General features: G+C 38.1%; 12 protein-coding genes and 1 non-coding gene across 21 annotated transcripts; 4 read left to right on the top strand and 9 right to left on the bottom strand.

Moving 5' to 3' along the window:
- Nucleotides 1-5,860: 5,860 nt before the first annotated feature.
- Nucleotides 5,861-46,877, bottom strand: LOC124397165 (Na(+)/H(+) exchange regulatory cofactor NHE-RF2). The gene is made up of 6 exons (XM_046866684.1): nucleotides 46,229-46,877; nucleotides 43,270-43,521; nucleotides 21,022-21,219; nucleotides 11,023-11,176; nucleotides 7,923-8,029; nucleotides 5,861-7,566 (listed from the first exon to the last, which is right to left on the bottom strand). Exons 1-6 carry the CDS (start codon nucleotides 46,433-46,435, stop codon nucleotides 7,399-7,401), a joined length of 1,086 nt encoding a protein of 361 aa, XP_046722640.1. The 5' UTR covers nucleotides 46,436-46,877; the 3' UTR covers nucleotides 5,861-7,398.
- Nucleotides 46,878-60,517: 13,640 nt separating this feature from the next.
- LOC124397008 (ras-related protein Rab-37-like) lies at nucleotides 60,518-81,729 on the bottom strand. 4 transcript variants are annotated; one of them, XM_046866444.1, is made up of 9 exons: nucleotides 81,591-81,729; nucleotides 80,185-80,295; nucleotides 69,337-69,378; nucleotides 66,685-66,751; nucleotides 66,431-66,483; nucleotides 66,206-66,271; nucleotides 64,371-64,427; nucleotides 61,079-61,155; nucleotides 60,518-60,793 (listed from the first exon to the last, which is right to left on the bottom strand). In XM_046866444.1, exons 2-9 carry the CDS (start codon nucleotides 80,290-80,292, stop codon nucleotides 60,685-60,687), a joined length of 579 nt encoding a protein of 192 aa, XP_046722400.1. In that variant the 5' UTR covers nucleotides 80,293-80,295; nucleotides 81,591-81,729; the 3' UTR covers nucleotides 60,518-60,684. The 4 variants fall into 4 exon arrangements, with proteins under 4 accessions (XP_046722400.1, XP_046722401.1, XP_046722399.1 ...); XM_046866445.1 differs by lacking the exon at nucleotides 81,591-81,729 and adding an exon at nucleotides 80,900-81,543 and having other exon boundaries at nucleotides 64,371-64,423; XM_046866443.1 differs by lacking the exon at nucleotides 81,591-81,729 and adding an exon at nucleotides 81,301-81,522.
- A 7,303-nt stretch (nucleotides 81,730-89,032) lies between these two features.
- On the bottom strand, nucleotides 89,033-115,731 carry xylt2 (xylosyltransferase II). 3 transcript variants are annotated; one of them, XM_046866309.1, is made up of 11 exons: nucleotides 115,597-115,731; nucleotides 108,218-108,726; nucleotides 107,844-108,019; nucleotides 106,184-106,386; nucleotides 103,959-104,039; nucleotides 100,107-100,323; nucleotides 99,380-99,556; nucleotides 97,533-97,780; nucleotides 95,373-95,568; nucleotides 94,059-94,392; nucleotides 89,033-91,806 (listed from the first exon to the last, which is right to left on the bottom strand). In XM_046866309.1, the coding sequence occupies exons 2-11, from the start codon at nucleotides 108,612-108,614 to the stop codon at nucleotides 91,484-91,486; spliced, it is 2,352 nt and encodes a 783-aa protein (XP_046722265.1). In that variant the 5' UTR covers nucleotides 108,615-108,726; nucleotides 115,597-115,731; the 3' UTR covers nucleotides 89,033-91,483. The 3 variants fall into 3 exon arrangements, with proteins under 3 accessions (XP_046722265.1, XP_046722264.1, XP_046722263.1); XM_046866308.1 differs by having other exon boundaries at nucleotides 108,221-108,731; nucleotides 115,597-115,729; XM_046866307.1 differs by having other exon boundaries at nucleotides 108,218-108,731; nucleotides 115,597-115,729.
- Nucleotides 115,732-119,667: 3,936 nt separating this feature from the next.
- si:ch73-364h19.1 lies at nucleotides 119,668-128,030 on the top strand. Its single transcript, XM_046865584.1, has 5 exons — nucleotides 119,668-120,271; nucleotides 121,513-121,622; nucleotides 125,116-125,217; nucleotides 125,317-125,490; nucleotides 127,138-128,030. Exons 1-5 carry the CDS (start codon nucleotides 120,175-120,177, stop codon nucleotides 127,342-127,344), a joined length of 690 nt encoding a protein of 229 aa, XP_046721540.1. The 5' UTR covers nucleotides 119,668-120,174; the 3' UTR covers nucleotides 127,345-128,030.
- Nucleotides 128,031-136,270: 8,240 nt separating this feature from the next.
- si:ch211-120g10.1 (E3 ubiquitin-protein ligase TRIM69) lies at nucleotides 136,271-144,318 on the top strand. The gene is made up of 10 exons (XM_046866861.1): nucleotides 136,271-136,424; nucleotides 139,541-139,625; nucleotides 140,595-140,693; nucleotides 140,825-140,926; nucleotides 141,902-142,036; nucleotides 142,596-142,733; nucleotides 142,825-142,876; nucleotides 143,182-143,208; nucleotides 143,313-143,339; nucleotides 143,434-144,318. Exons 2-10 carry the CDS (start codon nucleotides 139,566-139,568, stop codon nucleotides 143,979-143,981), a joined length of 1,188 nt encoding a protein of 395 aa, XP_046722817.1. The 5' UTR covers nucleotides 136,271-136,424; nucleotides 139,541-139,565; the 3' UTR covers nucleotides 143,982-144,318.
- trnak-cuu lies at nucleotides 141,165-141,237 on the top strand. Its single transcript has one exon. It is a non-coding gene; the product is annotated as a tRNA-Lys (tRNA).
- A 1,905-nt stretch (nucleotides 144,319-146,223) lies between the features above and the next one.
- Nucleotides 146,224-187,373, bottom strand: recql5 (RecQ helicase-like 5). Of its 2 annotated transcripts, XM_046865938.1 has the most exons (19): nucleotides 187,191-187,373; nucleotides 186,839-186,960; nucleotides 183,465-183,980; nucleotides 178,331-178,427; nucleotides 177,347-177,458; nucleotides 177,037-177,199; nucleotides 174,042-174,124; nucleotides 163,541-163,762; nucleotides 162,916-163,012; nucleotides 162,280-162,316; nucleotides 157,995-158,053; nucleotides 156,286-156,359; nucleotides 153,204-153,297; nucleotides 152,295-152,480; nucleotides 150,505-151,103; nucleotides 150,331-150,370; nucleotides 149,101-149,325; nucleotides 148,950-149,022; nucleotides 146,224-146,826 (listed from the first exon to the last, which is right to left on the bottom strand). In XM_046865938.1, the coding sequence occupies exons 1-19, from the start codon at nucleotides 187,282-187,284 to the stop codon at nucleotides 146,687-146,689; spliced, it is 3,033 nt and encodes a 1,010-aa protein (XP_046721894.1). In that variant the 5' UTR covers nucleotides 187,285-187,373; the 3' UTR covers nucleotides 146,224-146,686. The 2 variants fall into 2 exon arrangements, with proteins under 2 accessions (XP_046721894.1, XP_046721895.1); XM_046865939.1 differs by lacking the exons at nucleotides 146,224-146,826; nucleotides 148,950-149,022; nucleotides 149,101-149,325; ... (2 more) ...; nucleotides 152,295-152,480; nucleotides 153,204-153,297 and adding an exon at nucleotides 155,290-155,592.
- Nucleotides 187,374-195,679: 8,306 nt separating this feature from the next.
- Nucleotides 195,680-208,468, top strand: cdr2l (cerebellar degeneration-related protein 2-like). Of its 2 annotated transcripts, XM_046866832.1 has the most exons (6): nucleotides 195,680-195,850; nucleotides 196,029-196,242; nucleotides 203,823-203,935; nucleotides 204,940-205,088; nucleotides 206,458-206,622; nucleotides 207,141-208,468. In XM_046866832.1, the coding sequence occupies exons 2-6, from the start codon at nucleotides 196,164-196,166 to the stop codon at nucleotides 208,021-208,023; spliced, it is 1,389 nt and encodes a 462-aa protein (XP_046722788.1). In that variant the 5' UTR covers nucleotides 195,680-195,850; nucleotides 196,029-196,163; the 3' UTR covers nucleotides 208,024-208,468. The 2 variants fall into 2 exon arrangements, with proteins under 2 accessions (XP_046722788.1, XP_046722787.1); XM_046866831.1 differs by having other exon boundaries at nucleotides 195,680-196,242.
- A 562-nt stretch (nucleotides 208,469-209,030) lies between these two features.
- Nucleotides 209,031-228,069, bottom strand: arhgdia (Rho GDP dissociation inhibitor (GDI) alpha). Its single transcript, XM_046866834.1, has 6 exons — nucleotides 227,912-228,069; nucleotides 214,540-214,735; nucleotides 213,387-213,470; nucleotides 211,784-211,860; nucleotides 211,077-211,140; nucleotides 209,031-210,438 (listed from the first exon to the last, which is right to left on the bottom strand). The coding sequence occupies exons 2-6, from the start codon at nucleotides 214,724-214,726 to the stop codon at nucleotides 210,239-210,241; spliced, it is 612 nt and encodes a 203-aa protein (XP_046722790.1). The 5' UTR covers nucleotides 214,727-214,735; nucleotides 227,912-228,069; the 3' UTR covers nucleotides 209,031-210,238.
- An 891-nt stretch (nucleotides 228,070-228,960) lies between these two features.
- Nucleotides 228,961-232,303, bottom strand: alyref (Aly/REF export factor). Its single transcript, XM_046866833.1, has 6 exons — nucleotides 231,961-232,303; nucleotides 230,326-230,490; nucleotides 230,087-230,234; nucleotides 229,905-229,971; nucleotides 229,623-229,809; nucleotides 228,961-229,543 (listed from the first exon to the last, which is right to left on the bottom strand). The coding sequence occupies exons 1-6, from the start codon at nucleotides 232,213-232,215 to the stop codon at nucleotides 229,529-229,531; spliced, it is 837 nt and encodes a 278-aa protein (XP_046722789.1). The 5' UTR covers nucleotides 232,216-232,303; the 3' UTR covers nucleotides 228,961-229,528.
- Nucleotides 232,304-237,168: 4,865 nt separating this feature from the next.
- Nucleotides 237,169-243,857, bottom strand: mcrip1 (MAPK regulated corepressor interacting protein 1). Its single transcript, XM_046865476.1, has 5 exons — nucleotides 243,712-243,857; nucleotides 241,463-241,535; nucleotides 238,942-239,057; nucleotides 238,614-238,709; nucleotides 237,169-237,869 (listed from the first exon to the last, which is right to left on the bottom strand). Exons 2-5 carry the CDS (start codon nucleotides 241,468-241,470, stop codon nucleotides 237,805-237,807), a joined length of 285 nt encoding a protein of 94 aa, XP_046721432.1. The 5' UTR covers nucleotides 241,471-241,535; nucleotides 243,712-243,857; the 3' UTR covers nucleotides 237,169-237,804.
- Nucleotides 243,858-247,481: 3,624 nt separating this feature from the next.
- Nucleotides 247,482-249,624, bottom strand: ppp1r27a (protein phosphatase 1, regulatory subunit 27a). The gene is made up of 3 exons (XM_046866458.1): nucleotides 248,862-249,624; nucleotides 248,505-248,655; nucleotides 247,482-248,373 (listed from the first exon to the last, which is right to left on the bottom strand). Exons 1-3 carry the CDS (start codon nucleotides 249,277-249,279, stop codon nucleotides 248,253-248,255), a joined length of 690 nt encoding a protein of 229 aa, XP_046722414.1. The 5' UTR covers nucleotides 249,280-249,624; the 3' UTR covers nucleotides 247,482-248,252.
- Nucleotides 249,625-260,031: 10,407 nt separating this feature from the next.
- Nucleotides 260,032-277,265, bottom strand: pecam1a (platelet and endothelial cell adhesion molecule 1a). 2 transcript variants are annotated; one of them, XM_046866213.1, is made up of 15 exons: nucleotides 277,121-277,265; nucleotides 277,005-277,028; nucleotides 276,146-276,436; nucleotides 275,230-275,511; nucleotides 274,796-275,056; nucleotides 274,435-274,686; nucleotides 272,372-272,659; nucleotides 271,513-271,794; nucleotides 270,232-270,370; nucleotides 270,034-270,113; nucleotides 268,200-268,253; nucleotides 267,880-267,966; nucleotides 267,648-267,704; nucleotides 267,048-267,067; nucleotides 260,032-260,324 (listed from the first exon to the last, which is right to left on the bottom strand). In XM_046866213.1, exons 1-15 carry the CDS (start codon nucleotides 277,176-277,178, stop codon nucleotides 260,274-260,276), a joined length of 2,226 nt encoding a protein of 741 aa, XP_046722169.1. In that variant the 5' UTR covers nucleotides 277,179-277,265; the 3' UTR covers nucleotides 260,032-260,273. The 2 variants fall into 2 exon arrangements, 1 of the variants encoding a protein (XP_046722169.1); XR_006927848.1 differs by lacking the exons at nucleotides 260,032-260,324; nucleotides 267,048-267,067; nucleotides 267,648-267,704 and having other exon boundaries at nucleotides 267,883-267,966; nucleotides 270,034-270,109.
- Between the last annotated feature and the right edge of the window lie 11,093 nt (nucleotides 277,266-288,358).

The raw sequence follows: 288,358 nt of genomic DNA on the forward strand, positions 1-288,358 counted from the left end.
AGAATGCTTTGGTAGACAGTGAAGTACTTGGCCAACTCAATGACTGCAATTCCTATGGCTGCAAAACTAGCCCAAATAATCACCCCTTGAATACAGTGCTTGAGACTTAGTATGAGGTGATTGTGCTGATATGCTGTGTTTGGCAACCATTTTTAGTTTGGGTCTAATCAATCCAAAGACCATTGTGCCAGAAGTCTGGTTTGTTCAGATTCAACTTTGCAAATGATCTTTTTTTTTTTTTAGAAAGAAAAGGCTTTTTCATGGCAACCCTTCCAAACATACTATTTAGATGTTTAGATGTTGTCAGATTGTACTGTCATGAATGAACATGCCAACTGAGGCCTGAAGAGTCTGAGATGTAGCTTTGGTGTTTTTTTGTTCTATTTTGTTCTAATTTCTCAGAGGTTCTAATTACCTAATTCTAAGACCTGTTGAGTACAAGATGATTTTTTATTATGTCCTGTTTCAAATTCAAAGCAGGTATAATTTATTTTCACAACTGTATATATGTTATACTATACTATACAAACTAGCTATTTAAATACATAAAAAACTATTGAAGCTCTGCAAAACTATAAAACTATAAACATATGTGGCTTACTTTTTATTATTCTTATCGGATTAGAGCTTTCTTCTGAAAAATGTTTGGACTGTTGACTCAAACACAGAGTCAAAGTTCACACTGCATTAGGTCATTCATTGGTGTTCAGGTGTGTATGTGTGTATGTGTGCATGCATGTGCATGTATTTGCGCAGACCCAGGCTCTTGCGTAAGTACTTAGCCTTTTGGTGTTAGGTGACCTGGTCACAAGGCTGTGAGTAAATGTTACTGCATTACAGATGGTGAAGGTGATCTAAATGTCAAGTCAAGTCAAGTCAAGTTTATTTCTAAAGCGCTTTTCACAACAGACATTGTCTCAAAGCAGCTTTACAGAATTTAACAGTTAAGGTGAATGTTGTGCATTTATCCCTGATGAGCAGCCGTGGCGACTGTGGCAAGGAAAAACTCCCTTAGATGTTATGAGGAAGAAACCTTGAGAGGAACCAGACTCAAAAGGGGAACCCATCCTCATTTGGGTGACATCAAGAGTTTGATCATAAATCTTTCAACAATACAGAACACTGGAGAGAGAGAACTAACATGAGCACTGAAGTGTAAGATTATAAGTAATGTTCTTTCTACAGTCTTTTACAGTTATTTGTGGTTATAAAACTAGGAGCTACTGAGCAACTTATAAAATAGCTCAACATTTGTGATCATCACAGATCCAACACCAGCTTCTCCATGCCAGAGCCTTTAAACACTCCAGGAGGTCCAATGTCAAAACTCCACATAAAGTGGGATTCAGTTGGCACTGGTACGTCCCTAGATGGTACGGGATGTTTGCGAGGTCCACAATCTTCATGAGGTGGGACGTGACTGGAGCTGGAGCAACCTCAGGATGCCTCGGGATGGGGAGAGAAAGAGAAGCAGTGGAGAGAAAATAGCGTAGTTGCTGTTCATGATATTAACAGCACAAGTTGATAATGTGTATGTGATCAGATGTTCTGGAGCACAATGTTATGATATGTGACGTATGTTATGTGTAGACTTTGCTAAAAAGATCTGCACTTAAACTGAGAGAGTGTGTCTGAGCCCCAAACACTGTCAGAAAGACTATTCCAAAGTTTAGGAGCTAAATGTGAGAATGCTCTACCGCCTTTAGTGGACTATTAGAAGTACTAGGAACTACTAGAAGTCTGGAGTTTTGAGATCTCAGGGAGCGTGACGGATTGTAGCGTGTTAAAAGACTGGATAGATACATGGGAGCCAAACCATTTAGTGTTTAATAAGTAAGAAGTGGTAGGTTGTAGTCGATTCAAAATTTAACAGGTAGCCAGTGTAGGAACAAAATAAGATTGGGATAAGAAATCATATGCTATGGTTAAGCAGCATTCAGCAAGAGTGGGCAGCAGGGTACAACACAACTTTGCTGTGAAGTGAAGCATTAAAGATCGCTTTTTGGATACATTTGGGATTTTTGGACAAAAAAATTTGCTGGATCTAAAAAAATCAAATATGTCTGTTTATTACTATATATTGTATTTTAAGCTGTCCAGTTGCTTGACAGAAATTGATGTAGATTTAAATCCCTAATGAGCAAGCCAAAGACAGCAGGGGGAAAAATTATCTTTGAGACAAGCCAAAGGAAATTAATCTTTTTGAGAATTAATTTATAATGATAATGATGAATAGGAAAGACTCACAACAATTAGTGTGTAGAAAAGGTTTTGTATGAGGATATGGTGAATGAGAATTCTGGATATAAACCAAATAAAAGATTGTTTTGCCTATTTCTGTACGTTATTACGCTTTTCAAGCTCGTTTGTTGTATTGTTCTATTGGCAGAGATCATCTTGTTTCTTTCTAGAAATAAATCCATTACAACAAAACTATTTCTTGCTTAAAATGAATACAAATGGCTTGAAATAGAGTAGTATAAATAGAATATAATATTCTTTATTGTAATCTGATAATAGAGAATACTACATAAATGTGAGAGGTATTACATCTTAGTTTTATTGCAGGATGTATGTACTATTCCTTAATGTTTTTTTCCCATTCTAAGTCATAGATAGTTGCAAGAGCAAATTATATTTGATTGATAAATGACCAATAATTTAGACTGAAGTGTAATTTATTTTTGTCATGATGATGTTACATGTTGATCACAAATCACTCCACAGAAGTCCTATGCTGGTTTGACATGCACTTGGTTGCCGACACAGTTTGATGCTGGCATGTCCCCTAGAATCATCGCTGCTGACCTTCCTGCCCCACAGCTGACTTTTTGCTCCAGGCCTGTTCTCAGGGTTGCAAAATAAATAAATGAATCTTTTAAAAAACAGTAGGCAAAGTCACACTCTGACTCATCTGCTTTTGTGTTTAACACCAATATGTGAAGCCGCAGACTAAACTAACGTCTCGTTCATCTGTGTACATGAGTATGTCTTGCGACATGAGTGTGGGTGTGGTGCCATAAAACATGCTGCTAGACCTCTGCCTGACCCTGGGCTGAAAGTGAAAAGGTAGATGATAAGATCAGGGAGTTTAATACATGTTTGGGTGCCCTTTGCTCACAAATAGTGAAAGTGTGAGAAAAGGAGATGAAGTGAGAAAAGCTCTGACAGCTTGAACCACAATAACTGACGGATTATACTGTGGATCTCCTTTACGGTAAAAATATCATATTACAAGCGACTTGTGGAAGAATATTTGATAGCATGAGTTACAGCTGCTAACCCGCCCCATAGTGATTGCCAGTTATGGATCAATACATATTCAAATTCTAAACTAGACCATAGATAATTTGACCTACAACATTTTTATTTATGATATTAAGCAGATGTCCTTATCCAGAGCGAATTACAATTCACTCATTTATACAACTGAGCAGTCAGGGGGTTAAAGTGGCAGCTTGGCGTTTTTGGGTATTAAACTCACATTTATGAAGGGCTCCTGTGCTTCACTTTAGCCACAGATTCTTGATCTTGGCTGACATGAGTGGAACCAAACCTTGATCACCTCAAGGTTTAATGTGCTGGATATTATGTGAGGCTTTTTTGCACACTATGATTATAAAGCTTGAATATTTAAGTTACTGCTGCCTTTCTGTCAGGCTCAAACTACTCCCAAACCATTCTTCCTGAATTTCAGCAAAATGTTTTCACCCACTCAATAGATGTTTTTGTTTGTTTGCTTTTTGTTCCACAGAGAAACTCTATGTAAAATCCCCAAAAGAGATTATCAGTTTCTGATATCCTTAAGCCAGTCCGTCTGCCATCAACAACCATTCCAGTGTCAAAGTCACAGAGATCTCATTTTCCCCCATTTTGCGTTTTGATCAGACCCGAGGCTCTTGACCTGTACATGTATCATTTTTATTTATTGTGCTACTGCACAGGGGTTGACATGTTCCTATTAAATTGTGAGTGCATTTAATAATTTTAAATTTAATTTTAATCTATATTACCTGTACTATTTAAAAATCAGGAGGCACAAATGGGACAAAAAAGTAAAAAGGTAAAAGTTGGTCTTCTATAGATTAGCTATTAAAAAAAGCATAATATTTTGACATGCTACCAAAAGATTTTAGCAAAATGTAAATAAAGCAACAAAATAATCATGTTCACGCATACCTTCTTCTTTGCATAATAGAGATTTAACCAGCATTTGTGGACGACATGGCAAACTGTGTTCACAGTGATTTCTGGAGGTGTTAATGAACCCATGCAGTGATTTCAATTACAGAATCATGACTGTTTTTAATGCATTTGCGAAGATCACGGGCATCTAATATTGATTTTAGAGTCTGCCTCTCTAAGATACGCTACTTATACCCAATCATCTTACTGACCCGGTGTCAATGAACCTAATTAGTTGCAAAGTGTTTCTTAAACTGTTTAATTTTAATAACATTTACTTTTTCCAGACTTCTGTTGCCCTGTCCTAACTTTTTTGAGACGTGTTGCAGCCACCAAAATCAAAATGACCTTGTTTTCTTCCTTAAAAAATTTCCTCAGTTAAAACATTTGATGTTTTCTATGTTCTTTTGTGAATAAAGTGTCCCAGCTCTTTTGTGATTTTTTTTGTTGTACCAGATGACTTGTAGATTTCTTTCCATGTCAAATTTGTCAAGTCAAGTCAAGTTTATATCTATAGCGCTTTTCACAACAGACATTGTCACAAAGCAGCTTTACAGAATTTAACAGTTAAGGTGAACGATGTGTATTTATCCCTGATGAGCAGCCGTGGCGACTGTGGCAAGGAAAAACTCCCTTAGATGTTATGAGGAAGAAACCTTGAGAGGAACCAGACTCAAAAGGGGAACCCATCCTCATTTGGGTGACATCAAGAGTGTGATCATAAATCTTTCAACAATACAGAACACTGGAGAGAGAGAACTAACATGAGCACTGGAATGTAATTATAAGTCATGTTCTTTCTACAGTCTCTTACAGTCATTTGTGGTTATAAAACTAGGAGCTACTAAGCAACTCATAAAATAGCTCAACATTTGCGATCATCACAGATCCAACACCAGCTTCTCCATGCCAGAGCCTTTAAACACTCCAGGAGGTCCAATGTCAAAACTCCACATGAAGTGGGATCCAATTGGCACTGGTACGTCTCTCGATGGTACGGGATGTTTGCAAGTTCGGCATTTACTTCTTTAAAGGTCCACAATCTTTATGAGGTGGGACGTGACTGGAGCTGGAGCAACCTCAGGATGCCTCGGGATGGGGAGAGAAAGAGAAGCAGTGGAGAGGAATTAGCGTATCCGCTGTTCATGATATTAACAGCACAAGTTGATAATGTGCATTTGATCAGATGTTCTGGAGCACAAGGTTATGATGTGAGACGTATGTTATGTGTAGGCTTTGCTAAAAAGATACGTTTTTAATCTGCACTTAAACTGGGAGAGTGTGTCTGAACCCCAAACACTGTCAGGAAGACTAATCCAAAGTTTAGGAGCTAAATGTGAAAATACTCTAGCACCTTTAGTGGACTTTTCTATTCTAGGAACTACTAAGAAGTCTGGAGTTTTGAGATCTCAGCGAGCGTGGCGGATTGTTTGTGTCTAAAAAATGATAAGTTGTTATATTGCTAACAAATACTGAATTGGGTGACACTGTGACTCTCAAAGTAACAAACAGCTTTGTAGATCGTGGTTGGATTCTGAGCTTTGCCTTAGTCTGGCAATTGTTCTGGTTTATAATACAGCCAGTATTTCCAGTATAGTTTCTGGAGCCACTGCAACCATGACCAAGAAAACTTGTTACTGAAGATGATAATTCACTGTCTATTGCAATGTCAACATGTGCGAATATCACACTTTATTGAAAGAAAAAAAGAAACATTGCAACCTGACATATATTCCCATTGTGAATATACATAAGCATACAGAAATCTGAATGCATACAATGTCAGGAACAGGGAAAATGTACAGCAAACACAAATGACGCTAACAAACAAAAAGAAAGCCATACTAGATAAAAAAAAAAAAAAAAAAAGATTGTTAATGGAATACAGCAATGCTGCTAATATGCATGAGTGTCAAAGGTATAAGGTAAAATAATGACGTTATATATGCAGATTAAGAAGTTCATCAGCACATGATCTGAATCTGATCTTGCTTAACGTTCAAAGAGAACCCGATGCATAGCCTGCATTTTTGCACCATACCACAGGTCAAGCAGTTTCTGATTGTCAGAGACTCTCAGTGGTCCTCTGTCCGTTTCGACAAAAGCTGCATACTGTCTTTAAATTTCATTAGCTTATCGATCCAGCATTAGCTTCTCTTTTCATCACATCCTTCATCTGTTTGTGGATCAGATAATACACACTGCAGCCACAATGGTCAGTTCATCATCAGTTAAAAATATTAACTCCAATCACTGCTTTAGGTTACAATGAAATGTCTGCTTCTTCTTGTTGATTTTGATTTGAGTGGTGTTTCAACTCCATGATTGATTTGTGTGTGTGTGTGTGTGTGTGTGTGTGTTTGTGTGGGGTGGTGTTGAGCTTGTTATTGAAAAAAGAAAAATCCAATCACTTGTCGTACAAATGGTTCCCTCTAGTGGATACCACTTGTAAGTTCTTAATCTGTGCTTGAATAAAATTCTATTACAATGCTACCCTCTAGTGTCCATTAATAGAATCTTCACCAGATATCCACTTGTGCCTGCCTCACTTTACTTACAAAATACTTTTCATACAATATACAACACCTCACTTTATTTGCTTGATTTTACCTGAAGTGTAAACAAAGGCAGATTATTCTGAGTTGCATCCTGAAGAAGGTTTAAATCAGATCAATCTATTTATATGTAATACTGATTTATAAGGAACATATAGAAATTCGAATTAATTCTAAATTTATATCCTTTTCCCACCCTCAAGATTTTCTTCAGCTAGATCAGAGAGCAGCACCATCGAGACAACATGATGCAAAATGATAAGGCATGAATTTCCTGGTGTTTTTTTGCAGATTGATCAAATGTCTAATGGTCTTGTAAAGATTCGGTCTGAAGTGGTCGTAGAGAAGCAGTAAACTTAAGTAAAAGCAATAAAAAACAACAAGAGCTTTCTTCATGTTCTCGTTGGCCTTTTTTCCCCCATCAGAGATCTGAATCAGGAGTTTTTCTTTTCCAGTTAGAAATTAGTGAAAAAATAGACCGAAGCTTTTCCCCACTGCCTGCTCCAATCATCCTTTGCAAATATTTTTCCTCGTTTTCTTTTTCTACAAAAATAACAGCCTTCTCCATTAAAAGCAGTCAGTGACGACAGGGGCGAGAGTTAAAGGCGACATGTCAGGGAATTCCAGATTGAGGAGCGTGTGAAAATGTGTGTTGTGTTCAGAAATTGCTAAAAATCTCGTATTTCTTATTCCAGTCCATCTGTGGTGCTCGCTTCTTGCCACGCTTAGCATGCGCTTTCTCTTTCGCCTCTGCTGCAGTGGGGCTCAGCCTCAGACCGATCTCTGCGAAAGGGTCTAGTGAGTGGCTATCACCATCCTCAGAGTTCTACAGAGAGGCACACAAACAAACACACTTGATTATAATGTGATTGTTTATGCCACATACACTGTGTGATTCTTGTGTATTATTATTACTCTCTCTCTCTCTCTCTCTCTCTCTCTCTCACACACACACACACACACACACACACACACACACACACACACACACACAAAGTATTACCCAAAATAAGTTTTGTATACCAGTTAAAATTTAGTTTGAACCCCCTCCTGCCACACGCACACATGCAACATATATACCAGATACAGATACAGTATCAGTAAACAGTGTTTAATTGTAAATGGATATTGATTAGTAACACACACACACACACACACACACACACACACACACACACACACCTGTGTGCTATTGTCTTGGCTGCTTTGGTCAGAGTGTGCTGACTGGGTGGAGTGGCCATTGACTCGAGGATTTGGTGAGCCGTTAGTGATGGTCTTACCCTCGAAACCTAAGGAAGAAAAAAAAAAACAAGTTACATCACTCTTAAGTCATAGTTGACTGATAAGTTCAAAAGCACAGCTGATGAAAGCTGTTTTTATCTGAAGCTCTGGTTCTCTTTCTATGAAAACTTGGTCTACTTTTCTGCAAACTTTATTACTTCACATCACTTTCTATAAGGGTCATAATTTAACAGTGATTGCTTTTCTTCTTTCTTAACATTGAAGAAAGTATGTGTTATTTAATAAATAAAATATCACTATATGATTAAAAAGCATAATCATTGCCAAATCAGTTAGCAGATAGCAGAAAGAGGATAGAAACTGCACCTCCGAGTAGCTTCTGCAACTCGCCGCTACTAAACCAACAAATGTTTACATGTAAAGGACTTTTTTTTATATTATATGGACAATTTACTACACATTTAGTGTACGGGTCAGTGCTGTTTTGTGTAATTTTGTTTCATTCATGTTGATTTATGTAGTGCTTTGGTCCCAGAGGAACATTATCTTGTTTCCTGTGTACTGTATTCTCCTAAACCCATATTTTATTCACAATAGAACATAGAAAACATATCAAATGTTTAAACTGAAGAAATGAACCATTTTAAGGGAAATTTTGGTGGCTGCAACACATCTGAAAGTAGGGACAGGGCAACAACAGTCTGGAAAAAAGTGTTATTTCTTTTTGGAAAACCATGAACACAACGTTCTGTGGAATCTAATGGTAGGGGAGTGAGTAGTACAAGTGGAATGAGCAGCTTGCACATTTGGATAGAGGCTCCATCAATACTAAACGGTATATACACAGGTTTTAGAGCAACAAATGCTTACATCCAGAAAACGTCTTCTTCAGGAAAGGCGTTGGATATTTGAGCACGACAATGATAACTGCATAGGGCATCTATAATAGCATGACTTCATAGTAGTCATGGGTCCTGAACTGGCCTGCCTGCAGTCTAGACCTTTCACCTTTTTTAAACATTTGGCACATTATGAAACCAAAAATACAACAAAGAACACGCAGAACTGATGAGCAAATAGAATCCTGTATCAGACACATATGGAACAACAATTCTTTACCAATACTTCAAACTGGTCTCCTCAGTTCCCAGATGTGTACAGAGAGAAGACATGGTGCAGTGGTAAACATGGCCCTGTCTCAACTTATTTGAGACGTGTTACAGCTATCAAAATACAAAATAATCTATATTTTTTCCTTAAAATGGTAAATTTTCTCAGTTTAAACAATTGATTTTATTTTGTTTTATTGTGATTAAAATGTGGATTTATGCGATTTGCCAATCATTGCATTCTAGTTTTATTTACATTTTGTATAGTGTCCCAACTTGGGGGAATTGGGGTTGTACTTGATTAGACTATCACATGTTATGAACCATGCACACCTGCTTCTAGTTTCACCTAAATCAGCACCATGATCATTTCTTTATAATTATAACTGTATGTAATTGTAAATTCACAGCATGTACCAGATTATCTTCTAACAGAGCAAATGTTATACACAGTAAATATGCAGATTCTATTCAGATTTGGTCTTTGGTCTTAATGACAGCCTGCAAATGCTTGTGTAGGTCTCCACAAGATTTCTACAGGTCTGCTGTGGAATGTTTGCCTACTCTTCCTTTGCAAAAGTGTCCAGTTGTTGGAGATTGGAAGGCTTCCTAGCATTGACCCGGATCTTCAACACTCTCCACAAATTCTCAGTTGGGTTCAGGTCAGGGCTCTGACTTGGCCACTCCTGCTGGTAGGTACAATTCTCTGGCAGGTTGAGCTTGTGTGCTGAAGTCACCAGGTTTTCATCAAGAATCACGAGATAGTCCTCCATTTTCATGATACCATCTATCTTAACAAGGTTACTTGGACCACTGGCAGAGAAGCATCCCCATAGCATGATGTGGCCACTGCTGTGAGCATTGACCGTTGAAATGGTATTCTTAGGATTGAAGGCTTCTCCTTTTTAATGCCAAACATATGCAACGTCCATTTTTAAAGAGCTCCAGTTTAGTCTCATCTGACCAGAGGATGGATGACCAGAAGTTTGGATCTCTATCTAGGTGACCCCTCGCAAAGCTCAGGCGCACATCCCAGGTGTCTATGGGTAAGGAATGGTTTCTGGTTCGATGTCCATGGAGACCACCTCGATGCAGAATGCGATGAACGATGGATCTTGAAACCATCTCCCCTGCTTGGTTGAGGGTGTCTATTAGAGCTTTGGTAGTGATACAGGGTTTGTTGTTTGCCTCTTGGCAGATCTTTCTAGTAATTCTAGAGGATAATTTGCGCTTCCTGCCATGCACTAATATATATTGAATACACTGTTAGTAGTTTTTATAAATGAAACATTTTCAAAGCATTGATTTGTCCAAGGGGTGTGAAAAATCTTTAACACATCTGTATATATCACATATTTCTCTACATACGCTGTGCCTGCCACACATCTTTCAACAGCTTCTGCATATGTTTTCACTGACCACAGCATTTATATTTATTTCTTACATATATATTCACATTTTTTATGCAATTAAATTTCATTTGCACAAAGCCAATCGACCAATTGACCTCATACCTACCTACCTATCAATCAAGCTCCAGTTTTTTGTGTCTCTTTGGGAAGCTTTGTTTCAGGTCATGTTTGTTTGTTGCTTTTCCTACACTAGTCTTGTTAGCCCTGCCATGTTTAGCTATTTTATAAATACATACTGCCTTATATTTTTCTGCCGCCTTGTTATTTTGCAAAATGTTAAATAGAAGTGCTGACTAAGGTGAAACAAAAAACAGGTCTGCCTGGTTTGTGACATGTGACATGCAGGGGCTGCTGGGAAGTCTAGCTCCTGTCAATCACTGTTACACTGACTCTGTGAGAATATAATAAGAAAATACATATTAAATACATATTAATCAACACATTTTACTAAGCAGACATTAGTAGTTGCATTTAGAAATAATAATATCATAAATACAAATGATTAGGAAGGTGGAATACCTTTGACATGGCTGCTGCTGGGGGTGATGCCCAGCTTATTGAAATGCTCATCTGTTTCTGGATCCACTACCAGTAAATGGGTCTCGTTTCCTCCGCGCTTGATGAAGGCCACCACCTCGGTATGACGCATGCCCTCAATGTTCACCCCATTCACCTGCACAGACATGGAAATGAGTAATGATCAGATCAGCAACTCTGCTCTGAGCTTGTATAATCTTCTACTTAACAGTTATGATCACAATCCTTTAATATATAAAAAAGCAGTCTGTGAATGAGCATTGCTCTATATTTTGCACTTATAGAAAACGTTCTTACTATACAAGCAGAAGCGTGAAAAGATTTATACTGTAACATGATGGAAAAATGGTGAATCCTTGTGATGTGGAAACAACATTCCTCCTCATGGTTTAAGCCTTACATTAAACTTCCTGTTAATTTTTCCTTCAATTGGAGAAAATTAAGTGCTCAAAAGCTCTACTCAAAAAACAGCCCTATGCTTTTAATGTCTGTTTACTGGTTCCTTGGGATCTGCAATTTTTTCCATTTCAGAACCGATCTCATTATAGCAATGTAACTCAAATATGTGTAGAATTATTGTGAGAAGAATCAGCGTAACCTTTTTTGACCCTGAGTATTTTTTTTAAGGAGATAGTACAGAAAACTCTTGCTGTTTTTATATCTTGCTCACTTTCACACATTTTAATATTTCAGACATCTATTATTCAGTGAGACTAATTAATATATGTAGCTGTTACAGAACTGAATGATAGAGGTCTTCCTCTATCTCTCAGTTCTGTAACAGCTACATATATTAATTATATTCTGTAACAGCTATATATATATTAATTATATTCTGTAACAGCTATATATATATTAATTATATTCTGTAACAGCTATATATATATTAATTAAGGTTACGCTGAAACATGCACTTGTAAATTTAGAGATATTTACTACTATTACTGTATTATGTAATATTACTCTACATGTGTGTGTCTACATATGCGTATAAACATATGTGTGTATTTTTCTGCTCAATAGTCGTGCTGTGAAGGCCTATACCACTGAGATTTTGTGTTCCTTCAAAACAAAACAAACTTTCAGGTCAAATCACACATTAAGACATTGATGATGACGAACCTCATTCCTTTGGTGAAGATGAGGCTAAACTGTAAAACTGCAAAACTGAATAAAATTTATTTTAAACATTCTTTTTTGTGTTCTTTGGACAATTAAAGATGTTATATATTTAATTTGAATGTTATTTATCTCTACGTCCAAGCATTAAGGGTTCACTCATAGAAGCGATCCCTTGCACAGACTGTATTCATACTGCTGCCATGATTTGGCCACCAGGTGGCGGTGCACACTGTTCGTATTTTTCCACAAGGACCAAGAGTTGGGAAACAAAAAAAAATAGGTCAGTCATTTTCCACTTTAGCATTTTTTTAACAGTTATTTTTATTTTAAACAGCAAACGTGAATATAAAAATTATATAAAAAGTGGTCTCGCCCTGGCAAGTCAGGTAGAAATAAGAGCTTCAGCATTTGATTGCTTAAAATGTTTCTTTCTCTTCTTTGGCATCATTTAACATGAGTTTTCCCTTTTTCTTTTGGTCCCCCCTTCAGTTAGTCTCTTAGCAACTAGTTTGGCTGTGGGATCAGGTTCACCAAATGGAAAAGGAGAGACAGAGAGAGAGAGGGAGAGAGACAGAAAGAGAGAGAGAGAGAGAGAGAGAGAGAGAGAGAGAGAGAGAGAGAGAGAGGGAGGAACAGAATTAGGTCAGAGAACCTAATCTTGGAAAAAGAATTCTTCTTTAAAAAACAGTTTTTATTATATGATAGGCTTTTATGTATATTTAAAATATTTTCATCAGGTTTGGAAAGAAGCAAGGGCAGGTAGCGCAAGGCCATCAAATATTGATGCAAGAGGCCAGTGTTGTGGCAATACTGCAGGTTTCAGGTGACACAGCTGTGCGTATGTGTGCGTGTGTGTGTGTGTGTGTGTGTGTGTGCGTCTGTGCAAGTGTAGGCATAGGTGCAGAGCTCTCTTTAAAATTAAAAACCTGCATAAGAAAAAGTGCAACAGACGGCTGATAAGCAGGCAGGTCCCTTGTCTGATGATATTCTTTCTCAAAGGGAAAAACATTGTTTATTTGCAGAATGAGAAAATGCAACTTTTTATGGATAAGAGGTCTAGTCTAAAGCAAAAAAAACAAAAAACTAATGTAATTAATATACTAAAAAGGTGATGAATTCAAAAGTGTACAAATGCATTTGTGTCATATAAATTTAGAAACAGATGGCATGATGACATCAGCATGCTGAGTCGAGCATGCTTGTTCAATAACTACTGCCTACTGAGAGAGTGAGGTGAAAATACAATGTGCACAGAGACACAACGATTGTCAGATCCAGATGACCGTGACCTGTCGGCCATACAACACAGCTCTAATTTTCTCGGGTCAGAAGGTCACTTTGTTCTAATGATCAAGTCTATCTTTTGCCATCATTCTTTGCTTATATCCTCCAGGCCCCTTCTCAGCCAGCGGCTTGCCTTTTACCTTTCTTTCTCTTAGTGGAGATGTGGCTGCACTCTTAATCCAAACTCAATGAGTTGAATGACAGAAGGAAGGAGGGATTAGTAGAGAGAAAGGAGTTGCAAGCCTCCAAGTTCCCAGGAGATCAACAACAAATAACACACGCGCGCACACACACTCACACACACACACTTGCACACTCAAAGCAGACCTGCCTTAACTGTCCACACTTACACACAAACCCCTGTCCTAGAGAAGTACTTTAAAATCTTTCTGCTAGATCTTTAATGAACTTGCTTTACATTTTTACTCTAAATTTCCTTACAGTAGAAGACAATGGCTGTGCAAAGCAGATACACACACCAGACACTTTACTAGAAGAGGACGTATACCTGTATCATTCATGTTTTTATCCCAAATAATACATACTACTACATTATATCATTGAATTCACAATTTGGTGTTTCACACTAAACACTTTGTGAATTTTGCTTTACATGGTTACACATTTTACTGACAATTTCCACAGATATCTTTTTCTTTCTTCAGGAAAACATAAAACTGTGGTAACTGATCTGAAAAATAAAGCAGAAAAAACCTGGTGTATGCATTTAACCGCACACTCACACACACACACACACACACACACACACACACACACACACACACACACACACACACACACACACACACATTTACACACACCACACTGCCATGGAAAAAACAAAGATGAATAACCAGTTTTCATTCATTAAAAGCTGAAAAGATTATATATTGGAGAGAGAGAGAGAGAGAGAGAGAGAGAGAGAGAGAGAGAGAGAGAGAGAGAGAGAGCGAGAAAGAGCGAGCAAGAGAGACTGTGGTAACCCACAAAAGATTTTCCTCTGAGAATACACTAATACATAAAATAAATCTGTGAAATGAAGCGAACAAGTAGTGGCAAACTGACAAGTGAACTATGGTATAGCTGTGTAAATAGGCTTTATTTTTAATGAACTATAAACACATTTAGAACATGCAATGATGCATTTATAATTAATTCATACATATATATTGTCTTATAGATAGATCAAATATATTAACAGATACTATAACTAATTTAGCCTTTTATGCTAATTGAAATGTACAACTGTACTGTGCATTTCAATGTACTGTATATTATACATGCTATACTACAAAGGGGTTTGTGAAAACCTGACCATAATACTCATATGTGCTTGTTGATCATCCCATTCCAGCATACACTTCCCCTTCCCTATTATAATAGTCTCCACTCTTCTGTCAAGTCTTTCCACAAGATTTTAGAGCATGGCTGTTGGATTCAACTATTCTTCTACTAGAGCATTTGTGAGATATTTTGCGATACCTGGTTTGCAGTCAGTGTTCCAGTTCATCCCAAATATATTCATGAGGTTTGTGGTCAGAGATCTGTGTAGGACACCTGAAGATTTTCATTTCAATCTTGGCTAACCGTGTTCATAGAATGCACATTGCTTTGTGCACAGAAGAATTGTCATACAGGAACATGACACTCCAGCACTCCAGTTCAAATAAAGGGAAACTCAAATTACAGCATACAAAAATATTCTATACAATTGTATGCTTTCAAATTTCTGCCAATACTTTAGGGATGAACTGAACCAGGTGTGCTGATGCCAGCTTCCTAACTTTACTGGAATAGAAAGAAAGAATTCAATAAATAATTCACTGTGCTGTAATGTACATGGGACAAGTAAAAAGCACTGTTCTAATTAGTTTAGAATGAGATATTTCCGTAAATAGTAAGTCATCTGCACTGTGAATTTAAATGTATATATTTAGTTCCTTTCTTAATCAGGAGAGTTTTCAGTGAGTTTGCAAAATTATACACATACAAGTGCACATACAACTTTCACAGTCAGGTGTCCACAAACTTTTCCATATAGTGATACATGAACTTCTATTGGCAATGTATTGTGCAAAAACACCACTTGCCTAATTACCAACATTGAGTATTACGTATAGAGAATTAAAAGTTGATGCTGATTATTATTATTATTATTATTTTACAATTGCTATAAAGTGTAATTTTAATACTAATCTTTATAATGTGTTTTTTAAATACATTATAACACATTATACATTTATTTAAAAGTCATTATACACATTGCCTTCAAAGAGAATGCTACTGGAAGTGTTTAAAGATTTGATTCTCCACGATTTTCCAATTGACATAGACAGCAAATGGCCTCACTTTCAGTTTATTTCCATAACTACCATTTTCAACACTAACAAACAATGGAAAACTTCAACATCATCACTGGCCAGTATAACTCATCTCATTCAACGGCATTAAACACACAGCACACCTCAGTGGAAATCCAGGAAATCTGAAGGTCATTCACCAAGGATAAATAACATTATTCACCTTGGAAGCCCCGAAGAAGCCACAAATACACACAGGGTTTAAAGTGAGGACTGAGATCTGTGGAGACCACAGATGCAGAAAAGTAAGACTCGATCTTCTCTTCCCAAAATCAGTCATGTATCTCTAGCTATATAAACTACAATAATTACTCTCCCCTGAAAGAAAGAGGAAATTATGTAAGCAAATTAGGCATTCAGACTAGTTAACCCCAGTTACATTCCTTTTAGTTGAAATTTAAGGTTCTAATTAACAGGGGTTTAAGGATAAATAGCTGATGGATGACTAGCTGTGTTAGAGGTCAATGGTCAAAGTGCAAAACTAATATAAGGCTTTCCTCATGCTCTGTCTGAGACCTTGGCTACGTGTCAAACTTTAAGCATCTGAATTCAATTAAAGCCAAATAGGTGCGTATTTGTTTGCTTAAACGTATGCAATTCTTCTATAATAATAAATATGAACCCTAACCCTAACCCTGAATCAGAAATATAATTTTTTTTATATATATCTCGAAAACTGCACTCATCATAGATGTAATAAACTACCTAAAACATGATACTTAAAAGTGATGTAGCATAGTAGTGATCCTCAGCAATATCACTTTCACTCCATTTATTCTGTAACTCGATGACTCAGCTGCATTTGTATCTGTACTTGGATTTAAACGCGAAGTAGACATGACCAGATCTAATAGCCTTGTTTGACTTTTTAATTAAACATTGTACTAAACTTTGAAAACACTGGATGACTTCGGGGTACAATAAAATCTAGAAATGCCAGCACTGGTAGCATGGCCTGCTTTGCCTCATCACTTTAAACATGGCCTACAGATTTTTGTTTTTAATCACTGCTCATGCGGGTTATGATTTTTGTTTATACCTTCCTGTTAAAGTTTCAAACAATATTATCTGGTCCTTTTCTGAATAAAATAGTAGCCCGGCAGTTGCTAAGGTACTGGTGTGGCTTTTTTCAACCTCATACTCGCATAAAGGTTTGTGGATTTAGAGAAAGAGTACGACAGGGTTCCGAGAGAGGAGTTGTGGTATTGTACGAGGAAATCAGGTGTGTCAGAGAAGTATGTAAGGGTGGTGCAGGACATGTATGAGGACAGTGTGACAGCAGTGACGTGTGCAGGAGGAACGACAGACTGGTTTAAGGTGGATGTTGGATTGCATCAAGGATCGGCTCTAAGCCCTTTCCTGTTTGCAGTGGTGATGGACAGGTTGACGGACGAGGTCAGACAGGAGTCTCCATGGACTATGATGTTTGCGGTTGATATTGTGATTTGTGGTAAGAGTAGGAAACAGGTTGAAAAGAGCCTGGAGAGGTGGAGGTACATGTTGGAGAGAAGGGGAATGAAAGTCAGTAAGAGTAAGAGAGGGTACATGTGTGTAAATGAGACGGAGCCCAGTGGAGTGGTGCGGTTGCAGGCAGAAGAGTTGGTGAAGTTAGAGGAGTTCAGGTACCTGGGATCAACAGTGCAAAGTAATGGAGAGTGTGTTAAAGAAGTGAAGAAAAAGGGTGGAATGGATGGAGAAGAGTGGCAGGAGTGATTTGTGATAGAGGGGGTATCTGCGTGATATCTATCTCAGTGATATCTGGTATCTACCTGAGTGAAAGGGAAAGTTTATAGAACTGTGGTGAGACCTGTGATGTTGTATGGTTTAGAGACAGTGGCATTGAGTAAAAGACAGGAGGTGGAGCTGGAGGTAGCAGAGATGAAGATGCTGAGGTTTTCTTTGTAAGTGACGAGGATGGACAGGATTAGAAACGAGTTTATTAGAGGGACATCGCATGTAGGACGTTTTGGAGACAAGTTGAGGGAGGCTAGATTGAGATGGTTTGGACATGTGCAGAAGAGGGACATGGGGTATACAGTAAAACCCCGTTGTACGAGCAACCTATAGTACGAGCAAACGGAGATACGAGCAAATTTCGAAGGCACGAGCAAACCCACGCTGCCGGTTCCCTGTTTTTGGCGGAGGGTCGCATCAGTCGCTTAGTTGATGACGTATCACTCATTCGCTCTCGTTGTTCAGTGCAGCAAAAACGTGTGGCAGCGGGGGCGTGGCCGAGCGGCGGTTCGTGAATGGAGGGCGGGTCCGGGAGCAGATAGGCAGGGGATTGCTTTACCTGAAGTTAATGTGACCTAATGATTGTTCTCTCTTTTTAAGTTATCGGAGGGTGCATTTAAGGAGGAGAGCGTGTGTGTGTGCGTGTGCGTGCGTGCGTCAGAGACGTGCTGCGTGGGGCACTAAGCAGACCGACACAAAAAAAATAAAATAAAAGTGGCTCCCGTATTCATACGCTCTCCCACAGTAACTTTTTTTTGTTTTATATTTTTATTTCACTAGAAATCTTGAAAAATGTCTCCCAAGAAAATCAGTGATTGTGCTGTGAAAACGTCAGCAAATATAATTACCATGGAAACCGAGAAGGTTATGAGCGTGGTGCGCGTCTCACACTCGCAATCAACCACTATCACATGAGTAAGTGTTAAATTATGTTTATATTACGGTCATTTGCTGTGTATTTATTTTAAAAATAGGCTACAAATACTTTTTAAGTGCGGAAATAAGCGATCGAATGACTTCTCGGAACGGATTAAATCACTTTTACATTCATTCCTATGGGGAAAATTAGTTCGAACATACGAGCAAATGGACCTACGAGCAATTTTCAAGAATGAATTATGCTCGTACAACGGGGTTCCACTGTATTGGTAGGAGAATGCTGGGGATGGAGCCGCCAGGAGGGAGGACAAGAGGAAGGCCAAAGAGGAGGTTTATGGATGTGGTGAGGGAAGACAAGCAGGTGGTTGGGGTGAAAGAGGCAGATGGACAGGACAGGGGGGTATGAAGAAGGATGATCCGCTGTGGCGACCCCTAATGGATGAACCCGAAAGAAGCAGAAGATACTCGCATAAAAGTAAAAAAAAGTCAAATGTCAAATGTAGTCTCATCCAGATGCCCAACAGCCCTGTTGTCTGTACTGTCAGTACAGAATAATAAATTTGGACAAACCCGATTCCAAAAAAAGTTGGGACACTGTACAAATTGTAAATAAAAAAGGAATGCAATAATTTACAAATCTCATAAACTTACATTTTATTCACAATAGAATATAGATAACATATCAAATGTTGAAAGTGAGACATTTTGAAATGTCATGCCAAATATTGGCTCATTTTGGATTTCATGAGAGCTACACATTCCAAAAAAGTTGGGACAGGTAGCAATAAGAGGCCGGAAAAGTTAAATGTACATATAAGGAACAGCTGGAGGACCAATTTGCAACTTATTAGGTCAATTGGCAACATGATTGGGTATAAAAAGAGCCTCTCAGAGTGGCAGTGTCTCTCAGTAGTCAAGATGGGCAGAGAATCACCAATTCCCCCAATGCTGCGGTGAAAAATAGTGGAGCAATATCAGAAAGGAGTTTCACAGAGAAAAATTGCAAAGAGTTTGAAGTTATCATCATCTACAGTGCATAATATCATCCAAAGATTCAGAGAATCTGGAACAATCTCTGTGCGTAAGGGTCAAGGCCGGAAAACCATACTGGATGCTTACGATCTTCGGGCTCTTAGACGGCACTGCATCACATACAGGAATGCTACTGTAATGGAAATCACAACATGGGCTCAGGAATACTTCCAGAAAATATTGTCGGTAAACACAATCCACCATGCCATTCGCCGTTGCTAAAACTCTATAGCTGAAAAAAGAAGCGATATCTAAACATGATCCAGGAGCGCAGGCATATTTCCTGGGCCAAGGCTCATATAAAATGGATTGCAGCAAAGTGGAAAACTGTTCTGTGGTCAGATGAATCAAAATTTGAAGTTCTTTTTGGAAAACTGGGACGCCATGTCATCCGGACTAAAGAGGACCAGGACAACCCAAGTTGATATCAGCGCTCAGTTCAGAAGCCTGCATCTCTGATAGTATGGGGTTGCATGAGTGCGTGTGGCATGGGCAGCTTACACATCTGGAAAGGCACCATCAATGCTGAAAGGTATATATAAGTTCTACAACATATAGAACAACATATGCTCCCATCCAGATGTCGTCTCGTTCAGGGAAGACCTTGCATTTTCCAACATGACAATGCCAGACCACATACTGCATCAATTGAAATGGCCAGCCTGCAGTCCAGATCTCTCACCCATAGACAACTTTTGGCGCATCATAACGAGGAAGATGCGACAAAGAAGACCTAAGACAGTTGAGCAACTAGAAGCCTGTATTAGACAAGAATGGGACAATATTCCTATTCATAAACTTGAGCAACTTGTCTCCTCAGTCCCCAGACGTTTGCAGACTGTTATAAAAAGAAGAGGGGCTGCCACACAGTGGTAAACATGGCCTTGTCCCAACTTTTCTGAGATGTGTTAATGCCATGAAATTTAAAATCAACTTACTTTTCCCTTAAAATGATCAATTTCATTTAAGCATTTGATATGTCATCTATGTTGTATTCTGAATAAAATATTGAAATTTGAAACTTCCCCATCATTGCATTCTGTTTTTATTTACAATTTGTACAGTGTCCCAACTTTTTTGGAATCGGGTTTGTATATGGTAGACTACATACAAATACACTAATGCAGAAATATCAATTAGGTAATCAATTGTTCTGCATAACATTACAGTAATCATATAATATAAATTTCAAACAGGCACTGTAGTTAGCTGACTCTGCATTTCCTTTAGCATTAGTATAAGTTAATAGCAAGCTAAAGAAGCAGTTCTTCCAGGTATGGCATGTAACTCAAAATATGTTACAAAACTTGTAAAACAGGGTGGCCATCTTCTTATCGAGAAAAAAAGTGATAATCAAAAACGAATGTGAAACCTACAAATAAATATAAAAGGTGCTGCTTTAACTCTTCAACTGAGGCTACATTAATTAAAGAAACTGGAAGGAAAAAATAAAGTCTGATGAAGAATTAGAAGTATTATGTGTATGTACTGAATAAAGTTTTTTGTCTTTTTAAAAATAAATCTTGAGATAAAATTATCTACACATTAACCTTAATCCATTTTTTCTCACCTCAATGAGTCTGTCCTGTGGCCGAAGACCTGCGCGGTCAGCTGGAGATCCCGGGTCCAGAGAGCGGATGTACTGACCAGGTTTGGACTTCTCACTGTGAAGGTTAAAGCCATACCCTGTTTCTGCCCGGACCAGGTGACAAAACCTGGGGATGAGCTCGGACACATCTGCTGGAGCAGACGGCACCACTGGAGCCTCCTGAGACAGAGAGACACAAAGGGGTCCAGTTAAACTAAGATCCGAAGTGTGGTGGTTATTTAGTCAGTGCAAATATGTCAAAATCCTAAAGTGCATTATAAGCAGTAACAGAGAAAATTATTCGACTTGTTTATGATGATTCCATCCTCTGCATTCTCAGTTACTCCAGATGGCATGTTACAGATGTGTCATTTCCATAAATCTGGTGCACTTGGTTCCATAAAGGCAATAAAAAAATCAAATAATCGGAAGTGGATACCCAAAATGAAACTTAATGTTGATGTCTTTATCTTTACAATGTATACATGATTAGAAGATTACTGTAATGCTTGTTGGACTTCCAGTGTATTAGTTTGCTCTGTACCACGATCTGTAGGTATTTTTGTCGCTGCCACTTCCTACACACCCTTTAGTTTTTTTCCCCTGCGATCTGGAATGCTAAACTGTAAAGCCAAGAGCAAACAGCTCCCTTTGTCTCCCAGTATCTTGTACACAGTAGATTTATTTATAGCACATACGTACACTCATAGTACACATACACTCACAAACTGTGCAATCACTAAAATGAAAAATCCAGCATCACACCTTGCCAAGCGCACTAGACATGTTCAAGCTGCAAAGTCAGTGTGATAAGGAAATTTTGGACGGGTGTTAAAGACACACTCATCTTGAAAACATCTAATTTATCACAGGAAGCCTTACTAGACATGCACAACCTACTTAAGAATCATCATCATAAGGACAGGTCTGGGGTTACAACATCTTGGGTCATAAGCTTGAAATGCTCGCATACTGTGAGTGTCTTTACGGTTGTGTGTGTGCTAGAACTGTCTGTACTTCTGTTGTTATGATCACTGAGCATGTGAAACATTTCACTGAGTTTTTTTTCTATAAGCTTCTGCCACATGGGGTCTGACTCATATTTAGATGACGCATGACCAAACACAGCACTGAACAGCTTAAACCTTTCTAGGTGATAAATGACCTCCACTTTTATTACAAAATCATGATGTCACAGATTTATTTAGCAATAATACCAGTTGCCTATGCATTATTTTTTTTAAAGACAATAATGTGGCAAAAACATTTTCAGGTGTGCCACATTCCATAATGAAGTGCTTTTATTTCTTAAATTCTAACTTACTGCTACATCTACTGTTGGATTTAACCAAAAAATACTTATACATTTTCAATTAAATTCACCTATACACCTTTACAATTAATAAGACAAGGAGAGGCACAGGGGTTGGCTGTGTTGTCTTTGAACCCCCACTGCAGAACACAGAATAAGCTGAAGCCTTGGGGTGGAGGAGCTACAACAACAGAAGACCACATCAGGTTCCACTCCTTTCAGCCAAGAACAGGAATCTGAGGCTACAGTAGTTCACAGAATCACCAAAATGTAACAACTAAGGCTAATGTGGATGCTGAAAATGTTACAAACTGTACAGTTTCTGTACAATTGTGCCTACTGTAACCTCAGACTTTTCACCATTCTGATGGTTTTGGCCTGTATGTAAAAGATTTTTTGCACTGCGCTGATGCCAGATGACTGGCTGATTGTGTGTGGTGTATCTATGGTTGAGTACTTGTAAAACTTTGGATGGAAAAGGGTAAACAAACCTTTGCCAATGTGTGCAGAAATCACAAAAAGAAAAAAAGAATTATTTGCTGTGCTGCGGCACTGAGCAGACAAACACATCTGGCTTTTATTTAAATGGACTAAACATTGCATATGTAAAAAAAATAATAAAATACAATTCTGGATGAATCTGATGTTTTATGGGTTATTTTATATTAAACTCAAAGTATAAATCAGCAACTTCTAAGTCATGACCTAAACATGCAGCAGCCAGTTGCAAAGAAGCAGCTTGCATTGCACACATAGTTTACAAAAGTAGGTTATTAAAATTATATATATATATATATATATATATATATATATATATATATATATATATATATATATATATATATATATATAATGACAACTTTTATAAAGATTTCCTTTAACCAATGGCTTTTTCCCAAGTTGCATTTTCTTTCAATAAAGCAATCTAGAGCAGAGTGGACAAAAGACAAAGCATAAGACTGACAACAACCAAAGTTTTTCAAATCACTTGCATTTTCTTTCCTGGAGTTTGGCTAAAATGCTAGCACTGAGGTGTCCCAGACCACTAGGGATAGACAGTAAATAAAAAAACCCAGGATTTCCAGCATAGTGGCTCTACAAACCCCAACATGCATCAATGTCAATAGGAGAATCCTTCCCAGGAAACTAAGACAGATGGAAACAGGTTCATCAATCAAAGCATGTTAAATCCAATAATATGAGCAACTTATGAGCAAAAAAATCCATCTTAGATCCACATGCAGTAAAGCCTGTGGGGCCGCAGTAAGATAAACAAGAGAAAATCCACAGATGGTAGTCATTACGGCTCTGAGACGACAGAACTGGGTTCACCAGTGTGGTTGTTAACTTTACCCCACCATCCGTCTGTTTCCTCCTTAACATCTCCCAAAAGCGCCGTTTACACTCCCAGGTGTACTCATTTACAATTTATTTCTCAATGAAATACCTTTAAGGCACAGATATCCAGGGAAAGAGTAATAAAGGAGAAAAGTCCTCTTTTTTATTATTAGTCCATGACATGGCTCTAAAATGTTCAAATTAGACGAATAAAGCTAAAAGTTTTAAAACTAGTCCTAAAATTCAGGTTTCCTATTTCCTGAACTTGGGTTAGTGTCTATGTGAAGTCAGTGAGCATGTTCTTCCTGGCAGCTATGTAGTTTCCTTCAACTTCCCAAACAGAACATTTTTCCTAGTGAGACTATGCGCATGAGGACCTACTGTATGATGTACCTGAACTTCCATCCAGGGTGTTTACATCTTGTTTCTTGTTTTTCCAGAAAAGGCTCCAGATCAACCCTAATCCTAACCGAAGATAAAGCTTTTAAAATGTACTGAACATTAAAGCATGTGATCTCTTTTCTGTCAGATTTCTCAGGCACAGATTACTTTGCTATCGTTGGTATGTTAAGTATGACCTCTGCTGATGAATTATGACAAGTCAAGTAAGATAAGAACAGTGGTAACCTTTTCACCATATAACATGTTTTTGACATGATCAACCGCAGAACCACAGGGCCCTTTTTACCTTTACATTTATGCAATATCTTTGTATTGCTTAATCTTTGTGTGAGTGTGTGTGTGTGTCTGGAAGGAAGTACTGCTTAAAACTGAAACTCTACTCTTATGGAACAGAAAGGGATACTGTAACACTTAACAACATGTTAAAATAGTGACACGAAAACTGTGTAAGCCCTATGGTCAGATTGAATATACATAATGTAACTCACTTAATAAATAGGAAACTTCATTTAAAAGCTAAAGAAAATCATACACAACTCTATAAATACAGTGTCATGATATCTGCATAGATGCTATCTTACAAATATTAAACTTGATCTCACTGTACATAAGGGCCAGAGTAAATAAAAATACAAACCTGTCATTTCATAGGTAACGTCATGTAGCCCTATGAATACTGCCAGTGTCAGCCTTGTGATGTGTACATAACAATGTAAAGATATTAAGGTGCTTGGCACAACTGTTTCACTTACATACATACATACATACATACATACATACATACATACATGTAATTCATTCCCATGTTTTGGTTTGTGAGCTTTGACAGAAAATCTTATTTCAGACTGGGGTTAAAATCATTACTTTGGAGACAACGATCTGACCAAAGCCTTTTTTCCCTCTTACTCAGCAATAACTAAATAACTACAAACTGCTGAGAAACTGGAGATTTTGGAATCAAAATAATCTCCACACAGCCAGGAAAGGCAGGGGTGTACAATGTGTCAAAAACATTTTGGATTAAACATTAGCAACAAATCAGTGTTCCTAATGGGATAATACATTTAGAAAATGTTCCCCTTCCACACCCTCCGCCTGCTCTGTACCTCACCCATTCCCCCACTATGCTAGGGATGGGACATGAACACATTACAATAACTTCCTGCCACAATGAGCCATTGTGCAAGATGCTGTGAATTGGGAGTATTCAGTATATATTTTGTGGCATTGCTCTTTAGCTTATGAGTGCAAAACTGCTTATGGAATGTGTCTGAAATCTTTTCATTCCTTTCAATTTAACTCCTGGGATATGCAAAACAATAATGCTGTTCGAACACTTATGTGGATATTCTGTGATGAACAGTGTATAATGGAAGATAATTAAAATGAATAAAACACATTCGGTGACAGCTAACTCATGCTTATACCAAAGAGACTTTGTTACCAAATATAACATCAGCTAGACTCATGTTGCCTGTATTTAATGACAAAGTGTTACCACGTCAAGCAAGTTGTCATGTTTGTGAGACAAGCTATATTTTTGGCTTCTATAGCCTTAAGGGTGGAGAATCTTCTGCTGAATGGAAAAACAGGAGGTGTTGCAATAGATGCAGCTGTGACACTCAAGTGCTAGTTTTATCTGGCCCAGTTTAAACCGATCAGACAATCTGTCACACCTCCCAGACCAGCAGGTCTGCTTTTGTCTCTCAAAAGCATCCAAAGCAATGCAAAAGAATGCATAGAACTAGTTAACTGCTGATCATGACATGTAGACTGATCATGGCAGAAGTTAGCAGACAGAAGTCAGGGTGAGATTGAGTTGGTGGAGAAAATATGGCATTATATGTTATGTAATTATCATCATAAGAGTTTTTTATAATATCCTTCTATAAAGATATTAACTCTTTTATTCTTTAATTCATATATGTTAATAAAAATCCAAACATCAGGTATATAATTGGTATAAATTATGAGTGTCTTAAAATGAAAGCTTTTTAGGTTTTTCAGGCTTTTGTGCTCTCATTACCACAGAAAACATATTTTTATTACAAGCAATATATTTATATTCAGGTATAGCTCTAGCATTTATGTAATTCTTGAAATACATGCAACATAATTGAGCCAAGAATAAGAATTAAGCTGAATGCAACTGCCACATAGCACACTGACATTCAGGAGAGAGAGAGGCAGTAAGCACTTTATAAACCATCTTAAAATTATATCTAATTAATTGGCTATTGCTGAGTTTTTCGAAGATCTATTTATATACCTACAACATGGTTTAAAGTTGTATGTATTTCAAGCTGTTTCAATTTTACAATTAAAATGTATTGCTGTACTTTAGAATAAATATTGACACTGAGATCTGTCATTTGGGATTTGTAGTTTTTTAAACTCTCACCTCATACATCTTTATCAGTGGCTAAATGGCTGGTTGTTTCTTCTAGAAAAGAGAATCACAGTTGTTGAATTGTTGTAAGAAGCAAGAAATTAATTATTAAAAACTGATGACCAGCATAAACATTTCTTTAAAAATCTGCCAGAATAGTCTCTAACGTTTGATCAGTACTGCATTGTATATTAGACTACATATTTCTATGTAATTTTATCAAAACTATTAGAATGTGTTCTGCAGTTTGCACTGAACCACAATGATAATACAAGGAAGTGAATCTGGGAAACATCACCAAAAGCCAACCAAAAAATTCAATGCATCATAAATGGTCAAGTCCAGGAAAAACTTTAAAGTAGAACTTTAAAGATTCAGAAACCAAAGAAGAACAACAAACATAAAGGTTTGTACACACTGACCTTTTTTGCTATAGTGACAGACATATTTAGAGTTGGTGACTAAGGGCAATGCCACTAACTGAGAAACATATATGTATTCAGAACTGGGTTATGTAGCTGTGTAAGATGATTTATTTATTTTTGCTCCCCTTGCGCCCTGAACCAAATCACATGTAATGTAGTTTACACCTTCAAAGTTGTCAGAGGTTTTTTGAGTAGAGGTGTCAGAGATGGGGGTTTTCAATAGCATCTCTCTTACTGCCTTTAAACACAACCACTGAGAAGATGTGTAGAACAGGGACAGACAGAAAGTAAGAAAATAAAGAGCCAGATTGTAGATTGCAGAGTGTAAAACATTATACAAAACGACTTATAAAAAAAACGTATATTACCGATTTAAGATTGAAATATGCTCTCACATCCCACATCCCATTATTATGTTCTCTCCACTGGCATCTTGTAGATTTAGAACACTGATGGTTGCCTGCAAAGCCGCAAATGGATAAGTACCCATCTACCTCAGCGCACTTATCACATCCCAAACTACATCATGCTCATTTTCTAGCACTGCTTGACTGGTCCCACCATTTCTCAGGGTACAAGGAAGGCATGCATTATAATTTTTTTGGGGATTCTGGCACAGAGGTGGTGGGGACTCACTGGTTGTCCTAATACAATGTTTTAATACAAGACCAACCTCTTCCTGAAGTAAAATTACCTAAATTAGTGCGTTTCTAACTGTACCAAAAGCATTTTTAAACAAATGGTATTCTTACTCTGTGACCTACTATACCAGTTTCAGAATTTACCGTATTTACTGAAAGACTTCAAAGCAAATTTGTAAGTTGTACTTTACTGTACTTCAAGAATAAATGTAACTGATGCCTGCATTTTGTTGCAACAAATGACAATAGTAACACTGTAGATCTACATTGTGTGCTTGAACACTGTTGGTATGTCCCAAGGTCTAGATATGTAATCTGGTTTCATCAATGATACAATAAACGATGAATGAAAAGAATTGTTCATAGCTAATACCTGCAACTGGATAAAGAATTCAAGAAAGTTTTGTTAGTACGTAATGTGCTTGCTACAAAATTGCACTAATCCTGGCATACTGCCCCCGCTGACTAAGTATCGTTGTGTTCTGTACCCTGCAGTGCCATTGTCCTCAGTCGTGCCCTCTTTAGAATGTGCCCGGCCAATCAGAGGCCATCGTACATTATTTAAGGTCTGAATGATAGGCCTACAGTAGTTCAACCAAGCGTGTTATTGAGCGTGTGTATAAAAACACAATAGAGAGCAATCAGTTCAGACAAAAGAGAAAAGAAGCATGACCTGCAATTCATATCACCGCAACCAAGAACGACACGTCCAATTGTTTCGGAATGCACGACAATATAATATTGACACGGATTTACATGAATAATTAATTAATAAAGACCACACGTTAGGCATTACAGAATGACTATTCATTATGTTTTATGGTCAACAGGTTTCGCTTATATGGCATTATGAGCATCAAGCCATGTCTACTTATATCAACCTAATCCCAATAGCTGCAAAGAGAGCCAATGTATGAATCAAGTACAAGCACAAGGTTGAGCAAAAGAGCATATAAATACACTGGCACTGGGCACATGCTTGTAGGTTTTGGGAAAAATTTTCATTTTCCACAAGTATTCAGTTAATAAAACAAAATGAAATGTGGTTGCACTCAGAGGTCTGTGGTGTTTCATTTCCTGTTGTTCTGTTTGTGCCATGTGAACCGCATAAATGCTACATGGCCAAACAAGACCAACACAATCATTGAGCTGGAAGTGCATCTAAGCACCTCCTAAGCTTTTTCATATCAGCTTTCTGCCTAAAATCCCAGATGAGCCACAGAACACAAAGCTAAGCATACAGCACATACAACTCCATTTATGCTGACAGTATTGGCAACCTGGGCAGTATTCACCAATAACAACTTCACAGATGAGAAGAGGTGAGGAGAACCATAGAAAAAGTTTTTACAAAGAAACGAAGGAAAGGGAAATACAAGCAATACATCTACTATAACATCACAAAAAAACTTTCCATAAAATCTGCTAAAAGTCACAACTTTTCACAACTGGACAGGTTGCCTGTAACCAGAATTTATTCTTAACCTTTTTTAAAGCAACAATCAAAGAAGTCTTATTTATTGTTTTTGATAAACTACTAAAAATGAATTAATCTTAAACAAATGAATCTAAAAAGTGATGATCGACCTATCTATCTATCTATGTCTGTCTGTCTGTCTGTCTGTCTGTCTGTCTGTCTGTCTGTCTGTCTGTTGGTCGTCACAAGATAAAGTATTTTAAATGTTGCGATTAGATAAACTCTTTGCACTTTCCAAGCTAGTTTGTATGCCAGTCTCTGATGGAAACCAGATCCTTGAACACTTTATCATTTTGAAGCATGGTATATTCAGTGGTTTGAAGAAATGTCATCTTTTAAAGTTTTCAATCTCATATTTGCCAGTAGGATCTGGAAAGGTTTTGTGATTGGTTGTTTTCAGTGCTACTCAGACGACATTTTTCTGTGAATATCTTGGCCCTGGCCATGCTGGCTACTAGAGTACAACTGTGCAATATGATGAAAATTTCATTTCATGATAGAATTCATAGATATCATAAATAGACTTGTTAAGAGTAGTGTGTATCATGTAACAAAAGTGTATTATATACCATTTATTACAGTATCAATAGGATAGTGTAATATCACCCAGTCCTACACTAGAGATAAAAATTTATGACTTAAATTTATGACTTTGTAAAGTTTTCCGCAAACTATGACATCACTTTGAATATCTCACCACACTACTGAATTTGCCTACTGTTCTTTTCCCATTCATGAAGCCCTCTCACAGTCAGTGTACTCATCTTCATACCTAAAGTATCCTTTTAACATCAGTCCACAACCATCATGGTCTGTGTGGCTACACTAAATGGGATTCTTGTATATAATGCTTTAAACTTGTTTCTGCTATGTAACAAGATCCGAGATTCAAGATGGCGGCACGGCAGTAGCACGTAGCGGCTCTCCGGATCCAGAATGTTTCTTTTCGCATACTTTAATCCTTAGCACTGTGTTCTGTTATGTAGCTCTATGTTATATGATGTAGCGCTATGTTGTTTTATGTAGCACCAGGGTTCTGGTGAAACATTGTTTCATTTCACTGTGTACTGCGTCAGCTTTATATGGTTGAAATGACAATAAAAGCTTCTTGATTTGACATTAATTTTTTTTACTGTTCAACGCCTACTCTAAAGCCAGTTGCACTCCACTAACTCAGTGCTCAATAAACTCTGTTGATTAATCTAGGCCTGGGTATACACACCCACCAGGTGCATCCATCTGACACCAAACGGTCACAGAAACTGGAAGGAATGCAGCTACGGACCCTCTGATTTTTCACAGGATGTTTCTGAACATGTCTTTCTCAGTTAAAATATCCCATTTGTGCAGAAAGAATGCAGTAAAATATGCGTGAGAAAGGCTAACAGCTTTTAGAGTTCACAGAACAAATAATGAAACACACATTCACGTATGTGTTTAGTATGTAAGCCTTAGACAACTGATATATGGGTGCACATTCTTTCTGTAGGAGGTCGTGCTAAAGGACAATCCACATGTGCTAAGTTTAATGCACAAGGTAAATAAATAACATGCTCATCCCGGTTTCATTTGTCAGCTTAATTGGCAGGCAGACATCATGGGACATAACACATGCCATGCATCACACAGATAAGACGAGAACTTAAAAACATCGGTGTTTTTTTTCTGTTTCTGGCTTTGCTGTCTTATTTCTCAGCTGTTCAGTAGGTAAAGGTAAAGTATACAGTTCAAAATACAGTATTAGACTGAATTCAGCTGGAAATACCAGCTGGGTTCTATACATACTTTTTTTTTATAACTATCTTCTACTATAACTGATGTAACAGTACTTGTGCTTGTCTGTTTTGTTTGTTTTGTGTGTGTGTGTGTGTGTGTGTGTGTGTGTGTGTGTGTGTGTGTGTGTGTGTGTGTTAGGGACTGATGACACACAGGCAGATACACACCCCTGTTATCACTACAACGCACACATACACACGCGTGCCCCACGCTGCTTTACTGATCTCTAAGGTCAAAACCAGCCAATTTCACACACGTACTCACACGTATGCACCGGGGCCCCAGTTATGCCAACAGCACAGGTTTCATGTAACAGTCATGCAGAGTCTGACACAGGGCTTTCCGGAGCCCCCTGACCCTCACGCTAAAAACATAAAAAGGGGGAACAGGATGGACAGTGACAGAGTGAAAACACACACACACACACACACACGCACACACACACACACACACACACACACACACACACACACATTTACTATTGGATTATTAATAAGCTGTGTATATCCTGCTCTTTTCCTTGCTGATCTGATTTGAAGCATATGAATTACCATTTGGAGTTATCGTTCGAAGCTGTTTTAGAATTGGTTTGCTCTATAGCACATTAAGTGTAAATCAATTCATAGCAACTGACCACCTACTCACTTTTTTTTTTTTTTTTTCATTCTGTTTCACACTTCAGAAATCAGAACTGCCTTAAAAAAAAAATCCATCTGGAATCAACTACCATACAGTTTTAGAAGCCGCTGAGTCCATATTTTTTACCCATTCAAATATTTAATGTGAACAAAATGTGTAGCTCTTAAACTGTATCTGCATGATGTTGTGCTGCTACATGACTGACTGATAGGATACAAGTGTATTCCATTGACCTGAAATAGAGTCCCCTCTATGTCCCCTACTAAAACTTATGTATGTTTTAGTTGTATGTAGTGTTGCTGCTTTGCGATGGTTATATTAAAATCAAATCAGTTTACATAAATGCATGTACAAGGCTTGACAAAGTGTGCTGTTGTATTGCACCTTTCCGAAACCTTTCCAAAAACATTCCAAAACCAAATAAGTGTCTTGAAAAAGCATATTGCATCAATTGTCCAGAATTCACACACACACACACACACACACATACACAGTCCAACAAAACAGCTGGCTATTTGCTATTAGTACCAATATATTGTATATGCATTTGCATTGAGTCCAGCTACACTGAACTAAAAACCAAACTTACATAGTAGATTTGTAGAGCATGTTAAAAAACCTTTCCTTGAGGCTAGGCTGAAAATAGCAGACAGCTCGAGACTACAAGGTGGTGAATACAGCAAATAGAGTTTTTTTCTATGTGTGCTTACAGGTGGGCTGAATATCAAACACAACCATTGAGCATAATTTAAATAAAAGCAAAATGAGCAATATGGATGGTGGCAGAGAAGTAGATGTGAAGATTGTTATTGAGTACTGAATCTCAATGTGCATGATTGTGGTAAGTCATTTTGCTGCTCTCTCTCTCTCTCTCTCTCTCTCTCTCTCTCTCTCTCTCGCTCGCTCTCTCTCTCTGTCTCTCTCTCTCTCTCTCTCTCTCTCTCTCTCCCTCCCTCTCTCTGCTAGGCCCATGAGTGAGTGAGGGAGTGAGGGGGCAGTAAAGACTCCCTTGGTGTGAATAAAGCCTACGCTGCTTGACCTGTGTAGTTACATCACAGCCAATTTGGAGAAGCTGTACAAGTGTTTGCAATGGCTCATTCCCAGACAGGCAGGGAAGAAGTTAAAGATGACGATGAAATTTGATCAGCACTTGTGTTGAAACAGAGACTGAACTGGGAAAGAACCAGATGTTTTCTAACTTTTTTGAGGGGTAAAGCAAGACCAAGAAGAAATGGACGAATTGCTCAATAACAACAATACAGCTGAGAGAGAGTGTATGTATTACCCCAGCTGCAAATACAACACACTAAATTTTGGCACTGAAAAATGCAACCAGTGGGAAGCTCATATCCTATTTTCTCCCATGTGCTCAAGGCTCTGATTGGAGCCAGGCCTGGCTAATGTTAAGCAGAAGATGTATTGAGATGGTCAATCTGAGGGTTAATGAGGGGAAGACATGTCCAACACTGGCTGTCAACGAAGCGGTCAGAGATAACACAACCTGCCCCTTGAACTGTCTCCTTCCAACCCCCTGCTGTCCAACCTCCTATATACACAACAGGCACAAACAGATACCCTCCTCAGCCAATGCCCCACAAACGCCCCACAGAGCAGCACATCTGGACACAACACAGCTGCCTTTCAGTTCTAGGGCTGGAGAACAACAATAGGAAGCAAGTCTTTAACAGCATTTAAATGTAGTGTAGAGAGACTGCATAGAGTGGTTTGTGTCCTGTTTGCATTACATGAGAAACTCCAGTAAAGTTGACCAAACTATATAGCACCTCTTGTGGAACTGTTTCTAACAGGTCGGGCAGGGAACATTATAAAATATTCCACAAACATGATTAGTCTTTAGAAATCTGTAATAATATGATTTAACATTTACAAGGTCTTCATCTTACTGGCACATCTGTATTTGCAGGGTTCTCTTCATTATGCAATATGAAAATTTAAAGTAATATCATGACACTATGAAGTGCTGCAGTATACCTCCCAAACGTATTAGCAAAAGATATCTTTCTCTTATTAACATACAAATCCAGCTGCAAACCATAAAGCCAATGCAGTGCAGAGTGTACAACAATTAAAAACAAAAACAAAGCCTGATTAGCAGGCATCTTAATATTTCTCAAGCAGTGCTGAGATGGAAAACACATGGCAGGAAGAAAAATAATTCGAAGAAGTTGTGAACAACAACAACAACAGACATAGCCACATAAGTAGTGCGTGAGAAATGATTCAGGCTCAATGACTGTTTAGCATGATGCATTGTTCAAAGATATGAACTGGTTCATACTGTATTTACTGTCATGTTTATATGGCAGGGTTTCAGACACAGACACACACACACACGCATATATTTGTCAAAAATAAATAGAATCATAAATAACCTTTATAAAACGTTACCCTAAACCTTAAATCAGACCTTAGAAGCATTTTCTCTGCACACAATAAGTTCCATATTGGATTCTTATGGTGTCACAGTTATCTAACCTTGGTGAATAATAGGATGGTTACCACACTGTTGATGTTTGCATTAATATTTTTACTCCAGTGGTTCTCATTACTTCTGTGCTCCGCATTGACTCCCTAAAAATGTGGAAAACTGTTTAATCTGGAATCAAACTACAGCAACTTCTGTTTCACAGACTGCACTGAAAACCACTGGCTGTGGAAGTCACTACTGTTGTACACATGGTGCTGGCTCTCCTGACACTCTATGCATGTTCTTAACACTATCACATGATGGATGAGAAGCTGAATACGCTGAAGGACAATGTTAGGAACATTACTAAAATAAACAACTTATTTGACTGAGGGATTTTTTTTTCTTGCAGCCTCAATATGCCAGTTTTCCTTGTAGTCTCTCCTGCTTCAGAACAAGATGATATAATAAATGAAAAATACTGGAAATGTAAGAGATTTCTTTGTTTTTTGTTATATACTGAATATAGAAGGAAGAACATTTAGACTTAAATAAAAAAACACTTTTTTTTTCTAATTTCCATCAGAGACATATATTTTAAAGAATCGAATATTACAATGTAACAGATTTTTTTTTCACATTTATAGATATTTTTGATAAGTGTCAGAACATTACACCACTACATGAAACACATATTAGGGCTGTAACGGTAGATGTATTCATACCAAAAGTATACAATACAGAGCTTTCGGTTTGGTACACATGTACCATATGCAATCAGTATTACGTGCGGAACATTTCTGAGTTCCCTCATGGACGTATTAAGTAGCAGACCGCAAGTTTGTTTAGTCTCCACCTCGCACTTTGAGTGAATTTTTTTATTATTATTAAACTTGAAAATACACAGCAATGCCAGGGGTATAAAAAGAAACTAATTAGCGCCGTACCTGAAATAAGATTTGTTTTGCACATGCATGAAAACGCTAGATTCCATAGCCCTAGCGATAGCCGCTAGCCACTTCCTGGTTAGCGGCTAACGCTAGCACTATGGATTCATTAGCGTTTTATGTCCAACTAGGCAGAAGGCCTGGTCAGCAGCCACTTTACAAATGCTCTGCAAAAAACTAGACTAAACACTAATTTTGTTTATGACAAATCAGTTTAGACCAGCACAAAGCATGCTGACTGCATGTGCAAAACTAGATAGACCATGTTATTTGCAGCAAAAATAACAGCTTTTGTCTTTCTGCTAGTTTTGATAGTCAGCCAGTGATTAGCAAACAAACTAGCAATTGTAATAATAGTTCAAATTGATACAAATAAAAATAATTCAAGTAAAATGATCTTTTTAGGGGATGTTTTCTTCACCTCCTTGTCATGATTAATTTGGAGAACATTGGCCGCAGGACTGTGCCGTTACAGAGCATTTATTATTAGCTTATTAAACTGGGTTGTAAATGTGCTCTGTTACTTTTATCACCTACATCAAAGTTCTTTTAAAGCCATAACATCATGTAATAGAATGAAATTGTGCATGTGTGTTAGTGAATGGTAAGTGGTAACATGTCTAGAGGCTGCCCTGAGCATCAACAAGGTCATGTTAGTTCTAGACAATTTCAGATACAACACAGGTTCAATGACCTCACCTTTGTATATGAGGCATGTTTAGATCAGCACAAAGACACAACTTTGTTTACACAGATGTGTGGAGGTGAACTGTGAAGGATAAGGACTCTTTACAGTCTTAAGCTTTAAGAGAATTTAGCAAATCTAACAAAACAAGCTTCAGCAAAACTAGCAAATGTCTCCAGATCTTGAGAATATTCTTTAAAACTCTCAGCACAAAATTGTGTGTTAATGCATAAGTTCTCTTACCAGGCTTGCTCCCAACACCTCCTCAGTCCTATATAGCACAGACCAGATGTGTGCATGTGAGTGAGAGGGGTCAAGTGTGGGTGTAGGAGAGCATGCACAAAACCAATACTTTGAAGGCCTACAATTGGAAATGAAATGAGACAAGAAAGAAGAGGAATGTATATAATGTGTAGTACTCAGACTAAGATTAATACTAAAATTCAAATCCATTTTAAAGGAATCTTCCCCTTTTTTCCCCAATTTGGCCACCAGCTCCAACCAGCCAACCAGTTCTCTCCATAAAAATCCAGGGTGATGTCTAGCACATGCTTTCTCTGAGACACATGAAGCCACCTTTTTGAAATGCTACTCATGCTTTACACACTTGGATGTGTAATCAAGATGACCTCCCAGGGAAAGGGTCAATGTTATTTCTTTGCTGTGCCACTCAAAAACCCTATGTGAATTATTTTATTTGTTATAAAGAACATAGCAAAAGTTTATTTAAAATAACAATGCAAACAGGATAGCAGAATGAAGCTATATGAAGCTCACCATAGGATTATGTGCTTTTGAACATCCCATTCTAAATTTAGTACCTTTTTGCTTTTATAATAACCTCTACTAGATTTTGAAGTGTAGTTGTGGAGATTTATGCTCATTTAGCCACAAGGGCATTAGTGAACAGTGTTACATTTTAAACTTTGTTAGAATAAAGTAATTATATAATTGTATCCTTTCCCTAGTCATGTATTATTACATTATGAGAGCTACAATTTTTAGTCATTTATGTTTCCAGGAAAAAAAAACCCATATGACTGGACACACTGGAAATTTTACTCAAAATCATAAATCAGATCAAATCCATTTCTTAATGGTAAATTCATTGCAGATAGCAGAGCAAAGAGCAAACGTAATAAACTAGGTTGTATTTTGAAAGATGAGAAAATGACAAAAGTGCTGTCAATATGCTGTCCAGTCCCAAACAAAAAATATTTTTGCTGGGATTATTACTTACTACAAGCTGTCCTGTGGATGTAATTTAAAGCTGTTGATCAGATGTTCACAAAGAATAAGCGGGTCACATGCCATTTTTCCCGAATGACATCACTGTCATAAGTGCATGACGGGTTGTCAAACACAGGAATCTGTATCAGCCCAAATACTGCTTCATCACAACTCCTCAGGCAGACTCATTAAAACAACAATACATGCTATTTATTTGCTGGCATGCATAAACAAGGTTGTTTGCCTGCTGCTGTTCGTGAAAAACAAAATGTATTATCTACTGAATGCAGAGAACTACAACTGTATTTTTGGACTGTGAAGAGAGAATCATCAGGATGAGATGAAAACTGACTGTGAGTAAGCCTTTTTCTTTCTGATGTCTGATGCACATGACCAAAGCTTTCACTGCAATTATCTTTAGATAGTACAACCATCAAAACAGTCTCCAGGTACAACTAGAAACTTTTCTGTGGTGCAAATGCAATACTTCAGTGTTTTTCATCAGAGAACAAAAAGAAGAAAGATCAGAGTTAAAGCAACAAGGTAGTGCACAAAAATTGACAGCTGGACCAGCTGGGGGAAAAAAAATCAAACCTCAACAAAGTTGCCAGTGGAAAGACACGCCACCACAACAATCCAAACATCCAGTTCACATCATACAACCAAATGCAGCTAGGAATTTAAGAGACAAGACTAGTCCCTATCTTCTCTCTTTATTTTTTACCTCTGAGCTCTAACTGTCAGGTTTGTTTTTACTTAAACTTTCATCTAACTTTGGTTCACTTTGATCAATAACAATATATGATAGTAACTATTGTGTAGTAAACACACTGATTAAATAACTATCCATTCATACAAGCATAACAATTTTAAGGTCATGTTTGGAAAAAAAAGTCTAAGCTTATTGTCACTTATTATTAGGATATAAAAGGTACATATAGCGTTTATGACCCAAACTGTAATCAGACATACACTATATGGAAACAATTTGTGGACACCTGACCATATGACTCATACGTGGTTTTTGAACATCGTATTCCATATTTATACCCAGATGAGTTTGGGTTCCCTCTTGAGTCTGGTTCCTCTCAAGGTTTCTTCCTTATGCCATCTCAGGGAGTTTTTCCATGCCACAGTCGCCACTGGCTTTCTCATTAGGGACAAACTTACACTTATAAAGAACATCTTATTCGTTTTTATCACCACATTATCTGTGTATAGCTGCTTTGAGACAATGTTCATTGTTAAAATCACTATACAAATTAAAATGAATTGAATTGAATCCCCATTTCCTGTTATAATAACCTACACTCCTCTGGAAAGATGTTCTGCTAGATTTTGGAGAGTACTTGTGGGGATTTGTACTCATTTAGCCACAAGTGCGTTAGTAAAGCCAGGTAGTGATGTAGGGTGATGAGACCTGGGGTGCAGTCAGCATTCCGATTCATCCCAAATGTGTTCAATAAGAATGAGGTCAGAGCTCAACCACAGGATCACTTACGATCTTCCACTCCATGTAAACACTATGTAAACCATATCTTCATTAAACTCGCTTTGTGCAGAGGTACACTGTCATGCTGAAACAGGTTTGGGTCTCCTAGTTCAAGTGAAGGGAACATGTAATGGTAATACATCCAAAGATATACAATTATTGTTCACAAGTTTTAATCTCTGTGGGGACAGTTTAAGAAGAAGCACATATAGCTGGAAAAGACATATGGCTGAATTCTTTTATCCACATAGTATATAACTATATATGTACTTATTCATTGGTGAGGCATGCATACATGCTTTACATTATGCTCAGCTGACACTTGTATCTCAAGTAATTCCAGTTCAAATTCTCAAGAATCGGTTCTTCAAATAGCTCCAGAACACTAATTATGAAAACAGCCTAAAACAGCATTTTTACCCAGATGTTTACTCTTTTGGTGAACTGTTACCAGGTAGATTTGGTCATGGTTTATGCAACTTTAATGTTTTTTTTATTTGTTGCTGGTCAACTGGTAAAAAAAAAATCTTAAGCGTATTTGTATCTCTTTATGCTGGGATTGACTTAAATGTAATTTTTGGATAAGAAGTCTTCAGTGTTAAGGGATTATGTAATAGATCAGCCTTCCTCCACCTGCTGCTCCTTCAGACTAAAGAAGCCTCAATAATTAGAGATAATCTAATGTAGGGAAAGCACCTGCTGCCTGGAACAGGGTGAGTGTGTGGAGGTTTGACGTGTCATTTCACGTGTCATGTGACAGACGATAAGAATGGCTTGTGCTGTTCCGTATGGTGAGAAAGTGACACTCAACACTCAAACAGAGACTCAAGGGGCCAAAGCGGCACAGGGCTACGCTGCATGCAGCCAGTCAGAGGACAGAAGACTGAGAAACTGGCCAGGGTTCGAACAAAAAGATTGCTGTTGAGAAAACACCTCCTCAAGCACACATGGGGTCAAATTCAGTTTAGGGTTATGAAGAAGTCAGAAGATGTACCTAGTTTACCATTCACTTAAAAAAACAAATACATTTCACCTAATTTATTTTACTAAGCTCTAAGAACTAAGGACATCACACTCATTGTAACTCACTGTAGCCAGAACCCCATTCACACACACATTCTCACTACTCTTTCACACCTATGTGTAATTTGGACTAGCCAATTCACATATTTGTCTAATTTCTTGATAAGTGGGAAATAAAATTACTGCTCCAACCCAATAAATACAAATATTATGTACATGTTCATATTGCTTGGTCTCAAAAGTGGTGCAAAAAGAATTGTCAAAATGTAATTTCATATTTTTACACATTATATGGTTGTATTGTACATTTTCACCAAAATAGGACATTGGTTTTCTAAAACACAGAACACACTTTTTAGTTCAATAAACCCACTCACAAATCAGCAGGAGAATAAACAGTGAAAGAATGCGACAGAAAGGAAATAACCCACAGTGGAATGGTGGTGTCATATATCTATTCTCCCTTACTGACAGGCAAACTAGTCATGAGGCCACAGGGAGTGTGTGAGCACACACACACGCGCGCACACACACACACACACACACACACACAGACTTACAGATACATACACTCCAAATCAGCTCTGCCAATGTTGCTTTGTTAGCTTCCATTGGAGCCAATGTCATTCAATAACTAGTGTGCACTTTGAGGCCCCAAGCTCCAATCCCTCTCTAAGACAGGAAGTGCTGGAATGCTCGGTAACAGAATGAGTCCAGCAACCATGGCAACGATTAGCCAGCATACATTTTTTAACATTGTCTTAAGCATCATGAAGCTCTTAAAAATTATCCTGAAGTAATATTGAAATGGACCAATAAATCTCACCTGAGTAGGTCTGAACCCAACTGAGGATATCATTTTTAACTCTCTCTTTAAAATTACTAGTGGAACACAGCCAATGCTCACAGGATGAGACTGATGTTCTTCCAAGGGACACAGAGTCCCAAACTGAGGGGGCCTGGCACTACTTCCACAAGATCTTCCTAACAGCTTTGTTCAAAAAGACAAGCGTCCATCATCAGAGCGATTCACTGTGGCCTAGATTTCCTCCATGACTTCCTTTATACAAAAAAAAATTTATTCACAATAAAATCAGTGTACTGTAAAAGCTCTAATGATGCAGTGTGAGTTCAAAAGCACAGAATAGGAGTCTTTTTTGGTCAAGGATTTTGGTCATTAGTGGTAGTTTTATTGGGCTTGGACCGAGACCTGTGCTGTGCTTTACGACTGGTTTATAACCACCATTGCAAGTGGAACCAACTATGGCTCCAATGCTCACTGTAAAACAATGTGCATGTTGAATTTATATAGTCTTGCAGATGAAAATACTTTACCTTTAATCCCTCCCAATGGTCTCCTCTTCTCTGACTCAAGAGGCCCTGAACATTAGAGCTTTAAATGTTCTCCACACTAAAATGTATATATCTTCCTGTCGGTACAAGAACTTAAGTTATGTGCACTGGAAAACAACTTTTGCATTAAACTACCTGAATTGGCACAACAGTTCTGTATGTTAGGATTCAATGTAACTTTTCATTCTGATATTACTGGCAGATAATCTCTGAAAGCATAGTCACATCACAAATGAATTAGTGTAATAGTCCTGGTCCATATAAAAAGTCCTCCCTGCCTCTCACCAAAACCACGTGGAGCATACCAGTTGAAGTTGATTCGACTTGGCGGCCTTTGTCCTGCTAATCCATTCTCTCTGGCAAAACTATGGTTTGAGTTAAACTGTGTTGCACATGCACAACTATTTTGGCTGTGTTTAGAAGTGATCCTTCGTATCAGATAAAGAAGACAATTTTTTAGCTGTTTCCAGACATAAGGTTTTATATAATACTTCTTGAACTGACCATAAATGAATCTATAATAAGAAAGTGGTACTGTACTATATGCAGTCAAGAATCTGATGCTGTTTTATCTTATTAACTTCATAATTAAAAGAAAAGAGATATTGTGGGGAAAAATGAATGTTTATATCTGGGAAAAATCTGGGAACAGGAATTACTTTTGAACAGATGATTCACAACATAGCTAAAAATGTAAAAGGTTGTACAAACTTTACTAATGAAATAAATTAGCAATTAGCAATGTTTGTTGTAAAAGAGTAGTAAAAAACTCCAATGCATGCTATTTTAGTAAAATAATTAACTTCAAATTGGTACCACTCTTGTGTTGACCCTTTTAACAGCACAGTATGCTCCTTACATTTCAACACTACTTTATTCTTCTCTACTCACTGTGTTTGATGGCTTGACAACCATTGAGCAAAAATCCAGCTTTGCAGTGGATTCTTAACTCTTGTCCTAAATTGATTCCTTAGATATAAAGATAGATATGTACAGAGAGATAATGCACTGTCATATCTCCTGAGTAGCTTTTACAGAAATACTTCTCAAATGTAAAATTGGGGTGCAACAGTAAATAGAGAAAAATTACAAAGTTTGCTGATGGTTGGCCTGCAATACTATATATACTATATTCCTAAAAGTATTGGTTCACCTGATCATAAGTATGGTGTGTGATTTTTTAACATTGTATTCCACATTTAGTCCCAATTTGCTCATATAATTCCCTCTCCTCTTCTGGGAAGATGTTCCACTAGATTTTGGAGTGTGCTTATGGATATTTATGTTCACCAGCCACAAGGGTATTACGAAAGGCAGGTACTGATGTAATAATGATTTTTGTAAATACTTTTGGAAATATAGTGTATATATATCAGAAAAGTCCTGGTCTGTGATATGCAGCTTCTTAAACAAACAGTGCTAGCTGAGGATGGACAAAGGATGTTATCTATGAAGATTTAAAGCATCTGTTGCAATATTATTATTATATTTTTTACAGCATTTATACACAGGGGTTTTAAGGTTTTTCCTACTTAACATATTCATGTTGTCATGTACTGGAATGATGCTCTGTATCTTTAAGAAATGAAAGTGCAATGCATACTGGGAGCGGGATGTTGAATATGTGTAGTGTGCTGGAGAACACGAGTAAAGATGATGTTCAGAATCCCAATTGGTGTGTGTGACTAAGTTAATAAGATAAACGAGGTATATAAAACAGATACACAACACATGCCTTTGCAAAACAATACGTATTAATCAGAGCCCAGTGGTTAAAGATACAGTAAGTAGTTACGGTACAGGTGTATTAACAAACGGCAGAAGAAGAGATATTGTTGATTTGTGGCTTGTCACCATGGACAGAATGGTCAGATTCAGAAACAGGTATAGGATATATTTAGGACTGCAGAAAGACAACCTAATAAAAAGGTAAATATGTAATGAGACCAGTCCATATCGTAGCTTATCAGGAATACGATTATTTTACTCCACAATGGTAAAGGTCAAAGTGTTAGCATATGAGAATTCCTTAAACCTTCTCCGCAGCATCTAACCTCTGAACCCAGACAGGATGCAGCCATGTAGGTCAGTTGTCAGATTGTAGTCCAGGACTTGTTTGTAGTGATATGGTAATATATAAAATGTTTCAGAGAGCTGTCCCCATAGGTTAGGGACTGCTGTTATTTTAGAAGATGCAGACTCAATGGTATGCTCTTGTTTAAAGAGTAAGAATATCCATAGATATCCTTCTGTAATGCAGTCGTAAGAGTTAACTGTCATATCACAATGCAGCTCTGGCTACCTGGGAGAGGTGACCTATATTCAAATATCACCATGGCTCAGTCATGATTACTGAGTCATTTAAAATTTAAGAAGATCTTGCCATGCTGTATAAATATCATCAGTAACATGTGAAAGTTCAGCTCATAAATTCAGGCAGTAGATCTTTAATGCCTTACTAGCACAATGATTTACATAGCACAAGCTTTGAAGAAGAAAAAAAAAATTCCTAGACACTATGTTTTTTTTTAATTCTATACACTAGGCAACTCCCATTTTAAAAAGCAAAAAAAGGAAGGGGAAAAAGACAGTTTAGCACTTATGTACTCCACAATTCGCCCATCAATATATCAAGTTTTTTTGTATAGAGATAAAAGCTGTAACACTGTGTACCTTTTTGGTAGCCCGTGATGGGGACCTCCTGCTGGGTTTGGATATCTCACGACCCGTTGGCAATTTAGACACCGAGTTGTTTTCTCGCTTGCTGGGGATCGGGGGAGGGGAGGAGGAAGATGCTGATGGACTGACTCGCACAGCCATGTCTTCTGTGCAGGTGAGACGCAGACTGCGCAGGTACTCATCTGTCTCACGGTCCACTACCAGCAGCCTGGTTTCGTGCTCGATTGCCTTGATCCTCTGCACCACCTGAGAACCAAAATAAAGCATCACATAAACCACGGAAATGTAAAAACTGTTCGCTGTCCTATAAGAAGACTTAGATTTCTTCTTTCATTTTGTGAATAACTTCCAGGTCTATTATTCAGTTTCAGCAGAATGAAATATGGCGACTCATCATAATTTTTGAAACTTAATATTAATCTGTGATCGACTGTAGTCCTCTTCAGGGTGTGCACCAAGGTTTCCTGCTCCCTGGCCAGAAAAAGCAGTTACTAAAATGAATAAATTAATTAATTAATTTATCCATTATTATATTACATGTAAAGGCTAAAAAAAATATGCATCAAAACAATTTATATTCTTTTTTAGTACTAAAACCTGGCCCGCATATTACAACAATTGCAGTCATTACTGATTGGAGCTGCATTATTTCTAGAAGAGGCCTCTCGAAAATGGACCATCATCAAAGCATTAGTCCTCTAGCCTGCCTGTATATGGCATGCAAACCCTCAAACTGCATTGTCATATTGAGCCAGTGATGAAGAACAGACACACATGCAGCGCTTTCAAGTGCCAGCTAGAGACAGCCAGACATCCCGTACCATAGTACTTAAGCAGCAGTTAGCATGATTAACGATGTTGTTTTGAGCTGGACATCTTGTGCTTGGAACTGAACTTAAGTCATATTTCAGTAGGGTCACATTTGGGATGTGAATACCCCACCGATACACAAGGCCTTTTCTATGATATGCATTATGCATCACAATGCATACAATCTGATCTGCTTTAAAACTTTTAATAGAAATATTTCATAAATTATTATCAGAGAAGGAAAAGTAAAGTGGACTGTGACCCATATTAACCAGCCCTAAGCGCATACATAATGTCATTGCAGTTATCTAACAGTATTATACACCTATCATACCTATAATATTAAAGGCCAACAGATAAAGTGTATAACATTGATTATCTAGATTATCTTTGGCACATCTCATAATGTAGGATATACTTGGCAGCAAACACTTCATAGCATGTAAGGAAAAAGGAAAAATAATCAAGCATAAGAATCTGAGCAACAATGGCAGGGGTTACAAGACTAGGTCAGAGCACCTTCAAAACACTATGTGATGGGTCAGAGCATCTCCAAAAAATAATAAAAGAAAGGATAAAGGGTGAACCAGCAAAGCAGTGCACTGCTGAACCCATCCCAGGTGCCCACGGCTATTCATGTGGAGCATGGAGAGGTTACTTTGACATGTGGTACCCACCTTAACATTGTTGCCAATGCATTCCCTTATGGTAACCATATTCCCTTACATATGTGGCTTCATTTAGCAGGATAATACACCCTACAACACTACAGAAATGGTTTAGGAGACATAACGTAGAGCTCAAACTGACTCGGCTTCCATTTTCCCCAGATCTAAGCCGATCTGTGAGATGTGCCAGAGAAACAATTGCAGTCTATGGAGGTTCCACCTTGCTAGACTGCTGCAAGACTTTAAAAATCCTTCGCTAACGTTTTAGTTTTTGATTCCGCTAAACATCTTTGGAATCAGGTCTTGTAGAATCCGTGCCTCAATGATTCATCAATGATAAGACCATCAGCCTAATTTTGTGTGGGTCCCCCCTGCACCACGACAAAAAAACTCATCAAGGCATGGACTGCACAACTTATCCCAGCTCCAGGGTCTGAGCTTCGAACTTCACCTTAGATGACTGTCTGTGTGCCTGCACTCCACATGGCTGTGTCTCTATTTTCCTCCCACCACCAAAACATCAGAGTGGACAGATTGGCGTTTATAGTCGCACCTAGATATGAAGGTGTGCACAAAACCCTGAGAGGGACTGATATTCCATGCAAGGTGGATTCCAGCATTCCAGCCCAGTATTCCTGTATTCACCACAACCCTGACTAGGATAAAGCTCTTATTAAAGATGAATGAAATGAAGTTAAAGTTAGTTCATGAAAGAAATCATAACAATACAGTTTTCCGGTAAAGTTGTGCACATTTCAATAGCCTTTAAATATGTTTTTATTAGTTTTAAATAGTTATGGCAGCAAGCAACTATGATGGGATGTAAAATTTTAAACAAGGTCTTGCTTACAGAATACTGGAATTGAACACCAAAACAATGTAGGTAACGCTTACTGTTTTTAAAAAGGAATCACTACACAAGTCTTTATATTTTAGCATTTTTTTAAGCAGTGAAGTACAGCTAAACTCAAGCAATTGCATTTTGAGAAATGTTTCGATATACAGATCTCTCCAGAAACTTGTGTTGTTCTGGCACACCAGTTGAATTGTTTGTTTTTGTTTGGTTTTCGTTTTGTTGTTTTTTTTGGACATGCGCTTTGTTGACTACTCGTTCACAACGGCCAAGCCAAACCACAAACTGAAATGCGGGTATAGAAGTAGTTTTATGGTAACCAACAAGACCTGGGAAAAGTATACATGAACAGTTTTATGGATGCATACAGGATTTATTGGTAGAATACACATTTTAAAATGGAATGCATGAATTTGCATAGGTTTGTGCATTTAGAAGGATGAAATATACAATATGAAACAATGTACATCTCAGCTGTTTACATAACAGAACATGTGTTTATATGGAAGGAACGCTACATAAAACAGGGGTTATTCAGTTCTTATTAAAAATAAGATGGGATGCGTGCGTGCGTTCGTGCGGTGCGTGTGTGTGTGTGTGAAAGAGAGAACAGGCTGCTTACTTGCTGGTGGGTTTCTCGCTCAACATTGTCCCCGTTCACCTCCACCACTCGGTCCCCCGCGCGCAGTCCCGACTCCTCTGCAGGAGAATCAGGCTCCACTTTGCGGATGTACTGTCCAGTTTTTCCCTTCTCTCCGTGCAAATGAAAGCCGTAGCCATTCTCACTTTTGTTCATGCAGCAAAGCCGTGGTTTCAGATCGCTCGCCATGCTTTCTGCTTCAGCATCCAAAAAGTCCACGCGCCAATAACCGGAGACTATTCCCGAAAAAACAAGACATTAGCGCAGGAAAAAAAAAAAAGAAAAATGCCTCCACTTAGTACATGATTCTGGTACTAAGGATTTACATGTAAGACAAAAAAAATCTCCCTTTCATGAAGCTTCAGTGTCCGGTATCCGAACAGCACTTTATGGCGCGAGCCCTTGTGTGTTCGTGCGTGCAGCGTCCATTTCCTTTGCTTTGCGTTTTCCCACCAGAGCTGAAACAAATGCACGGTCTGCAATGCCAGAGTTTATCAGCTGCATGTCAGCTTTAGTGATAAGCAGCAGGAGGGTCCCTGTGTAACATCCTGACAGCACGAGCAACAGGCGATATCCCCTGTTCAGTCTTCCATCACTTGTGCGCGCTCGCGCGTGTGTGTGAGTGCGCGCGCGTGCGTGTGTTTGTGTGTACTGCCCACACTATGCACTTCTACTTGAGTGAAAGTGAAGAACCCCAGCGAAGGCACTGGTCTGGAGCTTTCTGGAAACCAGCACCGCCATGCAGAAGTTTTCTGGAAACATGCTTGCTCACTGTTTTTGTTTATATTTATTTTCTTTTTTTTTTTTTTAAAGCTGTTTATGTGTGTTGTTTGTATTGTTTAGAAAGCAACAGATGGAAAAGTCGTTGTCGCGGTCTCTTTTAAAAGTTCAAAGATTTGTTCCAGACTGAAGTGAAAATAAATACAAATGCAATTCTTTTGATAAAAATGTAACGAGCACTACAGGGTAAACACGAGACGATGCTGCCGCCTATTGGCTGACAAGAGAAAATATTTTGCGAAGTAGCAAAGAGTTTTGCATTTAAAGGCTGAATAAGCAGATTTGTTAGGAGCTGTGCAAAAAGAACTTAACAATCTTCTCATGTCAAAAAATATATAAATCAGCAGTGGTGGTAAGCATATTTGCTTCACACACATGAGGTTGGGGGTTTAAATCCCAGGTTTTCTCTGGTTACTGGTTACTTCTCCACAGATCCAAAGAATATATAGTATACAGTAGGTATTTTGTTGAATGTTTGATATAAAGGTCATTTTATATATACAATCTACAACATTATTTTACCTTCATTAAAGAGTTTCAGTTGTGCCCTGCACATAGTGTCATGTATTTAGTCACGGAATTATGTTGAACCATGGTACAAAGGAACATTTAAAATACTTTAAATAGAGCAGGCCAAAATAAATATGGCAATGAGTTAAATGTAAACACACACCAATTTGTGTGATGTGATGTGACAGTGTGGCAATAAAATTAAACCCTTCAAGCAGCTACACTACAGGAAAGATGAAATTTTAAAGCAGAAAATAAATTGGAGTATTGCTATTTGAAGCCAGCAGTTGCTTTAAAAGAGTCACTGGGCAACCTTAACGCAGCCAAAACAACAATTAAATAGAGAACAATAAGCAATAGACAGCAATCATCTTCATTTCTAAACCCCACGTAAAACTCCTCTGCATGTTTGAATGGTTTTTTTTGGTACAATATATTCTGGTCAGACCGAAAAAAAAGAACTCTAGAAACAATTCAGCTTGTTTGGTGAAATAAATGTGTCAGAATCACCATACCCACAGTGAAATACAAAGGTGGGAGCATCACGATTGGAACAATGTTCCTGCACGTTACTGACATTCAAGATGTTTAACTGATGTTCAAGATGCTAATTGAACCTTATAATCCAAAAAAACGAATCTAAGGAGAAGACAGATGTATCAACAAAACAACCTCTCCAAACATACAGCCGAAATGACTTATTAAGACTTGTATGGCCTGGCAAACTTAACAAAAATTGATATTATGTGATTTTATGTTGGCGACCATCATAAAATTAGTGAATTGCAGTCTATCTGCAAAGAGGAATAGGTCATTATTTAACCACAGTTCTGAAAAAAGCTTTTTATTGTAGATGTGGTGAAGCTGTAACTTCCAAATACTGTCTAAACATTTTTTTAATATATATTTCTAATGTTTATGAGTACATACATTCATGTCCATATTGATTAACACAAAGTCAAAAGACTTGTGCATTTGTGTAAATGTAACAAAAAAGCTAAATATAAATAACAGAAAAGTAAAGAATATTTTCCCCTCACACTTTAAAAGGTGTGCACAAAAATCCCTAACAGGTTTGACAGTCTTTTTCTTTTCTTAGATAGATTTATGCATGATGTTATGTAAAATAAAATTATTGTTATAAAGCTATTTAAGATAGCAAAATACCCAGGATCATATCTAGATAAATCAGCCAGAAAATATTTATTAAGAAGGAAGACTAATATGCTTATAAATCTCCACACCAATTCTTATTGAATTACTGTTACAAATTTTACTTAAGTCCATCAATTATTAACTATGAGGTGTGTTTGTGTGTGAATGAGATCATTAACACTATTTGTTACATTTAGTTTTAGGGAAATGCACTGAAGGTGTGTAGGCAACATATTCTACTTCTTATTATTATCATCATTATCATCATCATCATTATTATTATTATTATTATTATTATTATTATTATTATTATTATTATTACATTTATGTAAGATCTGTAAATGTGCACCTTACTGAGTCTGGGTGCTTGGGCCTTAAAAAGTCTGCAATCTGTTTATATTGCTATTGATAAAAATAATCAACAATAGCAATTCCATCGATAAAAATAGCAAGTACTACTATTTATTGCTATATCTTGAAAAATATACACACTCTTAGACAATTTCATATTGTCTTCAAACATTTTTCCATAGAAGCACTCCTAGTTTACTGTATATAAACATGTGTATCAGATTATAAAGGACCCCCACCCCCCATAACAGCAAGGTATAGGCTGTGCATCTACTGTAGCTTCTTATACTCTCTACACCCAGACAAAAAAGTTAACAAATGCTACTTAATAGCTCACTGTTTGAGTAATTATATTGGTTATTTGTTCTAATTATACACTGTAATACACTATAATTATTATTATTTGTAATAACACTATAATTATATTTATTTATTAACAAATACATAAATGTATTTATAAAAACATATCATTTTGACAGCCATATCATTATTCACCATATTCAAGCATTTTCAACAAGAACAAATGTCTCTTATTATCTTTGGGCATGGTTGGCTGAGATTCGTTTACTCTTTGTCTGCTTTAGTTCCTTGTTATGACGATATGTAAATTCTAGATTTGCACTTTAGTAAACTGCACAAATCTGAAGATAAAGAGCCTGCAAATACTTCATGTGATTAAAGCAAGCCTTTTCCTTTATTTCATCTGGTCAGGCTGATACACATACCTATCTTTTAATTGAGGGATTCATCCATGTTTCCATCTAAACCCACTGAACTCAGATCGTCTTTGTTTTTGCTGCCACCTATCTGCCATGCCTCAGATTAATACAATGCTATTAGAGTCTTAATATGCCATAATTTAGAGCCAGTTTACATTAAAGTTTGCACAAGAAATGTCAAGTTGCAGAACAGCCATGTGTACCACTTGAAAGGATTCATTTGGATTACTCTGTAAGAGAATTGAATGTTCAACACATTCAACAATGTCGAAGTTCTGCATTGTAATGTTAACCATGATAATGAATCATAAATCAATGGTGTTTACCTGAGGTACAATAAAAGTGTTTTGGGGTCAGAAAAAAATGCACATAAAATCATGTATTTTTTGTTATGCGTCTATACATTGTTAGTAGAATACTATAAATCTAACAAATGGATGAAATATTGTATATAGAATAATGTTTAAGAAAAAATCTGTACTAAAGGGCCCATGGAATTTCATTTACAGTTACAAGGCTCTCTGATTTGTAATCACTATTCCATATAAACCTGTGTACACATTTTCTATTCTTTCTCATTAGAGGGCAAGCATGCATGTTTATCAAGTCAGTTAAATGAATTATGCCTGAGATTCAATCCTAAAATAAATAATTCAAATTTTAACATGCACACACACACACACACACACACACACACACACACACACACACACACACACACAATACTGTGCAAAAGGTTTAGGCAGATGTGAAACAATGCTGTAAAGAAAACATCATCTACCTACTATTCAATTCAGTTCAATTCATTTTTATTTGTATAGCGCTTTTAACTATGAACATTGTCTCAAAGCAGCTTTACACAGATAATGTGGTGATAAAAATAAGATGTTCTTTATAAGTGTAAGTTTGTCCCTGATGAGAAAGCTGGTGGCGACTGTGGCAAGGAAAAACTCCCTAAGATGGCAAAGGAAGAAACCTTGAGAGGAACCAGACTCAAGAGGAAACCCATCCTCATCTGGGTTGCACTAAATGCAATTTATTAAAGATAAACGATGTTGAGGTGTGCAGTGATGGTGATCAGAAGCAAACTGTAGTCCTGAGTCAGTGTAGCAGACTGTTGACATTAACTACAGTCCAAATCCATCCTTAAAGCTCTCATTCTTATTCCGGAATTTCATGGAACCACCCAAGGCGTTGATGCTGCACAGCTGCAGAGAGTTGCCTCCATTTGAAGAGAACACTATCCAGAGGCAGGCCTGGATGAAGTGGGAAGATCTGAGGAAGGAAGAGGGGCAGGAACGGTGTTCACTGGAACCCCAGGAGCATGTTTAACTCAACAGAGAGAGAGAGAGAGAGAGAGAGAGAGAGAGAGAAGAGGGGTGACAGTAAGAGAAGGACTACATTACTACATTTCAGGTTGATGCCCCCTTGTTTCTTGGATAGTAGTCTACCTAACTGAAATACCTCAGTTTGTGCATTTACAACACTGTGTGTCAAAAAAGTGATCAGCAATACTGGGGCCCCACAGGGGACAGTGTTATCTCCCTTCCTCTTTACTGTCTATACCACTGACTTCAACTACCAGATAGAGTCTTGCGATCTTCAGAAAATGTTCAGATAACCCTGCAGTAGTGTACTGTATTGGTGATAGTGATGAGAAGGAGTACAGGACAGTAGTGGAGAATTTTGTCACATGGTGTGAGGACAACTTTCTACAACTTATTTTGGCCAATACAAAGTAGCTGGTTGTGAACCTAAGAAAGAGAAAAGCACCTGTGACTCATTCGTCGTGTTGGTGTGGAGATGGTGGAGGATTACAAATACCTGGGGGTTTATATAAACAATAAACTAGAATGGACTAAGAACACTGAAGTACTCTACAGGAGGGGCCAGAGCCACCTCTATTTTGTGAGAAGGCGGAGGCCCATCAAACATCTGCAGGACAATGCTGAGGATGTTTCTTAAGACTGTTGTGGCAAGTGCTCTCCTGTATGCTGTGGTATGCTGGGGAAGCAGGCTGAGAGTGGCAGACTCTCACATACTCAACAAAACTGATCCGGAAGGCCAACGATGGAAAACTTAGAAAACTTCCCCCATCCACTACATAAAACACTGGTCAGTCTAAGGAGTACATACAGTGACAGCCTCATACAACCACGATGCACCATAGCGCGACACAGGAGATCATTTCTGCCTGCGGCCATGAAACTATAACTTCTTCCACTGAGGGTTAAACAGCCACGATATAGATGCAATATGTTATAGATAATATTGATATAGTTATATTTATATGTTATATTCATATATTTTATACCATACAATATATATATTGTTGATACCTTGTGCAATTATGTGCAATAATCTCAGTAAAATAATAATAATTTGTTACATTAACAATAACTTTTATAATTATTAATGTAGTCTGAATTTTTCTGCCATCTGTTTTTCACTGCTGCTACAAATTCCATTCATGCTGCTACACATTAATTTCTCTTAATATATACCTTAATATGAATCTTCTTATTTTTGGGGGTTCTCCTATTAGGGGTCGCCACAGCAGATCATCCGTCTCCATGCCCCCCTGTCCTCTACACCTGCCTCTTTCAAACCAACTTCCTGCATGTCTGCCCTCACCACATCCATTAACCTTCTCCTTGGCCTTCCTCTTTTCCTCCTTCCTGGCAGCTCCATCCTCAGCATTCTCTTACCGATATACCCCATGTCCCTCCCCTGCACAAGTCCAAACCATCTTAATCACGCCTTATCCTTTCTCTTTAAAACATTCTACATGCGCTGTCCCTCTAATAAACTTGTTTCTAAGTCTGTCCATAATCGTCACTCCCAACAAAAACCTCAACATCTTCAGCTCTGCTACCTCCAGCTCTGCTCTGCTCAATGCCACTGTCTCTAAACCATACAACATAGCAGGTCTCACCACAGTCCTATAAACTTTTCACTCTCGCAATCACAAATCACTCCTGCCACTCTTTTCCACCCACTCCATCCTGCCTGCACACCTTTCTTCAATTTTCTAACACACTCTACATTACTTTGCACTGTTGACCCCAGGTACCTGAACTCCTCCACCTTCTCCACCTCTTCTCCCTGCAACGCACCACTCCACTGCCCTCCCTCTCATTCACACACATGTACACATGTGCTAAATGCCGCAAATGTAAATGTATGTAAATGTAAATGTACTCTTTCTTACTCCTACTGACTTTCATTCCCCTTCTCTCCAGCTCCAGGCTCTTCTCAACCTGCTTCCTACTCTCACCACAAATCACAATATCATCCGTAAATATCATAGTCCACGGAGACTCCTGTCTGACCTCGTCCGTCAACTTGTCAATAACCACTGCAAACAGGAAAGGGCTTAGAGCCGAACCTTGATGCAGTTCAACCTTTACCTTGAACCAGTCTGTCGTTCCTACAGCACACTTCACTACTGTCACACTGTCCTCATACATGCCCTGCACCACTCTCACATACTTCTCTGACACAACAGACTTCCACATACAATACCATAACTCCTCTCTCGACACCCTGACATACGCTTTCTCTAAATCCACAAACACAGAATGCAACTCCTTTCGACCTTTTCTATACTTTTCTAAGCAAATATTGTGTCAGTAGTGCTCTTTCCCGAAATAAAACCATACCGTTGCTCACAGATGGTCACCTCTTCTCTCAGCCTGCTTCCACTACTCTATCCCATAACTTCATGGTGTGACTAATAAACTTTATTTCCCTGTAGTTACTGCAGGTCTGCACATCTCTCTTATTCTTAAAAATTGGTACCAGCACACTCTAATTCATTCCTCAGGCACCTTCCAAAATCTTGTTAAACAATCTGTTTAAAAACTCCACTGCATCTCTCCTAAACATTTCTACGCTTCTACTGGTATGTCATCTGGTCCTACTGACTTCCACTTTAGTCAAACAGTTCAAATTTCAGAGGGCTTGCTGCCATTTTTCTGTACACACTGTTCCTATGTTTTCATGCATAGTTGCATCGCTTAGCTTTGTTTATACATCATAGTATTCTTAGACAAAATTCTTCCATTCCATGTGACATGGAACTGTCTTCCAAAACCTCACCTTAGTAGCAGAGTTTATCTGTTTCTTACCCTGTTTCTCACAGCTGTTTCTCTTTCATTTAATGACTGTGTTTCAATCTACATATGAAAGTGATAATTATTAACATCTACTTGGTGTAACTGGTTAATCATACACCTGACTCTGTGTTATTCAACTTATGTCTGGTTGAAGTTGAAGTTGAAGTTGTGTATGTATATATATATATATATATATATATATATATATATATATATATATATATATATACAGTACAGACCAAAAGTTTGGACACACCTTCTCATTCAAAGAGTTTTCTTTATTTTCATGACTATGAAAATTGTAGATTCACACTGAAGGCATCAAAACTATGAATTAACACATGTGGAATTATATATGGAATTATATACATAACAAAAAAGTGTGAAACAACTGAAAAATGTCATATTCTAGGTTCTTCAAAGTAGCCACCTTTTGCTTTGATTACTGCTTTGCACACTTTTGGCATTCTCTTGATGAGCTTCAAGAGGTAGTCACCTGAAATGGTCTTCCAACAGTCTTGAAGGAGTTCCCCGAGAGCACTTGTTGGCCCTTTTGCCTTCACTCTGCGGTCCAGCTCACCCCTAACCCATCTCGATTGGGTTCAGGTCCGGTGACTGTGGAGGCCAGGTCATCTGGCGCAGCACCCCATCACTCTCCTTCTTGGTCAAATAGCCCTTGATGCCTTCAGTGTGACTCTACAATTTTCAAAGTCATGAAAATAAAGAAAACTCTCTGAATGAGAAGGTGTGTCCAAACATTCTGTCTGTACTGTATATATATATATATATATATATATATATATATATATATATATATATATATATATATATATATATACTTAGAAATCATGGAGGGTCTGAAATTGTCATCGTAGGTGCATGTCCACTGTGAGAGACACAATCCAGAAATCACAATATATGATTTTTAAACAATTTATTTTTATGATACAGCTGCAAATAAGTATTTGAACACCTGTCTATCAGCTAGAATTCTGACCCTCAAAGACCTGTTAGTCTGCCTTTAAAATGTCCACCTCCACTACATTTATTATCCTAAATTAGATGCACCTGTTTGAGGTTATTAGCTGCATAAAGACACCTGTCCACCCCATACAATCAGTAAGAATCCAACTAATAACATGGCCAAGACCAAAGAGCTGTCCAAAGACACTAGAGACAAAATTGTACACCTCCACAAGGCTGGAAAGGGCTACAGGGAAATTGCCAAGCAGCTTGGAGAAAAAAGGTCCACTGTTGAAGCAATCATTCGAAAATGGAAGAAGCTAAACATGACTGTTAATCTTCCTCGGACTGGGGCTCCATGCAAGATCTCACCTCGTGGGGTCTCAATGATCCTAAGGAAGGTGAGAAATCAGCCCAGAACTACACGGGAGGAGCTGGTCAACGACCTGAAAAGAGCTGGGACCACCGTTTCCAAGGTTACTGTTGGTAATACACTAAGATGTCATGGTTTGAAATCATCAAGGTTATGGCATGGCCTAGCCAGTCTTCAGACCTAAACCCAATAGAGAATCTTTGGAGGGAGCTCAAACTCCGTGTTTCTCAGCGACAGGCCAGAAACCTGACTGATCTAGAGAAGATGTGTGTGGAGGAGTGGGCCAAAATCCCTCCTGCAGTGTGTGCAAACCTGGGGAAAAACTACAGGAAACGTTTGACCTCTGTAATTGCAAACAAAGGCTACTGTACCAAATATTAACATTGACTTTCTCAGGTGTTCAAATACTTATTTGTACAAATAAATGTACAAATAAATAGTTAAAAAATCATACATTGTGATTTCTGGATTTTTTTTTTTAGATTATGTCTCTCACAGTGGACATGCACCTACAATGACAATTTCAGACCCCCATGATTTCTATATATATATATATATATATATATATATATATATATATATATATATATATATATATATATATATATATATATATATATATATATATATATATATATATATATATATATATATATATATATATATATATATATATATATATATATATATACATACATAGACATACACAATCTCAGAAAAGTGAGTACACCCCTCAACTTTCAGCAACCACTTTTTACTTTTTATATGTCCTCAATACAGCCAATATTGATAAAATAACTGGCAACAAAAATAAGTACACTCTAAGTGATCATGTCAAAACATTGTCCAAGGTGTCAATATTTTGTGTGAACATCATTGTTATCTAGTGCCGCCTTAATCCTCCTGGGCAGGGAATTCACCAGAACTGCACAGGTTGTTGCTGGGATCAACTTCCACTCCTCCTTAATGACATCACAGCTGCTGGATGTTAGACACATGACGCTACGCACCCTTACTATCAGCTCCCTGAGCAAGGCAGTTGTCATCTTGCCGGTGTGCTTGGGGTCGTCATTATGTTGGAAAACTGCTGTTTGGCCCAGTTTCTAAAGGGAGGGAATCATGTTCTGCTTCAGAAAGTCAAAGTACATGTTGAAATCAATGTTTCCCTCAACGAACCTCAGCTCCACAGTACCAGCAGCACTCATGCAGCACTAGACCATGATGCTACCACCACAATGCTTGACTGTAGGCATAAATATCATAATCATAATTTCATTGGTACTCCTCACCAGGGCATCACCACACATGCTGGACAAATTTATCTTACATTTACATTTACATTTGTGTAATTTAGCAGACGCCTTATCCAGAGCGACGTACAAAAGTGCTTTGAGTCTCTAGTAATGAATAAATCTACACTGGTACACAAGATTACAAACTTAATATAAATATAACTCGAATTCTACAAACTTGGAAAGTGCTAATGTAGGTATTTCAGGAAGAGGTAGGTTTTCAGTCGTCGTTTGAAGATAGTCAGGGACTCTGCTGTACGGACATCTAGGGGAAGTTCATTCCACCACCTCGGTGCCAGAACAGAGAAGAGCCTTGAAGTGTAAGAAGAGCCTTGAAGTGTAAGAAGAGCCATGAAGTGTAGTCTCATCAGACCACAGGACATGGTTCCAGTAATTCATGCTCTTGGACAGGTTGTCTTTAGCAAACTGAATGCAGGTTTTCTTGTGAGTCAGCTTCAGAAGAGGCTTCCTTCTGGGATGAATGTCATGCAAACTAACTTGTTGCAGTGTGCATACACACATCAAAAGTTTAAAGACGTATCTTTTTAGCAAAGCCTACACATAACAAACGTCACATATCATAAACTTGTGCGCCAATACATCTGATCAAATGCACATTATCAACTTGTGCTGTTAAAATCATGAACAGCAGCTACGCTAATTTCTCTCCACTGCTTCTCTTTCTCTTCCCATCCCGAGGCATCCTGAGGTTGCTCCGGCCCCAGTCACGTCCCACCTCATGAAAATTATGGACCTTTAAAGAAGTAGAAGTAGTACCAGTGCCAATTGGATCCCACTTAATGTTTGTTTTTTTTTTACATTGGACCTCCTGAAGTGTTTAAAGGCTCTGGCATGGAGAAGCTGGTGTTGGATCTGTGATGATCGCAAATGTTGAGCTATTTTATGAGTTGCTCATTAGCTCCTAGTTTTATAACCACAAATGACTGTATAAGACTGTAGATAGAACATGACTTATAATCACACACTCCAGTGCTCATGTTAGTTCTCACTATTTAGTGTTCTGTATTGTTCAAAGACAATAATCATACTCTTGATGTCACCCAAATGAAGTTGGGTTCCCCTTTTGAGTGTGGTTCCTCTCAAGGTTTCTTCCTCATGACATCTAAGGGAGTTTTTCCTTGTCACAGTCGCCACGGCTTGCTCATCAGGGATAAATGCACACCATTCACCTTAACTGTTGATTTCTGTAAAGCTGCTTTGAGACAATGTCTGTTGTGAACATACATAATAATATTGTGTAGGCATCGACTCCACAGTATCCCTGAAGGTGTGCTGTCACATTTGGCACTAAACAGCAGATCCTTTAAGTCATATAAGTTGCGAGATTGGACCCTCATTGAGATGTTATGCCTGATAACAACTATAGTTTCGGTAAGGTGTTACATACCTGACAGTTCTGGTCATGCAGAGCTGAGCTTTCAGTAATGAATGACATTTTCAAGAGAAACAAGCTTGTCATCCCGGCATCGATGCGCAAGAAAATGCTGCACTAGGGTTCATGAGGGACTGCTATGAGAGGAGAGATGTAAGCGCAGGGCCCGTAAGGTAATGAACCGGCCAAAGATAAACCATGAAATCAGTCAGACTACAGCTTTATGTGAAATATGCCTCACATACAGGTCTAGGCAAACAAACAGACCCGCTCATGCTTCATCCAGTGCTTGATCATCCATCCCAAAAGGTTGGGGTGGACATGTTTGACTGCAATGTTAAGAGCTATATTGTAGTTACTGATTATTTCTCCAACTATCCAGAAGTTGCAACAATTAAGGTGCCATCCAGCCAAGCTGTCATTGCTTTTCTATAGACATGGAGTTCCCAGTAAAGTGTTTTCTGACAGTGGCCCACAATGTTGTAGTAGGGAGTTTGATGACTTTGCTAAAGAGTGATTTTAACACACCACATCAAGCCCAAACTACCCAAAATCCAATGAGCTGGCAGAGAGTTCTGTAAAGATTGTAAAGGCTCTCATGAAGAATAGTCACAATGGAAAGAGACTCATAGGAGTCTAATGATTTATAGGAGTGCTACCCAGCCCAAATGCTGATGGGTCAACAGATACACAATAACTTACCCATTAACCAGGACTTGTTAAAATACCAGACAGTTTTGGTTGATGCTCCATGCTGGAGCGTGGAAGGCTATGTGTGAGCGCACTTAATAAATCGTCAGAAGTTGCAGCAAGTCGTCGTCCCGTAATAACATAACACCCGAGAAAAGGGCTTGTACTGCAATAGCTCTTCTGTGGGATTTTACCAGATGGGCTTGTTCCTAATTCATTTTAACAAGACATACCCACCACCCCGTCAATGGATCCAACATCTAGTCCTCCTTGGACCACATCTAGGAGGTACCAACCAGTGCATATACTTTAGGGAACACCCCACAAGGCCTGTCATTTTGTAGATGTTCTGAACCAGTCAACGAGCCATTCTCTATTGGATTCCTTCTTCCAACACATCAACCTCAAAAACAGTTGCAGCCTAATATATCCCATTCCTTGTGCCATTGTAATTATAAAATCAATATTTTTCATTTCACCTTTGTCACATTGATTTTATATCTATGGCAGATCAATGTATATACTAATAATCAGTTGATGTGGTCCTCTTGTAGTTTGTCCAGCTTGACACAATTTCATATTCTGAAATGCTCAGCACTGTTTAAAACTTTTTATAACCTGCCAGTCCGCTGCAAACTCTATAGACTGCTGACAAGCAAAAGTCCCAGCAGATCAGCAATTTCAGAAATACTCAAACCAGCCTGTCTGGCATCAAGCAAAAATCAAAGTAATTGAGATCACACTTCTTCCACATTCTGACAGGTGAACATTAACTGACCCATATCTGCATGATCTTATGCAATGAGCAGTTCCAACATGATTGACTGATTGGATAACTGCATAAATGAGCAGGTATACAGGCATCCCTATAAAAGTTTAACACCAAACAAATAATTATTTGATTAAAATATGGGTCTATGTGTTACTGTATCTATCTGTTATTATATGTATTAGATATCCTCAAACATAAACTCAAACATTTCAATAGGAAAATAGCAAAAAATATCGAAAGGAAAATAAGACAAAGAAAACACCAACATAAAAGTAAATAAACTTTATGGGTATAGAAGACTTTCGTCCAAACCCCTAATAGAACCACATCTGTAAATTGACTTACATAACTTAAACACATTGCAACACCACACTACATTACAAAATAGAGATTTATACATTGTCTATACAGAGCACTTTGTCTTGGCACTTTGTGATCTCAGGAACAAAGTCACTGAGTTACAAGTAACAACTAAATAAGTCTAATAGCAATAATCAATAATCGAGTCTAGTTTTCACAAAGCAATTAAATAGCAAGAGATGATCATTTAAATATCTCACAAATCTGATATGCAAACCAGATGATTTACAGATATGCAGACTGCTCAGTAGGATTTTTACTTTAAAATAATAATAAAAAAAAGGTTCAAAATAAGTCACAAATTAATGCCAAGTGTAAAGATATTGTGAAAGTCCATAGATTTTCTTTTTATATTAAGTCTCAGAGAAACACTTTATACTCTGTGGCCCATAATACACCAAACACAAATACAAGGTATTGTCATCATATTACTTCAAAAGCACAAATCTCTATATACAAAAATTCATTAACACAAAAATATGGCTTAGAACATTTTTCATTGGGTCCAGATTTTTTTTTATGTGCTTAGAGCTGTAGCTTTGACATTTATACCACACGTAGTATAGAAATGAATAGAAATCATGATTAGGAGAGAAAAATACTGTCCTCACAAGTAAACCAAAAGGAGCAATAGATTTAACAAATGATTCAGGTTGTTTTATTTAATAAGGAAATAAGATTCAGAGTGAGACGTGTGCTCAGACAAGCCACATCCAGCTGCCATCAACCTCAGCACAATAAAGCTCCATTATCTTTAAATACAACCAGACAACAAATACAGACAAAGTCTACACCTGATGGTAAAAGCAAGAGGGGTTTAATGTCACACACATCTGAATAAGTATTTCTCTAACACATTATGTCCATTCACGCAAATATGGCTGGCCATCACTGTATTTCCTCATGTATTTGTTGGTGCCATTTTCTTCTGTATTTGTTCGTCTTCGCCTTCTTCACTATTGTCACACGAGTGCACCACAACAGCTGGACTTCTTTTTCTGGGACTCTATGTAGTCATGGATCTGGAACTTTGGCTCATGAGGCTGCTGGCCGGCTCGGTGCTTCAGCTCTCTGAGTTTAAAAGAACCAGTTTCAAACCAGTTACTGGACTATTATATAGCAAATATTGTGTGTGCTGACAATACTAATGCTTATAATAATAATAGTTATTATATTAATTATAATTAAACTAGAACAATCAAATGAGTTGCAATGGCATTTACATAATCATTATTCTTTCTAAGTGAAAGTTGGACAGAGGGACGATCTTTGTAAAGCCTCTGTTTTCTTTTTAAAGATAATAAGAACTAATAAATGATATGGAAAAACCAGTATAGGGAAAATAACAGAACCTGCCTTGCTATGGCGAGGAATGCAAGCTCCACATTAACACCGTTCTTGGCACTTGTCTCCATGAAAGGAACTCCATACTCCTTGTTTAAAATAAAAGGAAAGAAAGGTTTGTTCACACAAAGTACACCAGGATTGACTTATGTGAATATGTTTGTAATGTAATTTTAAGTATTGTACACAATCAACTCCAACAGGATTCAGATTGGCCTGTACATTGTTTTTTTTTTAATGATTTTTCAGCCAATTAATGCTTTTGTGCTGAAGCCACAAGTTAAACGATTATACACTCAACAAAATTATAAACGCAACACTTTTGTTTTTGCCCACATATTTCTTGAGCTGAACTCAAAGATCTAAGACTTTTTCTATGTACACAAAAGGCCTATTTCTCTCAAATATTGTTCACAAATCTGTCTAAATCTGTGTTAGTGAGCACTTCTCCTTTGGCGAGAGAATCCATCCACCTCACAGGTGTGGCAGATCAAGATGCTGATTAGACATTAGGCATGAATATTGCACAGGTGCACCTCAGGCTGGCTACAATAAAAGGCCACTCTAAAATGTGCAGTTTTATCACAAAGCACAATGAAACAGATGTCACAAGTTTTGAGGGAGCGTGCAATTGGCATGCTGACTGCAGGAATGTCCACCAGAGCTTTTGCCTGTGAATTTAATGTTCATTTCTCTACCATAAGCCGTCTCCAAAGGCATTTCAGAGAATTTGGTAGTACATCCAACCAGCCTAAAAAAAAAACGCAGATCACGTGTAACCACACCAGCCCAGGACCTCCAGATCCAACATCTTTACCTCCAAGATTGTCTGAGTCCAGCCACCCGGACAGTTGCTGCAACAATCGGTTTGCATAACCAAAAATTGTCTGCTCAAACTGTCAGAAACCGTCTCAGAGAAGCTCATCTGCATGCTCGTCCTCCTCATCGGGGTCTTGACCTGACTGCAGTTCGTCGTCGTAACCGAATTGAGTGGGCAAATGCTCACATTCAATGGCATCTTGCACTTTGGAGAGGTGTATTCACGGATGAATCCCGGTTTTCATTGTACAGGGCAAATGGCAAACAGAGTGTATATCGTTGTGTGGGCGAGCAGTTTGCTGATGTCAACGCTGTGGATCGAGTGGCACATGGTGGTGGCTGAGTTATGGTATGGGCAGGCGTATGTTATGGACAACGAACACAGGTGCATTTATAATTTTGTTCAGTGTAGTTGATCATGTTTTAAATCTCTGTTTTTTTTTTTCTTTGTACGAGAATAAAATATTGCCGCTTAAACACAGCTCCGGCACCTTCTACAGCCACCTCCATTATCACACACTTCATACCTTTAAAACTGTAGTCACCCTCTTAACAGCACTGTTCTTACAAAGTATTTTAGTGTATCAAACAGACCACTGTAGCAAAAGTGGTCCATATACACATTATGTACGTATAAGTTAGCTACCCATCATAGCTTCTAAAACAGATGCTCTGTTACAGTTTGTGTGCGTTTTTGTGCAAATTATTACGTCTTTTTGAGGGACCTTATTTAAAGCTTAACGTTAAAAGCTTATAAATGCATCCTCTCTGCTAATACTAGTGACCACGGCTTGAGACAGATGGGTCATAGACCGAAAAGAATGCTGTTATTCTCAGATTCAGAGCATCAGATTCAAAATACTGTACATGTACATCTAACCTTAAATTGTGTAGAATAGAATCTATAACCTTAAATTGGTGTCTTATTTTATATGATTATAACAAACTGTTTTTACCATTCATTCATATTAGTTGCTTATTTGGGATTTTGTAAGTAACGACATTTGTGCATTTATTTATTTACCGTAATTTCCGGACTATAAAGCGCACTCATATATAATCCGCACCCACTGAATTTGACAAAGATTTTTATTTTTAACATAAATAAGCCGCACCTGTCTACACTGAAACTAATGAACTTTACACAGGCTTTAACGAAAGACACTAAATGAAATATGTTGCGCTTCTATTAGGAGCATAGCGGTATTTTGGGAATAGCATGCCACTGCATTCCTCCGCTATTACTGCGTGTGTGTAAGACTGAGGATTATGTCTTTATTATTTTCTGATGCTCATTTCTAAGTTTCTTTGACTAACTCATAATCCTGTTGCCAAGAAAAATAAAAAAGCACAAGTTTTGGAAACCTGTCTGTGCTTATATGATTTCTGTTGCAACTGGAGTTTTAGTGAGCTCTCCCTTGACCCAGACTCAACGCGTTACAACGGCTTGTATCTAAACAGTAGCCGACCAATTAAGTCATTGTTCACTGTCTTTCTTCTTCCTTTCACAACTACAGTGGTACCTTGACCTACGAGTCCATTAATGTACGGGTTTTCCGAGGTACGAGCGGTCACTCGGTCGATTTTTTTGCTTTGTTACACGAGCAAAAAATTGAGGTACGAGCTCGAGACGCTGCTGCTAGATGGCGAAGTGAAGCCAGAAAGTGAAGATTGTGACGAAAATTAAGATAAGCAAAGAAGAAAAAGTAAAAATTTTTAAAGTTTAGGGATACGTAGTGTACAGGAGGGATAGTAAAAAAACGAGATTTCCCTCCACCTCCGCTTATCGCCTCTACCCCCCCTCCACACACACACACACACACACACACACACACACACACACACACACACACACACACACACACACACACACACACACACAACCGGCGTTTTCGTTAGTTTAAGTCGTCTCATCTCCAAGGAAAATACACTGAATAAAACCTTATTATATCTTTACATACTCTTTCTATTATGTTTTTATACAAGATTTGTTATTTAGAAATGTATTTTCCAATTTAATAACATGAAACATAAAAACGGGGTGTCATTTTGAGGGTTGGAACGGATTAATGCCATTTTAAGTATTTTCAATATGGAAAACTGATTTGATGTGCGAGCAAATTGAGGTACGAGCTCGTCCACGGAACAAATTAAACTCGTAGGTCAAGGTACCACTGTGTTTCTCTGGGAAGTTTATCTCTGGTCATCGTCGTGCGCCACCGGTGGAAGTTTTTCTCCCGATGTCGTGCAGCTCAGAACACAGGTGAGGTCTGTTTTTTCTTTTCCGTTCGGAAATTTCATTGGTCTAATGTTATGTCACTCAGTTTTTTGGCTTGGAGTTTGTGAAACCGGGAAAAACCCCGGAAAAATCCATATAAAACACAGTATATAAATTTTGGTAAATACCCCTGGTATTCCAGTGACTGTAAAAGTGAATGAAGAGGTTTCTCTTTTAAGCATTTAAAGCAGAACAAGAGTCTATTACCTTGGCCAGCTTCTGTCCGTCTTCAGGCTTAATAACACGTTCAGCTGCCATGTCTGACTGTAAAAAAAAAAATGCAGTTATGGATGATTATTACACAAATGTTACCACCTGGAACCATTATCAGTGCTTTATCAGTAAACAAGTCAAGTGAAATTTATTTTTATAGCGCTTTTTACAATGGACATTGTCTCAAAGCAGCTTTACAGAATTAAAGAATTTACCACAGAAATCAACACCTAAATGCAAGTAAAAAAAAAAACACCAACTAGTAATAACTACTGTAAATAAAAAAAAAATAGAAAAAAAGTATCTAGGTGGCACACATTATTTGTAGTAGGTATGGCACCATGTCAAACTATTCTGTAGTTTTCAGCATAATTACATACACAATACGATTATTTTCCTACACCACCACACCCAGAGGTGTTTTATTCCTCTTGTACAACAGCAATTTAGCAGCAGTTATACACTGTTCTTTCCAAATTATTAAAAATGTTCCCTAAAGCACACTTAAGATACATTTAATGCTGTGTAGCCTCCGGAAACAAGACGGTTCCTGTTCTGATGCAACCTCTTGGTCTCTCAATTACATAAGAATATGAAAGGAAGTTGGTGAGAAAATGTGTTCTTGTGTCTAGAAAAATAAAGAAACAGCTTTAACTCTGACTATCACAAAGCAAAGCTCTTATGACACCTTCAAAAATGCTAAATGCCAAATCTCCTCATAGAATAATTTACCATATCAATTAACATTGCATTTTTCTGTGTATGTGAAGCGTTGGCCATGTAAGCCCCTATGCAAGCTGTTACTATAGAAACTATAAATTATTATAATTAGAGCATTGATAAAAATCTGTGATTTGCCAGACAGCCACATTACTGCTACAGAAAAGTAATCAACACCTTCTACCCATCCAGAATCTTAATTTGACAGTGGCATAATAATACATTTAATAGTAGGTAGCAATGATAATAAGAGGATTTACCTCAACACTGTGTTCAATAATCCAACTGCAAGCGGTTTTATTTGACACTGTTCCAGCTCAAAAACCATCTTTATAACCATTATATACTGTATGTGAATGATCGCAATGTAATTAAATAATGTGAGAAAAAACACTTTTACTTAATATCAAAAAATATATTTTTTTAATTCCCTAATATTAGAACATGTCCATACAGAAATATATTGAGGAAAAAATGTTTCAGTAGAAAAAGAAAAAAATTACAAATCTATTGCAACCAACAATATTAAATTAACTTAAATATTATTTATATATGACTGGATAATTGTATTATTTAAGACCAGCTTTTCCCAAATCATACAGTCGAGAGCAGGAAAAGCTGAGTTTATATGAACATGGAGACCAATAACAAATTCGGGATTAAGCACGGTGCCCGTGGCTCTTATCACACTCACACAGCTGTACAGTCCTCTGAAGTCCTGATTTAAAAAACTGAATGCACATAAACACACCCACATGTAGTATTTACAAGCAAAGCTCCATATTGCACAGTTGCAAAAACATTATTCTGTTAGCAAGTTATTCATTTCCAGATAAAGACAGGACTTCATAAAGGCCACCATGCAGTCTGGTGAAGGGCAGTGATCTGAAATGTGTCAGAAATGTTTCAACTGTTTGCTAATAAATAGTACAAAAATTGCAAAAGGCTGCTTTCATGTCACATAAAATCCTTTTCTTGCAAATCTTGTAATGTATGCTTATAGGAACGTCACATTTCTTAATCATCACCATTAAAAACAAAAAAAGGGAGCATTATTCTTTTTGACTTTGAGTTGTTTCTTTAGCTCCTCCCCAGAAAGTTCCACTCACCTTGTTGCCAAGCAACATGATGACCACATCCTTCTGTGCATACTCATGAATTTCAGTCAGCCAGGCCTGCGTGGTGATACAGATGGAAGAAAATAATTGAGATGACGTGAGAAGACAGACCTTGTATCAAGGGGGGAAAAAAAGCTGCCATTTGAAAAGCAGTGCAAATGCTAATTCAGAAATGAAAATGACTTCTCTGTCAAATTGCCAGTATGAATGACTTACCCTGATATTGTCGAAAGAGGATTTTCTTGTAATATCATACAAAAGAAGGAGAGCTGGAGGGGTGAGAAGATAAACTAAGCACAAGCATTTCAAACATTTCACTGGGATAAAAAAAAAAAAAAAAAAAAAAGGAATACATTCCTGGCCAACATTTTCATCACTGACTGCAAAAGTAGTTGCAAAAATAAAAATTTAAAAAATTTAAATAAAAAAAATAAAAATAAAATAGAAGATAAAGAAAAGGGTGCTGTTACCCTGAGCATCTCGATAGTAGGCATGAGTGACACTGCGAAACCGTTCCTGCCCTGCTGTGTCCCAAATCTGCAAGACAGGCAAATTAATTATAAAGATGATTTGAAACATCTCGTCATCAGTAATAATTGCTGACCCATATCGTCAGTATTTTTATGTTACCCAAAAAAAAAAAAAAAAACAGCATGAAATGACTCTGTGGCATTTACAGTATGTTTGACTGATTTTGGATAAAGCCCTTCTCTGAACAAGAGGAAAGAAAAGGTTGACTGAAAGTGTGAACTCCAGCCTTCAAACTATGCCAGAAATAGCAGGTGTTATATAACAGCCAATTCACACTAATAACCTGATGGTAGTCTCACAGGAAGCAAAGTATATTTTTGCTGCTTATCTGTGCTATAATAAGACACAACATGCATCACCAGGATACTGGGAACAAGCATCTGAAGAATAAAAAAAACCCTCAAAAATAATCTGTGAAAATGTTGTCCAGTAACTGCAAAGTATTCAAATTTTAAGCATTGCAGGAAAAAAAAGGATCCACCTTGTGTTTGTTTGATTGTTAATTGAGCTTTAACGTCATGTTAGCATCGAGGCTTTATACAGGGCAGACACGGGATCATTACCAAATCTATAACATTTAAATTACTATACAAGACATTTCAGCTTTACATGAGACAAAAATCTTCAAATACATTCTGGTGATATGAGAAATGCCTTGTAAACATTTTGCTAAATAATATTGTTTCCTAGCAGTATCGTAAAAGTTACAGTTCAACGAGATGTGGCTTCGCCTAATGTGCTGCACAGAGGGTTGCATACAGTCTTATTTGCATATTATTTCATTATCATTACATATTATTACAATCTCACATTATCATAATTGCCCCTTACCTCATATGGATATGGAATGGGAGGGCCATAAAAATTCTAGCACCCATCACCTTAAGTGTTAAGTTAATAATCATGATGTTTATACTAAAAAAAAAAGCATGGTGAAAAGAAAATAAGAGCTTTCTATTAGTTCTAAACACAAAAACAAACAATAGCTTTTTTGTATCTACAGTGGATGATGCGTGCTTTGTCTTGTTACATTTTCTTTCTCCCAAAAGCATTCCGAAATAACAAATGATTCATGTTTATTACACCCTCTATTGTATTTAGAGTGTCCCTTCTCCATCAGTGCTGATCATGTATAACAGATGTGTCTGCGAAACAGGGCTACATAATGGCCACAAAATTGTAGAGGCCGTTGACGCACCCTCACATACAGTCTTTCTAAAATAAAAAAAAAGTGTCACTTAAAAAGTAAAATCTATCAGTATAATATTTTATGTGAAAGAATGAACAACGATTTTCACATGTAACAAAAGACTGGCCTAAATCATTTGGTACAGAAAAGATAATGTAAAAAAATGTTGTCTGGTGTTTTATAGCCTTGTCTCAGTCATTAATTGTTAAAAGTTTTACCTAACCAACTCCTCAAAAATTCCCAATGTCCCTTATTACACAATATAGCAATATATAGTGTAATTAAACTTTGATATATTTGCAACAAGTAACTAATGTCAGAACAACGGTCAGGACCAAAAAATTCTAATGAAAATAAATCAATCAATCAATTAAAATTAATAAATTAAAAGAAAATCAAATTCACTAAACTAAATTTAGTGTTTACACGTACAGTATTTATTATCATACAGATAAATTCACCAGTGTCATGTGCTGTGTCACTGTTTTATGTTTTGCACTAAATGTTTGCACACTTCATCATGCCCCTGTTTTTGATAGTTCTGTGTTTCATATTCATTCATAAATCTACACTGGTACACTAGATAACAAACTTAAGATAAATCAGTCTACAACTCTGTTGTCTAAAAAAAAAAAACCCCACACATTGCACATTGGTTCATAGTGGGGTTGAGGTCAGGGCTATGTGCCAGCCACTTAAATTCCTTCACTCCCACCAACCTTGGTAAACCACATTCAATTCAATTACTTTATATTTGGTAAACACTTTTAACAATATACAGTTTCACAACACACCTTCATTAAAATAAAAACCCTAGGAACAGGTTTCGTTTCCTTACTTTCAACAAAGGGAAATTCCAGTGCTACAGTACACAGACATTCTATACTATTTTATGCCTTTAAATTTGTGAAAACTATTTATGAAAGGCTCAGATGTGAATGTGATGGTCAGGTGTACACAAAAACATAACTATTTGATATAATTTGTCAGGGTTTAGCAGTTTTATTATATTTATACTGAAGAAAAAAATAACTAATTTTATTATTTCACACCATAAACTAAATATAGGATTATTGTACATGCAACTTTGAAATATTCCATTAGAATTCAATTTTGCGTTTAAAATTAATAAAATAATCTATCAACAGTCAATGAAAGCAGTCTTAAAATGAGTATGAATCTCAATTTGGGAAAATTGTATTGTATTTGGTTTGTTGCAATGGAAAAATGTCGCACAGATACACAGAATAACTAGACAGCTGTCGTTTATATGTAATGCTTTATATTATGCATGTAAATGATCGAGATTATGAGTGCATGACTACCCTGGATTACAAACAACACATCAAAGTGTGAGTCATGTGATAGAATTATGCAAATGACAGACAACTAACTAGCTTACCTGGAGCTTGACTTTCATGTTATCCACAGACACCACCTTGTTCTGAGAAGGAACAAAACAAACAATTTCATCTATGTCGTGTTTACAGATCTATAAAATAAAGTCAGATATAAAGTTGTCATCTTCTAGTCACAAGGATAAAGAGCATTTAACATTCTTCATAACACACACACACACACACACACACACACACACACACACACACACACACACACACACACACACACACACACAGAAATGAGTCTCACACCAATTCAAAGCACTGGTCCTTCAAAATACAGTTCTCGCTTAGACTTAATTACCCAGGAGAGGAGAAACATGGCAATCAAAAATAACAGTCAGCCTCTCTGTTCCTTTCCTGAAGATGTGTCTGGTCAGCATGTGCTGAACAAAATGTTTCAAAATTACACCTCCTGCCCTGAAAACACGAAGCTTATTAAAATAATTTCACACGTCACTGCCAAATGGCTCAATAAACTTGACAAAAACACAGAAATGCTTCACGCTGACAGGCGTTAGAAGTGACAGATTCAAGCTGAGACACACTGTTAGTGGTGAGGATCAAAAACAGGCAAAACCCTGGGTGGCTTGTTAGCATGGAGCTTCGCCAGGGAGAAAGAAATTCATTAAAACACACACACACAAAAAATTGTCATTTGTTTTAGGTAGCATAAAACAATCTGTTTCAACTAACTACTTGGTTGAGGGGGGAGGCCACTAAAATAAACTGAACTCATTGTCATGTTCACATATGCAGTTTTAGATGACTTCAGGTGCATTATCTTGCTGGTTATGTGAAATGTATCCACTGTAAGCTGGGAAGTAATGTATTTCAAATTCTTCGTTAATGTACTAAAGTAGATTTTTCTGGTATCAGTATTTTATTTTACGATTTATTTTCTCTGACAACTTTTTACTTTCACTCATTAAATTTCTTTGCACAAACATCTGTACGTCCTACTTCTTACATTTTCAAACCAGAAACTTTAGTTTTAATCTATTCTGTGACATGATCAATATTGTTTCTTCTAATTGCACACCGCATCTACTAAACTATTTCTTGTTGTTGCACGGCTTTTTCAACCTACCACGGGTGTATCATTTCCAGGCTCTTACACACCACAGATGTAGGCTAGTTTACGAAGCTTCGAAGCCTACGAACAACAAGCAAGGCAGAAGGCAACAAGAAGTATGGTGCTGACGTAGATGAGACAGAGGGAGTCAGCGATGTAAACATGACTGAGAACAGAGACATTCGTGATAACCTCGCCATCATCATCATCTTTGCTCTGCATATCCACTCTATATGGTGGTTGTTCAGCCTGGATACATTCATAAATGTCTTTCTATTAATATATTAATATGATGTGAGGTCCAGTTACCAGCATGACGATAAAACAGGTAGTAGTCATGGCTACTTTTTCTTAAGTACAAGTCAGAGCCCAAACTTCTTTACTTTAACTTGAGTGAAAGAGTGTAGTCAGTACTTTATCTTTTACCAGAGTGGTTAAAAACATGAGTATTTGTACTTCTACTTGAGTGAATCATGTGATGTGCATTTGCCATCTCTAGTAATCAGCAACAATACTTAATAACACTGTAGCATTCAACAATATTTCATTGAAAGTGTGTGCCAAGAAAAAACACCATTTCTCCACCACCACCACCACCAGTCCCACCTTTTACCTCACCGTAAGTTGGGCCCATGAAAGGTCCTATTGATGCCAGACTCTAACCCAGCCATTTGCATGTTGCAGCAGAAATCAAGAGTCGTCAGACTAGATCAAATCTTTCCAAACTACTGTACAGGATCAGCAAGTCTCTGCCAACAGGAGCCTTAGATTCCTACGATTGGCTGATAGAAGAATGTTTGTTGACCACCACCTTGATGGATACCTTTTAAAATGCTTTTGGGCTATCCACTATTGCAATACAAAGTTATCGTAGACTTCTTGCTAGCTTAAATAAAGTGCTTCCAACCACAGAACCGCCACTAACTGGATTTTCCACACTGTTCTTACACATTCTGTGTAAGATCTACAGTACAGTCGGTTGCATAAGAACATTATATTTATACCACTTTTCCTCCAGTTACCCTTTGCCAAGTGACTCAAATACTGCCATGTCTGTATTGTAACCAAGTATCTGTTTTTGATTGCAGTTAGGTTTCTTGCCAGGATTAAAAAAAAAATAATAAGTATCTCACATGGACCAAGGAAATAGCATAATACCACAGGTTAAAGTCAGCTGATCCTGAAAGGCATTCTGGCACAACAAAGAGTGTGTAAAAATACTTGTTTTTTGCTTCCACCTGCAGCAAGACGCACTGCAGGAACCAAACCTAACTGGAATAATGTTTCAGAAAAATGTAAAAGCTTCTAATCACAAATCAAGATTGTAAATTAGCTGCTCTAAACTTCATGCATAAATCTGTCATAAAATGTGATCTGATCTTCATCTAAATTACGAGTACTGACAAATATAAATGATAGAATAGAATGGAATCTGTCTAGAATAGCCTTTATTTGTCACATATACATTACAGCACAGTAAAATTCTTTCTTCGCATATCCCAGATTGGTCAGAAGCTGGTGTCAGTGCGCAGGGTCAGCCATGATATGGCGCCCCTGGAGCACAGAGGGTTAAGGGCTTTGCTCAAGGGCCCAAGGATGGCAGCTTAGCGATACTGGGGCTTAAACCCCCGACCTTCCGATCAGTAAACCCAGCGCCTCAACCACTGAGCTACCACTCCCCCTACATATATATAATATACATAATATGTCATTTTGTCTCTAAATAATAACACAAAAAAATTCTTTACTGAACACACTTATTCAACATCCAAAATGGTAGTGGAAAAAGTGAATTGGAATTAATAACTTTTGACCCCCCTTGGCAGCTATAAGCTCAAATTTTCGGTTCCTGTAGCTGTGGATCAGACCCACACATTAAACAGGAAACATTGTTTTAGCTCTGTCAAATTCTTTGGACATCTCAAGTGTATGCCTCTCTTCAAGTCATTTCATAGCATTTCTATTGGAATGAGGTCTGAGTCCTGACTTGGCCACTCCGAAAGGTGGATTTTGGTTTTCTAAAGCCATTCTTTTGTGGACTTGCTCCTGTGTTTTAAGTTATTGTCCTGCTGCATCACCCAACTTCTGCAGAGGTACAGCTGACATACAGAAATTCTTACATTCCTGAAGAATTTTTTTTATAGACTTGGGAATTTATCTTGAATTAGATGAAGTTCAGATCACATTTTATGACCAATTTATGCAGAAAGCCATGAACTTCCAAAGGGTTCACATACTTTTTCTTGCCACTGTATGTAATGAAGTACTTCCCATCTCCGAATATGTCGAATTCTACATGTAAATTTTGATTGTTTGTTGCTTGGTGAGTCGATTAGCCAGCTAGCTAGGCCACATTGTAATCTGATTCACAAACACAGCCTAAACAAATTTAATGTTTATATTCACCATAATACAAATATAAATATTACTGTAGTAAAATTATAGCAACAAAAAAAAATCATAGAAATGGTTTGATTTTCCTTTCATTTTATCACAGTGAATTTGTTTGAATTTAACTGCAAGAATGTGCAATACCTGCCTGGGCTAAATGCTGATGTGCAATTTTTCATTCAAGAACATGACTGTAATATTTCTATATGTGGTGAAAGATCTAATTGAAAATGCAAACCTCCTCCACAATCCTTTAAATTCCACTTTAAACATCCTGCTAAAATAATCATTTACTGGCTTTATTTAATGATTTACAATTTAAAACAAATGATATTTAGGATAGGCCCTAGCAACCTAGAACAACTGGACAATACCGGAAAGCAACACAACAGTACAGGTACAGAAACCGAAAGTACACAATCTTTGAATTTTATGGTTTTACATTTTAGGACATAATAAAAAACAAATCAACTGGTCCTTTGCATGTCTTAATACAACATCAAAACATAAAAAACACATTAAATTTGACATCGTCATATACATTTTTTCAAACATAAAAGCAAAATGGAAAAGTCTATTGTGAAAAAATAAGTACACATTATCCATAATAAAGTGGCAGTCAGGTGCTGCAATTAAAAGCCCTTGATTAACTGATTGTCAGCAAGTGACCACCTCTATGAAAAGCCCATGTCTTTTGCAGTTTGCTGATCTAGAGCAGTGGTCCCCAACCCCCGGGCCGCGGACCAGCACTGGTCCATGGGTCAATTGGTACCGAACCGCACAGAAAGAATACATAATACATATTTATTATCTGATTCTGAATGATGTTTTATTTTGGAAAATTACCGGATTCTCTCTGCCACATCTGTCTATGAAATCACTCTTGATGCATGTCAAGATGCTTCCCTCGGTCACATGTCTTACCTTCATCCGCTACCTTCTTAAAGGGGCTGCTCGGGCCGCTAACACATAATACATTACCGCTAAATTTAAACCCCTAAGCTAGCAAAATGAACAAACAACAACTATTATAACAATTACTATTATATTTAAAAATATAAGTTTTTACGCCGGTCGTATTTAAAACACACTACAATGTATCAAAGAAGTATGAGGGCGAAAGTGGTGCAGGACATGTTTAAGGACAGTGTAACAGCAGTGAAGTGTGCAGTAGGAACGACAGACAGGTTCAAGGTGGAGGTCGGACTGATTCAAGAATCGGCTCTGAGCCCTTTCCTGTTTGCAGTGGTGATGGACAGGTTGACAGACGAGGTCAGACAGGAGTCTCCCTGGACTATGGTGTTTGTGGATAATATTGTAATTTGTGGTGAGAATAGGGAGCAGGTTGAGAAGAGCCTGGAGCTGGAGAGAAGGGGAATGAAAGTCAGTAGGAGTAAGACAGAGTACATGTGTGTGAACGAGAGGGAGGGCAGTGGAGTGGTGCGGTTGCAGGGAGAAGAGGTGGATAAGGTGAAGTTCAGGTACCTGGGGTCAACAGTGCAAAGTAATGGAGTGTGTGTTAGGGAAGTAAAGAAAAAGGTTGCAGGGAGGGTGGAGAGGGTGGAGAAAAGTGACAGGAGTGATTTGTGATAGAAGAGTATCTGCAAGAAGAAAAGGGAAAGTTTATAGGACTGTGGTGAGACCTGTGATGTATGGATTAGAGACAGTGGCGTTAAGTAAAAGACAGGAGGTGGATCTGGAGGTAGCAGAGCTGAAGATGTTGAGGTTTTTTTTGGAAGTGACGAGGATGGACAGGATTAGAAATGAGTTTATTAGAGGGACAGCGCATGTAGGACGCTTTGGTGACAAGGTGAGGGAGGCGAGATTGAGATGGTTTGGACATGTGCAGAGGAGGGACATGAGTTATATTGGTAGGAGAATGCTGAGGATGGAGCCACCAGGAAGGAGGAAAAGAGCAAGAGCAAGGAGGAGGTTCATGGATGTGGTGAGGGAAGACATGCAGGTAGTTGGTGTGAAAGAGGCAGATGTAGAGGACAGGGTGGTATGAAGACGGATGATGCACTGTGGCGACCCCTAATGGGAGCAGCCGAAAGAAGAAGAAGAAAAAGAAGTGTACAGTGGAAGCTTGGAGCTTGCGGCCTCAGCGGGTTTTTACTGGGTTGGAAGGGGCGTATCAAAAGGTCCGAGGTTCCACTGTATACTATATGGTTTGCAGATAGCACACATACACAAGTGTTTTTTTTTTCCACTAAACCTCACTTTGTGCAGAAGAGTATGGTCATGCTGGAACAGTTTGTGATCCCTTGTAGAACCAAGGGACATTCTAACATTAAAGCATTTAAAGACATCCTGTAGAATTGTGTGCTTCTTAGCAAAATATGTGAGATGGTAAGGAGTCCAAAAATGTTTGCACATATAGTGTTCATTTAACTGAGCCTAACATTAGACAAATAAACATTATTTATTTTAATTATTTAGACAGACATACACTACGGTTGCTCTTACCACCCTGGCCCTATTTCCTATTAACAAATTCATTAATGTCCTCGCCTTGTGTTAAGATCCTGACCTACAAATGCAGCAGTGCGCTCATGTTTATCACAAAATAGCAAAAAGGTTTCACACCTGCAACCACACACAACACGGTATTAGTCAGTGTCCTTCTACGTTTCTTATAAATCATAAGCTTGTCTCTTACTGACATTCAGTGGAATTTTTGGTCAGCTTTTTTATTAGCTTGCATCCATCCACCCACCCACAAAAGTAAGAAAAACAAACACCATCCAGACCCAATTTAATATAATAGAAATCATGATCTGACAAGTAAACCTGAGCCAAAACCTAAAGCATTTTACAATATTCATTTTTAACAGAAGCATTCTCAAATTAAATATATTACATTTATATACTTGTGTGTATGTATATATATATATATATATATATATATATATATATATATATATATATATATATATATATATATATATATATATATATATATATATATATATATATATACACATATATATATATATATATATATATATATATATATATATATGTGTATATATATATATATATACACACACACACACACACACACACACACACACACACATATATATATATATATATATATATATATATATATATATATATATATATATATATATATATATATATATATATATATATATATACACACTTTATAGACACAAACATATCACATTTTTTTAACCCAACTGAATTACTTTCAGTTACTTTCAGTGTCAGATAAATTGTCAGGCCCTCAGTGGTGTAGTGCTGGTCTGGAAGGGTTGAAGGGGCACATAATTAGCTTTGGAGACATGTCATCCATGCCATTTTCAATCACCTATAAAAATCAGCAGGTCTCCAACAAAATTGTTACGGTTTAACAATTAGGTCTCATTTATGGCAAAATAATGCGTGGCACACACCTTAAAATCAGAAATTAGAATTGCTTCTGCCTATCTACTTTTTTTTTCTAGGTTTGTACTGGGTTCATGCTGGGTAATCCTTATAATACCAAACATAAGAAATAGAAATGTACATACATGTACTACACTTAGGATTTTGTCTAACTTTTTGTATAATTTTCATCTACAATGTGTGCTTAGACTACGTACTTTTAGTTTATTCTTTTAAAAAAACAAAGGCCAGAATAAATAATCCTCTCTGTTTGCCTTACCACGTGTTCATCTTTTTCAGTCACTGCCAATGATTCAATTAAGATATTTTTTTCGAATCTAAAGCATTTTACACTGTATTAACACCTGGTGTTAGGGTCATCCATTAGCTGCATGACTCTACAGTCTGGGATAAAATGAAACCAGCTCAATTCTTCATTACATGTGGTGTGTTGTTCCACTGATGGTGCGTTTGCGTTTGAGTCCATAAAGGACCAAACTTATTCCACCTTGTTACATTTGTAAACAGGAAACAGCCAACTTCTATCAGCCGTGGCTTATTATTCCTCCTCCACTAGAGTATAGTGAACTGTAATGGAATACGTGGCAAAGAAGAAGCACACATGGTCAACAATGAAGTTAGCTAAGTACATAACTTGAAGCAATTGTCTCAGACCACATTAACTGCAAGACATCATGACGCATGATGCAATTGGTTGAAATGTATGGTCATTATTTGCAACTCACCATTAAACCATGATAGAGGAAGCAGAAGACACATGAGGAGGAGGAGAGCTCAGCAAACATCTTATTGACTGGCAGTGTTTGTGACTGTCTCTGGCAGGCCACAGCTGCAGCTTGACTCTCACACTGACCAGCTTTTGGAGCACCATCTAATTATTATATCATTCATTATAATTATTATATCATTTATACTGTATAATTAACATTTTTCATTTATCTCTCATCATATTGGTATCTTGACACTTTGTTGACCAGCAACACATTATTTTCTACATACACTCACCATTCACTTTATTATAACAGCCTGTACATGTTAATGAAATTATCCAATCAACCAATCACATGACAGCAGTGCGATGCCAAGATAAAGAGTTAAGATTTAATTAAAAAGCATCAAACTAAAATTTGATCTCCGTAACTCCAGGGATTTTCATGCACAGCACTGCTTAGAGTCTACACAGAGCGCTGCAGAGAATATCTAGTTGCCAGTGGTTCTTCAAGTGAAAACACCTTTTTAATGAGAGCGGTCAACAGAGAATGACACTCTTTACAGTCACAGTGAGCAGAAAAGCATCCCATAATGCTAAATTTGTAAATTTGTCTGGCAGATAGGCCACAAAAGCAGAAGATTACAGAAGTTCTAGTCTTGTCAGTCAAGACCATAAATCAGAGGCTACAGAAGGAACACACTCGCCAGAACTGCACAGGTTAAGACTGGAAAAAGACCAGGTGGCATTTTAAGTCAATCTGGTCTGATCGCTTATCAACAATTTTCAGCTATAGAATTACGGCTCAGGGGATGTTTTTTCACCATTCCTAGTCTGTGACCTAACAAACCACTATTGAGATTATTGAGACTTTGGAGCACTCTTTCGCTCTGGATAAGGGCATGTTTCAAAGGTCTTATATGTAAATTTGTAATGCCAAGAGACTGTGATGTTAGATGTAAACAGGAAGTGAAGCTCTTGACCTGTATATGCATGATAAGTATGCACTGTGTGCTACCACATGATTGACTTATTCTTTAATTGCGTGAATAGGCAGGTGTACAGTACAAGTGTTCCTAATGAAGTTGATAGGGAATGTATGTTGTTTTACTGCTAAATCAGTAACCCATTATTAATCCTGTCAAGACAATGCAGAAACTAGTAAGCCTGGGATCGTTGGTGATCATTTGAGTGATAACAGAATCATTTTTAAAGACTTAATCCCACCCACCCTACCCTCAATTAGTTATAATGGGTTGTATAATGTTTTTCTCCACCACATTGGTCTTTAGGTGGCCATTCTCTCTTACTCAGAAAGTGTGGGAGAATAATACTAGGAAATGTTCCCGAAATAAAACTGCCATGTTCCAACGCATTAGTGTACGTTGCCATTCAACAACTAACAGTAAAAAGAAAAAAAAAATCACTGTTTTACTTCCATGCAGCTAGACAATGTTTAACATTAAAACTCAAGATGTTATAGGCTCTTAGAATTAGAGTACTACAAATAAATCATATAAATTTGAGCAGTGTGGCTTTTAGAGGGCACAGATTGGCACAATTTGTAGATTTGTTTTATATAATTTGTAGAAATTATTATACAGTACAGTTAGCAGTATTATTTTTAACGTGTCTAGTCCAACTGGTTCAGCATCTTTATCCTGCAAATCACAAAGCACTAAAAAATAAGTTCTTAATGAGATGTTATGTGCTTATAATATGAGCATAATGAATCGTTTGTCTACACTCACCCTGCTATGCTGAATACAGTGCAAACAAGTCCTTGAGAAAACAGAACTCATATATACATCTGGAAATGTTCCGATGCATCAAGACTGCACGTGGAAAGTAGCATCTTAAATGATTAATAGTTAATACTGTGAAAGCAAGGAAGAGCAAAACATAATGGCATTCTCTACATTCATTAATCTTAAGCACTTTATCTCAGTCGGGATTGAGACTGAACTAGAGGCGCTGCCAGGAACACTGAGCTTGAGGCAAGAATACACCCTGAATGAGTACCAAATCACACACAATCACACACTCATTCACACCCATTCAGTCTGTCAGCATGTTTTTCGGGAGGTTGGAGGAAATTGAAGACGTTGAAGAAGAAAAATCATGCAGACAAAGAGAGAACATGGGAAAATTATGTAGTGACAGTAATCTGAGCTCAGACGTGAACAAAATACAAAGCTTTGACTTACGACTTGCCTTTGTACATATGTCTTTACAGTATATGTTCAAATGCATATGGAAATGTCTAATGCATATGTACAAATTTACCTTTGTTGAGAGACATACATTTAGACCAAATATTAGTCATTTTGTTGAAATACATTATTAATTATAATTATTTGTAAAGTAAAGCCTGTAAGCTCTAACCATTTGTTACAGTAATGCATTGGCAGGCTACAGCCACACTCTTAAATTGCCCACTCTTGTTAAACTTGAGAGCATTAGGTTTCTGGGGTGCACTGGTAATCATTTAGCCTGACTGAAACGTGAATGAGCATCAGGCACTCCTTTTACTGAGAGAAGCCTGAAGTGGTTTGTCTATTAAATGTAAGAAAAAAAACTGTTGTTGGAGTTCTGTGCACCAGCTGATTCTGCTTTTACAAGGTACAGCATATCATAATAAATACAAAAGGCAAGACAAGGCTCTAGCAACAAAGAAATCTCTTCAAGAACACAACAGCTTCAAGTCAGCGATTTAACCCACCATAAAAAAGTATGTTTGTGTACACTCATGGGCAAAAAAATAAAATGACAAACTATTTGTTGTCTAAAGAATTCAACAAATAATGTAGATCTCTCCCTGCTCTATCTAACCTGGTTCCATTTATGAGCTTGTTTTCTGGTTCTTGGTTGGCTGTACCAGGTGTGGCAGATACCACACCAACCAAACCAAATAATGACGAATCTTTTAAAGGAAAAAAAAACCATCCAGGGAGATATTCTTAAAACATTCTGCACACCTGAACATGGATTCGTATTTTTGCATGTTAATGTTACATCAGTTATCATTTTAATCATAATCGTGTGTCTTTGCATACGAAAAGATTATATAATTAAATTTTCCTGTTTCTAACATCAAATAAATGGTGGCACAGGAGGTCTCCGGAGTGCATTCGTATAATTTTATGCTTATTTTCTGACCAATAATTTGTTGTTAAGACCATAAAAAAGAAAGTTTTGTTTTTTGCTCACAGATTTTAGACAATGTGTTTGTTGGAATGTTTAATTTGACCAGTTCTTGCTCACCCTGAAGTCTATTCCAACAGTGGCGATGAAGTTCCCTCCCAGAAAGGCACCGTCTTTAAAACGCACCAGGACGCAAGTCTTCCCAACAGCAGAGTCTCCCAGCAGCATCACCTAAAGGTGTACAGGTGTCATTCATATAACTTTTGAGTGCTTTACAACATATCAATATTCCACATCTATCTGTTCGTAAGAATCATCAAAAACAGATTTCTCCTGGAAGCTCAGTGCATCTCAAAACCTTCACATGAAAAAATGATCGTCTGATGATTTTTTTTTCTTCCTAGATGTGATTTGAATGTGAACTAAACTGTGCACTTTGCAAAAGTCAACAAACAAATCAATACAGCTTTCTCGAATGTCACAGTTATGCACAAGTATGCCATGGAGCACAGGCTCAACTCAGGAATCATTATGCATGCATTCATGTGTTGTGGTCGAGAGTGGATCTCAAGGGATCCCACCTTAAGTAAACATTTACCAACTGCTGAGAGAGTAAGAAAAAAAAAATGTCAGCCTCTATTTGTGATCTGCTGCAGCACCAAAACCAAACAGGAAATAGACTATTGAAACTCAGTGGCTTCATCGGGCAAACAACTTTTTCTATGCAACAGTGTTCAATAATCTGATCATACCTGGGCACAAAAAGTGCACAATTAAAGAAACAGTCGGACTTTCTCTAACAACAACAACAACAACAACAACAACAAATACGCACCTTAAAGGAAATGTCAAAATATTCATTAACTGAGGCGCATCGTTCCAGCATGTTTCTTGACGTTCCATTTTTAAGCTCATTATCCGACATGGGCATCTTTTTAGTAGACATAATGCGCAAAAAAAAGAGCTTCCAGTGTTTTTAATTCAGTAAAAAAAATAAAATAAAAAATTCTCCCCAAGACACCGGTGTGTGAATCGCAGGTGCCACATGCAGCGCACGCGTCAACGCTTACACGCCGTGGGCAGCACGCCGCTGATCGGTCGCCATTAAACGGAAGAGACAGGAGAAACGGAAGAGACAAGAGAGACAGGAGAAACAGGAGAGACACGAGGACGCACGAATGCCAAACTCCCAACAAACGCTCCCTCGAGAATGCAAGACAACGCGCACACAGGCACCTCTCCGGTCCGCCGCGCCGCGCCGCCCATCCACCCCATCATCAGTGCCGCGGAAAAGCAGGAAGCGGTGTGCTCATCATCTTCATGCACTGATCATTATCAGAGACAGGACACACACACACACACACACAAGCCAGGGCCCAAAAAAAAAAAAAAAGTAGCTCAAGCAACAGGCGAGAGTCAAACAAACACTTAAGGTGCGCACCTACATTCAAGGCTCAGATAAAACAAAAGCAACCCCACCTATTTTTTTTTTTTAATAAAAAAAAAATAAACACAACAACAACAACCTTATACTAGTACACACTACTCCAGCATATGCATATAACGTCAAATCTTCGAGCGCGAGACCGCAGGTGTTCGCCTCGCGCTTGACTTCCGCTTTTGTTTTGTTTTTTTCTGTATCTGCAAAGAAGCATAGTGAAAGACTGGGTTTCAGTGGTTTGGTGCTCCAAATTTGAGGTTTTTTTCTTCTCCTTGCAAACCTCAAGCCGCACAGTGACTTGGGATTTAACCTCCTTAAAATACTGCCAGTGCACAAATACTTAAATGTTTTTCTTTTTTTGTTTTATCATGCATTCATTTTCTTAATGTTCCCAGTGCCCTAGTAATGCTAAGTCCACCATCAATCAACAAATTAGCCCTAGGATTGTCAACATTGCTTTTTTCTTTCCTTCTTCTCTCTCCAAAAACCATTTATGTGAACCTTTTAGTTCATTACTAAATCAAGCAACCACCCTGAGCTTCACTAAAACATGCCTATGTTAAAGTATTGATGTTTTAAGGTGCAGTGTATAGGGCTAGGACTGGGAGGTATTAGTGAAAGTACAGTATGTCCATGTCAATTTTCTGATTTACTGTGAGTTTGTCTCCACCGTCTGACCAAGAGATTGAACAGAACAGGTTGATAGACTCATTAATGCAAAACTAAACGTGATAAACACCTGACTGGGTCTCTCACTCTTTGACAGTGCAGTTAAAGACTTTCTACAATCACAATCAATCAGTTTACAGAAAGGTTCTCCAGATCCTATCAGAAAGTGGAACGCACAGAAGGAATGGATTTGCATTGAACATTTAAGGATCCCCAAAATGGGTTTCCTAAAAGATCTCTAAAGAAGCCTTACATTTTCTAGACTGAAGAGTGGACTACTGTTAATGTGATGTGTTCCAAGTATTTCTAGCGATGTTAATGTTCCCGTCTGTATGCCATTTATTTTTTTCTTACATCCTACTTCTTGTGAACTGAGTGGGCAGATCTTGTTACAAGGGATCAAGATATGTTTTTCTATTTTTGAGGATTTGCGCACAGCATTTCCACACAGCACCATCTCACCAGTCATTTCTTAGATCTGCTAACCACGTATTCTAACTGTCCACTCACAGATTGGATTTAATGCATTCTCACAGTTCTCTTTGAAATGTGATTGTTAAAATGGAATCAATAGACGAGTCATTGATTAATACAACATCTATTATGTTTTCTTATTTCTAAACAATGAACAACTCTTATTCTGCTCTATTACAACCGTGGGTTTAACTCAAGATCTTACACCATGGTCCGTTGTAGCTCAGAAGAAAGCCTGTGTAATTACAATCAAAATGATTAGCAGCATTCTCATGATCTTAATACAGGCATTAAAAACCCCAGTAATGAGCTTCCCCTGGAACAGGCAACGCTGCGTTTTATAAAGGTGGGATTGGTAGAAAAGCAACCCCCAATAAAGTTATTACTGATTGTTTCTTCTTGTTGCCTTGTAACCATAATCAAGGTGGATGAAATTGGCCACAAAAGGCAATCACTATGCACGCTTGTCTGTTGTGTGCATGAGTTTTGTAAGCAGTGCTTACACACAACCATCTGATCAGATGGAAGGACTATTGACATTCTTTATCCATTTCAGACATAACACTGAAACCCAATAGCTGTACTGGTAAGGAGCTTGTTATTGAGTTCTCCCCAAGGTGTGAAGTTATGACATCTAGTGGTGTTTGGCTTTGACAGCCAGTAGCAGCCCACACAGTTCTGTCCTGTCAGGATGCAAACTCACTGTGAAGCCACTGGTGATGGCAGCGAAGAAGAATGATTTTGCCCTGGTCAAACTGCACTTGAGCTAAGCCTTTCCATCTCCACTGTTTCAAGCCAGAATAGTCTATGCAAGGAGAAATAAGCCTGTAAGGTTTTTAACATGATTTGAATAAGACGTGCATGTACATACTACATTATAAGTGCATAATGCCATGTTGTGAGATCATGTTATGTGAATAAAAGAAATGAGATTTCTGATCGTGTGAACAGATAAGCCAGTTTGCCATGTCTTGGGTGGAAAGGGCTAAAAGTGTCAGGCAGGTTCCTCCCTGCACTGTAATAGTAGTGACATGAATAGACTGGGGAAAATAGGATGTTTTTGTTTGTCATGCTTCACAGCCTACATTTTCATTCTCTCTTTTACTCTCTTTCTGAGAAAAAGAGGGGTTCTTTAGATAAGCATCTCACAGCAGGTCATGGCTCAGCTCAATGGGGAGCACGAGCCCTACGTGGGAGTGATCTGGCACATGTTGCCATGGTTATGCCATCCACATGCAGCCCCAGTGACTGGCCTTAGGGCTAAAGACATGCTCAATGCTCTTTCATCACCCCTGGCAAGTCATCTCTACACTTTGCAGCTTTGTCCGCCAACACCGAGACACCTTCCTTCCTCTACCAGAATTCTGGCCTGGAATAGTCTTTAATCTCCGCATAGTGTAGGAGTTTTGCTTCCTTGCTATTTCTTGCCATCTCATGCAAGGAGGGTATTTTTAGCAACATGTCTATTTTTGCTGGAACATGTGGGCACAGTTTATGCAAAAACTGTAAACTGTTGAACAAGTGGATGCAGTTTATGAATAAACTGTGTTGAGAAGGGGTGTGATTACAGGCTGGAATCTCTAGACTGTATTGCACAGCTGAGGAACCACCACAAACGAGTGTAACTGAAACAGTGGAGAGGATCACTGTATCTGAAAACAGAAAGTTCTTCATAAGGAGTCATTCAGTGCTGATGCTGATCCCAATCAGGCAACCAAGCCCTGTTGCTTTTTTCATTTCAACTGGATTTTAACACTAACAGAATTTAAAGCCCTTTTCGTGCACCTAGCAGGAGAACGTATGATGGGGGAAGGGGGAGACAAAGTGAATGGTTACCATAGCAGCACATCAGTCTCTAGGCAAGACCTCCAGCACAGAGATTTCTTAATTTCAGCACTCCATCACAAACATCACAAACAGACTTTGTGAGCAGCAGATAACATGAACAGTCACCCTTTTGGCTTGTCTTCAATAAAAGATTCCATTTTGGGGCTTAAAGAACATCTGTCTCCTGTGTAATCCTCATAGATCTTACTAATGACTCATTATGCAGCATTGTATTCAAAAGCCACATTAAAGCTAAAGAGAAATGGTTGAAGAAACAGCAACACTATGGACATTAACCTTTACCATTTGCTGTGCATCTTAGAATGCTAAAAACATTATTACCGCATAAAGGAATCAATTCTATTACAGTAAAGCTCAGCAGAAATGACTCTGCTTATCTTTTACATATCCTTAGGTTCAGAGAATAATTTGATCTTTTTAAACAAAAAATACTGTAATTTAAAAATCGAATTTGTTATGAGTCATAACCTACAGCATGAACTGCCTTTATGCAGTTCTAGTCATCCATATTTCAGGCCATCCTTACCCTTTTGCAATGTATTGTGCTAATTTTACAGGGCATTGCACACGCAGTTATGCATATTTATGAGCCACTGCTCTTATGAAGAAAACAAGAGTGACAGGAATGAAAGCCCAGCTCCTTAAGTTCATCTTTATGCAATTATTCGATGTATAACTTGTAAATGCTGACAGATTTCAGGACCAATGTTTTGCATTGTATATTTATGTAATCAATTCAGACCATTAGTAGCACACCAGTGGTACATTAGAATTTGTCATTTTATGTCAGCAGATGGCACTGCAGTCTCTCAAGGGTAATAAAGCAGAACAAAAGTAGTTTACTCTGCTACAGTGAGGTTAATGGTGAGCTTGATGCAGCATCATATCCATTATTTTCAATAATACATACATACATACATACATACATACATATATACATACAGTACAGACCAAAAGTTTGGACACACCTTCTCATTCAAAGAGTTTTCTTTATTTTCATGACTATGAAAATTGTAGATTCACACTGAAGGCATCAAAACTATGAATTAACACGTGGAATTATATATGGAATTATATACATAACAAAAAAGTGTGAAACAACTGAAAAATGTCATATTCTAGGTTCTTCAAAGTAGCCACCTTTTGCTTTGATTACTGCTTTGCACACTCTTGGCATTCTCTTGATGAGCTTCAAGAGGTAGTCACCTAAAATGGTCTTCCAACAGTCTTGAAGGAGTTCCCCGAGAGATGCTTGGCACTTGTTGGCCCTTTTGCCTTCACTCTGCGGTCCAGCTCACCCCTAAACCATCTCGATTGGGTTCAGGTCCGGTGACTGTGGAGGCCAGGTCATCTGGCGCAGCACCCCATCACTCTCCTTCTTGGTCAAATAGCCCTTGATGCCTTCAGTGTGACTCTACAATTTTCATAGTCATGAAAATAAAGAAAACTCTTTGAATGAGAAGGTGTGTCCAAACTTTTGGTCTGTACTGTACATACATACATACATACATACTGTACATACTGGCAACAAAGATGTCTAACTGCATTATCATCAACTCCACTGGATTTTCCAAATGATCACTGGTTGTCAATACATTACATTAGTTTTATACATTGTGCTATTTTTTTTTAGATTTGCTGACAGTAATTGTGCGATTCAGAGACTGAAGATTTTAAGAAAATAAGTCAATAGTCAGCTGCAGGACATGGAAAATGTGTTCTGTAGTCATATAAATTCCAAAAATGGATGCATGCATGATTCATCACATTTAAGCTCTATTACCTCTTACAGGAAAGTTAAGGAATTTCTAAATATATTCAGAAAAAAGGACTCTGATAATTCCATATTGCACAACCAGTCATATATTGTATAAATAACCTTCCCTGTTTTGGCTGTAATAACTAAGCCACTGTTTGGTTTAGATGGTAACTGTTAGAATAGTGTCAAACACTGTTAATGCTGCACCTTCACCCTGCCACATTGGTGCAGTATAGAGTGATGCAACCATACAGCTCGCTGGGCCCAGGTTTAATCCTGTCCAGTTCAAGTTACTGTGTATATCAAGTTTTATATGTTCTCTTATTTCCATGTGGGTTTTTCCCAAGTTCTCTTGATTCCTCCCGCCTCTCTGAAAATGTGTCAGAGATTAAAAGACATTAAACATGGCCAGTGTTCCCCTACAAGCCAAACAGAATGGTTTAAAATGCACACAGAAGACAATTACATCCTTTCTCTGTGGCCTGATATACTATACAACAATTTGTGCCTTTAAGTTATCATCCTACAAAAAGGGAAAATACTCTTACCAAATCAGCTATTGTTCAAATGGTATAACGTATTTTCAAAATTCTATGTGCAGAGGAGGGACATGGGGTATATCAGTAGGAGAATGCTGAGGATGGAGCCACCAGGAAGGATAAAAGATAAAGGCCAAGAAAGAGGTTTATGGATGTGGTGAGGGAAGACATGCAGGTAGTTGGTTTGAAAGAGGCAAATGTAAAGGACAGGGGGGTATGGAGACAGATGATCCGCTGTGGCGACCCCTAATGGGAGCAGCTGAAGGAAGAAGAAATAATACACAACTTTGGTGAACATTCACAGACTCCTTTCTCTCTTAAACCTTATTCACATATGCTTAAAATTACCTTGCTGCCTTGGAACGAGCGAAGAAGTAAAATTAATATAAAATATTATGTACTTTTTATGTACTGATTCATTCCTTCAGCATGTAGTAGATTTGGTGTTCATAGTAAACGTTAAATTGATCAAATGTTACATTACTGAATATGAATTTATGAATTCATATTCAGTAATGTAACATTTGATCAATTTAACGTTTACTATGAACACCAAATCTACTACATGCTGAAGGAAACTGGAGAACCAGGAGGAAACCCATATGGTTAAGAGAAAGCATACAGATCTCCATAGAGACAATAACCAAAGCTCAGATTAAGCTTGCTATCTTGAATTTCTAAGGCAAAAATATAAGATATAAGATATCAGGCAGAAAAGTGTAGAAGGTTAAAAGGTTGAAACTGGAAGGGATGACGAGTCCACTTACCTGAAACAAACGTAGTCTCAGATTCTTGCTCTTGGGTGACAGGAGTAGAACGCCCCAAGTTTTAATGTGCTGTGGATTCTCAGATGCTTTTCTGCTCAGTACAGTTGTAAAGAGTGGTTCAAGTTACCATAACCTTCCTATCAGCTGAAACCTGTACGGCCATTCTCCTCAGATCTGTCTTATCAACAAGACTTTTCTGCTTTTGGTGAATGTAACTTTAAATACAGCGTGTGTAGATTTCAAGACCTCAGCAGGTTCTGCATAGTTTTGGCACCAATAAGCACACCACAGTAAAACACTAAGCAGCAGAAACCCCCCATTCTGGTGTTTTGTTGTTAACATTAATTGAGGCTTTCTATGATTTTATACACTGTACTGCTATTCAATTTTGGGTCAATTCAGATGTTCTTAATACAGCAGTCTGGTGAGTGTATTTTGCATTAGAATCTAGTTCTTTGTGAAGTAGTTTTTACAGTGTAATCCAATATACTTTAGAGTAAGCGCTCTGCTCAAGTCTGCTCAAGTGCTGCAGTGTTAGCTCGGCTTTACCAGGATATTTTTCTCACATTCTCCTTCTTTTTGTCTCACTGAAGGTTGTCAGGTTACAGAAAAGAAAAAGAAAAAATGCCCTCAATACACTCAAAACCTGACCATGACAAAGACCTGACACCTGAGAAAAAAACTGCATACAACTGCATCCAATAGAAAGCTTGAACACATCGCTATTTACTACTCGTACGGTCTATATTGTCTCACAATGTCTTGTACAGTCCAAGCTGAAAGTATAAGTGTTATTAATGTCTGTATATTTGAGTCTCGCTAACAGCTGGAACCAAATTCCTTGTGTGTGTCAACACACTTAGCCGATAAACTTATTTCTGATCGTTACTGGTTTTTCTTTTTTCAATAATTAAATGTTTTTAAACCTTGAACATGTGCACATGCTTCTAGAAATGTGAAACAATTAATAACAGCTTGAAACCTCATTATTGCACTTTTACCCCCTGGTCAATTTCTTTGGCTCTAAATCTGGATTATTCAATAAAAACAAGGAAGAAAGGTTTCTATGTATCTTGAACTTGGCACAAGGTGTACCCGAGGCCCGTTATACTTTACACAGAGATTCCATTAGAGAACTTGAAAGCATTTCAGTAAATATCTAGGAACAAATATGATCTTGGTGTTGGTGTTATTAGATAAGATTAGTATGAAAGACCAAAGTCTTGTGCTCTCTGCAATTCTGGATGTTAATGTGAGACAAATGGTTTCATAATGGAACAAACCCGAAGAAGACTATTCAGGAAAGACATTTACATCTTCAGCACAAGTAATTACAATCGAATTTAGACTTGAAGAAACATTTCCTTTTCTATTTATCAAGTATGTAAATTCTTTTTAGATGCAAATCTAAAAAACACTGCCCTCTGGAGCACAGGAAGATTCAAAGCAACAACAGCAAACAAACACAGTGTACCATTGATTTCATATTTATTGTGTCCGGGAACAGAAACATCTCTGCATTATAATTTTACCATATTTGTCCAAACACTCATTTCGACAGTGAAGCCATCGGTGCCTATTAAAAACCCTAGAAACGACTCCAGTCGAGGTACCATTTTTATGAGACACGGATAATGCATGACAAAGGGTCATGAAACAGACTGGACTGAAGCAGCGTTCCTGACATGACTTAACAGATAAAAAATATGGCCCTCCCTCTCCAGGAGGAATTATAAATACAAAAATAATCCATTGATTCTCACAATGCACCACTTTATATAGATATGTATGCTTACATATAAACACAGACCATTTACTTGTCCTAAAACACTAGGCTTCTCTGAATGCAGGTGTATAAAGACATCTGCACCAAACTGAAATATAAGATATGAAGGAAGAAGAAAAAAAAAAAAACACTATAAAAGAATTAGTCTTTATTGGCTGTGCAAAATAAGCCAATTTGACCTTTTCAGCGAGGTATTTCAGAGATGGACAAATTGCTACCCAGGGCTCCTTGAAAATATTTATTATTACATCTACATGCTGTTTTTTTATATCAAGTATTTTTATTCATAGTGGCCATTAGCAATTTTTTTCCCCCTTTTCCTCAACAACTAGTGATTTGGTCGGTTTGGAACAGTGAAGCGATGCTGCAACTACAGCATGGTCTCGAATCCCACTACTTGCTACATTCACATATTGTAGCCAAACGTCGACCAATGATTTGTTGACCACGGGCAAAAAATTTGATCGTGCCAGCTACCGAGTTTTAGCCTTGACAATCAAGGCTCCAGCCAATTAAAACATATAACTGGTCATCACATTAGAGCTTTGAGAAGGATTTGTCCACCACTGGATTCCTAAACCCAGAAATGAAAAGCTTGTGCAAAAACATATCATATGACACACTGTGACAAGAAATAATGCCATACTTCATTGACACTATGTTCAGCCACCCACTATGAGGATCTACTGCATTGCAGTAGGAGGCTGAAAAAAAAAACCTGTATGCACAAAATAATAAGAAACGGTAATAAATTGCATTACTCAGGAGCTTTCTATTAGAATTCTGCAACGAACAGGGCAAGCGCCAAAGTGCCCGTGTGATCGTCCATGTCTAGGACAGTTTGACCTTTAGGAATTAAAGAGGTAATGGCTGAAGGTTATGCATTAGTGGCAGATCTGGCATTCATGGCATTTACATCTGGAGGGCAAGACGATGATCATCGGAAAGATCAACTCGTTCAGCTGCTAGTGATACCACCTATGTGCTTGTGTAGAAAAAATGAAAAAAAGAAATGCAGTGGTAAACATCTATATGGCATCATTTCAAAAGAAGCCATTCCAAACACACACAGAAGTCAGTCACAGCATTACCAAACACACACGTAACAATTTTTCCTTTTCTTCGTATCGAGGGATATTTGGTGGCGCGTGTCCGTTTCGTTCATCTCTATACGATTCGATAAAAGTGTGACACAATAAGCAGCACTTGAAAAGATCCTTAAATGGAGCCACAGATCTTTTGACTTCAGAAGCTCCACATCATCATCTGTCATTCAGACGTTTCTCTTACAGTAAAGTGCACTTAATCAATCGGTTTCTGAAGTTTAGATATCCGAAACATGAAATAAAATTAAAACAATACAGGCTAAAACCTTTTTGCAGCCAGAGACCCCATTTAAATGTAAAATATATTTCACAGAACACAGACAATTCTAAATCATTTGTGTGGTAATAATTGAAATGATTAAGCATTTATCTTCTTTGCCACCAGCATGACACGTTAGGTTTTTCGCTAACATTATTCTACAGGCCTATTTGTTTTAGTAGTTCTTGAGAATGGAGTAAAACCTATTGAATTCACACACTCCGCCATATTAGTGGGCTGCGAATTCCAACACAAAATAAAACCTTAACGGCCCCCCTGGCTTCGCTTTTCACAACTCACGTGACAGCCACTGGGCTGCAGGACTCAAATCACTGACCTTTCAACAGGTTGTAAAGCTTAAATTAAAAAATATATATAACAACAATTCGCTACCATTACTGTATACGCAGAGGAAAATGTGCACTTTTTTGATTTGTTCTCAAAATACAAAGAAAAAAAAAGAAATGTTGAGGTTAAGGGTTTTGCATCATCTATCTCGTCAAATCAAGACTGCATACGGACACAACCCCACCAAAACACAAACTTGTAACGTTATGAACTAAATTAGAAAATGTTCTCATGTGCAAATGTCAATATGTTCTTCTCTTAGATTGTCCCTGACACCAATCCTCAACACAAGGTGCCTCGAGCAGAAAACAGTGGGATGATCCGAGAGACCCATATCCCGTAAACATCGTTCCCAGGAGTTCCTCATCCTGTACCCTGGAGTTCATTAGTGTTCTCATCCTTGCTCGCTATAAATGTTACGAGCTACCTGATGCGGCCGTTGCTTTTTACCGCACCGAGTTCGGATTTGGGATCTGAGGACAAAGAGCTCCAGCTAGTCTTGGCGCAGGGCTGTACGCTGGGACAAAGGGAGCTCTGAGTGGAACACATGTCTCCAGTTACCCAAAAGGCACCCACTAAGCTGTCCACCCAACCCTCCAGAGCCTTGCCCACTAGAGAGGCCTTCTTCTTAGACTCCTCCAGAGCAGGCTCCATGGGAGGCAGCTTCAGAACCTGAGCAAGCTGCTGGAAGCCCTGCTCCAGGTAAAAGTTGCCTGCAGGACCTGCGTGCAGCCAGCTGTGCTCCTCTGAAACAGACAGAACAGGAGAAGAGGTCATTTGAAGTTGTGGGGTGGAGAAACTAAATTAAAGCACACAAATAAAAAGGAACACATCTTGAAATGACATAAAACAGCTATCAGTTTATACACCGATTAGGCATAACATTATGACCACCTGCCTAATATTGTGTTGCTCCCATTTTGGTGCTAAAACAGTTCTGAGCATTAACTTCTTCAGCAATTTCAGCTACAGGAGCTCGTCTGTTGGATCAAAGCACACGGGCCAGCCTTCGATCCCCACGTGCATCAATTGAGCCTTGGATGCACATGACTCTGTCGCTGGTTCACCACCCTTCCTTCATTGGGGCACTTTTGATAGATAATGACCACTGCAGACCAGAAACAGCCCACAAGAGCTGCAGTTTAGCCTTCACAACTTGGTCCTTGTCAAACTCGTTTGGATTCTTACGCTTGCCCGTTTCTCCCGTTTTTAACACGTCAACTTTAAGGAAAAAATGTTTCACTTGCTGTCTAATATATCCCACCCTCTAACAGGTGCAATGATGACGAGATAATCAGTCATAATGTTATAAGGTCGTAATGCTTTGCCTGATCGGTGTATGCGGTGACCCAAGAAACACTGAATGAATCTGAAAACTCCAATGCATTTCAAAACACAAGCAATATCTATTTAAAGGATAGGATTTTGGCCAAAAATTTAATGGGGAAATAATTTTTTTTTTTTTAATAATATAAATGGGGAATTCACTTTCACTGCAATCTACTTGCTAAAAAAACAACAAAAATTGGAAAGAATTCCATTTTAACAATGGGAAATAAATAAATCATTTGCATCATCATCATGTCTCTCACACAACCCTCAAGCCTCTGTCTTTGTTTATACATGATTATAATCTAAACTTATTATGGTGTATATCTGTTCAACAACTGGGACTAATTAGACATTGACTGGCAGAGAACAGCGCACGGAGCCAGCAAGATTTTAGAACTCTTTGTGCCTGAAGTGGCTGCTTGGTAAACGTAGCCAACATCTTTGCGGGCAGGCAGTCAAGGATTCAAAGTAGCCTAAAGTCTAAAATTAGCCACGCCGTCTTGTCTTAAAGTAGAGATGTCAAAGTATATTAGGCTACGTTCGCATAACAGCTTCGTTACACAAATCAGATTCTGTGCTCTGATCAAATCTGCCTTCCTTGACAACACACTTGTAACTGTCCATACGCAGCACAAACAACAAAACAAAACGTTTCAGATAATCCTTGTTAGTAATATCAAAGCAACGATGAATGCGATACGAGCCCAAGTCCAGCTCAAGTTTGTGTTGCAAGTTGCTTTGGAATTGAGCAAACGGCGAGCACTTGATCAGGTCAAGAAGGCGAAAAAATGGCCAGATGGCTAGCTTTTGCTGTTTTTGCACTGCTGCACCGAGTGATGTGTGGGTTCAGGACGGCGGAATTTCAATAGCATTAAAACTGCATTTGTCTTGTCTTTTGGCAACACATTTGGCCATTTGCTTTAACCGGTATGGATTTTCTGTAGCAAACAATTCTTTTCACAACTCATTTTAAATTCATATAGTGGCTGATTTTGCTGTATCTTGCCTTTATTGTCAGTTTGTCATCGTTCAGTGTCAGAAGCACAGCTGAGGTGACATGCGCATTATGCTTCATTTAACTGAAGGTAGAAACTCGGCATTTTCGACAAGATAGTAGTAGTAGAAGAAAAAAAAAATCCTCTCCAACTCAGAACTACTCGAAACCTAGACGGTCTTCTCAACCCCGAGATCAGCAAGTGATGCTGGATTGATATGGCTGCTTAAAGCATGAACAGCAGTATCACTTCCAAACCACTTAAACAGCACAGTTTACTAATATTATCTTTAGATCAATCAACATACATTCATTCCTGCTTATCAAATACCTATATCCACATGCAAAAGATGCTGTTTGAGGAGATAAGAACTTAGGCTCCACATAGTCATAAAGGAAAAATCCGTTTTATGTCACATTAAGGCAGAAGTTCAGATCTAGGTTATCTCGATCTGCATTATTGCCTCGAAACATCATTTGAGTCAAAAAGCTGATTTCCCAGACCACCATACACATGCACTATATGGCAAAATATCAACAGTGTTTTTGTTGGGTGTGAGTGCTGCCATCACGAAAGACAATGTGGGCTAAAATTGTGGCACACCAAATGGAAACATATACTGGTATGTAAGTTACATGACTAACCTGATAAGTAATACGATCAGCTCTCACCTTTATGAAATGGCTCCTTTCCTTTAAAAACTAGAGGTATGACCAGAAAGCGAGCTTCGGCCACACGCTCCCACAGCCTCAGCACACGGACCGTCCACACTCCGGGCCTGAGAGGACGCTGAAGCGGTGGCTTGTACTGTGTAAACTCCGCCTCTACGTCCACGCTGATGTCATAAGATGCCGCTACCACCTGAGCCGGATCGATCCACACTATGGTGGCTGTGAGGTTGGGGCCACGTGCCCATTTCTGCACCGCTACGGGCTCGTCCAACGGGCCCATCACTCCACCAAAGTTCCGGAAGATTCTCTCCTTGGGGTCCCACTCTGTTCCCACCTGAGGGAACACAAGGTACACAGCGGACTTAATTTTTCCACCTGCAAAAAAAAATCCTAAATAGGAATAGCATGTTTTATTGAACTATGGAATTCTAAAACTCGTGTAAAGATTTCTCTTCTTTTCACGCACACTGTGGAAAACAATTGTTTTACATTGAAAATGAATGACGAACAGAAGCATTTGCACTAGTTCTCTTTTGGACAGCGTTAGCAAAGGTTTATTTTTTCTTTCAGGTCATGCACAATAGGAAGATTTGTCAAGTCATGGAAACTTTCCCATTCAGCAAACACAATTATGGGATTGCTCTGGTTCTGGAGCAGGATCTAATTCGATCCTACCGTTCCAAAATAACATTTAGAAACTGCAGTGTTCTAAACAGGGCAGCCTGATTCTCAGAAAATTGTGTCAAACAGCTGACCACCAAATGCAAATCAGGCGCAGTAATGATATTTTGAAAATACCACAGTAACAATATTTATGTGCCAATTTAAGTCAGACTGGCCCTGTAGTTGACACCCACAGATGTTTCTGGTCAGTACATGTGCAGTGGGAATAAAAATGTACCTCATATCTTTGGCTCTGAATTTGGATAGAATAATAAAACAAATTTTTTTTTCTTCTTCAACCACAGCACTGTAGAATTCCCCAAATCCGATTGGCCAAACGTTTCTATAGCAGCATTGGTTAAATCCATTTTATATGTAGTGTTTGCTATACAAGCCCATGTGAAATGAAGACATTGGCATTTAGTAATATCCGATTGTTAATTTAGTATTTTGCAGCAAAATCTTTTAAGTTTACCGAGTTAAAGCTGTTCTTTTTGTACAGGAATGTCTAAGAATCGGAATACGTTGATATGAAGGGTACTGTTAAGTGACTGATAGTTCGGCATTTGGAAAAGTAACCATAGCACAATATTTGAAAGAAAAAAAAGGGCTATAAAAGTTTGTTTACTCCCATGCATGGCTTGCTCTCACCTCAAGGTTCTTCAACCTCTCAAACTCGTTCAGGTTGCTCTCTAGCTGAAGAGTGGCCTGAGGAACAACCCAAACCTCCAGCATTTCATTCTTCCCAGGTGCCATGCTCTTCACCTCCTGGCGCACCAGGTAGCCCTGGAAACGGTCGTCGTAGAAATAGAGATGGACAGATATAGGGTAGGCAACAGGCACAAACCTTTGGGGGAAAGAAAAAAAAAAAAGAATCCTACTAGGTCATCTTGGGTATAGAAAGGAATGTCAAATCAATAAATAAGGCTGATTTCAAAAAGCTGCACCCACTTTGCCACTGTAGGAGATGTGCAAGTTCAGCCCACTGAACCACAACACAGACTTTGCAACATGCAAAATAATAATGTCATTGAGTCAGCAGTAGCAACTCATGATGCGTCAGAGAATGCAGTATTGGTCAGAGGCCGGAGGCATCAATATTGCATTCTCTGACTCATACTGATGTTACAGACTCAACTACAAGGAAACACTGGCATTAAGATTTTATTAGCAAATACAAAAACTATGTCGACATAGTTCCTTCTGAAACCGGATGCCAGAATGGCCTTGCTTTGAACCGCTTGTCTGACTTTTATATCAACCTGTCAGATCTTTAGAAACCTGCCTCCATGGGCAGAGGTGGGATGTAATGAAGTACAAATACTTCGTTACTGTAAAAATTTTTCTAGTATCGCTATTTATTTATTTTTACTTTTACTTAGTACATTTTCACACAAATATCTGTACTTTATACTTCTTACATTTTCAAACCAGGCTCGTTACTTTAGTTTGAATCTATTTGGTGCAATGTCAATATTTTTCTTCTTACTGTGTGCCCGCCAACCGATTTTTCTATCATTGCGCAGATTTTTTAATCTACCACTGGCGTATCATTTCCTGGCTATCACGCGTGTTGCGCGATAGCCAGGAAATGATAGGGCAGGCTAGTTTACGAAGTTAACAACAAGCAAGGCAGAAGGCAACAAGTATTCTGTTTGACCATTTTAATAAAAATTATATATAAATATAAAAGAGGCGAAATTCAAGCCTTCAACGCAATATATGTTTATTCACAATGTCCTTTATTTACTCGGATATAAAAAAATAATAATATTAAACTCCATGGAAAAATTCTTTTTAAACAGCAACATTTGTTTTTTTATTGATGTGCTAAGTCTGATCAGCCATAATGCACACAATTAACAAACGTTAATTATGTCGACAAACGTGCGGTGCGTTTTGTGCCATTTATAACGCCATAATAAACTTAAATTACTCTGACTTTTTCGATGGTACACATAAGAGAAATACATCATTCGAATCTTTTAAGGGTCTACTTTTATTTGTATACACTCATAACAACAACAAAACGCTCTACCGCCTCGGTCATCTCTCTTCACAAACAACTAAAACCTCAGGAAATATTTGCCTCAAAGACATAATACATATGTATAGAAAGCTTGAAATGTATTTAGCTTTAAATAAATTCACATCGAAAACAAATAATCTCTGATAATGTAATCTCTATGAATGTTAGAAAAGGGTACAGTTTCTTTGGTATCACCTCATTAACCGTCCGTTTGGAAACATAGCAAAGGTTCTGTTCGGTGTCCTGATGATTTACGTAATTTAAAACACTATCATTACTTTAAAACCTTTACAAGAATATTTTGTCTTTATGCGCTATGTTGAGCATAATTTCACTAATAATCAACATACATTTGCATAAAGCGTCCATATTTGTCCATGCCTATGTTGTTTAGAGTATTTAAAACTAATACTTAAAGTATTAATTTAAGGTACATTCAGAACAGATGAAAATGTGCGAGTAAGTTGTGATTAGCTGAGAGTTATCTCACGGCAATCGTTATTTTAAAACTCGATATTTTAATTGATTGACAGCCCTAATATTAATATGATGTGAGGTCCAGTTACCAGCGCGACACTAAAACAGGTAGTGGTAATGGCTAATTTTTACTTAAGGACACATCAGAGCCCAAACTTCTTCACGTTAACTTGAGTTAAAAAGTGTAGTCAGTACTTTAACTTTTACCAGAGTCGTTTAAAACATAAAAACTTTTCCACCTCTGCCAAGAAGTAATAAAAAAAATGACAATGAAATAGCAAAAAGGTCACTGTCTGGAGACTTACCTGCAAGCCTCATGCATGGTTTTCTGACTAGAGAGACCAAGTCTGAAGAAGGACATGTAGGCTGTAAGTGCCACATCGGTGAGAGTTCCCACTCCATCCTCCCGCTCAAACAGACTTTCCCAGTAGGCCTTGAGCGCCACAGTGCCTGGTGGGTATTGCCCGTACAGGTGGGTATCAAGAATATAAATGGCCTCCTGATTGACAGTGGATTCAAACTTTCGGGCGAAGAATGTGGGCCGTGTCAGCTGCTATTGGGGGGAAATAACAGAGAAGGATTAACAACATCTCAGTATAAATGGAATCTGAGGAGATAAACATAACAGGAGTTAAGCAATTCAATTCATGATTCTGACTTCAAAGTTTAATTCAGATTCTCAAAATACTTTGAACAGAATGTGAATCAAGAAAAATGATTAAAATGCAAGTCCCTGGTAATAATCACTGATCCTCAAAAACATTTCATATTGCAAACAAAATGTACTACAGCTCCACCATGTCTTAAAAATAACTCAAATTCAAAACTCATTTGAAAGTCACTGAGGAGGATCTGGTTTTTTACATTTGGAATGTGGATGTACAACCATATAATGTATACTGGCCGTTTTATTGCATTGATTCGGAACTATTAGTGTCCAATGTATGTATTTGGAAACTGTTGTTTTTGCATACTGGAATCTCTGGGACTTTTGCATTAGTTGCATAAATAATAGAATGCTGATTCCCACAACACGAATCACATCTCAACCCTCACATCGCAACTCAACCCTATTAAATAATATGCATAGCTAAGAAACAGTTATGCATACCCAAAATCATACTTGCACTTCAAATTCTGCTTGTTATGCACTTTTTTGTTAAATGCGATGCTGTGATTGAAGATCCCGATCGCTTTTGAATCATTGTGATTGAAGTGCAAAGATGGTACTTTAAATATTGATCATCGGTTTCCACCTTTCTTCAAATGGCATGTACATTTTGTACACTTACACATAAACCTTCAAATGGCTCACCATTTACACTTTCTGCATTGCTCTCGATAAGGACATCTGCTAAATGCTATACATGTAAATGCTTTCACCACAAGGTATAACATAACAGAACTTAACCACAAAAATAAATAGGCACAACTATTTTTGTTTCAGTTTAATGTCATCCGACAAAGTTTGCAGACAGTCGATTTAAAAAAAAAATAAATAAAATTTTTGGCACGCCTGGTTTCCTTTGGGCCGCTTGCTGCCAGTAAAACTGTCACATCATCAATAGTGCATGCTGTGAGAGAGACACATGGTGATTATAGGAGGCTTGAGTGGAGGGAGGAAATAGGAGTACTAGAGTGTGATGGAGAGATTTGCTGGCTGGTGTAACGATTATCACGTCCAGCTAAATGTCCGTTAGACGAAAGCCGATGGTAAACTTAAAAAAAAAAGTCATCACCAGCACCAACTGTTTCTATCTGGAGAAGAGATGTGAAGTGCATGTACATGACATAATTCAGCTAGAGTGCCGTCAAGATGAAAGAATAGGGTGAGACTAAACGTCCACTCACTGGAGATGCTAATGGACTATAGGACGATGGACGGGACCTAATTCTTGCTAACGTCACTCTACTAAACAGTTCGCTAGAGCAGCTCAGGAGCACTTTCCAGCCAACAGTTTATCAGTCCAACTGTGAACATTTTTCGAAAGCTTTATCTTTTTTTTTTTTTTTTTTTTTTTTACAGGTCAGCTATTTCAATATTTAAACAGCAGCATGTTATTTTACCTGTCATAGTACCACATTTTTGTATTCGTTTTATTCATTCAAAAAGCAGCAAAGAAGCAACTTCGGTACTTTTCAGTGCATTGACCTGAATTCGGATGAGATCAGCAGGTTTGAAGTCATTGGGAGAGCATCCGCACCAGTCCACTATGTGCTTGTACTGGCACTTGCAGCCCAGCTTGCGATTCCAGTTAGTAACTCGCAGGTTGTTGTCCACTAGCGTGTCACACATGTGGCTGTTGCCCAGGACTGTGTGAAAGAAAGACTGGAAAAACCGAAGCGGTAAGTTAGTTTTGGGGAGTTTCCCCCTGCATCTATCCTTTAAAATAAAAATCCAGACATTTGAGAACTAAAAACATGGGTTGCATAATATGCTATAAGGATGAATACATATTTTTTAAATACAAGCACACGAAGCAACTTATCGAATCTGTGTCGAATCAGATTTCTCTTTCTTTAAAACCAACCGAAAATTAGGTTTAATCTATTGCTTGCTGTCACATTACTGCATGTAAATGCTACACCTTGAAGCTGCACCTTATTGAATTACTGAACAATGAATACTGATGCATTTAAAGACTATACTGAAGAGCCATGCTGCTGCAGCTTGTACAAAAATAGCTGTGGTGCAACAGGAATGACATGTACTACTTTAACAACAACAAAAAAAAAGTCTAACCACTGCATGTAAAATCCAAACTAAAATGAAAAACATTGGACTGCATTTCTTAACTAGTTCGACAGACAGTACATTTAACCCAAAACCAGAGTTAATTTTTTTAACTAAGCTAAACCTGGCTGAAGGAATAAAGCACCTCAGCAGGGAGCAGGGCATAGGTGTAGAACTGCTTCAGTCCGGTCACCAGCTCATCCTTAGTGCTGACTACGTACTCCACAAAGCGGCGCGTGAGTGAAAACCAGTCAGAGCCGCCGGACACGTCCAGGCCCTCGGGGATGGTGCGCTCACCCAGCCGCCACATGTGGTTATCACACTCATGGAAGAGTCTGTCCAAACCTTGTTTCTTAATGAACCTAGTTAAGAGGAAAGGTGATGCACATCATCAAAGCCATAACCAGAATAATAATTCCAAAACAAAGACTGATGGATCCATTCGCTGTTATCTGGGTGCTTTACCTGAACATATTTCTGTGTTCTGAGATAAGAACTTCGAACTCGCAATAAATAACAGAAGTTTAAAAACTGTTATTGTACTCAACAACTGATTAAAATAAGGCAACAGGAATTCTAAAACAATACAACTGTTATACACCCATTCACTCAATCACATGACAGCAGTGCACAGAAGCAAGCAGACCATGATGCTTTCTAATCTTTAACAATGAGGTTTTATTGAGTCAGTCTCCAATGAAGTATCAAATTCCTCAAAGAAAGCTGGTGTGCTCTTCTGCTGTTGTAGCTCTGCCTCAGGGTTTGATGTGCATTTAGAGATGCTTTTCTGCTTACCGCAGATATAAGGAGTACCGTAATTTCCGGACTATAAATCGCACCCAAATATAAGCCGCACCCACTGAATTTATTTTGAACATAAATACTATAAGCCGTCTATGTCTACATTGAAACTGATGAACTTTACACAGGCTTTAACGAAAGACAGTGTGTTACACGGCTTGTATCTAAACAGTAGCCTACCAAGAAATTCATTGTTCACTGTCTTCCTCCTTCCTTTCACAACAAGTTTTTCTTTTGGCATCATCGTGCGTTTAAAAATAACCATCAGTGGAAGCTTTTCTCCCGACGCCATGCAGCTCAGAACACAGGTGAAGTGTGTTTTTTCATGCCCGTGACGACTGATTCGCCTTTCGTGTTGACAGTCCGAGTGAGCAGCAGGTCAAACGTCAGAGGAACCTCATCCATATTTATGATGTTGTGTAGCCGGATTCAGTGGGAGCGCACCCAATGTAATATAAATAATTTTATTGGTTCACCTGAACCCGTTCAGCAATTTCATTGGTCTAATGTTATGGGGCTCAGTTTTTTTGGCATGAAGTTTGTGAAACCGGGAAAAACCCTGAAAAAAATCTATAAATTAGCCGCTTCATTGTTTAAGAGGGTTCAAAGAGTGGGGAAAAAAGTAGTGGCGTATAGTCCGGAAATTACGGTAGTTATTTAAGTGACCATAGCTGGCTTTTTGTTTTATTAATTCATTATTTTAAAAAAAAAAAACAAAAAAAAAACCAGATGTTTAAAAACAGGATTTGGCAATCCTGATTCATGATATTTTTTTTCCTGATGGTATATGCTATCGCTGTGATGCAAGTCTGTTGCAGTTTTATTGCACAGAGAGGATGCAAATAACATGTATGAATTTAAATATATAATTATATAAAGCTATTACTAAAATTCACTGGACAGTAATGTGAAAAAAAAGATTAAAAATAAAAAAATAAAAACACAAAATATTTTATATATATATATATATATATATATATATATATATATATATATATATATATATATATATATATATATACACACATACAGTACAGACCAAAAGTTTGGACACACCTTCTCATTCAAAGAGTTTTCTTTATTTTATGACTATGAAAATTGTAGAGTCACACTAAAGGCATTAAGGGCTATTTGACCAAGAAGGAGAGTGATGGGGTGCTGCGCCAGATGACCTGGCCTCCACGGTCACCGGACCTGAACCCAATCGAGATGGTTTAGGGGTGAGCTGGACCGCAGAGTGAAGGCAAAAGGGCCAACAAGTGCCAAGCATCTCGGGAACTCCTTCAAGATTGTTGGAAGACCATTTTAGGTGACTACCTCTTGAAGCTCATCAAGAGAATGCCAAGAGTGTGCAAAGCAGTAATCAAAGCAAAAGGTGGCTACTTTGAAGAACCTAGAATATGACATTTTTCAGTTGTTTCACACTTTTTTGTTATGTATATAATTCCATATATAATTCCACGTGTTAATTCATAGTTTTGATGCCTTCAGTGTGAATCTACAATTTTCAAAGTCATGAAAATAAAGAAAACTCTTTGAATGAGAAGGTGTGTCCAAACTTTTGGTCTGTACTATATATATATATATATATATATATATATATATATATATATATATATATATATATATATATATATATATATACACATATATACACACACACAGTGGTCCCCCGGTTATCGAATTTAATTCGTCCCTTAAAACCGTTCGAAATCCGATATGTTCGAAAACTGGACTTAATTATCCCATAAGAAATAATGGAAAACCAATTAATCCGTTCCCGAACTCCACCAATAGCCAATAATTAACCATTTTTTCCTGTTTTTAGCCGTATTAATAGTCAGGAATCCCCCTGCCACGCCCCCTACGGTGGCTGTCATGGTGCTTCAGGGAATGCCCTGTTCCTTCGCTCATGCGTGCCCCGCCCACATTGAGCTCATCGCAATCGGGCTTCCTCCGTAAAGCACCGTGGATATTATTTATGGACTGCCTTTTGCCGGATTATCCCGATCTCTGCGGGTATTTAGTGTTGGTTCGGTAAAAGTATAAATTAACAACTTTACAAGAGTAAGAAACAAAATGATTACTGTTCTTACCGCTAAATATCACTAATATTGTTCACAAACAGAAGTTGCGATAGATGCTTACTCAGCGATGGTTGAAGCGGAAGCAGTTTCTTCCCCTCGCGCTGGGTTGGGCAGCGTGGGTGGCGTTCGAAAACTGGAACTTTGTTCATTTACTGGACCGAAATTTCGTTCGGAAAACTGTTCGCTAGCCGGAATGTTCGATAGCCGAGCCGTTCGATAACCGGGGGACCACTGTGTGTATACATACATACACACATATATATATATATAAATATAAATATAAATAAAATAATAATGTACTATTCTGAAATAAATCAAAATAATATTTAATTTAATGAAATTTATTTCATTTAAAAAAAAAAAAAAAACTGTCCAGAATAGTGTGTGTGTGTGTGTATATATATATATATATATATATATATATATAAAATGTGTATCAGTTTTTCTCATTGAAAATACTTGAAATGGCATTAATCCGTTCCAACCTCGATTTTTGCTATCACTACTATACACTACGTATTCCTAAAACTTTTATTTTGTACTTCTTCTTCGCTTATCTCAATTTTCGTCACAATATTCGCTTTCTGGCTTCGCTTTGCCATCTAGCAGCAGCTTCTCGAGCTTGTACCTCAATTTTTTTGCTCGCGTAACAAAGCAAAACATTAACCGAGTGACCATAAATCAAGTAAATCAAGAATAAATTGTGTTTATTAAGTAGCAATATTTTATATGAAAATGTATAATTGTAGCCATTTTGAAGGCAATCAGCTCAAACATTCCTAACACTAATATAATGAAAAGGGTGTTTGTTGTATTATTGCAAGTCTAACCTTGATTTGCATTTGTGAGCCAAAACAGCAAAATGGCCATGCTGTCAAGGAGGAAGGTGCGTCTTTCTCTCTCCCCAACAATTACAGAGACACTTGCCAATTGTGGGCATCTGTGTGCTCATGCATGCAGAAATGTGCCTCATCCAGATGTTGCATGAGCAAGAAGATGCAACCAAGAAAGCAATTCTATCTTTTAACAGAATGCAGGTTTCTAACGAATTTGCATTTCAGTAAATTCAGTAGGAAGGAAATAAATAAAAATAAATAAACAGCAGTTACCTGGCATTCTCTCTGCCATGAGACTTCAGGAAGTTCTTGTCACGGTTCTGTGAGAGGAAAGCCACCAGCTCATCGTTGGTCCTGTTTCAGAGAAATATGGGAATATAAAAACAGATGGAATGTAAGAGAGCTGACTAGAAGGTGGTATAGTTTAACGCAAGGACTTTCACTAACTAAAACATTTGCTGACAGGATTTGGTGGTCATCAATCTCTCTGTGAATCGAGCTAGAAATGTCTATTTTTTTTTTTTAAACACCAGTCAACTGCAGGGATTAAGCCATGCTCCGGAAAGCTTCTGATGTTTCTCGTGGGGGGTTCGGCAGGGAACCTTAACTGAAAGAAATGGGGAGAAATCTGCCAGCTTCACTGCACAACAGCACAAAGAGAGCTTTCACACCAATGCGTCTCAGAGCCAAGAGCTTCAGCCATAAACCGCCCCTGTGCTTCCTGTTCAGAAATATGTCTCACCTGTCCACAGATAATGTCCACTCAATTTCCCAGGAGTCAGTAAGGACTGTCTACACTATTTTAAGTCCTACTATATTATATACAATATAGCAAGACATCATATAAAATGCTCATCGAAATCTCTTTAATTCACTCTAAACCTCTTCCAAGAAACAATGGAGATGAAAATCTTACTATAAACATTAGTACATTACAGTTACTGTGCCACAAAATTAAAAAGTGCAATTATGTTGAAGGATACAAATTCAGACTTTGTAACAATGGTGCAATGCACTTCTGTCTAGACTGCAGCTAATTGGAACCGACTTCACCATGCAACAAAACAATGACCAAAAACCATGCATCTAAACTCTGGCAGCAGTTGACTGAAGTGCTACCCATCATGGAACGGCCTGCCCAGTTAACCGCAAATAAATCCTATTGAACTGCTCTGAGTGAACCGGATTACGTGGTCAGAAAAAAAACTCCGACCTTTGAACCTCCGAAGTTGTACAAGAGGCATTCCACAGTATATTAATTGAATGTTTGAAAAAAATTAACAGCTTTTATTTATAGCTTTTTATTTATTGATTTATTTAAAGGAGATTTTTTTTTAAATGAAAAGTCTGTAGTATCTGTACATCTGTTTGGTCAAAGTAAATCATCAGACCGTTACAGTTCAGGAAGTGTTCCTCATGGATGTGGAGTTCCAAAAACCCTGCGCAAGTCATTCATACAGACCTCACCTATGAGATATAAGATGCTTTTTTTGGGATATTTTTAGCTTGTATACAAAATATTAAAGGAATGTTTGGTCACAAAGTAAAGCATGTTAGCTTTAAACATTTCTGCGAAATGTTTGGCTAAAATTGAAGAAGAAGAAAAAAAAAAAACAGCAAAAACAGCTCATTACATAAAGTAAAATAACAAATCAGACACTAGCAAGCAGCTTAACAAAAAGCTCACGATAACTCCAATGTTGATGATTACCTTCTTAAAGCAATCATTTGTATTACCTGTGTTAAAGATTTAACCAAAGACTGTGTATATTACATGGATTTAAATGTAGGGAAGGTGGACTTCACACTGAGAAGTCATGTTGATTAATTGAAGACTCTGAAAATGCTAGATGTGTAAAGATGTGGATGAGTTGAAAGTTCTGTTTTTTTTTTATAAACCTGGTTATATGGGGGGAGGCTGCAACTTTCTGCACATCTTACAAACATCTGCTTCACTACATTTGTTCTGTATGTGAGGAAAACTATTTTTCTGATTGGGAAAATCTGCTTATAAAGCTGCCAACCTCTTAGGTGGAAGTAAAAGTCAAGGTTCTGAGAGCGCTCCAATGGCCATAAATTCTCTGAATATTTGTATGAATAAAAACATTTCAGTTTATAATGTATTAAAAAAAAGAAATTATAGTACCTGCTTCAATTGAGAAATAAAAGATGTGTTAATGTTACAAAAAACTGTTTACTAATGCAAGATAATGTTGTTAAAAAAATAAACAATTCATTTGGAAGATTTCTGGTCATAGAAGATGCTAATTCATGACCTTGGCGAGTGTTTTCTTTTCCTGACTGACTGGATGAAAACCAAAGTTTTATCTCTGAGCCTCTTCAACAGATTCCATTTTTATGGATAGATGGAGCGAGGATTACAAATTTGTTCAGGTTTGGGGGGGGAAACAAAAAAAAAAGAAGAAAAAAGAACAGATTTATACCTTTTAAAAATCTAAACCGCAAAACCATTGTGCAGTGTGTGCTTGGTGACTGACCTAGTGGGGAAATCTGTGGCACTCAGGTTGATAAAGAAATCCCATTTCCAGTCGAGCATAGAGAGCAGGTCCTGCATGCAGTGCAGGTAGGCTTTCAGCAGACTGGCCCCGCCCCAGATAGTGACCATGCGCCAGGGTGTGGCCCTCACGTTCGGGTACAGATCAGCCAGGTGCAGGACTTCACGATGCAGGTAGTTGGAGCGCTACAGGAGACACAAGGCTCAGACATGTTTGCATAATGGAAACCTGTGACTACTTTTCTACTCTTTTTAGATGGCTGTCTAAGAGTAGATGTACTTGGATTAAATACTGTATAGCTAAAACTCTATAGTAATAAACCCAAATCTACACCATAAAATACAGCTCTTAAATAGAGTCATCACACTGTTAATAGTGTAGGAACAGTAGACCTCATTTACCGAGTGTGATACAAACTAAATTATGCTTGATTTACTCATAAAAGCATTTACAGTCAGGTAGTGATGCATTGGGAGGAGAACTGGGGTGCAGTCATCCTTCCAATTCATCCCAAAGGTGTTCAGTAGGTTTGAGGTCAGAGCTCTATAGCAGGCCATTTAAGATCTTCCACTACAATACATGTCATGCTGGAACCGGTTTGGATCTCCTAGTTCTAATATTGGGGACATTTTATGCTACAGCATCCAAATAATCCATATAGTGTAATTTGGAATATACAAATAGAAGCAAGCAGAATACTTCAAAAACACATCCTATACCATAAAGAATGACTGAAGATTTAGCAATTATTTTAATTTTGTTAATAATACATATGCTTATTATTATTATTATTATTATTGGCATAAATGAGAGTCAAAATAGCTCTCACAAAATAGTATAAAATTTTTTTTAGACTTTATTCAAATTGATTGTTTTAGAGCTTCTCAAACCAAGACAAAAGTATATATCAAAATGCAAAAAAAAATAAAAAATAAGGCAAGAACTCTAGCTAAAAGTCCTGCACATCTGTTTCTCTAGATCAGTGGTCCCTAACCTTTTTTGCACCACGGACCGGTTTAATGTCAGACAATATTTTCACAGACCGGCCTTTCAGTTATGTCAGATAAATACAACAAAATAAAATAATATGACCGACATAAAAATTGGTATTTTCTAAATATAATAATAAACGTGAATCCACAGTGTTGTTTTTTGTTCATTTTGCTAGCTTAGGGGTTTGAATTTAGCGGTAATGTATTATGTGTTACCGGCTGGAGCAGCCCCTTTAAGAAGGTAGCGGATGAAGGTAAGACATGTGACCGAGGGAAGCATCTTGACATGCATCAAGAGTGAGTCATAGACAGATGTGGCAGAGAGAATCCGGTAATTTTCCAAAATAAAACATTGTTCAGAATCAGATAATAAATAGAACACAAATAATGTAGGTTATGTATTTTTTCTATGCGGCCCGGGACCAACTGCTCTAGATGACAATCACTGAATTTCTTTGACTCCACCTTCTCAACTAAAAAGTGCTCTAAAAGCCCCTTATAGCCACACAGTCTGTAACCTCTAATTCACTAGTTTATTGCCTTGACTTATACAGAGGGATCTCAGCAGCTAAAGACCTCCATTTGTATTATGCTAAAACTAAATTAATTAATTAATGAATTAAAATAGAGACTAAAATCTGAGACCTTACCTTATCCACATGAATGTAGTAGAAATGGTCTTTGTGATAAATGGCTTTGAGGAGCCGTTTCAGCTGCCTCACGGCTCGACCGTGAACCATCAGCACGAACGCCACCCTGACTGGGTTCTCCACTTTGGACAAGTCGTTGTCTATAATGTCAGCTTGCTGTCCAGCACTGGACAAAACTACAGGAGACAAAACAAAACAGAGATCCACAACAAGGACAATGTTACTGATGTACCACGTGCTTGCCTATTTTAAAAACAGTCAATAACTTTTTTTCTTACAAAACAAATTGATCAAGATTTCAAAAGCAATTTTATTGTTCTCTACAATTTGACTTTTGACTATGATTATTATTATTATTCTTACTAAGCCACAACTACCATGCTGAGTGCAGTACTGAGGTAAAGACTGTGGCATCAGCTCTCCAGCCTGGTGTTTGCACACGATGTTAGCGATTTCCTGCCGGCACTGGCGTGATCCGGCACGGTGCAGGGCCGACAGAGCGTCCTTCCCAACAATCTCACAGCTGGGCACAAAGTCGTTGCTCGGGACCTGAGCGGCACCATCGACGCTCCCTGGTTCTCCCTGAACGCCTGGTGGAAATTTTCCTCCGTCCTGCCCTTTTGTATCGGTGAAGTTACGGCTGCTGGATGGATCGTACGGGGCAATAACATCTCCAGCTCCCGGCACCACTCCGACTTCTTCTATCATAGAGGGCTTCATTCTTCGCTTCCCCCCTTTCCTGATGGGACGAGTGACAACAGGCCGTTCCATGTCGTGATTCCCCCGGCCATAGTAGCCCCCAGACAGGGCATTCTGCCCCTTGGCTTCTGAGGCTTTCCTCACATCCTGGTTGTTGTGATCAGGCAGCTTAGACCGCCGCTCCCTGCGCTGGAGGCAAAGAGAGAACAAGAACAAAAGCGAATTAATCTATTTATCTAGAACCGTGACGGAAACAAGATTGCCACCCACATCCTTCACATCCAGTATGAGACCTTTTTGGAACAGAGCGAAATGATTCACCCAAAAAAATTGTGTGCAGCCATAAGGCACAACATGTTTACTTTAAAAATTTGTTGTTTTTTTCTTTTTTAGTGCTCTGAACAAAAATTATTTTAGACACACCAAACTTTTTTTTTTTTATTTGTGGGAAACAACGTGGATAAATTCCTTATCAGAGAAACAAACAAGAACTCAAAATTTAGTTTCACAGATTGACAGGTATTCTCCAGGACCTACACTGACATACACAGCCTTACAATGACAGAGGCACCAGGCAATGTTCATATGAATGTAAAAGGGGGAGGAGAAAAAAAACAACAAAAAAAAAACACAACCAGTGAGAGAGAAAGCTTATTAAAGGTGGCTGAGACTTTAAAAAGAGGAAATTGAGATGAGCTGGAAGGTTGCCAGACTCAAACTGCCCAACAGGATCACAGTCAGTGAAGGCCAAGTGGCCTTATCGGCACCTTTCCAGCGGTACCAGTAACATTAGATCTGGGACTCTCTCAGGCTAGATCTGGCAAGTCATTTACAAAATCACTGGTGCAATAAGTCCTGAATGTAGTACTTGAATGTGGGTAGTGGTACAGACAGGAAGGTCAGAGGTTAAATCCAAGAACCAACTAAATATCCTCACTGGATTCTAGAGCAACACTCTCAACTACAAACCTGGAGAAGAAGCATCAGTCACATAAACAAAATGTATTATGGAAATGGAAATGAATATACTATATGGACAAAAGTATTGGGTGGCCTGACTTTTCTTTACTTAAACCAGGAGGCCCAGAACTGTTCCTGCATTACAGTGCCCCCGCACACAAAGACAGATCCGTAAACATGGTATAAATGGTTTGGAGTGGGTGACCTGCTACAGAGCTCTGATCTCAACCTTAATGAACACTTTTGGAATGAACTGGAATGCAGGCTGCACCCCAGGTCTCTTCACTCTACACATCAGCATTTGACTCTACGAACACCCTTGTATCTAAACGAACACAAATCTCCTCAAAAACACTTCAAAACCTAGTGAAACATCTTTCCAGAAGAGTGAAGGTTGTTTTAACAGCAAATGGGGACTAGATGTGGAATGGGATGTTTAAAATGTACAAAGAGATCTTATGGTTCGGTGTCCACAAACCTTTGTCTGTACAGTGTTTGCAAATACAGTTAAAGCTGTACAGCACTTTCTGTATCACTGAAGGCCAATAGCAAGAACCAAGTCAGGCAGGACAAAGTACCTTTTACCTTTCGGGACCAAGTCACACACTTGCATTTCCTGCCTTTATGCTTATTAGGCGTTACACCTATACAAATAAACAGACAAGCAAAATAAATGCATGTTAGCTCTTGTCCCTGAATGCTGCACTTTTTTCCAACTCGCTCTTTCAGTGTTTATAATTGATGGAGAAATATATAATTTTTTTGGGGAAGTTTCAAACAGCTTTTAAACCGAGAGAATTAAAAGATTGGAATAAGTAACTAACAGCTTCTGCGTACATTCACCCAAAATAAATTAAACAATTAAAAAATTAAAAAATCCACAAAAAAATCTGGAAATGGGTCAGAAACTCGGAGAACAACATTTTCAAGGCCCTTATAAATTCCCTTGTATCTCTCTCCTTACTACTGCTGAAAGACTTTTTAATGTACTTTAATATTAACTAGCTGCTGTCAGGTGGGCCAATGATTATATGTTGCCTAAATGAGCAGAAAGATACATTTTGACAGAATAGGAATAACTCCTTCACTCAAAGCATGCAGACAACACAGCCCTCGACTCGGAACTAAGCCTTTGCCGGAGACGAGCTGATCTTTTAGGTTAACCATGTGGAAAATAACCACTGTAAACACTCCTTCCCTCCAGAACAGCTGCATTTCTAGAAAAAAAATTTACTGCATGGTACAATCAATGTATATTTAGCAGTTCAATTCTGTTCATATGTGAATACTTGTGTACTGATGTGATTTGCCTGAAACAATTCGATACATATTTTTTTAAAAACACAGTTAAACGTTTACCCATCAATGGGCGCTGATACACAGCTAAACATTAGTCCTACTAGCGTCTAAAGTTAGCCACCTTTAAATAAACCCGGTTGTCAGAAATATGAGACAGTACGTTTCCAGAAGATTCGCTTGATCTTTAAAAAAACCTTCAGTCGGGATTGTGTTCTGAAGTAACTGGACAAAAGCACTTTTGAAATATTAAGGAATAAGTCAACCAGCATGAACACTACAACTGTATCAGCCTCCAGCATGAGAAACAGTGACTCATACGTCCATGTGGAGAACGAAAGTGTTACACCCGAACCTTCGAGGAACAAATAACAAATCCTAACTAGCAGCAAAAGTTTGTTCTTGTTTGATCAAAAGGCACTGAACTCCAGGTCAGTTGCAGAAACTAATGCTCAAAAGCAATGCTGAAAGCATCACACAAGATGATTTTCACTGGGTTGTATTCTCCAGAGGGTTTATAGCCCTCCTATTGGTACATCATCTGCGTGGGCAGAGCAGCGCCCCTGGCCCGGCACACAGACTGCTCAAAATGTAAAAAAAACAAACCAGAATCCTGTATTTTTATTCACATTTTTCAAAAGAACACCTTCATGAAGAAGTCTTCCCACAAAAGGATTGTTGGCCTGCAGGAATGCACAGAGAGAGGGTAGAATAACACTGTCACAGCCCACCACTTCCTGCCACAAGGCAAAGTCAAGTCTAGATCACTTGCACACACAAGAAAATTCAACACGACGGTCACACACTCCGAATCAGCATTAGAGCATGAGTGCCTGGACGTTCCTCAGCGAAAAAATAGCCACAAAACTCCGACTTTTAAAATGGGAAACTGCATGACATCTAGGTGCAATAGTCAAGAATATATTCAGAAATAATTTATAGTTGGCACCCAATAATGTAAAAAAAAAAAAAAAAAAAAAAAACACCCCCCAGAGTCTATTGTGACCTGGGGTTCAGATATACAGTATTGCCATGACTATCACATTCATACATGCTCGCTGATCGAGCGTCCAATTTATGATTTAGTCCCCCTTTTGCTGTTGTAATAACATCCACTCTTCTAGGAAATCTTTCCTTTAGATTTTGAAACAGGCCACTCAAGCTCTTTCCCTCTGATGTCTCCATAAACCACACTTTGTGCAAAGGTGGAGAAGCTTCAACCATCTAGTTCCAGTTCCACTGATGGAAAATTGTTACAACATTCACTACATCCAATTGTTTGTTTCGTGGAAACCCGTTTTTTCCCGTTTTATTCTGACCTGCATGATTTATCTGAACATAAATGCCTCCTTGGTCCAATTTTTATTTATTTATTTCATTTAACACCGCATCCCCATCTATTAAAGCTAGTTTCTTGCATGGCACACTATATGACAACAAATGTAATTACTGTACTATGTAAAGCAGCCCATTCAACTCAATTTCTCTTTAAAGATTTAATCAGTCGTCAAAATTGTTGTCATGGTTCCGTTTCAAATCAAAAATCCCCACCATACGCTCAGAAATGTTCACTGACCTAAAAATGTGATGACTGGTACTTAAAAGGGACGAGTTTTCTTTCCCCTAACTATAATACGAAAAGCTGATAGTAATAGAACTATTTCGATACAGTAAATACGTTTGTGATTTGAGATGTTTGTTTACACAGTTTTTGGACAGAAGGTCATAAAGCTCTATATGTGATTTAAGTTCATTTCTGAGGACATCCACAACTGACATGCCAGGATCTGCATGAAAGCCATTGTGTATACGTGTAACAGCAAGTATTTCAGCCTTTACTGGATTCCACCAAGTTTTCCGTTACCAGCGCACTGCAATGTGAAAGGGTTTTAGGGAGTGTCGATAAAAGGCTGATGAAAAAGTGTAAACAAAGTTTCTCGGCTACATAATACATCTGCCCATGTTGCCATTGCATAAGCAATTTTTTTCCCACACTCTCCATATTTCATATGTTTGTCAAAACTAGTCAATTTTTTTTACTAGTGCACCTTTAAACAAGTGAGACATTCATTTATGCTCATGCATGCATCTTCCAGCACATAGGTAACAAGTGTCACCATGGCGATGTGCAGTATTTCATCCCTTCTGTGTTCTCAAGCTGCGAATCAATGGCCTCTTTCATCACCTCGCCATCACGCTGGGTGTATTTGCCCAGCGAGAGACCGAGTCGTAACCTGCACACTGGTGGGAAACCGTCGCCAGTGCCTCTTGCACAAGCAGAGAAAATGACAGTATATGAAAAACAGCTTTCACCCCCTCATAGGGTGCAACTCCTGTCAGGACGATTACATTCCCGCAGCATCCTACTAGCTTGGTCGAGGACAACAGCTTACAGCTGTCACACGGTCCCCCCCCTCCCGCAGCTATTCCTCATCGCGGATGACACATCACGTTTCACCGCACGTTCCACCAAGCCACCGCCGTGGCTCAGACTTGCTTAAAACAGCACAATTCTTGCCATTAGGGACAGGGCTGTGTCTTGAACTGTGGCTTCACCCTTACATTTGGAATACATCAGAACAGCTTGCGTAAGAGCGCACGAGCAAGATGTGCACGCGCATTTTCCTCGGGGTGTCCAATACGATCGAGCCCCCGTACATTGAGCCACTGCTGCTTTTTGATGGGAGGGATGTGCGACAAGCTTGTGCACCCATGAGAGGTAATTACAAGGAAAGCTGTCGAAAAAGTTTTGGGGGGAGGGAAAGCAAGCTGCAGACTTTTGGGCTGAATTCTGCTGCCGTAAACAAAACCTGCACGTCATAAAATGATTGTTACTGCTTGTTATTGCTACTGCTTTTAATAAACGACAGTTTTGATAGCCGCCAGGACTGAAAGCCAACAATAGGCGGCCACCGTAGGAGGAAACGGAACGAACAGGCGGGCTACTAATTTTGTAGTTGCACTTGCGAAACATAACAGAAACAGAAAAACATCACTTTTACCTTAAACTCAAATTTGGGGGCACTGCTGCTGACGTGACCACAGTGCTTTTGCACAAGTCTGAGCTCTTGCTGATTGGTTGTGGAAGCAGAACTTGATAAGTAGGTCTAACACTGAGCATACATTATTGCATAGAATCCAAGATTTGACTAAGATCTAAAAAGCTGCATGTGTAAAACCTGCTCTTTTTTTTGCTTTTGCTTTTTTAAGTCTTAATGAAGATCTTAATCTCAATCCAGGTTTTTTTTATCTTGGCACCTGGCACTTCGTATAATGCATCAGGCTTCAGCGTACACGCTTTTGGCATCTCGCTTTTAGCTACACATTCCAGCCACATCTCAGCAGATCTGTACCTGCAAATGTAAATGACAGTAGCAGAGAAACAGGTTCAGGCATAACTGACGTGAGTTTCACATTTCCCTCTGCTGTTCGTCAACGTTTTTGAATTCTGTAACCCGCCATGTAATGCATTCGGTATAAAACAGATATGTTTTTAAGTTATGCTGTAAGTGGAGACATGACGGCTCATTCTTTACACTCAGCATAATCAGCAATCAACAGCATTATGGGAAAATAATCAGCTTTCATGCCATGGATTTTATATACGTTTCGATTATGGTGAGCTGCACAGACGACAAAGCAGAAGTAAACCCCTTTCACAATCCGACACACAAACACCACATTTTCGCAGTCAAAATACATTTCCGCCACGTTTGGTTCAGACTGGAAGTTCCCCAAAATAAAACATTACTTTCAAAGACACATCCAGACATCTTCTCTAGTCTAATCACTTAGGAATGCTTACACATAAGAACCATGAAAATGGATCTGGACTGTAACTTTATCATTATTTTGTTACAGTGGCATCAACAGCTTTACACTTAAATAATAATAATACAATACAATAATAAATGGACCTTCGCCATCACGCAAATGAGGACGGGTTTCCTTTAGTGATTCCTCTTAAGGTTTCTTTCTCATACCATCTCAGGGAGCTCTCACCATTTGCTCGCTCTTTAGGGATAAACTATATATAGACTAGATATAGGGACAACTTTACGACACGAAAATATATATATATTCGTAATCTATTCCTAGATTCCTGGAAAGCAGCTTTGAGACAATTTCCATTGTTAAAGACAAATAAAATAGCATCGAAAGTACAATAATGCAGTCTGTTGCTACTTTTTCCTTTTGGAATATAAAATATACTTTTGTACAAAGATGTTGATTTATTTTCCTTTTCACCACCAGCTTGTGTGTTTAATGGATGATGCATACCGATACAGGAAAACCGTGATATTTATAAACCGGGTTATCATACCGGGAAATTTTCAAATCGTATCACTCAAACCGTATTATGGTGCTGTACATAGTATCTGGTTATATATAAGAATAAACGTGATAGAAACTACAAACAGGGCATACATTTGACAAATAATGGTTAGTATGATTTATAAATTGTTATAATGAAGAGCCAGGGCTCAACTACCCGGCATTTAAAAGCCAGTCTCCATTTCCATACATTCAGTTACATAGACAAATAGGTGTGCAGACCGTTAGCCACCTAGCATAGAAGCTCTTCGGCACGCCTTGTTATTAACAAGCTGTCAATACAATTCACGGTAACAGCACAATGACACGACCCGCAAAAAGAAGCAAGTTCAATTTTTAGGCTTTTTTTGGCTGCTAAGTTAAGCTAGCTTGCTAACTACAGGATCCGAGTCTCAGTCCGTCCGCTAGCATCGTTTCTGCTTGAGCTAATAATAATAATAACAATACTAATGCCACTTCTCACCTCAGCCTCTCCTTCCTCTAGACTCCGGAGACTCCATACGACCAAACCCTGGATCAGGAGGATCGTTAAAGCAGCGGCGATTGCAAGTTTATAGCGACGTAGCAGCTTCTGGACCCGAGTGCTCGCCACCATTTTCCTCCCCGTGCTTTACATCCAGCACTGAATCATGTTGTCCGAACGACTCGGATCGCGAAGTGAACCGAGCACAAACGACTCTGGATCAATTCACTCAGGGGTACAGTACTATGTTACTGCTCTGCCAGAGCACCGACTTCACTCCAGTGCGGGATCTTTAACAATGTGCTGCACTACTTAATTCTAAATAGAGCTTAATTACAAACAATTTTAATACATTCTATTAGCCCACTATGATGAATTCACCAAAATCGCAAAGTAAATGGTGAAACAAGTCTACTGATTTCAATTCGAAATGTCCTCCGACCACCATCCATCTTTTTCTATTTATTAATATTGCATTTGCAGTATATGAATGTTTCCTCTGTCTCAATAATGACAGACTTTATTTGAAACTACAGTGATCAAATAAAGCACATCATTTTTCAAAACATAAAGGTTGTAGTGTACTGCTTCTTAAAGTGGAATGATATCCATTTTGTTGTCAATGGTATCCATTTTGTTGTTTCATTCTTTTATTCCTTCATTTCTTAATTGATTGATTGATTTATTGATCCATTTATTCGGTTTTTATGTATTCAGAGTGTAAGAAAACTGGGCACTAGGTTGGAGAATTCATTTCCATCCAGTCCATTTCAAAAGACCTTTAACTTAATGCACACATACACACACACACACACACACACACACACACACACACACACATTAAAGCCTAGGGAAATTGTACATAGCCAGTATTTTTGGACATGAGTAGTTAAGAACTCAACACAGACTGTAACCTAATCTCAGAATAACCTGGAAACAGATGTGAGCTGTTGTCCTGTTGTCCAGCAGATCTATTTGGCTGTTTAGTTTATTTATTCATTCATTCATTCATGTTCAATAACCTATTTATCCTGATCATGGTCATGGCAGATTCAGAGTGCAATTCTGGGAAAACTGGGCAAAACTGGGCACAGTAACCTCTCAGTAGCAGGACATTTAATGTAATTCACATACAAACAAACAAACACACACACACACACACACACACACACACACACACACACACCAACACCTAGGGCAATTGTACAAAGACAATCCACTTACTTCCATGTTTTTTGCAGACATAGGTAGTTCATCCAAAACTCCACACAGATTGTAACCTGATTTCAGCATAAAACTGGGGACCCTGGAGCTATCAAGTGGTAACCTATTAACCTTGCACTTGTTTTTCCAAAAAGAAATGTACAATCCCCAAATATCAGCCCAACAATGGAATACACCAATTGAAACACTGTTTAAATATAATAATATTTTCATGCATATTTTATTTTAATTTGAGTTAATTTAACAAATAAGTGATTACAGTGTTTAAAACCTTAAATTAAAATTGGAACGAATCTGTATCTAAATTTCAATTCCATTTAAAGTACTAAAACAAGCTATAATATAATAATAATATTATTTTTATTATATAATTATTCATTAGAAATTATTATTATTATTATTAATATATTAGCGTGTGTGTGTGTGTGTGTGTGTGTGTGTCTAGTATTTATTTTTTAGCATTATTAATATTAAGCCTAATTGAATGGATTATTTATTGAATTGTTTTAATCTAGGACTCAGTAAGTCATGTCAACAAAAATATAACTGCAGTTTTATTTGGATTAGTAATAATGTTGCTGAAAAATGAACAGTATGTAACAGAACCTTACCAGAACTGATGTATTCTGTAGATTAAACAAAAATAAAATTAATAGTAATAAATGTAAATAAGCAAAAATAAAGATCTCCATATCATTTGAATTTCATGATTTTACTTTTACCTCTCTATATAACCTTTCTATTCTTATTATCTATTGCCCTCTTTTTGCCCTAGGAAACATTCTTAAAGAACTGGAAAATCTGCTCTAGGGTCTGTTCGCAATTCATGTCACCCCTCTCACACTTCTCAAATACTTCAACTTCTCAGATACTTCAACTTCAGCTGGCAAGGCTCAAATTTAGACAGGAGTGGTATTTCACTCTCACTTTCCTGCTTAACATTAACTATTCATACCTCTTCCTCACTCACTGCAACCACTACTCATTCCTTCCTCCATACCTTTAATCCATCCAACTATGACTTTCCTGCTTGAATTAGCCAACTTCCACTTGTTACTTTACTCATCCATGGACCTCCTCTGCCCTCTATCTTCTAAACCTAGGAACTTCCTTGGCTGTCAGATGTGTTGCAAAGCAGTTGCTGAACTGTCCAAATTCTCATGCAGTGTAACAGCTGCTAAGATCTCCTTCTATAAAATCTAGAAGCTTTTGCCTATGATACTTGCATCTTTTCTTAGGATCTTAAGATACCTCCTTCACCATCTTTACCCACATTCCTTCAGCTCAGGCCATACCATATAAAAAGCTCTGGGCTGAGGGAATATATATGTGACTGTGGCCTTCTTCACAATTTCCTTGGTATTAACATCCATCTCGAGTCATTTTAACAAGTGCACAATCCACACACTACATCAGACAGCACTGTCTGGTTGCAAAAAAAAAGTTGAAGAAGCCTTGCACAGAGAAAGGATTTCATTTGAGTTTTTTAAATGGTTAAGGATACTTCACTTCCTGAAATAGTGGTACTTTCAACCTTTTTTTAGGAGACGCTCTTAATACATAGTTATAATCCTATGCTCAAATCCTACAGTGCTGAAACATTGCTAGATGCGTTTTAGATGCATCTACTAACCAAGACATTTATTGTGGTTTAGTGACTGAAATGTACACTAAAATATGTTGAGACCTAACATTCACAATCTCACATGCCTGCTGAGCATCTTCTGACCCCCATGGCTGCTAGAATTGCGTCTATTCTTCTGGGAAGGCTTTTCTCTAGTTTCTGGAGCACAGCTGTTGGGTTAGGCACTAAGGTTGTGCGAGAAAGCGTAGTGCACAGTCAGCATTCTAATTCATCCAAAAAACCTTTAGTAGGGTTGAGGTCAGGATTCATGCCAAAACAGGTTTGGTTATAACAGTTCCAGTTAGGGGGTATCTAAAACCTAAACCAGACATCATTTCACCATTTGTGGCACACTTGTGGATGTGATGGTCAGGTGACCACAAACATTTGCTTACATAGTGGCCGTCCAGTGTAAAGACCTTCAGGGAAAGACAATAGCATGAAAAGACGAGAGAGCTACAGATATGTATGTTCTTGTCAGAGACAAGCTAAAGAAGAACATCAACGCTATAGTTTTGTGCAAAATCAGCAAACTGCATATACATAATTATAGCATTTAATAAAATAAAAATAAAACAAAATAAAATAAATCTCAGCACTTAATAAGGCATATAATTTGTTTTTGTCTTTTTTTTTTCTTTTTTTTTTTTTTCTTTTTTTACATACAATCTACTCTACGTATAGAGCCCAAGTTTGGAATAACAAATGAAAGAAGAGATACAATATCTAAAAAAAACCAATAGGTTTAAAGTTCATGGCATTTCAAAAGCGCACAAAAATGCTGATGTGTTCTGGAGAACAGAATTTGAGGTTTTGCCCCAGTTTTCAAGGTAAAGAAGTTAAACTGACTATAGATGACATGAAGCCATCTGAGATCCAGGGTGAACATAACCTGCTTTTTTGCAAACGTGGAGTGATGTGTGTGCTATCACACCAGCAAAATACATTACAGACTAAGTGGTTAAAGTAAACTGTATAGACATAAATACATATAAAGTATTATATTGAGTATTTTTTATACTGTATAAAGGACGCAGCTTTTTTGTTTTGTTTTGTTTTTTGCTGTTTTTATGTTCTCACCAGCTTTTGGGTTCCTGACGCAGGAGGACGCGCGTCAGTTGTAAATCATCTTGTAAATCACCTTTACGCAGATGAGAACGTCCTCCCAGGGGAAAAACAGACACAGAGAGAGAGAGAGAGAGAGAGAGAGAGAGAGAGAGCTTGTGGTTAGGTCGGAGGTGATCACCACCACACACACTTTTTCTACCCCAGCCATAGTAGACTGTCGCCGCGCTTTATTTTGCTGCCTACAGGCGGCCCGAGGTTCCCCCTTCATCTCCAGGACAACCAGTAAACGCTAAAGGAATTCATCTCGGCATATACACAGGCCTCCAGTGGATCCAGGCTTCCAGTGGCACCAGCACGCACCCTTGTTTACTGGATCACTGGTTCACTGATCCCTGAGAGAGCATTTCTCCATCCTTCCCAAAGGTTTATACGTTAAGCCATTTCCACTTAGGACTTCTCCCTGAACGCTTTCCTGCTTCCGTTCTCGGGACGTCACGAGTTTTAGGACACTGGAGGTAAATCGTGACTTGACGCGCTGAGGACCTGCTCCAGACTGCGTGCAGATGGATGGAGAGGGACAGAGGGGAGTCTATCAACTTCTCCGCTTTCTCCCAATGAGATCACTTTGAGATCTGAGTTGTAGGTGCTCGCGCTGATCAGAGATGTTCACCCCAGCGTCTCTAAACGACACTTTTATTTCCCCGACCTCTTCCCCGGCTAATACCCCTACAGATCAGCTCACAGCAGTCATGATTTCATGTAAGTAAAAGTTTAGACTGCATCCTATCTTTATTTGCTCTAACAGTTAGTGTGGATCCATGCAACTGTGTAGCCACATTTATTTTATTCCTTTTTAAATACCAACTCCAAAAAGTACTACTATTGATTTGTCACTGGTTTGGTACCATGTAGAACTGGGGTTCTCAAAGCACGGATCCTTAAAGAAGCTTATTGATTTGATTGATGTTTATACACTAATAACAACTCCATGTCCCACCATTATCAAGTTAGTATACAGTATTTATTACAGAGGTTTTGTATGAGCACGTGTGACAGCTTGATTAGAAAAGATTGACTCGAAAACTCAATATCTCCAAAACAACTTAAATTGTTAGATAAAAATTATATCTTGAAAACAGTTCCGTCGGTCTGTAGAAAGTTCACGAGTAAAAAAAACTTTATGGCAAATATAAGTTGCCAAAATGTTTTACTGGTTAAATACATTTTGACTTAGTCATTTATTAAGTTGATCTCTATAGAATGTGTTTTACATGGAAATGGAAGTATACTGGAGTAAACATTTTAATAATTGCACCTCAGAGAACCATTGATGAAAATGTAATTCACGGTAAAAGGTAGACACTGACATAACCACCCACAAGAGTGTACATATGAATTAAAATGCTGGAGATTGAATGATTATATTTACATTTAAATGCATTTGGCAGGTGCCCTTCTCCAGGGCGGCTTGTAGTTATCTTTTTAATACATCTGAGCCATTTAAGGTTAAGGGTCTTGTTCACTTGCAAACCCCTTCCACAATTACATAATCAGGACAATGACTTAGTGTTGAAATCTAATAGTTATGTCCTATGAGTTTTGTTCAAATGAAATGTCTTGGTATTGAAGGATAGTGATATAGCCTCTCTGTGAGCAGATAAGGATAAGGGCCTTGCTGAAGGGCCCAAGAGTGTCAGTTTGGTGGTGGTGGTGGGGCCAAAACCTCCAACCTACTTATCAATATAATAATTGGACCTTAAAGACAGCTAAGCTCATTAAAAAAACACTACATGCACATTTGTAGGAAATACGTATAAAAAATAGCCTTGAATGAGGTACCTCCTTAAAAAGTATAGTCATGTACCTTTATTTCTGAGAAAGCACAGTCCTTTTTAGCTTTCAGCTGATTGGTAAAGCAGCTGATGAATGGAGCTTAACATGACTATCAACAGCAAATTTAACACCCAAATTGATGATTCTCCTTTCTTTTCTCTTCTCAGTATCTTGTCTGGTGGTTGTTGTCCTGCTTGTCCTGCTGGGGTCTGTCATCTACTGCAAACTCCCGTTCTGCTGTAAATCACGGGCTTATCAAGACTCACATGCTGACTTGGTGAGACTCGTTACGTCCTATTCACACTCCTGAAACCACAGAAAAAAGGCACATCAGCCCAATTGCGTACTTTTGGTGTTTTTTATTTATTTATTTATTTTATTTTTTTTGAGGACAGAAATATTCCACTGGCAAGTTTTTCTAAAGCTTCATTTTGCTGCTCTGCTGGACCACATCTTTATTGTAGGTCAACTTCAGAGACATCTCCCTTTTCCGGAGATATCCCCGACCTAACTTAGAGTTGTTCTTAGGAAGTATTCCAAATACCATCAGATAAGTTCCTCTGAATACTGTAGGTTACTATTATTGTTTAACGATTAATGCTATACAGTTTACAGTCTGTTTAAGTGTGTTAGCAGACTGGAAGGTTTCATTGCCTGCATTTAGTCACATTCTATCTGCAATTCAAATCCAGACTCATTCATTCAACTGCTTAGTAGATGTTTTGCTTCAGTAGATGTTTTTCATATATTTCCGATATTTGGATGGAATTTGTTTGTCCATCATGTGCTTGATCTTCAAGATATTTATTATTATATGTAAAGGAGCTTCTTGCAAGCTACCAAATGCACACACAAAAAAATAGCATTGTGTTCCAAGGGGTGTAAAATTAGTGCGGCAATGTTTCTAAGTATGGCATTTTGTGCCAGTGCATTTTTAGTGCAAGCGAAAGTGATATGTGTCATGTGATATCTATACAGATAGAACTTCCACTAAAAAGGACAGAATGGCTTGATTGTTCCCGAAGGCATATTGACTCACAGTGTACTGTATCTTGGCAAACTTTGCACAGTAATCTGATACGTGAGCCTGTGGAGGAGGGAATCTCCCTTTATACTGCTGCTGGGTTCCAAGTTCTGCTCTCTGATATATCATCTGACCTCTCGCCCTGTTCCTTTCACACATACTTTACCACAGGAGGACTTTCTGACCTGAAAGCAGCTCCTATCCAGTTCTTTACAACACTTTAATGAAAAATATCCAATGTACAGTTATTAGCATTTCGTTCGAAAGTATTCAATAATATTTTTCTTTCTGACTTTTTCTCTTTTGCAATACTAAATATGTAATCTAGAAATGTGATGAGTGTGTTTCTGTATGTTTTCACTATACTTGGGTCTTCTGCATTTATTGATCAAAATCACACGTGTATTAGTGGGTTTACACTTTATTTTTGTAGGAAACAGGTCACAGATCATTTTGAGCTTTTCCCCATGCTATTGTTAGACAGGACACATGCCCCCTTTTGCAGCACATAGCTTAGCAATAACATCTTTAGTGTTTCCTCTTCCTGTTTCATGTTCATCTTGTGCAGGTTCAGGAACAACTTAAGGCTTATCTTAACAGAACAGAGTCTTTTCCCAATCTAACTCTAACCAGAAGGAAACACATGGCTACTTCCCTCTATATTTGGCTCAGGTTTGAGCAGGCAGATGCTAAAGTTACTTGTCAGGAAGAAGTAGAAGTTTATCATTATATTATTACGTGTTTAGGAAATGGCTCATAACACCTTTCATGACACCAGTATATAACATTTAATAATGCTGCAAGGAGAGCTAAAGATTTGTACCATTTCCATTATTTCTGGAACCATTTATTATACAGATTTAAATTTTTACAGACTTTCATCTTATTTTTTAAGGTTTTCCATAAATAGAGGTAGTTGGACCTTCCTGTGGGTGATGGGGAGGATTGTGGAGACAAAAGCTTGGTTTTGGTTTAAGCTCTGAAAAAAGCGCACTACTGAAGAGATTGTCCCCTGACTTCGCTCTTGATTTTACACGCTTGTGCTTTTTCACACTGCCTGAATCAGGGGTGCCAAACAAAAGGATGTCTCTCTTTTTTTCCCCTCAAAACAGCCAAGACTCTTGAAAGTGTGAACCAATGAGAAAAAGTAACCCCTGACCCTTCCTTTACCAAATGTGTCTCTCTTAGTTCTGGTTGGGGGAGCAGTGGGAAAGGTCAAAGCACGTCATAGCGAATGACGTCACTGTTGAAGGCGGCGATGTGATGCCCCTCATTACGCAGTTTGATGGGCTTGTACGGCAGCGATGGCCACCTCTGAAGCAACAGAGATCACTTTGTAGGCGATATAACTCCACTGCACAACCTCACATGCTCCAATGCTACAAATTGATGACTGTTACTTGAGCGACATACAGAGCTGTATAACAGAGCGTGCTCGTTAAGTGGTACCTGCTGGAGAAACAAGCGAGGAACAGAGCTAAGCCTTTAAATGGCTAGTCTGTGGGGTTGGTTACTAAGGGCCCTGGATGACACAGTGTGGTGCTGCATTGTCTTTGGAAACAAAGGCTCCTATTTAGACTTGGGGTAATCACATAATGTCCGGCTGAGACAGAAGAGTCCCCCCAGCATCATAGAGTGGTGGCCAGCCCTAATCACTTTTGGCATGGGGGCGGGTGGCTGTGAGGAAGTTACTTGGTGGTCCAGTCAATGGCGCTATAATTTATGGCCGACCAAAGGTCCCTAAATGGGGTCTAGGCTTAACTCTGTAGAAGTGAGAATAAGAGAAGACACAGTGACAACACGGAGAGGAAAAGGACTTGAATTTATAGCCATGTTCTGTCATTCAGACACAAGATGAATTTAGTAACCTCTTAAACCCACTTACCCCAGGTTTATAATATATGATTTTTTTATCTAAATTTGTAAATAATTATAGGTTATGAGTAAAGATTGTGGTTTTAGAGTGCATTATATGATATGTTCACCACTTGCAGTCATTACAACAAAAGATATCTGTGAAGACATCTGTCAGTGTGAGAATTATTTTGATATAAAAAAAACGGTGTGACATGCTACGGCGCTCATCCAAAAGCCACCAGTATGATGAACTTTACACACGTGTCATGTGAATGCTTTGGATACAGTAGTAACTAAGGCACAAAAATGTAGTCAAAATAACAAACAAACAAACAAAACACTTTGCCTGAAGTCTTGCTAATGCTTACATATAAATGTTTTTTTCTTCTTCTTTCAGCCACAGCGGCTCTTCCGTCTCCACACTACCCTGTCCTCTACATCTGCCTCTTTTAAACCAACTACCTGCATGTCTTCACTCACCACATCCATAAACCTCCTCCTTGGTCTTCCTTTTTCCTCCTTCCTGATGGCTCCATCCTCAGCATTCTTCTACTGATATATCCCATGTCCCTCCTCTGCACATGTCCAAACCATCTCAATCTCGCCTCCCTCACCGTGTCTCCAAAACGTCCTACATGCGCTGTCCCTCTGATAAACTCATTTCTAATCTTGTCCATCCTCGTCACTCCCAACAAAACCTCAACATCTTCAGCTCTGCTACCTCCAGCTCCACCTCCTGTCTTTTACTCAATGCCACTGTCTCTAAACCATACAACATCGCAGGTCTCACCACACTCCTATAAACCTTCCCTTTCACTCTTGCAGATACTCTTCTATCACAAATTAATGTTCAAATATAAATGTTTTTATTTTTTTGTTGTTTTTACAGGAGCCTTCCTCTCAGCACTACAGCAGCAGGCAGACGTTAGTGGGCTCACCTTGTACTGATTTACCCCCTTCCCTTGAAACCCTTGATAACATCAACCCACGGGTAAATTACGTTTCTTGAACAGTGATGCATTGCCTCATTGAGCTAATATTTTATATATGCTATAATTCTGTTACAATCAGTAATCTTTCCATGTATCAGTCAGGGCAGCTGTTTTATGTGGGCGTGTCTAACACATACTGCCTTCCACCTATGGACCTGTCTATACCTCATCTGCCCTCTTATGAGAGCGTGCGTAAGAAGGACAGACAGCGGCAGATCCACATGATGATCGCAGACCGCTTTGGTCTGAATGGACCCGCGGCATCAGCCGAGGTATGAGATTTTCACCTGATGTGTTAACAAAAGTGCACTTCTGAGGTGAAATATTTGAATAGAATAGCTAAAGCTTGTACCCCATATTGACCCAGAGTTACAGCTCCAGTCTGCTCTGTAATTGAACTAAATGATAATGGTATTTTGTTGTGGGAATTATCCTGAATCTTTTTTTGGTCTGCTCTGTTATGAGTGTGTCACAGTGACGCAGATGCAAACAGCTGCTCACCTGTTCTGTTGCTATGGAGTTTATTTCAGTAGGCTTTGATGTCAGGTTTGTGGAGCGCTCTATGACTTGGGAGTAACACATGAGTGCATGAACTAATGGAGGGGAAAAAAAGGCCTGTCAAACACAATGAATGCTGAAAAGTAAACAGCAGAATAGAATGTGGTTTATTGTCTATTCCTACACTCCTCCCTGTGACCCTGTCAATAGGTGGACCAGCCCCCTCATTTCGTCACTTACGGAATGTTACCCTCATTCACGGGGGGTATTAACTTGTTCCTAATTGTCAGATCTGAAACCGGAGGCTACTGCTATACTCCAGTCCTACATTAAAAGGCAAAGAGAGGAGGAAGAAAGAATCAGCTGTGCAATGACCTCGCATCACCATGCAAATGTACTATGTAAATACGGCTTAGTGTTAATATTTTGCAGACAGGGTAAATCACTAACAGACATGTGTCTGTTATAATCGTAGAAATAATTGATGAATATCTTCCCCAGAGACAGCTGGTCATTACTCATTAGTAACATGGTGTTTCTATTAAAACACTTATGGTTGAGCTGTTAAACTGTTACCATGCAACTTTTGTATTGGATGTCTATGGATGCAGTAGAATTATTTTCTCCTTTACTTGAACTAGAAAAGGGAAATCTGTTCCAGCGTGACAATGCCCCTGTGTGCAAAACCAGCTCTTTGAAGATATGGTATGCATAGGCTGAAGTGGAAGATCTTGAGTGGCCTGCCGTAGAGCTCTTAGCTCAACCCTAATGAACACCTTTGGGATAAATTAAAACTCTGACTGCACATCAGGCCTCCTCACCTCACCTACACCAGTACCTGACTTTAATAAAGCTTTACTAAACCTTGTGGCTAAATAAAAAATAATCATCCTATAAGAGTCTTCCTATTAGAGTGGAGGTTATTAAAACAGAAAATTGGGAATAGATATGGAATAGGATGTTAAAAAATTATTTTCAAGTCTTATGTTCAGTTGATCACAAACTTTTGTTTCCTATAGTATATGTAAGTATATATGTTTTATCCTGGCATGTCTTCAAGACTGCATGAATCTACTACTGTATATGGGCTCTAAAAAAGCTCCAGTTTAAATTTCATACCATTTATTGTATTTTTTTTCTTTTTTGTTTTTAATGTAACCACTATTTACACAGTTATTGGTGGTGCTATTATAAAAATAAAAAAAATGAAAGGCTACTGCAAGCCATTTTTTAACAACAAATAAAATAGTATAGATGGCACATATTTTTTCTTGAAGGTGAGACAGGAATTAGCTTTGCTTTGCTGTTTATCCCAACTGTCTTCGATCATCTCAAATAACCAAATGCTTGGATGGTTAAATGACAGTTATTTTATATATATTTTTGTAAATTAACTTCTTGTCATTTTTTGCGTTTCACAGGAGCCGCCCACATACGAGGAGACCGTTCGCCAAACTCTTCAGTCTCTTCAGACCCAAGACGCCCCATTTAACCCCATACCACCACCATCGAGGCCACCATTGGTTCCCCCTCAGCCCATGGATGCATTGCCTCAGTATGAGGAACTAGCACACAGTACTACCTCACCAGATACTGATAATGACCCTCAGCCAAGGGATTCAGAGTAATGAAGGAGAATTAATCTGATATTGTCTCTCCAGTGATGCTGATGGACAAATGAAAAACTATTGTTGTTTTCAAACAATGTGGAATATGGCAATATCTGGTTTAACTGGTGCAGCAGCTCAAAGGCCAAAGAAGTGAAAAAGAAGAAGTTTTACACAAGCACAGTAACACAGATACAAAGCCATGAGGAAAATGCAACCAGTATTCAGGTAAATCCAAGACAGACAAATTCCAGCTATGGAAAAAAAAAAGACAACCATCATTCAGCCTTATCAAATGTGACTAAACTTGCTCAGGTGCCTTTAAAATCGGGATCTGCTGGAGAAAGAGATGATTGCTATTGTTTTCTCGTATATTTCTTTTGTATATATATTCTTGCTTTTCCTGATCCCTTGTAATTCAGGTTTTTTTTTTTTTTCTTTTGTTTAATCACAACTCCTGCTGAATTAGTAATACGACACTACTATTGTGTCCTCATAAATATGAGTTACATGTGATCGGGTATCATGTCTCGGTTCAAGAAATTGTAAAATAATCCAAGATGTGCTGTTATTTTGATCTCTAGCCACATTTTTACAAAGCATGGCTGAAACCATGTCAAACTATTATTAGGTCAGAGAAAGCATCAGAGGTGGAGCTTGGGTTGGGCTACCAAATGTATCTATTAAAGCCCTGAATGTTTTTATTACTTTGGATTGAACTTGTGAATGAGTTTTTACATGTAGTAAACAATAATATCCAACAAGAACCGCAGATTTGCTTTCTGCTCTGTGCATCAAACGATGTATAACTATGCTGTCATTCACTCCTGAACAAAACCGCACACCAAGTCTAATATTGCTTCAGACGTTTTGTAGGTGTGTATGAAACCAATAGAAATATTTAAAATGGACATAAAATATTTTTAAAAGACAAATTAATGAAATTAGCCTGGAAAGATGCTACTCCCTTAGGTTTGACTATCCATCATGCAGTCTTCCCAAAACACACACACACACACACACACACACACACACACACACACACACTCTCTCTCTCTCTCTCTCTCTCTCTCTCTCTCTCTCTCTCTCTCTCCAGCTGCAGTTAAAGAATAGATTTAGACCATGTCTGGGGTTAAAATCCTTAGTCAGCAAAGAATTGAAGCAATGAATCAATCAAGAGATTCGAACTTGTCGATCCTGCATCTGTAAATTATTATTTTAACTTTTCCTCTCTGTCAGGACAAAACAGAACGCCACTGAACACACTTGTTCTTTTGTTTCTGGCTCCTTTTGCATTTAACAAATTCAGCCTTATTTGCAACTCTGTTCATTTGAATGTACTCGTGCAGCCAGTGGGTGGAGTGGTACAACAGACAGCCATTTTTGTCAATTTGAGCAACTTTTGAAATTGTTGGATTTGCTACCAAGACTTTGTATTTAATAACGATTAAAGCAATCCATTTATGAATATGTGTAAAAATGTTATATCTATTATTCTGTCTATATCACTGAAGTTTGTGAGAGCTAATTGGCTAAAATATGGATGGATGTGTGGAATTAATAAGCATCTTTTAAAAAATCATTTTGCTCCATCACAGATTTTTCCAAATCCTGTGAACCTCTTTTAAATGTCCAAGAGGTCTTTCTGGTAGACCTGAAGCTGCTAAGTGTCAAATGGCGACTCCTAGAGGGCAGATGCAGAAACACTGTGCCTTGCCATAGTGTGTAAAACAGGGGTCACCAGCCTTTTTGAAACTGAGAGCTACTTCTTGGGTACCGATTAATGTGAAGGGCTACCAGTTTGATACACACAGTTGTCAGTTTGATCTGAAATAACAAATTTGCTCAATTTACCTTTTATTATATGGTATTATTAATAATTAATGATATTCATCTATGTGAAGACACTGATCATGTTAATGATTTTTCACAATAATTATCAACAATGATTTAAGAAAGTTGGAAACAGCTATTTTTAGAAAAGGCCCGGGGGCTACTCATGTGGTCCTTGCGGGCGACCTGGTGCCCGCCATGTTGGTGACCCCTGGTGTAAAAGCTGAAACGAGCTTTTGAGAATTATAGAATTATAAATGCTTCTAAAGGTGCTATTGTACTTAAGCCTCCTGATGAGAGACAAGGAGCAAAGCGATTTAAGACTTTACAGCTACTGCTGGCCCTCAGGGAGAAAGTCACTGCAGTGTCAACGACATGTCACTGTGGCCCAAGAAAAGATGCTGGGAACGCAACAGTTGGGTAATCTCTTTAACAATTGTCTTCAGTGTGACTTGACACTTCGGGTCATGGATGGTCTAAGACACAGCCAATTAAAATGAGGAACCATGTGGAGGCTCTAGTCATCACTGACATTCCACGATCTCATTAGGTCAGTTTGAAAGTTTTTGTTGAATAGCATAAAAAAAAAAAAGCTGGTGAAAGTCTTGGAAGTTCTAATATACTTATCAATTATATGTTTATTTCATTCAACATTGTGTTATGTAGCATTGAGCACTACATCTGTGACCGGACAGTAAAAAAATACTATTCAAATATGTTCCAATTAATTGAATGGTAGTTTATATCAGGTGGTGCTTTGACAGCTTGAGCTTTTTATTACGTCTAATAAATCGCGTCATTCTTTTAAAAACAAGAATAAATAAGACTTTTATGAAGGTCGTCAAACACAACAGGATATGCTGCGAACGGAAAATAATGAACACAGAGTAGATTATTCTTCAACAACAGCATGTCCAAAGTGTTCATCTACACTACCTTTAAAAGGCATGTAATATTTTAACCAACATCTCCTCTTACATGTAATGATGTGGAACGTTCCTGAGACATGGTAGTTTCTGTTATCACTTACCAGCAATTCCCTCACCTGTGGCTTCTTTTCTCTCTTGAAGTTAATAAAAATAATTAAATAAAAACACAGCTTGTCATGTGACAGAGGACCTAAAAAGCACAAACCCCCTTGTCCGCTATAGTGGAAGAAGACTGTGTGTTTCAAATTATGTGAAATGTGTGAATTGCTTTTTTACGACGGTCCGGCATGAGGGAATAGAATGGGGTGAAAAATAAAACAAAGAAAAGGAAGGCAGATAAATAAAGTATAAAAACTATATAAAATATAAGAATATATAAAATATATATATATATATATATATATATATATATATATATATATATATATATATATATATATATATATATATGAGAGAAAAAGATGTATATACAAAAAAATGTTTATGGCAGTAAGCAGTAAAACAGTAAACAACAGTAAAACAACAGTAAACAATTTAAGGGTGGTTTTTGATTGTCCAAAAAGTGCCCGTGTGCGGTATGGTGTGGTGTAAAGTGTCCATAAAGTGTCCGTGTGCGGTATGGTGAGGTGTAAAGTGTCCGTGTGCAGTATGGTGTGGTATAAAATATAAAGTGCACTGTGCTGTGCGAGTCCAGTGTTTAAAGTGTCGTAGCGCGAAAAGTGAGATATGTGCAGAGAAAAAAAGTGTGATGATGGAGAGAGTGGGCCAGTTTTTAGATCCTGGGTGTTTCCTGGTTTAAACTCTGAATGGCCTGCGGGAAGAAGCTCCTCCTCATTCTCTCTGTGTTCGCTTTCAGGGAGCGGAAGTGTTTCTCTGAACGCAACAAAGAAAAGAGTCCATTATTGGGATGGCTGAGATCCTTCATAATCTTCCTAGCTCAGGTCCGGCACCGTGTGCTGTAGATGTCCTGCAGGTCAGGGAGCGCGGTGTGGATGGTACGTTCAGCTGAACGCACCACCCTCTGGAGGGCTCGCCTGTCCTGCATGGTGCTGTTCCCGAACTAGGAAGTGATGCTACCCATCAGAATGCTCTCAATGGTGCCGGTGTAGAAAGTCTTTAGCACTTGAGAGGGTAGTTTAAAGTCCATTAAGCGTCTCAGATGGTACAAACGTTGCCAAGCCTTCTTCACCAGGGTATTGATGTGACAGGAACAAGACAGGTCCTGTGTGATGTGAACACCTAGGTACCAGAAACTGTCCACTCTCTCCACTGGGGTCCCGTTGATGTTTAGCGGTTGGTATGACCACCCCTTCTTCGTGCTGAAGTCCACGATCAACTCCTTAGACTTGCTGATGTTCAGGAGAAGGTTGTTCTCCTGGCACCATCTCTCCAGGTTTTTAACCTCCTGTAGGTAGGCCGTCTCGTCGTTGTTGGAGATCAGACCCACCACAAAGGTGTCGTCAGCAAACTTGTTGATGGTGGTGGAGTTGGAAGTGGCCACACAGTCATATGTGTAGAGTGAGTACAGCAGGGGGCTCAGAACACAATCCTGGGGACCTCCAACTTAGAGGTGAGTGTGGAGGGAATTATGGTGTTAAATGTTGAACTGTAGTCCACAAACAGCATCTTTGTATAATTCCTATTTCTTTGCTCCAGGTGGCTCATCGTGGTGTGGAGGAGATGAGCAATGGTGTCCTCAGTGGAACGGTTCTGACAGTACGCGAACTGTAGTGGGTCCAGTGTGTCTGGTAGTGATGCAGTGATGAAGTCTCTGACCAGTCTTTTAAAGCACTTGATCACTACTGAGGTCAAGGCTACAGGGCAATAGTCGTTAAGGCAGGCGTGCTGGGGTTTCTTCGGGACAGGAACAATGGTGGACTGTTTGAAACATGAGGGGACAACAGACTGTTCCAGTGAGTGGTTGAATATCTCAGTGAACACCGGTGCTAGCTGGTCAGCGCAGGCTTTTAGAACCCGACCTGTGATGCCATCTGGTCCTGCTGCCTTCCTGGTATTCACTCTCTTGAATGCCCTTCTCACGTCATGCTCCGAGATGGTGAACGTGTTCACCTCTCCGGCTCTTTCGGCGTGCATCCGCTTGATGTTTTGTACATCAAGGTCTCAATATCTCCTCGTAGATAACTCAACAATTTGTGGTAAAAAAGATGGAAGAGATGTTACTTTGGAAAAAAGAAAGTAGAATAAAATGGACATTACATTTTTTCTCAGTTGCTTTGGAGCATTTCTCAAATCATCCTTAAGATTTGCAAATCAGTAAGTGCATTCTCAAAACAATGTGTACAAACAGCACAATACATTGGATTTCTTGCAAAAGCCTGTTTTTTGCTCAAAATCTTAGCAGTTTACTCAAAAGTAAGTATTTGTGTCAATGAACAGAACATATCATTACCATCAAAATAACAAGTCCTTTTATCATTGTTTATGAACAAGATAGTCAAAATGTTTAGTCATTTTTTCAATCTGAAAATGCTTTATTTTAGTATTTCCTGATGTAAACTATGTTTTGAAAATGCACAAGGTTGAATTGGCAACTATGAATGAACAAATTTACACATTACTGTATGTGGGATATTGATTGTAAGAGACTGGACAGGATTCACACTTTTTTTTTTTTTTACTAGTGGACTGACTAAAAAATTACAATATAATGTCATTGTGATAGAAAATAAAAAGACACAAAATAAAATTTCAAAAGGTAAACATAGGAAACACTTTTTAGACAAAACTGCGCATGCCGCACTGTACAGTGCAATCAGTCTCTACCCCCTGACGTCCCTGTCTGTCGGGCCACAGATTTTCATCCACATCACAACAGATATCATGCCTTGCAATACCATTGTGAGGCCATGATTGACAACATGGCCCACAACAGTGGCTCTAATTTCATCTGAAATGTGTCTATGTCTCTGGCGTCTTCTTCCTCTTCCTCTATATTGCCTCCTTAACCTTCCAGCATGCATCCTTATTCTTGGCTCTTGATCATGTTCGTTTCCTAGTTGTTCATCCATTTTCAACAATTGTAAATCTGTGTTTTGCTCTTTTTATATACACTCGCCAATTACAGTAAAGGTTCACGAGATTCAGCCTTGACCTATTTTAGAGAACTAGTTGATTATTATCTGAAAGTGAACACGCCCCTTCATTAGTGACATTTAAGGTTCATCTGCACAATTCATCAATTCAAGACACATTTACCAAAAAAGTTTAAAAGAATTGTGAAGAAGAAGAGCTTGACAAATTTTGACAACTGGTTTAACCATTTTGCATTTAATGACTTATGCAACGAAGTGGTGCCTAAATGTTTTGGAGGTTAAGACCATTTAGGTGAAACCAGTATAATACATTTTGATCAACATGACATAAACAACTGATAATGTAGGAAACAACAGACACTTGTACACAATCGAATAAATGATGTACAAAAGCATTCGCAATTTGATCAAAGCAACAAGAAATGTTCGTATGAAGAGCACAAATGACTAAATGATTTGGAGGTTGAACAAGTAGTTTTGAGAATTTCATTTCTGATCTGAAAAATGCTCTAAAGCGACTGAGAAAAACTGTAAGTCAAAAATGTAAGTAATGTATGTATTCGATTAACCTCAAACCTGACTGCTAAAGAACAAATGACACTTGAAAGGAACTGTTAAAATGATATCAAAACAAATAAAAGTACAAATAAAAAAAATGATCTACTTAGATTTTACTTTTCACAATATTAGGAACTCATGCACAACTACTCACTCATGAAGTTAACCAATACAGCAGCGCAGTACATAAAATCACGTAGTTACAAACCAAGAGCTATGATTAATACTGACATCAAACATTAGGAAGGGAAACATTGTGACGCATAAACTGTGGTATAGTTGTTGGCTAGTTTGAGCATTTCAGAACCTGCTGATCTCCTGCTGATGTCCTACATGCACAACAGTCCCTACAGTTTTCACAGGGTCATGCATCTTGTTGATGAAAGATCAGAGAAGAATTGTCAGACTGGTTTTAGCTGACAAAAAGGTTACAATAACTCCAGTAACAACCCTGGTGAAGAGAAAGGGATCTCACAATGCATATAATATTGAATCTACAACAGCAGAAGACAGACTGTAACAGGGATCTGGATCTGCAGTGGCGCACAAGGGAAGTGGTAGCTCTGTGATAAAGACTGGAGAAGATTGTGAGTTCAGAACCCAGCACCACCAAACTCCTACTCCTGAGCCCTTGAGCAAGGGCTCATCATAAATGAGATTTTTTAGGTTGCTCTAGATAAGGGCATCTGTAAATGCACACTGAAATATTAAAAATCAAAAACAATGATGTAATAAACTTCCTAAACTAACGTGGAAACACATTAAACCAATGTGTATTTCTCTTTACTCGCAAATTTGCCAGTACCACCCATTAGTTAGCTCTCTGTCATTCTACCCAAGATAGTGAAGGCTGTGTACCATACGTTCTCTGAAGCATGCAAAGCCAACCAAGAACATCTTTTTGAGCTGCTGCTCAGGCTGCATCTCAGGGCAGTTTCTGCATACACACTTTCACAGACACTCATGATTAACTAGTGTCTCATGAATTAAATCATGGCATATCATTCCCATCAGAATGAAAAGTCCCTTTGTCATTGTTCACAAACAAGATCTTCAGAATGTTTAGGCATGTTGTCAGTATGATGGTGCACAGTTTCAGTATTTCCTGATATAAACTACGGTTTTGGATAACAATAATTGAAAATGCACAAAATCTAAATTTTTTCTGTACCTATGAATTTCAGCAGCACAAATGTATTTATTTGATTGCATATTTGATTTATATTGAGTGCAAGAGACCGAACAGGATTCACACTTTTACTGTACTGTATTAGTGTCCGTTCATTTCTTAGTTGTTCATCCATTTTCAGATATTGTAAATGTGTTGTTGCCAAATGAAGGTTCACAAGATTCACTTTTGACCTTTTTTAGAGAACCAGTTGATCATTGGTTGATCTGATTCCATGCACTCGCTTCATTAGTGACATTCAAGATTCATCTGCACGATTCATCAATTTGGAACACATAAAAAAATAGTTTAATAGACATTTAAGCTTTACAGATTCTGACAACTAATTTAACCATTTTGCATTCAATGACGTATATAATGAACTGATGCTGAGATGTTTTGGGGGTTAAACTGTTCATGTGAAACCAGTATAATATTTTCTGATCAACATGACAAAAAAAACTGATAATGTAGGAAACAGTAGACACTTGTACACAATCGATTACATGAATTACATGAAAGCAACAAGAAATGCTTTTATGGTGTGCACAAATGACTAAAAGAGGTGGAGGTTGAACAAGTCCTTTTGAGAATTTCATTTCTGATCTGAGAAACGTGCCAAATCAGTGGAGAAAAACTGTAAGAATCTTTTCTTAAAAACAAACAAACAAATAAATATATAATACAGCATTTTCAATCAGAGGATTTTCACAACTAAGAAAAGTCGGAATAGTAGTTTTTAATTTATTAATAAGTGTAGTTTAGATAAAGCATTGCATGTAGATACAATTTGGGGCATGGATAGATGGATAGATAGATAAAAAATGATACCAAAAATAATACATTTTAAAAAGCAAAATGTGACAATTAAAACGTAACAAGTGCGCATGACTTAAGGTTGTATTCATTTGTTTGTTAAAGTGTTATTAGCAAGGATTATTATTAATAGTATTTATTAATTTATTATTAATAAATAATGAATATTAATAAGTAAATTATATATAAGTATATTCATAAGCAGAGCAGTGCATGCAGGTGAGATTTTGTGCACGAAACGATGTTGTTTTATAAACAAACAAACAAACAAAAAAATATAAAAATAATATATATACATTTAATTTTATTTAATAAAAAATATATATTTGTTTTATTAGTATTAGTAAATTATAAAATACATTATATAATATATAATAATAATATTATTAAAAAAATCTTTTTTTTAAGAAAAAAAAAAGCAAAATGTGAAAATTAAAAACGTTATCGTTGCGTAAAATAAACCCGCTCTGTCGTCATCGCTGCATCCGGAAGTTCGTGAATCAATCCCTTGATCCCAAATGCCCCTTCACACCCTACCTCACTGCGCAGCTCTCGTGCACTACCTAGTGCACTACGCGTTTAACAGGAACCTAAATGGAACACGGCCGCTGTGATCTAGAGGAGGTCCGGAGATGTAAACAAGGTCAGTGTGTATGCTGCAGCGTGCGCGAGCTCGGGTGCAGCTTCTGCTCGTGCATCGCCTCTGCACTGAACCCAGAATATTACAGCTGAACATCTTCACAGGTACGTCTGTGAGCACAAGGTATGGCAAGAAATGATGGCCAAGCCGTGCAGAAATGACTTTGGACGGTTTTAAGAGAGTTGTATTTATTCATTAATTTATTTATTTATTAATCAGTTGATTACATTAAAAAGGGTAGCAGTGCACGCGGATGACATTTTGTGCAGGAATTAAAGTGCTTAGGTGCAAAATGGTGTTGCAATGTCAGTTCAAGGTTATCATCAATATACATGTAGTTAGTGAGTGCCGCAGTGTCTGCGTCCTTCACCTGCTTTCTGTCTGCAAAACTCAGCCTAGACTTGATTAATAAATACAAATAAATACATAACAATGACAATAGAAAGGCTTGTGTTGGCTGGCAGTCAGACAATTTACTCTTATTATCTTTGCATATATATATGTGTGTGTGTGTGTGTGTGTGTGTATATATATTATATGTATTGTGTATATATATATATATATATAAGTGTTGATCTGATTTAATGATGCAAAAGTGTATAAATAAAGCAAGTGTTCTTACTGATCCAGATCACACCAGCCATTTAATGCATGTCTGAACTGTGCTTTCGTATAAGAAATCAATTCTTCCCTTCATCCCTCTCTATATTAAGTCAATTACTTAACAATGTTCCGTCTCTTTGGCTTATCATTAAGGGCTGATAAAAATCTAGCTCTAACGTTCATTTGATACATCAGTGGCATGCCGTCCTATTCGTCTGAATTTCTGGGATAGGCTCTCGGATCCATTGAGACGGGAGTAGAAATCTGATCTTCTCAAAGAATGGAATATGTAGTAACACTGTGATTCGTTACTGCTCTAGGGATAATATAACCCAGGATTTCGTGTTGCTTATATAAATATGACATTTAAACATAATGCTACCGGCTAAATATACAGGTTTAAGAAATGCCTTTCCCAGCTTTGAGAGAGATTGTGCTGAGTTCATTTTCTGCAGAGTGCTGTGCTGGCTCAGCTCGTGCAATGACAGCATGGCTTGCAGCCCCGTCTCTGCATTATGTCTATCCACAGCTTTAAACTGGTTAAGATTGAAACAAAAAGGACCTTTAGATATACGTTCGGGGGTCTGTACCGCTTTACATAAAGGACTTGACCAAATAGTGTGCAATAGTCAGTGTTTTCATTTCACCGAAACATTTTGTAACGTGAAGAATCTACATTTTGCCAGTCGGCTTGTTAAGGCAAAGCCGACGGTGACGGAGGGTGTAACGACTTATTTTGTTTAAAGCGATGTTAGTAAATGATAACATTTCATTATTTTGAGTATGATGTGGTTTAAAGAGACAAGATTTTGCAGTCCCACTCCCAAGGGAATCCTGGCCTGCTCGAATGATTAAATGAGTTTAAATCACAGCAAATTTGTCATTTCAACTACAGCAATGCCAACGAGGCCAAATGAATGGGATGAATTTTGAATAAAAAATGCTACAAATGAGTCTCACAGCACAAGGCGAGCACCCCCCTCCCCCCAACCACACACACACACACACACACACACACACACACACACACACACACACACACACACACACACACACACAAGCTTCATGTCTGACTCACTTTTACAGTCATGAAAGTAAAACCCACATTTATGGTTCTGCATGTTGCATACGGCGAGGTTCCAGTTTCAGTGCACACCTTTACTCTGGTACTTTCACTTATCAAGCACGTGACAACTATTTAACATAAAGGATTTACAGATTAAAAAGTCTCAATAACTAATTAGCTCCATCCACTTACTATTTTATTGCTAAATTGCGATAGGAAACGATTCTGATGTCATAAACAGTTTTGGGTGTGGTTTAACATAGGGGGTGCAGCCAAGGTCAGATCTGTTTCTCAGGCACCATGAGGGTAGTTATGATGAAATTTGGAATGGTGCATCTAAGTGTGAATCAGTTTTCTTTCATCATCAAAAACTACATTAACTACACACGGAGCACTTATTACTGACGCACCACCTGCTTAACTCTGGAGCGCACTGGACAGGTAACACAGGAGGCACTGCCGAATGAAAAATGGAGGAACTGGGAGAAAACAGGGGGGATCATTAGATCATTTCAAACTAAAATATAAAGAAAACTGTGTACAGTGCGTTTTATTTAATTCATTTGAAATTGTTATTTTATATTTTATATATGAATAGATATTTTATATTTTTTAAATATATATATTTGTATTTGCATTTTGATGAAATATGGCAGTTAAAGGCACAAAATAGGTTTAGTTTTCACAGATTGCAATTTCAGCGCTAAAAATGCAAATTCTTCTAAAAAGGAAACAAATGATTGTTCCTGTCCCGTCTTATTTCCTCTTGTATATGTTGTATTGCTGTTTAATAAAGAACAAATGCTTCTTTTCCGATTAATCGATAGAATAATCGTTAAAATACTCGATTACTAAAATAATCGATAGCTGCAGCCCTGATTACACGTAATAAATATAAAGAAATCACTTTTTTTGCTCTGTTTTGATTTGGAGCTGATTTGCATCATATGTTAAACTGTTTTTCTCTGCTGGTGCCTAATCAGATTACATCAAACTTTTTGGTCTAAAAACAGGAATATATCTGCTTTATATATCAATAAAACTTCATTTTTTATACTGAGTCTCATCTCTGTCCAAACATTTTTAATTGTTTAGCACCACTATATAGATAAATAGCTAATTAGCATAATATTTCATTAAAGGTCTTCAAGCATGTTTTTTATTTATTTTAATAATCAGTCACTCACCTATTAATATAGTTTTGTCTAACGTGCAGTCATGAATTGCGAGTCGGTTTTGTTTTACGTTTAACAATTGAGCCAAATCTCTGAAAGCCTTTGAGCTAAGAGATTGAAAGTCGTAATTCGTTAATGACCTATTTTCTATTAGCCTCTGTCTGAGTGGAAAACTGGCAAGTCATTATGGAATCAAAACAACACAGAGAAAAGTCCCTATAGATTACTACCTCTAACCTGAAATACCTAATGAACAAAATTGTATTTCAGTCTTACAGGGTTGACATAGAAACAGTATCAACTGGTAGTAGTGATGCTTTTTTTTTTTAAATGCAGTATTAATATGAACCTATGATAATAATTCATTCATTTTTAGGTGATTTCAGTGCTAATCAGCCAAGATGATACACTGTCTCCAGTTCCTTGTCGAACCGGCCAAGAACTTCACCGTCAAGCTTAAGGTGAAACGCACATATTTCTGCATTGGGTAACATTTAACTCTGCATCATAAGACTGACATACCTGCATCATGACTGTTGTGGCAGGCTCTGTATGCTGTGGTAAAATTTTCTGTCGTGTTTCCATTTTTGATATTGCCACGTTAGCCGCTTTAATGTGTGATGAAAAGACAGTACAGTCACGGCTCGGAAAATTCACGGGTTCTCATTTGGAACCTAACTAACAGCCCGTTGCGTTCCGAACGTTCAGGAACATTCGGAATAACATTTTAAACTGCTTTCACTAACAAATTCCATAAAACTTAAAAAAATGCATTATTGTATTCAAGTGATATAATGTTTAGATGAATTCACTAAGGTACCATAGGGGTTGCGGGGGTGCGTCCATAATTCGTGGGGGACCACTGGATACACTGCTTACTGTTTTTTTATTGTTAATTTTAATAAACTGCTTACTGTTATGATTCGTATTTCATACTTTTTATCAAACTCTGGTAGAATCAGGAAGGGCTTGATTTGATATTAGAAAGTTGATATAAAATAGAATTAAATATAGTCAGAATATAAATACAAGTCATGACGGGAAAGGTTCAACAAGAAGGTTACTTACAATTTGACTTATGTGCCAATGTAATTCAGTTGGTAAAGTGAATTAGAAAATTCTAACCTTTCTCTGTATTGTTAGTTGATGGATCCATTGTTTTTCTGGCTGGTCATGGCTATTCAGTTCAATAGCTGCGAATTAAGCAGGATCGATAATAGGAAAGGCTGATGGAGCTGCATTACAAAAAAGCTGAAGTTTGCCCTTGTTTTATTTTTTATTTTTTCTCTGAATACCCTTAACTGTCAGCTTCTCACGTTCTCTGAATACATATTTCTGTAATACGTCTACACTGCTTTAGACAAGTGTTTTTTTTTTTATACAGACTGGATATTCCACAGTCACTGTAACTTAATATTCTGTGTGTCCAGGAGTCTCGCAACAAGGCAAAAGATGAGAAGAAAGAGTCTCTGGATGAGAGCCAAGAATTTATCGTGAACTTGGCCAAGGACCTGAGCAGAGTCTGCCAGGTAGGATAATAACATCTATGCACTGCTTCAAGGCTCTAATGTAGATTGAGAATAAAGATGATCCTGCAGATACACAAGTTTATTAAAGTCTATTATACATATTTTTCTTTCCTGTTTCTGGTTGGATGAAGATGTCTGAGGTGCTGGAGCACATCACCAACTGTGAGGACGTCTGGCCCACTTTGAACTGTAGAGCTTTTATTCTGGAGTGGGCATCCCTGCTGGAGAGCAAGGTAGAAGCATGTGCACGTTATAAATGATGTGTGTGTATGTTTCTCTCATTTTATGTGTAGGTGTGTATTCAAGTCACTATATGGTTGTCAATATGTGACCATCAAACACCTTGTGCAGATTTAGTCTCTTTTTTTTTTTTTTTTTTTGGAAAGAGGTAAGAATCAACTCAACAGTGTTGTCACGTTATAACCAACCATGACTGAATTTGAGCTATTATTATGTTACTTGTATTGTAGGTCCCCTGGTGGTCTAGTGGTTAGGATGCGGCGCTCTTACCGCTGCAGCCCGGGTTCGATCCCCGGTCAGGGAACCATCCCCAGCCACTCTTAGTGCCGGTCCAAAGCCCGGATAAATGGGGAGGGTTGCATTAGGAAGGGCATCCAGCGTAAAAACATGTGCCAAATCAAACATGCGGATGATCCGCTGTGGCGACCCCTAATGGGAGAAGCCGAAAGAAAGTTTATTATGTCACTTGTATTATATTCAAGTCAAGAAGCTTTTATTGTCATTGTAAGTATATATAGCTGATGCAGTACACAGGGAAATGAGACGTTTCTCCAGAACCCTGGTGCTCCATTTAACAACATAAAGCTACATAACAGAAAATACGGAGCTAAGGACTAGTTAGTGTCCTCGCCACATAAAGTGTGCAACCTGGTGCAAACAGAGCAAAGACAACTCAAGACAGTGTAGGACAAATACACAAAACACAATATAGCGCCACCAGTAAACCTACTGTATATTACACAGTGCAGCGTGTAAGAGAGAACTGAATACAGGCGTGAACCTTGTAATTAACCAAATGGAAACAAAAAGGATTGTGCAAAACAGCAATAGCAATTAACTGTATGTCAAAATGTTTTGACTACTGACTTATTTATTACCATGGAGCTTAAGGACTTATTTTTTTTATTGTATGTTGTTCTTTGATGACATGCAAACAGACATGAACTATCACAAATGTGCTCTTGCAGAAAAGGCCACTGCAGACTGATGGCTGGCCAGAGAACAATAACTGGATGGAGCTGGCTCTGAGCAGCGAGCAGGATATAGAGAATGCGAAAAGGCTCATTATGACCTGGATCAAGGACCTGAGGGCTCAGCCAGAGGTAGACCCAAATGAATAGCAGGGATACAGCATTACATTTTCCCACTGCATGCTTGTAATTCCTTTCTTTGTGAAAACCAAACAAAAAGAAAATTCTTTCCTTATTCTTTTTTTATTTTTTTATTTTTTTTCAAATGAGCTGTGTAGATGCTATACTGCATGGGCTTCCTGCAGGCTCTTCAGTTAAAAAAAAACCAACCCAAAATTTGCCACTAGATACGAACTGGTGTTTGACTGGGTGTGTACATCCTGATTGAATTCCCACCTCACATCCAGTATTTCCCGGATAGGCAATGGAAACACAATGGCCCTTTTTAACCCCCCATCTGTTCATGGATGTTAAAAAATTGCATAAATACCGTTGTTTTTAGGAAATCTAAAGATCATGTCACAGTGTTTTTGTTTTCTGTTTTCCGCCAAACTTCTAAACTTCACCCATTTCCAGTCCTGCACAAGAACCCTGCCATGCTTTCAAACGTCTTCAGATATTATAATGGCTTTGGTTTTCCTGCACTAGTTGCAGATCCTGGGACACACTTTGTCTCTTTTGCACTCTGTAGCAGAGCGTGTGGCCCGGCGAGCAGGTGGTGATGGTGCTGGAGGATCTGCAGAAGCAGTGGCGACGAGGTCGTGTTCCGACTCTCCAGACTGCCGTGGAGCTGATCTTCTGGACTCTATTGACAAAAGAGCTGGACAAGGTGGGGGAACTTGCACTTAAAGAATAGATCTAGAGGTCTCCCCAGTAAGCAAACAAAAATTTAATGGGATGGATGTTTTTCCGTGTTTCAGGAGACTATTCCACAGCAGTGGCTTATATGGAAGCAAAAGAGTCAGAAAATCGGTGAGATATTCTTAGTGCTTATTCTTATGTAGATCGAAAGTTACTGATCGAAAGGCAGAGGGTTCAAACCCCAGTATCGCCAAGCTGCCACTCTTGTGCCCTTAATCCCCTGTACTCCAGGGGCGCTGTGTCGTAGCTGCCCTTATGCTCTGATCCCAGCATCCTAACATTGAAGGGATACATGAAGAAAGAATTTTACTGTGCTGTAAAGTACATACAAGTAAAAAAAAGCCCTTGTAGTAGGCAAACTAGACTAAAAAGTATTTTTCAGTTGCTTGTGGATTTAAATCATTTCACTTTTTCAGGTGCTACTCCTTATATTCCTCAGACTGGTAAGTAAAACAATACCAGTTATATTTTCACTATTTCTATGTATAATAATGTTTGATTTTAGCTGTGAGTTAACAGAGAAGTATTTCCTTTCCCCAATTATCAGTATGGGACTGGATCTGCGATGCTGCAGGTTTGTTCTCAACATGTCCATCGTATATATACATATATATGGATATTTATGACAAATATGATCGACTTACCCAAGCGTGTCGCTTGTACCCCAGTGGAGGTGACTCTCGACTTGGACACGGCGAACCCGGACCTGCTGATTTCGGCTGACGAGAAGCGCATGCGCTGTGGCTTCGATCGCCGAGACATTCCCAACTACCACCAGCGCTTTGATGGCTGGTGGTGCGCCGTGGGCACCGAGGGCTTCGGCTTGGGTCGCCGCTATTGGGAAGTCGACGTCGGGGAGATGGACTGGAGGCTGGGCGTAGCTAAAGAGTCTGCATTGCGCAAAGGCTTCAAGTCACTCAACACCAACACGGGTTACCTGACCCTGAGGCTGGAGCGAGGCGTCGAGCTGAAGGCGCTCACCGTGCCCTTCACGGCGCTCCCGGAGTCTCTCATCCCGCGCAGGGTTGGCGTCTACCTGGATTACGAGCGAGGCCAGCTGTCCTTCTACGACGCCGAGCGCCACTCGCACATCTACACGTACAACGAGCGCTTCGACGAAAAGCTCTTTCCCCTCTTCGGTACGGTCGAGATTGTCAGTGACCTGGTGATCAGATCCCCTGGGGACAGGGGTAACTGCTTCTGTTTGTGGGGCTGAGGGGCCTCAGTCCAAACCTGCTCTAGTGTTTTCAAAAGAATTAGCAATATTAATTGAATGGGTAACAAGTCATCAGTAGAGAATGACGGCAATCCTTAGCTCTATTAAGCTCTATATAGCTCTGACCCCCTCAGCAAACAAGTCTGTTATTGCTATTCCTGCTGCTGCTTCTGTTGTACTTGCTATGGTACTACTCGCACCTTATTAGAAAGCAACCTGCGCACTTTCATGTACTTGACAAATGATAATGTACCAGTGATTTGTGATATAGTATTCCAGTCAATAAAAATGCACTTTCTGTGAATAAGAAGTCTTAATAAATGTAACTTCTGCTCAAGTCATTTTCCGTTGTCCTGATTGAACGGTCCTCGGTTTCACGTGATACAAACACATACACTTTAATGCCCTCGAAGTATTTTTTTTTTCAAACTCATGCAAACATTTCAGATGTAAAGGAGTCTGTGTGGTGTCTGTTCTTTATCAAGTACTGGTAGTTTTTCATTTTCGGTTCTTTCTGCACAACGTTTCAAGAAAAACGTGTTCCTTGCTACACTGTATTGAACACTATACAAAAATTTGCTTAAGTGAGAACCTCGAGACCACAACTGTCATCCTGCAGTTCCCATGAGAGTAGGTGTGAAGTATGAGTACTCTGTGTGTGTGTGTGTGTGTGTGTGTGTGTGTGTGTGTGTGTGTGTGTGTGCCTGTCACAATAGAAATCTCTCTTCTTACGAATGAATGAGAAAGCAGCATTTATTTAACATATAATTGTCCCAGATCCGTTTTTATATATATATATATATATAATCTTTGACTCAAGTACATTTAAAAGCAAATCCTTCTGCACTTCTAATCAATTGGAAATGTAAATGGAGTACTTTTTACTGGAGACATATTTAACCCAGGTATTTTAAATTACCGTATTTTCCGGACTATAAGCCGCTACTTTTTTCCCATGCTTTGAACCCCGCGGCTTAAACAACGAAGCGGCTAATTTATGGATTTTTCCTGGTTTTTTTCCGGTTTCACAAACTTCAAGCCAAAAAACTGAGCGACATAACATTAGACCAATGAAATTGCTGAACGGGTTCAGGTGAACCAATAAAATTCTTTATAGTAAATCAGGTGCGCTCCCACTGAATCGAGCTGCACCACATTATAAATATGGATGAGGTTCCTCTGACATTTGACCTGCAGCTCACTCGGACTGGCAACAGGAAAGGCGAATCATTAGTCACGCTGAAAACAATCGGGCATGAAAAAACGCACTTCACCTGTGTTCTGAGCTGCACGTCATCGGGAGAAAAGCTTCACCGATAGTGATTTTTAAATGCACGATGATGCCAAAAGAAAAACTTGTTGAAACTGTTGTGAAAGGAAGGAGGAAGACAGTGAACAATGAATTGAAATGAAATGAATCAACTGTTTAGATACACGCCGTGTAACAGACACTGTCTTTCTGTGTAAAGTTCATTAGTTTCAATGTAGACAATGTACGGCTTATAGAAAGGTGCGGCTTATTTATGTTCAAAATAAAAATCTTTGTAAAATTCAGTGGGTGCAGCTTATATTTGGGTACTCATGTACAGGAATGTTGTACTGCTGGTTTTCTGCAATGAGCTGATGTACAATCCATCCTGGACTCTGACCAGAATAAAGGGCAACTGATGATGAATAAATGTTTAAAGTCCTAGGATTATGTTCAGATTAAGCTGCACATTGGTGCATCCATCAGCCAGTTAAATAGTAACAAGTATATGCTTTAATAACTGCAGTACATGTCAGACTGAGGCTACAGCGAGTTCAACCGAACATTAGAATACCACTTGGTCTATTTCCATTGTTCAACTGGGCTTCAGTGAAATTATATATCCTGTGATAACTGTTTGTTTTGTTGACAGGAGTTGGTCTTCTGCTGTGATAACCCATCCGCTTCAAGGTTCAGAATGAGATGCTTTTCTGTTCGTCTGTTTTTTTCTTTTCTTTTCCTTACATTCTGTGTAATTTCTAGTTCCGTGTAAAAATCCCAGTATGGCACCAACAGTCAACAACAGAGATTTCTGGTCTTGGATGAATTTTTTGCAACCGGCTGCTTAGAAAACTGCATTTAAGGGGCCGGTGTTAATAAACTGGACCGTGAATGTACATTTTCACATCAAGTAATAATGAAAAGTTAATTAAAGATAAATATATGTATTGACTTGACACTGATTTCTTAAAGATCGTGTAGTTTACGCTTTGCTGTGAGAAGGAACAATATTTATTTTCATTTTGCCTGGAGGTCGGTCATATCCATAACTTTTATAATGAGTGACCACAGAAAAAACAAGAAAGAAAGAAAAAGCATAGAAGAGCAAACAATAAATTAGAAGTTCCCTAAAACACTTTTTTTGGTATTCCCCCCTCTCTGTAAAATATCCACAAATCCCCTTATACATAGCAGCATTTAACGTAGCAGCTACGACCGAATGCTACATCACAGTAATGAATCGATGCCCTTGTCGGCACTCGAGTAAAAAAAAAAATAAATCAATCTCGGCGTGTGCCATCAATAAAGTGCACTAGTAAGAGCAAATGTGGGTCAGTTGCTGAAATATGTTGCCTTCGTATAAGCAGCAGCCTCTGAAATGCACACAGTTCCTGAGAGAGGGGTAACATTGCCCAGAAGCATTTGAGGCAGGAGGTAAAGGGTACAGCTGAGAGCTCTATCTGTCCTTTTGAACTGCAGTTCTGCTTGCTGCATTGAGTTTGGCTGCGTCTTGCAGGTGTTTCCAGTCCGTCTCGTTTTCGCAGCGCTGGATGCTGCTGAAGAGACGCTTGATGAAGCTCTTTGCCTCCATTTTCACTGAAACAGATGAGCAAAAAAAAAAAAAATCATTCATCTTCATCTCGACATACAGGAAATCCCCAAAGTCCCAACCACCCATGCCTTAAAAACTGAGGTCAAACAATATTCACAATGTTGCCTCATTCATAGAGTTGTATTTAGTCACACTGAAAATATTAGCTGAGGGAATTATTTACAAATTACTTTTTTTAAAATGAGGCAAAATGTATATTGTGAATGTTATTTAAGTAAAAAAAAATTGTAACTTTGACTTGATCCTTTTAACAGCGGGTGGGCCACCGTTTCTTACATTCAAACAATATTGTTTTGAATATTTAAAATGCTCCTAATTGGCATACATTTATTGTACAATTTTGCTACAAGTATTGGGTGAGGATTTCTCTGTAGGGAACAGCAGCACCAAGGCGCTTCCCATCCGACAACGATGGAGACACTCGCAGAGAGATTTTAAACTTCCGTATTTTCCGGATTATAAGCCGCTACTTTTTCCCCACGCTTTGAACCCTGCGGCTTAAACAATGAAGCGGCTAATATATGGATTTTTCCTGTTTTTTTCCCGGTTTCACAAACATTAGACCAATGAAATTGCTGCACGGGTTCAGGTGAACAAATGAAACTCTTTATATTAAATCAGATGCGCTCCACTGAATCGGGCCGCAGCACATCATAAATATGGATGAGGTTCCTCTGACATTTGACCTGCCGCTCACTCGGACTGTCTACACGAAATGCGAATCATTCGTCACGCTGAAAACAACCGGGCATGGAAAAACACACTTTACCTGTGTTCTGAGCTGCACGGCATCGGGAGAAAAGCTTCACCGATGGTGATTTTTAAACGCACGACGATGCCAAAAGGAAAACTCTTGAGAGAAATAGTTGTGAAAGGAAGGAGGAAGACAGTGAACAGTGAATTTCTTGGTAGGCTACTGTTTAGATACATGCAGTGTTACAGTCACTGTCTTTCGTTAAAGCCTGTGTAAAGTTCATTAGTTTCAGTGTAGACACAGTGCGGCTTATTTATGTTCAAAATAAAAATCTTTGTCAAATTCAGTGGGTGTGGCTTATATTTGGGTGCGCTTAATATTCTGTAAATTACGGTACACATATTTACAATTTGAATGGATCAAATAAAATTTTTTATGGATTATTACGTGTGAAAATCCTGTAGTGTTGAAAGATCCCTTCATAGCCATTTATTCAGAACTGCTCTCGGATTCAGAAAACTATTTTATATTTAGCAGTATTTCCAATGAAATCTATATTCATTGCTGACTGATGAACTGCAAAAACAGACTCAAGTATTATACATTCCAGCAGTTTATTAAACTTTGAAGCTCTTTTCCAATAAACATCCTGAGAGTGAGCAAGCCGCAGAAGACGGATCATGGTCTTGTCTGACTAAAAATAATTTAAGTCTCAGCTTTGCTTCAATGGATAATAATAATAACTCTCTCACTGACTGCTTTAATAATCGTAAAGACTGTCCTGGGCTCGATCCAAGACCTTTGGCACTTACAACTATTTCCACAATTATATCATTTATAATCTCAATATAGGACGTCTCACAGGAGAGCATGAACTCCCCCTCTAAAGGTTTCAACGTCAATTCATTTCAATGAGGGTTTTCTTGGCATCTGGCTTACTCATTATGGAGCTCAATCTACATTTGATATTTGTAAAGCTGCTTTGTAATGATTTCTATTATGCAAATAGATATCCAATTCCAATATCCAAATTCCAATGAACACTGTGAAGTTGAGGGGGTTTTGTAGGTAGTTATCATGAATGGGTGTTTTCTATTTACTAATAATAAAAAAAAAAAAAAAAAAATCTTTCTTCTTTGAATTCAACAACAAAAAAAAAGCTTACTTCTGAAACTGTGATCTTTGCATTTCACGTCTTGTAGCTCATGTGTGCCAAAAATGGCAAAATATGAAGTGTTAATGGTCTTTAATAGTCATCAAATTATTCATCAGACATTGAGAAATGAGTTGTGCAACAGCATTTTTTTTTTTCCCATTTTCCAGCTTAAGCTCATTTAACCATCTTACAAATATAGTTTAATAAACAGTTTATTTTGTTCCTTCTGTTGCCGGGTCTGCATTGTGAAATCTCACCTTTGACACGATCCTTTGCTTTTCCTTCTACCAGCAGATGAGAGAGGAAGCGAGCGAACGACTTGAACAGGTCCTACAGACAAAATTAGAAATCCCAAGTCTTTACTTTGGTGTCCTTTTTTTTATATTTATATTTATATTTATACTTTACCTTCGTAGCAAATTTGCCCTTCTTGTAGAAAGGATCCAAAATTCTCACAACAATATCAGCTGCTTCTTTCAGAGTCACAGGTTGGAGTGACACGTGATTGGCATCACCGTCTGCCTCCATCTTTCTCTCGTGCACCACAGGGTCAAAGGTCACTCTCCGCTTGGTGTCGGGAAGACGGCTGCATTTGGTGGGGGGATGAGAACGTGATTCTCCATCCTCACACGGCTAGAAGACAAGTATCCAGTATGTGAGACAGATTGAGCCTTTTGTTTTGCATTAGTCATGAATTTTGTTTAGTTTTCTCACAAATTTGCATAAAAAAAGTAAAAAGTAAATAAAAAGCATCGTAAAAGGGCCATAAATTTCAGCTGCAATAAAACTTCATACGAATCTCTAAACTGATTTTAAAAATATTTTTTTTGTCAGGGTCAAGTTGTTATGAGTCACAGATTCTTCTTGACTTAGTCATTACAACTTCTCTTAACAAAGCCAGTTGAGTATTTCTGCTTAGTAAAATTCTCCTGAATTGACCTACGATGGTTATATTTCTATTCATAAGCGAGTTCAATTTGACTGTGGTAGAGTAGGTGTGGTCACCAGCAGAGAGATGAATGAATACTTCATTACTGTACTTAAGTAGATTTTTCTGGTATCAGTACTTTACTTCACTATTTTTCTGACATTTAACTTTTACTCATTACATTTTTGACACAAATATCTGTACTTTCCTGTGCTAAGTTTTACAAACCGGTGTTCCCTGCTTCGGTGAGCAGCAAAGTGATAAAAGGGAAGAGATAGGAGCAAAAGAAAGATAACTGGATACACAAAACTGTGTGTGACATCAGTGTCTGTATAGATGCTTTACAGAAAACATGGCAAAATAAAGAAAAAGTTGTCCTGAAGTGCTTATGTAGGTGTAGCTGTAGGTGAACATTAAAAACCTTTCCGTTATCATTTTATCATCGCTTTATGACTCCGAGATGCTAAAAGGACAATAAGATATGAAGTACGTTGTTCTGATGTACTCCTGAAAGTGTTAACACTATTTTATGTCAACAAATACAGTCTCTTATGTTGTGATGAATCTCTATCCTAGCTAAATACTGTTGAAATAAGCCTTCATGGGTCTTTCTGTCAGGTTAAGCGAGTTATCGTGAAAACTTTATGTAGGTTTTATGTATCCTTATGAACACTATTTCCTTCCAGTCCAATGCTAAAGAGGTATTTTACCTTTTCTGGGTGTATGTTGGCTTCACACTGGGATTTCTTCCTATGGTGAGAGTGTTGAGGAGAGCAGAGAACATATTGAGAACATTTCAGATTTCAAGTCCTATGTGATCAAAAATACTATAAAGAAATAGGAAATCATTTCGGAAAGAACGAGGAAAGGTAACGGGATCGTACCCTTCAGCCTCTGGCACTGTTTTCTTCTCAAAGCCCTGTGTGGCCTCTTCAGGCCTGCATGTCTCTACCTCAGTGTCGCTTATATCCATGGGAACATCCTCCATAGTCTGGGTTTCCACAGGTGCTGCATACTTTTCAAGGTTTTCCATATCCATGGAACGTTCAGGTTGGGTCTGTGTGTTGTTAGTATTCAAGAAAGCACCGCAGTTGTGTGGAGTTTCCACAAAGTCACCTGTGTCACCTTCAGTTTTTAAGATTGTAGCGTCTCCATTTTTTAGTGTACCATCCATCATCTTTTTCCCAAAGTACTGAGAGATAGAGTGCGTGTTTTTAGCGGCATCAGCTAATTTCTGCTGTTTCTTGCTCAGGGTTTTGCCTGAACTCTTACCCAGGCTACAAGAGGATAAGGAGTCAGATAGAGATATTTTGCTTTTTTTTGCCTCAGGCTTTCTTTCCTGTTCCTCTTCGTTCGGAGCAGCTTCTGGAGTCATGGGCTCTGCTGTTAGGTTGTCATTCTTGGAAGTCTTCAGAAATTCTGATGCAGTTTGGAAGAGGGTGGAGGAGCCACGGAATCCCGCCCCCACGCGCTTTCGCTTCAGCTACGAGAAGGGATACAAAAAGAGCAGCTCGTACTAAATCAATTCGGCAATTTTGAGTTCTTTACCAATTCCATTATTTGCAAACACTGATGTACGTTATGGAATTGTATAGAATTGGGTGTAATGTGTACTTTGTCAGAAAAGATAGAGAAAGTTAAATGTAGTATTTCCCCTATATTCCTTACCTTTGTCTTAATCAACTATTAAACACCTAATAAGAGTTTTGACCAGTTTCCCAAACTGTACACTCACTTTACATTCATGACACAGAAAAAAAAAAAAGATTATTTCAAAACAACATCATAGAGTGGTTAAAATGGTCATACATGATCATATATAATACCTAGTGGATGCTCAGTTGTGAAGTGGTAGATCCCAATGTAAATACAATGGTTTTCATTAACACACCCCTTTCAGTATATCATCTCTATAGTAAAAAGCCCAGTCGCATTATGGCTCACTCAAAACATAAAACACAGAAAAAGAAAGTGTATTATCAATTAGATGAGAACATTAACAGAAAGATGGAATGTACGTTTTTTTCCCCTGCTTTCTTTCATTCACTGATGACTGAATGGCAGCTGGGGTAACATAAGCGATAAGAGGAACTTACTTGACTAATGAAAAGTCCACTACATTAAATGCATCAATAAATCGTTTTAAAAAGCATGACGCGTAGTTCCTAAATAAAATAAAAATTGTATTGTCATATTAATAGTCTCTCTCACTGTATGCAACTGTAACTGCATGTTGCTATGCGTTAATTTGGAATGGCGATTACCAGCCACTGAGAATCGAGTAATCAGTCAGACCATTTTACAAGAGAGATAAAACACCTGACGATGTGCTGTTATAGGAACATAATTAACCTGATATTGGGGTGCGTCACTTCACACGGTCTTGAATCATTTTCCTAGAAGAGCATGTGCCTTCATGCTTTACTAAAATCATACACTCAACAACCAGATTCCTCAAGTCTTCCACCTTCGTATTTTATATCTTCTCTCTATTAATGACACTGAGGCCATTCTTTTCCATTGGTGTGCATGTTGCTCCAATTTAGTTCGAATCCAGAACTAACATATCTCATAGTAAATAACCAAACATCTTCCCAAACGATCCCACTGGAACAGACTTATCTTTCAAAACAGAGCCATTAACTTTGTTATTTACAACCCAGCTATTTCTTACTGAATACATCTGAGAAGCTGATGTAAAGCCTAGCTGGTCTTCAGGGACAGATGAGGAAGAAGAGGAAGCTGCTTGTTCTTTCATCATCTTCCTTTCCTCTTCATTGACGTTGGAGCTGCTTGTTTCTCCATCCTCCTCCACAGGCGATGCCATGGCATTACCAGCGTCTGTCTTAAGCTCCGCTACCTGGAAAACAAGTTAGATGTTCAGGTCTAAAGAAAAATATGCATCTGCATCAGAAAACCATCATCAGTCCTTAAATTATTCTCTCCCTCTCTTCAGATTCCTCTCCTTCATTTTGTCTTAAAACATCTCAAGCTAATCTCTTCAACGCCATGAGTCCACTAAGTGCATATCTTTCTTTCTATCCATTTGTGTTTATTCGTTCTCCATTAAGCTTCTGATGCCATATAGCACGCGGGAAAATCTGTAGAATGATGTAATGTTATGGTTGATTAAAGTATTAGCTACAGTTAAAGAATAAATGTATACAGTGTTTTTTTTTTTTTTTAATACTCCTTTTGCAGTAAACAAACGCTCTCACTCACAAACACACCCCCCTATGCAAATTTTCCTAAGAAAACAACAGCATTCACAATGCTAATTATTTATTTATTTCTGTCACAAGTTATAATGTACTGTATACTCTCTAGCCACATTCATGCACTTTCTCAAAATGTCATCTCAGAACAGTGATCCTTTAGGAGAACAGGCCACAACAGCAAAAGACAGCATCAAATCCAAGTACATCAACTCCACAGGTTGCATGCTGCTTGCATGATGTCACCTGCTTTGTGAGCCTCTGCTTTTTCTGCGCATCTTTTCAGGATTATGAACCGGTTCATAAATCATATGTAAAGAGCGGCTTTGTGTAATTGATATGAGAAATTAAAATAAAATCACACTCACTCTCTTGAGAACTGCAGCCTTGTACAGGTTGGCGGACTTGCAAGATTTGAACACTTCATGCTCTATTTCAACTGCCACGGAAAGTGGGTCACAGCTGTAGAGGCGGTAAAGCAAAGAATGTGGAATTGGAAATAAAGACTTTTAAAAAAATCCTCAGACAAGTGTCCTAAAATGAAATTTTATGCTAAAATTAAAAAGAAATGAAAAACCCTAAAATGTCTAAAAATGTGCATTTCAAATGAATATAAAAAAATTAAATATAATATATAACTTGGTATATAAAGAAGCTGTGGTACTATATATATATATATATATATATATATATATATATATATATATATATATATATATATATATATATATACACACACACACACAGTGGAACCCGGTTATGTCGATTTCCTAGGGGGTTGCCAAAAAGCATCGAGGTAACCGATGATCGAGATAAACGAAAATCAAAATGGCAGCAATATATTAATGTGCTTGAAATTTCTTTATGTACATGATGCGTTAATAAATGAGAATGTGCATGCACGTGTTTTGAAGGTTTTTACACAACAGCGTTGCGCGATTTGTTTGATGAAGGCATGCTATAAAATACATACAGTACATGTTTATCTGTCAGGAATCCACCTGCCACGCCCCCTTCGGCCCCCTTCAGCGTGGCAAGTGCTTTCTCGGCCGCTTTCTCTGAAGCTCCCGGCTTCAATCGCGCACATGTGGTGCTCGTTTAGCATCATCACCAGCTCCTATTTAAACTTCCACACTCTCACTGTCCGTTATTGTTGGTATATGTTGGTTCACGGCGGTCGTCGTTATCGCGCATGCGTATCCCGGTACGTGCCTTCCCACCGGCACTCTCTCAAGGGCTGCTCTTTTCTTCCCAAAGCCGCGCCGCGCCCCTACTAACACTACGAACACTAGCACTAACTAACAGCAGAGATTCACCAGTATACAATACAACACCTGTAGCAGCTGTAAGACTTGATTTTTTTTCGCCACTTCCGCGAGTTCTTCTGCAGCTGCACCGAGATAACCGACGTTAAATGCCACATTTTTCCCCCCTTGTGCTCGAGATATTAGGGTTCGGCGACATAACCGATAAAAAAATGCTTAGAAAAAGCGAGAATTTGGCGGTTCCACTTCAAAAACATCGACTTAATAGGGTTGTCGAGGTAACCGAGGGCGAGATAACCGGGTTCCACTGGTGCATCTCAATAAATTAGAATATCATTTAAAAGTTGATCTATTTCAGTAATTCAATAGAAAAAGTGACACTCATTATATAGATTCATCACACACAGAATGATATATTTCACGTGTTTATTTCTTTTCATTTTGATGATTATGGCTTACAGCTAATTAAAACCCAAAATTCTGCATCTCGGAAAATTTGAATATTACTTAGGAATATAAAAACAGATTTTCAACACAGAAATGTTGAACTACTGAGAAGTACGAACATCTCGGTCAGGGCTTCTTTTGCATGAATTACTGCAGTGGCATGCAAAGCGATCGGTCTGTGACGCTGCTGACGTGTTATGTTATTCAGTATCTCAGAAAATGTGAATATTTTGAAAAAGTTCAATATTGGAGACTTGTAGTGTCAAACTCTAATCAGCTCATTAAATCCAAACACCTGCAAAGGTTTCCTGAGCCTTTAAATGGTGTCTCAGTCTGGTTCAGGCTGCACAATCATGGGGGAAGACTGCTGATGACAGTTGCCCAGAAGACGATCACATGGAGGGTAGGACACAAAGGTCATCGCTAAAGCAGCTGCTGTTCACAGAGTGCTGTAGAAAAAGGTGAGACGAAGCCCATTCAAGAATTTGGTGGAGATTCACAAAGAGTGGACTGCAGCTGGAGTCAGTGCTTCAAGAGCCACCACACACAGACGTATCCATGGGCTACAACTGATCCTTGTGTCAAGCCACTCCTGAACCAGAGATAACATCAGAGGTGTCTCACCTGGGCAAAGGACAAAAAGGATTGGACTGTTGCTCAGTGGGCCAAAGTCACCTTTTCAGATGAAAGGAAAGAAAATTTTGCATTTAATTTAGAAATCAAGGTCCCAGAGTCTGGAAGAAGTTGCTTGAGGTCCAGTGTAATGTTTGCACAGTCATTGGTGGTCTGGGAAATCATGTCACCTGCTGGTGTTGATCCACTGTGTTTTATAAAGTCCAAAGTCAGCACAGCCGTCTACCAGGAAGTTTTAGAGCACTTCATGCTTCCCTCTGCTGACCAGCTTTATGGAGATGCTGATTTCATTTTCCAGCAGGATTTGGCGCCTGCCCACAATTCCAAAAGTACTAATACCTTGTTAAAGGACCATGGTATCCATGTGCTTGATTGGTCAGCAAACTCGCCCGACCTAAACCCCATGCAGAATCTATAGGGTATTGTAAAGAGGAAGATATGAGACACCAGACCCAACAACGTAAAAGAGCTGAAGGCCGCTATCAGAGAAACCTGGGTTTCCATAACACGTCAGCAGCGTCACAGACCGATCGCTTTGCATGCCACTGCAGTAATTCATGCAAAAGGAGCCCTGACCGAGATGTTCGTACTTCTCAGTAGTTCAACATTTCTGTGTTGAAAATTTGTTTTTATATTCCTAAGTAATATTCAAATTTTCCGAGATGCAGAATTTTGGGTTTTCATTAGCTGTAAGCCATAATCATCAAAATGAAAAGAAATAAACACTTAAAATATGTCAGTCTGTGTGTGATGAATCTATATAATATACGAGTTTCACTTTTTTTTAATTAAATTACTAAAATAAATCTACTTTTTCATTAGTCATTTTATATATATATATATATATATATATATATATATATATATATATATATATATATATATATATATAAAAGCTGCAATATATATATGATATATAAGAAGCTATGGTGATAGATAGATAGATAGATAGATAGATAGATAGATAGATAGATAGATAGATAGATAGATAGATAGATAGATAGATAGATAGATAGATAGTGCATTTATCCTTTTTTGACAGCTTATGCCGTCATGGTGATTTAGCGGCACTGTTCGCTATATAAGAAGAAATCATGATTAATACCTGTATGGCTGATCCGATGTTCCTCTGTGTTTAGTCAGAGATGCCTGGAGAAGAGACAGACAGTGCTCTCGTGCCTATCAGACATACAAGCACATTGACATGGATGAAATAATACCTTTCAGAGCAACTCAATTCAGAACATTTTGCTAAGCTTCAGCTTATTTAGGGTTAGGGGTAGTAGATATGTCTTGTACATATAATAAAAGACAGCACTGAACACACAGAGTTCTGCCACTAGGAGGCAGTTTTCTCCCAGCTCTTACACTATTCCTGACGAATCATGATTTAAAGACCCTTTTTTTTTTTTTTTTTTTTTATTTACATTACCCATATACTTGTGTAAATGTGCTTCTGTAAACCAGTATTAATGATCCTGAATTTAACAAACCCTCACAGAATTAACAAATACATAGATGAATATTGCTGCATATATTTGAAGGAAATGCTCTAGAACATTTTTGCCTAATTACACTCATATCAGTTTTCCTTTTCAAACGCAGCATTCCACAGAAAAACACTTTCTGGGGTTGTGGCTAAATCTGTATTGTTTTTACCAGAGGAGGCAAAAGTACACGTCCTTCACTCAAGTAGAAGCACAGATACTCATGTTTTAAAAGACTCTACAACTAAAAGACTGCACTTAGGTTAAAGTAAAGACGTTTGGGCTCTGACATGTACATAAGTAAAATTAGCCCTTACTACTGCCTGTTTTGTTTGTTTTCTAATAAGCGTATTCAGGCTGAACCACCACCATATAGAACACAAGCAGAGAAAAGATGATGTTGATCATGTGATCAGGAACACCTCTGTTCTCAGTCATGTTTTACATCGCTGACTCCCTCGGTCTCATCCACGTCAGCTACACTTCTTGTTGCCTTTTGTCTTGCTCAAAGGCTACATCTGTGGTGTGTGAAAGCCAGGAAATGATACACCAGTGGTAGATTGAAAAAGCTACGCAATGACAGGAAATAGGTTGATGGGCTGAGAACGGCACAAAAAATATTGATCATGCCACCAAATAGACTAAAACTAAAGTAACGAGCCTGGGTAGAAAATGTAAGAAGTAGAAAGCAGAGATATTTGTGTAAAAAAAATTAAATGAGTGAAAGTAAAGAATTGTCTGAGAAATAAATAGTGAAGTAAAATATTGATACCAGTATTTGTACTTCATTACTTACCATCTCTGGTTTACACTATAGTGCTCCTAAATTCTCTGTAATGTACTGACTAAGTATCTGTACCTTTACATCTCTTTATGTTTTTAAATTTCATGATTATATAATTCTCCTGGTGTCAGGAGGTTTTTATTTGAAATTTCTGGGAGGAGTCTTTGCATGGCAGTGTTTCCTTTAATATAAAAAAAAAAAAAAAAAAAAAAGATTTCAGGAAGTTATCCCAGAACAGAAAGGCCTCCAGGACATTCTGACATTCTTTGAAAAATTACAAGCTGCATTTTTGTAATATTACCTGGTTGGTAAAGAGCTAACAGACACGTATAATTAACTTCAGGATCAACATCCAGGATTATTTCCCTATTACAATATCTATATTGTGTTTTACTCCTACATTCCAGGAAAGGCTCTGCTCAGCAAATTTCTTAGTGTTTTGCAACATTACCGCTGGTCTCCATGTTTCCAGACTGAGGCAGGTGTCTGTGGGATAATATGTATATTAAAGGTGGAGTGTGACAGTTGCCACAGAAGCATCACCTTCACTGTGAGTCTGGGGATTCTCTGACTGCTCGCCTCCTTTAATGGACAGTCAGCATCTGGAGGGGGAAAATAAACAAATACTCAAAGATAAATATTCAACATAGCAGGATCCTTGAAAAAGTAGCACAAATTAACATTTTTATTTCATATACTTCTTACGATTACAAAGTTTTACAAAGTCATGACCCTCCACCTGGCCTTCACCCTCCTAGACAATAAGGACACATACGTACGAATGCTGTTCATAGACTTTAGTTCAGCATTCAACACCATCATCCCTAAGCACCTGATTGAAAAGCTGAGCCTACTGGGTCTGATCATCTCCCTCTGCAACTGGATCCTGGACATCCTGACTGGGAGAACCTCAGTCAGTCTGGATCGGGAACAGCATCTCCAGCACCACCGCAGTGAGCACTGGGGTAACCTCAGGACTGTGTGCTCAGCCCACTGCAGTTTACTCTGCTGCCTCACGACTGTGTAGCAATGCACAGCTCGAACCATAACATCAAGGGCTCATCAGCAAGAATGGCGAGTCAGAATACAGAGAGGAGGTATAACAAATAACGGCCTGTTGAAGAGCCAACAACCTGTCTCTATATGCTGACAAAATTAAAGAGATGGTAGTTGACTTCAGAAGAACACAGAGCGGCCATTTTCCACTATCCATCAATGGATCCTTCGTGGAAATTGTCACGAGCACCAAATCACTTGGTGTTTATCTGGTGGAGAACTTCACCTGGCCACTCAGCACCAGCTCCATCACCAAGAAAGCCCAGCAGCATCTCTACTTCCTGAAAAGGCTGATGAAAGCCCATCTCCCGTCCCCATCCTGACCACGTTCTACAAAGCGACAATTAAGAGCATCCTGAGCAGCTGCATCACTGCCTGGTTTGGGAACTGAACCATCTTGCAAGACCCTACAGAGGATAGTGAGGACAGCAGAGAAGATCATCCATCATGGACATTTACACCACATGCTGCATCCGCAAAGCCAAAAGCATTGTGGACAACCCCACACACCCTTCACACACGTTCTTCACCCATCTACTATCAGAAAAGAGGTTCCGAATCATTCGGATTGTCAAATCCTGACTGTGTAATGGTTTTTCTCCCTCAAGCAATCACGCTCCTCAACATACAGAACTGAAACTCACACACTTACTGATCTGTGTGTTACTGAGCTGCTACAATCTGAACTCAAACACACTCGCACACACTCATTTCAATTCACACACATCCGTGTTTTCAGCACCACCCATTTATTTTATATTTTTGTGTACATGCTGGTTAGAAACATCTACTTGACTGCTGCTGTTTTGCAACCTTTTGTGTTTACATTTTGTTTTTATTTACAAATACAGTCTTGTTTACAGTTCTCTTTGCACATTAAACTGTATAAAATATTATATAGTAGGTTTACCGGTTGCGGCTATTTTGTGTCCCACAATGTCTTGTGTTGTCTGTCTGCACTGTTTGCACTAGATTGCATACGATGCACTTTATGTGGCGAGGACACTTACCTTAGTCCTAAGCTCTGTTGTGTTATGTAGCTCTGTGTTGTATATGACTTTTAAAGTGAAGAATTGGGATGAATAATAAGATTTTTAACTGGTGGGATCGTTGCCCTGGTGCTGCCTTTCAGATTAGCAAAAGAGTCAAAATAAAGTAGATGCCATTCATAATCATCTCTCAAAAACTCTTGTAAAAGAATAAATAAAAAAAATAACCCAACAAAATAAAATAACAATTCAACATCTAAAGAAACATCTCAATTCAACAACTAAAGAAACACACAATGATTCCACAAAGGACCTCCTGTCGTAGATATACCATGGGTAAAATAAGTATTGAACACCAAAATTTTCTCAGTAAATATATTTCTAAAGGTGCTATTGACATAAAATTTTTACCAGATGTTGATAACAACCCATGCAATCCACAATTACAAAGAATCAAAACATATATATATATATATATATATATATATATATATATATATATATATATATATATATATATATATATATATACATAAATTATGTTTTAATAATGTGAAATGACAGGGGAAAAGTATTGAACAGTATTTGATATTCGTACAAAAGCCTTTATTGGTAATGACCTCTTCAAGACGCCTCCTGTATACGGAAACTAGTTGCACGCATTGTTCAGTCATCAAATCTTAAAGGTTCTGTGGCCTCTTCTATGAACTCTGATCTTTAGTTCTTTCTATAGATTTGGTATGGGATTCAAGTCAGGTGATTGGCTGGCCCATTCTAGCAGCTTTATTTTCTTTCTTTAAGACCAATTGCGAGTTTCCTCGGCTGTGTGTTTTCATTGTCTTGCTGACATGTTCACACTCGTTTCATCTTTACCATCCTGGCAGATGGCACATTTCTCGGTACATTTTTCCATTCTTACTTCTTACAATTATATGAAGTTTGCCAGTACTGCATGCTAATAAAACAGCCCCACACCATGATGTTCCCACCTCCAAACTTCACTGTTAGTATGGTGTTTTTGGGGTGACGTGCTGCGCCATTTGTGATCCAAACATGGTGTGTATTATGCCCTCCAAAGAGCTCAATTTTGGTCTCATCTGACCAGACTGTATTCTCCCAGTATTTCACAGGCATGTCCAAATGTTGTGCAACAAACTTTAATGCTTTTTCCTTCAGAAATGGAGTGTGGTGAGCGTGCACACAGGCCATGGCGGTTCAGTGCATTACTTATGTTTTCTTTGAAACGATTGTACCTGCTAATTCCAGGTCTTTCTGAAGCTCTCCACAAGTGGTCCTTGGCTCTTTGACAACTCTTCTGATATTCTTTTCACTCCTCTGTCAGAAATCTTTTGAGAAGCACCTGGTCATGGCCGGTTTATGGTGAAATGTTCTTTCCACTGCTGGATTATTGCCCCACCAGTGCTTACTGGAACATTCAGAAGTTTAGAAATCTTCTGTACGGTTTCGAAGGTCTTAAGAGCGCTCTTTGCGTTTTCTTGTGTGACACCTTGGTAATGGGACACCTTTATATAGGCCATTAGCAAGGATTGAACCAGCTGATATTATTTTGCACTGACGAGGGCAGGATTGCTTTCTAATTACTGATCGATTTCAGCTGGTGTTTTGGCTTTTTCCCCTCCCTTTCTTCATGTGTGCAATACTTTTTCACAGTGTCATTTCACATTATTACACATAACTTTTTTATGGACATGTATGGTTACAAACATCTAACATGTATGTTGTTACTCTCTATCTAGATAGATGCTGAAGATTGTAGCTATTTTATCTATCCATTGGTCTAGTCAGGGTCAAGTCCTTGTGCAAGCTGTTACTACTGAAAATCAAAACATTAATATTAACCTTCTAAGTAAACCAACTGTCAGACCTGCTGTTCAGGAAATCCAATCAACACCTTCCGGCTAATCCAGATCAAGAATTATATACAGGAAAAAAAATGCTTTTCTGGCAAATATCTGCTTTATGTTTCACAATGGTTTTAGAATGTTCCTCAAACTACATTTCAATTTAAGAAAAACACATAATAGAAAAAAAAACTTGTGATACCGCTAATAACATATACTACAAGGATGAAGGTTTGTGGACACCTGACCATAAGATTCTTTGGTTTTTTTTTTTTTAATATCCCATTCCACATTTAGTCCCCATTTGCTGTTATAATAGCTTCCACTCTGCTGGGGAGATTTTGGAATGTGGTTTTTATACTCATTCAGCCACAAGGGCTTTAGTAAAGTCAGGTGTAGGATGAGGAGGCCTGGGGTGCAGTCAGCATTCCAATTCATCTCAAAGATGTTCAGTAGGGTTGAGGTCAAAGCTCTATAGCTGGGCACTCAAGATTTTTCACTTCCAACCATGTAAAACATATCTTCATGGAGCTTGTTTTGTGCGCAAAGACATTTGAATGCTTCCGCATCCAAGGACTATACAATTGTATATAAAATTGTGTGCCTCCAACTTAGTGGTAACAGAGAAAGGACCACAGATGGCTGGAAATGTCTGGTGTCCCAGTCCTTTTGTCCATATATTTGTTTATATAAAAGAATATTCTATGGAAAATATGGTTAAAGTTTCTAAACCAAAAAAATCCAAAATAAATAATTATTTTTGTTCTACAGCCAAAGAGAACTGCAAACAAAAAATAAATAAAAAAAAAACATCAGTTTTTTTTTTTTCAGGTTCACATTAAGTCCTTCAACAGTTAGAAAACAGCAGGATTTTAAACAATTGAAATGAATCAGGCATTACTAAAAAAGTTGGACACTAACCTGGTTGAGCAAATGCTTCTTTTGGGCTGCTTGATCCCTGCAATTAAAAATGATATTTATGAACACTGTAAGTTATAGATATTTCTTTACCGCTACAGATTCACAGTTATCGCTACTATGCATGAATGCCTGAGTGCCTGAGCGATATCACTGTACATCCTTTGTATCCTTTGGTTATTTCACTAAGACTCTGGAGGGCCTGGATAATCTTAATATTTCAGCTTTTTCACATCCCTCCATTCACTATTAGTTTGGCTTTATGTCATTTGGAACAGGTTTCAAAATGTCCCCTTTGGTGCAGAAAACAGTTTCTAATTTTCTCTCTCACAATGGAAAAGACATGAGGCCTGAATTTCTTATTCTGAGGGAACTGTGGCAAACAGCTGTGAAACAGATGTGAGTGAAAATGAAAGAGAAAGAAAGGAGGACGAGGGGAAAATGAGCCACAGAGGAAAGAATGTACTCAGAACAAGTCAGACGAAGAGTGTTGGCACTTATTTGGGTTGTGTGAGATTTTTAAAATTGTGTTGGGAGAACTCAACACAAGCAAAGCAAACGTGTGGACGTTATTTGAACCGGTGTGTGTTGTTTGCGTGCTTCATTTGTGGGACAGAAGCAGCACACGGCTGAATGTACCTTGCGTAAACCCATCTGTTTCCTGAACAGATCCTTGAAATCTTTTTTCCGATTCTCGGATTCGTCCTCGGCACCGCCCTCCCACTCCTCATCATACCTGGAAAAAAATAAAACACACACCAGATCAGCTGCTGGGGTCATTTATATTTGACCAGACTAAATAGACACACACAAAAAATGCACATAAACACACACACAATGTCTCGACTCACACACTCATCCAATCCCTCACGTCAACAACGCTCTAAACGAAACATTGGTTCTAATGTTTCTATAGTAACACTGCATTCACAAGAACTTGCCTGGACAATCCTCATAATATAAGCCAAATAACTGATGATACTAACAAAACAAAAAAAAAAAAACATGAAAAATGAATGAAAACGTACATTCACTGATACGATTCATCTTTTTGTAAAGTGTCTCCAGTCAGTGCTTTTGCAAAACACAGTAGGTTTTCCATAATGAGAAAGTCTTTAGGACAAAGGACATGTTTTGTTTTCAACATGTGAAGCCCCTTTTTTTTTTTTTTTTGTCCTATTAGCATCAGTGATTCAGTCAAACTGCTGTGAGATCATGTCTCAATCTGATGACTCAAGAATCTTCTTATAATGTGTCAGCTAACCTTTCAAAGCCGTAGCCTTTCCTCCCTCCTGCGTAGAGTTCACGGTCAAAACCGAATGGCCCCCTGCTCTCAGAGCTCTGCCCAGGTCCGGTCTTAGTGCTGAGCGCAGCAGCTCTCTCTAGCTGAGCACGGACAAGTTTAGGGTTGTGACAGAAGTCACAGGCGCCGGCACAGTTCGGTGACTGGTCACCAAAGAACTTGGATATAGTGGCATGTCTGCATCTGGAGAAAGAGGAAAAAGATTTATGTAGGTTAGTCAGTGTGAAATGAGCAGTGTTATATTTTGTATGTCCATGTAGATGTCTAAAAGAAGAATTATTATTATTGAATAGCAAATAACCAGAGAAAAGTAATAACTAATAAAAAGTACTAGGACACGTGACTTTTGTCGTTCTTTACCAAACTGTTACCACAAAGTTGGAGGCACACCATTTTAAAGGATATCTTTAGATAAAGTAAAGACATGTTTTACATGTAAGAGAGTGAAAGATCTTGAGTGGCCTCCTATAGAGCTCTGAGCTCAACCCAACTGGACACCTTTGAGATGAACTGGAATGCTGACTGCACCCCAGACCTCGTCACAATACATCATTACCCGAGTTTACTAACGCCTTCATGACTGAATGAGCAAAAATCTCCAACAAGCACACTCCAGAATCTAGTGGAACATCTTCCCAGAAAAGTGGAGGATATCATAACAGTAAACGATGGATAAATGAATGGATAGAACCGAACTAATTACTGGTTAATAGTTTGGACATATTAATTTCCTGGGATTTGACATTATTTCCACTGCTAAGAGGGCACATCAGCATTTTTTGGTTTCCTGAAATGACTGTCAAAGATTTCTGTTTTGCCAACATATTTCTCCTTATGCTTTCCTGCACTTCCTCATTCCACAATCACATCTCTTTGTCTTCCTTTCTATTTCCAGATGTCACACCAAGTACCTTTCTATCCGTCTTCCTTATCACTTATTCAGTAGTTGCCCAATCATCCAGCACCTCTTCACCACCACCGAGTCCCTGTCTGACCTTTTCCCAGAATCTCACTAGTCTTCCTCCTTCAGTTTCCACCATCCTATTCTTCTTTTAGTCCTCACTCTCCTCCTCTTCTTCTTCACCTCAAATCTCCTACATAGAACATAATCCACCTGTGTGCACCTTCCTCCACTCTTATACGTCACCCTATTCTGCTCTTTCTTTTTTAAATGTGTGTTCACCACTGCCATTTCCATCCCTTTAGCAAAATCTACCACCATCTGCCCTTCCACATTCCTCTCCTTAAGGCCATACCTACCCATCACCTCCTCATCACCTCTGTTCCCTTCACCAACATGCCCATTAAAGTCTGCCCCAATCACTAATCGTTCATTCTTAGGTACACCTTCTACCACTTCATCTAACTCACTGCTGAATTTTTTTTTCTCTTCCATCTCACAACCCACTTGTAGAGCATAGGCACTGATGACATTTATCATCACCCCTTCAACTTCCAGCTTCACGTTCATCACCCAATCAGAAACTATCTTCACCTCCACTACACTCTTACTGTCCTGAAACACTTAAACGAACACTTTCCCAATTTGCTTTGTTAAAAATAAATAAATAAATAAATAAATAAATAAATAAATAAATGTTGTAGCTTGATTTATCTTAAGTTTGTAATCCAGTGTACCAGTGTAGATTTATTCATTGCTAGAGACTCAAAGCATTTTTGTACGTTGCTCTGGACAAGGGTGTCTGCTAAATGCCACAAATGTAACATACTCCTCTTCAGTATCACCCCTACACCATTTCTCTTTCCATTCACACCATGATAGAACAGTTTAAACCCACATCCAACGTTCCCAGCCTAATCTCCACTTCTCCTTTTCCTGCTGTCTCTGTAGACGTCTTCCTCCTCTCCTTCTCTCCTTCGGCCAAGAGTAGCCCAATTTCCAACTGTACCTGTGGCGGTGGTTGGTAAACAGGGCCTCGACCGATCCGGTATGAAATTCAGGTTTGTGATCTGCATATTTGATTTGCCACATAGATGCCCTTCCTAACGCACCACCTTTTTAACCCCCTCATTTATTCGAGCTTGGCACCGGCCCTAACATTGCACTACCTTGTGCAACCCTAATGGCTGGGTTTGGTGTCCAGCTCCTAACAATTATTAATATAAAAAAATAAAAATAATAAAAATAATAATAAGCCTGCATAGGGTGAGATTCACTGTTTTATTGAAAACAAACAACCCAACTTCTTACAGACCATTTCAATGTCTGTTCATTAATTAAAGGAACGTTGAACGTTTCTGCACGCGCGCATTCAAAAGATTGGCGGGAGACGGAAAATCCACAGTGACCTCGCGAGAGTTGATTCATACCTACGATTAAAAATGTCAAAATTCAAACTGGGACCATGTTGTTCATGCTCTTTCAGACCAGGAATGAACTTGCTGTCGTACATTTAAAGTGGTTCGATTTCCGATAAACAAAACACAAAGTGGATACTGACTAGCAACTCGAGCATATCAACAAAACATGAATAGGAATTTAAAATGAATTTGTTTATTAAAAAAAAAAACTTGTTTATTCGTTGTCCCAGATGGAGCATCCAAACCCTCTCACACACTGTTCCACCACAAGGATCACAGCAATATGGCTACACACGGCACCTAATCTAACCACAAACATTTTAAAACGTACGAAATAATTATGTATACAATAAGTTATGATGGAACACAATTAATGGTTTTAAGCGCGTGGTGTTGTACGCTAGCTTCTTACCTCGCGCGGGTTCGTGGCTTTGTTCTGCAGATCAGTTTATCCAAAACTGTTTACTGAACTTCGGGAGGTGAAACTCGTACATTAGCTACAGGGGACTCAATCGATCTCCGGTTACCATAGCAACGAACCAAATAGAAGGTGTTTTTAACAGCATGTGTCGCTCCAACACACGATAAACATCATCCATATTGTATGATCAAATGTTTCCGACTTTCCCTCTAAGTAATTGTGTAGACGCACTCGGTCTCAACTTAATACAACAACAATAATACAAGTCTGAATACGGCGCTTCAGGTAAGCGTTTAATGTTCTTCGTGAAAAGTTGTCACCTTTTTGTCTGATTTAAAGGGTCTGGTATTTCCACGTTAGCATCCATTTTCAGCTTTTATAAATATTTTAAAAAGTGTGTTACTCATTTTGTTTAGACAGCTGGACCACAGCACACAGTCCTTGTTGTTAAATACATTTACAGGTAGTCGTCAACTTAGGACCATTCGACTTTACGACCACAATCGCTAGCCGCGGCGTACGACAGTGCGTACCAGCTTCCGGCATCATTTCACAGTACTGTACATATAGCCTACTCTACTTATGACCAAATCGTGTTACGACCGGTCTGTCGGTCCCAATCGTGGTCGTAAGTCGACGACTACCTGTATAGTCCAGCACAATTCTTTTCAATTCCATGACTAGTGCATGCCACACAAATTATGTGTTATTATTAGATCTTGCACTCAAGTACAATTCTAATCTGCCTGCACACAGAGAAAATTCATCTGGTGTTTGAGGCCTTATTTTAGACCTATACATGAAGAAAAATTCATAATGGAAAGTGAACAAAACGGCATCTCAAAACATAGCTAAGGAAGTCAGAAGAAAAGACTTCATAAAATTTGTTTGTTTACTATTCCAAACACTACATCCACAAATAGTATTAAGTTTTAGAGATACTGGGTCTGCCTAAGAATAAGATTATTCTACCCAGTGATGGAAAAAAAAAGTTTTCCACATTAATGGCAATTATTAGTATTTAGAAATGTATACACTGACTATTATGTTAACTTTATTTACCAAATAGAATGTGTGTGGTGGCTTTGTGTGCATTTTTCTTTTTTTCTATTTTCCCCACCATTTTTTTTTTTGACTGGTGTCAGCAGTTTTTAAACCAGCCCTTCTGGTACCAGCAACCACGCCAGGAGCGAAAGTCACAGAGAATCCCTCTTTTATTCTAACGTGACATGTCTCTGCATGGTTATAAAACTTGTGTTGCTGCTTTTTTCATTCACTGGCACATTTTTCTAATCTACACAAAAGAGATTCTGCAAGTCATCCTGTCTTGATATCCTACTGCCTGCCCATTAAATCCAGTCCCTTTCTCAATGCTCAAGAAGACCTCCTCCCTTCATCACTACTATCAATAATGGCAATAGTTTTGCATCACTAAGAAACCCATTCTGACCCATCAGACCTCAACAAAGACAGACCGGTATCACTTCCTTCTTTTCCTTCAAAAAAAAAAAAAAAAAAAAATCCTCATATAAGCAACTGCATCTCTATCACTAACCAAGTCCCTCATTTTCCATCCTTAAAATTTTAATATCCATTGCATTGCAATGGTTCGTTTCTTACCTGGAGAGTCAGTTGTATCATGTGACGTAGAGGCTTTCAGAATTTGTTTCACACAGACATCCCACTAGTGTTCCACCAGGCACTTTATTCTGTTCTAGATCCCTTGATGAGGCCCAAATCCTCAGATGGAACTTCATACCAATGCAATATGGAAGACACTCAGCTCATCCTCTCCACCCCTCCCTCAAACATTCTTGTTTTCTGTCCAAATCTCAGGATGTCTGACAGACATCACATCATCCCAGCAAAACTGAACTACTGATCATGCTAGGGGATTCGTCCCCAAAGTAAGATCTTGTGATCTCCATGAACAGCTTACTGATCTCACTGCCATTTGACCATTGAAACTGATCTAGGATGCAGCTGCATAGCTTGTTTTTAAACTTCCCAAGTACTCCCACACCGCCCTGTTGATCCAGTGCTCCGTGTTCCCTCGAGCGGCTTCCTGTAGCTGCCTGAATCAGATTTAAAACATTGACAAAAGCAGGGCAGCACCCACCATCCTCAAAGGACCTACCTCACCCATGATGGCACCACACTCTAGCTCTGATACTCTAGCACTGATTGACTGGTTCCACCAGAAGAAGGCCTCAAAACTCTTGTTGTTGTTCTGACATCTAGCTATGGAATGATTGATATTTTTTGCAACTGGGAGACAATGTTATGGGAAATGTTTCCACCAATTTTGACACGTACTTTCTACTACTCATACCTGAGTAGCATCAACAGAGGACATGCCAACCGTGTGAATGTTAGACAAGCAATGTGTAAAAGGATGGTATTAAATACATAAGTACTAATAAGTCATTACTGTTGAATCACATGACTGCAGCAGGAGGTGTTGAGCTGAGCTTCTGGTTGTAAACTGTACTGATATTATTGCTCCCCTTAAACATGATTAAAAAAAATGCTCTTGTCATATCTTTTTTTTTATGCTGTGGGTTTTGGCACAATATAAAATGTATCTGTACAGTCAATTAGGAAAAGGGAAAACTCAATAAATAAATGGTAGTGAATGGTTTTAACAGGCTATATACACATCTACACACACTCTGACAGAACCTTCGTTCCATAGCCCAACCAGAAGGTTTCAAGTTACACCAGTGTCTGAGATAGTTTGCTGAGGAACTGGGGGTTTGAACTCGGCCCTCAATGAAAACAGCATGTGTACAGTAAACCTTGCTGCAATCTCACAAAAGGGCTTCTGTGCGCCACGTCTCTACGAAACAGCGACATCTTAAAGAACAGAGCCACTATTAACTAGTCCAGTTAAATAGTTACGCACATTTCTGTCATAGTTTTGTTCACTTGCTGATTTTGCAATGGAATTTTCCACACGGTGCGCAAGAGAAATAGATAATTTCAGCGCCGAGCCTCTTAAATAAGCAGGGCATGCTGAAAATGAGTGACATGGAGGAGAAATTCTTTATCTGTATATATTTTATTCGAGGTGCTACGTGTGACAAGATGTCAGGAATCCTTCATTTCAGTGCATTTACACATTCAAGGCCTTTCTTTTGTCCAAATTCAATTCCTTAATGCGGAGCAATGTAGCAAACACATATTTTCCCCTGCTGTAATACAGAACACCCCAAACCCAGTAAAGAAAGCAACAAACAAAAAAACCCACACTCTTACACTGCCAGAATTTGAGGACAAGAGGGGGAAAAAAAAAAAAGGAAAAGGGAGAGTTTCCAGGGTGATCGGAGGGGAGGAGAAGTAGGCGGTCCTGCTGAGACAAAAGGGGTGTGTGGGGGAGAGAGAGGTAAACAGAGAAAGAGAGGGAGGACAAAACAGAGAGACAGAAAGACAGAGCGAGCGAGCAAACGAGCGAGCGAGAGAGAGAGAGAGAGAGAGATAGAGAGAGAGAGAGGGGGCAGTCTCTTGTGGAGAGAATGTAAAGAAGACCTAAAGCTGAAGTCTGGCAATGGAAGGGGGTGAAAAAACCAGACTAAAAAATATCTCTTGCATGCATGTTAAGTAGTGATTCAACAGAACAGCAACAGCACTTGGAGAACTGCCTGCATTGAACTAGCTCACAAGTGAAGGTAATAAACCCAGGAAGAAAAAAAAAAACTTGGAATGAAACAAGGACAACACGCGGAGCAAAAAAAAAAACAAAAAACTGGACAGCAGTCAAAAGGCACTAAGTACACAACTCTGGAGTAGTTCAACAGTCGGCCGGACTGCTTGTGGAATTTCCAAATCAACTGCTGGAACTGGAGCAAGGGAAAAAAGGGCAGCACATTCTTTCCCCCTCAGGTAAGAGATGATCTCTTGCTTGGCTAAAACAAACTGGTTGAGCTTGTTAATTCAAAGCTGCAACTGCAAAAAGTCAGTCACGCCTAATTCTTATATTAGAAAGCTTAAAGTCTGCATGTGCTGGAAGACTGTTTAAACAGAAAACACCACTACATTCCTTTTACAAGCCTGACAACATGCAAACACCTGCTGCATGCTTTTCAGAACAGGAATGAGCAGGGAAGCCACTACACTATTCCAACAGCTAGTCTTGTTCAACTGTGTTGCTGCATTGCCTTCTAAAGTCCACTGGCTATGAATCGCTGTTCAAACAGGGAAGAAAACAAACCTTTAAACCACCAAGGGTGTGGGAACAGAAACACCAAAACAATGTGGCCGAATTAGTTGACAGGAACATGTTCACAACCACACCTCTATTAATGGACAAATGGAACCTATGTGCATAAGTAGTTACTTGTTATGCTTTATATACTACATTTTCTTAAAATTTTATTTTATACATAAACATTTCACTGGAAATTTTTTAATTTTTACTTTTAAAACCTTTATATAATTTTTACTTACTGACTAAACCTTTACAAATTATTTTTACTTACTGACTAAACCTATACAAATTATTTTTACTTACTGACTAAACCTATACAAATTATTTTTACTTACTGACTAAACCTTTACAAATTATTTTTATTTACTGACTAAACCTTTACATATTACATTAAATTACAAACTAAAACTTTACAAATAATTTTTACTTACTGACTAAACCTTTACATATTACATATAATCACAAACTAAACCTTTACATATTATTTCTACTTACTGACTAAACCTTTACATATGTTTTTTTTTACTTATTGATAAAACCTTTATATAATTTTTACTTACTGACTAGAGCTTTACAAATTATTTTTACCTACTGACTAAAGCTTTACATATTACATTAAATTACAAACTAAACCTTTACATATTATTTTTACTCACTGAATAAAAACTTGTACGTTTTATAATTACTGACTAAACCGTGACATATTATTTGTAGTTTCCAACAAACCCTTTACGTGTCTTTTTCTTTTTTCTTGCTTACAACCTAAACGGTTATACTATTAAACAATATGTAAAGGTTTACCTACGCAAAACTTTTATACACAGTGTTTACATTCAAATGGACCTATATACATCATGTTTACTCACTAGCCTGCATTTTTAAATACTATTACATTCAAACAGTCACACAACAAACTACACTTTTTTACAAACTAAACTTATCTTACATACTTCCCTAGTATATTTGTATACTTGTTTACTAAATTACTTTCAACTACATTTACAGAGTTAAGTACTAAGCCTCTTCATACTATGGATTCATGTTGTTGAACCAGTACAAACACAGCTCTTATCCCTTTATCCCAACATTTAAGGTTGAACCACGATGGCATCCAGTCTATCCAAACAGTTGTATAGACACTTTTGATTATGGAGTCAGATTAAGGTCCTGAGCACCTACATCCTGGTTCATAAGCAGCAACTAGATTCCTTGTGATCTTTTAAATTAAAGACGTTTCCCAATATAGACTCTTATTTCTCCACACTGTGGTAACCCCGCCCTGTGATATACACCCTTGCAGAACACACCCAACCACCACCGTGTCCCAAGTCCCAAAAAAAGAACGCAAGATGATAGGTCAACATTGTTTTAACTATCGGGTTCTCATCTATTTGGCTGAAGTACCACACGTCTGCAGTCACACGGAAAAGCCACATACGTAGGAAGTGGGCTCAGTCTGATGACCGTGCACAGATGCGCTGCAAAAGTATATTTTGTAACTAAAGCTGATCGTTTGGAGTAAAGAACACACTTAGTTGTGGTATGCAGTGAGAGAGAGAGATCTAAGTTAAGCCTGAATATCCACTGGGGTCATGTTAGACTATAAATGACACTGGCTGTAAACTCTTGGCAGGAGTCCATCCAGATTAGGAACGGAGCCAGCTCACTGATCCGAATACGGTCTACTTGTTACTGACAGCTGCGAGGAGCAGAAAGAATGGATGCTCAACAGGAAGCACTTGATATCCTTCAAAACATCTGGACCAAGCTAAAGGCTCTCCCTGAAGCAAGCTCCATCGAGCTAGGAGGCTTCCTCATCCTCCTCCTCTTCATTTGTAAGTGCAGTTTCTACCAAATATATTAAATATAATTATATTTAAGCTATAAGCTTAAACTGATGGGTTCCAGATTTCTGCTATGGTGACAGTCTGGGAGGTTTTCTCCCACACACATATGATGATCACTAACAGATGTAGATAAAACGACAAACAATGCACAATCAAAACAGAACTGCTGTCAAGAGGAAAATAAATAAATACATACAATTTAGTGCCTTTGGTAGATTTTGAAAGTCTCCTTTTTTATTTGTATTAAATTTTTTTTAAGAACATTACAGACTGAGATGTGCCAATCTGACAGCCTGGGGGGAAAAAATAATTTTTTTTGAAACTGCCAGAGGCATGGCACAGTAATGTTTTCTCACCGTTTCTGCCATAACACTTTAGGTGAGAAATTACAGGCACTGTGTGTGTCTTGTCATTTCTCACCCTAAGTGCTGGGCACGGGTTGTCCAAGTGTGTATGAAATCAAATACACTGTGGTGATAGATTTGACCTCAAAGACCCAAAGAAAAGTTTAAGCTCCTCACTTCCTGAAAAAAAATAAAAATAAAAATAAATAAAAGTCTAAGTTAAATGTCTAATAAAGTGATGTTGCTTTCTTTCAGTGACATTCCTGAGCTTGGTGGTGTTTGCTTGTGTGCAGTGCTGCTGTAGCTGTGGACAAGGCAAAAGAAACAGGGACTCTGTCCTCTGAAATACAGCTTTTCTATCTATTGTCTCTACATTTCAGTCGACCATGAGAGATACCAGACAATGCATCAGCGACAGAGAAAAGAAGGGACAAACAGAAATCACTTTAAAATCTTTGGGGGAATTAGTTTTTGCACTAAGCCTCATCACACCTGCCTCAATGACACAGTACCAAAGTCAAGAGGAAAACATGTCAGAGGAGTGAAAATATTTCACTCAACCTGCTGGTGTTAACTACAGGAACAGTATACAGAGACTGCGAATGCGGCTTTTTACTCTTTTACGAAGTTGTGATGCCAGTGAATAATCTCAATGTAATCTGTACTATTACCTATTAGGTAAATATGAGAGGAATGGATCAAAAAAGGCATGTTAAAGCTATGCAAGCCAACCGGAACAGGAAGTTGCAGTTTAGAGCTGATGGCTATGGGCTGTAGATTATGAGGTTGTGAGTTTTAAACCCAGCTCAGTTGGATCTTGTGTCAGTTGTCACTTTAAATAAAAGCATCAACCAAATGGGCAAATGTAAATAAAAGAAACTTGCAGATGAGGGAAAATTACAGCTGAGCTGATGCAATTCTGTATTTATTCATATAAAAAAACCTATTTTTTATTATTTGGACTGGTATACCAAGGTATCAGCTACAGTTACCAGAATACAGTTATAACAGAATACCAAGCTCCTAGTTTTTACAACTTATCCATTTTCCGAACATCAAACGATCTCTAAACATTTACATATAAACTTTATGACAATTATTAAATCATACTACATTTCCTATTTCTCAAAATACAACCGATATTGTTAAATATTCCTTCTTCATAATGATTAAAAAACACAAACACGTAGCACCTTAAAGCACTATTTAAACAATTTATAATAAAAACATGTTCTTTTATCAATCTATCTAAAACCTAAAAGACCTTCAATAAATCCAACTCTGTTAACTGCCAAAGTGTGTGTATTATATGAAATCTTACCCTTCTTGTTCACAGAAAGCAACCATGGCCTCAAAGTCCTGCAGAGGTGCTTTGTCCTGTTCTTTCTCTGAACCTCGTTTCTCCTGTGGAAAAAAAAGGGGGGGGCTCTAATGAAACATTTTTTAAAACACACAATAGCAAAAGGGACATCCAAACTAAAGTCTAAATTATAAAGAAATATTTGGAAACTTTATTTTCAAGCTTATCAGGCATTAAAATGACAGACATGAAAAAGCCTGTTAGTTTCCATTTTTGGTAGAAACTGTGTTTTGCTATAAAAGAACACAGAGTCTGAAAATGAGCATGTGGAGGACCATATGGATTTGATTAACTTACATTCAACACAGAGAAAATAAATACAGTACCAGTCTCTACACTCCCATACACAAGCCTTGGTTTAGACATAAACAGGATATATACTACTACTTATGTGTACTACTGTGTGTGTGTGTGTGTGTGTGTGTGTCTTTTATAGACATGGAAAAGATATACTAGGCAGCAAGTGAAAGGTCAGTTCATGTGCTGAAAGCAGGAAAAATGGGGCCAGATTTAATTTGACAAGGCGAAATTTTTAAGGGCTAGAACAGGTCTGGTAAAATGTTCCTATTGTGCAATAGTTAATACCCACTAAAACTGGTGAACCGGCAACAGGGCACATTGATGTGCATCAGTGGGGCCAATCTGTTTTTTTCCGATCCCACAGAAGAGCTACTATAGCCTAAATAGCTAAAAAGTAAATACTTTTCCAGCTTCAAATCCATCGAGAACTGACTCTTCCCCTGCTGCGTAATATTTCCCACCCCTTGATAATAAATGTTATTCGCTTTACCAGTCGGTGGTTTAAAGATATGGCTGAAATATACGCAAAAACAATACACGCACTATGGTCAAAAGTTTGTGGACAGCAATGATCATCGTGCCCGTAAGTAAGCTTTCATTGAACTGTTGCCACAAAGTTGGAATCTCACAATTGTCTAGACTTTATATGGTGTAGCATTAGGATTTCCCTTTTACTATAACACATCTTTTATCCAACAATCAGTGCCAGTGGTGTTTGCAAACTTTAGGCCATAAAGTGTATGTATGATTTTGAAATCTATTCTGGAAGAGATCATCAGGATTTAGAGACCACATGATTCAACTAAATAAAATGTGAGTGGGCAGTTTTAACTTTCATAAGCTTCATTGACAATGAAGGCCACATGCATAATGACAGGAATGAACTGGATGCAATACAGTCATATCCATTCATTTTGGTCGGCTGTTCCTCAGTCTAAGACGGCAAATGCCCTTGAGGTTTAATCGTGAGTACGGAACAACCAACAGCTCCGCTATTAGCTAAAAGCTAATACAAAATAATATAAAGATCCTGACCATAATGAACTTTCAAAAAAACTAAGAACACTAAGTCTTAAATACACGAAAAGATTTAGACGCGAGATGTGAGAGCACATGGGATTAGTCAGACAGATTTAGTTCTTAAATACATTCAAAGCACTAGGATAGGCCAGAGAAATCCAAGAGACACTAAGCCTGCCTGTGGCACAGAGAAACACAATATATATTTGAATTCTCATTGAATATACCTTCATAACCAATGTTTCCATTAATTTTCCCCTGATTTTTCCCAATTTAGGTTTTGTCAAGTCTCATTACATGACAGGAATGTAATTAGGGAACAATTCATTTGAAGAATAGATAAGTTTTAAACTATAATAAGGCTCATACTAAACTTCCTTAAACCACAATTATACTTTTGTTTAAATAGTTACAGAAGGTCAATTATTTGTAATGATTTATTACAATTATTTATAATTGCACTGTCCGTTGTTTTTTGAGTTGAGAAGGTTTCTTCGAGTTGTCTCAGGGAGGTTTTTTTTTGTTCTACAGTCTCCTATCGCGTGTTCATTTAATTTATATTCGGAACATTTACAAATCTACTTTCCAAAAATGTCTAACATTGAACTGAATCAACACTTCTTTCCTTTGATACAGCAGAAGCAAGCACTTACACCAAATACACTCATTCACAGACTGAACAATGCCTTGTTCAGCCTCTCATCAGATCAAAACTGGACTATGCAACTTACTACCTCGCAGGTTTGCTTCTGACATATATCTGACCTCAGAACTGATACAAATGCAGCTGCAAGACTTGTTTTCAACTTTCCCAAGGTCTCGCACACCACCCCATTGCTACATTCCATTCGATGGCTGCCTGTAGCTGCCCCAGTTTAGATTTAAAACCTTGATGCTTACACGCTGTACAAAACCAAAAACAGATTTGCAGCCCTCTACCTCACAGCTCTACTCCTACCAGCACCCCTCTACTCCTCTCCCACATTCCCTCTGATCCATAATCTTTGCCCACCATCTCTTAGGGTAGAAGGAAGACATGCTTCAAAACTCTTCTCTGATCTGGCACTTATGCGGTGGAGCGAACTTCCTCAAAATGTCCAAACGCTTCAAAGTCTTCTTCAAAGGAAGTCCAAAGAACTACCGCTTTTCTATCTATTTTCTCTCTTTCTGTCAGTTTTTAGACTGGTGGACTGTATTCTTAATCTGTGTCCTAATGAACCAGCATCTGAATGAATTTAGTCGCCGACACTTGAAAGCTGCTCTGGATAATAAAGTCTGCCAAATGCCATAACTGTAAATATAAATGTAGTGTTACTCTTGGAACAGTAGTGAACCTGGTACACAGAGAACAGTACAACTTTATCCCTCCCACTCACAGAGAAGGCCAAATGTGTTCTCTCAGACCTCTGGCTTCACCAGGAGGTGTGTCTCGTCAATTTATTGCACGAGAGTGAGAGCTTTCACAGAGGCATCAACCAGGAGCTTAAATTTCATTTAACATCAGACATGCACTGAATTCATTGCTGAAATAACTGGGAAACTGATCAGGTAAAAGAGCATTACAAATAAACCCTTTCACCATGTAATCTAATAGATAGCCTAATGTTCACGCTGTAATGTTTTCACTTTTACGTGCCTTTTTGCGATTGATCTCTTTACAGATGAGAAAGCGGAGTTGGTCCCTGTCTTTGGGAGAGTAGTATATACGGCAAGAGGAGGGCAGGCCGTCACGCCCGGCTCGTCCCGATTCCTGATAATAGCTGGCCAAGGACTTAGCCAAGTTCCAGTGAGCTACAAACCTGAAAGATACAAAGATAAATCACATTATAGCTATAAGCATGCTCACACAGACACACGTATATAAACACGAATTTAAAGTGTAGCACGCTTGCTGCTACACTGTACATCAGATTATCTGTTTCTGATAAAAACAAAGCATCACTGACCTCACATTGGCTTTGTCAACACCCATCCCAAAGCTGATAGTGGCTACAATGACGGGTACCTTCCCTTCCATCCAGTCAGTCTGAGATTCAGTGCGATCACTTGTCTTCAGGCCTGCTCACACCACATTCAAACAATAAAAAACAGCACATTTTAGAGGAACCTAAGATAAAAAAGAAGTGGTGCATTCCTAAACTATAAATTATACCACTATATACCGTTATCAGTTCAAATCTTTTACATGAGATAATAATAAGAAATACAGTACATCATTACTCTTATTACTAACACTATTACTTCAAAAGAATCGACAGTAAAACGTTGATGTATTAGTCTTTAATCAAAGTCCGGACTGTTACATAACTAGAGATGTGCAAAAAATTACTAAGAATTTCATTATAATTTATTAAACAGTTTATTTAAACTGTTAAACAATGTGGTCAGCATGAAATAATGACTAATAACTATGTTGTGTCAAGTGACTGTCGTTTATACTATTAATATATAAATGTGCTGTTTTGGAGTAAATAAAAATTATTTGAATTAAGTGAATGGGTTTATATTCATATGTTTGCGCTTTGCTTTGGGAGGGACTGCTTTACCAGAGTTATGAGTTAATGAGTTATTTACTTTTTTAACTCTATATAAAGTATCCTTTAATGCACTTTAGTAGCTATTCATTACATTGTTTATAACTTTTCAGTAACTAATCTTTTGGATAAATTCAGTAACTCTTTTGTGTAGCAACTCGTCGCTTCAGTGTAGTAACTCTTCAGTAACTCCTCTGTTTAATAACTCTTTAGTAATTGTACAGTGACTCTTCGGTGACTCTTCGGTGAATACTAGATTTTGGCCAAGAGCTTTATCTAGCTAATGATTAAAACACAGCTAACTAACCGATAAGTGTTCAGTTACATTGCTACAAGCAGTGTGTAGTTTACAGCCTGTTTTAAAAGCAAACTTTTCTTTAAACTGTAACGAATTACCTGCATGGTAGGGCTTAGCCATAATCCCCAGCTTAGTCAGTCTGTGTGCGACATCCTCACAACTCTCTCTTGTGCGACAGTATACAATCCCACACCCCTTTAACACACACACAAAAAAATTATAATTGAAAAACAACTGTATACACACACTGCCCAGTGAGGCTAGTAGGGTTAGTGTTACACTTATTTATACAATTACCAAATCATGACAAGGAAAAAAACGAATCTTCTACTGCAAGCCTTTATAGTAGCATCAGCTTCATAGTCTTGGATGACAGGTGTAGAGGTCTACTGCTGTTGTAGACTATTTACCTCAAGCTTCAGTATATTTTTCATTCAGAGATGTTTTTCTGCTCACCCTAGATTTTAAAGGGTGTTATTACAGTGACTGTCACCTCAATCTGAACATTCTCCACATCTTTTTGTATCAAGAAGACATTTTGAAAGCAGAACTGCTGCTCCAAAACACATGTAAACACTTTAGTCCACATGAAAAGCCTAGTAAGTCAGCAGTAATTGAATTTCCAAGTTGCTAAGCTCAATTTTTTGCCACCATGCTGATATATGAGGTAAACATGAACTGAAGCTCTTGATCTGCACCTGCATGATTTTATGCATTGTACTGCATTGATTGGCTAATTAGATAATTACATAAACAATCAGGCGCAAAGAAGTTCCTATTGAAGTATCCGATAAACAGTCTTTTTACTAGAAACTTTCAATAGGTTTCATTCAACACTTTAATAAAATGTTACACTTATTTTAGCAAACAGGAGTGAATTTTCCTAAAACAGCGATTTATTAAAACTTTGTCCAGGTTTATCTATTATTTCATTACTGTTGAACATACCTCCCTCAATTATTGGAAAGTAAAAGGATCAAGCCATAGCCAATGATGTTTATTTCATTGATTATTGGTTTTTGAGAGTTTGCAGGAATCCTCTGAAGTATTTATATGTCTAGCGCCAGTTCAAAATTATATCTAGATGTCTTCACATATCCGCTTACAATTATAATACATTCACAAATCATACTAAATAGATTATTAAAAATTGCAAACCACTTCAGAAACTGTGGTACAATTGGAAATACAATCTTTGGAGAACTTACTACATGAAGCTCTAATGCTGATACATAAGTGTTAAAGTTAACAAAAAAAAGAGAAATTTAAAAAGAAATTACACTATGTGGACAAAAGTTTGTGGACACCTGACCTGAAGATTTGTATCTGCTTTTTGAACATTGAATTGCACTTTTAGTTGCTGTTTGCTGTTATAATAATCTCCACTCTTCTGAGATGTTGTTCCACTAGATTTTAGAGTGTGCTTGTGGAAAATGTGATGCCATCACATCCAAAGACATGCTATCCATGTCCATGTAACTTTGTAGTAACAGTTTGGAGAAAAAGCACATATGGCTGGAAAAGGGTTCGTCCCAGTACTTTTTATATAATGTATGTGCATACACAATAAATGACAAAGTAAAAAAAACCCTAATAAATAAATATTGTATTGAGGTAAATATTTGAAACGGAGACACACCCCATTAAATCGATGAATTCATTGCAATCGAAGAAATCGCCAGGCGCTTCCGAATTTGATAAGAAATGTAATGTTAAATTAGCCCACTCACTGTCAACATCGAGACAAGCATATACTCTCTGGTGCTCAAAAAAGGAAAGGAACCAACGTCATGTAATTCATATAGTCCTATTAGCCTTCTCAAGGCAGATGTTAAGATTCTAGCCAAACTTCTGGCCTCTCGTTTGGAGAGGATTCTCCCTAGAATTATCTCAGAGGAGCAAACTGGATTAATAAAAAGGCGACATTCCTTTTCAAACATTCGTACTCTTTTCAATATTATATATTCGAAGCAAAGTAGTAGCTCCCCAGTGGTGGTCATTTCCTTAGGTGCTGAAAAGGCATTTGATAGGATAGAATGGGAATATCTTTTTACATTGTTGAGGGAGTTTAGCTGTGAGGATCGATCAACCTCTTGGATTCGCTTATTATATGTCGAACCTCGAGGTTCTATATATACCAACAATGTTAAATCCAAATATTTTACCTTGTCGCGCGGTACTCGCCAGGGATGTCCTCTCTTTCCCTTACTTTTTGCACTTCCTGTATTTTAGGGCATACTCCGTGAAGGAAATGAGTAGAAACTAGCCCTATATGCTGATAATTTGTTACTTTATGTTACTGTCCCGGTTACATCTATCCCCGTAATAACGCGTCTGCTTGAGGATTTTAACCAAATTTTCTGGATATAAATTGAACCTAAAAAAAAAAAAAAAAAGAGTGAATGCCTACACATAAATTAATCTGCTTAAAAGATAAAACAAACTGACATTCCTTTTCATTTTGAGGATTCTAAATTCAAATATCTTGGAGCAAATGTTACTCGTTCCTACTCCGGATTAATGGCGGCTAATTTTACGCCCTTAATTGCATACATGAATTCAGCTTTTTGAAAAAATGAGCTGCTTTACCATTGTCTCCACTTGGTAGAATAAATACAGTTAAAATTAACATTCTTTCAAAATTTCTGTAGCACTTTCAGTCTATTCCTTGGTTTTTAACCTAAATCATTTTTTCAAAATATTGACCAGCTAATCTTGTCTTGTCTTTTGTATGGGCAAAAAAAATCCCCCATGGTTTCCACATTTTTACTTCGAAAATGCAAACTAAGTGGGGGCCTTGCATTTCCTAAGCTTATACCTTTATTATTGGGCAGCTAATATTCGTAAGCTGGCATTCTGGGTGCGTGCCCCCAATCTGCCATGGCGCCTCCCCTTTCTACCTCAGCTGCACGCTATACTGATAATCCAGTAGTGTGTACCTCTTTCAAAATATTTGATCAATTTCTGCGTTATTTTAAATTTACCTATATGCAATAATCACCTCTTCCAGCCTGACCCTTACAGATTCTACATTCAAAGGATCAAAAATGCTTTGAACACTTTTTCATTAATAACGTTTTTACCACCTTCTGCACCATCTGCACGAGAAGAGATGTTTAGATTGAATCCCCATGTGAGTGGTGTTATCTCTCAAATATACACTTTGACTCAGTCAAAGGACAATTGCTATAATTTAAAAAACCCTAGCGCTTGGGAAGAGGAATTAGACCTAAAGTTTAACGATGGTTACTGGGACAATACACGCAATTCCACGTCGTGTGCGACTCAATATTATACAATTTAACACGGCCCATAGAGCTCATCTTTCTAAAACTAAATCGATCAAAGGTATATCCCAACGTTCCCGACATACAGGTGCATCTCAATTAATAAGACTGAATTATGAATTGAATTCAAATGAATTATAAAGATTCATCACACACAGAGTGATATATTTTAAGTGTTTTTTTCTTCTCATTTGAATGATTATGGTTTACAGCTTATGAAAACCCAAAATTCATCTCAGAAAATTCACAGATGTATATGAATCTATATAATATACGAGTTTCACTTTTTGTATTGAATTACTAAAATAAAAACTTTTTAATGATATTCAAATTTATTGAGATGTTTCATTCAGATATGTCACCTGCATGTGAAAAAATGTAAACTTTCACCCTGTAACCGCATATGTTTGCACTCTGTCCCAAACTGCACAAGGTTTGGAACTCCTTCTTTAAAACTGTCTCTGAAATTCTTAAAATCAAATTCGACATCTGTCCTTTAATTGCCATTTTGGTGTTCCATCTCAGTTTTAACCTCTAACCCATTAGCGAGGTAGTGTTGTCTCATTTGCGTCTTTGTTTGCTCGGGGCAGAATATTATCTTAGACCTCCCCACAACCTCCTTCGATATCAGTATGGCTTAAAGATTTAACTTCTTTTTAAAACTTAAAAAAAATCTTTGGAATTCAAATATGTAAAAGTGTAATTTTGCAATAAAATTTATTAAATTCCTAGCCTGAAAAAGATTTTACATACACGCTTTGTGAACAGAGTGAAAAACTCAGTCCACCAATTAGAAGCCAGAACAGGACGTGTCCAATGTTAGCAAGCAAGTGAGAAGTTCTGAACTAAGGTGTAAACTTATCTGCTTATCGCAGGCACAAAGCTATTTGTGATGCAAAGGAGTCGTAAAAAAAAATTCAGGAAGTTAAGATTCGAGCAACAATCTGACTGTAAAAAAACATTTGAGTTTGAATGTTTGGGGGAATCTAATCAAGAGACAAGAAAGTTAGTAGTAGAAAGAAAAAAAAAACAGGGTGAAAAGAACATTAATTTAATGTCATCACTTTGATAAGTGTGAGCACTAAGGTCTATTCAATTACTTTATTTTGATACATTATTTTAAAAATCATCCAATAAGCATCCAGACTGCCATTTTAAGGGCCATTATCGTGTAACATGAGCCACAAATTCTTCCAAAAGAGATGTCAGAACAACAGCCTGACCTCAAAAATGACAGCTGCATGAACACGTTTGGTGTAGAGCAAAGCAAACATACACCAAATCAATGTGCACTAGAAACGCATGCTTTATGAGCCAATTTTAGCAAACGCAAACTACATCTAAGCAGTGTAGGTTGAGCATCGGAGGTTATTTACGTTACACTATTTTTGGATGGATTACCGCTTTGACTAGACTGAAAATGTATATGCAACATCTTTCTATTTCTTAAACGAAGCCCAGGTTAGCTACAAAAAACATTAAAAAAATCAGGAAATAGGAAAACATCTGTGCAATACTTCACACTCCTATGTGAGAGATTTCTAGATTATTTAAAATAACAGTGGTGCATAAATATAGTGGTTCAATGTAATTAGATCAGTAATTAGTCAGTCATAATAATAGTAAGGAATATTATATAAGCGTTTCTAAAGCAAAAATTCTGTTTAATAAGTCCGGATGTAAACACTCAAAGTTTACGTCACACTTTATTAGTTCCCATGTCAGGGAATGCAAAAATGTAATATATTTTAATGTTTCATTTAAGCTAAATCTGTGCATGATATACATCCTCTATATTGTTTTTAAAGAAAAACTCTTCTGCCTGCTATGACTTAATAATCAGACAGCTATTGCAACTATTATGTAAAGTTCTGAGAGAATCTGATGTACCCACTATATTACAACCAAACCCCCCACTCAAAAAAACCCCAAGAAACCAACTGACCTTCTCAGCTGAGCATCCCCCAAGCGCTTCCTTAGCAAACGCATGTAGATGAACGTACGGGTCAGGCAGCAGATCTCGAAATATCACATCGTACTTCAGGTTTTTGCGAAACACCGGAGTGGAAAAAGCGAGCGGTGATTTTAGCTTTAGGGAGTGAGCAATGTCCTCCTGCACGCGCTTCGGCGCGGTCGCTGTCAAGGCCACGCAGGGGACTCCAGGAAGACGGGCACGCAGGTCTCCCAGCTTCAGGTAGTCAGGTCTGAAATCGTGACCCCACTGAGAGACACAGTGAGCTTCATCAACCGCCAGGCAGGTTAGCAACCCACGGGAGCAAAGTGAGCTCAGGCAAGGCTGGAAGGATGGAGAAGCAACCATCTCAGGAGTGATATACAACAGCTTGAGACGAGGAGTTTTACTATGCAAGTCGTCCAGGATCTGCTTTCTCTCGCCGGATGGGAGTTTAGAGTTTATGGAGCATGCTGGTATGTTTAGTGCCTTAAGGTGCTCTACCTGATCCTAGGAAGACAAAGTGAAGACAGAGAACATTTAAATATGACACACAGTAAATCAAAGTCAAGTCGAATAGGCTTTATTGTCATACCACATACAGTGCAGTGCACATTGAAATGAAACAACATTTCCCCCAGGACCAAAGTGCTACAGCAAACAACATAAATTAACAAAAAGAACACAGAAGTACACATAACTCTAAACTAACACAAAGTGCACATGTGCAACATTGTGCAACAAATGCAGTGACCTACACATTCTAAACAAAAGCAATACACAACAACCCTGTCTTTAAGCGTAATTATTTCTATGGATCATACAGCATTATTACACCCAGTAAGAAACAATCATATGTGAACTAGCAATGAACTAATTAGTTATGAACAAAAACAAATTAATTCAAAGCGTATAGATTTTGCCTCCTCGCAGCTCCGGAAATCATCAGAACGACCCTGAGCTCAGGTTACTGCTTGTTTGAGTTTCCTCCTGGTTCTCAGGCTTCCTCCCAGAAATTCAGCTAGAGTCAAAGAGCTCATAGGTGCGAATGAGTGCATGTGCACCGTGTCCAACAACGGCCTGGAAATCCATACAGGACATATTGTATTCCGGCCTGTTTGCCTGTTTTTCTAGAATAGTTTGACTGAAAATGAAAGAATGAATCCTGCATTGCATAGAAGAGTGCAGGAATAACCTGTCAGTCCACACTTTGACAATCTAAACGATATAGAGTTTTACTTTGAGCATGTCAAAATTAGCAATCAGGTAAAATCACAATTTCTTATTCTTTAAATTAATCACACACTCAAATACGTTACAAAATTCATACACATCTGTATATATGTATATCCACGATGCACTTTAACTTATTTAATCCTTAGCGCTGTGTTCTGTTATGTAGCTCTGAGTTCTGTTATGCAGCTCTATGTTGTTTTATGTAACTCTGGGTTCTGTTATGTAGCTCGATGTTCTGTTATGTAGCTCTATGTTGTTTTATGTAGCTCTGGGTTCTGTTATGTAGCTCGATGTTCTGTTATGTAGCTCTATGTTGTTTTATGTAGCTCTTGGTTCTGTTATTTAGCTCTGGGTTCTGTTATGTAGCTCGATGTTCTGTTATGTAGCTCGATGTTCTGTTATGTAGCTCGATGTTCTGTTATGTAGCTCGATGTTCTGTTATGTAGCTCGATGTTCTGTTATGTAGCTCTGTGTTTTGTTATGTAGCTCTGGGTTCTGTTATGTAGCTCTATGTTGTTTTATGTAGCTCTGGGTTCTGTTATATAGCTCTGTGTTGTTTTATGTAGCTCTGGGTTCTGTTATGTAGCGCTGCGTTTTGTTATGTAGCTCTGCGTTCTGTTATGTGGCTCTGTGTCCTGTTATGTAGCTCTGTGTCCTGTTATGTAGCCCTGCATTCTGTTATGTAGCTCTGCGTTCTGTTATGTAGCTCTGCGTTCTGTTATGTAGCTCTGCGTTCTGTTATGTGGCTCTATGTTGTTTTATGTAGCTCTGGGTTCTGTTATGTAGCTCTATGTTGTTTTATGTAGCTCTGGGTTCTGTTATGTAGCTCTATGTTGTTTTATGTAGCTCTATGTTCTATTATGTAGCTCGATTCTGTTTTATGTAGCTCTATGTTGTTTTATGTAGCTCTGTATTGTTTTATGTAGCTCTGGGTTCTGTTATGTAGCTCTATGTTGTTTTATGTAGCTCTATGTTGTTTTATGTAGCTCTGGGTTCTGTTATGTAGCTCTGTATTGTTTTATGTAGCTCTGTATTGTTTTATGTAGCTCTGGGTTCTGTTATGTAGCTCTGGGTTCTGTTATGTAGCTCTATGTTGTTTTATGTAGCTCTATGTTGTTTTATGTAGCTCTGGATTCTGTTATGTAGCTCTGTGTCCTGTTATGTAGCTATATGTCGTTTTATGTAGCTCTGGGTTCTGTTATGTGGCTCTGCGTTCTGTTATGTAGCTCTGCGTTCTGTTATGTAGCTCTGCTCTGTTATGTAGCTCTGGGTTCTGTTATGTAGCTCTATGTTGTTTTATGTAGCTCTGGGTTCTGTTATGTAGCTCTATGTTGTTTTATGTAGCTCTATGTTCTATTATGTAGCTCGATTCTGTTTTATGTAGCTCTATGTTGTTTTATGTAGCTCTGTATTGTTTTATGTAGCTCTGGGTTCTGTTATGTAGCTCTATGTTGTTTTATGTAGCTCTATGTTGTTTTATGTAGCTCTGGGTTCTGTTATGTAGCTCTGTATTGTTTTATGTAGCTCTGTATTGTTTTATGTAGCTCTGGGTTCTGTTATGTAGCTCTGGGTTCTGTTATGTAGCTCTATGTTGTTTTATGTAGCTCTATGTTGTTTTATGTAGCTCTGGATTCTGTTATGTAGCTCTGTGTCCTGTTATGTAGCTATATGTCGTTTTATGTAGCTCTGGGTTCTGTTATGTGGCTCTGCGTTCTGTTATGTAGCTCTATGTTCTGTTATGATGCTTATTTTTTTCTTATGAAGCTATGTGTTCTGTTCTGTAGTTCGATGTTTTATGTGGCAGAAGGGTTCTGGAAAAACATCTCATTTTATAAAATAAAATCTCATTTAAAAATGTACTGCATCAGCTATATAGGCTTGGAATTACAATGAAAGCTTTTGACTTAACTTCATTCCTAAAATCTAAGGGAAAGCCAAACCTTTTTTTTTCTTTCTTTAGTAACCACACAATTTGAGGTTATGCCAGGATTGGGTGTGTTTTATCAGGAAGAACGTGCCATAAGACAGTAAGCAATGAATGATTTGACAGTGTTTACATGAATAGTTAATACCAGACAAAAGTGCAAATGCAGAATCACACATCAAAACATAAAAAAAGAAGAATGATTTACCTGTATGAGTGCAATCAGAGGAGATATGACCAGTGTGATGCCAGAGGCCAGCATTGCAGGAAGCTGGTAGCACAGTGACTTCCCTGCGCCGGTTGGCATACATACAAACACATCCCTGTCACCTGCGTTTAAAGGGATAAGGACAGCAGATTAGCATTTTTAGACTACTGTCACGTCAAAACAGGATTATACTATTTTTAACAGAATTTTTAAAATCAATAAAGAAAACTATAAACGTCCTTAAAATTCATTAGACTTGACCAGATGTACAAGACAAATGCTGAGCTGCGACAATTCAGTAACATCCAACACTAAAGTAATCTCCAAACAAACCCGACTGTTTCAATATTACCTTTAATCACCGCTTTAACCACATTCTCCTGCTGCTGTGATCGGAACTTCTCAAAACCGAAATGGGTTTTCAAAGCTCGCTCAACAGCAGTCATCTCTTTTTCCTGAAAGACTCACACACACATATACACATACACACAGTCAGCCAACTTCAGTCAGCTCCGAGCCAACCTAGGAGTCGCACAAAAATGACGTCACATGCCGAACCGAGTTTTCACATATACTGTACAATCAACATACTCTTTATTAACAAACCTTGAATATCTTTTAACCCATTTGTCTCTTTGTTTAGAATTTTCAGACGGTTTTGTTTGAGAATACTAATTATTAATCTTAATTCTTACTATTACTAATTATTACTTAGTAGTCAATTACTGAGACATTCATTTTCCCACTATGATACACAAATGTATTTTTGTTCTTAATATATTTAATTCAATGCTCAATATTCACTTTTTTTTTTTTTTGTTGATAAATATCACAATGCTTGGATTTATAATTTCGACACACACACACACACACACACACACACACACACACACACACACACACAGAGAGAGAGAGAGAGAGAGAGAGAGAGAGAGAGAGAGAGAGAGAAGAAGAAGAAGAAGAAGGTCCCATAGCATTTTTGGCCTGTAATAATTCTGAATATGACTCAGGTGTCAGTTTTGTGTTATGTGCTGTTATTATATGTAATGTGATGTGATATTAAAATGAATAAATGCAGTATGTTGCCACCTAGTGGAATATTCTGTACTTGGTTAGATATGGTAAAAGTCTATAACATACCTGTTCCACTCACTCGAATATAATCTGAATATCTGAATATTACCATGATCATTTCTATTCAGTGTAATTGCGTCTGAGTCTTAATTCTGGGTCCTACGTTTACCTCAGAAACTCACCTTCAGATGACTGAAATATTTATCTAAAAATGAAGAGTCTCCATTTACCACTTTTACAGAAGGTCAAATGAATATGCATGAGTTTTTCACACAAATTATATTTCACTCTTTTGTTTCTACAAAAGAATAAATTTGTAACATATTTTCACATAACTTTTGTAACTTTAGACATTTACTCTGCCTGTTTAGACTTTTCAGCCGGTTTTGTTTGAAAATACTAACTTTAAACGCAATCTATATAAAGCAATTTCTTAATTACTTTCTCATAGTATTTAAATTGGGAGTATCATGGTTTTATTAGGCAATTTCAATTTCCATTAGAGGGTCAGGAAGTAAGGGCATACTGAAATGCACCAGATTTTACCAGATAAATCTGATGCATTTCAGTATGCTCTGCATTTCAGGTAAGTTTATTACATATAATACTTAGATGCATCATATGATTTTTAGATAATTTTTTAGATCATTGATTGTTTTTTTTCCAGGCACATGTATCACAAATGAGCTCAAATCACTCACCACAGATATCCAAGTTATTACAATAAATAAACTTCATTATGTGTCTTCTTCCGTGTTGTTTAATTATTAACACTTCTTTGTGAACGCACAAAGATAAAGTCCAAAATCTGTTTAAGTTTACATGTTCATATGTGTTGTGAAGATTTGTTGTTAATGCTCATAAATAAGATTTTAATAGAAAGCACATCCTTCTTGAATCTATAAACTTGTATTGTTGTTGGTCAAAAGAAGACCCCCAACACCCTTTTGCACAGCCAAGAACTGAAATCTGCAATCCATTAAAAAAAAAAATAAAAAATTGGTTGAACTGTAAACTGCTGACTGAAACTCCCCCTGATTCATATCCTGCAGGATCTTTTTCATCATGCTATAGAAAGTAGCAGAATGAAACCTTCCTGTTTGGAGTCACAGTGCAAGCTGGTGGTTAGACTGTGAGGAATGCTTTCCTGGCACATGATAGCTACTCACAGCAAAACTGAGCATATGACTGAGAACTGGACAAGGAAGAAGGCACTGTTAGCTGTAAGACAGTCAGCAGTGCACAGTGTCCCAAAAGCCTCTACACTTGGAAATGAACACTGGGAAAATAATTAAATTACAATCCTCTACATGATTGCCTTTTATATATTATATTTTTTGAAAACGCATGTCACATACTCGCTCATGATGAACTCCTTAATGAATGTAATTGTGCCTTTAATGTATTCTTTAAAATGACATTCATTTGCCCATCGCTTCTCTTCATACATTTCTTTCTGCCCTTTCTGTAGAGACCCTTGCTGGTGCACTTTGAGCATAAAGAATTATGTCCATTTTTTCTTTCTTTTTGAAATCTACTCATGAAGGTCTTGGGTACACATGGTTTTGTTTCTAATAATCTGACAAAGTTACTATACTTAGAAGTGTCATTATTGACCTATGCATTTATTTATTAAAAGACACAATAGTGATCAGTATACACAGATATTCAAAGATTACTCTAGATCACTTCTCGTCTGCATGGCTGATGCTGACTGTTGAAAATCAAGTATAACCATTACCTGGGCTCACAAAATGGTTTACTGTTAAGGATAAGATATAAACTGAATTAAAATAAGCAAATCAAGGTCACATTGTATTGTGCCCATTGTGTGGTCTGAGCCATGGGAAAGCCTGGAAAGTCAAGGTCTTCAGCATTTTATCTCTGAATTATTTGCCCATGAAAATGGAAGTGAAGAAAGGCTTGGAATAGAGCTGTTTTATCTGATAGCACACAAATGGCATACAGATAGGAATAAATAATTCTAATTGTTACTCTGTACCTTGGACAACAGTAAAAGACCTTGGAGTTATTTTAGACAGCAACTTATCTTTTAAAAATCATATTAACCAAGTTACAAAAACAGCCTTCTTTCACCTTAGAAATATTTCTAAGCTAAGAAAAATGTTATCTATATCCGATGCAGAGAAGCTTGTCCATGCGTTCATGACCTCCAGAATAGACTACTGTAATGCATTACTAGGTGGATGTCCTGCATCTTTAATAAACAAGCTTTTGTTAGTTCAGAATGCGGCAGCAAGAGTTCTTACTAGGTCAAGAAAATATGACCATATAACCCCAATCTTATCATCCCTACATTGGCTTTCTGTTAAGTTTCGAATCGACTACAAACTACTACTTCTTACTTATAAAGCACTAAATGGATTGGCCCCCATGTATCTCTCCAGTCTTTTAACAGGCTACAATCCGCCACGCTCCCTGAGATCTCAAAACTCTGGGCTTCTAGTAGTTCCTAGAACAGCAAAGTCCACTAAAGGCGGTAGAGCATTTTCACATTTAGCTCCTAAACTTTGGAATAGTCTTCCTGACAGTGTTTGGGGTTCAGACACACTCTCTCAGTTTAAGTGCTGAATAAAAACATATCTTTTTAGCAAAGCCTACACATAACATACGTCTCACATCATAACCTTGTGCTCCAGAACATCTGATCACATGCACATTATCAACTTGTGCTGTTAATATCATGAACAGCAGCTACACTAATTGCTCTCCACTGCTTCTCTTTCTCTCCCCATCCCGAGGCTTCCTGAGGTTTGGCCAGCTCCAGTCACGTCCCACCCCGTGAAGATCATGGACTTTAAAGAAGTAGATGCCGAACTTGCAAACATCCCGTACCATCTAGAGCCGTACCAGTGCCAATTGGATCCCACTACATGTGTGGAGTTTTGACATTGGACCTCCTGGAGTGTTTAAAGGCTCTGGCATGGAGAAGCTGTTGCTGGATCTGTGACGATCACAAATGTTGAGCTCAGTAGCTCCTACTTTAAAACCAAAGACTGTAGAAAGAACATTTACTTATAATCTTAAACTCCAGTACTCATGTTAGTTCTCTCTCTCCAGTGTTCTGTATTGTTGAAAGATTTATGATCACACTCTTGATGTCACCCAAATGAGGATGGGTTCCCCTTTTGAGTCTGGTTCCTCTCAAGGTTTCTTCTTCATAACATCTGAGGGAGTTTTTCTTGCCACAGTCACCACGGCTGCTCATCAGGGATAAATGCACACCATTCACCTTGACTGTTGATTTCTGTAAAGCTGCTTTGAGACAATGTCTGTTGTGAAAATCGCTATAGAAATAAACTTGACTTGACTTGACTTGACAAAATGGCTGCTAATGCATGAGGTAAGCATGAATATTAGTTATGTGATGTGAAAATAAGCATGCAGAAAATACAGTTAACTCAATACTATCAATATACATCCAATATAAAAATATTTTGGCATCCCCGTACCTTTAATTCTTGCTGAAACATACTCTGGACAGAAGCACAGGCTAGTATATTACTGTAACCCATTCCTGTCAAATTTTATGATGCTTTTATTTGTGCTTAATTGCACTTTTCTTACTGTGCTTAATGGTACCGTTCATGTATTTTTAAAACCATTATCGGCCCTCATGCAGTATGTAGTGTTACTTCCTCATAGCTTCAGGTCCCTGGTTTTATCTTGAGCTTAGGTTACTGTCTGTATGGAGTTTCTGGGTATGTTCTCTGTGTTCCCAGGAGAGGCTCCAGATCCACTCAGCTCTGACCAGTGATTAGGGATTACTGCAGATAATAAACTACATCTTCTGTATTGAAAAAAAATGTTTTACTTTTCCCCCAAAAGATTGAATGGCAAAAGAATTTTAAACAACTGATCATATATTTATAGCTTGAGGAAACAGGAAATGGTCAAAGGCAACAATGGAGCTCTGAAAGACAATTTTAAAATACTGATGAGGCAGTTGAATATATCCAATTTCCAATTCATATGTTTAAAGAGAAAAAATTGATGATTTGGTTTAGAGTAAACATTTTGCACATACTTAAAAAAAAAAAAAAAAAAAAATTCTGGTGCGGACTGTAAATACTGCAGTTAATTATTCATGTAATTCTCACTGGATGTACACCCTCCTGTTTTCTTAGTGTTGTGTTTGTACAGTAAAATGGAAGCCATGGAAGCTTATATCAGAGCTTAAAACCAGGTCTACTATTATCTGCTACAGAAAATAAAAAAATAAGCTATTGTAGAATTTAAAATACACGTAAAATTGATTAAATAAATCAATAACACCTAATTAGTGGAGGTTAAGTTACATCATAACCTAATGTTGAGTTCTGGTTTCAGTTATAGGGAAGGCAAAGACCATGAACCAGACAAAGAAAAATGTCCTGCTATGACATTTTCCTTATTTAAATGGTTTTACAGGCAAAGTTATTCTCTCATTTCTGTAATTCAGCAGATGCCCTTATCCAGGGGCTGAGCAGGTTGAGGGTTAAGGGCCTTGCTCAAGGATTGTGCTGGGATTATGAACTCACTACATTTTGTTCAGAAATCCAAAATCTTTACCACCCAGATACCACCTCCCCACCTCCTGTTTTTAAAACTGCAACCTGCATATCACAGTTTCTAAAGGTAATGTGTGTCTCAGCACAGCATTCATTCCTTGAAAAAGTGAAAATCAATATATCCTTAAAGCAGGTATTTAAAATATTGCCAAGACATGTTATGGCCTTGGTTTGGTTTGGCAGGTTTGCTATTTATTTCCTGTAGGCACTTCTATGTTTTTCACGTTTTTTTGGTTTTACAGTTGATTTTGTATTGTTCACTGAACACAAATAGCTAGAAAACGTGATTTTCTATTTACTTAGGTGCAATATTGTTGCCCTCAATGTAAAATTGGATCTTGCATGTTGATCCTCCTGTTGATGAACCAAGTCTAAACAATACAGATTTCATGGTCCCTCGAACACAAAGAAAATCCTTTAAGGCCTCAAGTTCTCCACTGTCTTTTTTCTAGCCACTATTGTACCTCTTGAATGAGTGGCTAGTGCAAAAGTCCTGCTGGAGAAAAAGGAGAAGAAGGAGAATAAGAAGGAAAATAAGAAGGAGGGGTTAAAGGAAGAGTTAGAGGAAGAGGGGGAGGAGATGAAGGAAGAGGTGGAGGAAAAGTAGGTGGTTGAAGAAAGACGTGGAGGGAAAGGAGGAAGGTCATTCACAACTGCCAGGGTTGCCAGATTGGATTAACTACTTTCCTGCCAATCATAGGTTTACAAAACCAAACAGCACCTACAACCAAGACTCTGTCATGGCAGCTTATTATTAAAAGTAGCAAATTAAATAACTTTGAAATAAATTAATTTTAAATTTAAAGCAAAAGAAACAGTCTAATTTCAGTATCCAGGGTTGCGTTGTCAAATAAAAACTTGAGATCCATGAAAGCACCCAAACACACAGTCAATGTACAATATTTATATACTTTCTTTTGCAACCCGTGTAGCACCCATATTTATTTATTTTTTTCAAACTTTTACCTCGTCTGCCTTCATTGTCTTCAAATAACTAGGTTCTTTCCAATTTAATAAAACAATAGTGGCAGGACCATTAATCTCTACTTTTTAAAAAGCATACATGGTCCAAGCCTTGGCCTTAAACCCTGATCATCTATTTTTCTGACACAATTATTATATTTGACAAATCACCCATTCAGAAATTAAAAGAAAAAGAAACAACACACATTAATCATTTGCTTTTAATACACTGATTTGCTCGAGTACCCCAAACTTACATTATAGAAGCATACGATTATGCACAAACATTAGTCATTAATGTTAAATAAATAACAGCACAAATTTAAAAACAAGTACACGTTTTATTAAACACATTTTATTACAAAAATATATTTTGTTATGTCAAATAATAAGTGGAGAATCCACAATATACAGTATCTAACAAAAGTAAGTAAACCCCTCACATTTCAGCAACCACTTTAGTTTAATCTTCTCAAGGGACAATACTATAGAAATAAAACTTGGATATATTTTAGAGTAGTCAGTGTGCAGCTTGTATAGTATAGATTTACTGTCCTCTGAAAATAACTCAACATACAGCCATTATTGTCTAAATAGCTGGCAACAATGTGAGTACACCCTAAGTGAACATGTCAAAACCCAACAAGTGTTCAATAGGGTTCAGGTCTAGAGACATAGTTGGCCATTTCATCACCTTCACCTTCAGCAAAGCCGTTGTCATCTTGGCGGTGTGTTTGGAGTCATTTTCATGTTTCTGAAGAAAGGCCATCATGTTCTGCTTCGGAATGACACAGTACATGTTGGACTCCATGTTTACCTCAATAAACCGCAGCTCCACAGTACCAGCAGGACTCATGCAGCCCCAGACCATGATGCTACCACCACCATGCTTGACTGTAGGCAAGACACAATTTTCTTGGTTCTCCTCACCAGGGCGATGCCAAAAATGCTGGACACCATCTGAGTCAAACAAGTTTATCTTAGTCTCATCAAACCACAGGACATGGTTCCAATAATTTATGCTCTTGGACTGGTTGTCTTCAGCAAACTGTTTGCGGAGTTCCTGTGAGACAGCTTCAGAAGAGGCTTCCTTCTGGGTCAACAGCCATGCAGACAGACTTGATGCAGCATGCAGCGTATGATCTGAGCACTGACAAGCCGACCTTTCACCTTTGCGAGCTCTAAAGCTATGCTCGCAACACTCATTTGTCTGTTTTTTGAAGCCGGCTTTGCACCTAACGTGCAGCATGAGGACTCAACTTCTTTTATCGACTCTTGCGAGGCCTGTTCTGAATGGAACCATCTTAGAAAATTTCATTTTGGCCCTGGCCACTGTACTGTAACTCAGTTTCAGGGTGTTACCGACAATAATGGCTGTGTGTAAAGTTATTTTTTCGGACAGTTAATTTTTACTGCTCTACAAGCTTTACATTGACTGCTCTAAAATAAATCCAAGTTTCATTTCTATAGTATTATCCCTTGAGAAGATATTCTAAAATGTTTGCTGAAATGTGAGGGGTGTACTCACTTTCCTGAGATACTGTAGATCTCAAAAATCAATAGCGCATTAATACTAAACGCATTGTTCACGCGCCAGCCGGGACTACTTTTTTGAGCTGTTATATAAAATGCAATTTTTCTAACCAATAATTTTCGTGCATTCAGCCAAAACTGATGGTGTGGTATAAATCCTAATTATCACTTATAAGTAATGTTTAACTTCTGCTGCTTTAGGACATTGTTAAAAATGTTATACAAATAAATCTGACTTGAAATAGATAAGATTCATTCCCAATGGTGGACACAAATAAAATATAATAAAGTGAACACAAGTAAACACAAGTGAACACAAGTGATTCGTTATAAATATGAAGGTATTGCACAGTCAAAGTCTTTGCATGGATTGTGGTTCTGAATAAATGAATACGAGGTAGAAATCTGTTAAATGTATAAACCTAGTGCTAGTGTCTAGTGCAAATAGTCCTGAGCATTCACTGATGGTGTTTCTTAATGGCTCTTACGACTTAAGCTTGAAGAATACAACAAATCAATGAATTTGTTTTTTATTGAAGAAAAAAAAGCGTTCAGGTGAGAAAAAAAATCATTTTCTTAGAGACAAAACCCGATTTGGATACCTTCCCAAATGCTCGATTGAGGTCAATCTGGCAACCCGTACGGCACCAGCAGCAGGGACTGGGAGCTGCAAGCCACCTCACCATCTGCACGAAGCGAACGGGATGTCGGGAAAGAGGACTGGGAGGTGATGTCGGAGATTAGCACTGGAGTGGGAGGGACTGTTTTTTTTATTTTTACAAAACTGTGTGCCATCTGCAATACACAGAGCCCTTGCAGAGAAAAAAAACCTGCAGCGATCTGTGCACTTTATTGAGCAGCAACTCGGACGGTTTGCTGATGCATTATTTATTTAATCATTATTTTTTATTTATTATTGCTGCAAAACAACATGCAGCGGTGTGAACCCATCAGTGTGATGTCAGTGTGCTTAGCTGTCAGCTGAGGATCATTCCGCTGCTTTTCTCATTTATCTCTCCCTCTTTCTCCCGGACGCTCGTGCACAGCAGATCTGCCACTTTTTGTTGTGACATCACAAAATTTGCACGGTATCCGAGCAGAAACCTCAAGTCTGCTATATAGCAGTCACCTTCCTCCAGCTGCAGAAGAAGAAGAGCCATCATTTCTTGTAGGAGAAGTGCCTAATGCTCCGTGCTAGCAGGATGGAGGAGTTTGTGACCGAAGAAGACGAGCCATGGTACGACCAGAGAGACCTGGAGCAGGGTGAGTCCATGATGCAATATGAAAACATCTGGCTGATGACAAAACAGCTTCATAAGCAAATTAGGAGAAAAGAAATGCAATTCTTTCAATGATAAGATCATACAAAGGCTTTCCTAATGCTCTGCTCTGCTGATGTCATCAGATGTGAATCTGTGGAGATGGAGTGAAGGTTGAAGATCGAGCCCATGGTTTGGTTCATGGTATAATAAATCCAGTGTATAATGTAATTTTTTTACAATCTGGTGTCATTTTCTCAAGCAATCAGCCACTCACAGGGTTACAGCTTAGTATTGGGATGAGGTGCTGTGTAGGCCGTGTCGAGTGAAGGTAGTGATACTGGGGTTAATCCTGACCCTAAAGGATTTCTTCACAAAACATATCAAACCAAAATGATGTGCTCGCTATATGGCTTATTTTCTTTGGTTGAATCCTATAATCTGGTTGCACACTGCCATGGATTTATAACAGTCAGTTTTCCTCAATGGCAAATCTTTAGGACTGAACAGTTATTTATATAACACTTATTCTCTTCTCCCTGGTTTTATTTTCTGTATTTTTATTATTTTTTAATTTTCTTCATTTCAAAATAAAAATGAGAGACTAGTTATAAGGGAACATATGTTCATCATTGCTATAATGTAAGTGATAACTTGCCTCATGCTCATTTTACAACATTGGATACAACTATAAATGGTTAAAAAGTACGCCATGTCAGTCATGAATTAAATAAAATGACGCCTGGGCCTGCCGTTATAATAATCCACTCCAGGGTGACAATGACATCACAACAATTTGTCATTACTTTTTTTATTCCTCCTCCATAACAGCATGCATTGTTATGAGCTCTAATTCATTCTTCATTCACACTATCAGTTGTGTTCATTTTTATCCGAATGGTTGTGTTTACGGCTGAGAATGATGTTTTTGTCCTTTTCTGACCTTTGAGCAAGTATTTTTTGGCAGTCTTTCTATTGTTGAATAGAGGTACGAGACATTTGCAGGCATTTTCCATGGTCTACTTTACCATTATTTAATGACATGGTTCATCAGTTTAGTTAAATGAACCGTGGGTTACTGTAATTTAGGAATTTGAAACATGAAACTGATCTGTGGGAAGTGGGAAAGAATGTGCAGGGAGGGAATTCTCACCATTTGTTGCGACGTGGTACTTGGATTAGTACAGAGAGTTCCTTGGCTCCGATTGCAAGTAAAGGAACTGAGAGAGGACTCGAGTTGCTTCCAACAATGACAATAATTTAAGAAAAATCAAACAGACCTTTATTGCTTTTGTTTGTTTTATCTACATTTGTTTTGACAAATGTGACAGCAGAGACAAATACGTTTTCTTTTTTTTTTTTTTTTTCATTGATTGTATTGATGGAACTGCAGTGAGATTCCTCAGGTCAGGAATAAAGATGCTACACTGCTTACAGTTCTGGGGTCTGGCACATGGGAAAAAACAAGCTAGTGTGCAGCTTTGCAACTTGATGAGACTGCACATTTTATACGTTGGGTAGAGCCAGATTGTATGAGTGCCTCACACTACATAAGAGCAAATGGCTATTACGAGAATTTCATATCGATCTGCCTCTGTAAAGTCAACAAAGAGAGGATTGGTGGTTCTGGTGCTTACAAAGAAAAGCCATTAATTTATAGAACAAACCCCAGTGGTGTCGGCGATTTTTCTCGTTATGTTTAGTACTGTAGTTCACATAAACTATTATTATTTATTATGACATTTTTTACCTGATCCAAAAATTCAAGAGTTGACATAAGCATCTTACACTACATGTTCAAAACGTTCAGAGCAGGAGTACCCTCAGGGTTGCTAGACTGAATGGGGACCAGTGCAAGGACTTATACTGGTGTGACATTTATGCTGCATTCATTGTTATTTGGAACTTTGCTTCGTCTTTACCTTTATTTTTAATTATGTTAAGTGTTATGTTAAGTTTTAATGAGGTCACAAAGTATGCAATAAAATAATAATGCTTACACAATCTTCTTCATTCGGTTTCTCCCATTAGGGGTCGCCACAGCGGATCATCCGTCTCCATACCCCCCTGTCCTTTACATCTGTCTCTTTTAAACCCAACTACCTGCATGTCTTCCCTCATCACATCCATAAACCTCCTCCTTGATCTTCCTCTTTTCCTCCTTCTTGGTGGCTCCATCCTCAGCATTCTTCTACCGATATACCCCATGTCCCTCCTCTGCACATGTCCAAACCATCTTAATCTCACCTCCCTCACCTTGTCCCCAAAACGTCCTACATGCGCTGTCCCTCTAATAAACATATTTCTAATCCTGTCCATCGTCGTCACTCCCAACGAAAACCTCAACATCTTCAGCTCTGCTACCTCCAGCTCCACCTCCTGTCTTTTACTCAATGCCACTGTCTCTATACATCACAGGTCTCACCACAGTCCTATAAACTTTCCCTTTCACTCTTGCAGATACCCTTCTATCACAAATCACTCCTACCACTCTTCTCCACCCACTCCACCCTGCCTGCACTCTTTTCTTCACTTCTCTAACACACTCTCCATTACTTTGCACATACTCCACAATACGAGGTGCAAATTATGATCCATTTGACATTCCAACAAATACAGATAATTCCCAGACTTTAATATAAATGTGTCTTGTATCAACAGCAAGAAAGAGGCCTTCCCCAAACACAAGGGCTGCTCAAAAACAAAACAACCCCCAGTTTACAAGCGTTCATCCTCTAATCAGTCTGAGTAATATTCCATTATAAATGTCCAATCACAAGCTTTTTCACGTACAGTATTATTCCATGGAGTTTGACAAGTGTGCATGTGTGTAAGGGTTCAACAATTACAGCATACGCAAAAGCCATTTTTACAGGAAGTTTACCAAGACCTTCAGGTTCAAGTTTTAATGTTGTTTAAATGTTCTTAAGCATGTTTTCTGTAGTGTGTCACAGATTGTGCTACTGTATTGTAGCCTCCATCTTCTCCCACTTCCTCTCTGGCTGCACTATATTTGATTAACTGGTATTAAGCCTGGGATGATGAGGGGGGAGTGTTATAGCTCTGGGTGTAACCAGCAGACACTCCAATAGCTCTCTCACTAAGAGAAATAAAAACAGGATATTGTATACAGATATAATGGTTGTAGAAAAAGACTAAGTGCACAGTAGATACAGGACATTTCCTTCTATATATTTTACAATGGAGGCTTTAATTTCGGTTAATAATTTAGACTGCATAAGACATTGTGTATATATATCCCATCCATTCTTAATCCAGACAGACCCTTAGATGTCTGTTGGGCTATAGCTACATTTTAGATTAAGCTATTTTAGATTATTTTTGATTTGTTGTTAAAATCCTGCCTAGATGTAGTATTGGGTTTGTGGAGATAAATAAAAAAATGTGGAAGGATGCTTTTTAAAAAATTTAAATAATCATATTTTCACATATTTTAACATGTACAAAAAACAACCACTGTATGCTAAGCAGAGTAAATCACTCTAAACACAGTACAGCTGCACAAATAATGACATTCCACTCGTTTTCAGAATGTCCTTGTGAGGCGGTGATTCAACTTGCGGCATGTTTAACAAACCAGCTGTCTCCAGTCCAAACAGCCACAAAGCATCGTTTCCACTCTGTATTATAGTCTTTACAGCTGTATATATATATATATATATATATATATATATATATATATATATATATATATATATATATGCACATTTGAACACATGTACTAATCATCAGTGTTGTCATTCATTGGAATACTTATGTGAAATTTCTTTTCCCCATAAAACTTCCATATCATTCTTGGTCGTGTGCAACCATTCCAGGCTTACTGCGTTCAGCAGCTATCCTAATCTCATTTAAAAGCTAATTTATATGCAGACTCATTTAGATCTGCTTCTTCACATGGTCACTTTAATGAATGTTCTTTGAAAGCCTATATCCTGAGGGCAGTGATGTGTTGCTGGTGCTGTCAGATATCCGCTAAAATACGGATATGTAAATTCTCGAATGTGTCCAAGTCAAATTTAGTTTTTAAATATTTATATATAGTCTTGGGTGGCACAGTAGTACTGGTGTCTCCAGCTCCAGGGTTCTGAGTTAATACAGGATCTGGTTTCTGAGTCTGAGGAGACCAAAAGCTATAATAAATCCATAATTCATGGAGGTGGCAGCATCAACATTTTTGGTAATATTTTTCTCTTAAATTGTACAATTTTTTCCCCTCACATAACTTTTGCACATTGCAATTTCCCACTGAGGGTGGAAGACGTTCATCTTGTTTTAATTTCTTTAACATTATAAAAACCTGTCATTTTACAGGTTTGTGTAGACTTTGTGTAGATGCAAGAAAATGTGACTTGGAAGTTGGCTATTCTAAACAATGCCTACATATGAATGAATGTGAGTGTAAATGTGCGTGGTGACCTGTGACAGATCCTGGGTGTATTCCTGACTCGTGCCCAGTCTTTCTAGGATAGGCTCCAAATTTACTGCAATTTTTTAACAGGATAATGTGTTTACTGAAGAGAAACAAAAGAATAAACAGTGTATACACTGAGTGTTTTTTGTCCTCAGATAACTGTTTGGAACAACTTTGTTTACTATCTTCTAACTGTGTGTGTTGTGATATTGATGGTTTAGCAGAGTTGAAGGTAATTTCTCTCATTGCCATCTCTTCTAGCCCTCTCACTCTCAGCAGTTTGCCAGGCTCTTCATGCCTTTGTGAGGAATTAAAAAAAATTGACAGAACAAAAGAGCTGTGTATTCATTGAAAAGATGGGGGAAGGGAGGAAGCCTTTTTTTTCCTTGTGTGCAATGAATTGTCTCTTCGGGCGACCTACACTGCTGTTACTAGCTTGGAGACCTCAGGGAACTGTTCACAAACAACGCTTATGTTGTTGATGGTGCCATGCTACCACATGTTTGCAGTGCTGCCACCAATGGGTTTATGATTCATTGCTGCATTTATACCTATGCAATGGAGGTCAATGGTTCTAACCCCAATACAGCATATATTTATCTCCTTCACATTCCCTGTGGTTGCTAACAAGCAGAGGTGTACTCTAAGCAGTCTAGGTAGTGGAAGCAGGAACTGTGGTAGCTTTATGTTAGATGGTCTGCAGTGAATGAGGGAGAGCGCAGCAGATAATGTTATAAACACAACGGAATTGATGTACACTGCCCGTCCCCAAAAAAAGTCACTAACTGGATTTAACATAGCAAATAGATAAGAGCCTCCCACTGGATAATTACTGCATGGATGATTATATTTCAGCTGGCAACAAGCTATTTAACCCTAACTGATGCAGTGAGTAGCTTCTCATTTCTTAAACAACCATGTCAGAAGACACATAAAGTCAAGTCAAGTCAAGTTTATTTCTATAGCACTTTTCACAACAGACATTTTAAGAGTTGGTGTGAATGGTGTGCATTAATCCCTGATGAGCAGCCATGACAGCTGTGGCAAGGAAAAACTCCCTTAGATGTTATGAGGAAGAAACCTTGAGAGGAACCAGACTCAAAAGAGGAACCCATCCTCATTTGGGTGACATTAAGAGTGTGATTATAAATCTTTAAACAATAAAGAACAGAACATCCTAAGGAAAAACATCTAAGGAGATTGCTAAAATGACTAAAATCGGGTACTGTCCAACGCATTATTAAATACTGGTAGGATAGTGGGAAACCCTCATCTTCGAGGAAGAAATGTGGTCGGAAAAACATCTTGAATGATCGTGATCTGCGTTCACTTAAACTTGTGGTGAAATCAAAACGTAAAAAAAACAACTCAAGGCTATGTTTAATATTAAATTTAAGAGCATTTCCACATGAACAATGCGAAGGGACCTCAGGGGATTGGAACTAAACAGCTGTGTAGCCTTAATAAAACCAATTATCAGTGAGGCTAATCTGAAAAAATTCAATTTGCTTCAATTTGCTAGAGAGTATAAAGATTGGACTCTGGAGCAATGGAAGAAGGCCAAGTCGTCTGATGAGTCCATAGTTACCCTGTTCCAGAGTGATGGGCGCCTCAGGGTAAGAAGAGCGGCAGATAAACTGATGCACCCATCATGCCTAGTGCCTACCATGCAAGCCTGTGGGGGCAGTGCTATGATCTGGGGTTGCTGCAGTTGGTCAGGTCTCGGTTCAGCAATGTTATGTGCCCAAAGAATGTCAGTTGACTACCTGAATATACTGAATGACCAGATTATTCCATCAATGGATTTTTTCTTCCCTGATGGCACAGGTATATTCCAAGATGACAATGCCAGGATTCATTTGGCTCAAATTGTGAAAGAGTGTTTCAGGGAGCATGAGACATCATTTTCACACATGAATTGGCCACCACAGAGTCCAGACCTTAACCCCATTGAGAATCTTTGGGATGTGCTGGAGAAGACTTTGCGCAGCGGTCTGACTCTCCCATCGTCAACACAAGATCTTGGTGAAAAATGGCTGCAACTTTGGGCGGGAATAAATGTTGTGACATTGCAAAAGCTTGTCAAAACAATGCCACGGCGAATGCGTGCCGTAATCAAAGCTAAAGGTGGTCCAACGAAATATTAGAGTGCGTGACTTTTTTTTTTTTTAGGATGGGCAGTGTATATCATGTTATAGGTAAATACCACCAAGGATATTGTTTAATCACTGATCATTTTGGTATGGTTTGGTTCCAAATAAAATATCATATTTGTCTTTGGAAACCAATTTTTTTTTTCAGATTTAATGGACATTATAAATGTTGACAAATCAAAATGAAACTTGTGGTCTGTTTAGTGAACTACACCAAAACTAAACAAATAATTCTACCCATTTTATGAATTGAAATATCACTTTTTATCACTTCTTATTAATTTTTTCACATATGCCTTTAATGGTGGCAGGGGGCAGGTCAACACAGTTATTAGTTTTATTGATGTATTTTTTTTATTTTTTTTTTGACAATTTCTTTTAGTTACACCACATCCCTTGTAACTTTGTGTCCTCACTGTTTTGGTATAATACTATGACCAAAATATTTGCTATACAAATTACGATCGATGTATCGGATCAATTACCATTTGGCAATTTTTTTTTAACCTGTGGATATATACGTTACCGAATAGGCCACTTCAGACTGGTTTCTTTTTAAATCGGTGGAGATCTTCCTTTATGCCAGTTTTTATTAAAGTCCAGTATCTCCGAGGCACAGGTTGATTCATATGAGTGAAATAGAACCTCATTTATTTTCAGATTAAAAAAAAGCAAAAATACGCATTAAAAAAAGTTTTGTAACTTTATTATATTAGGTTACATTTTAACCTGTTACCTGCTATGACTATACCCATGGTAATACAAATAGAAAAAAATACTTACCTATGTACTACATTTTACACATTCATCTACAAAAAAATCTTATGGTGACAACAATTCAGTGCAACCTCACAGCCTTTAGTGTGGATTACAAGAACAAATCTTTAGAGAGATCATTTAAATTCTCATGAGCTTTACATTTGATGGTTTCCTGCTGCCCCTTCCTTTATGTTCAAGGTCCCCTCATGTCGCCTGTCTTTGTTTGTCCTCTCTCAGATCTTCACTTGGCAGCAGAGCTCGGGAAGACCCTTCTGGAACGCAATAAGGAGCTGGAGGACTCGCTGCAGCAGATGTACATCACCAATGAGGAGCAGGTGCAGGAGATCGAGGTACAGCCCCCATCCATTTGATGTGAAGATACGTGTGTATAAGACAGTTTATACATGGTCTTGGCCACAAAACATCCACAGACTTTAAGAGCATTTCTTCTAAAAGTGACAATTGTTGGGTCTTGGCATGATTTCAGCTGAAAGTAGAGTAAGCTTTGCTGAGAAATAAGAGTATTTTGGGAGCGTGTGGGTGTTGGGGGTGGGCGCCTGCTGCTTGCCTGTCACGGTGCCAGATTTGCCAGTCTCTGCTGTACAAAGACGATTTACAGAGAAGAAAAAACAATATTGTGTAGTGTTTTAATGGAGAATTTAGTCACTTGTCCACACTTTATATTGTATTTTACAGCGATTTCTCCCTCTGCATATGTGTACTCTACTCCCTCTCTGTCATGCAGCAGAATTGCAGATCTCCCAAACATTGAAGTAAATCTTGTATAAGACATGTAAGAAAAAACAATGTTTTTAAGGGTCTAGTAAAATATGGTAAAAGAGCAGTGGGGTTTTTTTGATAGCAGATTAACCAGTTGGCACTCTATGATCTATACAAATTTAGAATAATAGAGAAATTAGAAAAAAGTACATTTTCAATTCTTATATCAATTACTAAGGCTCCTGGAAGCCGTGCCCACTTCCCCACCCAGAGCGGATTAGTAATGCTATGGCCTATCCAATCTACTTAACTTTCCTCAATTTTCCTGCTTAAAAAATGTCAATTTTGTGTTCATATAAATTTACATTTGATGTTACTAACACTAAACGACATTTAACTACAATCCCCTCCAAAACTATTGGAACGCCAAAGCCGACTATTGTTTTTTTTTGCTACTCTACCATTACACTATTCTGGTCCTGTAGGACAGAAAATATTGCTTTATTTTTCATAATTTCATATTAATTCCAAATATATTGTATAGACTATTTGAGATTAAGAATTAAAAGTACAACAGAAAAAGAAAGGATTTCAGTTTTTTTGTCACATATCTCGTATCTGTTTTTCCTCTCAGTACTTGTCCAAGCAAGTGGAGATGCTACGGGAGATGAACGAGCAGCATGCAAAAGTCTACGAGCAGTTGGACGTGACGGCTCGAGAGCTTGAGATCACTAATGAGAAGCTGGTGTTGGAAAGCAAAGCTTCACATCAGAAAATAGACAGGTGAGGAACAGGTGAAAGTGACACAGGATGCTCAGAACAACTTACAAATTCAGCACCACATATGATCGTAGAACCCTATCCTGACCCTTGTATGATAATTACCTTGCTAGAGGCTTACCATGTTACTTTGACTTTCAGAGAACTACTCCAAGCGGCTACAGTTGCTAGTGTGCAGTTTGAGTTGTAGCCTTTCAGTCGTCAGATCGTAATGTAATTTTTAATGGATTTTGTCGAGCAATGAAATTGCGTCTCTACTGCAGGTACTATAATTCAAAGTGTGCCATTCAATATACTTTTTAGGAGTTACCCCTAAAGCACACACAGCTGGCACCCTATGGCCTTCTTGTGTACCCATTATCTGAAGCCAGGATCAAACTCCAGGCATCCTTTTATCATCTACGGAACATAATGCATTATTTAGCTTGCAGGCAACATCCAACAGAGCCCACTGCCGAAACTGGCTTGCGGTTTCTATAAAAATTGAGAGAGCAAATAAAATATATATTAAATTAACATAAAATGGTTGTCATTTAAATTTTACTAAATCTTACCTGGTTGTTGACTGTTTTTGCTCCCTAGCCATTCTTTCAATTCTAGAGTGTAGGATTTTTTTTTTTTTTTTTTTTTTTTTAAGCATTATTGTTAGTCTCCCTTAATATTAAAAGTCAGACTTGTGTATATACAGTATGTCCAAACATGACTCACAAAGTGAGTTGCTTTATGTAGAATTCACCCTGGTACTGGTTTACAGCAAGGTTCTATATGCACCGTCCAGGCATAACATTATGACCGGTGAGTAAATTACACTGATTCTCTCTTCAGCAAGGCACCTGTTAGTGAGTGGGATATAATAGGCAGCTAGTAAACATTTCATCTTCAAAAGTTGATGTGTTCGAAGCAGGAAAAATGGGCAAGCGTAAGGATTTGAGCGAGTTTTACAAGGACCAAATTGTGATGGCTAGACGACTGGGTCAGGACATCTCCAAAACTGCAGCTCTTGTGGGGTGTCCCTGGTCTGCAGTGGTGAGTATCTACCAAAAGCGATCCAATAAAGGAACAATGGTGAGGCGGCGACAGGGTCATGGGTGGCCGAGGCTCCCTGAAGGCTGGTCCGTGTGGTCCGATCCAACAGGCGAGCTCCTGTAGCTCAAACTGCTAAAGAAGTTAATGCTGTTAATGATCGACGGGTCGGAACTGTTTTGGCAGCAAAAAGGGGGACCAACACATTAGGCAGGTGGTTGTAATGGTATGCCTGATCAGTGTATATATAAAATCTACTGCTTTAACCCACAGCACATTCATCCCTGAATTGAGAATTTGAAATTAGCAGTTATTAGGTGGTAAACAGAGATTGAATATGGGCACACAGGTTGACGAGCACCATGGAGATGCTGCAGGGCCAGGTGGACACGCTGACTGCTCGTGTGGAGGAACTGCGCACACTCGAAGAGCTCAGGGTCCGCAGGGAGAAGAAAGAAAGGCGGAAAACTGTACACTCGTTCCCTTGCCTCAAGGAGCTCTGCACCGCCCCCAGGTATTACGATCGTCTCTGATTAGATTAAAAAGATCGGATTTTATTTCCCAGACACCTGGAGGTCAAGACAAGGCAATGGCAGACAACCTTAAAACCATTTCGGTCATTTTAGAACGCCAGTATCCTTGTGGTCTTAAGTAAATAGCGGCTTGAAGGAGGGAAGGGTATAAAGGTTAAGGCATTGGATCTTGGCCTGAAAGGTCATGAGTTCAAATCCCTGCCAAGCTATCACTGCTGGATCTTTGAGCAAGGCCTTTAACCCTCAAATGCTCAGTTGTAAGTTTGGATGTCTGCCAAATGCCATGAATGTAAATGTTCCTCGTCACTACAGAGCTTTACTTTATATGCCCTCTGGGGAACTCTTAATAGTAAGGGGAATGTTTTGCTTTTCTGAAAAGTAGAACCTATTTGGAAAGTTCCCATGTTGGGCTTAAATGCAGCATAATTTATACCAAAATTTTGGAAAACTGCTCTATAATATGGTCTTGCATGGTTTTTGGTTATTGCTCCCTTTTCAGGTATGAGGATGGATTCAGGGTATCTGACCCAGGTAGTGGTGACTTGCAGGAGCGGCCACTAGCAGATGAAGAAAATGAGCACCTGCGTGCACTGGTCGCATCTCTTCGTGCAGCTGTGTCGGCTGAACGCGGCCGGCGGGAGAACGCGGAGCGTGAGTGCACCGCCGTGCTGCAGGAGTTTGAGCGCTTGGAGCAGCGACTTCTAGGTGCGGAAGGCTGCCAACAGCGTGTCCACGAGCTAGAGGCGGAGCTGCAGGAGTTGCAGCAGCTACGCAAATCTCGTGCTTGCTTACTGGCTGCCGAGGACGGCCTGGAGCAGACGCTGCTCAACAGTGCCCCAGAAACGGATACGGCGGAAGATGTTGCAGGTGCAACCCAGGAGAGCTCTGGTGAACCTCCAGTGCGTAAGAGCTGTAGTGACACAGCACTGGATGTCATCTCCGCCGTAGATGCCTCTGGAAGACGCAAGGGCAGCTACGCACTTCACGCCAACGGCGTGCGCAAGCGTGGCATGTCCATCTTACGCGAAGTGGACGAGCAATACCATGCGTTGCTCGAGAGGTATGAGGAGCTGCTGGGCAAATGCCGGCGCCACGAAGAGAGTCTGCGTCACGCCGAGGTGCAAACATCGCGGCCCGTCTCCAGAGACCCGTCCATGAAGGAGTGCCGTGTGGTAGAGGCTGTAGCGCAGCCAAGCACGACACCTCAAACACCCTCTACACCCGAGGCCATGGAGGGCATCAGCCGGCAGGTGGAAGCTGTGGACAAGCGTCTGAGCCAGAACACGCCAGAGTACAAGGCTCTATTCAAAGAGATCTTCTCGCGTCTGCAGAAGACCAAGACCGACATCAACTCGACCAAAGGGAGGAAAAGTGGGAAATAGCGCTTGGCCTTTTTGCTCACAGAAATGCACGGTAGGATCTATTGTCCTACCTCAATTAAGACCACAGTCTTAATTGTTTAATCGGGCAGCTTCAGTGAGCTGGCATCCGAAAAAGGCTTCATGCTAGTGCAGAGCTCATGGGTAGAGTAGAATATTGGGGCTTGCCACGTTGGTGCGCCTCGGATGAGGATGAGCATTGACAAAGCAAGACATGTCTGATGGATCTTTCTTTGGTTGTCTGTGTTTTAAGGAAGATTTAAGATTGTTTCTCACTGTGGGTTTTCCTAGAAATGTAACTGAAATGCAGGGTCCCTGCATTAAAAAAAATAATACATAAAACAAAAAGGCACACCACTGCTTAATCCTTCCTATTTCCATAACTCTATGTAACAGCCTCTATTCTGTAATCATCTCTTTCCAATATTAAAGACGCTTTGCCTATAAAGTGGTTTACACATTTATTACTTTGAGAATGGATGAATGAGTGAGTTGATAACAGGATGGTCCTTATGACTTGAACCAAATATAAATTATAAAAATGGTATGTCCACATCAATAAATGAAAGAAAAAGAAAAAGAAAAAAAAAGAAAAAGAAAGAAACAAATTCTATTTTGAACACTTTTAATGTTGACACAGATGAAACAGTAATCTCCTTCCACAGTGATAGAATGACAAGTACATAGAGACCAAATGAAAAGAAGAAGCAAGTGCTAAAAATCTTCACGCAACATTACAGGCAACCTCGTCGATGAAAACCGTGCGCGATAACCAGACACGTTCACTATTCTGAGATTCAACCTTGAGGTGAAAAACAGCTACACTGGAGGACTGAAGAGAGAAAGACGGCTAGACTACAATCCGGATTGAAAGAACACACCCCTAGACCAGTATTGTCCATCTTGATTACGCATACCTCACTTAGAGTTTTGTGTTTGTGTCAGAGGTCGTCATTAAGCAGCTCGTGATGGTAAATAGTGGAGGCACAGCCAGTGTGATTTTTTTTTCCTTTTTTTTTTTTGCTGAATCATTTAATAATTGAGGTCTGCAAACGAAAACAGCCCTTTCTGCTTTCGAGAAATCTCTTTAGCACTCGGTGACGACTTGTGTCGACACATTTAGGGAGAGAAAATTTCACTGGACAGAATCTTGCAACAAATCAAGCAAGAGAAGTTACACTTCAGGGGTGAAATCGAGTTGACTTTCAGCATAGTCGAACTGGCCTTTGTGTTTTGGTTTTGTTCGGAGTTAAACCTAGCGGCACCAAATGAAACGATCCTTCCCGTGCGGAAAACAGCAGTAAGCAGAGTGAGCACCTTTGGCTCCAGTCATGGGGGAATGATTCGATAATATTTAAAATTGTTGCACTTCAAAAGGCAACACGTTCCTCAAAATCGTGCTACAGGAATAATTTCTTAAGGCCACATGTTTAAAAAAAAAAACAAAAACAACAAAACAAAAACAAAGAAGACACATAGGCCACTACCAGGAAGGCTGATCAGCAGAGCTCCTCTAGTAGATCTGAGGTCACATTTGAAAAGACAGCTACATATTCGAAACACTACATTACCCACATGCAAACACATCCCTAGGAACAGATTTTCAATGCCAGCTATAACCAGCCACACTAAACATTGGACATTGGAGTATCTCAAAAAGGTACACACATCACTTTCCCACATGTATTGGGTCAAGAAATGCCATGAGCTCTACCAGTGGCAAAATATAAGTATGCGGCACCACATTACTTAATCAAGGCAGATTATGGTCATAAAAAAAGAAAGAAAAGGAATGTAAGGATATCTGCACGCTGGACACAAACGGGTAGGGTAAAGGACACAAAAGGAGAAGCATGGGGGACATGAAGATTACCAACAACAGCCATGTCAAAAGCATTCGTGTTTTTGAACATTTTTTCCTCTAATTTTTTTTGTTTACTTTTATATACAAACAAAACAAAAACACAAAATTTGGATTGTGCACATTTTTGTTTGCTTTCACATATATATTTTTCATGAAAATCCTCAATACTCATTCATTGGAAGGGAGTGAAGAGGGGGGGAGTGATTGCAAAGAATGAGAAGTGGTAGGAAGATGGACGGAGTGAGAAACGTTTTGTTTGCTGATTAACCAGTTATTCCTGATGAAATGGGGAGGAAAGAGGGGGGGGAAATGGAAAACGCTGGAGAGGAAAAGCAGCTGAGGTTCAGGAGCGTCTTAGTCTTTCCAGTCCTTCTTGATGTTGAGGTTCCACTCCCAGGACAGGTGGTTGTGCTTGTCGTCGTCAGTAAACTTGGACTTTATGCTGTAGGTGCCGCGAGCCAGCAGGCCCTTCGGCGCCTCCTCCAGAGGGGTGAGGAACTCGTACTCGTTTGGCCGAGGCCCATAACTACCTACCATGTAGTCAGACTTGTCAACTGTATACAGAGAAAAAGAATTAAAAAAATAAACCCCTCTACCTCATTTATCAGTGAAAACCGAACCACTGAGAGTAATATTTAAATCAATGTGTGTGTATAATCAACTGCACAATACTTGTTTAGGGGCATTTTAGTTTAAAATGTAATGTTTGATACCATACATAATGTACACTATATGGACAAATGTTTGTGGGCACCTGAGCAGAAGATTCATGGGCTTTTTGAACATATGGAATGTCAACCTGAAACAGGAAACAGCTCATTTCCTTCCCCATTTGGGGAAGAAAGTCCCAATACTTTTGTCCATATAGCGTATAATGGTTTCACATTGTTTTTAAATTGTTGCTGGGGAAATTATTACAAAAGTATTAAAACAAGCTATAGTAGTCATGTATGATTAAAGTTACGACCTTGATAGCGTGTCATTTTTATTAGAAATGGTAGAAGGTAACAGGCAATTTACTTTAAGGAGATCCAAATTTGACCTGAGAATTTACAGAGAAATCGTTGCCAGAAACTGAACTCTTAAAAAAGAAGATAAGTCATAGACAAAAATAATTTAAGATGCCTATATGTTTACAAGGATGTTCAAAATGGTCTTTTTATCAATTGACAAAGTAAACCCACACACTTACTCTTCACCCCTTTCCTATAGGTCTGTTGTTCATACTTCAGTCCTGAGACGATCTCCTTGTTTACCTGGGAAAAGTTCAATAGAAAACTGCATCAGTTTCCTACACAGCAGTGTTATGCTTTAACAGTGCAAGTCCAGTTTTCCTCAACAGTGTAGATTGACATTAAAAGTGGCACGTCACATTAAACATGATGTGATGTGACACCAGACAAAGCTTCAGGATCCTCTTCCTTGGCAAATGCATTAAGACAGGTAGGAACTAAATGTCTTGGCCACAAAATTCAAATCGACTGTGTCTTCGGGTCAGATTTATATAGATTTATATGCCTATTGATTTACTATAGAAAGCAAGATGTGGTGTTATGCTGCAAATTGAATTAAAGCTACTGATCGCTACTGACTTTTGCTTTCTTAGCAGTGTACATTTTTTTTACGATTTTCATGAAAAACCCTGTTTATTGGCAAAGAAAAAAAAATTGCAAGAAATTAAAAGGAAGATCAACTATCACACGATGATGTCACTAGCAGCTGACACCAAAAGCTAGTGCAATAAACTTTCCTTTTTATACTAATAATACGGTTTATATTGTATGATAAATTACACTATAAAAAAAAAGAAAGATGTTAACACACTATGAACCCAAAGTAAAATATGGGGGAAATTATTTAAAAAAATTCCAAAACAAAAAATGCAAATGACTGGCTCACCTTGAAATTGATCTTTATCCTGTACTCCACTGCTTCTTTAAGTATAAACGACTGCTTTTTGAAGCTCTCCAGATCTCCTGAGAACACAAGCCCAGACAAAGACAGTAAGCACACATACCAAAGTTCAGACAAGGGTGTCCTTAATTTCAGTCCTTCAGACTGCTGTTTGTAGCCATGAAATACCGACTGAAGTCGCTGAAAACTAATAAATAGACTTAGGAGCTGAGAAATAACTTCTAAATTGCATAAAAACAGAAGGGTGCTTTTCTTTTGTAAATATTTGGGAAAGACAGTGCTGGGCAATTGTTAGCCTTTGTAATGGGTGAATAATAGACGCTATTTAGAAAGAAGCTTGGAAAAAAAAAAAAAAAAAAAAGGAACATCTAATTGATTGAAAAGAGGCTGCAGTGCATGTCTTTAACCAGCAGGTGGCTTTGTGCAATCAGTTATTCTGTCCTTTCTCCTCTACCTCAAACACAAATCCTTGCATTGTCTCGTAGCCACATTTACTTGGGGGTTAAATCCATGTTTGAAGGCTGAATTACCCAATAAGTCTGAGATTTACCCAATAAGGCAGAGGTTGTGAGCATGGTAGTATAATAATTCTGAAACTTTCATCACCAATGAATATAGTTAATAGATATAAGTAGAGTTAAACAAATTGTTACGTTTAATTTCATGTTAAAGAAAGCAAAACATTCTTGATTTACCTTGGGCAAGAGCGCTGCATCAGTGCATATTTTAAGCAAGGGAAAAAAAACACTGAGATGAGAGCACAGGCCTAATGAATAATGATTTTAGATAAGGGGAAGGGGACAGGGCTTTCAAGAGGGGGTCAGTTAATACTGGAGACACATTGATACATCTGCGCAACGCTCGATCACTCCTTTCATCACTAGTTTTTATTGAAAACAAAAAAGAAGGCGATTGTACAACAAACGTTGGCACATCTGCAAATATTTAGTCTCTCAAGCGTCTTGGTGGGTTTAGGACAGATGTGTTAGCAAATATGGCAAATGTGGTCACAGCACATCCAATGAAACACACAGCCGGCAAAAAATGTAAATGGAATTTCTAATGGCATTATTCAACATAAATATTACATGGAAACAGGTTGCTAATACAGAATTGTACCAGTTTAGACATTGGCAACATTGAAATGGAAAGTCCACTGCATATTGCACAAAAATACAAACATTTGCAATTGAATTTTATTACCAATAAAGAGTCATTTACATTTTACATAGTTTGCAAAATGCTGCTATATGGTCCGGAAGTTTCAATGACTCCCCATTCGGCTGCTTTTAGTTTGTTCGGTAAACTAGACAACTCTCTTTAGTTTATTGGGTTTTGAAAAATCCAAGTCAGCAATTTATACATAATAGATTTGACATAAGAACAGTTTTTTGTATAAAATGCATTATGTATAAAGTACCTTATTAATCAATAACCATTATCCATTATCCATACTGCTTAATGAGAATGGATGTGCTCAAGTACGCAGCCGGAGCGTCTCTCTAAATCGAGCAGGTCTCAAATTCATTAGACATGCTGTCTGTCCACTTACAGATAACCGTGTGCTTGTCTGGTTGGTGTCACTCACCTTGCAGGTCAAGGGTCAGTGGAGCAGGGGCCGTGTCGCAAACTAAAGTAAGCCGTGTTACTTGGACATTGGGAGCGTTGGGATCTGAGCAAGAGAAAATAAAAAAAACAAAAGTCATGACAAAGTAACACGAAGGACACGGTGTAGCAAAAACACTGGATATACCGCCCTGACCGGCTGTGTTTTGATCACTGCAGTCATGTGTGAACTGAAGCTATTCCAGGAATTTTTTTATGCCGGATTAAGATGCGGAGAATGAATTGATTAAATGCCACATGACAAAAATAAAAGCTAGAAAATGGAACGAAACAGTCTGGAGCTTATTTGGGTGCTCTTTTAGGACAACAGAAAGCGGGGCCTCTTGGGATGCGACCTCGTTTCCGCCCATCTACAAGTCACATGCTCGGATGGCCAGAACCCTTACAGGAGTAACAATTTTTCCGAAATCAGGTCAGGTAATGAGCACTGCAGCCGTCCCGCTCCCTCAGGCACACAGCATCCCACAACACACACCGTTTGTTCTTGCAACATAACATATACATTTGTTAGTTTTTCTATTGTGTATTGTTGTTCTTACATTTTGTTGCATTTAAGTGTCAGTAAACAACTGGAGCTAGAACTTTAATAACTCCTAAAATGTATTTTCCTTGTTACAGGATTATATTATATAATCATCTACAGCCCTCACCCAGATAGCTGGCAGAATATCGTTGTTGCATAACACGAGTGCGTTTAAAATGTCGTTTTATACTTCTCCATGCAAATCTGGCTGGCAGTCCAATAAAAATCGCATGATAACGAATGAAAAAAAATGCTTACAAAATGACCAACATAGTTATCTTTGACAAAGACCTGCACTTTGATATAATACAGATAGTGTTCATGCAGGAGAATTGAAATCAAAATATTTTCTCAGCACTCTAACCTTCTTCCTGTCAGCCTCTATTTTCCACACTCAACATAAACAAATCTTCCTGAGAGGGGAAAAACATCATGAACATTGTTTCCTATTTTTTTTTCTTCTTTTGTTTTCACTTTGTTTGAAGGCAACATAGTGTAGTGTTTGATTTCATTTTGATCTTATTCGAATTTAAAAAAAATGTTTTCATAGTATCAGTTTAAGTAATGGATTAAAACCCTGGGCCACACACACCTACGGCTACGCTGACTTGGCCGAGCAGAGCCTCTTTGTACTTGCGTAGGCTCTCGTCGTCCTTGTCCAGTTCCTGGATCTCCTGCAGGCTCTTCTGCGCTGGGGGCTTGTAGTTCACAGACTCGCTCTCCTCGTTCTCGGCAGCGATGGCTGCTAGTTGCTCCGGGGTGGGTTCGTGCTCGGCCATGATTTACTTCTGGAGACATGAACGAAAGCACAAATATTGATTTTATTTTATGCTTCGCGAGACTTGCAAGTGATACAATTCATGACCTTTTGATCAGTAGCCTTTGCTCTCCTACTTGTATCTCCAATTACGCACCGTTGTAAAGACTCCCCAGACGGGAGGACACGCAGAACGGTGTGGAGGGAAAATAATATATATATATATATATATATATATATATATATATATATATATATATATATATATATATATATATATATATAATATATATATATATATATATATAAATATATATATATATATATATATATATATATATATATATATATATATATATATATATAAATATATATATATATAAATATATATATATATATATATATATATATATATATATATATATATATATATATATATATAAATAAATAAATATATAAATAAATAAAAATCCAATGAGCAGCAGTTCTATAGGGGTAAACACTAACGATAAGCAGTCAGAGGAGAAAAGGTCAGAATGTTTCACGCTCGTGTAATTCAAATAAGCACTCTTTATAACTGCGACGAGCAGAAAAGCATCTCAGAATTCACTTCGAACATTGATGCAAAGTTACGCCGCAATGAAAATACCAAACTCGATCATGTCACTAAAGAAAAGGAGGCTTTTAATGTGCTTAGAAAAGGTGCTTACAATTGGAACGCATTTCGTTAACTCTGTATAAAAGATGACATCCTTTGCAACAAGATCACCCAAAAAAACAGCCAAAGTTGCAGTTCCCATTTTCTAAAAGTGATTTAATGGTGCACTTTGACCCTGGCCAACTAGTGGCATGTATGAACCGTTCTAAGCCGGAATGTGTGACTTGGACACAAAGGCTTGGCAGCAGCCCAATGAGGAAGACGTAATCAGGGCTGTTATGGTAAACAAGAGGAAAAGGGAGGAGGCCAGCCCTTAGGAGAACAGGCTCTCGGTGAAAGGCTGCAACTGAGAGGCCAGATTCAAGGGGAAGAGAGAAAAAGAAGTAGTGCATTGCAGGTCAGTGCTGATTACTGCTAAAGATCGGGGATAGTCCACAACACAGATGGCATATATTAAAATATCTCACATCTAACAGGCTGTACAGATTCTTTAGTCTGGTGTGATGCTTCCTTCTCCCCAACAGGAAAAACCAACATGAATGCACACCACTTGAACACGTTTTGCTCTGCTGCAATGCAGTGGCGCCGGAACAGATTCTTCTCTGGATGCTAAGAGAAGTGAACATGTGCCAGAGACTGGTGATGAAAGTGTCTCTGCTCAGCATTTGCAGCACCTCTCAGGCTTAGCTGCAGCTTCCTGTTCCTGTAAGAGCTACAAGCACTCAAGCTTGGAGGTGCTTTGCCTTACATGGTATGCATGTTTGGTTTGCAAGAAAGCACGCTCAGAACAAAATGAAATAACTTTCAAGTGGGGCTTTGCTCACAGAATGTGCTGAGGCAGCAGTTTGCTGTAGTATAAAATAAAGTAGACTAGTGTTAATTACTTATGCAATTCTGCTATAGGCCAGTAATACAGAAAACCTCATTGATCAAGTTGAATACTTACGGATTTATCCACAAATCGTTTTACATGGCTGTTTATGCAAGAAAATTCGATACTCAGTAAAAAAACAAACAAAAAAAAAAAAAAATTTTTTTTTTACCTTTTTATGCTTTAGAAATTGTGTAATTTCTTTGCACAAGAAGATGAACAAACGTAAATCGTGATTGCTTGACTATCCATTTTAAAAGCATGTGCATTTTAATTTAACATAAGATAAACAATAAGCTATATTTTTTATTGATAAAATCATTTAAATCTATTAACTAAGAACAAATATTGAATATAAAAACATTTTATATATATATATATATATACACACACATACACACACACATATACACACACACACACAGACATATATTTACACAAACACACACACACTCCCATTCTGAACATGGTACTAGGAAATGTGCTTGTGTGTTTTGGTGAACAGATAAAGACACGGTGCTTTGAATTGTTTGGTGTCAAACTCCTCCTGGAGTTTTGTGGGAGTCACCAAATGCAAATTAGATTTTAGTTTGGCAAACAATTTATACACGATTAAAAGATTTTTTACTGCAAACACAAATGCATGTTCTGATGGAGCACCGCCCGCGTTACTTAATGTTACAAAACGGCCTTGTAAACCTTGAGCTACAAGTTTTTTACACAGCGTTTTCAAAGCAAATCAATTTCAAAAATATGGTAGCAAAACGCAACACTAAATCAATCACATCAAACAACACTCAGCCATGCAGACACGTGCTACAAACAGATGTGAAGTCTGCTGCAGAAGAACTTTCTGGAAGAAGGCAGGTGCGAGGGAATGAACCCAAATTGTTACACAACATCGCCAACATCCAATACAGATGTTTGTCTTAAACACAGAACTTAGTCCGACTGCAAACATAATCTTAGTATTGTCATAATACTGTTTTACCCAAATATACTAGAACTTGGCAGAGCCCTGACTGTGAAAATTTATTAGCAGATTGCACCATTTTTCTGTTCGGGGCCTCCGCATTCCTATAAAAGCAGAATCTCCAGTTCTGCCAACAGCGTATTTTGGCAGGTCAGCCCTTGGGGTGCGCTTTTAGAGCCGAGCAGCTGGGAAGTTTGTGGGTGGAAGTTGAGAAACTAGGGCAAAAACATAAGACGTGGGGAAAGACATGTGCACTTCATAATGGTATGAGAAGGTGGAATTTGCTAGATGTTTTCTGCCCTTATACTAGAACTCCATCATCTATGGATTATGAATCAGTGTGCAGTGTAACAGCTTGCAGACTGGCACCACTAAAAGGACAAACAGGAGCAGCCAGAAGACAGGAAACATGCCCAGAATAAAAAATAATCTATACGCACTTTTTCTAATAAAAGACCTCCTGAAGAACATGGCCTGAAATGTCATTACACAACCACAAGCAAAGTGGGCGCAATTATGTGAACTCAATTTACAAATTCACCTTGAAGTAACAGAAGTCTGGGAAAGACATTTGGGTTTGTACTTTCAGCTGTGGCTCATGAGACAAACTGAATTTAACATTTTTATGGCTTCTTCCAAGGCACTGAGGATGTACAAACAGATAATGTGCACCAAATTCAATTACAGTTTAGAAATATTGACCTAGGACACACTATTGTTTTAAGGTAAATTGTCAGAAAGGGTTACTTGGCATTGCAGTTGGTGTGCAAGATTAATGTGAAAGATTTGCAAGCTGGTACAGATCAAAATAATTATCTGGGGGAAGAGTCTAATGCACATATCTAGGTGAGACCAATTATAAACTAATGATGCAGCTATGGTGGAAGAATTGACTGGTCTCGGACTATTCTGACTGTGCTGTCTTTTTCATCTGAGTTTTCCCTGCTGCCTTGTTTTTATTTAAATTTTATTTATTTTAACAATAGGTTCAGTGGTGGGGTTTTTGTTTATTTCTAGCAACAAAAAAATAAGGGTGCAGCCACCACACAGATAAAACTATACGGATGATTGAGCACAACACTGACTAAACAGGCTATATTTTCCTCACATCAAATGTAGGGGGAGGCTGGAGGGGGTCAGTGCAAGCGAAACACCCAGTCTGTTTGAGCCAATTTGACAGAGCTGTCACACACAGGTCACACTTGCCCACTTGAACTTGACGTTAGGGCCTCCACCCCCACCGTACCTGTAGTCGGACCACATTACCATCAAACAGCCACTGTACAAGTTCAGTGCCTGGGCAAAACTCCCACACTACAGACTAATCTGTCAAGATAATCTCTTAAAAACCTGCCAAATTCCAGTCTCATTTTAAGATCATAAGGAGGAGTGTGATGATCCTTAAGCATGATCCAGGTATTACGCAGATAATCACCTTTAATGAATACAAATCCAACCCGACCTCAGGTGACGCAGCCTGCAGGCTGTTTCTAAGCAACAATAGGATTGCTGCATTTGGGATTGCTGCTAATGAGACTTCATGAGAGGACAAAGTGACTTACAGAAAGACTCCCCAATGAGCTTAATCAGTGTCCTCGAGAGATACAATTATCCTCACAGAGCAAGATGGGAGGACTCACCTCACCAGTCTCTAAATACAGGTTGTCAGTTTTGCAGCAGCACCTTCACCACTTGCTCATCTCACATTGAGTAACAACAAAGAGCAATGCTACCTAAACTAAACTGAGGTGAGGAGTGATGTTAGAACTGGACCAATCAAAATTCTCTAGTCCCAACACCAACTGCATGAAGCATGAGGACAAAAAAAGCAAACTGATCGTAGCTGATTGATTCCGATTGGAAGACTTCAAAACTGGTTTCAAACAGTTTTATGCTCACATTGTTAAGCTCTAATAGCAGATCTCTCTACTGAGCTAGTCAAGCCTAACAGGAGGGGTGACCTCCATACATCACACTCAAAAGAAAATGAGCTGTGGAAGAGCTCAGAAAGAGCGAGATCAAGAAAGTATTTCAGTGAAGCTCCAAGAAGAAATTTCACCTTTTAAAGAAGAGTTATACTCTCTCTTATGCAATAAATGCCTTCACTATGCTTGCGATTCTTTTAAACCTCAGACCAGAATTGTGAAATGGGCACTGGTTCGCTTTTGTAGTTGGCGTTGCATTCTCTCTCTCTGTGTGTGCGCGCGCGCTAGTTCTGCTTTTGATGTTTTCTACCACAAATGTTTCAGATTTACTGCTGTTAAAAAAACAAAGCATCAGCAATTCTGCTTTTCTGTCAAATTTAGCTATATATAAATAAATATATATAAAGCTATTTATAAAACTGGCTTGAACCAATGCTGATATATCTGTAGTTCAGTTTTGAGGACTTTGTGCAGACTAAGGTTATGGAGACCTAGATAATGTTACTGCCACACGTACTGTAACAGACTGCTTGCAAAGAACTTTTAAACCCACTTTCCTCTAGCTCCCTGCAATGCACATGACACAGCGTATAATACATTTGGGGACTACCAGGATCCCGCTCTGAGCTGACAACACCAGCATGAATAGAATATTTTTAGAGTCGATAAGCTGCACGTCTGTTATTTAGCGGTGCAACAAACAATTCCAAATTGAATGGGACATGACTGATTTTACACGCATTTTGCATAGTCACAATAACATGAAAGGTTTTGCACACTCGTCACCAAATACCTTGTTATAAAAAAGGGGAAGCAAAAAACAAGCCTTTGTTCAACCTTTTCACTATGATATTGATATCACAGCGCTTCACTGATACCAACACCTTCAACCAAATTAGGTTGTGTGTTTATGAACAGGCTTCATAAACACACAATGGATGGAATCATGCATTGTTTAACTTGCACCATTATTCAGAAGTAATGTCACTGAACGGCATAGCGGTGTAATATTGGAAAGGACATCCTGATTTACGATGATAAGCAAACAAGCCAAGGCATTTTATTTGGTTTGAAAGTTTCTTCTATTCTGCTGCAATGCTCATTCTCCATTAGCTCTGGCTCAAACCCATAACAGCTCCACACCTGTAAATGTATGTATAACAATTCTTGTTTGTTTATTTATTTCTTTTTTTACAATGCATTAAGGGTGCAATCCAATATGAATGCATAAATGTATATATGAATATGAATACATGAACAGATGATGCGGTTAAAAAAATGCAAATATTAAACAAAACCGAGCACGCGGTTCAACCGCATGTGCGTGTTGTCAATGACACTGTGAAGCGAAAAGAGATGTACATGTGTGTAAAAGAAAGAAAATTTGCATCCTTGTTTTAAACCCTCACACATGCATGATAACTAGAGTGCATGACATGAGGAGAAATGTGTGTGCACAAGCCAAATAAGGGAAAAAAAAAATTCAAATAAATACACAGTCTCCACAGTCAGGAGCTTCTGCATGAAAGCCTTTACTTTTCCCCCGCAGAAGGTCGACCAAACTGGCCTGATTGTAACCGCATGTGTCACTGGCTATCCAATTCTTCAGAAGCTTGTTCTGACCGCTTGCTTGAACATTGTTTGGAGATTAATATTAAGATCTGGCTATTAAAAGCACTGAAATTGGTAAGCATTCAAAATCAGTGGCATCTGATGGACCAGTTTTTGATCCAGAGACAGGAAGTTTGATACAGAGGGCAATCCAGGGTTATTTATACAAGAATCACAAAGCGAGGGATGTTTTATGACTGCCAATATCCCAATCCACAGTAAAAGAAGAAGCAACTTGGAGAATTATGGCTGTGTGCTTCCTGTTTCTTTGCAGCACACATTCCCAGGGCTTCATTTCAGTTCTCAGACTTTGACCAAATCAGAGGCTTTCTTCAACCCAAACGTGGTGTTTATGACAAAAACAAAAATTCAGTGTCTGTGTCGTTACACTGACCTTTAATGCCAACACCTCCCTGTGTGTCACCTTTTAAAAAATTAATCATAGTAGAGTTCAAAAGAGCACCACAACTCACAAAGGCAGATCACACAAGATGGAAGACAGAGGACAGGGTGTGAATGTGCAGAGACCAAATGAAATAAATAAATTAAACACATTTCTGGCTGCAATATCTAATAGGTTTGGTATGCAAGTTATTTAGCATAGCAAATTTGTAGTGTGAATAAATTTTTCTGCAACTCTAGAGACTCAAGCAGCTGGGAAAAAAACTGAATGAGAAGCTTTGTCAGCTGATTCGTTTTAAAACAGTTCAATGTATTTCCATGGAAGTTGAATTGAAATACTTTACAGATCAATGTGAACTTCTCATTTTTTCTTTAAAAGTATTACTGGCCATTCATTGGCACTGTTTATTTTTTGTTTCACCTCTATTGCTTCTTTGTCTACAAGTTTTCCATTTGTCCTTTTGGACCTGCCCACTACAGACATGCTCAAACTCTTAGGCGTTGTGTCCCTCTTTGCTCCTGGTATGAAAAGCAGCTGAGATACAGCTCATGACTCATCATTGTAGAGAACAAACAGCTTGGACAGGCTTACTTGTGTTCACCCTTTAGCACCATCAGCTACACGCCAACTGCCGCTACCTCTGACTCAAACATCGTTGCACGAAACTAAATTTTTCTTTCCGATTTAGGCACATGCTGGTTCCTACCCACCGGCCAGCTTGCCCCTGTGTACCGCAGTTAGCAACCAGAGAAAGAGCACACTCACATGCGCTTTAACTAGACAAGAAATCAACCTGCTGTTGCTGTGACACGGAATGGCATAACAAGTTCAGAGGAAAGTGCCATCAACCCTCTTCTGCATACATCACCATCATTAGATTTAATGATTTGCTCAAAAGAGCGCAATCTTTCATGGCTCCAGGCAACAAATTTCTATTGCACCTTCACAAACACTTACGTTGCACCACTCAGGAGTCCCAAACCTAGAAATCAAATCCTGCAGGAAAGTTGCTGCGAGTTTTGCAGGTACATGCTGGTTTTTAATCTTCACGGTTAAGTAACTCCTGTTGAATCCAGACACAATAAACAATCCTCAAAACAAGTATCCAAGCAACAAGTCTGGAAAGTCTTTATACCCTGAATAAAATCACTGCTTTATGTAACTTGATAAATTATTTAAACTTGGGACATGAGCTATTATAAACAGGCCCACTTTTCCTTTGTTCAAGAACTTGGAGACAATTTCTAACTCCATTACTCAATATTCATGAAAATCTTGAGAAATTCCAGACACCAAACATGCTTACATGATGCCCTAGACAGAGCTGCTTTTCCTCTACTCTTAGATTTAGGGCTGACAAAAGCAGTCTGCCATGCTGTGAAGAAAACAAAACTTCAAACAAGTTCATCATGGTCACTACCTAGTCAACAGCACTTGTGCCATGCTGTAACCAGCTTCAGCAAGTATTAAAACTAAATGCACATTACCAGGCAGATGACGACTGCATAGAACAGCAAGTGATGTAAGAATACAGCGTGGCCAAAGAACACGCTGAAAGACACTCGGCCTGGGAAGATGGGAGCTGCTCTTTTGTTCAGATTGAGGCTCAGAGCCCCTGGGACTGGCTGAGTTCTCAAACCGCTAGATGTGCTCAGATTCTAAATCTGAGCCATGGTGCTTTAATGTTTAGAAGTCATACACCCTTAATAACCACCACAGGCTGTGAGAATCATCTAGATGTCTTCTTGGGTGTGTATGCATACATGCCAAAACATTCAACAAAAGGTCAAAGTATTTTACATGAGTTTTTAATAAGGCCACTCTCCTCTTTTTACTCCTCTCTCTTTGTACATGTTGTACCTCATATGCACTTTGGAGCTTTCTGTGTAACAGGGTGTAATTAAAATTATAGCTGGAGGTAACGGACTGAACACCTGGCATCAGATTCTCAGCATCTGCCTTCACCTCTATGCAGCTGTGGTTAGAGAGTGTGTATTTTACACTACATTTGACGCGTCGGGGTAAATAGGATTACCTTTGTAGCTTGCGCACCGTGTTATTCATTCAATCCTAAAGTTTATTTCTTCTTGGACTAAGATGAGTTCAAAGTCCTGTTGACTCAGAACAAGGGGTTTTAATCAAACACAGATAGATGATTGTTTTCATTTTAATGATTCCTGAAAACTCTGCTAAGCCCAAAGGAATGATATTCATGCAGTGGCGTCAAAAACTGGTTCACCTGGTGTACACAGAGCCATGGCAACATGAATAACTGTCCTTTTCCTAGCTCTGGCTTTTGACAGATTTTTTTTTAAAAAGGAAAGGAAAAAAAAAAAAAAAAAAGGAACTGCGACAGCATCAGTAAAAAATAAAAATAAAAAAATCGTATAATCTAATCTAATGAGAGCCACAAAAAACCCATCTTACAGCCTGTGCATGATATCAATAATAGGAAATGCACTGGAGGTGACGCAGGGCTACATTCTTTCTGGTTCCTGTTTCTTACAGCTACTTTTGCTAGACCTCTTCCGCTCGGAGCACATTTGCAAGAAAAAAAAGGCAGAGACACAATCACCAAGGCCATGCTTGAACACTAACAGTCACTGGGGAAATGATGTTTACTCTGAACAATTAATAACCTTCGAAAAGTCTTCACAAAGGGTTTCAAACTTTTTTGATTATACCACTATAAAAGGTTCAAAGGAAATACCTTACTTTATTAAATAAAACTATCACAAGTCCATTGTAGGGCTGCTGCTATCGATTATTTTAGTAATCGAGTATTCTAGCAAAAATAAGAGGAACAGAATAAGACTCTTAAAAATTAACAAGTAATTTGTTTCCTTTTTTAGAAAAAAATTTTATTGCTGAAATTATTGCATACAAGAATATATGAAAACTAAACCCATTTGGTGCATTTAATTGCCATATTACATCATAATACAAATACAGTGCGGTCCTAAAGTCCCTCTGCAGCGGCCGCATAGAGTTGAAAATAATCGTTTAATGAAACTCTATTATTCTCATACATGTATCTATTTATTAAATCTCGCACAGCAGGTTTTATTGCCCCCCGGAAAAGATGCTCAAAATTTTCCACGCACTAAATCCGTGTAATTATCGGCAGCTTTAAAAGCCCACTCGACTACCTGCTCTGACTATTTTAACGCACTGTATAGAAGAAGAAAAAAAAATCAATTTCAAATGACTTTAAAAACTAATCGCACTGTACAGTGTTTGTGTTTTAGTTTGAAATTATCCAAAACTTTCTGGCGTTTTCTTCGGCCTGAATCATCTCCTTGTCCCTCCATTTCTCATCCCGCAGCATCTTGTGTGTTACCTGTCCAGAGCGCTTCAGTGTTTAGAAAATGAGCTCAGACACTACCTTTCAATGATGAAATCCAAACTCCCCGTGTGGCCTCGTGGCAACCACGACCTTCTAACCAGGACTGCTATTTCCCTCTCACACACACACACACACACACACACACACACACACACACACACACACACACACACGATTCATAAAAGAACTCGATTCATTAACTGACATAAAACAAATACAGAGGCACGTTCAAGTTGTGCATTAACATTTTCATTAGCACTGGTGTGTGAATTAAAAAAAAATGTAAGCACTTGGGGCTAGAGTGCTCACTTTATGTCAAGAAGAAAATTAAATTATGACTCATACTACTGAGAAAGTAACCAAGCATGCCATGGAGAAGGGGGGGGATGTAGTCTAATGTGAGGGAGAAAAAAAGTTCATAAAAATGCTGCCTGGTCACTTTTCATGTCACTAGCTAAATGATGCTATAAACAGTGATATGAGGTTATGGTGCCTTTATACAGCACGAAGCTGATGCTTTTATTAATTTACCTGTATTTCACTTTTATGCTTCCATTCCAGTATATTCATCAGACTGCAGAGATCATTTTGGACATTAATTCAAGACAACAGACCGAACAAGCCAACTAAGGTACATTTAAAAGAGACATTTGCAATGCATTCAGACACTGATTTATCAGTCATTCATCCGTTTGTTTTATTTTACTGGCAAAACGTGAATCAACCAATAATCTTTTGTTTTCATTCCTATTCTAAGAAAAGAGAAAAAGAGAGAGGGAAAAAAAAAAAAAGTATTATTACTTCATTAGCAGTTAATCTTCACACAATACATAAATCATACTTAATCAAAATATATCAAATTAACATTTTACTCTTGTAATTCATGAGGGTACCAAAGCCAATCAGTTCAACTTACAACACGGTAGGTGTATATGCACTTCTGCATCAACCCTTAGCTACATATGGAGAAAAGTTGGAGCACTTGGGTGGTTTTGCTTTAATCTGGATTCTGGTTGCCTTTCAAAAATTCTAATTTGCCACACAGTAGGACATGGTATAAATAAAACCTGAGCTGAACTTTACACCCCATGCACAACAATGTCTTCAATTGAGATTACATGGTGAAAATCCTCCAGCGATAGACCTTTGGTGCGAGATATTACATACATACATAATATATATCACAAAAGTTCTGTGCAAATGCAAAGCATAGTTACACCAAATGAAGAAAAGAGGAGAGATATTCACATTCACACAAGGTTTTTTTTTATATCCGTTATGGGGAAAAAAATCTGAATCGAGTGTTTAATCAGTGACTGTCTTTTTCCTATGCAGTGGGTTAGTTCAGATCTGTACCACCCCATACAATCCGATTTCATTTAAAACGATTAGTCGTTAGATTAGACTACATAAAGGTTGTTTTTTCCCCCCAATCTGAATGAACAACCAATTAAATTTAAAAAAAGGTTATATATTTATTAATAAAGAAAAAGTAAATTAAATACACTTGTCAGCTGTCTTGATATGGAAAGGCACTAATATCAGACAAAAAGCCACCAAGCACAACTGCTGAACAATTTATATATACTGCGAGTTTCCTTCTGGTTTTTTTTTTAAACCGACTAATTTTACAAATCCGGTTCAGAGTAGTGCAGTTTAAACCGGTCTGTCCTAAGTGAACTTTTCACATGACCTAGCCAGCCTTTCACCCAAAGATCAACCGGTCTGTCGAGCAACAGAACACTTTGGCATTAGAGATCACACTTAGATGAATGGAAAGATGGCGTGAAGGCGTTAAGAGTCGCAGCAGATTTGGCCGGAGAGAAGTTGCAGCAGTGACGCGGGGGCAGACACCGCCCTGCTTTTACTGCACCCAGAACAGACTAGAAACTCAGGCAGGACGAGGAAGAGGAAGCAGATCAGACAAAGCGGTGTGGCTGCTTTTAGTATTCCTCTTTTAAGGTTTCGACTTATAGTATAGACACTTCCACCACCACCCCGATCCCCTCCTCTCCTCCACCAAGGCGCCTGCCTTTTCTCTCTTTCATTTCAGAACATCAACAAATATCCATGTCTCCTTCTCCTGCAAATCAGAGCCACAATCTCCGCATTTACACTGATCATAACCACCATCTAAATCAGATCAAGAATAAACCACTCCTGTATGCACACCAGGATCTAATTCTCAAACTCAAACTCTTTAGCTCGCAATACAATCCCTAATCACAAACTACAAGGAAATCAATTTTGAATAAAAAATATTTTCTGACCGCATTTTTAACTACCTTTGACCTATCAATTCTTGATTCTCGAAAGACAGGAAGTTACACCCTTATTCTCCCACCCGTATTTATTGCTGCTGCCGAACCCCACACACATCTAACCCGAGGATTGGTCAATTCTCCAGTCCCGCGTTCTGATTGGAGAATTACGTCCGCGCAATCTCAACACAGGGGCGGGGCTTACCCGAAATACGGGTACAAAAAAAAATACACTTGCTCGCTAGCCTAGCAAGACGGCCATTAAACACCCAGAGAAGATAAAAAAAAAAAAAAAGTTAGCACTGTATAAACAGCAGCACTGTAATTTAATACACGCGGAAAGTGGGATGAAAGCACACTCCGGTGTATACTCATGTAGAACAGTGTAGCATTACCGACTTATTCAATTGTCTCGAAGATTCTGGAAGCTCATGTCACTCCGTTTAGAAACACATATATGAAGCCTTTAATTACTTACGACATGCATTTCAGCAGATGCTGCACTGTTTGTGTATTTCCGGGAGCTTTATTTTTGGCTTTTGTTTAATCCCTCTGAGGGAAAAGTAATTCAACTTTCCCACAGCCGCGGACTCAGAAACAAAAAAAAGGAAATAAATGTCAAAAGCGTGGATCCGTTTTACAACTTTTAAACCTTCACATAATGGCGGCAATCGTGTATTTTTCTCCTGCTAAGATTAAAAAAAGCACGTGTGCAGATTGTTCTAATTGAACAAATCCACGTTAGGTTACAAACTACATTCGGGGTTTCATCCTGCCACAGACAATAAGTGATCATTATTCAGCCCCGGTTCTCAGCAGCACGTGAGACAAGCAGACCAGACCAGACTGCTAACACAACGGCTATGGCTGGAGACCGAAAAAATACACACAAACAAAAAGAAATGCAAATAATTCCCCACAAATATAGTGTTTATTTATTATGGAAATACCTAAGGAGCAACTTCAGCTTTTTTCCCCTTCCCTTTAGCGAGTTCCCGACTCGAGAACGTTAGCACGGGAGCTCGTGAGACGTCCAGACTCTATTCATAAACTAACAACCCAACCCGCTTTCAGATTTTTTTTTTCCCCCCTGCAGAACAACACACAATCACGGATATTTATTTAATTCACCGAGATATCGGTGTTAAAAAGCGCTTACCGAAGAGCTGCGAGCTTCCGTATGGGAGTCTAGAAGGCTAACGCTGAGCGTCAACTGACTTCTCAATGGCGCGAGGAGGGAGCGGCGATGTCTGACAGCCACGAGCTTCCGGGAATACCGGCGCGGGCGCGCGTGCTCGCGAGCGACCCTTCTGCGCGCATGCGCAGACCAAACAACACCCTCCGCCAACCAAAAACGAGTCAAAAATTAGGGCGTCGTGGGGAGAAAAAAAAATCTGTTGATGCGTTTTTTTCTTTTCAATGTCGTTTTCTTTACGTTTTATCATTGAAGTTCAGCACGCGTTCATACATATGCTGGCTGATTCTGAATGATTTCTCAAAATATTTGTGCGGTCCAACATTTTCACTACTGTATTTTTTTTTTGGGGATAAACGTACTGCTTGAGTAAAGCATTTATCTTAAGGCCAAAATACAGTAATGCAAAAGCAAAATTTGCAAACAATCAAAGGAAATCACAACAGCTGTAAGTTTTCTTATTTATACTTAATTTCTGGCATGCGGCCACATTGATCCCATCATGTAGTCTCATACCAGTCCAAATACAAACATTAATAAACATGACTTTAGTTTGTATTCAACTTTAGATACTTGTAGTTGATCTAAAAATGTTTGCAGAAAAAAAAAAATCCTACAGATTTACCAGTCTTCCATTGAACAGCTAGAATCAGACCAAAAAAAAAAAAGTTTTCCCACTTGACTTGTATCAGCTACATGGGCTTTAATTCTTGAGTAATGTGCAACACCTGAGATCTGGTGAACAATGCAAGGCAGAAAGTTGACTAGACCCAAGATTACAAAACATACTTTGCTACACACAACTGGAATACAACATTTAGTTAAGGGAATTAACACACTGACCAATGGGAGGGGGAGACTATAAATACCACGTTCTCTTTTAAGGCAAGGCTTAAAAAATAAAAAACCTTGTTTAATAACACTTTCCAAATAAGTCCTTGTTCCAAACAATTCCACAAAGAATGTAGTTTCCTGCCAGCTGGAATCATTGTGAAAACTTAAACAGAAGACTCTCGAAGGTGTTTTCATTTAATCATAAGACTTACACAATCACTGCCATTATGTACAAATATTTAATGCGATTAACAAACAGCATTTATGGAGAGCTATAAAAAGGATTAAAAATCCAAATGAAGTGCAAACTAACCTGCCATGTGTGTTCTAAATGCTAGACATCAGCAGTATTAACAGCAGAGGAACAATATCAAATAGTTGCTAATGGCATTACAATCAAACATCTGTACAGATTTTTTTACACCAATTACTTGTATACAAAAGGAAGCAGAGTCACTTCTTGGATACTATGTACTGCAGGTTTTATTACAATGAACTAAGAGGAAAGTAAAGACAAGCACCTTCCTTGCTCAAGTCCTACAGTCAGACTAAGTTTCAAAAAAAAAAAAAAAAAGGAAATAAAACAATAAATGGTAGGTAAAAAAATGTCATTGCATTTAAAAGGAGAAAACTGGTACACAAATTTAAATCACTTTTGAAGACATGTAAAACGTCCGGCATGTTGAAGCTAAACAACCGCAATCCCATGATGCTGCCAAAAAACCAAGACTGCATAGCCAAGACTGCTTAGCTGGTGTCCATCTGTAAAAGCAAATGGAAAGTTATACACTGAAGAGTCCAGATTTCTTGCCCCCCCACCAAAAAGAGAAGGCAAACATACCCTGGCATTGTAGGCATCTAACTGGGCATCCAACTCTTCTGCTGAGAGCTGCTGTTTGTTATTGCCTCTGCCCCCTCTTCCACGGCCTCTGAGGCCACCTCCGCGACCTCCTCGTCCTCTCTGCATGCCGCCAAAGCTCCCCATCTTGTTTCTGTTCATGCCTCCACCACCACCACCACGAATCAGGCTGGAAGGTATCAAAAATAAAAAAAGGTAAATATTTTACTATTTTATTTAGTTTAACTCAAAAACTGTGACCCTAGCTACAAGAAAATTACTTACCCCTGCACTGGACCTCGTCTCTGTGCATCGATCTGTGATGTAACTAGCTGAATGTTCATTGGACGACCTGCAACAGAGCCAACGACAGTTGAATCATCTGTAACCTTAACAGAGATTACATCAGAGGGGGAAAAAAACAAACAAAAACAAACAAACAAAAGCAGGCAATGTCAGTAACTCACCATCAAGAGGAACACCGTTGTATTGCTTCATTGCTTTCAAAGCATCAGCTTTCCTCTCAAAGTGGACATCCGCAGTGCCGAGACTCCGGCCGGACCGGTCATAATGGACCGCAGCCTTCTTCAGGGTGCCAAATTCTGCGAAAAGCTCCTGCATAGAAGGAACAAATTCATTAACAACTGATTAAGACTCAACATATTGATTAAACCATAACAGTACTAGCTAGACTTTTATGCAGTACCTGAATGTCTGCATCGGAGACACCAAAGTCGAGATTGGACACAAGCAGCTTTCCGCCGGTTTCAACTCCTGCTCCTCCACCACCGCCCCCGCCGCCACCTCCAGCATTGGTGCTATAGCCGTTGTCAAACAGGTCATGCTGCCACTTGTCGGGGAGCTGCTTGGGCTGCAACAAACGAGAGAGAACGCACCTGCTGACTTCGGATCCCGTCTCTCACTGACAGTCCACTCGGGCTGGGTGCTGGGGCAAGCAGGGGGGCTCCACCTCAACAAGGCCGACGGCACCCAGCTAACAGTGTTCAGTGCGATCCAGCAATCCCTGCCCACCCCATCACTACAAACAAGTAAACAATGCAGAGAAAGGACCAACATGTGCAGCACTGTTCACCAAGTGTAGGAATCCGGATTGGAGAAGACTATAAAAAATACATTAACCAAAAAAAAAAAAAAAAAAAAAGTTAAAAGCATACAATGTGAATTCCTAAATTTCTCAATCCATTTCTTGGGGGTCCACCAGATTCCTAGTCTGCCCTAAACCATCATTTAAATATAGATTTGTCTGTCCCGTAAACCAGGGTGAAAACAGACTGGACCTGTGGATTGTGCAAATTTCTGAACGCCTACACCTGGTGAGGTACTGCTATTCTATTGAAATTCTTGCAACTGGGAAGTAACTAAACCAAGCCAGGAAAACAACCCCCAAAAGTCTCTTGCCGTTCATGTTAAATGAATCCTAGCCCTCCAGATGTGAGGTTCCACTGGAAATGGTGCTGGATGAATCGCTGAAGTCCATAAAATGTAAAATGCCGATGAAAAAATAAAAAGTCCATTACTGGCTGCCTTGCGACCAACGAGCGTCCATTTTGAATCAGACATGTTTGGCACAGCTTGTAATGTTAAACATGGGAAAGGTTTAGCCTCTTTTAACCCAATATTTTAAAAAAATAAAAAAAAAGCTTAGGTGGTCAACTAAAAGCTGAAGTCCATTTCCTGATGTATTTATCTTTAAAATACTACAGTACCACTAATGACTGTGAACCCGGGCCCCTCCCAGACAAAGAACTCCAGCAAGAAAACAGGCCTCCGTCAGACCAGGCCTTAAAAAACAAAGGTGGAAAAAACTGACGAAATCTTCAAGATGTGCCGCTGGTCATCTCGGATGCTTTCGGGAGATGGACGTCGGCCGTCGAAGTAAGCACTAATGGAAAAGCCACCATTTTCACCGACAGAGAAGATGCTGGATCCAAAATGGCGCCGTTCGCTGAAGGTTAGCCGCTAAACCACTTTAGCCACGATGTAGCCATGTTAGCTCATGGACTCCATATTCTTCATTTTATTTTCTTTTTTTTGCTCTCTTTCTCAAAACGACGAAAAGATAAAATAGGGTGTGGGGAGAGGAGAGATTATTATGCACAACTTTAAGAGCCAAATTTAAAGAGCTTCTCCACATTCTATCACATTTCCAGAAAAACTCCGGAGAGGCATGTAGCACGGCGGACTAGCGAGCTAGCCATCGCGTATGCTAGCACGCCTAGAAAGGAAACACGGGGACTTCACCCAGGCATTTTTGGATGTGCGCAAGGTTCGGTCCGCTTTTCTCAGCCAATTTGTTTTGTTTTCTTTAGCTTTCTCCTACCCTGCTGTACGGTGTGGGTCTGCTGCTTCTGCCACGGCCCAGGTTCTGTCGATTCCTCATTAGGCCCAAGCCTCCGCCGCGACCTCCATAGCTTCCACCGGGGCTGCCTCCCAGCCGACCGGCGCTTCCTACGCCGCGTCCGCCGCCAGCGCCTCCTCGGCCCCGGCCACCTCTCCCACCGCGGCCGCCCGCGCCTCCCCGCTGCTTACTCTGCTTGATGATGTCGTCCAACGACATATCCATCTTGTCTACCATTGTTTAATGCTAACGCGCCTGTTGACTGAAAAAAGAAAAACACAAGACGCTAAAGCTACTCCGACCCTAACCAGAACCTGTAACAGAGGAGAACCCGCACTTACGCTTTATATACTGCAGACGCGATGACGTAACAGGCGCGGCGACGTAACAGGCGTGATGACGAAGGGTGAGCGCTTCTACGGTAGCTGAGCCAATCAGGTTGATCGGTGAAACTCGCTACGTTTCATACACGTCCATTTAGACCAGAGTTGCCCAAACATTTTTTTTTTTTTTACTAAGGGCTACAAGTCAAACTTGGGCCTAGAATAAATGTTGCATTATTACCAAACAACATATAAGAATAACAGCTGTCATGGTTCCTCTAAGGTTCTAGTTCAGTGAAACTCAGGGCCGGTGCGAGCTATAGATTCAAGTCTTTTCAAGTCAAGTCAAGAAGCTTTATTGACATTTCTACCATATATAGCTGACACAGTACACAGTGAAATTAGATAACGTTCCTCCAGAACCCTGGTGCTACATTAATCAACATAGAGCTACAAAACAGAACAGAGTTTAGGACTAAGGTAAATGTCTTCGCCACATAAAGTGCATCGTGTGCAACTGAGTGCAAACAGTGCAGACAAAAAACAGTGCAAACAGTTTGGTGTGGGACAGATACACAAAACACAAAATAGCACCGACTTGTAAACTTATTGTATATGTTATACAGTAATGTGTAAAAGAGAACTGTAAACAAAAGTTTATTTGTAAACATGAACACGATGTTGTGCAAAAGCAGCAATGGCAGCTGTCGAGAGGTGCGAAACAGCATGTAAACAGTAAAATATGATTAAATATAATATGGGTGGTGGAAAGGAGTGAGATGAGTAATGAGTGTGTGTTGAGTTCAGGTTGTACGGTTCAGGTTGTACGGTTCAGTACACACAGTTGTGTGTGTGTGTGTTTTGTACACTTTAGTTCTGTTTGTTGAGGAGCCCGATGGCTTGAAGGAAAATAAACTGTTGCACAGTCTGGAAGTGAGGGTCCGAATGCGTCAGAATCTCTTTGTCCATTGGATATAAAATCTGACCCACCTGACTCACCTGAAGTGGAACCAGTTCATATCACTGTTTAAATGTGGGTTCCCACTCATTGAATGCATGAAGAGACTGTGTACAGTGATGAACAAAATCCAAACCTTTTTGCATACTGACCTGGTGGCACCAGACGAACACATCCCTCGGGGTCTGCTAAGTGAAAAGCTAAACAGGCACAGAAAGAAAGCTCAGCTCGTGATGCAGCTATGTGAGCTGTCATGTATTTTTGATTATAATGTATTATTAAAATAAACAGAGCCTTATTCTGCCAGTTCACTTCAGCGCCATTTAAAGATGGATTATCATTTGCAGCCGGTTTATTGAGTTGACGACCGGTTTATCGTGAACGCCGTGACGACTTTAAGACTTTAAATTCGCTTTGACCTTTGAGCCTTGAATGACGCTTTGCTTCCTCGCTGAACGACTGTACGATGACACTGTGTCAGGAGATAACTTTCAAAATAGTAAAAAAAAAGTTTGTAAATAAAAACTGCAATAGGAGCTAGGCTAAAGCATTGTTTATTATTTCAAAAACAGAACCTTAAGTGATCTAATAGATTCCGTTGATGTTTACGCTATCATAATAGCCTAGTTCATAATTACTCTTTTTAGTTTTTAGATAAATGATGCTGTTGTATTTACTGAATAAATACAATTTAAGCTTACAAGCACAATTAAAAAAGTGAATTATTCTTTTTGTTTAGTAGTTTGTCTCTTTTACTTCCCCTGTTTGATTATATAGTGCATATTTAGGGGTTTTAGATGCAACAGATAATATGACAATCTAGAGTCTATATTGTTTCAGTGGGAAGGGAAACTGATGTCCATATCCAGTATAGTAAAGTATGCCATAATGTTTATTAACCCAAATATTGTATCAGTGTGCTAGTGGTTTTCTGGTGGTCTAGTGGTTAGGATGCGGCGCCTTCACCGCCTACTGTAAATAAACATAAAACTTACTAAAGTTACCATTTAAGTAATAAAAAAACATGATAAAAACAAATTATTTTACTCTGTAGTTACTTGTTTTATACAAGGAATAAAAAAGAAGAAAAAACAGAGCTTGTCCGGATGCACTTTTATATATATTTTTTCTTTCTTTTTTTTTAGTTTTGGTCTTGTATATGTTTTAAGTGCTCTTTTATTTATTCTGAAAGGTGGAGGGAAGGAGCCCAGGGGGCCTCCAAATGTTGAACCGGCCCTGGTGAAACTTAAATTATAATTGAAAACAATGCAATTTAATGTACAATAAAGTTCAATGCCTAATATTAAAGCTATTCAGTGGCCTCTTATGAGAAACTCCTTATTAAAAATAAATAAATAAATAAATAAATACACACACACACACACACACACACACACACACACACACAAATATAAATAAATAAATATATATATATATATATATATATATATATATATATATATATATATATATATATATATATATATATATGGCATGGCCCATGCCATGTTTGGGCATCCTTGTATTATAGGCAATGAGGTTTTTATTCATCCACACACAGAGCACAACAGGTCCAAAAGAACATTATTCACAATCCCACTTGTGTTTAAGAAGTTCAGTGTTGTATTCCATCTATTTAATTTAAAGTCAAGCTGACTAAGAATACCATAAATACATTAACTTTTATGAATGTGTTTTGTATAAATATTATAAATAGCATTTATAATTGTACATTAACAAAGAAAAACAAAACTAGATAAAAAAAAATAATAATAATAATTTGTCCGTCTAATAAATAATTTTAAATTTCAGGTTATTAGTTAAACCCAGCATTGGTAATATTAAACAAAATTCAAATCTGAAATTAAACCAGAATTCTCTCAATCAGTAGATTAAGTTTTGATGGTTGTAGAAAGCAGAGAGCACATATTAACAGCAGTGCAATTTGTGGGCAATTTGTACATCACATCACACCAGCTTTTAGGCATAAAAGAAGTCCCATAACTTGGTGACTGGCAGTAGACCCAGCCAATTGGGAGTAAAAGAGAATGAGGACCCGTTGACGCCTGCGTCAGCATGCATCCTGAGTGATTTGATCACAAGTGGATAATGCCAAGCCCAGGTGCGAATGTGTCTCAAAGACACATTGTGATTGCAATCACTCAGATCACTTTCAGAGCAGGTCAGGATGCGCATGACTACTTCACATTGACGGTGTGAATGTGAAGGCGTCTCAATGTACCCTGGAATGCAACAAAAGACCTAATGCACTTCTTTTTGTAGCATTCTGATAGGCCTTATGGTTAAAATCTGCAGAAATAAAAGCAACTGCTTTTGTGGCTTTTTCCTCCCCTATTCATTTATACATTTTATTAGCAATTCATGAATCATGATGATAATTTCTGGCTTAAACATGTTTGCGGCGAAGGCTGCTGTAATAAATATATGAGACCGATAAATGATAGCGATCAGAGGTTTACTTAGATCATTGGAGACATTTAGGTGTTTTTTTTTCCCTGTATGATTATATTTCAAACTCAGTTATATTCAGTAAGGAGTAATTTTAGCCTACTCAACTGGTGAACTGTTGTCTACTCTACAGTAGAAAACAAGCAGAAATGCCTTTCTATACATGGTAGAGTGTTCAGCTCCATTCTTATGTCCTTTGTATGACAAAAAAAAAAAAAAAAACAGTGAGATTTGCCTCAAGTAGATGATTTCATTTGGATAATGGGGAAGAAATGATATGAGGAAATGGCTATGTGGTTAAATAAGTAGAAATTAAAAGGAAACACTGCATTTAAAACTCCCTGAACTGCTTTACTAAAACTGGGCATGACTTTTGGGAAGGGTTACAAACTTTAGTAAGACACTACATTAGTTTATTAGTCTTGTGCTAGTAGAGAAGCAAGTGCAGTCAGAAATATTAATCAGGAAGTCTGTGTGCAGAGTTTAATCAAATAGTGAGTTTGATTCTGCACTATTTGTACCTACTTATCAATGTTTTGGATCAACAAATAAGATTTCTTAATAAGACAGACCATCTAAGTATATCCTGTTACCCTGGCTGTGAAAATAGTGAAAGCGTAGAGAAATCTATGAAATTTGTTACACAGTACATTAGAAAAATATCAGTAACATCCAGGACCTATACTTCTTCAAGCACAGGTCTGGTTATATAATGGAAAACGCAACATTTGGCCTGTATATTGCTACCTAAATTCTCAACAAAACAAGTAGGACTATGAATAATATCACATTTGGACATTCAAAAACAACTTGTCTGAATCATAGATTTAAATAGTTGGATTATGTTTGCAAAATATTTATTCTACATCTGTTATTGCTCCAGCTTGGTCCAGGCTGCAGTCTGAGTTCCAATTCATCCCAAAAGCTCTATAGCAGGCCACTGTAGATCTTCCACGCCATTCCATGTAAACCACATGTTCCTGGAGCACACTTTGTACACAGGGGCAAAGTCATGCTGGAACAGGGTTGTGTTTTCTTATTTGAGCGAAGGGAAATTGTAATGCTACCACACTCAGACATTTTATACAGTTGTGTGCCTCCAACTTTGTGGTAACAGTTTTTCTAAAGAACCACACATGGCTGGAACAGTCAGGTGTTCCAATCGAGTTGTCCATATACTGTATGAGGGGTCAACAATACCATGACACTCCCAACCCTTGCAAAATAAAATGATTAAACAGGCATTTACACTTTGCTATGAGTGATCATTGCTGACATTCACTTCCCAGATATTTGTTTAGACTTCAAACTGTTCAGCACCAGCATGTAATGAACTGTTTTTTTTAATGATTAAATCAAACAAAAGCACGTTTTACAGTAAGACTGTATCAGTTAGTGAGAGAAAACATGGAATGGAAGGAAATGAGAACAAAGCAAATGTGAGCTGTTGGTTGAGATACCATAAAAGATCATTTTATTTCAATTTCAAGGCTTAAAAGACAGAAAAATGTAATGTGTACATTTTTTTTTTTTTTTTTTTTAAAAGAAGAATGTGTATCTCGGTTAAAAAATATTTGGCCTGCCTTTACTATTTCAATATTTTATTCTACCAAACTAATTTAAAAAAAAAAAAAAAAAAAAAAAAGAAAAAAGAAAGGAAAAAAGCCTTTGGGCACTTTCCTTCCAAAGAAAGTGCCCGTCATGTTTTTTCAGAGGGCGACTCCTTCCCTGTTACCGTATGCCAAGTTCCTCCTGCCTTCTCCTTCTGCCGGTTTATAATCTTTATAATACACAACGCATACGAAAATGAATCCAGAATACAAAAGAAAAGTTGACAACAAATTCCCTGAAATCGGCTAATAAGAGTTGCGCAGTATCGGCATGAGAATCAGGGATGTGACGGACCTTGAACATACATCAGCAAGTTTTTCCAGACCACAGTTCGATGAGGCAGCGAAGGAAGAGGATTTCTGGACTTACGTGGCTGACAGAAGGCTGCTGGCATAAAAAAAGGTCCCAAAGAGAATGAGTGGGGAGGAAAAAAAGCTGCTGGACCAAGATTAGAAAGGAAATTCACTAAGACTTCTTGCAGTCCTGTGTGCTTGGCCTCCTGAGTTCATTCAGGTCCACCGGGGTGAAGGCTGAAACAGAACACATGCTTGATCAGGATTTTATTTTTTTATTTTTTTTAATTGTGGACTCAAAAAATAGGATTTGCTACAATAAACATGGGTGTGAATTGCTGAGGAGATATAGAGCAATATTACTTATTTGCTCTTGATTTCCCACTCTCTGATCAATAATATTCAAGTCAAGTGGCTTTTATTGTCATTTTTACTATACACAGTGGTACACAGTAAAAACGAGACAACCCTGGTGCTACACTAAACAACATAGAGCTACAACACAACACAAAGCTACATAAAGTGCAAAAAAAAAAAAAAAAAAAAGGACAAAGTGCAGCTACATGAAGTTCAATCCTGTTTCCTCATTGTTTAATTAATACAATGAATGCATTTCTCTCACCTAACAGTAGATGGTGCAATTTAGTTACAGTAGCCACTGATATGTTAAAATGTTATGCATCATCTCAGGTAGAACAAAATCAGTGGCATGTGCAAGTACGATGTGGTGACTGACTCACGCTTATTGCCAACCATTAACCATTTTTAAGGATTAAACAAGACAAACTCAAAGTAGTAAACATTCATGTGGACTAGCTAAGGAATGTTGAGTGATTATATAAATATTTTATTATATACAAGTGGCCAGTTATCTGGCAATTCCATTCTCCAAACAAATCGCACTGCAATAGCTTACCATAAAAAAAAAAACCCATCATAAATAAAACAATATCACACATATGATGCTTTTTGGAAACTCACAAAGCAGGTTAGGGTTTGGGGTTTTCTCCACATATTCTTGTGGTCCTCGTTCACTGTTTTGCGGTGATTTAATATCTCTAAGAACACACAGCCATGCTGGAAGGAGGGCATAAGAAACATTATGAACATTTTTAAGGGTTTCGGTCAATAAGCGCATTTTAGTACATCTAGTTATAAGTCTATGCATTTGGATGCTGTGCCATTTTAAATGATCCAAGATTACACTGGATACTGGCTTTAATATTCCTCATTTTAAATGTAAGAGATAATGTAAATGTACAAAAAAATGAAAGAAGCGCATAAAATGTGCATAGTGGAAGAGACTTACTGTCATGGATAAAGCGCACGTTTTCTTCATGTGCCGGGGTGTAGAGCTCGCCAGTATTAGTCGGAGACCGAGGACTAGCCGTCCTTTTGTATGTATGCATTCTTGGAGTAGACGAGCTGGAGAAAATAAACAGCTGGTAAACCAAACGGTTTGAGTCCCATTTTTCAGAGACCATTAAGTTTAATTTCCCTAAAACACTGAAAACATTAAGTTCTCTGTGATTTGATTTTGTGTGTTCCTCACTCTTCTTGCAAACTAGCTATTGGGCATCTTTTTTTTTGGTTGTCATCTATATTATTTCTGTCTACGTTTGTGGCCTGGCTTTGTAATTACTCTTGCCCTGCAGTTTTGAGCTACAACATTACACCACACAAGGGCATATTTTTACACATATCCACCCATTTATCGATTGCCTTTGTTTTGTGTTCACATAGCGCACATTCACAAAAAAAACAAAAAACACACTACTGGCTGAGGGACGCATTGAAGAAAAAAAACTAATGAACAAAAGTGCATGTAAAAATTAGAGAAAATAATTGAGCACAGAGAACACAAATCGACATTAAATATATGATGAAATAATAGTCACTTTGTTATGTGGTTACTTGCACTAGATAAACACATCAGCTGTCAGTCAAGGTGTGTTTAGTTTATGTCTTGCTGTTGGGCAAATTCCCAGGAGATGAGAAACATATGCCAGTGCGCTCAAAATGTTTGATTTGTGCAACATTACTTCATTGACTTGAATCAGCACAAGGAAAGGAGGAGGATTAACATTTTTCCAGTAGGAATGTGCTGTTTTGAGAGCAACAAATGCTTTCCTTCAATTTCTTCCTCATAATGTGAGAGTCATACAAACCTTCTTAAAGTGGTTATAAAGTTATACAACTTAATTTATTTCAGCGGTTCTCAAACTTGCGGCCACCAGATGTCGCTAGGGGGCTGCATAGAGATTTTAGAATCTACATAAAAAAATTATTTTACCTGTATATCAGCATTGTCAATGTAAAAAAAAATGCGCAGCACACTGAATCACTAAAACCTTTGTTAATGTACTAGTGTATTTTATGAAATGTAGATTAAAAAAATAAAAAGTATATTCAACATCAGAGAAATAAGACTACTAACAAAAGTTACGTTTCCACCATTGTATAAATTAATTTGTTTTTGGTACAATCAAAAGTGTTTAAGTAAAATTGTAAGTTTGATATTTTGCTCTAGGAGTTTTCTTCTGGGGTCCACAAAAGGATTCACCCTACACAAGAGCGCCTCCTGCTGAAAATGTTTGAGAACCAGTGATTTAATTGACAAGTTAGGCTTCACCCCCAACAAAATTAATTAATGCTGATGAAGCACTGTGTCTATGCACAATACTCAAAAACTGTATGGTAGAAACTAGAGGTCACCGGTTTTGCAGATTAATTAATTAATAAAGGCAGAATGGCAAGAACAAATATCAGAATTGCGAAAAAAAAAGTCAGTTAAAAAAAAAGTTGAATTTAAACCGAAACAAAGAAAACACCATAAAGTAAGTTTAATTATTATTATTATTTTTTAAATTAGCCTCAAAATGATTTTTAAATTTTTTTTAATACATTTGTATTTTGATATAATATTGATGTTAAATGCACTGTATGCAATTTTAGCAATAAAATACATTTTTCTAAAAAGGAAACAAATGACTTTTCATCTTAAGAGACCCGTCTTATTTTCTCTTGTATATTTAGTTTTGCTCTTAATAAAAAAAAAATTCCTTCTTAACTGATTACTTGAATTAATCATTGGAATGATTGGTAGAATACTCGATGACTCGATAGCTACAGCCCTGGTAGAGACATCCTTGATGAAAACCTGCTCCAGAGCGCTCTGGACCTCAGACTGGGGTGACGGTTTAACTTCCAACAGGACAATGACCCTAAGCATACAGCCAAGATAACAAAGGAGTGGCTACAGGACAACTCTGTGAATGTTCTGCATCCAACCTGATGAATCTTCAGAGGTTCTGCAAAGAACAATAGGAGAAACTGCCCAAAAAAAGGTGTGCCACGCTTGGAGCATCAAAGTGAAAAAGACTTGAAGCTGTAATTGGTGCCAAAGATGCTTCAACAAAGTATTAAGCAAAGACTGAATACTTATGTACATGTGATTCTTTTTCATATTTTTTTTTATTTTTAATAAATTTTGAGGAAAATAATTAAATTAATGCATTTGGGAATAAAACTAAAATTGTGGAAAAAGTGAACGTTGAACACGTTCCTGATGCGCTGTATATGTTCTCAAGTTACCAGGGTTGCTGATTCTGTGAAAAATTAGATGCTAACCAAAACGCAAATGGAGCGCCGAACTGAACAGCCAGCTCAGTGTGGGAACTATTCTGCTTTGTTAGGAAATTGTATTCAGGAAAAAAGAGAGAGAGAAAAAAAAAGAGAGAATAAATTAAGTTGAAATAAATGTGTGGATGTAGCGCAAAGCTGAAGTCTGTTGAAAAGACAATACGAATAAAATTTATTTCCATCTTTACCTGGTCATTGTGGGATAACTAGGCTTACGTCTCCTCTTCTCGATCCTGGACGGTCCTTCGCGTTGCTCAATACCTACAAACAGATACAACATATATTATTACTACTGGAACTACTGCGGAAAAACAAACAAAAACGGGAGAACTAAAAGGAAGATTAAAATGCAGATTGTAGTTCATAAATGTAACTAGTATATCGGTGACATTATTATCGTTTGCACATTCCCGAAAAAACATGTTTGCAACAGGGCACAATCTTAAAACTGCTGTTTAATCGGTAATGTTAGGGGGAATTCCAGCCATATGGAGGACATCTGAACTCATGTTGACTTTCAAAGTGTCTTATTGCCTGCATAATTGCTAGAGGTTTGACATCACATGAGCTTTGAAGAAAATATCCATTACATTATGACATTATAACATTATTACTGGTAAGCAAATAACACTCACTCTTTAACACCTGTTAGTGAGTGGGATATATTTGGCAGCAAGTGAACATTTTGTCCTCAAAGTTGATGTGTTAAAACCAGGAAAAATGGGCAAGCGTGAGGATTTGAGTGAGTTCGACAGGGGCCAAATTGTGATTTCTAGACGAGTGTGTCAGAGCATCTCCAAAACTGCAGGTCTTGTGAGATGTTCCTGGTCTGCAGTGGTCAGTATCTATCAAAAGTTGCCCAAAGAAAGAACAGTGGTGAACCGGTTACAGGGTCATGGACGGCCGTGGCTCACTGATGCACGTGGGTTGCAAAGGCTGGTCTGTGTGGTCCGATCAAATTGCTGGAGAAGTTAATGCTCGGTGGGTCAGAACCGTTTTGCCAGCAAAAGGGGAACCAACACAATATTAGGCAGGTGGTCATTTTGTTATGCCTGATCGGTGTATACGAAAAAAAGAATTACTGTAACACCAAAATGCTTTAAGAGTTCATCGTAAAATCAGTAGTTTTGACCTAACAGGGTAAAAGTAAGCAGCTGTTTCCAAAAAAAAAAAAAGCACTGCCACTAAAGACTACCAAGACCAAACATTAGAAAAAAAGGCTTATTATTGGAATTCACTAATTTCTGCCATGCAAGTTCCTATAGATTAGTTACCATTGAAAAGAGAATTTACAAGGGTGGGTAAAAAATAACAGGGGTGGGCAAAATCTTTGGCTTAAGGGCCACACTGGGTTTTAAAATTTGACAGGTGGAGTGGACCAGTAGCAGATCCAGCTAATGTAAATTACATGCAAATCCAATTACCTAAAAAAAAAATAAAACTTGTATTTAGTTTCAGTGGGAACAGTGTTGCTGGTCACCCAAATACTTTGTTGAGCCTATAAATTAGCTCCTAACCTCTAAGCACTAATCCCCTTTTCTTGCACTGACTTCATGTTGGGTGGAAAAGTGGTGGCTGATATTGAAATCTTTAAAAAAAAACGCAAAATTTCACTGTTTTTTTTTGGTCCATTCATTCCATTCGATAAAGTGGGGCTTTTGATGCAAAACATGAAGAATGAATATCTGTGTGTAGAGACGATGGACTGTTTTAAAATGCAATTTGTAAATACTTGACAGGATGGATTAATCAGAAAAACAACAGGCCGGTTTTAACAAAACAACAAGATAAATTTAACAGCAATATGGGCTAAATTAAATAGGTTGGGTGTGGCACTCAGGCCATAGTTTGCTCACCACTGTACTAGATCGTAATTACAGCCAATATGAATAATTAACCAATCAGCAATGAGAATTGAACAGACACGCCCCCTAGAGGACTGGGAGCCGTGTGTGTTTGTGTTTTTGTGCGTGTCTTCCTGAAAACAGGAAACTTTATGTCACTTATATTTGAATAAAATTATAAAAATATCACTTACATGAAAACAAGAATAACAAAAAACCGTGGCATTTTAGCCAGTTTGAGGGGGAAAAAAAAGGTTATATATAGTGTTTGTTATTGTTTGTAGCTCACGAGCTAATTCTGCTAAAACAAACAGTAGTTCCTATGACCATTTCGTATTTTAAATATTCAGCTCCTCAATATGACCACGTCGTATATGTTTTAAAAATGCACTATTCCCCCGACTGAAGATTAATTTAAGAATTTTAGTGAATGAATCTCCGTCATCCTGCACAAACTGAGCAGTTATGGAGCAGCACTCGTTTCCTGTCGACGCTAACACGCTGCAAGCATCTTACACACAGCGCATACAGCTAGAAAAAAGAAAGAATGCACCTCCGTGGAATAATACACTTTAGAGAAAGGTTGGACAAACCTGTGCGGTTCTTTCTTTTCACTTTCCTTTGGATAAGAGAAAGAGGATGTGGCCAGCCGCAGTGCTGCTAGCACTCTGCCCAAGTAGCTCCGGGTCGGCAAAACAAAAGCGGCACGTCTGCGCATGCGTACTACAGAACTCGGTAAGACGCACACTGCTCCCTTCTAAATTTCAGTCCATCACCCGGCATAAATTCCAAACCAGCAGACGAAGCAAAGCGAAAAACAGAGTCTAATCCAAGAACAAATCCACACAATATTATTTTAGATCTTTTTATTCTTTCTAGAGTTTCTAAAGATGAATAGCATCAAGTAAACTCATTCAGCTCTACTATAAATCAGGGGTTCTCAAGATGTTCTGTAGACTTTTTTTAAAAACTAGAAAATAGGTTTGGCAGCTCCATTAAGAACTGAATTTTTTATGAACAAAATTTAAGGCTCATAATTCAAATGTACAAAAAATAAAAAAACTACAAGTGGAGCTTAAATGGAAAAAAAAAAACATGGAGTGCTCCCTGACTGTTCCACAAAAGACCTTAACTTATTTCATGCCTGTTTTTTATTTATTTATTAAGGTAGATAGATAGATAGATAGATAGATAGATAGATAGATAGATAGATAGATAGATAGATAGATAGATAGATAGAGCAGGTAAAATAAGTATTGAACACATCACCATTGTTCTCAGTAAATACATTTTTAAGGAAATTTTTACCAGATGTTGGTAACAACCCATGCAACCCAAACTTAGAAAGAATCAAACTACATATTTCCATAAATTAGGTTATGTGTAATAATGTGAAATGACAGGGGAAAAGTATTGAACAGTATTTAAAAGTTTGTACAAAAGCCTTTGTTGGTAATGACCTCTTTAAGACACCTCCTGTATACAGAAACCAGTTGCACGCATTGTTCAGGTGTGATTTTGGCCCATTGTTCTACACAGCCTTCAAATCTTGAAGGTTCTGTGGAACAGCGCTAGTGTTAGAGTGTGGCTATCTCTATCACTATGGATTCTTTAAAGTTTTCAGGCTTACTCAAAGCTACTGTAGGTAGCGCTAGTGTTAGCCGCTAACTAGGAAGTGGCTATCTCTAGCACTATGGATTCTTTAAAGTTTTCAGGCTTACGCAAACAAATCTTATTTCCGGTACGGAGTGTGTAGCCACAGCGACACTGCACTAACTCTAGTTTCTTTTTTTATACCCCTGGCATTGTTGTGTATGTTTTGATGTTTAATAATAATAATAATAATAATAATAATAAAAATTGCTCAAAGTGCGAGGCAGAGACTAAACAAACGTGCAGTACTTTATTTCCTGAGAAAACTCAGATTTTAACTATGTTCCACCTGTAAAAGGATTGTATATATGAGAGGTTGACCGATATGGGGTTTTCTCTGGCCGATGTCGATATTTAGAAATCATGGCAGCCGTTGGCCGATATTTGAAGCCGTTTTTTTTGCCCGATATGTTTAGGCCGATTTTCTTTGATCCCCTTCCTCTCATAGAATCTAATAGTTAGAAATTGCTTACATTTTCTGCATCGTCTTATTTATTAACATCTGGTTATCTACATTTAGTAATGAACACTCGGGGCTGAATCATAGACAGTATATGTCCTGTAGGTGGTGCTGTAGACTAGATGGCTGTTTCTGCTGCCACCAAGGTTCAGGATCCTTTAGAAATTCACATAAAACCCCCATAAAACAAATGCATTGACTCTCAAAGATAAACTCTCCTTTTATTTACTAAACATATTCAGAAAATCCAAAGGTTAAGTCAATTAATTTTAAATATTTTTCATGTTTAGTGCATTGTACAGGGTGTGCCACGGAAAAGTAGCCCACAAGCGTGGCACCGGTATTGTAGGCGGGTTTCTTTTCCATGGCCCATCCTGTATTTTGCTGTGAAACATTTATGTTGGAGTGTTTTGTATATAAACGTGACAGTATATGGATACACAAACCGTATAATTGATAACAGGAATACACAAATTATACAATTAGTGTTAAAATTTGTGTACTAATTTGTGGTAAGGTTTTAACAGCCTGTTTATTTTAGCTGAACACACAAATTTGAAAGAATTGTTACTAGTATTGAAAGAATTATTACTAGTAAAGAACTAGTAACTAGTTACAAAAAATATTGCTGATTATCTGTGCCAGACATGCTACAAGCCATCACACTGTTATGGCTCAGCTGGCATAAAGAAACTGGAAAATGTATTGTGTGTTGTGTTTAGGGGGAAAATATAGTTAAAAAGACTGCTACTTTTTTGTAGGGGTTGGAAAAGTGGGCTATAAATCATTTGTATTTACCACATCTTTTCATGCTGTGCACCACTTTTGAGCCAGCACTGATATGACCAATAACCAATCACCTTGTGCCATTCCTGTACATGTCCAGGGTTTGTGCAGGTATTTGTTTTTCTTGTTACTGGCACATTTCAGAGTGAGATAAGAGACCAATCTGGAATGTCTCAACCTTCAGTGACCCATATACTGTGTACTGCATTTCATCATCGGGTTTGTTCTGCTCACCTGTTTTTTTTTTACATTGAGGATATACTGGTGCCCTGAGAGACTGAAAGGTGTATCAGTGTTCTGGCAGGACTTCTGGCTGATAGTCCCAGGGACACTTAAAAAAGATCAGTTTCTCTGTGTGATTGTGCTTGGTTTCCGTGATTGCTTGGGATTTTCTTTTGTTTATTTTTTTTTCCATTTTTATGTCTAACCCTTTTTTCTTATCTCATTTCCTCTTCCATTTCACATCGGTGTAGTTCTTATTTAAAATAACGCTTAACTATTAAAAAATGTATGACAAACTCAATTTTGACTCATATAATTGTCTTCCTTCCCGCGGTCAGTTCCTTGTGATCTTAGCCTTCTATCAAGTTTTCTGAGTGTCACTAAGTGCAGTTCAGCTCCAGCATAATTATTCTTTGCATTTTACAAAAAAAAAAAAAGTATTACCAAAACATCTTGTATGAATGATTAAGGGTAAATGATATTATACACTATTATTATTATATTATATTACTATTATTTTTATTATATTAAATATCGGTTAAAATATTTAATAACGATTAATCGCAACTTAATCACACATTATTATCTGTTCTAAATGTACCTTCAATTTTTTTTGTTTTTTTGTTTTTAATACTCCAATCAACAAGGGCATGGACAAATATGGATGCTTTATGTAAATGCATGATTATTATTAGCGAAACCATCATCAACATAGAGCATGAAGACAAAATCTTCTTGTAAATGTTTAAAAGTAATTATGGTGTTTTAAATTACATAAATCATCAGGACAACTAATGGAACTTTTGCCATTTTTCCACATGGACGGTTTTAATTGCTGGGTGTGTGCACCGTGGCGGCTTTGGTCTGGGCTACAACTCTCTGATCCATTATCACAGTAGATGGCGGAAATGACCGAATGCGAACCGGCAATAAAAAAGAAGATTCATTTCAGCAGATTTTGGTGCTTGATTTGAGACTTGGCACATAAGTAAAACAAATGTTTAGTGATTAAAATGAATCTTTTATAATTTATCATTATTTTATTTTAGATGTCGTAAATAAATGTGTTGAAGGTTTTAATTTTGCCTCTTTTATATTTATTTATTTATATTTTTGTTAAAAATGGTCAAACAGAAATGCACGCTGCTTACAGTATACCACACTGACTTTCTAAATACTACATATAGCTATTGAAGATGTAATTAATAAATGTTTGTTTCCATAATCAAACAGAAAACCAAGTTAAGCATGAAAAGCACCTTTATTTATGAAACAGTAGAAAAGAGATAAGCATAAGACTTTACACGAGAAATTCTGTAAGAAATAGTGCACTCATTAAAGCAGTACAGAAAGTGTAGTATTTCGCTCATATACAAATCCTATTATTAAAAACGTACACGTTTTCAGTGTTGTCTCAAGCTGCCCAGCAGGCCAGAGATACACTGCTGTCCTAAACAGTGTACGGATTAAACACATCAGTACATATACTGTGTGATAAACCAGGTTAGGCACTTTAAAATAGAATTGTGTTTTTAGTTACATTTTAGATACTATGCACAGATCCATGAACATAACACAACAATTCCTTGCGTGACTGTATATAAGAGTTGCCCTGCTCTAAATTTAAGGCATAAACTGGATGACGTACTTGCATTGATGAAATGATACGGCTGGGATGGCCGTCAGGGTGCAGTGTAATCTGATCTTCAGAGAGGAGATAGTATGTGTGCAGCAACTGCATAGTGGGGAAGGGGGGATTAAAAGAACCAAGGTTTTGAAGTAAAGATGTATAGTAGTACAAAGCTGTATACGGTATATAGAAAGAAGATTGGCAAACACTATTCCTCAATCTCGTTGCAACAAATAAAAACAAAAAAGAGAGAAAAAAGTGAGTTTTACAAAAGAAATGATCTGCCCTTGTTCCAATCTGTGGTCATTAATAATAAACAGAAGCTACATCCTCTTATAAAGCCTTGAGTCCTTGAAGTTCTTTTGGGTTTCTAATGCTGTCACTTACACACAGCCTACTTCAAACAGTTTGACCAGCTCTTTGCAGTCGGGGTCAATAAGATCTGCTGGCTTCTCCCCATTTGCATTCTTAGCTTCTGAACTTGCACCTAGAGAAAGTAGATACCTGTGGAGAAGAGCAGATTCATTCACTAAAGACGCAACAGAAAGTCATATATTATTTGTATTCTTTAACATCTGCTACTGTTATTTCTCGACCTTCCGCTGCATTTACACGTAAACAAGTATATACTATACCGTGCAATCTCAGGGTAGCTATCACTGCAGGCCATATGCAGAGGTGTCCAGCCATCCTCATCTCTTTGATGAACGTCAGCTCCATATTTAATCAGAAGCTTCACGCACTCCAGGTTCCCTGAGAGAACAGCCTCATGGAGAGCTGCCATGCCTATTTGGAAGAAAGACAGAGATGAGAAGATAAATGGGCTTGTTTTTCACATTTTAACTCACAGATGTTTCTTATTTATCTTGCTTCAAGACATTACAAAGTTACCTACACCTGTTACCTCTTCTCAAGTTTGTTTTTGTCCATTGATTAATCAGTTATCAATAGTGGCAAAAAAAAACCCCATTAAAAATACAAAACTTGTTTACCAGAATGGAAGATCTTGTCCACTCGCACTTTCCTCGCTCTCATAAAGCGCCCAATCATTTCCAGATCTCCTTGCCGGACATAATCCTGGAAGATGACATCGTTGGTAAAGCGGACGGTCCGATTAGGCTTGCTTGTTACAATGGGAGTCTGCGGCGCAGGTGTACTGTGATTTCTGACATGTCGTGAGGGCTTGCTGTAGACAGACGTGTAGGAGGAAGAAGCGGTTTTGTAAACAGGGGTGTATGCAGGCGGAGTGTAGTAGGTTGGTGTGTATTTTGCTGAGCTGTAGTGGCTTGTAGAGTAGGAGCTCGTGGAGTACTCCTGCTTTGGAGTGTAATGCCTAGGAGTGTAGTGTGTTGGTGTGTATGTGCTCGGACGTGTGTACTGAGACACAAGGTTCTGGCAGCTGTACTTCATAACTGCAATCACTACGCTACGGCCTCCACTGCTGCTTCGAGCATAGGACTAGGTGCAAGAGAAATGCAGAAAAATAAAAAAAGTTTTACAAAACAAGCAAGATCCGTAATGTGAGCGCCCTCCTTTCTGTGTTACTTTCTTCAGTGGCCTTCCAGTACAAAAGCTGAAATCCTTCACAGTCCTTCTTTTGTACCTTATCCTCTTCTGTTACTGTTCTCAGTAGACTTTCAACAACCTCTCAAATGTCTTTCCAAACAAATTTTTTAGTTTCCGACTGTCACTCAGCTTTATCGTTCCTCCTTACTATACCTCTGCTTGTGTCTTGTGCTTTCTCATTTTGGGTTCCCGTCTGACTGTACAGGCTGAAGTAGAACCCTTTATAGATTTTGTCAAGTTATTTTAGGGATGTCGTTCCTTGTATCAAGTGACTTCCCCACACAGTGGCGAGTGGCTGCCCCATAGCCACTCCTCGAATGGTGTCACATGTGCCATGACCTTTGACTCTACTCCCCATGAAACACTTTCAAAAATTCAATCAATACGTGCATTTTGACATGAAGGACCTAGACCTGTATTTGGAAGCAGTAGTATTAACAAACTTGGTTCACTTGGATGTCGACTTCAGGCAGCAAATGCCCAGAAATTAGAGTTTTATCAGAGACACATGCTTCCTTAGCACCTGCAGGAGCCCCATGTGATCTTTAATGTGATGTGTGTTGTGTTATTAATCATCTCACTTCATGCCGGTCAACAGCAGTTACGTAATGTTATGTGCCTTGGAACTGGGGCATAGCATTCAGTATATGGTCTCCCAAGGGTGAATGGAGTCTCTGGTAAACCACTTTTTTATCTCAAACAGAAAAAATACCACATCACATTACTGTATGCTGCTCTAGTGGAAGCATTTGGAATATGAGCTATAATAACACATTTTTCTATGTACCGGAGTTCATTTCAAATCTGCACAAAGTTCATGCATTTTTTCTTAATTGTCTACATTTACAATGAAATAAAACCATTTATTTAGAGTTATGGTGAAAAATATTATAAAGATAGATATATAGATAATGTAGAAAATAACACACAAAGACAACACTGCATGAGTTCTTTTAGACAAACAAGTTTCAACTCTAGTTTGTTTAACTGCTGCCAAATGTGAGGTCAGAGATAACATATAAATCAAACTCACTTTAACACTTTTAGACATGGGATGAGGACAGTCACACGGTGTGACTCGAGAAATGTATTTCATTTCACTTTGTTTGCATGGGGGTTAGTGGTGTCATATGAGTGTGGGTCTGAAGTGATCTAATTTTTATGTGTGTGAGTTGGCACAGCTATCCATCTAGGGGCATGTAAGTAAAAGATAAAAGGTTTCAGGTTCAGTGAAATCACTTTAGTGCATTTCCCTTAATATTTATTAGGTTAGAAGTGATGTCACAGATATAAAAGGAAGTTCATATTAACCATCCTTCACTATCCACTATTGCTTGCTTTCAGACACACAAATGCAGGCAGAAAGTGCTAATGTTATACCTATAAGTCAAGCCAAGTTAAAAAAAATGGTGTGAAACAAGAATGTTCTTCTTCTCATGTAATGCTGTGCTGTGTGACCAGGCTCTGGTCCAGACCATTATAGACACAGTGCCCTGTAGGAAAACCGAGTCTTCTGAGAGTGACAGAGCTAGTTCAGTCTGGATTTTTAATGGTCTTGGGCTCTGCACTAAGCATTTCAATGGATGTGATTCCTAGCCAAGAGGAATAGCAAGGACATGCACTAATCTTCTGATCTCTTCCTCATTGCACGAATAAACTCCCAGGCAGTGACCTGGCCAGCAGACATCGATTGCATAATTAATACCCATTTTGATGATATTTTAATGCTTATTAATTTTTATTTCCCTATACTTTCAGTTACTTGGTATTAGATCTGTCATCTTGCTGCTTCCCCACCGGTCTAAATGAAATAAAATACTAAGCAAGGCATAATAAAAAAATATTTTTAAAAACAACCTCTCATGTAAAAGAAATGAGTGAGTAACTGCAGTTATCCTTGGTTAAACCCCCTTGGAAACAACATTCTGTTATGGTCAAGTGCATAGTGATGCTTGATAAAGTGCTCAGGTCTAGACAAATTGATTTCGCAGCAACTGAAAGTTTGTGACTGCAGACTGCCTCTTTGACACTTTGCTATCATATTTCACACTGACTTATACAGCAGTGCTTATAGAAGGTTACTAAGCTCCACCTACTGATCAAGCAACAAGAGTTGTGATTGGCTGGGAAAGGGTTGTTTATATGAGCAGCTTGCGTCATCCTTTGGATATGGTCCAGGATGCTGTGACCTCTCAAACAGTGTGGACACCGCCACACACCAGGAATATTTAGCTCCTCTAATACAACCACACAATTTATATAGTACCCTTTAAAAAAAAATTACAAACAGACTGTAAGCAATAGATCCTTGCAGCATTTAAAAAAAAAAAGATTATAAGCCAACATAATCCATGAAATGAAAAAGGTCAGAGTGCATACTGTTATGTAATGTTAAAAAAAGAGTTTTCAAATAAAACATTTGAACGCTTGGCTATTAAAACTCAACTAACAAACAAACAAATCAAGTTAATTCTGCTGCACAAAATGTAAACAAATCCCAGCATGATTCTAACCAGGTGATGCAGTTACTGAAAATGAATGAATGAAAAAATGAATAAACAAATAAATAAAATAATACAATAAAGAATCACAAGAGCAACCTGTTTATTCTGTTTATACAAAATAAGTCAAGCTGAATCATATTTATGCACAGCTTATGCACATTTTTTCACTGCCATAGTCTTTAGATTTATTTGCTGTACATATATTAAATGACAATCCATCCATCCATCCATCCATCCATCCATCCATCCATCCATCCATCCATCCATCCACGGAAACTGGTATTGTCATAAATTTATTGGCTCTATTCAATTCAATTCATTTTTATTTGTAAAGCACTTTTAACAGTGGACATGGTCTCAACGATAGAGATTGTTCTTTAAGGAAGAAACCTTTAGAGGAATCAGACTCAAGAAGGAACCTATCCTCATCTGGTGGCACCGAATGTGCATAGTTGTTCTAATACAATAAGGCATTCCATAAGTTGACACTCCCTCTTCTATATGTTATACTTCAATGTTCTTGGTGTAAAAACTGTTCTGAACTGTTTTATTTAGATATGAATCGTAGTAGGTGCTTGGGGTCTGGCTGAGGGATGACCTTCAAATCAAGGCTCAAAGCCACCAGTAGATTAAAGCTGAAGGCATTTCTACATGCAGCCAAACACATGCTTGTGCTCTTACACTAGCCAGAAAATTATTATTATTTTTTTCCTTAATAAGGGATATGCATAAAGTCATATTTAAATGCAACATTGAAATTGGAAGATTGTTTTAAAGTTGAGTTGTTGAGTAGTGGTTGAATTATAAATATATAATACTTGGCCAAAGTCTGTCTAGAAATGACTGGCATTGAGTAGGTGGGTGTGTGAAATCTTTGCTTACTAACTGGTGCAGCGGTTGTTATGTACAGCATAGCAAACATGAGCGATTGAGAAATTGAGAGTCTACCATGAAATAGAGTTTTGTGAGGGGGTAAAATTACCAACACACAAGCCAAAGGCACTAAGTCCATTTAATGCCAAATCTGCATTCTCAGAATATGATCCAAGTACAAAAAAGCACAGCATACAGGACAGATTTGTGGAATGAGACAGTGAGAAGCTTCTGGTCACAACATTACATCCATTATTAAGTACATCGGGGAAAATTGTCTATGGCTTCCACAATTGCACGCTACACTTTTAATCAAATTGTTGATCTCCTGTGGAAGCCTGGACTGAAATAGAGTCCTTGGCTAAGTTAGGAACTGTAAATCGTTCCAAAGGCTGAATAGAGGAGGCTAATATTTTTTTCTATAGCTTCCACTTTGTATACTGTGCTAGCATGCACACATTTAATCAAAGTAGCAAATGTAATTCTTTTACACCTGCTGTGTAATGCTATGATGTACCTGAATTAAAACCTCATATTACCTTTAGGCTAATTACCACATACAGTGATTTTAGCACTATGGAAAATAACATAATCCATTTGAATCTTAAATTAAAATGCCTGTTCTATCTTGAACAGCAAAGCCCTGTCTATATTATTCAGAGGTATTATTTATGACCAGCTATCAGGTCTAAACGTCGAGTCACTGAGTGCAGCACTGTGTGACAGTGTAGAGGATATCTGGTGCCTAAATTGAGCCTGACCAAACTGGTTTGCTGCACACCTGGCCCTGGCACTGAGGAAAACATGATGCCAGGCTCTAGTTTGTAAGCCCCTAGTCATGTTCATATTTTCCATTGAGATTTTAATAACCATGAAAAAAAAGTTCCTGGAATTGAGACTTCTTGGTCAGATTTCTTAGAAATATACATACATACATACATACATACATACATACATACATATATATATCTACTGTATGAGCATCTGGCAACTGTGAAGTTCTATAAACTTACATAACCAAGAGGCAACATTTAGGCAACAACCTATTTAGTAATAAACATAGTCATGAAACCATGACAAAAAAAATGTAAGCCATGACTGTATTCAAGTGAGTGACTAATAGTGTTAAGTAGCAAGTAGGAATGTCCCTATATGTTGCTGTAGAGTGTGTGGTTATTGTGGTATTTTAAGATTATTACAGTGCTTGTTATACTGTATGCGATAGTTTTGGGCAAATTCAATAGTCGTCTTTGGGTTAAATGCTGAAACATTATACAATAAAGATTCTCTAATAAAAAATAAATGACCCTATTCTGCTTAGGACATCAATCAGCATAAACTTGGTCTTGAGCAGAAAAATGGTCTTGCATAAACAGGAAGTCCCTGGAGAGAACAATTAACCGTTCTTGGGCAAAAGGGGGCAAGATGGAATGTCTGTTCTTTAAATCCGAGCTTGAGGCAATAAATATATTTTTTCTGTTTATTAGGGTGGTAATGAGTGTTGGCTTTGCAACTCACCAGGCATCTAACTGTAACTGTAATGTAATGATCAAAATAAAGATTTCTTGCTCAAAAATATACATTTGTAACTGTCCAATTCTCCCAGACTGTATGACATCGGAGGACTTTTTTTTGGCTATTGTTGGGCCCAGTGATTAGTAGGTCACAATATGTTCCCTATGTGCACTGATCTCCACATTCAACCAATAATTATTTTATGATGTCAGCAAAATCAGGGTAAAGGTTTCACAATTTTGAATGTGGAGTACAATGAATGAATACACATTTCCCCCAACACACCTACGGTTCTTGTTTCCTGAACTCTTTTCTAATATACAAAACAGACTAGACTGAGGACATCCTGAAAACGCATTACATCCTGGATTGCTAAATCCAACCAATATATATATATATATATATATATATATATATATATATATATATATATATATATATATATAGTCATCATTTATGCAAGAATAAAGTTTGTACACTTAATTTTAAATTTACTCTGCTGTCACATTGCTATTGTATTGCTGCTGTTACTGCTGTAGAATTTGAGTTTGTCTTTCATCACTGTTGATGGCTTGTGCACACAGTAAGTGTCCAGAGGGGCAAAGACATGTGGTATTGGCTGCAAACTTTTGGTTGTATGTTCTGTTAACATGGCAGCCAAGAAAATGATGTAAGTGTGACTTCAGGCTTCAGGGGAAGGCTTAAAACAGAAAGATTTAGAATTTATATCTCATGTGCATTTATAGGCATTTTACATTTAAGCAACATGTTGTGCCTGGTCTAAACGACTCAATTTAAATAGCACTTAAAGTTGCGCAATACTAAAATGATTATTAACCAAACGTTTCCACTAATGGAAAAGTCAACAGTAAAACTTTTGTCCATTTATTGTATTTCTATTTGAGTAAAATAACAGCAATCATACCAGAATGCTACTTTTGGACTCTTGAGCAAGGTCCTTAAACCCCATGGGTGCTTAGTTTTGTGAAAGGGATAAAGTACTCTGCCATGGATGATACCAAGCCCGGCTGCGAAAGGAGGAGGGTGGGCGTTGGGCTTGCAACCCAACCCTGTAACAAAACCGCTATGGAATTGGCAAGTAAGCCATCAGACCTTGCTACTAAGTAAAAGTACTGATCTATGAGAACTATATTTTGCTCATTTATACAATTCAATGTTCCATTCTCCTGAGCATCATATTTCTTTAAGAAGAGAGTTTTTCATTATTACAGAGTCAGAGAATAATTACTCCATGTAAACTTTAATGAGTGTTTTGGGGATGCGGTTGTCTCACGAAAGGTTATTGCACAACGCAGTTAATGGATTCACTTCAAAATAGAAAGGAACAACATGTTTTTCTGAAATGTAGTGGAGTAAAAGCCACAATGGCATAAAAAGACAATACTCTGAAAGCTTTCGGATACTTGAAAATGTCAATAAGTACGGTAGCTAAGAAAAAATACGTCTACTACTGAAAGTAATGACCAGAACACACATTTACATTGAGACCCAATTTAACAATGACATTATGTTATGAAGTTTATCAAATATAATTAAGATTTTTAATAATAAAAAAAAACGTTGATTCGTATCATGATAAAAACAGAACTACAACAGTGTAGTTGAAAAAGGTTGACGTATGCTATTTTTTTATATTATTTATTATATCATATTACTTCATATTATATAGGTTTCTTATTATAGCAAGGCACAAAGTGGCATGTAGAAGATATACAAACAGTGATTTATTATGTTTTATTTAAAAAATAAAACCATTTTAATAAAAAGATGAGTATCATGTTTCAAGGTATTTAATTCTATAATGACATAAAGCTCTTCACAAGTATGACTAGGATTTATAATTATGTGATTACTTTGATCTCCCTTCTTGATGAAACAGAAGAACAGTGTAAAACAGATGCGTGTTCAAAAGTGCTCCCGTTCACTATCCCAATGGGAGCATTTCAAGGAAAGCAGAGTAGTTATATGGACAGTGACAAGAGAGAGAGAGCGATACCATATGGTGCTGACAGGATATCCTGCTGGTATCAGTCTCATTAAGTAGACTAGAATGCACTCTGAGTTCCTGTTGTTGTCGCAAGTCCACTCACCAGCTACTGCAACAGGGGCAGTATGAAATATGAAGAATCTTATAAACAAGTCACAATATCGTCAATATTGTCAAATTTAAGGGGCATTTCCTATTATAAGATACCAAATATCATATTAAACATATTAAAAGACATCTCTACTCATAAAAATGATCTAATAGAACAAGACATCTGAGTAATACTGTCCAGAAATAGGTATAATGTAATCGTATTATTAAGGAATACTAGACATGTTTACCTCTAACTAAGATATTTTGATTTACTGATATAATTTTTTTTTTTTTGCATTTAGATCTGCTTTAATATTCCAAGGAATACCATTAAGTGGAATTGCTTTGGAATTCACATTGCTTGCCACGACAGCTTTTTCCCGCAAGCCATCAGGCTCCTCAATACACAGAACTGAAATGGAACACACACAAACACACAAACACACACACACACACACACACACACACACACACACACACACACACACACAAACACACTTATTACTCATCTCAATCCATTCCACCATCATTTATTTATTATTTATACATGACTGCATTACACTGTTTACCTGTGTTTTTTTGCACCTCTTGACTGTATTAAACTGTTTACCTGCTGTTTTTTGCACCTCTTGCTGCTGCTGCTGCTGCTTTTTTTCCACTGCATTGTGTCTGTTTATATATACTTTCAGTTATAGTTTTTACAGTTCTCTTTGCACAGTACTGAATAATCAGAGTATGCACTAGGTTTACTGGTTGGCACTATCTTGGGTTATGTGTTTTGTCTGGTGTTGTCTTGTGTTGTCTGTCTGCAATGTCTTTCTGTACTGTTTTATGTCTGCACTGTTTGCACTAGGTTGCACTCGATGCACTTTATGTAGCTTTGTGTTGTGTTGTAGCTCTATGTTGTTTAGTGTAGCACCAGGGTTCTGGAGGAACGTTGTCTCGTTTTTACGGTGTACTGTGTACCACTGTGTATAATAGAAATGACAATTAAAGCCTCTTGACTTGACTTGACTATTAGACTTAATGGCAATTTGGCAAGTATTTTTATACTAACAGTAAATGTGATTATGGTTCTTTTTAACCGCATGTCTGTTATAAAGCATAACACTGCAGACATCTTTCATAAATGGTAAAAAAAAATGTTTCTATTAAAGTAGCCAGAGAATGCACATTCACCAGAATTAAGCAGTCAAGTCTTTATTTCTATAGCGCTTTTCACAACGGACATTGTCTCAAAGCAGCTTTACAGAATGTAAGAGTGGGTGAGCGAGGTGTATTTAACCTCTTAATGAGCAAGCAATGGCGACTGTGGCAAGGAAAAACTCCCTTAGATGTTATGAGGGAAAAACCTTGAGAGGAACCAGACAAAGTGGTGGTTAATAAATTTTTGCAGGCAAATAGTCAGCATTTTCAGGGGCCAAGCACTCAGAAAAAGTAAATCATACATTTACAGGTAGTCGTCGACCTACAACCTATGCAACTTACGACCATTCCACTTTATGACCACAATCACTAGCCGTGGCGTACGACAGTGCGTACCATCTTCTAATATCATCTAATTTCACAGTACTGTACATATAGCCTACTCTACTTACGACCGGTCTGTCGGTCTCAATTGTAGTCGTAAGTCGGCGACTACCTGTACAGATGTTCTGCAACTGTAGCCTAAGCAATAACTAAACCTTTGTGAGGCATGTGATGCTGTAAGCTAAATTGAATGATGATTAGACAAAATGTATAGGTGGAGTAATGAAAAAACAAATCCAAGATGGTGGAAAATCAAAGTTTTGGGCACACAGTTTAAAGGTTAAGAACACAAAGTTACTTTTTAATCAGGCCCATATTTGACCCCAGAGTGGAGCTAGATTGTTGTTGGCACATTGTTTAGCGCTTGGCCATTGCCACAAATCAGCATTACAGGTCACAACAAGGCTATTGTACAAACAACACAAAAAATAATAAAGTATAATAAAAAAATCAGACAGTCTTAAAAATTCCAAGTAACCTTTATTTTTTTTCTTTCATTTACAATGTAAAAAACAAAACAAAAAACCCCACTAAAGCTAGAGTTCCAGGCATTTAACAAATACACACAAGATTGCATAACATAGTTACATAACACTGAACACCCGGGCAGAATATATCTTTGGCAGTGAATTCAAGCAAGTAACAGTATTCCTGAAAATTAGCAGTTACCATGAAAGACATGCAGTGAAGTAAGTGTGAAGAACACGTGAGAGAAAGTGGAGCTTGTTGTCACAAATCCGAGACCTCATAATGCAAGACAGTCACACACATACTATCCCCATAAGGTAAAGTAGAGGGCAACATATTCCCAGAATGCATTTCACAGGGGTCAGCATGCCAATTTTAGCAGCACAGCCAATAGGAGGATAGGAATCCTGCTTCACATGTAAGAGGACCAGTTTCGAGTTACAGTGAGGGAGATCACTCAAAAGAAGCAGTAAAATAGGAAGTACGTGATGTCCCACCTGCTTAAAATAAGTACATGCAGTATATGAAAGTGATAGAAAAGCTCACTGTACCTATCACTCTCATAACACCAGATGGCTTAGTGGGAAAACCACATGATTAGTTAATGTGGCTGAGCTTATATATCTTATTTTGATTTGTAACAAGCAAGGATTTTTTTTTTCTATGTTATACAAATGAAGCCATAACACTGCTTTAAGTTATCACTTTATATACAAATTGAGACATTTTGAAATACCTTTAATAGTACTAATAACTAAGGAAGTAGTACTAATGTTAGGATGTCATGAATCTAACCAGTATAAAATAAAATCTGATAACTAGCTCTTTGTCAAAATACTGCTATTTTGCTATTCTGTTGCTATTGCTATCTGCTATATGTAGATAGAAAGTGTGGATGGGATGGCTTTTAACTCTTACATACTGTTTGGGTCAGATTTGAAAACTGATTAAGGTCATTAACCCCTGTCTCATATTTACACCATGTGTATATTATAATAATATACAGTTAACAGGCAGTAATGATTTAATGTACAAATGGGTTTTCTATAAAAAAAACAAACAAACAAACAAACAAAAAAAACCCAATTGTATGGCTCTAACCACAAGTCTAAAAGACTTAACCACCGAACTCCACATCCCCCTAAAATATATTCTTGTCCAGTTTTGGATACTAAATAATAGAAATTTAGTACTAAGTACTAAATTTAATACTTAAATGAATACAGTGTACAGACGTACAGTGATTTATTGCTTTTCTGGTGGTAATACAGCCCCACCAAAAATTTACATTAATAAAGGTTGTGCTTTATTATTGCATGCCAGTAATTATTACTTTTGTAATTAAACAATAAGAACAGTGTATGACAATGATAAATAAAAATAAAACAATAGTTTAAAATTGGACAACAATACTTACGTTACAGTTACAATTATGATTTGTCATAGTGATTAGAAAGAATTAAAGACCTGTTGTGATCACTTGATTTATATATACATATTATATATTTATATTACATAAATTCTCATCTGTAATGTTTAGTTCACACGTTTTACAGTAAACTTTCTTTGGAAGGTAGGTGTTTAAAAGAGATGTTAAGATTTGAGTCTCGTTTGAAGCACAGCCTTTATTCTCAGCAATACAACAGTCATATTACAACACAATGAGTGAATTAGTGCAGCCTCACTAATTCACGTTAGATACAAAAATAGCCCTGACTGATAAAAAATGGCATAGAAATGTATACAACAATTGTAGGGTCTCTTCACTGGCAGGCAGGTGGAGCAGGAGTGGAAGACTGAATAAATTACATGTGCATTACATGTCCCATATCTAGCACAGAGGGACTCTACTCAGGGGCCGGCTCACAGTTATTAAGATGAACATACTCCACATCATTCTGCGACAGAGAAACATCTGAAGTCACTTACTATCTGAAGTAGTTTAATTAGTAAATAAACATTATTATATGGTCACCACTTTATACTTAGACACATGCAGGACTATACACAGTGCATCTGGAAAGTATTCAAAGCACTTCAAAAAAAAAAATTACATGTACAAAAGTATTCACAGCATTTACACAGTATTCACACCTTTGCCATGACACTCAAAATTGAGCTTTGGTGCATCCTGTTTTCACTGATCATGCTTGAGATGTTTTTACAACTTGATTGGAGTCTATCTGTTGTAAATTCAGTTGATTGGGCATGATCTGGAAAGGCACACACCTGTTTATATAAGGTATCACAGTTAACAGTGTATGTCAGATCACAAACCAAGCCATGAAGCCAAAGGAATTTTCTGTAGACCTCAGAGACAGGACTGTATTGAAGCACAGATGTGGGGAAGGGTACAGAAAAATTTCTGCAGCATTGAAGGTCCCAATGAGCACAATGGCCTCCATCAGCAGTAAATGAAAGCAATTCGTTAGGGGGAGAAGGGCCTTAGTCAACAATGTGCCCAAAAACCCAAGGGTCACTCTGAAGGAGTGCTAGCGTTTCTCTGCGCAGAGAGGAGAACCTTCAAAAAGAACAACCCACAACCTGTATATTAGTGGCCAGATGGAACCCACTCCTCAGTAAAAGGCAACTGAAGGACTCTCAAACCATAAGAATTCTCTGGTCTGAGGAAACAAAGATTAAACTCTTTGGCCTGAATTGCAAGCATCATGTCCGGAGGAAACCAGGCACCCCATCGCCTGGCCAATAATATCCCTACAGCGAGGCATGGTGGTGGCAGCATCATGCTGTGGGGATATTTTTCAGCAGCAGGAACTGGGAGACTAGTCAGGCTAGAGGGAAAGATGAATGGCTACAGGACTTTGTAAATGTCCTTGAGTGGCCCAGCCAGAGCCCAGTCTTGAACCTGATTGAACATCTCTGGAGTGATCTGAAACTGGCTGTGCACTGTCACTTCCCATCCAACCTGGTGGAGCTTGAAAGGTTTTGCAAAGAAGAATGGGAGAAACTGCACAAAAAAGGTGTGCCACGCTTGTAGCACCACACTCAAAAAGACTTGAGGCTGTAATTGGTGCAAAAGGTGCTTCAACAAAGTATTGAGCAAAGACTGTGAATACTTATGTACATGTGATTTAGTTAATTTTTAAAATTTGTATAAATTAGCAAAGATTTCAAACAAACTTTTTTCACGATGTCATTATGGGGTATTTTTTATAGAATATTGAGGAAAATAATGAATTTAATCATTCATCCTCAGTAGTAACTGGTCCATAAATGATAGGAGGACCAGAGCCTCATCATTAACAAACCCAAATTCCAAAAAAGATGGGACACTGTGTAAAAAACAGAATGCAAAGATTTGCAAATCTCATAAACCCATATTTTATTCAGAATAGAACATAGAAAACATATCAAATGTTTAAACTAAGGAAACATACCATTAAATAGAAAAAATAAGGTAATTTTGAATTAGTTGGATGCAAAAAAATAATAAAAACGAGGCAGTAAAAGTCGGGGAATAGTAAGTGTTATTAAAATGAAAAAGTTGGAGAAACATTTTGCAACTAATTAGGTAAACTGGCAACAGGTCATTAAGATGATTGGTATAAATAGTGTATTTTAGAGAGGCAGAGACTCTGTGAATGACAAATTGTGGAACAATTTCAGAATAATGTCCCCTTTCAGGAACTTGAGCTGCATCGAAACGCTTTGGGAACGCACCCGAGTGTTCACGCTTTGAAATAATGTGTGTAATCAGTCAAAAATTGGAAGCTGGCTGTCAGGTGTCAGGGCTGCGCTTTGTGATACCGAAGTCAAGGAGCTTATGGAGGTTGTGACACGTGCCGTTGCCAAGTTCGATATAACTTGGCCGGCTCATGAGCAGAAAGTGCTTTCTTCTAGTAAATTAGATGAGAGCTTTCTGACACCCATGTCACAACCTCCGTGTTGGGGTCTTCGTTTCTTTCCCGACCTGCAAACCGAGGTGTCCAGGTTATGGGTTAAGCCTCTTTCGGCCCCTTTACCCTCAGTTCCACTGTGTATTTCCACATTATGGGGCAAAAAGAACATGGGTATGAGGCGATGCCGCAGGTTGAAGAGACGCTTGCCAGCTATTTTTCTCCCGGGATCACCTCCTCCCTTAAGACCCCGACACTTCCCACGAAGACCCTACGCAATACATCAGCGCTCATGGGTAAAGCCTATGCTAAGGCAGGTCAAGCCGCTGCGTCCCTGCACACCATGGCAGTGTTGCAGGCATATCAGGCTGACCTGCTGCATGATTTGGATGTGGGAGGTGCAGCCATTTGTATGAGCTTCACTGTACAGTGGATATGGCTCTCAGAGCCACTAAAGAGACCGCTAGGGCCATCTAGGTCCAAGAGTCTATGGCTGCCCTGGTGTCCACAGAAAGGCACTTTTGGCTTACTCTGTCAGAGATGTCTGATAGAGACAGGGCCTTACTGATTGACGCGCTGCTAACCTGTGTTGGCCTCTTCGGCGACTCCATAAGTTCAGTGGTGGAAAGGTTTTAGGAGAATAAGAAACATGCGGCGGCGTTAAGCCTCGTGAGGTGACAGATCTAAGAACTGTCATCTTCAATAGGAAGGCACTGCTGTATCTGCTGCCCGCCCTGTCCAAGGTGTTGAGCCACAAGCTGGTCGTGTTTCAAATAAGATCCAAGGAGTGGTTTTTCAGGGTAGATATAAAGGATGCATACTTTCATGTATCCATCCTACCTTCTCGCAGGAAGTTCCTGAGGTTCGCTTTCGGGGCCGAAGCTTAACAATATCGGGTTCTTCCATTTTCTCAGTGGGCCCTGGTGTGAAAGGAAATGCGAACATGAATGGTCGCTCTGCTCTAGGTCTGTGGGAAGGGCCTCCTCTACATTGGCACATCAACTGCCTAGAGATGCTTGCCGTGCTTTTAGCACTGAAGCATTTCCTCTCACACCTCAGTGGTCACCACATGTTGGTTGCCTTGAGGTCTCAGGGCATTCGCATCCTCAACTACATTGACGATTGGTTGATCTTAGCTTAATCAGAGCAGCTGGTGGTTCGGCATCGAGATGTCATTCTCACCCACATGAAGGTGTTGGGGATTCAACTGAACACCAGGATGAGTGTGCTTTCTCCATTACAGAGAACCACCTATCTCGGTGTCATATGGGATTTGACTACTTTGCGTGCGCAGCTCTTCCCTGCCCGAATTGTGGCATCCTTAAGGCCGTCAGGAAGGTCAGAGAAGGGCAGCCGCTCACTGTCAATTAGTTCCAGAAACTGCTAGGGCTTATGGCAGCTGCGTCCAGTGTTATTCCACTTGGCCTGCTGTACATGAAAACCCTTCAATGGTGGCTCAGGAACCATGGGTTCTTACGGAGGGGCAATCCCCTCCACACCATCAAGGCCACGATGCCTATGTGCCTTAGATGTCTGGAGATATCCCGAGTTCCTATCTCACTTAACACTAATGATGGATGCGTCCCTCACAGGGTGGTGGTGGTGGTTGGGGGGGGTTCGGTTCGATCATGAATGGTCGCTCCACCTGAGGTCTGTGGGAAGGGCCCCATCTATCTTGGCACATCAACTGCCTAGAGATGCTGGCCCTGCTTTTTCTCTCACACCTCAGAGGTCACCACGACCATCAAAGAGGTCTGCGTTCGCGCTCCCTCTGTAGGTCCAGATCCTCCTTTGGGCCCAGGGGAAACTCCTCTCATTGTGAGCAGTTCACATCCTCGGTCGGTTGAACGAGGCAGCAGACACCCTGTCCAGGCAGGGGTTGAGACCCTGGGAATGGCTGGCCCACCCCGATGTGGTGGACCAGGTTTGGGAGATATTTAGAAAAGCCCAGGTGGATCTGTTCACGTCTCGAGAGACATCGCACTGTCCGCTCTGGTTCTCCCTTACTCCTCCAGCCCCACTGGGGTTGGACGCCATGGCTCAGGCGTGGCCGAGGCCACATCTGTACGCCTTTCCCCCTGTCGCACTGCTTCCGGGAGTTCTGGAGAGAGTTTGCCGGGACGGAGTCCATCTCCTCCTGGTAGCTCCAAGGTGGCCGAGCACACCATGGTTCGCGGACCTGGTAGCTCTCCTCAAGCACCCTCCATGGTCTGAGGATTCCTCTGGTCTCTCCACCGAGGTGGTAGAGACCATTGTCCACTCCAGAGCTCCCTCCACGAGGAGGTCGTATGCCACCAGGTGGCATCTGTTCTGCCCCCAGTGCGACCTAGAGTGCCTGGGCCGTCATTTTGGGGGCAGAGGCATCTTGAGGCACCTTTCCATCAGGACCACGTTCTTGTTGGCCATCTGCTCTATCAAGAGAGTAGGAGACTTGCAGACCCTTTCGGTGGCCCCCTCCTTCCTGGAGTTTACCCCAGGTATGGCTAGTGCCTTCCTGTTCCCCCATACAAGTTACATCCCCAAGGTGCCCTCGGTTGTCCCACAACCCGTAAGATTACTGTCATTCTATCCTTCTCCGTTTCCTGGCCCCAGACCAGGAAAAAATTAACCAGCTCTGTCCGGTGCGTGCACTTGTCACCTACGTCCACAGGACGAGTCCTTGGAGGAAGACCGATCAGCTGCTTGTCTGCTATGGCCCTCCCAAAAGAGGCCTCCCTACTAATAAGCAGACTCTAAGCAGGTGGATTGTTGATGCCATCACATCATCTCATGAGTCCTCTGGTCTCCCTGCTCCCTGCTCCTTTCAGAGCTCACTCCACCTGTAATGTGGCTGTCTCAAAAGCTTCGTCCTCTGGAGTTCCCTTTCAAAACATATGTAACGCTGCAGTTTGATCCACCCTGCTGACCTTTGTGCGGTTCTATAACCTGGACCACAGTGCCACTCCTGGCCCCTTTGTCTTCCTCTAGCTGTGTTTCAGGCAGGGACTGGTCAGTCTGGAGTAATTGGACACTTGTTTCCAAAGTGTTTTGACACAGCTTGAGTTCCCTGAGGGAACGAGATGCTGAATCTTTATGCCACACCTCCAGCGTTCCTGCAGCACTTCCTACTCCCTTACAGAAGCTGGTGCTGCTTCACTCCATATGCGTTTTATACTTCCTGTTCGTGACGTCACCCCGCCGGTGACAGCCAGCGTCCAATTTTTGACTAATAGCACACATAATTGTAGAGCGTGAACACTCGGGCATGTTCCCAAAGCATTTTGACACAGAGTCTCATTCCCTCAGGGAACTAGGGTTAAATACATAACCTAGAGACATTCCTCAACATAAAATTGCTAAACAGTTAAATATCTCATTATTTACAGTACATAATATCATCAAAAGATTAAAAGAATTTGTATTTATCTCTGATATTTAAGCAACTAGAATCCTGTATCAGACACATGGGAGAACAATCCTCTTCCAAAACCTCAGCAACTAGTCTCCTTAGTTCCCAGATGTATATGGACAGAAGATGTGATGCTAAACATGGCCCTGTCCCAACAATTTTTGAGACCTGTTGCAGCCATCAAATAAAAAAAGATCTTATTTTTTCCTTAATAGGGTATTTATTCTGATTTTAAACATGTTATTTATTATTATTTTTGTTTAATTATGAATAGAATATGGATTTATTAATCATTGTGTTCTGTTTTATTAACATTTTACACAGTGTACCACCTTTTTGGTATTGGGGTTGTATCCAATCATGGAACAAAGAAAGTACACCTCCTTCAGTATTTTTTATTTATCGGAGCCCAAATATTAATTGGGAGGTCCCCAGTAAGATCTATATACAAACAAATGACAAAGCAGAATTCAATATGCAGTTCCTTGCTGCCACCCCACCAAAATAAACCCACATTCATAAAACAGGTAAGAGAAAATAAGTATACCCTTCATGCTTCAGTGCTAAAAAAAGAAAAACTGATGAGGTTGTACCTATTAAAGGAATTTTACTGTATAATAATAGGTAGAAGTTCACTGTATATAATAATATTCACCTATTCATTGACTAATGTTTTAAAATAATTTTTGCTATTTGACAGGTATAAACAGATAAATTCCTATTGGTGAAAAAATTGGTATGACAAGTGCTGATACAGGGTCACTGGAAGAGCAGAGAACAGGACTGTTAATGACTAAGTTGTCAGGGTTACACTTTGGAAATTATTTCCCTTCACAGAATTTTCTGTGTTTAAATATTTTACAGAAGACCCAATGGGGCATGTTTATACAATCTAGAGTCATGGCACTACAGATTCTTTTTTTTAACATATCCACATTTTAGCTGCAGTATTCATGTGCTCAGGTTGAGGCTCTCAGGCTCTGCTTAAAATCCTCTCTGAGGCATTCTAGTATATTTACAGCAAACTTAAATAATTATATTGCAACTATATGCATTGACTAACTAAGATGAGCTTAACTAGGGTTAACTAACAATCTACCGAATTGATATGGATATATGGATATACAGTATAGTAAGTATGGTAGTCTATTGGAGACAGAGCTTCAGGTACATGGGCTTTTATGTATGTAAACAAAAAAAAAAAACAGGGGAGTAAATACATTTGTGGAATTTTTTTAAAGTTGGTCTTGTAACCTTTAATGCACGTTATTCTTTTGCCTTAATGTGAGCTAAAAAATATTATACATAAGGATACACATGTTGCGTGCTGGTTGGTTTATGTGTGTTGGTTGGTTTATGTATAGTGTTTTACTTACACTGACTTGAGCCTTTTCATCTACAAAAAAAAAGTGAAAGAGTCAGAGGAAAAGAAAGGTTGAGAGTGAAAATATTGCACGATTAATAGTACAATCCCACCTACTTTGCTGTTTTCAATCAGCTCCTAAGGAAATGGGTGTGGGGCATTTGCTTTGGCGTTGTTTTGCATTAGTTCCACAGTAATGAGTGTGTGTGTACCTAATCTATTTCCTTTCAGATGAAGCCATTGCTGGATAATAAATCGCCATTCCCTAAACCATTATTGTGCTAACACTGTTGTGTTTCATGCACACACCAAAAGAATTAGTGAGTACACAACCTATTAATCACTGAAGAAAAACGACCCATGAGGGTTTATTTTTGCAAGGGAAACAATGGCAAAGTGTTCTGTCTCAAAAAGACAGGAGGCTCAATGGACAATTGTTAAAACAGGAAGTAGTCCTACTAACAGGATAGGAAATGACACCTGGTGCCTCCGGCATGCTTGAAAAAATACACTCAAGTCCTAATTCTAAACAATCCACAATGCTGTTTTAGTTTAAACTGATTAGTCACTTTACAGATGCATAAATGTGTATAATCTAGACATTCAAACTCACCTTGGGTGATGTCCTGGATATCACCTTTCGCTGTGTCTGCATCATCCGTAACAAGCTCTAATGTGACACAGATGCAAGAGTCATAAAGGGACGCAGAGAACATACACATTCAAATGCTATCCTATTACATACACACGTACAGCCCAGCCTCATATGAGCAAGTTTTAACAGCTTTATTTGTAAACCAGTCAACTTTATTATAATTCCTCCTAAACAAATTGCAGTAGCTCACCTCCACCAGGGGTCACATTCTGTAGAGGTGGCTTGTCAGCGTCTTGAGAAATCTCTGACTCTTCCTTCTCGCTCTCTTTATCAGAATCTAAGGCATACAGAGCTTTCATCTTTACCTAAGCACTTAACCAGTGGCACCAAAAGATGCGACTGTAAATTTTTTCTGAGAAATATTGTGCACTACTAAACTCTGTTTATGTTGCTATTGACCATAGCTATAAGTGAAAGTTTACTGTTATTGCACTTATTTGTGGCACATCATGCTATTAAGAAAAATAAACAGTTACATACAGTATTACTCTTACAGTCTAGATTATATACCTGAGTGTGATACATTATCACTCCACACATTTCGGCCCATGATACCAGGAGTGGCTGTGAGGGAAAAAACATTGGTTAGTGGTTACTTTAACCTTAATACCACTTTAATAAACTAAAACATGCATTTAATGTTATGGTAACATAAGTGTGTTGATAATTATGCAAAGCTAGCTAGAAGAGAGAAAAACAATCATTCACTGAAGGACAATATGCTTAAAAAGTACAGTATGTTGTCTTTGAACATATTTTCTTTTTGGACACAGATAGAAGTACTTGATAAAAGTATCTATTAAAATTATCATGAGAACAAAACATTATTTTCAATGACTTTAAAAAAAAATGCAAATAAGGACATGTTTTCAAAACAGTCCACAAATTTGGATACATTTCCGAGAGCTCCATTTCATATAGAAATATCACCATAAATGCATTTATTGCACAATTAAATACACATCATTGTGCACAATTTATCAAACTCTCAGAACCAAGAACCAAACAGCTCCTTGGTTAATTGTAGCCATAAGATACTTGCAACATATATATCCTTATAATATGTGTATTTTAAATTAGCCTTTTAAGCTTTTAAGGAGATTCCCCCTTACTGAATTTAGTTCAGGACCTATTCAGTACAATAAAACCTTCAAGACATCACCTCAATTAAAGGTAACAAATCAATAAGTGCCAGTTTACCCACAGTTATTGTTTTGTTGCTACACACATTATGATAAAAGACACTCTATAAATTATAATGTTATGCAAACTAAAATAAATATTCTTGCTCTATGCGTAAAAGGTGTGTGGATGCCCCGTGCCGCCCACTCCGGCAAGATGCCTAAATACACCACTTTCAAGGGGCAATGGACATTTCTTTTCATAAAGTTGAGTAAAAAGTAAGATATTTGACTTTGAAATATAGGGAAGTGAAAGTAAAAGTCTCCCTAAATAGAAAAACTTGAGTAAAGTACAGATACATGAAAAAACTACTTAAGTACAGTAATGAATTACATTTACTTCGTTACTGTCCACCACTAAAGATTTGTTTCCATTGATCCACAAGAGCATTTAACACAGGTTGAGGCCTTTCCACTCCAACCTTGGCAAAATTGTCATGGAGCTTTGTGCACCAACTATCTATTTGGAACAGGTTTCCACTGATGCTAAGGTATACCTAGACCTTTTGGGTAACTGAAGCTTCAAACTTTGTTTAAACTGTTTGATGAAGGCTGACCTGGTGTTATGTTCAGGACTCCACATATTTTTGGTCATAAAGTAAATATACAAACACATTTATTTGCTCATCATTCACAAGAGCATTTGCAAATGTGATATTTATTGATTAAGTATATGGCGATTCATATAAACCTATTTCAAATAGCAAAATTGTAAATTATTATAGTAATCTAATATATATATATATATATATATATATATATATATATATATATATATATATATATATATATATATATATCAAGCGATCAATAACTGTAGTCAAATACCATAACTTATGCACTGCAATCGCTGAGCTGCATTATCTACACTCTTTTTTTCTTTTAGTTATTATTTTGAATTCAGCTTACTGAAACAAAAACTCTGCCTTTTAATGGAATTATGTGTGGTAATTTGTGGGTGATTGGTGTGTATCAATTAGCATGAAAGTTCAAAGAATACCAACAAAACCTGCAAATTTGGTATGAAACTCTTTTAGAGTTTAAATACAGTGTTTCCAACACAATGAACAATGGAGGTTCATTTGGAGTGAAACAACTACTACAACAACTATCACCAAAGTCCATAAGACTCCTAATGCATTAATGTAAAATAAAGAGCCTACCATTGCCTACAGTATTATCCTCAATGTCAAGCGTAAGGCTCACTCTCATGGGATCGGTGGATTTTGCACGTGCAGGCTTTCTGAAAGAGCACAGAGTAAGTGAGGATTCACAAATTCAATAAGAACAGTTTTAAAAAGATTGATGAAGATAAGATAAACAACAGAAAAACAAACAATCGCCCACATGAAAACACCTACACAGACAACTCGACTGCTTTTTTTCTTTTTTGAGGCGTATGTGCTTTCTTGAGGAAAACGAGAAGAATGATGACAATGAGCACCAAAATTAAAATACAGGACACACCAATGAGGGCCTTCTTCCATCCTGCCAACTTCACTGTAAGGGAAATATAAAACATACAGAAATTAAACAAGTCTATCATCATATTAATGTATTCCAAGTAGTCATTAAAAAGCCTATCCCTGTTGTGAGACAGCTGCGTGTAAAATACAATTTATATATAGCAGTCAGCCTACAATGCATGTCTTTGGATTGGGGTGGAAACTGAAGTTCTCTGATAAAACTTTCAAAGCATGAAGTAAACATGCAAATGCTGTGAACTGGGAAAAGGCAGGAATTGAACCCCAACTCCAGAGGTGTGGCACCAACGTGCTAAATCATTGTGCACCTGAAAGTTACTTATTTTATATTTATTATATGAATTCTAGTCTCATGATTATGTTTCTTATTTAGTCTCTGGGTCTACAGTGACCCTGACAAGAATAGTGCAGTTACAGAAGAGGAATGGATGAATAAGTGAATGAATGAATATAAACTTTTGGTGTGTAATCAAATTTCTGTTTCAAATATTATTCCTCCATAAAAACACCAGATTATAGATTATACACTAGATTATATCTTATATCATATGAAGATTTAATTACACTGTTCAGATTCTCATAACAGCTGCTCAACTGCACATCTGCATTAATGAATGTGCCTTAAACAGTATTAAAAATATTTTTGTTGTTTTTACACTAAAAACACTAAGGATTTTATACAAATAATATAATGATGAAAATCCTAAAAATTTGGAACTTAAATTAAGACTAAAATTAATATTAATATTACAGTGTTGTTTAATGTACTATTCTGTGTCCAAAAAGTTTTGATCTAATAGAAGTTCTAGGTGTAAGATTTGTACTAATATATCTGTTTTAAATAGTTATTGCTTATAATATATCAAGCTTCACAGGGATTTGTAGAACAGGCTACACATATTAATTAAGGATATTTTGAAGAAGTCTCCAAGGTCAGTATTTTGCAACAATCAGAGTTAATTGTTTATTTTACAATTTACAACATGTGATTGTTCAGAATAAACAATAAAATGTTTTTGTCTAATTGCTGTGGTGTAACAGAATTAAAAAGTCACTTGGAAACAGCCTATTTTATATGGGGCTATATTATACCATCCTGTCCTGTTACGTTTTATAAATAGTGTATTTATAGTGTAATAAATGTAGGTGAAGTCTGACCTTCGATGGGGACAGAATGACTTCTCATTTTCTTATTAGCATCATTAGAGGCCTCGCAGAAGTAGCGTCCTTCATAATCACGGGTTATAGACTTGATGATGTGTGATCCTTTTGTGTTGTTTATATGTGTAGTGTTCAGAGGCTTCACAACTTCAGTACGGTACCAGGTAAAGGTGATTGGGACTGTTCCTTTGTCCACGCTACAGTCGAGAATGAGATCTTCACCTTCAGAGACCTTGTTGTTCTTAGTTTTAAGAGTCAAGTGTGGTTTGGACACAGTTTCTAGTGGGTATGGGAAAAGAAATATTGTTATTACTAATTCTTTCTTTTGATTTAAATCTATACATTTCTGTATGTAATTATGCATGTTTGTAATCATATCCCATTTAAGTTGCTTAAATGTTGTTTTTATTACTCACATTCTAAATAAATTTGTGGTCAGAGAGGAAAGTCATGGAGATTCATAGAGGCTAAGATTATTATTTCTGGATCATTATATTTCTTATACTGTACAAGTCAGCATTCATTTGAGAAGTGTAATACAGAGACCAGTTTTGTACCAGTTTAGATTAAAAAACACAACAAAATCTTGCTTAAGAAAATTGGTATCTTAAATTATACCACAGTGGCCCTGAGCAGAAGTTACTAAGGCATTTATTAAAATGGTCTTTAAAGTCTGTAGTCTTACTTTGTCCAGACTCATTCCCACATATAAGCAAAAGTCTTCTGATTTTTAATGCTATTAAACTCTAGATGCCCTTTTGCTTTCTATATGTAATTGTATCCTTTAATAACACTTTGTTTTAATAAGTACAAAATAGATTTGTTTTTTGTATCAGTTCATCATTAAATCTCTTACCTATAACTGGTACATTGAGAGGCAAACTAGATTTACTGATAGTTGCCCCTTGATTTTCAGCCTGGCAGGTGAAGTCACGGATCTCATTTTTGTCACTAATGGTGGAGGAGATGTTAAATAAAGCACTACGTTGAGGACCAGTCACTGTCTTGTATTCGATTTGCTGACCAGACTTCAGTAAGGTATAGGTGATTGGAAGTGTTCCTTGTTCACTCTCACACTGAAGCTGAAAAGGCTGCCCTATGATTATCTTTCCAACTGTGTGAATGGCTGGAACTGAAACAGGTACTAAGAGAAAACAGGAAAAAAAAAATGTAAGATAGAGAAAAAAGAAAAACACTCTAAATACACCCTTCTTACTTCCACAATAATTAAGAGTAATTAGCAGCCAGGTGTTACTATAGAAATGCACAAGATTAGTTCATCATAAAGAAGTGTGACTACCTAAGTAGATCTTTTTGGTAGTTTGGTTTTTTTAGACTACTTTAGGTGTGTGTTCACATTATGCAAAGAAGAAACCAACAAGGCACCAACAAGGACCTCAAACATAAGAGGCAATTACTGCTGATGGGATGGGTTATAAGGCCATCTCCAACCAATCTGAAATTAATAATTCTACTCTGAGTATAATAAATATTGTTTAATTTAAACTGGAGATGTTTAACCATGTTTGGCAAAAACAAACTCAGCATACTATTGCTAACACCCCAAAACAAATAGCAAGCATGGTGGTGAAGGGGATTGGGTTTGTTTTGAAGCCACAGTAAATCATTAACACAAAGATGTAATCTTTATTTCAAAATATTCTTGACAATTGTAAGTTCCCTTTCAGGAACTTGAGCTGCATCTACAATGCTTTGGGAATGCTTCCACCATTGCCCTCTGAAAATTACTTAACAAGCAGCCATTATTGTCAAAATAACATTTGGGGTTGTTATTATGTTTGTAAACTGCGATTCAGTTGCCACATGTTGGAATCAATGTTTCCCCTTAATGAACAGCAGCAGCACTCATGCAGCTCCAGACCGTTACGCTACTACCACAATGCTTGACTATAGACACAATTTTCTTGATACTCCTCACCAGAGCGTTGCCACACATGCTGGACACCATCTGAGCCAAACAAGTTTATCTTAACTTGATCTCTGTTGTAAATGAAGTGGCTTCCTTCTGGGACGACATGCAAACCAACTGCAATCTCTAAAGCAATGCTGGCAGCACTCTTGGTCTGTTGTTTGAAACTAGCTTCCGCACCTGACGCATAGCTTGATGACTCAATTTATTTGATCAACCCTTGCAAGTCCTGAGTGGAACCCATCTTGGAAAGACCTCTGTATGACCCTGGCTACTGTTCTGTAACTCAGTTTCAAGGTATTACCGATCTTCTTATAGCCTAGGCAATCTTTGTGGAAAGCAACAATTCTAATTCCCAAATCCTCAGAGAATTATTTGCCATGAGGCACCATGTTGAGCATCCAGTGGACAGTATGAGAGAGTTCTACTCAAAGCACAAACTTTTAACTGCTCTATTACATAACACACAAATTTGTATGGTCCTGTCAAGCAGATAAAAACATGGACATGTTGAATAGGATGTTGAAAATGACATACAGCTGTCATCACTCAGGGTGTACTCACGTTTGTTGCCAACTATTTTTACAATTATGGCTGTATATTGAGTTATTCTCAGAGGACAGTAAATACTGTTGAATAAACTGCACAGCACTACTCTAAAATATATCCAAGTTTCATTTCTATAGAATTGTCCCTTGAAAAGATATTCTAAAATGGTTGCTGAAATGTGAGGTGTGTACTCACCTTTGTGAGATACTGTATATATTTATAAATTGTAGAGGGTATACTTTTATTTTCCATTTACTGTAGGTATAGTACCTATTGTATATCCAAATAACACAGACTGACAAACAATAGTTCGATAATGTGCAATAACATAGTTATAAACTTTTTATATTACCAAATTTTGTGAATGGCATAATCATTCATAAGTTGAGCCTATTATCAATGTTGATATCATATACTGGAAAGCTTTACTGTTTGCTTACCTTTAACATTAACAACCAATGTTGTGCTGGCTTTGGTGATGTTATTAGCTTCAGCCTCGCAGTAGTAAGTCCCACTGCTGTCTTTGTTTGCCAAGGTACTGGAGCTGCTTAGTTTTTTCTTGTCTTTATACAGAGTGTACTTCACATTAATTTGGGGTTCCGAGATAGCTAAACTCTTACATTTTAGGGTGAATTTTTGTCCCTCAAACACATAATCTGGAGTCATACTTAGCACAGGCCTGGAAAACAACTCTAAGTGGTAAATAAGACAGTTTCATTAGTGCAGTAGATACCATCAGTAACCTTATACAAACTGCATTAATATTGTAAGATGAACTTTACGTTTTTTGTGGATAGTTACCTTTTACCTTCAGCTGGGCTTTGGAACTCTTCTGGACATTGCGCCATTCAGTTTTACATACATATTCTCCAGAATTATTTTCTTTTGCAACAAAGCTGTATTCAAATGACCGATGGGATTTGTGCAACACAGTGTCACTGGTCAGGAAGACTTCAAGATCATTTCGGGAATAATCTGAAACATTACAAAAAATGCCCACCCGGTCGCCCTCCACAACATCGGCTTTAGGAATAATTCTTATTGATGGTGTTATCTCAAGTGCTGGAAAGAAAATAAACAAAATTAAAATACACAATGAAATATAGCAACAATAACTGCCATTAAATGTTGAGGAAGATTAGTATTTAAAGCTCTTTTGCTTGATTGTCAATCAGGAATGACCAACATGTCTTAAAGCAAAGCCAAATAGCTCAAATGTGTTTGGCAGTCTTTACCTCTCACAAAGATTTTCACATTTTTGCTGTTGTTGGAAAAGCCTGCAGTGGGGTGCAGCATTAGCATGTAATTACAATGAAAGATGTTGAATCCAGTTTCCTGAACTTTAACTTTAAAAGTTGCTGAATTTTTATTGGTATGGTCATGTTTAATTTCTGTATTGTTCTTGTAGAAGTAGATATTCAGACCACCGGTTTCATCTGGTGCACTGCATGTGACCACAACTTCATCCCCCTCATTCACAATGCTGGGCTGTACATTCAGCAATGGAGTCTGAAGGCCTGCATGGATACAGAATTATTAATACAATTATTATTAGTTTTTTTTACTAAATTGGAAAAACGTTAGTCAATTTCCCATCATGATGCTTAATGCACTTGCCACCATTTTTCCAATGAACTTGGACCGAGCAAGTTTGGTTTGGGGTTTGGGTAAAAAAAATAGTAACACACCAAAGAAATCTGGCAACCTAATTTGTGTGCATTAGGGGTGTCAAATAATCACACTATCTACATCTTTTTAGGACAAAAACAAGTTATTAATTAATACCTACCCATACTCTTTTTTAAAATAATTTTTTATTTTTTTAATATTAATTTTAATTAACAGAAGTTCTACAGTCCTGACCATATACTTAATATGTAAATGCATATTACCACTTTACATAGGCACCGATCACTTATGACATTATTGTTGTAGTCAAACAGGAACAAGACATTTAACACAAAACTTGTAACATTTTGGGGAATGATACTGCTTTACTATGTGCTTGTATATGCCTATAATGCCAATAATGTTCTATATTTAACCAGCATTATCTTTAGACTTGTTTCTACAATGACATTAAAGTTCTCATCCACATCATCTTTTAACATTTCCATTTGCTCCACCTATCATTTGTCCTACACACTGTACCTTTTACAGTGATTCTCTCTGGCTTGCTCTTCATCTCCTTTTTGTCGATTTGGACTTGGCATATGTAAAGGCCTGAGTGGGAAGCCCTGGCTGGGACTAGGCTGTAGTCCACCACAGCATCAGTCGTGTTTTTGGAGTAGACCACTCTTTCATCCCTCAGGAACTTTAGAGTGTGCATGAGTTGTGAGGAACTGTGGCTGACTTTGACTTCACAGCGGAGTGTCAGGTTGCTGCCTCTGTCCACCATGGTTGCTGGAAGGATGGTCAGCTTTACCGAGTCAATAATGAACACTAAACATGGAGGTAGAACCAGAATGAAGAAAGTGGGTTATTAAATTTAGGGGAAATTCTTATTCTGAAGAAGTCAATACTATTTACAATGTATTACAGTATTTTCTGTGTTTGGAAATACATTTATCTAGTGTAGCTGTAATTATGCTTGTTATTGACAAAGTTTGATGCCAAGTTTCCATGTTCTTTTCATACGCAATGCATTTATTCTTGTGCTGCAATAACAGTGAGAGGCTGTTGACAATGTAGGGAGTCCACAGGAAGGCCACTCCAAGACTGAAGGAATTATGGCTTTTCATCAGAGAAAATGGGAAGGAGGAAAGCAGGCAAATATAAGGTATTAGACTAATCGAAGTTTAGGGCAAAGACACCATATGCAGCGTACTTATTTCATGCTTAAAAAGCAGGCCAACAGATCCCAAACTACAAAGTTTTGTTCTAATATAAAAACTATTGACACACAATACAGACCCCACAACATTAGGGAGTTTAAATAAAACTGGGGGCAAGCAGTGTTTCTATAAACTTCTAACGCAAACACTAGTAAGGTACAAAGTACATAACTTACCTTTCTGTGCCTCACCATCATGCCCTGCAGATGCAACAGTAAAGAGCAGATATGGAAAAAGGTTACACTAAAGATTTGATAGACATATAGCTAAGTTGTAAAAGTTAAGCACTTACACAATGTAAAATTGAAGATGAGGATCAGAGTGGGCCAGAATGGCCAGCGCACCATCATCCCAGGTGTGTTGTATGACTATGAAACTAAGAGAATGTATAAAGTTCTGTTCTGAAACCTGTCTTCCCTCTCTCTCTCTCTCTCTCTCTCTCTCTCTCTCTTTCTCTCTCCCGTCTTAATAAGGAAATGTGCAATGCTTCCTCAGGATGTGCGCAATTTGATTGTTTGAAGTGGACCACTCTTCTTACAATGCTTGCCCATGTCCTGCTGACTGCTTCAGTGCAGTTCTGTGCTAAAAATAAGCAATTTAGCTGGTTGAAGGTGCTCATGATTAGGTCAGTATGGTGTTCAGAGTGTTCAGAGATTCATACAGGATTTAATATGCATTGTACATTAGAAAATTGGGGCTGTGGATAAAAATTTTGTCCAGCTTAACTGTCACATCTGACTGAATTGGTTGGAAAAGTACTATGAGGCTTGTTTGTTATGAAGCATCAGATGCATGGATAGGTTTGGTTATTCTGAGATACAAAAAAAATGTTAATGAGGTAATTTTACTTTTAATAACATTACACACATACACACACACACACACACACACACACACACACACACACACACACACACACACACACACACACACACACACACACACACACACACACACACACAAACACACACACACATACTCACTTACTGACCCATATCAAATGCTTAAAACAGAAAACATATAGCTAAAAACCTGCTTTAGCTGAAATAAAAAGCCACATGTTTGTATGATTCTGCAGGGTGGTTGCAACAACTAATACGCATTTTATTCATTGGGCAAAAGCTGCTGCAGTATTCCAGGATAATCACTAGGTGCTGCTCGAGGTTCATGCTAACACATCTCCTACACGCAACCTTGCAACAGACCAACAGTGAAAATTTTCATTTTGGTTGTTTGAATTAACCCTTGTGTTCTCTTTGCTACTTATCATTCATATTGACTTTGGGGAGCTGAAAGCTTTGGGGAGCACCAGAATACATCATTATGGACAGTTAAAACACACAAAACCTCTGTATATGCCTGGGGATGCAGCTTCCTGTATGGGTCTGCAGTCAAAACATGAGTGTGCATAAGACATAAGGATAGTTCAGTGTAGACAAATTTTACTTATTTGAAGTATTCTAATATTTCAAAAAGCACATTCTTTAATCTGTTGTTTTTTTGCTTGGAATAACACAAATATTATAACCTGTACCATAAATATATATATACACATACACATAAACAGATTTTATATATATATTTTTAAAGAAAATTAGCTATGTTTCATGCTGAAAGAAAATAAAAAAGCTCCATGGTTCCATGTTCATCAGATTTTTGTGCTACAGAAGCTAAAGTAACAAAAAGATGTGCAAAATCAATAACAAGTGGAAACCAAGCTCTTAAGCTGTTTTTCATCTTGTATTCCGTATTTACTATTGTAACAACCTTCACTCTTCTCAAATGGCTTTCCACTAGATTTTGATGTAAATTCACCTATTTAGCCACAAGAGTGGGTTTGCAGTCAGGGAACTTTCTTTACAGCAAACTTAGCAAACCGTGTCATAGACAATGCTTTGTGTTTCATGCTAAAACTAGTTTTAGCACTCTTGATTCCAATGGAAAAAAAAAGCACACTAAATAACTGTGTGCTTCCAATTTTATAGTTCGGGGAAGACGCTCACGTGGGTGGGATTATCAGTTGTCCACTTACTTTTGCCCATATAGTGTTTTTCTACGTGCAAATATTTATACTCTTAATAATAACTTAAACAAACCTATGCCTTGTTAGTGACAAGAAAATATTTTCTTCATCAAACTTTCCTCATGCATTATATACAGACAACAAACCAGTGAACATGAACTACACATTCATATAAGATGTACTTAACATCAGTGATCTTAATCGGACTTAACGCATCTGCTTCAAAAAACAGTTGCTAACTACATTCTAACACAAGTGATAGCTTGGTTTAATAGTATCAGCATTTGACTTATAATTGAAAGAGTATGAATTTGAATCTAAGCACCAAACCACTGCTCCTGGACCTCTAAACAAGGTCCTTAACCCTCAACTCTGCAGTTCTGTATATATTATAAGTAGTTACTAATCTTACACCAAGAGGCTTCACAGTAGGATAAGCAGTGTACATGTCAGTCCCGTCCTCTAGGTCACTGACTGATAAGAGGTTGGCTGAAAAAATATAATTTCTCTTTCACACAATGCCTTATTTATGCAAAACGGGCAATTTATTTGCATGCGGTGAGAACTTGAAATGTAAAGGTCTCAGAAGAGGTCACAGTGACATTTCACTGCACTCTGCAAATATTATTCTATATAAATATTAGTATTTAAACAATTATTTAATTGTACAGTTATAATATTGTATTGTGGAAACGATAATGGAAACAGTTACACAATTGTTATTTATGGTAAACTAAAGCTGTACATTGTATGCATGAACCCACTAAATTGTATTAAAGTGATAATGTTTTCAGCTAAAGTAATATACATGGCACCATTATACAGTACTAAACTGCTACTTTTACTAATAAAGATAGTATAAAGATAGAATAAACACATTTGCCTTGCTTATGACAACTTGTTACAAGGTATATGATACAAATAAATGATGATCCAAAAGCCAAATCACATTAGATGCACCATATGAATGTGTCTAACCTGATGTAACATAAAGACCTCATTCAATACTATTTTTAAAAGTGTTTAAAAGTGTCCACACTGGTCATGTCAAAGGTGAAGCTTGCACTGTTTTCTGCATCGTGTGCAGAATGAGTAAAGTGGAAAGTCAACAGAAATCTATTGAACTCACAAATTCAGACTGTATTTAAAATCACAATCTACAATGATGTGAAAAAGTGTGCAACCTCTAGTTGCTTAAGGCTATGAATTCATTTGATGCCAACAAATCGCAACAGATTAAATAGGCTTAAAAATTAAGGCTTAAAAGCAAATATAAACTTAAAGTCTTGTGCAATGCTGAGGTTTGCATAGAAATGTGAAGTAAAACCCTAACAAGAAACAACTGTATACACTTAATAACGAAGACAGTTTACTGGTGTGGTTGAGAAGAGGCATGGATGTCAGGTGGGTACTTATAATTGATAATTGAATGCTGGACATTCTGGCATTCTGATCTCTTTCCAGTAACTTGGAAAGAGTGTAATAATGGAAATGCATCTGAGACTTGCCCAGTGTGGATTAGTGGAGGTCCTGATGCAACATGCTTAATAACATGTGTATATACCGTATGTCACGTGTGAATTCGAGTCAAGACATCTCATCTTGGAATAAAACAATGCCATCCTGTAAGAATGCAAACTACAGCTCAACTACTATAAACAACATTAATTTAACCAGAACTGGCCAGAACTTGTAGCTATCCAATACACATGTATAGTTTTCTTTAATTTGCACTGCATTGAGCCATGGCCTCAACCCCACTAAACTTTGGAACAAACTGGAATGCTAAATGTGCACATCTTCTCTGACATCAGTACCTGACTTTGCTAATACTCATTTGGTTGAATGGGCAAAACTACTAAATACATACCTAAGGATTCCCAAAAGAGTGGAGGCTTTTTATAACAGCATATGATATGATCTTCAATAAGCAAACAATATGTTTTTGGTGGTTAGATATCTATATACTTTGTATCTTTCACAGATGTTCCGGCATTGAAAAACACTGCAAAATACCATCATGGGTGTCCTTTTGCTAAATAACAAATGAGAAAAGTACCTTTAGGGCACAGCAACAGTAGAAAAAAAAACAATGAAATGCCACCTAGGGTAGCCTTCCAGTGATGCAGGGCCCTATAAGGTCCCCTTATTTGTAAACATGATGAAATGGCTTAACATTTGTTCTTCCATTATAAATAATCATATGCAGTGTTCTATATGGTCTCTTACATTCAAGAAAGCATTATGCAATGCCCTTTAGATGCCCCTATAAGTGAGGAGATGTGCCCTCTAGGGTTCCTATCAGTAGAGAAATATTGAGCTAATATCACCTGTTTTCTTCTCCCACATTGTGTAGGAGGTGGTGTTTTTATATATTTTTCACCCCTGCCTTTGCAACGGCTTATGACCACCCCTGACTAGGTCTGCTGATCACAGAAATTCGACCAGTTTGGGAGTGTAAGGGCACAGGCAGTGCTCCCATATCTGTATCAGCAGATAGGAAAATCAACCCTTTCAAGGAGTCTTTGAAATAGAATCTCTCATTGTACTTTTGCTTCATTCCCAAATGCTTTAACTAACAGATATATTAGTAGTAAAATGTAGAGAGCCTGTGGTATTTATAAAGGAAATTTGTAAAGGAACTTTTGGTTTCTTTATCATTAATGTAATTCCCACTAATTTTTTTGACACATCTTTATAATTCACATTGCATAACCCATGTCACAAAATATTCTCTCTGCGATGGTTTATGGCATTTGTACTACTGCGTTTACCTCTAATACACGCTACTGAATATGCATGATGACACTCAGACATTTAATCACTCTGAATAAAGACCTGGGGGCCTAACAACACATTGCATTAACTATTAGTCAGGTCCACCATAAATTAATACACACTGCAGTGCAGTGGGTTGGTTTGATCGATTTGAACCCTGAAGTGTTTGCGGTGGTGGTAGTGCTTGTGTTTGGAAGAGCAGACCTAGAGTTCTAGTAAAGGCTTTGATTGACGTCTTTCCCCCAAATCACAGTGCCAAGAGAACAATGCTCCTTGACTACTGCACTATAGCTTTTGCCATAAATATATTCCTCACTGCTATAATACTGGCTGTCAGAATGCTGAAAAAACGAATAGAATTTTGGATGTATGAGTCAGTGTGAGCTGGTTAAAGAGCAGAGGTTAACTAGAATTAAAATCTCTTTAGCTTTATCAGTTTCATTTGTTTGTTATATTAGATGTTATATGACTGAATTACACTTTTATTTCTGTTCCCCATGCTATAGGCAGAGCAGAATTATACTGTCACTTAGTCTTTGTGATTAGCCTGGGAAACTCAAAATGACAACCTCGTACGAAGCCAGTGACAACCCTGATATGTAATATTCGCTTCAAATAAATGAATGTGCATGGCACAGTTTATTTTTTTCAACACAAGGGAATTGCGAACATTAGATGGAGGCCAGGCAATGCTTGTAAGAGAGGCTTCAAATTGCAAGAGAAATTCACCAAATTGTAATTGTTATTTGTACTGTTTTAGTGTAAATAAAAGACAGATGTTTAAGATGATTGTTATAAATAAAATAAAAGAGAGACGATGATTGCCTGACTGTGCAGCTGTATGTGTTACTAATAAAATGAAAAGATTATTCATAGTTTTAGACAAAAAGTTTGGGAATGAGAATGCACTTTTTGAACAAATATGCATTTATTTGTTTCTTAAGATTATTTTTTTTTTATTTGTAGCAAGATCTGGATGCTGTATTCACAGAATATTCCCTCTGTTCTCCCCAGTGGTACTTTATTTCTTCTTAGTGACTGTCAGTAACTTAGCAATGTTGTGATGTATGCTACCTTCAAAGTCTGTCTCAGACTGTTCCCTTACAGGTACATTGTATTATAACAACTGACAACTGAAATATGAGACAGCAGAGGCTTCAATGCCTGTTTCAGACACTTCTTAGTTATGAAAATGTAGGCAAATAAAAATGCATTATTTTTTAATATCCAGAAGAAGAACAAATATTGGGATTCTGTGATTGGATAGCTGTCCAAACCTCTTAACAGCACTGCCAATCATCTAAGAGTTTTTTGCATTCTCTCTTTTTAGACTTGGAGTACGTTTCCCTATTTTGTTCCCTGTCCAGAGTTACAACCACAATTAACTGCACTTCCACAGCACACCCTTTCATAACCTTTGCCTCCCAATTTGTCCTGCTGTTCCAAAATCTTGAGTCACGAATATAAGATGTGAAGTAGCAAGTACTTTATTCTTATCTCTGCTGGCTGTCTGAGAGAACATGGCCAGGATATGATTCCAGGCAGACCCAGTGCTAAAATGTTCTTAACCCTCAACTGCTCAATTGCTCTGGTTAAGGGTGTCTGCCAAATGCTGTAAGAATGATACACTAATGCAAATAACTCTTAGGATATAAAATATATTCTGGGGAGGTACCATATAAGCAGCAGTGGCTTGTTTAAATGGACTAGCAGAAATACATCTTGCAAAAAATACATTTATTTTGGTTTAATTGTTGGATTATTCACTAATTTTTTTTAGCTGATTTTTTTTAACTGATTAATTTGATGGTATTGATTTTTTATTTTTTATTTTTTTTTGTAACCGCATTGCTATGAGAGAAGCTTTTATATCAAGCAGTCATTAAAAACAACAACATGCTTGCATATGTTTTTCCTGATTTCATTTGACCATTTATGCGGTATACCAGACTTTTGAGAAGTGAGGTAGGACAAGTTTACACAGCCTAATTAGAAATTGGAAAAAGAATGCAGATATCATAAAAAAGAAAAACACTCAAATGGGCAATTAAGGTTTTTAAAGATTGGCTTCCTCTACAGAGGCTGCAGTTATTTGTGCAGACAAATGAAAGCTCAGTGTAATCTTTATCTAGTTTAATTAAAAATATCTTTGAAACTGGATGACGAGAGGGTGCAGTATGTTTTCTCCGCATAATGCATTCATGTTTGCCAAACACAGGAATTCTAACTGTGTGAAACTGAGTGAAACCTACTCAAGAATATCTTTTAAAATGCCCCCAGAATTTCTACTGTTGTCATTTTTACAAACCTTGGCATGAACTGGACAGGATGTCCACTTGGTCAATGGGTGTGAAGTACCTGGGAACCATGCTTAGCCAAATTAGTGAGAAAAAACCCTTTGAAAAAAGTAATAAAGCAGCCACTACTGGAAGCACTGCTGTGAACCTGTTATCAGATCAGGAACTGGAGGGCTGATAATATCAGTTACAGGCCACAGGTGTGAAAATAGCTACTAGGCACCTTCTGTACAAAAGAGAAAGTGCTGGATTTGGATGCTTTCCTGAAACTAATTTGTAGCTGAAGAACCAAAACCACCTATGCAGAACGATGCTCTGCACAGACTAAAAAGATTTGGAATGCTTTTCTCAATGTCCAATTTTACCAAAAATAGAAATGTGCAGTTTAATTTAACAAGTACAATCAGGGACAGAGCAAGAGAGAGAGAGAGAGAGAGAGAGAGAGAGAGAGAGAGAGAGAGTTATAAGCTGTCTTTGGTGATAAATTGGATAGAAGGCATAATTTAGTTTCTAAATCATCCACAACATTTTATGCAATTTTAAACGTTCAAACATGACCAGTTTATTGTCAAATTTCTGTGATATTAGCTGTCTGAGATATTAGTATAATAACATGCTTATGGCTATGCAGCCCCCCTGGATTTATATGGAAAATATATATTATACCAGTCACTGACACATTAACAAAAATATAATCGGTAGTAATTGCAGAGATGAATGCAAATAGCCTATTAGTTACCTATAGGTTATTAGTTTTTGTTTATTTGATCAAAGAATGACAACTATTCTGTTTACCATGATAGGTACCAATAAAGTTTATAATACACTAGTTTATAAAAACAAATAATCAAAAAGAAAAATCTTATTGCCTCACATTTTAGACTTGTAATATATAGCACTGCTCAACCAGAACATCTTTCTTGCAAAACTATTGGAAATATTTGTATGCCATTCCTTCTTATACCACAGTCAGATTTCACTTAACTGACTGAATTACATTATATTTATTTGTATCTCTTAATCCATGACATCATTTATATTAATACGATACCAAAGCTTTATTTAGTCTATAAAAAAAATTGGGAAAAAAGATACACAATGCTACACAACACTAGTCCTTCAGTATTCTTGGTCAACAAATTGGGCCCCAAAGTCTTGGTCTGTGCCATCAGTCACAGGCTGTGGAGACAGATGATTTAGTGAAAATGCAAAGTATCTGATTTAATATACAATATGCCTCGGTCTGTATATGATGCAGTGTATTCCAGTGTATTACACTGTAATGGAAAAAGTACTTTCCATAAGAGTACTATATCTGTTCATACGTGCTGAAATTTCAGATTTTAATTGAAGGCAAATATCGTAAAATAGTTCAATTAAATGAACAAAACAGTTACTATTTTTTTCTTCCTTCTCTTCCCACACAGAAATGTGATGCACAGCATTAAAATAACTTGAATAACCAGGTCACACGAGTCTGTTTTATTTGACTGCATCAACAATACCTAATGAAATGTAACTGTTACGACAGTTTCTCTGCAGTGTTTGCTTACGGATCGTGCTCTTCGTCTTCTTTTCATCTTGTCCATTAAACCTAATTTTCCCCCTCGTAAGCCAGCAAGGAGTCGGTGAAGGCTTATGTTCAAATCGATATCAGAGTTGCCTCTGAGATGGCAGTGCTCTTGCATAAAGCATCTCTGGGTGACTGGGAAATAGCCTGCTCAGTGCAAGCAAATGTAAGAAGGTCATAGTTAAAGTGATTCTTGAAAGGATAATCATATCCTCAGAGCAGAAACACCTGTTTACACAAAATCTTGAATTCTGGAGATGTTGCATATCTAGGCTGGAAGCTAAATTATGAATTTGTAATGACAGGAGGGAAATAGAGCTATAGTGTAGGTTTTTTAGTTAAAGTATGTAGTCAGTGCATTGCAATCACTATTCAAACCAATAATCAAGGCATTGCTTCGATGTAATAGTAATAAATAATTATATCCAGACTGCTTGGAAGAAAATAAGACTTTGTAAGGTGCACTTTCTTTAGTATATAGATCGTTATTTTGGTATGTCTGCCATTTTTTAGACTGTCAAGGTTTCTAAAATAGAATAAAAATAAAATAGAAAAAAAATCAGTGACATGCACAAGCAGGATTGCTGTTGTAGTGAATATAAGCCTGACTGTGATTCAGCCAGAAGCACAAGGCTGCAGGACAAGTACTGCAACTAATCACAGTCATGTTGATATTTACTACAACAGCAAGATTGCAAGTGTGATGGTGAAGAAATTAATACTGATTATCTGACAATCAAGATATGGCCAAATATTAGGTTTATTTTTGCCAAAGAAGCCACAGTGAGATAAAGCTTTATCTGTTGCCATACCTGATTTACAGTCACAGGGTAGAAACAGTTTGTAATAAATATTTCTAGAATTGGGAATTAATTGCATGAGGAACACATGAAGCGGAGTGGTACAAATAGTGAAATGCTGTTTTACAGGATTGTACTGTAAATGATTTTTGCAGTCAGAGCAGCACACTGACTAACAAATAAATAGCAGAAAATGAGATGCATCATGGGATATCCAACAAATTAACAATTTAAGCAGGAATAAGAAAAAAAGTCTGGAAAAACATGGTTTTTACTATGTTGGGTGAAACTGTTCTTGATTTAGATTTATTTGAATGTAAACATCTTGTAGTAGTAAAGCAACTACAACAAAATTATCAAAAAGTGCACGGTATTTGTATAGCCAGTTGTGGAAGTGGTGACTTAGTGGGGCGATCTGTAAGGCTACAGTTTTGAAGGTTGCATGCTTGGGTCCCTGAGCAAGAGTGTTTATAACTGCCTGAGGATCCAGAAAATATAACACACACTTATTCTCACAAACAGAAAATGTCAGTGCATGTTCATGCACATACACTATATTGCCAAAAATATTGGATCACCTGACTTTTCCTGCTATATGTGGTTTTTTTCCAAACTGTTACCACAAAGCTGGAGGCACTCAATTGTATGACTTTAGATGCTCTATAATAAAATTTTTGCATTCACTTGAACTTGAAAACCCAAAACCTGTTCAAGCATGGAAATGCCCCTGTGCACAAAGTGAGCTCCTTAAAGATTTGGTTTACATGCTTTGGAGAGAAGATCTTGAGTGGTCTCTTATAGAGCTCAGATCTCATCCCGACTGAATACTTTTGGGATGAATTGGAACGCTGACTGCACCCTAGACCTTTACACCTACATCAGCACCTGCCTTTCATAATTAGCTTGTGGCTGATGAACAAAACGTTTTCACAAGCACACTTGAAAATCTAGTGGAACAGCTTCCCAGAAGAGTGGGGGAATTATAAGAGCAAATTGGGACTAAATGTGGAACGCAATGCTCAAAATCACATACTTTACTATGAGTAGGTGACCCAATACTTTTGGCAATATCGTGTATATCTCTGTGAATAACAAATAAGTAATCAGCCTCAGGTGTAACTTTTGCAAACATGTCTTGTAGTATTAACTGAGAATCTTGGAGAATCTACTTCTGGAGAATGTTGTAGTCATTTGCATGATGACCACAACACTGTAGTGGGTTTGTGGGGAGGTGGTAGTTTAGTGGTTAAGGAATTGACCTTTGTATCTGAACGTCATGAGTTCAAATCCTAGCCACACCAAGCAGTTACTCCTGAGCCCTTGAGCAAGGCTCTTAACACCATAAGGTTGTTTGATTAAGATAAAGCTAAAGTAAGATAAGTTGCTCTGGATAATTTCATCTGCCAGTTGCTTTAAAATGTAAATGTAAAGGTTTGTGGACAGTACTCAAGTCCTCAAGTTACACAAGATATTACTCAACTTACAACTGTGATCATACTCATGCTATATTGCTTACAAATACAGATGCACACATATATTCTTTTTGGCAACCACATTGTCCACACCAAATTTTCTGATTGCATATCAAAGACCTTATTCCTCATTAAATAATTTAACAATTAACTATTAATAAATGTGATGTGCAAGGACTGTTTCTTGCTATAAACAGTATAAGAGATTACATAGGCTCCTGTTCCACCATGTGAAAAGTAATACAGTTTACTCTCATTTATCAAAAGATTTATGTCCCAGGCAGTCCATGTGGCCATTAATTGGTATAAAAAGCAAAGAAACTGCAATAAATGTACTACTAATTGTGTAACTAAATGAAATGATGCCTAAAGGGGAGATCACAAAACATCTAGCCTGGAAAAACAAGGCAGAAACGGAGAAACGGATGTCAAGCACATGCAAAAATGCTAATTGGTCCGATTTTGCCAGTCAGTCGGCTTTCTTGATCCCACTTATTGATGTAACTGGTATGGAAAACATTAGGCTGCAGTGTCCCCTTTAAAGTGCTCTGGATAAATTGTGGTTTATCACAGAGCCAGAGTTTGTGTAA

This window comes from Silurus meridionalis, chromosome 14 (genome assembly GCF_014805685.1).
Source record: "Silurus meridionalis isolate SWU-2019-XX chromosome 14, ASM1480568v1, whole genome shotgun sequence".
Lineage (NCBI taxonomy): Eukaryota > Metazoa > Chordata > Actinopteri > Siluriformes > Siluridae > Silurus > Silurus meridionalis.

Bases quoted from the DNA above. Each gene is read 5' to 3' on its own strand.
- LOC124397165 (XM_046866684.1), bottom strand. From the start codon at position 46,435: ATGGCGAGCGATCTGAAACCACGGCTTTGCTGCATGAACAAAAGTGAG. The intron at 21,220-43,269 runs GTACACAGTGTT...TCTCTGTCTCAG, and splicing joins CATCACGGGCTACCAAAAAG to GAGGCTCCAGTGGTGCCGTC. The intron at 11,177-21,021 runs GTGAGAAAAAAT...ATGTCTGTGCAG, and splicing joins CACAGGACAGACTCATTGAG to GTGAATGGGGTGAACATTGA.
- ppp1r27a (XM_046866458.1), bottom strand. From the start codon at position 249,279: ATGAAGTACAGCTGCCAGAACCTTGTGTCTCAGTACACACGTCCGAGC. The intron at 248,656-248,861 runs GTAAACAAGTTT...TCTTCCAAATAG, and splicing joins GGACAAGATCTTCCATTCTG to GCATGGCAGCTCTCCATGAG. The intron at 248,374-248,504 runs GTATAGTATATA...TCTTCTCCACAG, and splicing joins AGCTACCCTGAGATTGCACG to GTATCTACTTTCTCTAGGTG.
- arhgdia (XM_046866834.1), bottom strand. From the start codon at position 214,726: ATGGCCGAGCACGAACCCACCCCGGAGCAACTAGCAGCCATCGCTGCC. The intron at 211,861-213,386 runs GTGAGTGACACC...TTGTGTTCTCAG, and splicing joins ACTGACCCTTGACCTGCAAG to GAGATCTGGAGAGCTTCAAA. The intron at 210,439-211,076 runs GTAAGTGTGTGG...CTCTGTATACAG, and splicing joins CTATAGGAAAGGGGTGAAGA to TTGACAAGTCTGACTACATG.
- alyref (XM_046866833.1), bottom strand. From the start codon at position 232,215: ATGGTAGACAAGATGGATATGTCGTTGGACGACATCATCAAGCAGAGT. The intron at 229,972-230,086 runs GTGAGTTACTGA...GCTCTGTTGCAG, and splicing joins CAACGGTGTTCCTCTTGATG to GTCGTCCAATGAACATTCAG. The intron at 229,810-229,904 runs GTAAGTAATTTT...GATACCTTCCAG, and splicing joins AGACGAGGTCCAGTGCAGGG to CCTGATTCGTGGTGGTGGTG.
- recql5 (XM_046865938.1), bottom strand. From the start codon at position 187,284: ATGACTGCTGTTGAGCGAGCTTTGAAAACCCATTTCGGTTTTGAGAAG. The intron at 163,763-174,041 runs GTAAGATTTCAT...CTCTTTCTCCAG, and splicing joins GCTTTCTGTGAACAAGAAGG to ATGCAGACATGCCACTATAT. The intron at 149,023-149,100 runs GTAAAGTATAAA...TTTTGTCTGTAG, and splicing joins AGGGCAAATTTGCTACGAAG to GACCTGTTCAAGTCGTTCGC.
- cdr2l (XM_046866831.1), top strand. From the start codon at position 196,164: ATGCTCCGTGCTAGCAGGATGGAGGAGTTTGTGACCGAAGAAGACGAG. The intron at 203,936-204,939 runs GTACAGCCCCCA...TTTTCCTCTCAG, and splicing joins AGCAGGTGCAGGAGATCGAG to TACTTGTCCAAGCAAGTGGA. The intron at 205,089-206,457 runs GTGAGGAACAGG...ATGGGCACACAG, and splicing joins TCACATCAGAAAATAGACAG to GTTGACGAGCACCATGGAGA.
- xylt2 (XM_046866307.1), bottom strand. From the start codon at position 115,728: ATGGTGGCGAGCACTCGGGTCCAGAAGCTGCTACGTCGCTATAAACTT. The intron at 95,569-97,532 runs GTAAGTCTCCAG...TTTCCCCCAAAG, and splicing joins ACCATGCATGAGGCTTGCAG to GTTTGTGCCTGTTGCCTACC. The intron at 91,807-94,058 runs GTGAGAGCTGAT...TGTCTGTTTCAG, and splicing joins AAAGGAGCCATTTCATAAAG to AGGAGCACAGCTGGCTGCAC.
- pecam1a (XM_046866213.1), bottom strand. From the start codon at position 277,178: ATGATGGTGCGCTGGCCATTCTGGCCCACTCTGATCCTCATCTTCAAT. The intron at 275,057-275,229 runs GTAAAGACTGCC...TTTTCTTTCCAG, and splicing joins TGTGAAAATCTTTGTGAGAG to CACTTGAGATAACACCATCA. The intron at 268,254-270,033 runs GTAGGCTCTTTA...TTTCCCTCACAG, and splicing joins GGATAATACTGTAGGCAATG to CCACTCCTGGTATCATGGGC.
- si:ch73-364h19.1 (XM_046865584.1), top strand. From the start codon at position 120,175: ATGTTCACCCCAGCGTCTCTAAACGACACTTTTATTTCCCCGACCTCT. The intron at 125,218-125,316 runs GTAAATTACGTT...TCCATGTATCAG, and splicing joins TTGATAACATCAACCCACGG to TCAGGGCAGCTGTTTTATGT. The intron at 125,491-127,137 runs GTATGAGATTTT...TGCGTTTCACAG, and splicing joins GACCCGCGGCATCAGCCGAG to GAGCCGCCCACATACGAGGA.
- LOC124397008 (XM_046866441.1), bottom strand. From the start codon at position 81,010: ATGTCTACTAAAAAGATGCCCATGTCGGATAATGAGCTTAAAAATGGA. The intron at 80,296-80,899 runs GTGCGTATTTGT...GTACACCTTTAG, and splicing joins ATTTTGACATTTCCTTTAAG to GTGATGCTGCTGGGAGACTC. The intron at 66,272-66,430 runs GTAAGTCATTCA...ATCACCACGCAG, and splicing joins CCTCTTTCGACAATATCAGG to GCCTGGCTGACTGAAATTCA.
- si:ch211-120g10.1 (XM_046866861.1), top strand. From the start codon at position 139,566: ATGATACACTGTCTCCAGTTCCTTGTCGAACCGGCCAAGAACTTCACC. The intron at 139,626-140,594 runs GTGAAACGCACA...CTGTGTGTCCAG, and splicing joins ACTTCACCGTCAAGCTTAAG to GAGTCTCGCAACAAGGCAAA. The intron at 142,734-142,824 runs GTGGGGGAACTT...TCCGTGTTTCAG, and splicing joins TGACAAAAGAGCTGGACAAG to GAGACTATTCCACAGCAGTG.
- mcrip1 (XM_046865476.1), bottom strand. The intron at 238,710-238,941 runs GTAAGTCTCTTC...CCCTCCTTCCAG, and splicing joins CGTGCGCTTTATCCATGACA to CATGGCTGTGTGTTCTTAGA. The intron at 237,870-238,613 runs GTGAGTTTCCAA...GTTCTGTTTCAG, and splicing joins CCCAAACCCTAACCTGCTTT to CCTTCACCCCGGTGGACCTG.